General features: G+C 39.6%; 1 protein-coding gene across 1 annotated transcript; it reads left to right on the forward strand.

Moving 5' to 3' along the window:
* Nucleotides 1–23,737: 23,737 nt before the first annotated feature.
* On the forward strand, nt 23,738–141,220 carry CCDC91 (coiled-coil domain containing 91). The gene is made up of 13 exons (XM_039708185.1): nt 23,738–23,855; nt 47,342–47,384; nt 47,490–47,568; nt 52,528–52,682; nt 55,617–55,784; nt 58,709–58,813; nt 78,598–78,675; nt 88,344–88,451; nt 101,397–101,489; nt 101,710–101,778; nt 103,416–103,592; nt 115,769–115,882; nt 140,014–141,220. The coding sequence occupies exons 2-13, from the start codon at nt 47,355–47,357 to the stop codon at nt 140,131–140,133; spliced, it is 1,296 nt and encodes a 431-aa protein (XP_039564119.1). The 5' UTR covers nt 23,738–23,855; nt 47,342–47,354; the 3' UTR covers nt 140,134–141,220.
* The last annotated feature ends 147,138 nt before the right edge of the window (nt 141,221–288,358 follow it).

Genomic DNA, 288,358 nt, shown 5'->3' on the forward strand with positions numbered 1-288,358 from the left:
TGCAGCACGACAGGGATGCTCCCAGGCTGGTTTGGAACAGCTCTGCTGGGAGCACCAGTGGCACTTGAGCTTCTCTGCCAGTAATGTGTAACACAGGGCAGCAAATATTTCAACAAACACTAATTTATCTTGCCCTTATTGACAAAACTGCAGATGCCTTAGCAAAGAAAAACAAATGCCACTGAGTCAACAGCTGTGCTTTGCAGTGGTTTCCATCCACTTTGCTTTGGCACTGTGTGGAGAACCTCAGTGGCATTGCTCCTGCTTTACATCACTGCACAAGAACCACTCTTAGCCTGATCCTTTGATAAATCACATTTCAAAAGAAATTGATGGTGCAACTCCCCTCAGCATGAGAGGCCAGGCTTCAACCCCCACATTGTTAACTGCTTCTGGGAGGCTTCAGTGGTGTGATAGAAGAAACCAAAGAGATTAAATTTGAGTGGTGTATCATCTATATGTACATTTAAAAAAAGATACCTTTCTGTCTGTAGGAAACTTGACTTTATAGGAACTGCAAATATATGAAATGTGAGAGCAGTGTTCCCCGATATCAGCAAAACTAAAGGTATAGAGAAGGACAGTCTAGACAATTTTCACCTTCCAGTTTTTAACAGTGTTTGGATCATACACTCAGTTTAAAGCAGTTCTAGATTGAAGCTGGGGAGTATGGCAGAGCTGCCTTTCTTCTCTGCCAAGATAAAAGATTTTCATAATTTCTTTTGAAGTTTAGAGTCTATTAAGAAGCAATATAGCATTCACATTTTGGAAAAATAGAGTTCTTGTGAACTGGCAGGAAGCATAACATGACTTCCTGGTAATTATTTCCATGAAATTAAGTTATTCCCTTTTGAGGTTTGCTTCAAATATATGTATTTGGTGGAGCTAGGGAAGTTTATGGAGCAAATGTGCATACTGATGAGTGACAATGAAATTTTAAAAGAGCTGTGACTGTTTCTTCAGACCACTTTGATATGATGTAGACATTCCAGTCCAGATCTTTGAGGGGAGATGTGCAATGTCAATTCAACTCTGGAAATTGAAAGGCTCAGTAGAATTCAGTCCCATAGACAGTGGGAATTCTCCCTAAAGATTACTGTACCTCTTAGCAATAAAGATGATACCATCACTCCTATCTCACATCTTAACTTTTGCAGAACCACGTTACTTTCCCTTAGCCCCACCACCAGTTTAACAACTCCCCAAAAATAATTTCAGCCCTTTTTGACTGCACTTTCTCTGTAGTACCTTCAGCATGTTCTGTCTTCCCCCTGCCAAAAACACTTCCTGTCCCCCAGACACAGAGAGCTGGCAGTGAGGAGTTGGGTCAGCTGCGAGAGGTTTCCATGGAAGCGATTCAGGCTTCCTGGCAGTGGGAAGGCAGACACTGTGGGATGTGATGGGACTCACTTCACACAGAGTTTTGACCTCATCCAGTCTCTGAAAGTGCTCCTTGACCTCCAGCCCAGCATCTCCACTGCTGCTACTGCCCAGAACACAGAGTTCCCAGACAGACCAGGTGTGCAGTGAGTTCTGTGCCTCCCTCTGGTACCGGAAATTGTTTGGGATTCAGCAGAATCCCAGAGCAACAATTAATGCTACTAATTTTTCTGACAGGAATCTAAATGGCTTAGAGCCAGTCATAGCATCAATAGAGTTGCTGCCAACTACTAAAAACAAGCAAGTCAACCATAATTTACTGGCATTCTTGACTCTTTTTCTGAATTAGATTAGTGCATTTTGAGAGTTTTCAGAGAACATTTGAAAGAATTCAGCTGGACGAGGAACAAGAATTGTTTCACTGACATAATTTATTGGGATTTTTAAAGCACTTTTGACAATATACCTCACAAGAGGCTAGTAAGGAAACTGAGAGGTTGTGAAGTGGGAATTGTAGTTGTGTGTTGATCACAAGCTAGCTGGAAGAGAACAGAATGGAATAAAAAGCTCAGTTTTCAATATGGCAGTGGTTAGCAGCAGAGCACTGACAGAACTTCACTGTATTCATGGCTGTCCTGGAAAAGGCCTTAATCAGCCTGGTGGCATGGTTTGCCATGGCACTGTTTTTTAACAAGGAGCAATTATTTAACTGAGCAGTTGTTTAAGTCAGTCAAGACAAACCTAGGCAATTAGGCAGCACAATGGCAGAGGAAGTTCATGATGGAAAATTCAAAATAAGGTGTGTTGGAAGGATATTACTAACACACATTGTTGAATTTTGAATTAACAGTAACCACCCAATAAAATGACCTGTGTGTCACCTTGGAGAGCTTAATAAAAACATCTGCTTCGTGTGGAAAGGCAATCAAGAGCAAATGAAATGTTACCACAAATAGAGAAAGGGGTGGGGTCCCAGTGAACCTGCTCTGGCCAAGCCTGCCCAGGATGTGCAGTAAGCGGGGACATGTTCTCACTCTGCTGAGCAATTCCAGGATGAGCTGGCCGCTCCCTCAGAGGAGAGGAAAACCTTGAGTACCTTTGACATGGCTTCCCCTCCTCTGCCCCCAGCTCTCTCCAAAAGGCCTTCCTGTGGCTGCAGAGCAGCTGTTCCCAGGTGGGTTTTTTGCTGTTGGAAATAAGCTGAGTTCATAAAGCAAGCCCACCAAAATGCAGTCATTTAACAACACACAGGATTTCAAAACAGATGAATAACACCCCATTCACTTCAAAATAATAACAGAAAAATCAAGTAAGAAGAGTTTTCAATACAGTTTTGTTGAAAATTGGTCCAAATGCAAGGGCTAATGTTCCAAAATATGGAGACCAAGATTTCTGGTTTTTTAATTCCATAACTCAGTAGTCTGCAGCTCAAAAGCTGTGAACACTTACTATGCTGTGATGAAGAAGATGTCCACCACAGGGCAGCAGGGCTCATAAACTCCTGAAAGCCTAAATTAAAAACATCAAGCACCCACAATACCCAATTAATCACCAGGTTTTGTCTGTGGGAGTTCTTTGCACCTCCTTATAAGCATAATCCTATAACGCCAAGATACTCCATTGCCTCAAACTCACACACCATTACTCTGCATGTAAAATCTCATTCTCTTTGCAGGGAAGGTGGGGACAAAAAGGACTGATAGAACCAGTCCTGCTCAAACTTACAGCATGAGGCAGAGATCAAACTTTGATTATATCTAGTTGAGAATGCATTTTTTACTCCACTTCACAGCACACTAAGTGTCCTGTACATGTCTGAAAGCAGAGAAGCCAAAATAATGCTGACTGGAGGTAAAACAAGAAAGCAGCTGATCAAAATGCATAGAGGGGAGGAAAAAAAGCCCCAAGCAACCCAAACCCCAGAATCATCTGTTTACAAAAACAGTGGGAAACAGGGGTGTACTGGAAGGAGAACCAGTGGCCACATTCATTTGCCAGGATTGCTCTGTGCTAGCCATAAAGGTCAGGTTTAGGTAACCTGGAGGCACATTTCAAAATTTTGTCCCTTTAGTAAGGAAAGGCAAGGAGAGGAAAGGAGGATGCTTGAATAGATGGTGAGGAGAAGAAGAGGGGTTAAGTTGTGGAAGACTGGAGGAGGGAGAAATACTGAACTGGCTTTTGACAGGATGAAAGGTAATATCATGGGAGATACTGGTGAGGTATGGGCACAGCAGAGGAAGGGATTGATAAGCAGTCATTCCCATCAACCTGGAACTGAAACTGCCTGAAATTCCAACTATAGGAATGCTGGGCCTAGATGTTCCCAGTGTTCTGGATGTGCACAAGCATGAGTGAGAAGAGAAAGAGCTGTCCAGTGAATAACTGCTGGCCCTCTTGGTAGCTGTACAAAGAAAGTCAATCTGGATCAAAAAAGAACTCCAGGGGGAAGCAAAGAGACTGGTCCTGGATGGAATCAGAATTTATCAGGCATCACGTTCCTCCTTTGGTAGGAAAAAAAAGAAAGTATTATTTCTGTTTATGCTGGTTCACCTAGACAATGGTTAGTCATCCTGCAATCAATCACTCTGTCAGTTCATGTAGGGCAAAGCAGTACAGTGGATTTGGGTTCCAATCCTGCTGACATTTCATATGCTGCCAGAATACAGTACTTTTTTCCAATTCATTTCTTAAAAATTTAAGAAGAAATAAAACATTACATGGCAATTATGCACTATGGTCATAATGTCAACTGTTAGCATTTATGAAAAGCCCAAACTAGAATTATTTATGCAACCTTCATTTGGCCACCATATGCAGGGTTGCAATACCATATTTAATTACATAGTTGAAGAGTTATTATACAAAAGATCCCAGGGTTTTTTTCAGTATAATGAAGGAAACTTTAGCTACAGCAGAAGTCCAAGGCAGAGAACACAGTTTAAGAGAATGTCCTAATGACTATCAGACACCAGCTTAGAGGATTCTCTTCCAGACTCTGGTACTTCCCATGGAATATCAGACAGCTGACTTAAATTTGTCTTTCCCAGGTGATCTGCAAGTATGTTCTCCATTTTTTAGGTGCTCGCTTGGTTTGTAGAAATGCCTGCAGCTCAGGATCACACTGGGTATGTATGGGACTTGTGCTTTGAGCACATGAAGTTGTAGATAGCACTGAAAAGATCGATTTCTAGGCATGCAAGACCCAACCCACAATCAGTGAAAACTTCTGACCTCGAGACCTTTGTGCTTCTCTACCCATAATACTGTGTTCCATGAGACTGTCTTGTGAAAATATACCAGAAATATTTGTGAACCATTCATAAAGTGTAGGCATGAATATTAAACAAAATAGGCCAGGGAGAAAGGAACAATTCTGGGTTTACATCAGAGATCCAAGGGCTTGCAATAAACAGGGCACTAAATCACATGCTGAAGAAAACCCTGTATTAAAGATGCCAGTTCATTAACTGGCAGAAATCTCTCCACCCTCTGTCCTTAATGAGACAGAGATTCCCTGGAGAAAATAAAAAAACAATATGGTCTTTAATCTCACAATCTCAATGGACATACAAGAGGTGACACAAAATTCTGACAGTCTAAGTACCTTATGATTTCATTATACTATAAAAACTTTAAAGGCTTTTAACTCAGTTTGACCTATGTGTGACGATACGCAAGAACTGTTCTTTTGCAACAAAAAAAGATGGACTCAATGTTGAGTGACTTGATTAACTATCAACCAATTATTTGCGTCCTATTTTACATTAAAATCACATCAAAACCAATGGCAAAGAAAATTCCCAAAGATCTCTCTATGTCAGAGCCCCATTATCCTTCTCAGTCCCTTTATTTATGCAGCAATGGGATGGAAATTGCATTGGCTCCATCAGTCTGAGACTGAATTATGACTTCATGGCTATGGTAACACTGGAAGGCTTCTCTTCCACATTTCACTAGCTTTCATATTACACAACAGTGGTGAACATTGTTTTTGAATTGCTTTTTTCTTTGTTCTTCCCAGAACATCTCATACAAAATTCATTTCCTTCGCTTGAAGGCTCTCTGAGGAGGGACTACACTGGAGATCTGCATTGTCATCTTTCCTGCCCAATGTGTATTTGAAACTGTTGGCTGAGAGGGAAGTACCTAGCATCCAGGTATTGTTTCTAGGGTGTTATCACAATTTTATCACTCCTCCAACCATCAGAGCAGTAGTGCCTTGCCAAAAGTCTGAGCAAACTGCAGAAGGGTGAAATCTGCTGATGCACCCAGTGCAACAGGGATTAAATTGATGGCATGGTTGGGCATTGCAGCTGAATTTGTAAAACCCCTAAATCTTTCATTGTTTCGCTACTTCTTACTTTTGCAAACCTGTGGTTTTGATGGATAGCAGCTGCTCTCTGATCGTAGAGCAGAAGCTACCAAAATGCTGTATTGCCTATGCTTGAAACATTAACTGTGGAATTTCCTGTTAGGATTCCTGCTTTCATACTTCAGAACTGCACTACCTCAAAGTAAACTGCACTGGGTGCAATCCAAAATCCCACAAAACACAGCACCAGAGGAAATCTGTAGCTGTTAGTAGATCAATATATGCCCCCCGTGCTCCCTGCTGTGGAATGATTCCTAGCTGGAATATAAGAACTTGATTTTGGCTGCAAGGTGTTGGTTGTGAGTCCCAAGGACCTGGGTTCTCATGGCCTGAGTAGACATACTGTGTGTTTTTGGCCTAAGTCACCAAAGGCTGTCTCAGTGGCAAATACCCTTGGAAAATCTCTCTTGACTTGAGGGACAGCAGGTTATCCACAGGGAATCCTCTGCTGACACGCCTCAGCTTGGGCAGGACCCACTCTCTTTCTCCTCCTCACCCCACTGCATGCCAGAAGTACTCAGCTGACTGCCACAGGAGTGGGATTTTGAGGGAGATTTGGGATGATATTCCTATTATATATGGCAGGGATAGCCAGAGGATTTACAGCCTTCCTCTTGTGCTTTCCTGTAAGTCTCATTAAACACAAATGTTGAAGATACCTGGGACACAGAAGGTGCCTGGCATGTGCCAGGTGCCCTCGGGCAATGGAAGATGCAAAACCAGTTTCAGATTGCAACCCCATTAATTAAAAAAAAAAAAAATGTGAAGGAAATCCTTCTGTAGGCAGAGAACACCATCACAGAGATGTTTTTTATTTCTGTCATTCCTTTCTTTGGACCAATAAAACCCTGCAAACTTATGAGAATCTGCACTTGTTATTTCATCACTTATGAGCAATGTAGCAATTCCAAACTCATGTTTATAAAACTGTTACATCCTTTCAACATCTGTTTCCAATATATGTGAGAGCTGGGCTTATCTTTGTTGTCTGCTTCAGTCTGGAGGTTTTATTTGGGATTTAAATCCCCTTTGAATGCACTGTTCTGTTGATCTGGAATTTTGGACCAATCCAAAAAAGCTCAAGTGGAAATGATAGATCCTTATGTTACATAAATGTCTTTCTGAACTTTTTAAAGTTCGTTACACTGATGGACCAGAATATTCAATTATTGTCCTTCCTATCACTTTTTTCTTCTACTGTTTTCCTCTATTATGATTATAAAGTCAGAATCCATGATATGATGGCTGAGTAAGTTGTCTTAGCTATATTTCACACAACCCTATGAACCATCTGGTTTAACCCTAAATCTGTCACTTCCTATGGAATTATTTCAAAATACATAATAATATGTGGTAAAAATTAATGCAGGGTAGATGATTTGAGGTAAATTGAACAGATTTGGTCATGTGAAATTTTATACTACTGGAAGTTAAAAGATAAAAGCAATTCTTTTACTGACCGTTTTCATCATACTGATAGTTATTTTTTCCAAAAATGTTCAAAAATTGCATTAATTTTGGAACTAGTTTTCCCTACCTCAAGTAAATTTTTTATATAACATATTCATAAGGGTATATTCTTCCTTTCCTATCCCCATCCTTTCTGTTTTTCCTTACTAGCCACACTGTTACTGTTTCCCAGATTGGCTGTGCTTATCACCTTTATGGGACAAATAAGGAGAAAGGAAATAGAGTTTGCTTCAACATGACTTGTGCCTGCCAGCACAAATATAGGCCTGAGATTGGAAAGACAATTTATTTCATTTTTTTAAATCAAAGACTGCCAACATATGAATTGATGGAAGTTGCATGAGAAGCTCCAAAAAGGGGATGATCAGAGACAAAAGGAATAAGAGTGAATTTGATTTAAATTACTGTAATACACTGACACAACTACTTTTGTAACAACCTGGGATGAGTTCTGACAGCTTTTCCTAGTTTTTATTCACTCATTATTCAGGCAAAACTCCCACTAACTTCTCTCCCACGGTCTGACTAATATTTATGTACATTATCTCTATGTCACCTTGTTATGGATCACACAGATCTTACTCATTTAGCTTCAGGAGACAAGTATTTCACACTCTGAGACAGGCAGAGCTGTTACAGCCTAAACATGAAAAAGGATTAGAAACATCATAACACTCATTATTGTTTCTCTTTGCAGCTTTATGCTCCCTTATGTAAAAACCTTTCTTTCCAGATGCAGAACTGATTTCATTATACCATTCTGACAAATAAGTATGTAGCCATATGATGGCAGCAATATGCTTAAATATGTGGATTCCAGCATTTAATATGTTTAACTTGTCCAAAAAAGGAAGATACAACTCAAACCAGTGTTCTGGAGAGCAAGACACAGCAGTCAAACATCACACTCAGACTGAAGCTGTCTCAGTTTTTGACTACAAAATAAAGACTGGCTACAATTTTTGCTGCTGAGTACAATTCTAACGAATCCAGTCATTCGTTCCAATGCCATTTTAACCACTTTAAACGCAGAAGAAGCATTTGACAAAACAATTTGCCTTAGCAGGGTACATGTAATGGATGACATGGAATTACCTGTGCACTCATCACTCCACAGTAACCAAGGAAGATTAAAAAATGCCACAGTATCAACATGAGGTCTAGAGGGAAGATCCTGGAAATCTAAACTTTCACTGGTTAAACTAAATTTCTCTGAAATATATCTTTTAGCAGGTGATGAAATTGAATGAACGCTAAATACAAGCCAAAATGGAAAAGAGATTTCATAAAAGTGCCGTGCTTGATAAATTATTCAAATTATTTCACAGAGAATTCTTAAATTCTCAAAAAGATGGTGTAAAAAAGGAGGTATGTAAAACCTGCATGGACATACAATCATGCCTATAAGGCTTGGATAAATAATTACATCATTGTCAAAGAACAACTTTGTCATTTCCTGGGTTTTCTCATCCTGTGATCACTGGCTTCCCTAGGAGATCATGCTATCTATCCTGTACAAGAGACCCCTTTTAAGACTAGAAGTACAAAAAAAAAAAAAAGGAGGTAAGACCTGGAAGGATAAGGGGACACTGGAAATATACTCCCTTAACCCTCTGGTAGTAATTTACACTACTATTTTTCCCAAGGACAGCTCCACTGAAAATTTATTGAACGCAGATTTCTAGCCAGTGAATTTGAACTCCTCTGATTCCAGGGGGAGAAATGCTTCATGGAAAGGAAGTGGCATGCCTACAGCCTGGACAGTAAGAGACTCTTGAGATAAATACAGACAGATTCAAACAAAACTTGAGGTCCCTCTAGACTTTAGTTTAGAATAAAGGTTACAGCAAATCAGAAACTGAGGGGTCAGTTCCCCTCTTGTATCTGCTGTGTAACTCCAAATAGACTTTAAGGGGCAAACAGTGTTTGAACAACTTGAAGGAAATTGGGTAACTCAACTTTACACCTCTTCCTTCTTTATTTTAATTGCTCTCTCAGCCTTTTTTTCCCTAATCCTTTACTAGTTTGTGCTGCTACTAAACAAGGAAAATTATTCAGTAAAAAAACCAAAACAAAATAAAACATATTTTCACTGATTTGATTTCTTGTTAGTGGAAATAAGCATTTTTTAATTCAACAGATTAAACACATTACAATAGATTTTAATATTTTAAGAATGTTAAAGCACAATCTCTCATCAAGGGATCCAAATAATTTCTGGAAACAACTTTGTGGTAGGAGATGATATATGGAGAGGATTAGGGTGTTTTAAAAAACAATAAATATCCATTTGGTTTGTGTGTGTCTGTGGATTAAGAACACAAAAGACAATTCTTTCTTTTTAGAAAATGGTTTCTTACAGATTATTTTGAGGGTCCTCCTGTATTGTCTACTTTAATGGCCATGAAAAGAAATGTAATTTACAATGAATGGAGAACAGGAAGGTTTTGTCCCTTAATAGAAATAATTAAAATCCAAAAAAGTCCTGAAAACCACATGGTGCCTTGAAAAATATACTTTTATGTATTTATCAGCAACTGAGCTCTGGTATCTACTGAATGCTAAAGATATCATGTCATTAATGGACATATTCCATCAAATGAAAAATACTAAAGTAATGTGATTTAGTTTTTCAAAAAGTAGCAACTTTTAGAGAATATAAATTATTTTCAGTGAACCTTTCAGAATTTAAGTATTTGTACAGGTTTTAGAAATTAACATTTACTATCAACAGGAGTTCACACGCAAACAGAAAGTCAGTTAAGTCCAGTAAAAAGTTCTTGTTCCATTAACCTCCCCCACATCAATATTATTTTATATAAGAAAGGGAGGTATGTCATGTTTTTCATCTCCTATTCTTGCACTATTTACTGGTTTGAGCCCGCAAGCTGCAGCTCCAAAGCTCAGATCTTTCTCAATGAGCTACACTTGTATAGAAAAAGTGTCTTGAAATAAATGTGGCCTCATAGATTCATTCCCCATTTATCCCTAAACCTCACCTATCACCATCCTCACCATGTTTTCGGGTTAAAAAAACGAAACAAAACAAACTCTAATCTGCATTTAGGGAATTTCTTGTAATTTCACAATCCTGTTTTATTAATAATTCAGGCATGGGAAGTGTCTGATCAACAAATGCTTTATCAGAGAACACCTTGAACAAAGCTGAAGAAGTCAGGACTGGAGAACCTGCAGGGAACCCAGGTGTCTGTAGTCCAGCCTGACTGCCAGTCACCCTTGATCTACAAACAATACTCTCAGCTTCTCCAAATCTTCACCTTTGGCCATTAGAAATCACAGAAATGACCCGTGGACACTGTTGGCCTTTGGATCACATCTCAAATGTAAGGGAAATCTGTTTAAACAGGTGGCAGTAGTACCAGGAGAACTGAAAAACACCTATATAACAAGGTATAGCAATTTCACTGACACACTACCAAATGTATACTCCCACACTTAACTAAGACTTAATGGGTGCTTCCACTATATTCAAATTTTCCCTGTGTGTTTTGACCTTTTCTCCTCAGAATATTGCTTCTAATTTTCAGTCATTTGCCATATGAGACGAAATCCACACACAGTTCATAGAAGACTCAAACAGAGTTTCTGCTGCTTCTGTTTTCATTTTATTTAGGTTTATTTTTCTAAACCACATGTTACCTTATACCTTGCCAATGTAACTGGTTTGGAAATAACATATTAATTCAAACAATGTTTGTTTGGAGGAACTCTCTGATAGCTTTCAGCTGGCTAAACACACTTAGATAGCATCCTGTTGGTTTCTGAGACAGAAGTGAAAGGCTGATCTGCTTACCAAGCGACAGCTTTGATGCAATATCCTTACAATATATGAGTACTTACACTTCTATATTCCTGGTGGTAGCTTTTCCTCAGGAGTCCTTCAAGTGCCAAAGTTCATGCAGTTCATGTTTATATTCAATTAAAACCCCAACTAAAATATTTGCAGACAAATGCTGCACTCTCAAGCTCTACGGAAGCCATTCAGACACATCTTCTACACAGATAACAGCATGGGCTAAGTAGATAATTCCATGACAAATCACCTCTACTGCTGTTTATTTTGGTAGAAAGTAGTTGCTAAATTTGTTTTCATGCATCCAAAATCAAATGTAACTTGATAACGCTTCTACTGAAAATACAAAATGGGCTCAGAAAAGGAAACCTGCAATTCAGATTTGTTTTAAAACATTTCACAAACTGACTGATTATCTTGTTTTCCAGGGGAAACAAAAATCTAAATGTGCCATTTGCAAAACTGCATGAAATTCAATGTGTTTCTAGAGTGAACTTGAAATACTAGTACTTAAATATAATGATTCATAACCATGTTTTGATAGTGCTTTTCTCTTTTCCTGCTCTCTGAAAGCCTTGTAGGAGAAATCAAGGAAAGCAATTATAAACAAATAATGTTAAATGCGGTATGAATAACAGTATATCTCTTTTTAGCATAAGAATATTTCCATTCCAATTGAAAAATGAAGCTGTTTCACTAGTGTTGTGGCAACATATTTTATTATCTACTGTAATTAAGCTCAAAACCCCTGAAATTTACTTAGAGAATGGTCCAACAATATAAAATACCTTTATTATGGCACACCCATTGCCACACATTAAATGTTTCCTTTTTTAGCTCTCTATGAGAATGGCATTGACTTAAAAGTAATTTGTAAGGGAAAGATACAGTAAATAAATGTTGTGAACTTTAGGTAGATATAATCGTTATTATTGCAGCACCATGTTATTTACTGCTAAACCACTAATGGTTCAGGTTCACCAGGGCAGCATAATCAGGTGATCAGTAATTAATCATAATTAATAATATCCGAGTTCCATGATGGTAAGACAAAGCAAGTATAGAAAAACAGTATCCACCACTTGCCTGTCTCACAAATGCTCTGCTCTATTCATCGTCTTTACATAGAAGAAGAGCATCTTTTGTGGGATTGTGGGCAGGTTATTTGATTTTCTGTGAAGGAAAAGGTCTCTTTCAATTACCCAGCTTTAAAAAACAAAAACAAAAATGAGAAAAAAAGAATTAAAATTAAATATAAATAGAAATACAGAATGTGAATAATTCCAAGATTCTCCAGTTTATGCATTTCTGGAAGCCATAAGCAATTTCCCACTAAAACCCCTGCCTTTGAATGTTATTTGGAGAGGTCCACAATATGATTATTGATAGTACCCCTCCTTTCAAATCCCTGATAAGAAGCCATGAGTGCCACTGCCAGTCTGTCACAACCAGACACTGTCTACACATCATTCATGGGGGTTTTCTTCTCTCATTTCATATTTGCTGCACAAAAGAATCATAACTGGCAGTGTTGATGTAAGTCTTAATATTTGTTTCAAAAGAATGTACTTAATGAATGTGCTTTATTTTTTTTAAAAAAAGTAAATTTTGACTTCAGTCAAACCTCAGGATATTTGCTGGAGTAGAGCCAAAACCAACCCACCCTAAACAAAATGGAATCCCTGAGAATGAATCCCTTCCCAAAACTAAGAACAGGTTTGGTCCTGCGTTCCTGAAGCTGGATAGATTCTATCAGTACCACATAATTACTCTCATAGCTTCTTACAATGCCTGCTAGAACAGAGCAGGAGACCTGAGATGTGTCAGTGGACATCAGAATGACAGCTGTCTCCTGAACAAAGGATGTTTTCTGTCAGCAGGCCCTGTACCAGGGCATAAAATTTCCTGGTTCCTTGGGATAGACCTGCACTGCCACGTGTGCACAATCTCAAGCTTAAAATGCAGTTTCTACAACAGCTTTATTGTCTGTGTGTAAATGCATGTTCAGACTCAGCTTCAGCATATACCACCATGCTCACTGGCTGGAAACTCTGTGCTGGAGAAGGAACACGATCAGAGGATTGGGATCTGATTTATGATTCAGCTCTATTGTTACAGAAAGCAATGGGCATGGCTGAATTAATTTGTCCTGGCTCCAGTCCTCCCAAAACCATATCAGCTTGCCATGTGCTTCCACCATGACTCAATAGCCACATAATCTCAGAATTCTATTAAAAATCTGTTAGGCATGAAAAACACTTGTGCCTCCTGAGGGAGTCTTTATGGGATTACGTAGCTCTTACATGAAGCAGTTTAGTGAATTACAATATAGAAGAGAATTCTGTCAGCCTAGGAGAAAAATAAAATTTTTGAAAATATTTGAAGGAAGAAAAACATTGTCCTCTAACCACCAAACAAAGGAGGCCACAGAGGGAATATGATTCTGATCTGGATGCAACAGGAAAATACAATAGAAGATTAAAAAATGAGGAATTTAATATTTGTTCATACAGATCCTCAATATCAACCAGCCCTGCAGGGACACACATGCCTGTCCCGTGGAAAGCAGGGTGGATACAACCTACATGATTTAATTTTTGAGCCCTTGTAATTCAATGGCAGGACCACAAGTGAAATAGGTAAATTAGGCCATATCCCCCACGATGCACTCAAAGCGTGAGACCACAGGGCATCAGACCCTAACAAGGTGGATTTTGGAAATCCCTCTGCCACAGCTGTGGATCCCACACATGCCTCAGTTGCAGACAATCACTGCAGGTCCTGTGGAGCAAACCCTGTTGACTGCACAGGTGTAGTGCAGATGTTTGCAGTGGTGAGCGCAGGTGTGAGATCTGTCATGAAAGGTGCAGCACATATGGAAAAACCGGGAAATTTAAAATTCTATTGTGAAAATTTTCTAAGTGTTTGATCCCAGGATGAGTAAACATAAGCTCTGGGGACAGTCTGTGCTCAGCTCTGGGGGCTGCACCTTTCAGATCTTTCCTATCTCTGTGAAACACAAAAATATGGACATACTAGAAGGGCAAAGTACAAGAAAATAGGTATCATACTACAGGAAACAGGTATTTAAACAATTATCTGGTGAAAATTCTTATCCTACATACGTTTCCTAATTTCCTTGGTATGACTGAAAATGAATTCTCTACAAACCTAGTTAAAATAGTGTGATAAATTGAAAAACCATCACAAAGTAAACCTGAGTGAATAGAAAATCTACATTGCTGGGATATCATATCTTGCTTCACAAATAAGTATACAATCTATGCAGAAGAACATTACTAATGATGAACTTTAAAAAGTACAGGCACTTTAATGAGTGTGAGCTGGGTTTATCCCTGCAGTGTCTGTGGAATGTGAAGGGTTAGGTGGAGGCAAGCCCTACAGCCTGTGGGGTCAATCTCACATGAGACACACATGCAAGTGTCATTTATGTGCTACAGAGCTCGCCAACACTTGCTGACTTCAGAAAGTATGTGCACAAAACCGTGGGCAAGACTGAACAGCCACTTTTCAAACTGAAGTTTGTTCACAGAAATGCAAACACTTTTTGCAATCTGATTCTAATTAACAATAGAGTCATTCATTCATTCTCTAACAAATGAGCAGAAATCCCCTTCCTTTAGCAATACACAGACATTTGATAGTAACTGCGTATTTGAGGTGATTATGTGTTACAAGATCTGATTCTCTTGTATTTAAGACCTAAGTCTCGTTTCCATCTCAGCTATAGGCCACAAAATCCACTGTGCTGGATTATTTGCTTTGGGGCATTGGAAGAAGGAATGTTCTACACACAGCTGCACAGAAAGCAGTGTTTTGACACAATGAAGAGAACTTCAGAGCTGCCCTAATACTTAGCTCATAATCCACAGATCAGAACACAAAAGTACCTGCTGGGTGTCAGCAGGAGCAGATAGCACAGTCCTTTTTTATGGTCTGAGATCTCTCCCACACGAAGCATCCCAGTGATTCCATTGATCCCATCTAATAAAACTAGATCTGTGAGGAAGCATCCCTCAAGCTGCTGGCAAAGCCCAGTTGCTAGTAAGCACTTGATGTAGCTATCAAGCTATTGCCACTTAAAAAAAAACCCAACCAAACCAAACCAAAACCAAAGAAAAAAACCCTGCTGAACATTCAGCAAGTATTTTAATTACAAAAGAAAAAGTAAAATGTTTGTTACACTAGAAATTAAGATTCCTGCCACAAGAGCCTACTGTTGGCTTATGTTCAATTTGCTGTCCACCAGAACTCCCAGGTCTTTTCCAGCACAACTGCTTCTCCAAGACTCTTGTTTAAATCATAAAATCTTCAAGTTTGGAAATACATTTTTGCTTTCTTCACTCATGAAAACAATATACTGGTGTGATATTCCATTATAATATGCTAATAAATAATGTTATTTCTAATGTACATAGTGCACTAAAATGTGGATCAAGGGATTAAGGTCAAAATTCTCCTGAGTAATTTTGCAAGCATTTATCTAAATTTTTTTACCATGTGGACACATTTCTTAACACATATTTTCAAAAAGACAGATGTTTCCATTAATTTAAAGGTTTAATAATCTTTTGTACAACTGAAAAATGCAAATTTTATTTATATGCATAAGTTAATTAATGGATACAAAACCACAAAACATTGGGACCCACGTTTCAGGTGCCACGAATTTATCTGCAGTGTTCCCAACAGGAATATTCCTTCGCTCATTGTGAAATGAAAATTTTGGTTCATGAAAACTGCCAACAGTAGTGGCCAGCACAATTTGCCCACTGAAATATCTCACCAGAAATCCAACAATTTTAAAATTGCTTTTTTTGGTAAAAATAATTGCCAAGCATTTCAAGTACCACTGGCAGATCATGAGTAGAGGTTAATTTCTAATGTTATAATGGCATCTTCTGAGGATTAGATGTAAGAATCTTAGTTTATAGCATAAAAAATATTTAACTCTTGCTTTTGTAATTAAATAGTCAACAGGGTTTTATGTTGGATGGGTTTTTGTTTTTTGGGGAATCTTAGTTTATAGCACAAAAAATATTTAACTCTTGCTTTTGTAACTAAAATTTTGTAATTAAATAGTCAGCAGGGTTTTATGTTGGATGGGTTTTTGTTTTTTGGGGTTTTTTTTGAAGTGGCAATATCTTGATAGCTGCATCAACAGAAGATTTTCCCTCTAAAAACAGTAAGAGTTGCTAGCACTTAGAACCTGCTTAGCAATTTCTGGGTTTTCCCAAATAACCTTTTTGAAAAAATAATCATTAGGGGCATCTTTTTCACTAATTTTTCCAGTGTGGCAATGTAATTTACGAGTGTCAAAAGTCTACAGTGTTACTTGTAATTCTTTCCTTGACAGGAGGTTTCTCTGACACACTTGCACATTAGCAAACATTTACCTATTTTCAATAAAAATATCCAGTCAAACTATCTTTTTAATGGTTTTAAAAATTTGCATAGAAGCTTAAGTACTTGCAAGTGTTTAAAATAGAAAAAGAAACTTTAGTATATGAATGAATAATCAGGATCAGAATACTAATCACCTATTTGCTTGGCAGTTATTACTATGATGTTATCCCCCCAAAAAGGACCACGTGGTTAATCATTCTCCCTAGAATTTAGTGTGAAGAGATGGCAAAACACGACTTCATTCAGGAAAGAGAAGTGGAACGGGAATATGTGTTCCTTTCAGCTCTGTAATTTCAAGCTCAATCTTTGCCTATATGTAGACATGGATGTGACATTCCTGGCGGTGCAATGGCCCGGCACTGTCGGATTACTGCTGGAGAAAGGAATGGTCAGTCCCCTCTGACTGCCAGTGGAAGGAATGCCATTCCCTGGCTAAGAGCTGTCCAACAGTGATGGCTGCAGCCACTGCTGCTGACAAAGTCCAGGTCTCACAAAAAGGTGCACACTTTTTACAACGAGAACTAATTGAGGGTTTTTTCCTTCCAGAACCTTTCTGGCTGTTTGCCTGAGTCTGTCTCAAACATCACAAATTCATAGGTGGTTATAAATAACTCCAGGATTGCATTCAGACATTCAGTCTGAAGATTTTTAGGTATTACCACAAGCTATTTTTAACAGTGGATATTAAGACACTCATAAGGAATTACATGCTAATATGCTGAACAATCTGAGGCAGTAGCTGGTTCCAGCAAGTTTGGTCAAAGAGGATTCCAGGACTGAATAATGTGGCACTGCATCTGGTTCAACTACTGCACTAGAGTCATGCTTTGCACAGTAGGACAGACAATTCCAAGCAGCTGTTCCAAAACAATAGTATTTGTCCTTCTTTGGGGCTCCAGCTTGTCCCCTGAGTAACTGGAATAGTTGCTCATGCAAGTCTTCTGTAATATTTTACATCCACCTTTTTAGCTGTTAGATCATTTACCTGACATTTCTGAGATTCTAGAAATTCTGAGATTCAGCTCTGAGTTTCCATAGCTTAGAGGGAACTGTGCCAGTTTCTGCTTAAGGGAAGTTCAGGATGGATTGCATGACTTCCTAGATTACCTAATGTCTGTTTCAAGTCCTTACTACTAACAGCAAACTTATTATTATAAATTTCCTCAGTAATTTTAGCAAAATAATAATAAACAACCAAAATTCCTATGATAAAGCTCTATCTTTCAAATATAGGTTTTCTGAATAGAGGAACTAAATGTAAGGAAGTGGCATGATTTAACTCTCTCATTTCTTGAATTAGTCTCCACAAAACCTCATCAATAGGATAAATCCAGTAGTGCCTGCAAAGCCTGTCATTTTCTTTTCAAGTATTTATTAAAAATTAAAATAAATGCAGAAGAACAACATAGACAAATAAATGCAGAAGAACAACAACAACACAAAAACTTAAAAAGAGGACCTAAAGCTTTAGGAAAACTTTTGGTCTGTTGAATTTCTCTGCTACTGGACATTAACCCACAACATCTGCTTAACTTCATGTAGTTTGGCAACATTGTGGAGAAGATACTGATGATGTTATAAATAAAGTTGTGCTTCAATCCAATCCATAGAAATCTTGAATACCGAAGCTCTAAGAAACCAAGTGTGAAAATAGAATTGTTTTCAAGTGGCAATACTTTCGTCTTCTGAAACTATTTTTCCGGGAGTTCTTACCCTAGGTGTTGAGAGAATTTATGGACCTTGCTTGTCCACTCTTTCAAACGCCCACAAAATATGTGTACATTAGCTGCCAGCTGAAGAATCCAGCCCTATTTCTTGTTGGTGAGGTCTGGCTGATTTTAAGTGCCCCAAGTATGTTCATAATGGCTTTAAAAAGAGCTACTTGGACATTTCCCTCACAGCTAAACCATTCTCCCAGCACTTGTGCAGTTTTCTGTGATTAACTAGGTGACCTCTTTGTGCCCTATTGTTTACTCTGGAATTTCTGTAAACTCAAGTATTTATTTATTTTGACATCAAATAAGGGAAGCTAAAATACTGTAGGAAAACACTACCTGAACTAAGAGCACCATTCACAATTGCTCTTCCAGATGTAAGCAAAAGCTGATTTAAAAAGAATTGTGCTTGCGACCCAAAAATCTGTCTTAAACCTTTTAACATGATTTCACAAAGACGTCTCCAGTGTAGCATTGCTGCTTATACAAATGCACTTAACGTATAAATCAATTAAACCAGGAAAAAAAGGTAGCTGAAAAATAGATCACTGATTGCAAATTCAAAAGTATTTCCATGGGATTTAAAAAACAGCAGGATCCAATATTTAAAACAAAAACACCCAACCCAGAAAAAGACCAAGCCACCTAGTACAGTGTTTATTTAGATGCACAAAACCTGTGATAAATTAGAGAAGGTTAGTTAGGCAGATACTACTAATTGACTGCAAGGACAGGACTGCATGACTCGAGACGGCAGGTACAGTACAAGTTACCAGAATGATTCTTGGTGAAGCTGCAGAAGTCTTGGCATTTCTGCCAATAAACAGATTCTATAAATGGTGAAGAAAAAAAAACAACAAAACAAACTAAAAACCAACACTTTAGAATGTGGCATCTGGGTTCTGCTACTGTCATCTAAGAGAAGAAATAGATTTTAGTAGGTAGAGAAGTTACTCTATAGTGGTTTTTGGTTTACAGCAAGAGTTTTAACTGTCTACTTTTAGTAAATTTTATGAAAGGAAATGACAATGATTTCTGTACTATGTTTTTTCCTATAAAACCCTAAAAGGCAAACAAATATAGTACGCTTGACTGTGGGTTTTTTAGTGGGTAGAAAAGGGTGGCAGAATTTGACTGGATTGCGGTCTAGCAACAAATACACTTTTTGCTCTATTGCCAATTGTGAGGTCTGAAGTATGTGAATACCTCAGTAGAGTAAAAATCAGAGATTTAAGTTGAAACAAATGAAATTATCCTACACATGAAGGCTACTTTCACAGTTAATACAGCATTTTCTTCTCCTGCCCTTTCACACTGACTGGACATTGCTCCTAATAGTGACCACAAGAATGAGAGAGGATGTTGGTTCTTGTGGAAACGGTGGTTTGGCAACAAGATGAACTTGGTCCATTCTTCCCTGCTGATCACCAGTGGATCATAAAGACATTAGATTCCTTAAGGTTTGGCTGTGTTTGAAAGAAAAAAAAATAGTGGTTACCTTTCATATAAAGAATCTCACTGTCCCACGCCCCATTGTTTCTATCTGCTTCAGGGTAAGAAAAGTAAATACTTCTTTTTGTTGTGTTCTATCACCAACTTCCCTCAGTATGGAAGTCAGCCCTGTAGGTTAATGATGGCATTCAACAGTGGTAAATCAATCCATATCTACTTTAAAAATCATGCTTGTTTAGCAGTTTTGCTTATTTCTCTACTAGGATTTGGAAAAAAAAAACCCCTCCGGTCCAACAGCATTACAAACATTGTTTCCTTTGGAAGACCCACAAATATGACTGGCTTCATACCACACAAAAATGCTCAAATGAAGGAGGGTAACATCCACCTATTTATAACCACCCAGTGTTACCATGTAAGGCTGAATGAATTTAAAAAAAAAAAGTTCCAGAACTGACAGGAATCTCTATAAACTTTGCTCTCTAGGAGACAAAACAATAACATTCAGCCCAAATTAAAACGTTTTTTGGTCTTAGATTGGTTCAAACTATTTTAGGTGCAATTATACTGGACCTTCTGTTTTTTAGTACTATGAAGGGTCTTTTTTTACATTTCATAAAGCTTTAGAGAGAAACATAGTTTAAAGCTGAGTACAGCTAAAAAATAGAAACAATCAACCTTTTGCTATTTACTACTTGCAACCTTAAGCCAAAATACAAGCCTCCCATACAGCTTCTTCTTCCTGATTCCTTCTAAAAGCTGTAATCAGTGTATAATTTGCAATGTTTCCTCCTCTTGCTTTTCTCTCTACTTGCTGAATTTGCAATTAATAAATTGTCCACTTCAAGGAATGAGTCTGGGGCTGAGACAAATGGATTTTCTTGTTTCCGTTTTGCTTCTTCGCTCTTCAGGTTCCCAAAATACAGGGGCTGTCGAGAATACTGCTTTGAAAAAAAATGCCAACAATTTTTTACTGACAGTCTGACCAAACTGAGGTATTCAATAAAATGCAGTGCAGGACAGTAATAAAATTTTGGCTCTATTTCCTCAGGGCGTGCTACAACAAGAAATACTCCTAAAATATGAGGGGCATTATCCAGGGAGATTTTCAAAGTGAGCTTATGTGTGCCTTGAGACAGGTCAGATGAAGTAAGAATTGGATAAGATTCACCAAAAGCAGCTTATTTCAAGGACTGCAGTGTGGCAAATCAGTAGGGAAGATAGGAAGACGATTATCAAAACAAAACCACATCAGAAGACAAGGAAACCCCAATATTTCAAAATTGATAGCCTTAAAAAACCCAATAAACAAGTAAACAAAAAATCCCAACCAGAGATAGAGGCCTATGTTACAAAGACCTAAATTGTGTGGAAGAGATTTTGAAATGGATTTTTGGACAAGCTAAATATAATCATTCACAAAAAAACTTAATATTTTAATTCTTTTTTGAATAGTTCTAGCATACTAGGGACACTTTCCTCTTGTGCTCCTGGTATATAAATTAAGGATAGAAGACACAAAATTAATGCAGCTGCTTCAAGTGTAAAATCAAAACAAAAGTGCTTTCATTTGTCCCATCTACCAAATTCTGACATGGAAAGAAGAGTAAGAGAAATCTGATATTGGTCATAGAAAGATTAACTAAACTCAGCAATAATAATATTAAAATAATAATAAAAATATTAGTAACAAGGAATACATTTGCTTCTACTTAATTTCAAAATGGAGGAAAGCTAATTAGAGGAGTCTTCATTTTGAGGGGACATTTTTCTTTAGATAAGAAGAAAAGTGTAAAGTTATATGTACTAAATATTAATTTTCACAACCCAAAAGACACAATTGTGCTTTAAAGACAGAGTGAAATTGTAATTATCTAATTTGGCTTGGTAAGAGCTACTTTTTCTGGCTTTTTGCCCAGAATACACTTATTCCTTCTGCAAAAAAACAATATATCAAATTCTAAAACAGAAAAGGAACACACTACAGAGATGCAATACAAGAACACATTGATGATAAACATACTTGTGGATTACTGCCTGCAGTAATCCAAATTTACATTAAGCTGTACAAAGAAAATAATATCTTGAAAGTAAAAATAAGCGAAATCTTCAATTTATTGACAAAACAGGAGCAGGCACTCCCGGCCTCAGAGCAGGTTTGAACACCACCCTGGAAAGAACCTCTTGAAGTCCTGAGAATCTAAACATTCACTTTTAGCATTACAGAAACCAACCAAATAGCTACTGACTAAAACTTTATAAAAACTATTGAATATACCAACATTAATATAGAATATTGAGGTGTTTTTAGGGAGACTTTTTTCCCCTCTACATCCAAGAAGAAATTCTACCATCAGACTGACTGATATAATGGTCTTTAGCTGGGATAACACTGTGGTAGAAGATTAACTAATGCAAAAAACAAAAACAAGCCCTTAATTGCTGTTTTTGCCTGCTGAGTATGAATGTTTCAGAAACTTCTATCAAACTGTCAAATTTTATAGTGCTCAGCACACAGGCACAAGCTTTTTTTATCCATGGTATGTATTAGAAGAAGACTGATGAAGTTGTATGCTATTCACCCTTCCAAAAAATCATGTCCTATAACTTCCTTCAGGAACATTGCAGTCAGGTACAATGGGACACAAAACCTACACCACAATGTCTCTTCATTTTTAATAATATTTTTGGGAGGCCCTGGCACAGGTTGCCCAGAGAAGCTGTGGCTGCCTCATCCCTGGAAATGTCCAAGGCCAGGTTGGACACGACTTGGAGCAGTCTGGGGTAGTGGAAAGGTTTCCCTGCCCATGGCAGGGTGGAAATGGATGAGCTTTAAGGTCCTTGCAAGCCAAACCAATCTGTAATTCTGTGATCTTATCTTTCTTCATGTAGTATGGAACAGGAAACTGCTGCAGTGGCACAATGTTACATCTTTTTCATTCTATGACTTTTAATGTACTGCTCATTAAGTATCTTTCTACTAGATACTGACACAGTTCTGTTCACAACAGAGGTTCAGTAGTGAAATTAACTGGTTGTTTTCCCAGTTCATCACAATGTGTCATTCACAGCTCAGCTGACTGCCCTTCCTTGGGCCTCATTATGCCATGTCCTCTCATAGAACGGCACAAAGGTTTATCCCCTCCTGCCCAGGGCACAAAGGCTTATCTCCTCACTGTCCTGCCAGTTCCTGATTCATTTCCATGCTTCTCAGCACAAGAAACACAAGGAGAAGGGCCACAAGATGATGAGTGTGGAGCAGGTCTCCGATGAGGAGAGACTGCGGGACCTGGGGCTGTTTGTTCTGGAGAAGAGAGGACTGAGAGGGGACCTCATTAATGCAGGTAAATATCTCAAAGGAGTACCAAGAGCAGGGACCAAACTCTTTCCAGTGGTACCCACGGACAGTACGAGGAGCAAAGGCCATAAACTAAACCACGAGAAGTTTCATTTTCAACAAGAGGAAGAACTTCCATTGAGGATGGCAGAGCACTGCAACAGCCGCCCAGGGAGGGTGTGGATACTCCCGCTCTGGAGACATTCCAAAGCCACCTGTGTCACCTGCTCTGCGTGACCCTCTCCTGGCAGAGAGGTTGGACTGAGTGATCTCCAGAGGTTCCTTCCAACCCTCAGGATCCTGTGATTCTGGGATGACAATGAAGAGACACCGCTGCTGCTCTGCCACGCACCGAGCCTGTGGTCGGGCTGGGTGAGCAAACACGGACCGGGAACCAAGGGGCAAGGGGCAGAGGCTCCATGGAGGGCCGGGGGTGATGTCAGCCGTGATCCCAGCCAGCACGATTCCAGCCGTGATGCCAGCCGTGCTTGCAGCAGCTGCCCGGCAGGATCAGGAGCGGCGGGGCCGGCCCCGAGCGCGGCCGGGATGAGCAGCAGCACCCGGAGCTGCGGGGGCTGTTCCCGGCTTTAGGAGCTCCCTAAACACAAACAGAGCAGTCCAGAAAGTTTACAGAATAAATTCTGTTTATTCTCCAAAGGGCGCACAGCGAGGCTTCCCACAAACCGCGCTCAGGTGGTAATGACTCGCAATCTTTTGTAAAGCAAAACTCACACGGACCCGCCTATCTAATCCACGCTCTCCGCCTACCTAATGCATATTTATCCGGTGATGCAATCTTACGCAATGCTACAAACACAAGGTTGTTTCCTTCATTAAGCAACTCGTATTGTAGAAGTTATCTGACGCCATCAGTTGCGTTTACACAAGGTGAGACAACCCAGCCTGGGGACAGACAATCCAGCTCGGAGGCATCAAGGTGACCTCGGCCGCGGGGAGCGGGGGGGCGGCGGATCCACATCCGGGTGAGGCCGCGGCAGCGGGGACGGGCCGGGGCAGGCCGGCGGGAGCGGCGCTGGTCCCGGCTGGGTGCGAGCCTTGCCAGCCCCGGGTCAGAGCCCTGCCAGCCCCGGATCACAGCCCTACCCGCCCGGCTCACAGCCAGGAGCCGCGCTGGCCGGGCGGGCGGCAGAGCCCGGCTGAGGGATGGGCCCTTCGAGGTCCGGCTCCACCTGCCGCCGTTCTCCTGCCTCCAGCTGCTTGCAGCTTCATCTGCTTCCTCCTGCCTCCACCTGCTTCCACCTGCCTTCATTTGCCCTCACCTGGCTCTTCCTGCCAGCACCTGCCTTCTCCTGCCCTCCTTTTCCTGCTTTTTCCTGCCTTTTCCTACTTGCACCTGCCTTCTCTTTCCCTCACCCGCCCCCTCAGCTGCCTGCCCTGTCCGGGCCCTGCTGTGCCGCAGCACTGACCGCCTGTGTGGCGCTGGTGATGCCCTGAGTGATGGGGCATAAGGCTCGCTACAAAAGTGGATTTTAGAATTAGTACACAGGAGCCTGCCTTCCTTACTTGCGCTTTCCTTCTCTGCACCAGACAGGGTGAAAATTGGCATCCCTGTCAACGGGAGAACCCTTGGGGTAGTTCTCTAGCCCAGAGGTTTGGAAATCCTGGCTATGCGTTCTTTGCTCTTCTGCTTCCAAGGCCAAACTGTACATGGCCAAGTTTTCAAACATTGTCCCGAATCTTTTAGTCGTGAAATATCCTGTGTGATTTTTCAGAGGTGCGTGGGCACCTAGTGTCTGTTACTGTAAATGGAGTTAGGTGTTGAAGTATTCCTGAAAATCTCTCTGAATATCAGGCGTCTGAACCACTTTCTGTAAATCTGGTCTTTAAATATTTTAGGAGTTTTGAGACTTCTGGTTTGTGTAACAGGGTTGATTGTGTCCTCTTGATACCTCAGCGGTTCTGTGCTGGGATATTGTCATTATGAGCTCTGCCTGCAGCTTTGGTTCCTGTCAGTAGACTCTAGTTTATTTCATAAGCAGTTTTTCTTTCCTGTCTTAGCAATTCTTGTTGCCTATCAATTGCATACTGTGAACACCTCTGTAGCCACCTTACTGCAGCATTTTAGTGGAACTTCGGGTAGTGTTTGTCACAGTGCTTGAACACCTGTTTCAGTTTTGTTCTCAGCACTTCCTGGTTCTTTGCCCTTCTGTTCTTCAGATTTTGCTCTTCCACATATATTTTTTGAATATATGACCATGATCTGAGTGCCTCCACATCCATTTCTTGACTGTCTAAAGTAAATGTTGATGCAAATGTTGTAATTACTTCCTTGTTTTTCCTTCAGGGCCTATCAGTTTCTCACTCCCTAATACTGGAAGCAGACTGCTGACCATCCTCAAACACAGACTGCAGGGCAGACAGTGTCTGTTGAGTGCAGTAGTGCTCATGCTGGTAGGATCTGGAAGAAGAAAATCACAGTAGCATTCGAACAGGTGACGCTTGGAAGCTCAGTGAAGGGTAGATAATCCCAGAGCCCTTTTTCAGAGCCTCTTAAAGAGATTCTTAAGCATATTTTGAAAGGAAGACAATTAAATACAGGAGATAAGTTTATGTGCTCTGTGCCTCAGTGTGTCTGTGTGAATTATTCCACCAGTAACACTTCCTGCTGTTAGTCTGGGACATTGAAGCTGAGATGGTGATTTACTGAGGGGGTGGATGGGTCATGTGCACACCAGATTGAGACAATTGGCATTAAAATAGGGTCTGTTGCCTTTGGATTTGTTTTCATCCAAATCTTTCTCTGACCATTGTTATAATTAAGTTTAAGGCTTCCTACCAGCTTGATTCTACCTGGAATGGTTGAAAACTGAGCATACCAGATGACACATTTGCTTCTGTTGTGTTCACACAGAAACTGGATTTGGAAGCACAGTGATCAGACTGTGCCTCACTAGAACTTCCAGTGCAGTTTTAGTCCTTTTGCAACTGATAAGGAGCTCTTTTACTGTTTTCTGCATGTCTTTGAAAACAACCATGGGCTGTTGGGCTAGCTCCTTCACATTTCTTTCCAAGTGACACAGAGCTTGGTGAAGAATATCTGCTGTCTGGGTACTGTTAGCTGCTTCTGTGGTGTCAGGCTGATGACAACCATGCAGATTTAGAGATGCCAAAATGCAGTTATGCTTTGAGGCATATTTCTGCTCCAGAGGAACAATTGGATTGCAATCTTAAGGGAATAACTCCCCAAATCTTTACGACACTGCTGAGACAGATACCTAAGCGTAGCATCTCTCTGAGGGCTTGGCTGGATTACACTGAAAACCCAGCTTCCAGAAAAGCTTGAAACACCAGGTGGGAAAAGGCTTGTGGTATGATGGAAACACACTTTCTGTGAGTCCTGAAGTGTAAAGTTCACAGTGCCTTCCTGCCCACGTTCAGGTATTTGAGGTGTGGTTTGTGTGTGCAGGGCCCGATATCCTCGTGTGTGGTGTGATCTCCTGCTGTCCATCTGTGCAGTGCTTCATGCTCAAGTGCCCTTACAGGGAAGTTTTTTCTGCTCAAGGAAAACTAATTTGGTTATAATAATGAAAGAGAAAAATTCTTGTTAAACCCGTCTTGATACTCAGAACTTTTACTGCTGGGTTTTATTTTGTATGTTTGCTTTTTGTGTAGGGCTTTCCCCTCAGTACACTCCAAGTCTCAGGCTACAGAATGAATTTTAAGTCATGTGGACTAAATCTACCTTTTAGTGCAGTGTAAGTGGCAAATCATCTTAAAAAGTTTTTCAAGATGACTTTCAGGCACTGTATTTTAACAACTGTTACATTTCATTACTTTGTTACTTTGATATTTATAAATGTAAGAATATATCAGAAATTCAAAGTGCAGGCTTGTTTTTCTTTTTGCTACCTCATACTTCTAAAGACTTAAGATTTATGTGGAAATAACCCCTACTGGTGTTGGTAAAAATAAGTACCTTAAATTTGAAGGTTGGATTTATCTTTTCTGATAAGGCCTCTTGCAACCCTAGTCTTCCCTCATCACTTTTCATCCTTTAAGCAAAGTATCTGCTCTCCAGACCTGAGTCTTCAGAAGTAGTACTATTGTTATATGTAAAATTTAAGTGACTTGTAATTTTCTTAATGTAGGAGTATATTATCTAAACTTTCTTGGCATACAGTAGGATTTGTATTACTTTGTCCTGGAAAGTTGGGATTGACCAATGTGAAGAATTTTGCTTTTCTGCCATAGCAGGCTTTTTTTCCTTTTCATTGTTCAGTTGGCAGATTTATTTTAGGTGTGACTGAAATGAATTCTGGGGGTGCTGTCCATTCTTTCAATTAAACCATTAAAAATGTAAATTCCATTCTAGGGAGTGGTTGGAGAAACAGAATTATATACCCATAAATTTCTTTCTAAGTAATCACAGAGGACTTTCTGAATTAAGAAAAAAGTGAATTAAGTTTTTTTACTTACACATACAAGTGGCAATGGATGTTCCTCAAGTGGTTTTCAGGGATGTAATTTTTATAGAGTTTTTCTGCAGTTTTCCATCAGATTTATGTCACATCTGTGTCTGCCTTAAGTTTGTTGGCATTCATGAGGCTAAAATTTCCTGTGATAACCTTGTTACAGACACTGTCTAGTAAACATTCCCATCCTTTGAATCACAGCTAGAGGAATGGACATAATATATAAAAAGTTATTTTGGATCCTCAGAAAGAGAAATAGTTATCATACCTATATTATGCCCATAAGAGAAAAGCAGGTTTTTGTATTTGTCATTGGAATGATAAAAATTCATTCATTTGAACGTCTTTCAGAGAAGAATTTGGAAATGGATTTGGCTTAAAATATGTCTTACGTTTGCAAAAGTTTGAAGTTTTACTTTTAAGAAAATCGAGTATGTCTAAACTATAGTGCTAATTTAGTACAAAAAAAAAAAAACCACCTAAAATCTCAGGCAGTTTGTAGAACTCTTGAGGTCTTTAAAAATCTTCCACTCAGTGAAAATGATATAGGGCTAAATCCTGATTTTTAGGGCTTCCATGCACAACTGGGGTAAGTTTTAGAATGTATGGAGTTTTCACCTGTTTAGCATTTCCCTTGATTAAAGAACCAAATTTGAACTTCTTTATCTGATAACATATGGCATCATAATACTCAAATATTAAATAGCCAGGCGTCTTCACTTGTATTGAAACATAAGTCAGGTTCAGACCCATTCTTCCAAAGACCCATTCAGAACCATTCTTCCATAGACTCCAAGAATATTCCTCTCATTTTAGTGCAACCCTGGAAAAGATGGCAAATTTTTGTGCACATACATAAATTGATTTTAGGTACCTGTGCAACAGTAATGGTTGGGGCTGTTTGTTTCCTTTCAGACAAAGTAATTAAAATGCTAATGGCAGAGGTGGTTCCAAATTGAGACTTCAGCTTTCCTCTGGATGATAAGGCTGTAGCAGATCAATCAAAGCAATCTCTGCTGGAGGGTAGGTTGCTTACAGGAATACAGTTGGAATCTGGCACTAAGGGCTGACAGTATTTAAAACTTGGTATCTTTAAAAATGAAGGGTGTGCAAGCACATTTTGAAGTGCAAATCATCCAAACTCAAATTATTCCAGTGTGAAAACTAGTAATTTCAAGGTTGTAGCCTTGGATCTCTTATTAGAGCTTTTGCTTTTCCTTCAACGAAGGACTTAAAAATGGATTTAATGTGCTGTTATTTCTAGAAAAGCAGTTCACAGGGGCATTGCTATCAGTGTTGGAGCTGGCTGATTGGGTTTCGTTTTTGTGCATGCTGGAGAATTGCACTCTGGCTGGGAACCATGGCATTCATGAGAGTTCTCAGCACAGCCACACCAAAGCGCTGTGTGGCGTTGTGTGTTTCCCTGGTGGTCTAGTGGTTAGGATTCGGCGCTCTCACCGCCGCGGCCCGGCTAGCCGGCGCCCCTTCGTTCAGACCGACCGCAGCGCGTGAGAGCCACAGTGCTGCATCTTCTGGTCTGAGTGGCAGATGAAAAATTCACAAATGGCAATCATCTCTTTCAAGTGACAAGTGTATATGAAGATGGAGTGGAAATTCCATACTTCAGTACGGATATGGTAGAAAGCACGTCCTGTGAGGAGCAGCCAAGGACTTTGGGTTTGTCCGGTTTGGAGAGGGAGGCTGAGGGGTGCCCTCCATGAGGGTGGCCAGGCAGGGCAGAGGCGTCCGGGTCGGTGCCCCCGGCATGCCCATGTCTTGGAGTTGGACAATGCCCTTCCTAATGTTCTCTGACTTTTGGTGAGGGCTCAGGCGGTTGGACCAGATAATTGTTGTAGGTCTGTTGTAGCTGGAGCTATTCTGTTCTGTGAACACTCTGGGGAGGGGATGCAGCTGTGTGAGAGGATATTGAATAAATACGAGCTGAAAGGGATGACAGATGCTTGCCTTAAGCTGTGGACATTTCAAGAAAATCACTGCTGTAGACATCCTTGCTGTTGCACATGGGCTTTTGGACACAACAGCTGGAGGCAGAAGAAATCTGGAAGAAGGTGAACAGGTTTAGAGGTGCTTCATCAGTTAATAACCATGCTCACAAGAAAAGAATATGATCTGCAGCGATACAGGAGCTAACCTAGTGCTGGAAGTAGTTTAACATTTAAAAACCCAGCTGAACAAACCCCTTTGTCTGGGAAGCAGAAACTAACAATCCATTACATCAATTCATAAGCAATTTGATCTCAATATACAAGATTATGAAAGGATTCTTTGTAACAACTTTACAAGCCTTAAAATTGGAAGCTCATAAGTAATTTTTTTGTCTCCTTTCCAGGTGTTTGTGTTCAATTGAAATGATTTCACATAAAATTTAAATATTAAAAATAAAAAAAAAAACTTCCAAAGGTTCAGACATTATTTTGTTGTCTAAACTTCCATTAGATTGTAAATAAATAAATGTACTAAATATTATGAGTTCATTCTGTGTCTCCTTAAGATTTCTGAATAAAGTGAATGCAGGTGAAAGCTATCCAACATTTCTGTGTATTGTTGCAAAAACTGGGTCTTGTAGTTCTTTATTCCTAAATACTTTGCCAGAACCCACTGCTAGAATTTTTTTATCTTGACGTGAGTTTACAGAAAGATGGAATTGCTTTACTTTGAATTTGTTTTAGTATCCATTTATATTAAATACCTATGTTTTTACATAAGTATCTTCTGTTTATTGCAGAACACAGTGATGTTTGGGATTTTTTAAACATTTCTAAGGAAGAGAGACCTACAGTCAAGTTCTTTGTGCTAGGCTTACTTTTTTCAAGATTTTAACAACACATTACTGTGTTACCGTTCTTGAGCTTAGTGTGTGTGTATAGAGAGAAATAAAGTGGAAATCCTGTCTCTGAGGATTGGAATTTAGTGTAGATTTAGATGGAAACCAAAATATTTTAGCATGCATTTGCCAGTTAAGCTTTTAAAAGGACTTTCCATGGGGTGCAGCTTCTGAAATAGTGCAGTAGTGAGTTTCTGAAGAGGTTTCCACATGATGCACATGCCACAGTCAGCTTTGCTTTTAGTTCATAAGCTGCCACACTGAAAAATCAGTTTCTTGGCCTGATCAACACATACTGAAGAAAAGTTGTACTTAGTTTGAAATCATGGAATTGTTAAGGTTGGAAAAGACTTTCAAGATGGTCGGGTCCAACCATTAACCTCACACTGCCAAGTTCACCACTAACCCATGTCCCCAGGTGCCACATCCACGTGTCTTTTAAATGCCTCCAGGCTTGGTGGCTCCACCACTGCCCTGGGCAGCCTTTTCCAGTGCTTGACCATCCTTTTGTGGAAGATTTTTTTTCCCCCAGTATTCCATCTAAACATCTCCTGGTGCAGCTTGAGGCTCTTTCCCCTTTTCCCGTCTCTTGTTCCCTGGGAGCAGAGCCTGACCCCCATCTGGCTGCACTCTCCTGAGTTGTGGAGAGCCAGAAGGTTCCCCCCAGGCATCCTTTTCTCCAGACCAAACATTCCCAGCTCCCTCAGCCACTCTATTCACTAGTCTCTGGGCTTGTTCACCCAGCCATTTATTTTACCCAGCAAAGAGTGTACAGTTCAAGCCAGGAGCAGCCAGTTTCTCTAGGTGAAGACATTGGAAAAAGGTAAGTTCTACTAAAGTCCAGATAAAAAAAATCCAAAGCCTTTCCCTCATCCAAAATGCAGGTGACCTTGCCACAGGAGATCAGGTCAGATCCTCCTTCTGTTTGTAGGTGGGAGAAATACTTCTAATATCCAGCCAATTGGGACCTGCCTAAATAGCCAGGACTGCTGGTACGTGGTTGGAAGTAGCTCTGTGGGCTCTCAGCAGCTTGCTCAGCACCCTCAGGTGGATCCCAGCCAGCCCTGTAGATCTGTTTGTCTGAGAGGCACAGCAGCATCATCTTCTGGAATGTGGGCGTTCATTCTGCTCCCTCTCCCTCTCTTCCAGCTCAGGGCTGGCCACCATGGGGATACCTTGGTCTTGCTAGTGGAGACTGAGGCCAAGACAGCACTGAGTACCGCAGCCTTCCAGCTCAGGGCTGGCTACCATGGGGATACCTGGTCTTGCTAGTGGAGACTGAGGCCAAGACAGCACTGAGTACCGCAGCCTTTTCCTCATTCTTTCTCACTGTTATTTTCCACTGCATCCAATGAGGATGGAGATTTAGCCCTCCTTTTCTTCTTTTTGTATTTATAAAATCATTTTTGTATTGTCTTTTGTGGCAGTGGCCAGGTTAAATTTTAGTTGGGCTTGGGCCCCCCTGAATTCCTGCCTACAGAACCTCATGCCCTCGTTGCAGTCCTGATTCCCCTCTGCTGGGTTGGATTAAAAGGGCCAGCATCATGAGACTTCTCCAAGTCCTTTAGAGAATATTTCATCTGTCTCCATCCTGGTTGGGTGGGCTGTAACATATTCCCACTGGGGTATCTGCCTTGTTCACCTTTCCTCTGATTTTTACCCAAAACACTTTCTGCCCCCACCTCCCCTTTTTTCTTCTTCTTTTTCTTTTTTTCTTCCCCCCTCGGGACAAGTTCCTGCACATTTGTTTAGCACTGACGGACAATAGCATTGTAAACTGACTCTGGAGGGCGTCTCAGAAACTGAGTTTAAAACCACTTTTGTTTAATCCACTTAAAAAATATTCTTACAGAAATTCAGAGTTAATCACAGTGCGATGAATGATAAAATGAGATACTGATACTACGAGATTAAATTTATTATTAGGAGCTAAAAAATAGATTCTGCTTTACAACTTTCATAAATACTTTTTCTAATTAAAGAGTGCTCAAAAAGTGTGTGATACAGCTATTTAACTTCCATCAATATTGAAATTACCTGGGATTCAGTTGAATTATCCTTACAAATGCACTTATGAACTGCCTTTAATAAAGAGGCCTGACTTGCTCACTTGTTAGGGTTGAAAGAATGATATTGCTTTAAGAATCTTTAAGTGGAGAAGAGACAAGAACTAATATGCTTGAAAATTTCAAAAACTGAATCAAATTATAATTATGTTTGGAAGCTGTTTCATTTAAATTGACTGTGTGCCCTGAAGACTTTTCTACACATAGATCCTTTTGTTTCACTATCTGAAAATAAGTGTGTTCTTTGTCTTTCTCTTTATATATATATACCTATATTTAGGTACACACACCTGTGTTGCTCCAGTTCTATTTTCACAGTTGAGCAAAGTTAGTTGTTTCTTTGGGTTTTGTTTTGTGTTTGTTTTTTTTCTTTTTTATTATAGCAAGTTGAAATAATGTAGTGTAAATCCCTAGTACTTTCAGAGCATACATTTAGAAGTTAGCCACGTTTGTCATTCATTTATGAGGGACCAAGGTAATACTGTTAAAAAGTGAACTTATCAGTAAAAGGTTTCAAAATGTTTTTACAAGATACTGGCTTGCTAAATTACCTTAATGTATTCCAGAGTGTGTTAAAGAAAGGTGGAAGAGGTTAATTTATTGAGTTATTGTGATGTGAACTGTATAAAGACATGTTTTTAGTAAAACAGATGAATATTGACTAGCAAGAGTACTCAAAAATAGTTACAAAAATGTAAATCACTTTTTACGAATTATGATCTAGATGTAGTATCTGTAAAACACACTTGGAAATGAAGTAATTCTCCTTCTAACATACTTGAATTTCTTTTTCTTTTTTTAAAAAAAGGAAAAAAGTTAACAAAGTTGTTGCAAAAGCAGAATACATTTTGATTGTAAATGGTTGTCTTCCAGTAACATCTATGCTAAAATCTTTCCAATTTCCTCATAGTGTAATCTGATTAGACTATCGAGTTAATAAATAAGGGTTTTGTGGAGATTTTTTTAAGATTTTTTTAATGTTAATTTTTTTGTCAGCATTGAATCCCATGGAAAAATTATTGTATTTAAAAAGTTATGTGTATTTAACCTGGTTTAACTCTACATGACTGCAGAATATGTGAAGTTGGTCAAGCTAACAAAGGATGGAACACTGACAGTGTCTTTGGTACATCAGGGGCTAATGATTTGTTTTGGGTTATTAATCCAGTCCAGGTTCCTCCATAAGGTTTGAATTATAAACCCACACCCCAAATAAAAAAGTGAGGGAAGGCTGAAAGGAGACCAGCAGTCTCAGAGTTGAGTTTAGTTCTAGTCTTAGGCAGACTAGAACAGGCAGGCTCCTGGTCAGAATTCTGGTGCCAGCCAGCCAGGCTCCCTCCTGAGCAGCTGCTCTCATGAAGTGCACTGGGTTTGAATTTCTTAAAATTATTTTGCCATTTAAAAGGGTTTTTTATTTGTTCTTATTTAGTGAAATGCTTTGCAATATTAATTTTCTGTGTAAGTTGTGCAGTGTGCAATGTTTGTCCTGGGGAAAGTAGTCATTTGATGATAGGAATAACCTATTAATTATGAGTGAAGGAAGATAGTTGTGAGTTTTTTAGTTGATTTTTTTTTACAATCATATATTTTAAAAGATGGCTGGATTATCTTGAGGATGGCCATTCACATACATTTCTTTGTCAAAGCTTCTACAGAAGATTATAGTTATCACCTGAAACTTTAAATTGCTAAATGTGTTGGGTTTTTTTAATTACTATTGAGTGTAAGTGTAGGGCATTAATGGTTATTGTTGTGATATTCAAGTTTTTTCTTGCTGACTTTAGTCAAGCAGAACTTGTTTTCATTGGGAATTTTGCTGACTGAAGACTATGTAATTGCCCAGTAATTAACATAGTTAAAAGATATCACTCTACGTGTAGTTTGCACTTTGGAACCCAAATGTTCTGTCGGTTTTCGCAGCATTGCCAGAAGGGATACTTTTGCATAGCAATTTGAATAAATTTCAGTAGTTCTCTTTAAACAGTTCTGGTTTCAAAAGCCATTAGGCTCTGTGAATATATAAGGCCCTTGTTACCTTAAATAATTCCATGAATTCTCAAATATATTATTTCTAATTTCACTGTGTGCTTCTGTAAATAATTGTCCTCTACAACTTGTTACTGTTTTGTTCTGGTACATGTATTCTACATGCATAGAAGTTTTATACTTTAGGATGAATATCTGTTAGGCATGCATTTACTTCCAGTTTAGCAAAGGTCTTAGAGCACTTACAGAATTGTGGTTTAAAATAAATTAAAGCTGGGAGAAGGAAAAATTGGTTTCTTTTAAACTGAGAAGATGTGGAGCATTTTGCTTTTGTCTGTTTGTTTGGGGTTGGGGGGGAGTTTAACTCTTCTTGAATAAGGAAATAATTTTTTGCTTAATTGTTAACTGATGTGCGATATTCTTGGTATGTGCCCTCCTCATTTACTTGGTCCTTAAATGTCCTGGTAACTTGCTGAGTATGGAACCCCTTAGGAAACGTCTCCCTCTTTCTGAGAAGGGCCTGGTAGTTCTGACAAATATTTGTCAAAAGCTTTGGGCCTGGAGAAGAGCTGTATTCTAGAAATGCATAGCATAAAGAATCAACTTGAAGTGATAAATTATTTTAAAGTATTGTGATCTGATTAAAAGAAAAGCATTTAGGTGTTGAACTCAAATCCTGTTTTCGCTCTGGCCTAATCTGGAATCTCTGTTTGCAGCTCCCTCAGCATATTCCAAAGGCATTGATGGCAATCAGCCCTTCCTGTGACAAATAAATATTTTATATTTTTTGATTGCAACAGAGAACATACAATTATGATAATATCCATTTGGTCAAAGGTCATGTGATGAAAAGTGTTGTGTTGCATGCTTAGGAGCAGACCAAAAATGAAGATGAAAAAAAGGAAGATAATGTGCACAGACATTCTGGCAGCAGTGTTTTCTGTTGGAAAGCACATTAGCATTTTCATTTTACTTGTTTGTGAGTTGGGAGTTGGACAATGTGAAGCCTCTCCAGTTTGCTTCATAAGAGTCATATGAAAAGGAATTTTAAGTCATGTTGTGAGTTGCTTCTTCACAAACCAGACCATCTCTTTGGAGAGCATGGAAAATCAAGTTAATCCGCTTAATATGTGAACAAAAAGTCATCAAGTCTTCTTTTTAAGTATTAGCAAAGGGAACAAAAGGTGCAATGATGATCCATTCTTCTTTCTGTGTGGGAGGGGGAGTAATAACTGGCTTTTTCTGCTTCTAACAGTATATCTAGAGCTTTCAAACAAAGGATTAAAAGGGTTTTTTAAATGACCAGTTGTGTTGTATTTCAGTTTTTGCATTTTAAACTTCCATAAAATCTGAATTTCTAATAGGTGATTGGGGTGAAATGAATATTATTAGCGTTATTTAAGGCTTTCTTTTTCAAGACCAGCAACTGAGTAATATAAAATCAGAAGGACTTGAAAATCTGAGACATAATGCCATGTCAGAGAAATAGGTTAGTATCTTTTTCTTGCCTGAAATGAGTACCTTGTCCTGTGAGAGGTGCTGTGTTTTCAGGGTTTGGAGGAAGCTGAGGGGAGTTGTTTTATTAATTGAAAAAGTGAGTCTTCCAGTCCATTAGGAGACATAGAGGAATGATAAAAGAATGCTGTGCATTTTTATTTAGTACAATCCTATCTTAATTAATGTATTTATTTAGTATAATCCTATCTTACCATATGCTGCTGATTTTGTGGGGTTTTTTGGTTCTTTGCGGTTTTTGGTTTGGTTTTTTTTTAAGTGTCCATGGTCATGTGTCAGCTTTTCTAACACAAGATTAGAATAACTTGTACACACTGACATTTCACAATTTTTGTGAACTGTCTAAAGAGTATCTTTTTCATAATATTTAGCTATCAGGTGTATTGATTATCCTTTATATTTAGATATTTACTATCTTATTTTACTATTAATTAAGAGAAAAAAGGTAAAGATTAAACATTTTTAAGGGCATAACAAGATGATCTACAGAATTTTTCTTTTTTTATTTAAAGATTCTTCTTCTTGTGAAGGAGTGTTGGTTTTTAGAATAAGTGATTCACTCAGCACCAGATTTTCCTAGGTAGTGCATCATGCCAAAACCTGGTATTACCCTGGGTTTGGTTTTGTTTAGTTGGGTTTTTTTTCTTTTTATTTTCCTGTAAAGCATATATTCCTTCTTAATGTGAAAGGTCTTGAGCACTCTTTCATAACATTAATGACATTTATTAGTGCAAGTTACCACACATCCATATGAGCATGCATTCAAAGACTAGATTTTTGTTTGACATGTTGTTATATTAAGTGGTGTTGCTGTTGCTCTTACTGTTACTAAGATTGTGTCAAACCTTCTATTTTCACATACCTGTTCTGTGACAAAGTTCGCTTGAGGCAGAACTTGGTGCCTTTTACTCTTGGAAAGCTTCTCCATTGTGCAAACACCTCTTTTTAAGTTCTGTTAAAGCACATTACTGTGATTTGCTGGTAAAAATAATTGATTGCATTTGCTAATGCTGCTTATTAACAGTAACATGGAGAAGCAGGAGAATTTCAGTTGTCAGTCTGAGTTCTTGAAGCTCTATAATATTTTAAGTGGGAATGCATTTGAAACATGTGACCCTTTCTTTTTGCTTTTAAACTCTCCATTTCTTAAGTTTATCAGACATGAACTGTAGAAGAAGGCCATGGTTTGTTCTAGCATTCCCAAACTCTTAACAGGAGGCGTTTCTGTACCCTCTATTTGCTTCTAGGTAGAAAGATTGTGTTCCTAAATCAGTGCTGTAGAAAAATCAAGCATATAGTTGGAGTGACTGGTTATGTGAAATTCTTGGAACTGATATTAGCTCTTCTCTTTAGAGGGAAGCCCTGAATTGCAAAGCACCATGTCTTTTCAAAGGCTGAGAGGAGGATAAAGGCTGAGACTACTGAAATTGACTCAAAGAGCTATTGATTCATAATAAAGCGTTAGACTTTTCTTTTTGAGAAAAAGAGTTGTTATTTGTAATTGTCTTGCCATGTTCATGATCAAATAATACCATTTAATGATTCCTAGGAAAGGTTTTGAATAAATTAATGAATTAACAAAGTAATTTATTACTTCCAAAGAAGAAGAATCCGCATGCAGTTTTGCTTTCTCGTCGGGATATTTTTCCTTAATGCCAAAAGTTCACCTCAGCCTTTTTCAAGAAACATTTCTGTGGGGTACAAAGATTTATGTAAGACATTTTTTCTTTGAACTCATGATGAAAATAATTCTTAGAAACATAAAATCATACAATAGTTTGGGTTGGAAGTGGTGTCAAAGCTCATTCATTTCCAACCCCTGCCATGGTCAGGGGCACCTTCCACTATCCCAGGATGCTCAGAGCCCCATCCATCCTGGCCTTGGGCACTTTGAGGGATGGGATAGTCACAGCTTCTCTGGGCATCCTGTGCCAGGGCCTCACCACCCTTACAGGGAAGAATTTCTTCCTGATATCCAATCTAAGCATCCTCTCTGTCAATGTGAAGCCATTCTGCCTTGTCACTCCAGGCCCTTGTCAATAGTCTGTCTCCATCTTTCCTGTGGGCTCCCTTCAGGTGCATTTCATTAGGCTTTCACTTTTTATTCCTCCCACAGCAATGAAGATTCTAGAGCTACTCTTTCCCTTTCATGCTCCTCTCTTGAGGTTGGTTCTTCTGCCATCAGCAAACCCACTCTGAAATGATCTTGGACAGATGTTGGTAGTTATGAGTACGGTTCAGCTGAAGAACAATGTCAAAAGTGGATTCACTTTTTCTTTTAATGATACTCTTGTGGATCAAACTGAATACATTGAAACAAAGACCATCCATGGAAGGAGCATTTGGAAGTTTTCTAATCCAAACCACTGTGTAAAGCAGATCTGGTTAGAACAGGTGGGTCAGGGCCCTGTCCAGTCAAATTCTTTGTGATTATCCTCAGGAATAACTCTTTGTGGTAGGGTGATTCTTCAGGGTAATTCCTTGTGATTATCCTCACGTCCAACATCTTTGTGGGCAGCCTGTTCCAATATCTGGTCACAATTTTCACTATTCCAGCTTCTGTCCTAAGAGTTTTGTCCTAATCCCAGTGCAGCTCTGAGAGCAGCCTGGCTCTGTCTTTTAGAGGCCTGTGTTCAATTTATGGGTTCCAGTAAAATTAGAATACTTCAAGAATAGGAGTTTTTAGTCTACCATGGTCACTTTTTCCTCAAGCATTTGTGGGACTCATAGTGTCTGATCTTTGTGACCTAATTAGCACGTGACAAGTCAGGCTTTTCATACCTTTCTCTTTTTTAAAATTATTTTTATTTTGTTGTAGAATACAAACTAAATTCCAGACCTTCTGATTATGATTAGTCTGAATCAGGTTTCAGAGATAGTTGTTCTGGACTAGATGTTGATTAATTGTATGTATTGCCTGGCTGTACTTAACACAAATGTTTAATTCCAGTTTAATTCAAGCTGCTTTCTGAGATTTTTTTTTGGAGTGGTGGGGAGAAGAATTGGCAAAAGAAAAGGGATTTCCTCCAAAGCACAGTATGTTTGAATTGTATCCAATTTGCCAGAATTCTCACAAAAGTTCTTGTGCATTTTGTAAAAATGTGTGGCTTTTGAAGGAAAAGGATATTTGTGATAGAGAAAGCTTAGAGAAGGCCAATAGAGAAATGTGGAAAATAGTTAACTGTGTGATTTCTTATTTTTATAAAGCAAAAACTAGCCTTTCCATGTTCTGGTCACAAGAAACCAATTATAATGAAGACTGAAGCTCTAACCCTTGAGTTCCTGAAATTGTTAGAATTAAGTCTTGGGAAAGATAGGTTCTGCAGGTATTGAAATATGCTGAATAATACTGTATTTTAATATTTCTGCTGGAGTAGGTAATGTATTACTTGAGACTATCTTTGGATATCTAGAGAGAAGAAGCTGGTATTTTTAAAGTAGATGATTGTCAAAGGTGGGGGAAATCTCATAGAACATGGGTTTCCCAGTTTTCTCTGTTAGTTTCTTCTAGGATATGGTTGAGACATTGACAGTTTTTGAGTATGGTTTCCACACAAGGCTGTGGTGCTGTAGGTTGTTTTTTTTGCCCCCTCCTATTTAATAAGTGAATTTGAAAACCAGTAGTTGCCCTCTCTGTAGGAGCTCTCAGAGCTCATTTTCCGCTTGTGGGTAAAAGTGGAATTCTTAATTTCTTTTTGTGTGGTTGTGTTTGAACTATGGAAGCGAAATGGACTTCAAATTTGTGTTTCATTGTTTTTTCCTGCTTTGCTCACTGTTTAAAAAAGCCAAAAGGTATATGCTGAAGAATAGTGCCCTCAAAGTCTAAAGAAATTTTTGTGGAATTGATTTTGTGGATTATCTTCATACCAGTTTTTGTGGAGTTTCTGAGGATTTTTCTCATACAAATTCAGTACCTTGAAGATGACAATATTATTTCTAATGATTATTCAAGTTTCTTTAATAAAGGCTATATGAAACTCAGGTGTTTATTTATACAGTGTGGTTCTTTTTCCTTCTGAAAAGGCTTTTAAAATTTGGAGAAGCAGATATGGAAGTCGTAAAAATCATGTAAGATGGTCTTGCTACATGAAGCTGATACAAATGCTACAGCTTTTTCTGTAACTGTTTTGTTACTTGCAGCATTGGCAACTGAAAGTAGAGTTATTTAAAAATTATTGGTGATGCTAGGTGTGGAACATCACATCATAGGATATGGAATCTTACATGCTTTTTGTAGGATCTGGATCTTTCACTTCAGGGGGTCTCCTGACAAAAGGACCTAAGTGGTAGAAAAAGTCCCCTTCCCTTCCCTTCCCTTCCCTTCCCTTCCCTTCCCTTCCCTTCCCTTCCCTTCCCTTCCCTTCCCTTCCCTTCCCTTCCCTTCCCTTCCCTTCCCTTCCCTTCCCTTCCCTTCCCTTCCCTTCCCTTCCCTTCCCTTCCCTCTTTCTTTCTCTTAAATTTACTGAAGGAATTGATAGGAACAGTTTTAGGTATTGTAATTTGGTTTATAAATTCTATTTTGTGTACATTGATCCTTGACTTTTATTGTCTCATTCCTTAGTGTGCTGTTCTCATCTCTAAGCATTGAAACCTGGAAACTTTTCAGAATAAATGGATCAATGGTGAAAGGTGAATAGGAAAAGAAAATTCTCTGGGTGTTTTCTCCAGTGCTTGATGACTGCTGCTGCTTCTTAGACCAAAGTCTCAGTCCTTGCAGCTATTCTGAACTTGACTGTGTGTGGCTTTAGGCAGTTTCAGAGCTAACCTTGCTTTCAGGTTGGGTTGCATGAGTTGTCCTGAGAGGCTTTGCAGACCAAATTGTGATTACTTTAATGTTGGGCTGCTGTATTAGGGCTGTGGAAGAAGATTCATTACAATGGGCTGGGCTTTAATTTTTTTCTTAAAAGTACCATAGATTTGAGTGGAATCAGTTGTAATGTAAGCATCTGCTACGGCAGAATAGATGGGTGTGCAACAACTGTCTTTTTTTGGGTTTTGTTTTTTTTTTCTATTAGAAAAGTTTTAACATTACTTTATGTACTAAGTGCTTATTGAGTCAGTACTGGAAGTGAAATCAGAGAATAATTTAGGTTAGAAGAGACCTTTAGGATCATTGAGTACAACCATTAACTTCCCACTGCCAAGTCCAGCCCTGAACCACATCCCCAAGTGCCACATCTGCTTGTCTTTTAAATACCTCCAGGGACTGTGATTTAACACAGCCCTGGGCAGCCTGTTCCAATGCTCGACAACATTTTTGATGAAAAAAATTTCCCTGATATCCAATCTAAATCTCCCCTGGCACAACTTGAGGCCATCTCCTCTTCTCCTATCACTTTCTGCACCCTCCTGTAAGGGAGTGGTAAGGACTGATAATATTCCCCTGAGATTCTTTTTCTCCAGGCTACATGAACCAGCCTCAATTCCCAGGAAAAAATTGCTGTGACAGATTCTGTGTTGTCTTCTTCTTCCCCATAACCTTGAAGTATCTTAATTCTCAGTGTGGGTGGGCGGGCTCCTGTCCCCTGTTAAAATGAAGATGCTAACAGCCCTGTCACTGTGCCTTTCACTCCGGGAGGTGACCAGCACTCTGCTTCCTGGCAGGGCAGGTTTCCCACATGTCCCTTTTCTATGATGGGGTCCACACTGGAACATGATGGAGAATACGGAATGGAGAAATTTCATAGAATTGAGAAATTTTGTATTTGGTCAAATTTTCAGCATTGTTATCAGTTAAATTTATAGTGAATTACTAATACATTTGGTGTTGCCTGGTTTTCACTGACTTATGGTGGGGCAGGACACACAACGTGCAGAATTGTTAGGGTAGTTTTTCTTCCGTAGGAAATTCTACAAATGCTCTAAATGTATTTTAGTTTCCATTATGCTTTGCATTCATATTCTGTTCTTTCTTGAGCTAGGTATCCTTTGGGATATGTGTCTTCTGTAATTAAATTTTTCCAATTAATGGCTTAGTAGCCATTATAAGTTCTTAAGATACCAAATGCATATCCTGCAGCTGTAACTGATAAGATCAGGAGGAAAGCCTGTATCAGCCAGGTAAAAAGAAGGAAGTTTGTTCCTGAATTTTAAAATTTATGAGTGGTACTTAGAGTTTTGGTGAAAGCCATGGGGAAAAGTACATGTGAGGTAGTTAGATCTTGGTGATACAGAAATTTAGCATCTGCCCTGCTCTTTATCACAAAGGTATTGTCACTGTACATGCTTTCTAAATTACGTCTTTTTAGTTTTGTTTTATTGTGGCTTTTTTGGTTTTCTTTTTCATACATATATATATATATATATATAATTTTTTTTTAACATCTCACATACTTATCCTGAGTAGTCTTTTTAGACCCTGCAGTATTGGCCAATAATTTATTCTTCAAATGCTGTGGTCTGTGTTATGTCCAGTCAAGGGACAGCTAATGAGCCTGTCCTGGACTGAACACATTGGATGAGGCATTTAGAATGAAAGTTTTTTTTGGTTTTCTTTTTCGTATATATATATATATATATATATAAAATTTTTTTTTTTTAACATCTCACATACTTATCCTGAGTAGTCTTTTTAGACCCTGCAGTATTGGCCAATAATTTATTCTTCAAATGCTGTGGTCTGTGTTATGTCCAGTCAAGGGACAGCTAATGAGCCTGTCCTGGACTGAACACATTGGATGAGGCATTTAGAATGAAAGTAAAACTGACAGGTTGTCACAGATAGGGAGTTACCCTAGGGTTTGCCAGAAATACAAATGCAGCAGCCCCACCCTCAGGCAGCTCCACACACACCATTCTGACAAAACAAAAAGTCAGTTTTTCCATTAAAATGTACAAAATTCGGCCTCAAACTCAAATTTATAGGCCAGGTTAAACAGAAGTCACTTGATTGTACCTGCCAGAATCAGATCTCTATTACCTAGACAAATTTTGATTGTCAAGACTTGATTAATTTGAATTCTCACTAACCAGAGTGGGATGTGAATGAGGAATTCTTCCTAATTCACCATTTGGTCTTTCCACCACTTTTGCCTTTTAGATGTGAAGAATACCAGGATTTCTTGTTGGATTACAACATTCTTTCTTCCCCTCTAACTGTTGGAATGGGAAAGAGGGTCTTTTTTTCCCAACTTACATTTTTCTGCCTTATTTCACTCCACCACTTTTGCCTTTTAGATATGAAGAATACCAGGATTTGTGGTTGGATTACAACATTCTTTCTCCCCCCCATAACTGTTGGAATGGGAAAGAGGGTCTTTTTTTCCCAACTTACATTTTTCTGCCTTATTTCATGGGAATGGCTCTTGATCTTCCTGTGTATAAAAACATGCTTTTGGTGTGTCTGTTAGCTAAGTGCATTTCACAAAGTTGTCATGACCTGTTTTAGGCTGCTGGCCAGGCTTTGGTGACTGTATTTGGCACAGGAAAGCTTGTGAGCTTCTCAGGTATGAGAATAAATCTGAATAAATCCAACATGCAGCCTTACCAGCCATGCAGGAGAAAGTCTTGAGCAACCTCATCTGAAATGCAGTGTTGACCCTGCTTTGAGCAGGAGCTTGGGTTGGATGACCTGCTGGTCTGAGTTTTGGCAGAATTTACTGTTCCATTTGGTGGATTCAAACTTGTTGATAAAACCTTCTCAAAATTCAGTGGCTTGCATATTCGTTGTCCATGGAAAGTTTCCTTCTTTTCACGGCATGTGACTGGAGAGCTTCTCAAGCCTTTTAGGACATGACTGTCTGAGAACTGCAGTGTTTTGGAAATGACCTGGGCTGGATGACCTACTGAGTCTTTTCCAGCCATAATTTCTACAACTCTGTAATTTTGAGGTTGACTTCTTGTTGCCCAATTTTACAGTTACTTAATTCCAGTATCGGGCATATTTCAAGAGACCACATTTAGTCATGGTAAGACTGTGTGGGTTGTTTTGTCTTTTTCTGTTATTTTTCAAATCCTGAGGATTGTCAGCACTTAATGTATTCTTTCCTATTCCGGTGCCACAAATAATGTTCCTGCCCTGTGAGGAAAGAAAAGTCTGATTCCCCATTTTGGAATAGATGGTTGATTTAAAGAACTTACTCCCAGATTTGTTGCAGTTCTAAGGAGAGGTGTTAGGCTACTTCTGTTATTCATTTGTACCAGAAATGCATTTCCATCATGAGAATAAGGGATAGAATTGAGAAATTTTGTATTTGGTCAGATTTTCAGCATTGTTATCAGTTAAATTTATAATGAATTATTAATACATTTTTAGAGCTAAATGCACATGTACTTTGAGGATTGTGAATGTCTCCTGTTTCTTTTTCTAAACATTATCTATTACATTGATGTGGCCCCTTTCCCTGCACAAGGCTCCCTTTTTATGCAAGAAGAGATCATAGTTTGGGAAATGCATTGCCTAATAAGAACTCTTGCACCAACACTCTCTGAAGAGAACCTTAGCCTTTGAGTTTTTGAAGTGCCTTATATCAGCACTCCTCAGGATTTATTCCGTGCTTTCTATCCTAATCTGCTGCCTGCATATTTATGACACACGTCAGCCTTTGAGTTTTTGAAGTGCCTTTTTGAGTTTTTGAAGTGCCTTGTATCAGCACTCCTCAGGATTTATTCCATGCTTTCTGTCCTAATCTGCTGCCTGCATATTTATGACACACGTCAAGTTTCTGGTATTTTTAGATTTTTTTATTTTTTTTTTTGTCCACAGCAATTAAAGCATGGAAACAAATCAGGATTTCATTTTGAAACAAAGGTGCTTATATATGTATGAATATATGTTATAGACACCCAAACAGCAAACAGACCTAGAATTCTCTCACCTGGGACAGAATCACTTGGCCTGGAATTCCTGTGGGGTTTCTGAAGAGCTGGAAATTGGAGGATTAGCATCTAGGTGTGAAAACACCATTGGTGCTACAGAGACTTGTTTGGGGTTTGTTTATCTTTTATTCCATTGGAGTGATATGTGGAATAATTCATAAATTAATCATGCTGTTACAGCCACAAAATGTCTGTGTTTAATATTTGTGGGATAAAGGTAATCTTAGGTCAGAATAGCCCTGGGATTGTTACCAGGCTTAAGAAACTGTATATGAAATGCAGTAAAAAAGATGATGGATTCAATAACAGGTTGCTCTCCAGTTTTTCTTCTGCCCTACATTCTTTTTCTCTATCAAAAGTTCTGTTTTATTTATGCATAGTTTCTTATAAATGTTCTTGAAGGAGAAATGGAAATCCTCACATGTTTTCCTTACAGGGCCTTCTGTCTTTACTGCCTCAGGTCAGTGTTGTATTTGAAGAGAAATCAAAGTACTTAATCACTTCTTAGAACATGATTTTACATATTTTCTATTTTTGTTTGCCTTTCATTTTTTTTAGAGACTCCATTTTAGCATGCCTTTCCAAAATTGCTTTAATTCTTGTTGAACTCCTCTGAACTTGTTCCAGTTTGTGTTTTTAAAATACAGTGCTGAATGTACTTTCCCTGGTTGAGATATAACCAGTTATGCTGAGATGATGGGAATGTCTCATACACTTTTTGGAGAAAATCTGCTTTGAAGGAACTTGGTGTAGAGCCTGTAAGACCTGTTGATGTGATACAGAATGTATCAGAGATAGAATAGATAAAATACCTGTTTGCCTTTCTGAAGGCTCACTTTCTCCAGCGGGCTGCTCTGCCTGGTGCCTGAACACTGGGTTGTGCAGTGATTGTGTCAATCACCAGTCTGGTTTGGGTGGTTTTTTCCCAGAATGTGGCATGAATACAGCAACGTTCTCAGTTTGTGCTGTCTCCATCTGCAGTCCTGTGCTGTCCACACAATCTCCATCCATCATTTGTGGACACACGTGCTGCATTCTTGAGCTGTGTGTTAAAGCTCTGAATGTTGGTAGACTGCATGAATGTTTAACCAATTAACCTTAACACTGATTGGAAAAATATCCAGCTACCTTCTTTCTCTCTTGGAAAATGAACCAGCACAAAACCCAACCTACACAAAGCCAACAAACACCTCGCAGTCCCTAGAAAGATACTTAGTTCCTATACCACATGAGACTATTGAAATACTTCAATTTAGACAAATATTTCTAGTTACACTGTGATAGTGATGATTTATCACTGAATCACAGAGTGGTTTGGGTTGGAAGGGACCTTAAAGATCACCCAGTCCCGGGGCAGGGACACCTTCCACTATCCCAGGCTGCTTCAAGCTCCATCCAACCTGGCCTTGGACACTTCCAGGGATGGGACAGCCACAGCTTCTCTGAGCACCCTGTGCCAGGGCCTCACCACCCTCACATTAAAGAATTTCTTCCTGACATCCAGTCTGAACCTACTCTCTTGTAAACAGTCCCTTTCCATCTTTTCTGCAGTAATGAAAGTTTATCCAGCCTATAGACTGTTTTAACTGAAGTCAGTTAGCTTTGTAAACATTTTAACAGACTATAAAGACCATATAGGTTTTTTGGATCATCCTTCATTTACCTATCAGAATTACAGATATATATATATTTTGGTAATACATAATACGTTTCTTTCAACAGCTTTGTATATCTTGAGTTAGTTTCATTAGCTGAGTAACTTAGCCTGCTTTTTTTAAAAAGGAACTGCAATTTAACTATAAATATATCCAAATGCCACAGAATTCAGGGCTGCAAGTCAAAAATGCTGATCAGTTTGTAAAATCTTAATCAGTCCCTCCACGAAACCTAGGGACGGACCTCTGTGGTAGCAGAAAAATTTCCAGAAATTCACCACAGTCTTTTTCCAAGCTGCAGTTTGTTCTGATGTTGCCAGACAGCTAAGAAGATATGGGAAAAGCAGGAAATCTTTTTGGATTTAATCACAGTGCTGATTTGGAAAAGCAACTTAACAATGGAAAATATTTTTTATGCTTTAAATCATAAACACAAAACTATACGAGGTCCATGGCAGGTCATGACTGCATTAAGATAGATTGTTTTCCTTATGAGTAAAGATAACCCTTCAATTTGGAATCTGGTGGTCAGAAATCCTATTTCCTAGACATATTTATGCATTTATTTGTTTATTTTTTTAATATATTAATATCCAGACTAGATTATTTGATGGTTGTAGTACCGTTTGTTGAGGTACGGGGGACCTGTTTGCTATTCCTAAAGTCTTTAGCTATAACTTTTTGGTAACATCTTCCTATTTTCCTCTGTGAGGAAGCTTTGCCTGAATTTTTGCTTTCAAAAGATGTTGGACCATGTTGATGGGCAGTGCTTATGTTTTCCCCTGAAGTTATTGAAGTTCTGTTGTGAAACACCCAATGTTTTGTATTTTACTCGATCAATAAAAAAACGCTTCTTAAGCAGTTCTTGGCCTTGCATCCTCTGTGTGAAAAAGTTCCTATTTAGGCCCCTTTTTCTGTTTTAGGACTTGAAAATGATGGAGACTTCAGGTGGGCTGTGGAGATGAGACTGGAGGGAAAGACTGAATGCTCATTTCTGAGCGAACAGGGGATGAGGTTATGAAAATGTTTTAAAATCAAGATTTCTTTTGTGTTCTAGTGCCTGCTGAAAGATGGATGATGATGACTTTGGAGGCTTTGAGGTATGCTGTTTGGATAACTTTGCTTTGAAATGTAACAATTTTCTACTATTTTATGGACATTTATAGTGTTTTGTAAAATATGTAACAGTTTCTTCTTGTTTCCAGGCAGCAGAGAGTTATGAGTTTGGAAATGGTGAAAAGCAGACCACATCTCCTGCTATTGCTTGGGCAGCATTTCCTACAGGTATTGACAGAATCACTGTGAAAAATCTTAATATTCTATTCCTGTCCTTATGTACTCACTGTAAAAATCAGGGCTTAGAAGGGTGTATACAATAAAATAATGTACAAGAAAAGAATAGCCAACAGTCAAAACCAGAGCATAAGAATGTTCCTGAGCAATTATTTTGGGAAGCTGCACTTCTCAAAGTTAAACTTTATCGAGGAATGAAAGAGAAATTCAGTTTATACAGTAGAAAAGGAATGGAACTTCTTAATTCAAAGGATATTCTTTTCTACAGAGTGTGGAAGACAGACTATTGCAAATTGTGGGAAAACAGAAAAAGTTAAAAATAGGATTGTGATGAAGTCTTTTACTTGCTTTGGGGAAGAGGGGAGGGATGAGAGTGATTGTTTACTTAAGCCATTTATATAGTTGAAAAATATATTATATATTCTTTATCTTAAGCAGAAGCAGAAACATTAGGGAACTGTTTTATTAATTTTTACCCTGCCTGGTGCCTGTCTGGATTTTAGGAAATTGATAAAAGTTGATTGATAAATGTATATTATCAATAGAACTGAAATATTATGGAGGTGTTACCGATTTTGTTGTGGTCTAGATTTCATCTTTTCACAAAACAAAACAGCACTATTGCTGCACTAGGGAAGAAGGACCAACAACCCACATTGTATTGTTGTGAAGAATAAATTATGCAAAATAAGGCAGGGATTTTTCTTAACATGAGCTCTCTATAAATCATATTCTTAAAATGTCTTTATTAATTTATTTCTGGCTTTCATGTTACAGAATAATTAGTTTTGCCGTTGAAACAGAGGAAAACAAATACTAAAGAAACAATATTTTTCCAAATAACTTTATTATTCATCTTGTCATTTTGACTGATATTTAAAATTACTGTCGAAATTCAGTAGCATGTTTTATTGTGTTTAATAAATTTAATCCAATATAGCTGTGCAGTGTCTGTCAGTGAACTCCATTAAAATCCTGTAAGGTGTGTAGAATTGAAATTATTTGTACATAACACAGAAGCTTTTTGTATGATTTTAAGTGACACAGGAGTCCTAGGATAAGTTTTATCAAGGTATTTTAAGCATTTCAAAATTAAAAGAAAACTCCTGTAGTCTGGATATTTCGTTGTTGTAAAATCCTTACGTGACTTTTTCATGCAAATATTGCTGTGAATAAATTAGTTCATTGCAATAGGCAAGGTTTTAGTAGTATTGGCCAAGTGTGTCTTGGGCATTGACTTGTAGATGAATGTATTTAGTAACAGAAATAACTGAATTGTCTGCCCAATGTTATCTATTTATAAAGATGTTCCTGTCTTACCCTAGAAATTTCTTAGTAAGGCCTTGCTGAAAAATTCAAATGTATTGTGGTGCTATTGAGGTGATTTTTGATAAATTTGGAGGGTGAGAACATTGTATACACCCAAGATTTGATGAACTTTCCAGAGGAGGAGTTACTCATCTTGTGAATTTCCTACATGTCTGCTGTTTGGAAGTTATAAAACAAAACACTGAAGCCTGTGGCTGTATTTTTCAGTGCGCAGGCAGAATTCAGAAATTATTTCTAAGGCCTCAATGGTGACTTCATTACAGTTTTGCCCTTGAAATTGGTCTTGAGCTTCTTACTATTTTTTTTTTGATAGTATGGACCACGTGGCCGTAGATTTAAAATGTTAGGGTAGTAGATGCAATTCCTTAACTTCTAGAATAGTTTGGCTTTGGAGGAATAAAATGTGGGGAAGAGCTTTGTGCTGTGAGCTACCAGAAATCATCTTGAGGGTGCATCAGAGTGATTTTTTCCCACTGTGGTCACAAAACCAGTTTTAAGCTCAAACTTTGTACCTGAATGTTACTTTTAATGAAAATGTTCAGGGATAGAGTTTTCAGTGTATGCAGTATAATGAAAGTGTCCTTGAATTGTATTATCAAGAAAGGGGAGTTGAGGAAGGAAATTTAATTTTGTTTCTGTTTTTTTTTTTTTTTTTTTTTTTTTTTTTAACAGCTGAAACCTACATGTAGGGGGATTATGCTACAAGTAGTTTGCAACATTCTACAAAAATATGTCAAATAATTAATATATGGTCTTTTGCTCAGAGCCCTGCTGTCATATGACTTCTTAATGGCTAGATATAAGTAACATCTAATTAGTAAATATTACCCATGTGGTATATTTGATATTTGATGTCTTCATTCTGAAACTCAGTACGAAGAATAAGACTCAATTGGAATGTTGATTTAACAGTTCATGTTCATCCATTTGGTTTTGTTTTCAGAATTTCTGATCCCCCAGGGAATTTTAATAATTGTTTAAGCTTCATTACCAGTAAAGACACATAATTTTCCTTGCATTAGCAAGATTGGAGGCTGTCCCTGATCTCTGCTGCTATTAACAAACTGCATGGTTCTGGCAGTTCTTACATACAAACTTATGACAGAATATTCTTAATATTGGGAAGCCTGGTCTTCAGAAATTATTAGATACTTTTAAAGTACAATTCTAGCAATAACTTATATCTGCATCTTATTTCAGCCTTTTCAGATGTGTGACTTTTGATATACCTATAATTGAGTGAATGTTTCTTTTCTCTATAGTGCTGGAGCTTTGATTATTGAACAATAAGTTTATTTGAAAATCCATCAGACTTAGACTGTTGAAGTCAGGTCAGGTAGTTCCAACAGGGCAAGTTTTTGTTTCAGGGGTTGTAAAACTGTTTCATTGTGGTAACTAAGGCATGGTAAACAGGAATGATTTAGGGGTTCTCTTTATAAGCGGATTTTGAGCTGAATTAAATGCAATTTCACCAGTATATACACAAGAGGAATGAATTAAAAGAGCTTGAATTACAGACATAGCACATGTAGTTCTAGGAATGTCTAATTTATGAATCTCTAGCATTGCTGAAAAGTGGAAAGAAGGTTTTGTAAAAAATGATGTTTGAATGATACCTTGGAAAGTTGCCGCCTTTTCTTGTCTTCTGCAAGGTCATGTGTTTAGTTGAAAATTTGAAACCAAAATGTTCAGAAGTGCTCACCAGTGGTTGCTCCTCATTTCCTAGGTTTCATTTTGATGTGGGGATTTTGTTTCTGGTTTGGTTTTTTCCTCCCCTTCAAGATGCAAAGCATTCATTACTATAAGTAGAACCACTGAAAGCTTCACTTGATTGTAGAAGATTCCACATAAATCTCTAGTACCTGAAAAATGGAGTTTTATCTCTAGGATTGGACACCCCAAAATGTGTGAATACCTAAAGCTCTAATCTCAGCAAGTCTACATTCCTCATATGTGCCCAGTCTCCGCTGTTTTTATTTTTGATAAATTATTTATATGTGACTATGCCTGTGTTATGGTAATCCTCACCAAAGGTTGAACACTCTCATCACAAGGATTATGATCAGTTTTTCCATGTGAGCTGACAGTTTTAGTAAGAGAACCACTTGCCTGCTTGGTCAGAATTACCTGGTACATTATTTTAGCTGTTTTTCCATCAGATGGAAATTGATTTCAAACTGAGACTGAGGCCATTAAGTGATAGCATAAAGCTGAGACTTTCAGGTTTGTTTAGATAGAAAAAGATAATCTTCTATGTTGTTTCACTGCCACTTGAACTAACAGAGTAGGTAATTGTTACAGGAAGCTGCCTTTGAAAGAAGGCGTTTGGAGTGGGAGGGGAGTTTTATCTTAAGGTACTTAAAAGAAAGCAAAAAAAAGTCCTGTTTCCAGTCCTGGAGAAGAGTTAACTGTTAAAATGCAGTTACCTAAACTGGTTCCTGTTCTGTTTGCTGAAATACTCTCCTCTAGGCTTTTTAGCCAAGTTTTCATCTTGTGCTGAGCTCTGATTTTTTCTTTTTGCTATTTTTCTGGCCACATCCAGATGTACTATCATTGAAGTTACCCTACTGATACTTTTCTGCCTCATGGTCTATTTTCTTTCTTCCTTTCATCCAATGTGGTTTGCATGTTCCTCTGTGTTATACCTGAATCCTAGAACTGGCAGCTGAGGAAGACGGGACAGGGAGTGCCTGGATTCAAGGATTAGTGTGTCCTTTTGAATGCCTCAAGGCCACTTATACACTTGTTTGTGCTGTATGGAACAGAGGCTGAGCCTTGCTCCAGGCTAGTGGCATCCTTTACATGTTGCCAGAGTTGTAATAATAATGGGAGCTGCTTTTTCTGAAACAATTGGATGTGCTTTTTTGCCTATTGCAAAGACACACCTGGAGCTGACTGTGCCAAAGTTTTCAGGACTTTGCTGTTAAATTTAAAAAGTGTGCAAAACTTTCTCTTTTTCTTTCTTTTTATTTGGTTTGTTTAGTTTATGTATTTTTAAAACCAAGATTTTCTCTTGTGCTGGGTTGGTAATGCTGATCCACTATTGAAGGTTTTTATGGCATAACTGTAATTTGGTATAGAAAAGCTCAGTCCAGAGTTGATTCCACTTCAAGTTTGTTAGCTAGAGTTATTTACTTTGTTCTCTTTTTATCTCTTAAAAATATAAAGCTGTTTTATTGTGTGTCTTGGCAAGCTGTTTGTATGTGGCTTCTAAGACTGTTGTGGATTTTTAAACTTAAAAATGTATAAAAGTTAGGAAATTATAAGTATAGTTTTCCTGTTGACTGAAACTGGTTAAAGATCATGCTGAAGGTGTAAGGCTGTGTGAATCAAAAGAGACAGAGTTAAAACTGATCTTTTTGAGAGCTGTTGTCTTGTAAAACCTCTGTGTAAATGAGAAGTCTAAATTTATTGTGACTATGATTTTGATTGTTCTTAAGTGGATACTACTGAAAAACAGGCACTTTGAGTGGAATTACTTTTCAGTGCAATTCAATTCAAAGAGGGACATAAGCTTACACTGGTATGACTAGACTTGTGATGGGTTTTTCTAGGCATGGACTCCAGAAACAAACTAATTTTTGGGCGTTTCTTCATATTGAGTGTGTTTTCTGTTTCCAGTACCTGAAGTCCATAGATCTGATGTTCTCCTGGAGCACTCTGTGCCTTCTTCCTGCCTGCTTCCTTCCGACTCTTTCGGTTTATCAAGTGGTAATGTGGCAACAGTTATTCAAACAGGCAAGAGTGTGATAAATCCAGCTGTTCCTGAAGAACAGGTAAATTTTTGATCTTCAGTGTGAGAACTCAATGGATTAAGTGTCAGTGTTGCATCTTTTCTGTGCACATTTAGGTTGAAATGCTTTTTAAGGGCAAAAGGTCCTTGGATTTCTGTGATGCAGACTTTGAAGTAAAATGATTTTTAGATTGTTTATGAAGCCTATAACTGGTAGAAACCATACTACTTTGATCTGAACTGCAAAAGAGGTAACTGTATTGGAGTTATTAAAAGTTGGAGGCATTCTGATGATGCTGGGCATGCATGAAGGAAATATCAGCAGGAAGGTTCTCTCAAAAAAACTGGCTGCTGTTAAAGCTTGTCATACTTCTATGTTTTCTCAAGTGGTTTGAGGACTAGATTTTTAGGAATTTCAAGGATGGGGCTCTGAGCAACCTGGTCTAGTGAAAGGCATCCCATCCCTGCCCATGCCAGGGCATTGGACCAAGATGATCTTCAAGCTCCCTTCCAATCCAAACCATTCTATGATTAAAGAATTAGTGTTTTATCTTTACCTAATTATGATTAAATTAGTTTTAGAGGGGGGTAAATTTTACTTTGCATTACTTTGTTTTTTCCCCATTACTTTTAAAGTTGATTGTTTTGTTTGGTGGTTTACTTGTGGGTTCTTAATCTCTCAGGTGGCTGCAGTGCTGCTGAGAACTGAGCTTTGTTTCTTTCTGGGGTGTGAAAATGTTTAGTTTTTAACTAAACAACTATGTGAGCAAGGAAGGAAAAAACCTTTTTGCCTGGAGATTATCATAAGAATTCTATCAGAATCACAAGAGCTGCTGTAGATGAGACTTAAACAGATTTTCCATTCTGAGTATTTTACTGCCATTAATTGCAGTGACCCCCATTTAAACATCTCAATTCATTGTAAACTTCCTTGTTTCAAGATGTGGGGTAGTACATACTTCAATTAGAAAAGGCTCTTGCCTCACTGTGAAACAATCAGTGTTTTGGGCTATTTGTCAACCCTCCTGTTGTCAGCACTTCCTTGATTTTTTTCTTCTTCAGGTAGACTTATCAAGTCTTAAGGCTGCTTCTGGTGAAAGCTGAATTTCATTATTAAGTCAGATTTTCATTTTATGATCATTTAAATGCATTTCTTTAGAGCTATTGAAACCAAATTCACAAAATACAGGTTTTGGTTTAACTGAGCCTTATCTTTTTCCTTTGAGGGGCTCTGTATATTCACACTTCCAAAAAGACTGTGGCACAAATTGTGAATTAATTAATTAATAAGTTCCCATTTTGTGTTTGTACCCACGCTAATGTTCTGTGGGAAGCCTATAAAAAGTGAAGAAGAGATGTGCCCAGATGCAAATGATACCAAAGAAATTTATAAATCCAAAAGTTATGGGTTCGTTTTTTTCTTGAGAGAAAGGAGTGTTTGTTTTCTTTTTTGACTGATGCCAGGGACGGTAATTTTCTGTGTTGAAGGCTCTTCATCTGGCTCTTTGACAAAGTTTTGATAAGGAAATTTCTTTTACTGGAAGCATGATCAAAAAGTGATTTGCTTCAGCCACCACAGATCCTGCCTTTTTAAATTTTGGCTAACAACGAATAACCTTCAACCTTTCTTATTTGAGCTAGGCCAGCAAATTTAGCTTTTGTGTTCTCTGGAAAGAGCACTTGGGTTATTCCAGAACACTAAGGCTTAAGGGTATTTTTTTAAACTATAAAGTCATTTAGTTAGGTAATCTTACAGAAAAATAAAAAATACACTTTGTTACTTCAGACCGTGTGTGTGCAAATTCTAGTTATAGTCTATGTTTCAGTTTTTCTCATCTTGTTCTGTTCAGCTACTGAGAGACCCATCATTCTATAAATTCTCTGTAATGCAGGAAATAGTACAAATTAAAAAACTTTATTAGAAAGTCCTGCTGAAGGGAGTTGAGAGCAGGTCCTTTAACATTATTTTGAAATGGAGATGACTTTGCACTATGGAGTAAACCAAAGGAAAATGGTGGGCAGAAAACGAAAATAAAATACTCTTATACCTATTAGAGGGTATATTATATATATTAGAAGGTAGTAGAACTGTATTCTTTTATAATTCTATCTCCAGAGCATCTTGAGGTTTCAGGGAAAAAATCCTTCCCTGTTACAAGTTCCATACTTACAGTTTTTGGTGGTGCCAGACTCTAATCTTGAGTAGTACTCAGAAATGGAATTGGCACATGTGGCTTCTCTTTGCTTCTGACAGGAGAATTCAGAGCACAAACTGCGGTTTTCTCTCTGTTTTGTCTGCTGTACCTTATATATTCATGTACAGTCAAGATCTCAGCTGGTTTTGTTTGTTACTTTATTTGAATAATTTGAGAGATATTTATGGGAAAGTCAATGCATTATCTAAATGTATGTTTGGAATAAAAGGTGCTAGGGGCTGGATGAGGTCAGATCAGTCAAACCCCTCTTTAATAAAGTCACTGAGATGTTCCTTTCACCACCCAAGTCTCAAGCATGCTTGGCTTTCTGATTGTTGGAAAAGTGGCAGCTGAATTAATGTACCAGTTTTTCCCTTGGAGTTCTTTTGTGGTGAAAAGAACAAGTTTTTGCCCCTTCCTTAATTTTTTTAAAGGGGAAAAATAAAGCTTTGATTTTTTTTTAAATCTATATCTAAACATCTTACACAACTTTATTTCTGAAAGTGTGGGCTTACCATCAGTGTTTCACCTGTTTTCTGTACTTCCACAGTCAGCTGAAATAGCAGTCACTAAATGTTTAGAGATGCTGGATTACTTTTATTCTGTTAGTCTAGCCTAAGGATGAGATATTTATTTTAGCACAAACCCTTTGTATTCCCTCTCTGTGACCACTGATTGCAGTGTGCACTCGGTGAAAACATGGAATGACTAATCCAAGGAGAGTTTGTTTCCCTGAGGCATTGAGAGAGATGATTCAGTTCCACTTTTCTCCGATAAACTAGGCTCAAGCAGATATTCCAGTTGCCTCTTCAAATGTAACTGAAGACAAGACTTCAGCTGATGTTGAGACAAAGAGAAGAAATGAACCCAAGAGCTGCCTTCAACAAGCTGTGGCAAACCTCGAAATCAAGCTCTGCAGTGCTGAAGAAGAAAAACTAAAAATCAAAAAGGTATGAATATTCATTTTGAAGGAAAATATTTAGCATTTATATAGGAATTAAATATAGGTGGAGCTGGCAGAGGTTTAAAACTAATTTGAAATTATTTTTTTATATAGAAATTAGCCAAATTCCAGAGCAACTGGCCCAATTTAGAATCACAGACTTCCAAGACTATCAAGTTCAACCTATGCCAGATCCCCACCTTGTCACCATCACAGAGCACTGAGTGCCACATCCAGGCATTCCCAGGACACTTCCAGGGATGGGGACTCCATCACCTCCCTGGGCACCCCCTGCCAGTGCCTGACTTCCTTTTCCATGGAGAAATTCCTCTTGATGTCCAACCTGAACCTCCCTTGGCACAGCTTAAGGCCATTTCCTCTTGTCCTGTCCCTTTGTCTGGGGAGCAGAGCCTGATCCCCACCTGGCTACAAGAGATAAGGTCACCTTGAGTCTGTTTTTTCCAGGCTGAGCCCCCATTGCTCCCTCAGCCTCTTCTCATCAGATTTGTGCTCCAAACCAATCAAGCTCTGCAGTGCTGAAGAAGAAAAACTAAAAATCAAAAAGGTATGAATAGTCATTTTGAAGGAAAACATTTGGCATTTATGTAGGAATTAAATATAGATGGAGCTGGCAGAGGTTTAAAACTAATTTGAATTTTTTTTTCATAGAAATTAGCCAAATTCCAGACAAACTGGCCCAATTTAGAATCAGAGACTTCCAAGACTTCCAAGACTATCAAGTTCAACCTATGCCAGATCCCCACCTTGTCACCATCACAGAGCACTGAGTGCCACATCCAGGCATTCCCAGGACACTTCCAGGGATGGGGACTCCATCACCTCCCTGGGCACCCCCTGCCAGTGCCTGACTTCCTTTTCCATGGAGAAATTCCTCTTGATGTCCAACCTGAACCTCCCTTGGCACAGCTTAAGGCCATTTCCTCTTGTCCTGTCCCTTTGTCTGGGGAGCAGAGCCTGATCCCCACTTGGCTACAAGAGATAAGGTCACCTTGAGTCTGTTTTTTCCAGGCTGAGCCCCCATTGCTCCCTCAGCCTCTTCTCATCAGATTTGTGCTCCAAACCCTTGCCCATCTCCATTGTCCTTTTCTGGATGCTCTCTAGAAACTGGCCAGAACTGGGCACACCACTCAGTTTAGCTGAAATACTATTTTTTTAGGTCTGGTGTCTATTTTGGGCTGAATTTTTGTAAACTGTCAGGGAAAAAAAAGCTTTTTTTAGCCTAACCGATAAAAAAAGGGGACAAAAAAAAAAAAAGAAAATACAAACTTTCTCAGCATGAGTTTTGTTTTGATTTTTTTGGGGGTGGGAGTTTTAGTAGCAAAATTCTTCATATTCCTTCTGATCTGAATACAATATGAGCACCAAGCATGGCTGTGCCTGCAGTTACACATCTGAGTTAGCAAAAGGTCACTGAGGCATGGGAGAGTGAGTTTCACTTCTGTTATTCTTAATACTGTTTCTTAAGAGGCCTCAAGTTGTGCTGGGGAAGGAGAAAGCTGCTTTTTGGAAATGAAAATGTGGGTGAATAACTGGAGCCAAGGATGAGGAGGTCTGCAATGGGTGGTTTTGCTAAGTGTGTGAAGGAAAGGTTGAAGGGTAGCAGGAATACAGGCTGGAAGAGGAGACAGGTTGAGAGGGAGGCTTTGATTGGTGTTCCACAGTCTGTTTCTATCTCACCAGTGAAGTCTCTCCTACTGTTTTGACTACTTTGTCCAAAAGCAGGGTTGAACTAAGAAGATCTGCTCTTTCTGTCCTCGTCATGACCCTCTGGGTCGTGCCTTTGTTTGAATAGCTGTGCAGTGACCTGGCAGGTCCTTTGTTTCTATACTGGCTTCCTGCATGGCTTGGAGAAACAGTTGCTCTTGAGCAACTCAAAGAGTGCCAGCAGCTTATGTGCAATAGCAATGGCTGCATTAAGGAAAAATAAAAATCTTTAGCTCTTTGTATAGCAAATAATTTTGAAGTTTATTGTCAGTGGTGGTATTCTCCTTCCTCTCTATAGGTTCATGTTGGGCAGGCTTCCAGAGTGGCTCTCTGCAAGATCCCAGAATATTTCAAGATTTTATTCATTTTGGAGATGTAGATAGAGATCATTGTGTGCGTGCATAAATGCCATAGGATTCCTGCCTTTTCAGTGAAAACATTTGCTGACAGTACATTTAATATGCTGCTTTTCAAGTTCAGAAAGGCAGAGCAAGATACTAAAAATACGAAAATAATTGGAACAGAATAGAATAGTTCCAGTTGGAAGGGACCTGTAACAACAGGTCCAGCTGCCTGAACCCTTCAGGATTCAGAAGAAGTTAGAGGATGTTATTAAGGGCACCTTGGCCACTTCACATAGGTCATTCCTTATACATGGGAATGCCTTGGGTTTTAAGTACCGCACACTTGAAAATCCTGTGCCTATTTAAAGACTGCACGACCCTTTATCTCTGTGATAATTAATGGAGCAAACATCACAGTTATCAGAAATTAAATTAGTTTGAATGGTTTAATGAATCTGTATTTTCATAGTTCGCAAGTGTTTGTAATTTCATGTGTTTTATTTTACAACCTTTATAGGAATTGGAATATTTGCTGGAAAAACATAGTGTGCTAGAAATGGATTTCTTGAAGGAAAAAAAAGAAAAAGTGCTTCCACATCAAGATCATTACAAGACGGGGCACCTTGGCCACTTCACATAGATCATTCCTTATACATGGGACATGCCTTGGGTTTTAAATACCGCACACTTGAAAATCCTGTGCCTATTTAAAGACTGCACGACCCTTTATCTCTGTGATAATTAATGGAGCAAACATCACAGTTATCAGAAATTAAATTAGTTTGAATGGTTTAATGAATCTGTATTTTCATAGTTCGCAAGTGTTTGTAATTTCATGTGTTTTATTTTACAACCTTTATAGGAATTGGAATATTTGCTGGAAAAACATAGTGTGCTAGAAATGGATTTCTTGAAGGAAAAAAAAGAAAAAGTGCTTCCACATCAAGATCATTACAAGACACTCCAGGTAATTTTTCTCTTGTAGTATCTTTGTTTTTCAGGAGGATTTTTTTATAGAGTATATTTATGTCCAACAAATATTCTGTCGGCATCTGTGGGCCTGCTCCAAAGCATTTTGAATTTAAAGAATTTCTAAGGTTTTAGATCAAAGCATGATTTTTTACATTAGCAGGAATATAAGTTTAATATCCCACTTGCCTAATTACATTTTTGTAATTCAGAACACTCTTCCTTGTTAGGAGCTATTTCATAAAACAGATGAAAAGGAAACCACTTTGCTCAGTAGTTGTGTTTAACAGCTTGACTTAGCATGTTCTAGAGTGCCATGGCCAACTGTTAATGCTGTTTTACCTAACTTCAATATGGAATAATTCATGCTGTTTAATAAAAATCTGTTAAGTGTAATTAGATGATAGACAGTGGAGTTAGATTTGTTCCCATTGTAAAAGTTAACATCTTCCATTAAATACATATGCAAAGTTTCACATTCCAGACAAAATTTTCATTGAAGTTTTTGGTCATCTTCCAGTGTTAGAGCAAAGCAAATTATGTTTCAGCATTGCAGAAGCTTGTGTCTGTAACTCAGCTTCACTTAATTTTTTTGCTGCTGTGGATGGTCTTTAATAGCTATTGCATTGTTTCCCATTATTATTCAAAGGGTTGCTGTAGCAATTTGTTTGGAATTCCTGATAGCAGTACATTCTGGAAATTACAGTAATATAATAATCTAATACTGGGGTTTTTTTTCCTTTTTTGTGTGTAATGCTTTACTCAATGAAAGAAATGTTTGCTTAACCATGATATAAAAGAAAGTTCTACTTAAAACCCTCAAGATTTATGGAGTACCACAAAAGTTATTGCTTATCCTAAACAATAGAATGGGTGGATTTCATGTTGTTAATACTTACTTCTGCTTGAAGATCACTGTGAATTTGAATAGTGGAAATGCTACTGAGGTTTGCAGCTATCAGCCTATATCATAACTCTTGAGTTAGTACTGCAGTTTTCAAAAATGCCAATAAACGGGTCATAACCTTTAACTTTGTAGAAATGCTCTTGTACTTCCTCTCGATGTCTTCTGGGTACAGCCAGAATCAAACCAGAGGAGGAAAGTGAGTCATGCTTCTAAGAGCTGCCTGTTAAAGTTACTTTCATGAGACTTGAAGTGTGAATGCCTTCTGTTACTACAACTTTTAGTTTCTTTTGTCTTCCTCCTCTGGCTCCTGCAGCACGGGGGTCACCACCTGTGGCCACACACAAGCAGAGCTGGCAGCTCCTGAGGACAGATGTCTGTCCCTGGCTCTGCCTTTTCCACTGGTTGTCAGTGCTGGTTATCAGTGCTGGTGACCTGAAAAGCTTTACAGCCGACTGCAGTGGTGCCTGTGGCTTTGGGAACCCTCAGGATGACATTTCCAATGGAGCCGATGCCAGCATCCAAAGCTGTAGGTGTGCATTGACTTAATTCCTTTTAAATGAAATTGCTCTGTTAATGTTTGAGTAAAAAGTACAAAACCAATGCCTCAGGAGACTTTTCTAACTACCTTTTAGATGAACATGCGCTGTTTCATGCACCTTTATGTTTACAAAATAACTGGCTTCTGGCACTTGTGGCAGGGAATTCTCAAAAGCTGCTCTAGATATAACAAAGCCAGTTAATCTGTTAAAGCCTTGTTTTAACAAGGTGGTATTTAGATAAGACCCTTTTTTTTGAAGAAGAAGTTACTGCGTTAGTTCTGAGAGATTTCAGTGATCTTTGTCCACTAAGTCACTAATCTGATTTTTTTTACATCTTTTCCTATTGGTCTCTGCCTCATAATGTCAAGGGTGACAGTTATGTTACCACAGTTTTGTTCTCACAGTTTTGTTCTCACAAAATTGCATCAATTAAATATGTTTTAGGTTTTTTTAAAGGCAAGGCAAGAACATAAAAATATTTTCTCTAAGCTGGGTTACCATTCTAATGAAGCAAGTTTTGTTCTAAGTTTCTGTGCTTAGTTCTGAGAGAAGATTTGAGTGATCTTTGTCAACTAAGTCACTAATTAATTTTTTTTGCATCTTTTCCTATTGGTTTCTGCCTCAGTCAAGGGTGACAGTTATGTTGCCACAGTTTTGTTCTCACAGTTTTGTTCTCACAAAATTGCATCAATTAAATATGTTTTAGGTTTTTTGATATAGAAAAAAATAACTTTTAAAGGCAAGGCAGGAACATAAAAATATTTTCTCTAAGCTGGGTTACCATTCTAATGAAGCAAGTTTTGTTCTGGCTTAGTCAAAAACTTTCTTCATCATAGGTATGCAAAAAAGCCCCAAACTGAATTTGGTAGTTCTGAAAAATTGAAGAATTGAAGGCTAGTAATAATCCCTATTCCTAAGCATGGGAGGCAGAATTCCAAATCTTTGGTATAGTTTGCAGTTTCCAAATCTTTGGTATAGTGTTAGCATTTAACCAATGGATGACAATAGAGTTATCATACCACATTTTTCATTGTGTAAAACCAAAAAGTAAAAAGTTCTGTGTTTCATCTAAATAAAATTAGCTTTTTTTAAAAAATCAGGATTGAAGAGACCATGTAGTATTTTCACATTCTTAACATTATTTCCATATGTAACTCAACAGCCAGAGACAGTAAAGGGGCAGCAGTGTATTCATAAACAGAATAAACAAATTGCTATTAACTGGTATTAGAGTTGTTTGGATATTTAATGCAATGGTCTCTTTGAGATCTTGAATTTGTATAAGCTAATAAAATTAGAGTTATGATTTCCACATTCCTGCTTCAGTGTTTGTGCTATTTAAGAGGCAGAATAACATGGTATATTTCTAACTTCTTTACTTGCAAATTGGAACTGAGTTAAAATTGCTGTGGGAAGTGTAATTTTAGGGGTTTTGACTTGTGTGCAGTGCTGCAACAATAAAGTTGCAATCTTCACCTTATAATTGCTTATTTTAGGCAACAGAGAAACAGGTGCAAATGTATGTCTGATTTTTATATTTTCTTGGTTGGTATGTCAGTTTTATATTTTTTTGATCAGAGTATATATTTTCATCTCAACTTTTAACTTCAGCTCTTCCTTAGGGATGAGTTGCTACATATGTTTAAGTCATTTGGGGCTAGTAAGTCATACAATGTTTTGAAGATAATGCAGATTTAGTGGTCACTTAATCCTAGAAATCTAAAATTTTGTTGTAGCCGCATTACAATAAGTTGTAGAAATAAGCAAAGGCTGCATTTTAAAACTACCAAACTCCAATTTGTAATGCAGTGAAAACCATCAGTAGCAAAATTAACATTCCTGTCCAGTAGGTGATGTGGTGATGTTCTCTTGTTCACAAATCACTGAGGGAACACTTGATTTGAGAAGGGAAAGTAGCGCCTGGTTTCCACTGCTCTGAACAGGAACTCAATTATTCAGACAGATTGTTTAGCTGATAAGGCTCCTGATGTTTGGTCTGCCTACAGACAACTGGTTTTGATGATTCACTGAGAACTGGATCATACTTTTCACTGCTATTTGTTTGATTTACCACACACTCACATTGAAGAAGTGCAGCATTGCCACTGGAAAATTCTAGTTGCGGTTATACACATTTTTTCCCATCATCATCCCTTTCTGGAAGTTAAGCAGGCTGTTTTTCTAAAGAACAATATAGTTGCTGTGGTGTAACCTTTCTTTTTGAAATAAACTTCTTTTTTATCTTTTGACAACAGACTTCTGTTTTTCCAGCTTATCAAACCTGTAGTTGTTATGAAAACACCAACAGGCTTGTTTCTTTTGGAAACTGTTGTTTCTGTTCCATCTTTAGGGAATATCTTAGAAAATTTTATTTAAAAAGGGACTTTAATATGCTTATTTTATATTGCAGTATTACTGTTACTGCAAAGAATTGTGATTGGAAATGAATTTGTTGCTAGTGTGACTTTACTTTACATGACATTTTTGTGTGTAAGAAAGCAGGTCAGATAGGCTCCTTGTTTGAGTGATTTTTCACAAGGGCAGGAGAGGAAGATTATCCTAAGGAAAACATTGGCAGAACAGTACAGAATGATCCAAAGGAAGTTCACTAGGTGATGCAGTAACACCTAGCTGGGATTAAAGGTAGCAATAACCTAAATTCAATCATTGCAGGTGTTAGGTGTTGTTTCATTTATGTACTGCTATGGCTGTTGATGTTTTGGGAGATTTTTCATTTGAGTACCTGTACAAATGTCACATTTAAATTATACAGCTTCAAATTATGAGGAAAAGTCTCTAAATGCAGTTATATAAAGATAGAAAATGGTAAACCTGAGATTTTGGGCCAGTTTGTTCCCTCTTAACTCTGAAGGATGACTTTATTTTGATTAACATCTCTTGTTGTTTTGGATGGTTTTATATATTAGACCCATATATCACACAAATTCACATGACCCAGGATGGATATTTGGTGGTGTCTGTCTCGTTGATTTTGAAGTTAGTGCTTCCACTTTCCTTTTATGTCAGAGTTTAGTGGTGTTCCACGCTTCCTGCTGCCTGTGCTTGACTTCCAGCTTGTCCCTATGGATCATTCTAGGGTTTGGAGGAGATAATCCTTGGAGGAGATAATCCCTGAGCAGGAACCAGCTCCTTTGGAGCTTTCTCTTTAGGGTGCTGTCCCTTGTCCCAGGCAGATCCCAAAGAGGCCAATGCCTTCTTCCCTCAAGTCCAGTGTTGTGATCCTTGGTTTTGTTCTTCTCCTGAACTCACCATCTCATGGTCACTGCAGTCAGGGCAGATCTTCACATCCTCAGAGAGTCCTCCCATGTTTTTAAGGCTCAAGTCTAGCAGAGTGCCTTGTGGATTGTTCCTCAGCTGCCTGTGTTCCAGGGCTTGTTATCCACGTGCCACAGGAGTCTCCTGGATCTCTATGCTGCCCCACTGGCAAATTCTGGGGCTGTAAAATTGCTGGTGTTAGAGTGGTGGGTGCTGCTGCCTATTTCTTGTCCCCAACAAACCTCTCCTGGTGAAAAGCAGGCTGAGTTAACATTCAGGCAACGCAGTCAAATCCCCACACAAAAAGCAAGAAAGGCTCTTTTGCAAGGTTTTATTCCAGCAGGGTCTCATGGAAGGGGAACCCCAGGAGAAAGAATAAAAACCACCTGGAGCAGGCAGCTTAAGAAGGGGAAGGGGTGGGGAGCAGAGCTAAGGGCTTGACAGAGGGGACTGGCCTCCAGGAGAAGGGGGGTGGCCACCAGGGATGCCGAGCCAGTGAGGGCACAGGGGAAGGAGAAGCTTGGGGAAATTGTGACATAGAAGTCCACGGGGGAGTCTGTTTTTCCCCCCAGGAGGGATAACTCTATGGTCAGTATTTGAAGCTGTTTCCAGGGCCGAGGGCTTGGGAATTGGGTGAGGTGGGAGAGTTCATGGGATGCTACAGGGCTGGACACGTTCCTTGTGAGGAGTCACATGAGGCTCCCTCCTGTTGTCTGGAGAAGGTCTCACCTGCCCTCATCCTTCTGGAGACCGTCTGGAACAGCAATTCCCACTTTGCTGGCCCACCTGCTAATCCTGAACCCCAAATCCTTCACTGATGCCCTACCCCAAGCCAGAGCTCCACACATTCCAAGTCCTCCCTCACACACGAGGAGATGCCCTGTCATCGCCTTCCTGGCCTTTCCTTCCAGGAGAGTGCATTTATGATCCTGGAAAAGGTGTTCTGCAGGAGGCTGGAAACAGGTCTTGGAGGTAGGTGGTTTTTATGGCTGGAGTACTAGAAAATGTATGTTTTCTTACAAAACTAATATATGACTTACATCCTGTTAAACACTATCTTCTAAGAAAATATTTAGGTTGGTTTTAGGTGCAGACATAGAGGAGACAGAATGTTAATAACAAAAAAAAAATAGGTGTGAAAAAAAAGTTTATGTACTGTACCTGCAAACAAATTTATAAATGAGATTCCAGGAAATTTCATGGGTCACAGCAGGGTTTAGAATTATAGAATATGGAAAAAGGGGGAATTTCAGAAAAGACACTTTAACAGATAGCAGTGCATCTTTTTGCTGAACTGCTAAAGGTATTTATGGATATGGCAACAATCCCTTGCCCACCTCTTTTTCAAGTGAGTGCCAGATACATCACGTTTATTTATTCACCTTTAATTTTTTTTATGTTACTCTCTGTACTCTTCTTTCAGACACTCATTTTTATTCAAAGTCTTTATTTATTAATAATTTCAGAGCTGTTTACATTTTGGCCTGTTTCCCCCCTGCCCTCACTGCCCCCCTCTCCCCTCCCCCCCAGTTTTGATGTCTTACTTCCTCTAAATTATTTTTCCATTCATGAGGAAAAATAACTTTTTATTTGTATTAGAGAAAGATTCTGCACTTTTCCCTTAAGTTTTCCTTTTAAACTTCAATTCTTTTATTAATGGTTTTGTTGTCTTGTTTCAGGATTATTAATTAGAAGAACAGATGAAAGACTATGCATTCTAATTTTGTTTTAAAAATATGCCTCTCTTGTTATTTAACAGCTTTGAGATGCCCAATTTGCCTTATAATCTGATATTCAGTTACAGTCATAGGGCATGGCAAGCATTTTTTTACACTTATGTCCCTCCTTTACCTCCCTGATTTTAAAAGTATTCAAAAAAATTGTGCTTAAATAATGTTAATTTTCTTAGTGTGCAAGTAGGTTCTAGCAAAACAGGTGTTTTTTAAACCAGGTTTTGTGTCCTGACTGCTTTGTATGTGTCCTGATCTGTTTTATGCCAATGCATCCTGGATTTGAGTGCATTTACTGATTTATGTTCAGTGTGTTAAGATCTGTGACAGCTACTGCACATCTTCATGTGCACATTCACAGGGAGTGCATTCAGAGGGATTCATCTTTTACTTTTTCTCCTATTTAATATGGAAATTCTACTTAAGAAGGCTGTGAAATGCCCAGATATATTTAGCACTGCTTGGTTGGAGTTCTTTATCACCAGTCTTGTCTCATCAAGATTTTCATATCAAGATTTTTCCTTTGTAGGTAGGAGTAGTATCATGTTGGATTTTTGAGGGAAAAATGAAAATGTGCAAAACTCATCTAAAAAGAAACCTGTGTAGAAAGGAACTTGGGTAGCTGTATTGCTAAGACAGTACTTTAGGCCAGTTATTTGTTACATGAATAAAATTTAATAGAGATGGAGCAAGTTTAAAGGTGTAGCAGGTTGATGAGCTATAAAATTTTTAGCAATCTGCAGCTGCTCATAGTTCATTAATGAACTGTGAACCAGACAAGCTGATTTAGCAGTTAAAAGGAAATGTTGCAATGCCTGCAATTACTTGGCATGCATCTCCTTAAAAAAATGTGGGGAATGGTGCATCCAAAGCATCTCCATGTCTCTGGGCCCACTCCAGTCCTGTTTGTGTTCACTGTGAGGCACCTGAGACAGGGTAATTATTGTGAGTACCTGAGCATTACTCACCCCCAAAATAATAAATCCTAGCCAATATTAGCCAAAATTAGTCAATACTTTAAAAAGAATTTGTGCTTCCTGTTTATACACTTGGAGGCATAAGATGCACAGTAAATATCAGGCTGATGTTTCAGGGAGAACTTTGAAGGATTGTCCCTTCATTGTCCTTTACCTGTTAAATCATCTTATTTGGTTTATAATTCATTAATAAACTGTGAATGACTGCAGAATGCAGCTTAATAAATTACTGAAACTTTTATTGCTAAATTAACCTGCTACACCTTTACATTTACTTTTTCAATCTGTATTAAATTTTATTCATCTACAGTATACACTTGGTGTTGAAACACAGTTTACTTGTGTTTCTAAACCCAGCTGAAATGTATAATTTGCCACATATTAAGCAAATTTATTTGTATAAATGTATTGTAATCCAGCTAATTCACACACTGGAAGTTATGGCTAAGAAACTCATGTGATTTACATATAAAAGTTGAATTTATGCATCCCTTCTAAGTTCCCTTGGAAACTTCCTTATTAATTATGGTTATACATTTTTTTTATTTGAGTGATCTGCCAAAAAGTTAATATGTAGGCAAAGTCTCAACAAATTACTAATATTTTAAACTACTCTTAAAGGTGTGTAACAGGTCACTTCTGTATAACTCCTGATAGTGAGAAAGCAGTTCCAGAGATAAAGTATTGGTTACTTTATTGTTGCTGCTCTTAAATAAATAAAGTTTTGCTGCTGAGACTTGTATAAGGTTTTTTCCTCACTAAAGACTTAAAAGGTCCAGAAGGGCATGTGACATTTAAAATAATCATGTACTTAAACTACTGAGAACTTTTTTACTATTTTTGGCAAAACTTTTATCACTGAAAGAAAGCTGATATTAATGAAAACCAGAACATCTGTTGTTAAACCTGGAGGATATTGAGATAAAACAGATTTTTCCAGTTCTGTGCAATTTCTTAAAAATAAACCTACCTTACTTGAAGATATTGATAAACACAATGCAGTGTTTTGGTTTTGGATAGGCATTACAAATTAAACCATTCTCAGGCAAATAATTGGTCCCGATGATCAACAATAATTTCCAGAAATGAGTACCATAATGATAAAATGAAATTATGAAAATAAAGGTCTGAATAATGCTTAAAAATAATCTAAGAGATTGCAATAAATGACTGAGAGAAATTCTGAATTTCTTCAGTTATAATTTTTAAAATATATTTTAAGAATAATTTCAGCCAGTAAATGTGTGCTTAATATACTGCCTGTTTATGTAAGGGGAGCATAAAGTTTCTGTGCTAGGTTTTCAAAGGGCTGAGTTTGTCTGACTTTTGAGATAAGTAAGAAGCGAGTGTGTCATTAAAAAGCAAATTTCCATTGACTTGCTAGGCAGAGAATTTGCAATAAGTCTTGATAACTTCAGAGAAGCTCAGAAGGAAAACACCTATTGAGCTCATAAGCAACGAAGAATGCAAAATGTTCTCCCTTATATTCAAACTTTTTTACTGGAAAGGTGCTTTTTATACTTGAAGAGCCTTCTTGTTAGTGATAAGCAGAAGAGGAGATCCATTTCCATCTTTTTGAGCTCAAACCTAATTCCGGACAGTGTGTGATGCCGGCTTTTGTGATAATACTTTGTGAAATACTTTTGTGAAATACTTTGTTTAAAAGAGTAAATAAAACAAAGAAAAAGAAATCAAACTGAGAAGAGTCAGCAGAGGGAACAATTCTGGGGTTTCATATGGAGTGTGATTACATCTGCCCCTTCGGAGTTCCACTACCTGCACAGAACCCCCGGTGGGAAAACAGCTGTGTTCAGCTGGATTGTTGGGGAATTCCCTGAGTCCCTGGGACTTGGACTCACTGCTTATAAAGACACATTTCAACTCTGTGTCACTCTAACACGTTCTGTGGTCTTTTAAGATAGATTAGTCTTAGATATCCTATGCTGTTATTTTCTATAAATGTGGTGACAGTTGTCAACTGAGGAGAATTATTCAGGGCTTTATGGAATTCAGCCAGAAATGCAGTGGACATCTCCCATGCCAGAAGAAAGGGGATATTGTAGCTAAAAAAAGACTACAGAAATTGTTTAAAAATATCTCATATTTCGCATAATATTTTCATTAGAGAGTTCTCTCATGAATGGGGTCTAGTGGCACTTGCCATCCTGTTTATATCAAATTTGTCTGTCTTTACTTTCACATTTTTTTGAGAAATGATTATTTGTTAAATTAAAATAGCAGCTCTTTGAAGCATGTTGCAACTCTTGTGACAATATTTTATCAGCTTTCAGCACAGTCCCATTCTGTCACCACCAATTAAATTACCTTATCCTCTACCAATCACTGACAGAGCTGCTGAATCTTGCATTGCACAACAGAAACACAGTAGTATTTTTTAAGGAAGAATAAAATTTTTATTCATTTTCATGATGTTTTGTGTTTTTAACTGGTGCTGCACTACAGCACCAGTATTTACATTTTTAAATGTGGCCTCCAGTCCTTTAAATACCTTTACATATGTTTAATAAATCTGCAGACATCCAGTTGAGAAGGCTATATTACAGCAGGATTTGCTTTCCCTTTTTGCAAACACTTTTAGCCAAGAGCCTTACTGTAAGCAATGTTTGTGCCCCTCTGAAGAGGGGAGCTGCTCAGAGCAAGAACGTGTCTTAATCATGATTTTTCTCATCTGGGTAAGCCAATTTGTGGGAGGTCTGACGTAGTGTAAAATACCAAGAAGTTTCAAACCAAGCTAAAACACAGCTCAAGATTTCTATCAAATTCAGTCCTAATGCTACAGCCTTTTTAAAATGTATTTACATTTTCATTTCTCACTAACAACAAAGAAGAGTGAGCTTGTTTTTGCCTCCTTGCCAGTTGGCTTGGAGAAGGGAACTGAGGGACTTCGAAAGGGGCAGCGTTTTTATGGTCTGGGTTTGTAGAGTTAGAGGAAACAATATTTGTGTCCAAATTAGAATCCCTCTGCTTCTCCTTCTCATTCTTTCAGCAACATCAGGGTTCTTACTGGGGAGGGAAAGTTTAGGCTTCTGTGGGATATTTGGTGGTGTTTTTCGGTTTTGGTGTTTTTTTAGGGGGGAAAGGGGGAGATTGCCTTTTTGTTCTTAACGCAGCATATTGAATAGATTAAAGAGGGAGCTGTGGAATTACTGTAATTCAAAATGAAAAATTCAAATATGAGAATTGTGGGTTTAACATCGTTGGAGGGAAAGACAGAGTGAGGGGGGAAAGAAAGTGAGGGGTGTTCTAGAAACGGGGAAAAGGCCACAAGAAAAAGATCTGGAGATGACTATCAGTAATGGGAAAGTCAGTCCCTGCCTCATATTTATGCACTTATCAAAGAATATTTCTTTTAATTTTGTTTAAATGTTAATATCATCAAGATGAAGAAGTAAATGGAGTGCATAAAAATGTCAAGAACCTTGCGTTATATTACTCTTAGATTATATTTTGAAAAGGTATATGTATATTTTTGTTATTTTCACTGTACCTTTAGAATTCTGAATATTTGTGTGTATGAATGCATTTGCTTTTTGTGGTCAATAGTAATACATATTAAAAATAGATTAGTTGGCATAGCTTAGTGATTTGTAATTTTTAAAATTTAGTAGGTCTGTGTTTTTAAAATCACAGTTCAATTAAAAAAAAAAAACAAAACACCAAAAACCAATTAAAACCTAACATAGCTTTTAGCTACCTCTAAGAAACTTAATGTAGCGTCAGTCATTGCTAACTCTTTCTGAATGTTCCATCTGTGGTTAAAACCCAACATAGCTTTTAGCTACCTCTAAGAAACTTAATGTGGCGTCAGTCATTGCTGACTCTCTGAATGTTCCATCTGATGTTTTTTGGCTTAACTGAGGAAAAAAATTGATTTTGACTTTGGTTTAGTGATTTTAGTGAGAAGCGTCAGTCATTGCTAACTCTTTCTGAATGTTCCATCTGTGTTTTTTGACTTAACTGAGGAAAAAAATTGATTTTGACTTTGGTTTAGTGATTTTAGTGAGACTGCTTTGCTTTGAGGAAGAGATTAAGTTGAATTTATCATTTTTTTAAGAGAATGATTAGATTTACCACCTACCCCACATCCTCAAACGTAACTTTTCTCCTCTGAAGTCACTAGTTTTGCGGTTAGTTCAGTACCATCAGTGTTTCACAGCAATTAAAATAGAGATATAAATAAATGTATGTTATAGTTTTCACCTGGGGTTGCTCTTTAGATGCCCAGGTTTATATCTAGCTCCAAATTATAAGGGGGTTTTGTGGGAGAGGTCAGGGTGTTTGTTTGTTTGTTTGTTTGTTACAAATCCTGTAGAATTGGAATGTCATTGATGTCAGGCAATTTGATGATCTCAGGATGTTGTCATCATCTTTGCTAATCAAGCCCAAGTTCTTTAACACATTCTTGGGAATTAAATGCTGTCATCTTGATTTGTCCAACTTATGTGTTGCCTGTAAAAGAGCAAAGCAAGGCTTTCTTTCTCCTCCCACGTGTGAATTTGACATCTATTTGTAAGTGGGGTTTTTGTCACCCCAGAGGTGGGAGGTGGTGAGAGAAATAACCCAAAACAGGCTCTCATGCTTCAACCAGCACAACAATTGACTGGGTTCTGGGGACCCATGCCAAATGTACACATACAAATGCACGGTGTCTGGGAAGCAAGCAGGACCTGAGCTTCACCAGCTCAGCAAAAAGGAATGGCAGAGATGTCATTTGTAAAAACGAGCAGCTTCAGCCCACAGAGCTCAGGAGTGAAGAGAGAGTTGGTACTGTGACAGAGTTCTGCATCTACTCAGAGACTGGGGGAAGCCTCTGGTTGTTGGAAAGAGACAGGAAGGATGCTGGACGGATAGATCCAGGCACAAAAGCCTCTTGGTCTTTGGGAATGTCATGGTGTAGGTGCTCTTGGCAGCCATTTCCAGGCACATGAACAAGGTGATTGGAAACAGGAAAAATGGATTTTCCAAAAGACAAATGATGCTTGAGCAACGTGATTGCCTTCTGTGATGAAACTGCAAGATTTTGGATGAGAGGATTGAGGTGTACACTGACTCAGGCTGGAGAAAAGATGCTTAGAGGACACCTAATAGCAGACAGTCAATGTCTACAAAGTTGTCAGAAAAATGGAGCCAGGCACGTTCTGAAGAGGTGTGTAGCAGGAAATTGTGATAGATTGAAGCATGGGAAGTTGCAACTTTTTATAAGGGAAAAAAGTATTTTATGATGAAGATAAGCATTAGGATGTCTTAGCCAGTGATGTTGTGAAATCTCCATCTTCAGAGTTTTTCAAGATCTCACTGGACAAGGATCTGAACAATCTGGTTTGAATTCAGTGTTGATCTTTCTTTCAGCAGGAGGTTAAGCTAAATGACCTCCAGAGGTTCCTTCCAACCTGAATGATTGTGTGATTTTGTGATTTAATACTTTGGTCACAAAAGGAGAAAAATAAATAGCCTACTCCCAGTCACTAAAGTTATAAGTCCAGTCCAGGGGATATTCCCCAGGCTGAATTATTTGGAATATTTTACTCCAATCTGGCCTACCTCATTGCCAATTAAGGGCAGGGTCAGGAATGCCTGAACCAAAAATCTGATTAATGCAGTATTTGAAATGGTAAACTAGTCAAAATATCAGTTACTGTAAACTTAAATAATTGTTGTATGGAATATAACATTTTTGGTGGTTTTCAGTATATCTGCCATGTTAGAATAGGAGCTTGTACTATGAAACCTATCCACGTTAAGTGTGAGGTTTTACAGGAAGCAAAATAGAGTTGTTCAGCTGCATTACAAGTTCCCTAAGATATGCTGGAAGTGTAAAGGACTTCATATAAAATCTGTGTATCTGTGATTTGGATAACTTTTTCTAGACTGTGGGAGATGCTTCCTTCCAGCTGGAATTTTTCTGAGGTTAGGCAAAAATCCCTTTCTTGCAGAATTCATAGCAGTATCTTAAAATAAGCAAGCAGTAGTTAGTTTTCCTCTTTTCTTTATGTACTTCTTTGTTTTCTCTGGTAAAGGTGTAACTTCTCTCTCTTTGTATTTTTTTTCCTCTTTCATGCTTAGACTACTTATGACTTTTTCAGGAAAAAAAACAAATAACCAACAAGTTAATCTTGAAGCTTACAGCTTGATGTAAACTTTACAGCAGTTCTCTGATGGAGGAAAATTTTGGGAGTTCAGTCTCAGATTATGTTTGCGTTCTGGTTTGGACAATATAGTCTAACTGACAAACATCTGAGCTAATCAAATCTGGTTATTTCATATCCCTCTTTTCTCTGAAACAGCACAGGCAAGAGAAGTTTTTTCATGCAGATCTTCAGCTAAGAAAGAATTTAAAAAGCTGTATCGTCATCTTCAATGCCTGTATTTCTTGGTATTCACTTTATCCAAAACTCTTTTATTTGATGCTCAATTTCCCAAGCTGATGGTTATTTTATTTTTTTATTTTTTATTTTTTTGATCCAAATTATTCTCAATTTTCTTATTAAAAAAAATAACAGCAAGTTGATGCAAAGATGGATACTTGTGTCTCTGGTTGTCCAGTGAATTCTCTGAGTTTTGTTCAACTTGCACATCATCTCTTGTCTTCTGGAAACCAACAAACACAATTGTGTTTGTAGCCTGGAATGAGCATGGCAGCAATTTGTGTTGAGGTTGCTTTGCTTGTACTTTAATGGGAAAAAAGCTGTTGATCAGCTAGTTTTCATATAGTGTGTCTGATTTGGAATGCTTTTACTGTTCCAAAATATATTTACAAATCAGAAAAGGAGTTAATATTGAAAGAAGAGATAAGTACATCACCATTGTTTGCTCCCAGAGTTTTAATTAAAGAGGCAGACAAAGAAAATAGTTCACATACTGAAAATGAAAAGGAGGTTCAAATGTAAAGATGTAACTTATCTTTCTATTGATTTTTGTGCTAAGTATGATTGCTTATTTTATAATGAATCTTGCTTTATATACTTCAAAACCAAGGAAGTATTTTCAAAAACAATTAAGTTTTTTTATTACATTGGAAAAAATTGCGAAGATATGGTAATCTTACAGCTCGACATAAAATTATTAGAGTATTTACATATATTGATGCTATGAGTTCTTATTTTGTATCTTCTAGAAGTAAATCTTGGAAAGTTTTTATTCATGCTGAAGTGAAATTTATTCCTGCATGCTTTTGAAGCTACTTGACTGAGTGTCAAGTTTCTTTGCAGTCGTCTTAGGTTTTTAAACATCCATGAAAAGACTGAAGGTATCCTCTAGGAATGTGCTGTGAACACCATTATGTGTTACCAATACTACAACTCTATGAAAATTCAATATGCATTCTTTAAATTAGTTGTATTTCTAAAGCATATGTTAGTTACTTCTCAAAGGTTAACAGAGCTGCAGATGGAAATGTTACCAATTTTTGGTGCCTAATGTATCTCTAGTTAAAGTTTTGTTGATATAAATTGTGGGTTTGATTATTATTAGTTTTGACATTTGACATTTCATATGATTGAAACTGGTAATAAAAGATTGTATCCAGAATAAATATTGGAAAAGAGCATGTGTACTGTAGTGAGCTGTATGCAGTGGGTCCTTTGGAAGGGCTCACCTGTGATAAATATGCAGCACTCCACTGTTGTTTGCTCTGTAAGATCTTTTTTAGTGCTTTCTGTGGAAAAGTTTTGAGAAAACCCAAGTAGCCTCAGAATTCATACCTAGTGTATTAGGACTTGGTGAAAACAATTACAGAGTCAGCTAAATTGGCAAAGACTTTGGAGAGCATCAAGTCCAGCCTATGACCTAACACCAGCTTATCAACTAAACTGAGTGCCACATCCAGTCTCCCTTCAAACCCCTCCAGGGACAGTGATTCCACCACCTCCCTGGGCAGCCCATTCCAGAGCCTGACTCTGCTCTTTTTGTATCATCCCTTCAGGTATTTATATAGACTGATAAGATCCCCCTGAGCCTTTTCCAGACTTGACAGTCTTAACTCTCTCCGTCTCTCTTTATGTGAAGGATGATCCAGACCCATCATCATCTTTGTGTCCCTTTGCTGGTGTCTCTCCACTATGCCCATGTGTTTTTCTCTACTGGGGAGCCTAGAGCTGGACACAGGAATGGCCTTAAGAGTGCTGAGTGGAAGGGTGGGACCACCTCTGTGACCTGGGGGCAACGTTTAGCCTCATGCAGTCCAGGATTGTTGTCCTCATGTTCAGCTTCTTGTCCCCTGGGACATTCTGCCACCTTTGGGGTGTGGCAGTTCAGCCAGTTTTCAATACATCTCTCTTTCAGCTTCTCCTGACCACACTTAGGCAGCTTCTCCATGAGGATTTTAGAGAAGTGTCAAAAGCCAGCAGTAACTAAAATACCCATGAGTTACAGATACTTCTTCCAGCACAAATCCAAAACATATAAGTGAAAAACTTCTACTGTGAAAAACCTTACTGTGAAAAACTCCTACTGTGAAAAACCCTACAGTGAAAAACTTCCCTCTGTCACAGGGAAAACTGGCACAATTACCTTCCCAGGTCCTGACTTGGGACTTCCTAGCCTGTAGCTCCTTGTGGATTCTTGTCATTTCCTGAAGGCGTGGATGACATTTCCTACCTCCAGTTCTCAGACACTTCTTCAGTCATTGTGATAGCCCACAGCTATTGAGTGGAGCCTCACAATTGTATCTGCCAGCTCCCTCAGCACTTGTGGGGTCATCCTGTCAGGCATCACGGACTTAATTATGTCCAACTTGCTGAAGTATTTCCTAACATGACCCTCTTTCACTAAGCTGCCCTTTTTTCTAGACCCTTGCAATGTGCAGGTCAGTCTCCTATCTATAGAAAGAAGGAAAACTCTCCTAGTGTAGTTTTTTCATACTTATCTATATGTATCATGAAGTGTACTACAGTAAATAATTACATAAATACTGATATATTTTTAAATACATGCACCACGTAAAGTTGTGTTGGGTGTTACAACTGGCTTCAGTATCAGTAGCCATTGATGGCAGCTGGCAACCCTTTCCAAATTAATATTTTGTTCTTTATGGACAATGGTGGAATTTAATTTGATCTGAAGACTGATGCTTTTGAGATAAGAGACATAAAAATATCCTAATGAAGCTCAGAATGCTTTTATGCTTACTTTGTTGTTTAAGGGAAATATGTTCTCTTGTCAGCTTCCCTGGCATTGTTCTCCTGTTCATTCCTTCCTTGCTTCCTCTTGCTATCCTGTCCCACCATTTAGATTATGTGGGGAAGTAGGAAACTATCTAGGACATACGTTGCCCTGCTACATTTGTAACTTCATCCCAAAGAACTATCTGTGTAAGATTTTAAAAACCTCAAGGCAGCCAGGGAAGGCTTCCTGAGCCAAGTGTAGGTGCTGTTTACCATATCATGCAGTTTTGGTAGTAAAAAGTGCTTTCATACTAACAACACTTTAGCTTCACCACTTCTTTTTATTGTTTAATGTCCTCTTCAGTGGAGGGTCTCTGTATGCACATCCTGTAGGGAAGAAGAAAGAGCAGATATAAACTATAATTGTTCTTCACAAAATATTAATGTCTTAAATGTGACAGGGTAGAGACCTTTGTTCTATACCTTAAATACTCAGAGAGGGAACTGTAGTTATGTTGCAGTGTGGGGCATGTGCAGGCTCTTCCATACTATTTCCTTTGCATAGTTTTTCACATTTAATCAGTCATAATATTCCCAGCAGGCTGCTCTGTTCACACTCACTCAACTCTGGCTCAACTCATTTCTAACTCAGCAGGAAATGTCCTCACCACCACGATGTTAGGCAGTTGTTTGTGAAAGTTCATTTGCTACCTCACTTCATTTTTCACCTCAGAGTCTTCCATTGTTATGCTTCAGGTACAAATTATGTTTACTTGTATGAAATAAATCAATGTCTCCTTGCTTCCTGTGGTGAGCTGAAGGTTGTGTATAATGTGGGGGTTTTGGTTATCTTGGGATATCTGAAATCTTTCACTCCTCCCTGTATTTTTCCTTATCTTTAGGTTCTTAGCTGTATCTTTCACTAGGATGTTGATGATAGAACAAAAGTGAAAATCCTTGCTTTGCTAGAGACCTGGAGATGCTCCCATGTCTTAGTTCTGTAGAGCTCACATTCTTATTTCACATGGACAGAAATAGTGACCAATCTCTATTTTATACACAATAGCACACTCTAGTGTGTATATTAATTAGCCATTATGGACTGATTCTCATCATGTTTACCTCAATTTCTCCTTTGCATTCAACACTGCTATTATTTTTTCTCTGTACTTGGGTGATTTGAAGGAAATATTTATATCTTCAAATAAGAACTTAGCGTTTCTTAACAGAATCGTTATGATGCTAAATGCTATTAGTAATTTTTTTAAATTATGCTCTTAAGGAAGAGTTGATTTCATGGAGACAAAAATTTCAGTGCAATGGACTCCACTATGAGGACTTTTAATGATGTAATTGTGTAATTGTGTAAAGCAAAGATGGATTTGAAATTTGTCTTCTACTTCAGCTACCTGCAGGGAGCTATAGTTTACCTTCTTGCATGAGAACAGAAATGAAAAGGGAAGAGAATGCATTAATTTCTGAGGTACTGGCTCGGACTGAGGGTGCCACAGCCTTACAGAAGACAGGCAGTCAGCAGCAGCTCAGATACCTGCCTTGAAAATTTCCTGCAGGAATAGAAGAATATTTACAGGTGTTACAGGAATGCCTTGGTGTCGATGCTTCAAGTTGTGTTACCAGTTCACATTCAGGACATGACCTTGAACAAGTCACTGGTTCTGAAAACTTGAGGAATTCATTGTAAGGGGACAAGTGGCATTTTTTGCTCTGTGTTTTGCTTTGCCTGGTATTGTGAGTAAGAGGCACTGTGCTTTCTACCAAATGGGATATCTTACTTCCTCAGTCAAAACAATTGGGTTTTCTTAACCTGTATAGTATCAGAGTTTGAATGATTTGTGATATCAGTGATATATTACTGCATCACAGTGGGATTAAAATGATGTAACCACATGTTGTGTGTTGTTGTCTGAGGTAATATTTAATGTGCACAGCAAAATATTTCCATCTGTAATTCTTCTACTTAGCAGCGGTTCTTGCTGGGCTTCACAAAAGCCCACCGTTTTATTAAAGAAAATGCAAATGTCTCAGTAGATTTCGGCTAGAGGTGAGAGGATTGTGTAGCTGTAGTTTCCTAGTTTTTGCTAAGAATGACTCTTTCAGAAGAAAGGAATTGAGAGCAGAAATCTCTAGTTAAATACAGTTACAGTCTGATTAATTAATTTTTAATGGTCTTACATGCTTTGTTAGACACTAGGTTTTTCTTATTCCAAACACACAGATCTTAGGAAGCATAGAATTTTATTAATTAATTTCAACTTTATTATTACCCAAAAAGCAAAAAATTATATAGTGTAAGTTGTGTATGTTTTTGTCCTGTGATCACTGCAAAGTAACATTTGTGATTTATGTGTTTCTGCTTTCTGCACCAAGAAAATCCAATGATTTCAATCCAAGATGATTTAAAGCAACTACATCCTGCCATATGAGCTGATGCAAGAACAGACCCTGAAGCAAAGAACAAGGAGGGGGGGAATGTTTTTCATCTTCTTACTAATTGATGATTGGAAAAAGTGGTGCTGCTCATTGATAAGGGGGAAATGCTGGTGAAAATCCAATGAGGTCTTCACATTGCAGCCTTAGCAAACTATTAGATAAAGAAAAAAAATGCTAGAATGTTTCTCTCCAGGTTCCTTTTACATAACTGTGAAGAAAATAAAAAGTGAACAATGCAGCTTTGTTTGAAAAACCTATATAGGATTTCTTTTGCAAGAAGAATTTCCCAGGAATCTTAAGAATAAAACAAATGATGAAAGAAGAGCCACATAAGTAGGAAAAGATGTGCATTTCTGAGAATAGTCAATTTGATACTACTTTATCTCAACATTTTTATTGATAGAGGCAGTAAATAACCGTTACTAAGAAGGTGATTTGGAAGTCCTGTCATCCACAGGTATACCAAAAAACAAAGAAAGTTCTGAAAAAATAAAAAGGAGAACCATTTAGAACCATCTGAGGTCTATAAAGTAAAGTTAAGAAGTAAAAATAAGTTTAGTGCTTGGACCTACTTGAATTTAGCATATAGGTAGATAGATACATACACATATAATATTAATATACATTATATATATAATATCTAAAGGATCAAGCTGTGTGCATTTCTTCATGAAAGATACTAAAACAGGAAAATAATTGCCATTTATTTATTTATTTATTTATTTACCTGAATTAAAATTGATATGTCATGTGCCTAATGTTTTCTGTATTTTTGTACAGGAAAAGCATAAACAGGAATTAGAAGACATGAGAAAAGCTGGACATGAAGCCTTAACTATTATTGTTGAAGAATTCAAGGTAAGTGAGTTGCCAAGCTAACAGAATTTCCAAATGGTGTTATTGTAGTTGTGAATAGGATGACTGCCTGCAGTGCACAATTATTAGTATTGCTTGTGCTGATTGCTCGACCTCTCTCGCTGTCTTTTCTGTTGCTTTCAATTTAGATTGTTTGGTCTGAAATTTTGCATGACATGTTTTCCCAGTCTGCGCTTTGGAAAACTTCAGATAGAGTTGGTTAGCCATTTTCAGTAAGGAAACTTAAAACCAGAACAAACCAAACATTCTCAGTCAGTTGTGGTAAACTTTGGGTTGGATTGTTTATCACAAATCCACATTTTGGACCTCTTCAGTCTCCAGAGCTGCACTTGCAGGAAAGCAGCATCACAGAGCAGTTCAGCAGGTTTTTATCCACACAGCACTAAGGGAAAGAGTTCTGGATAAAGTAAAGCAGAATCTGTAGCTCTTCTTTCATGCTGTTTTAGTTCCTGTCAGCTTGTAAAATAAAAGAACTGGATGTTACTATGGAGCATAAATCTGTGTCTTTTGTTCTGTTATGGAAACTATTGGGTAGGAAACTCGCAAAGGGCAAAAACTGAATCAAGTTAGGAGGAGAAGGTAAAGCTAAGAATTCTAATTAGACTTAAAACTGGTAATAGGAAATGGAAATTAAGGCTGGTTTTGAAAATGAAAAGGGAAAGTTAAGACCTGGTAGGCAACTGTGAACTGACAAAAAAATCTGACAATGTAGTTAGTGAAGGGGAATTTCAGATTTTAACTGTTTGGTAGCAGTAATTTGTAACCAATCTGGCATGCAGGGCAGGAAGATGTAGTGGTGGGCTTGGCAGTGCTGGGTTAGGGGTTGGACTTGATGATTTTAGCAATAATTTCCAATATTAATGATTTTATGATAATAAGAAAGCCTTTTAATATCTTGCTAGTAACTGTTGATAGTTTTTTAACTAATATTGAAATTGCCTCTATGTAGAAATATGTCTGTCTCCATCAATATGACTTATACTAATTTCATTCTGAACCTATACAGAAAAACATTTTAAAAGTTTCCATTCCTGAGAGAACTTAAACATGGCCACTGGTGGTGTCCCACTTCTCCAAGCCTCCCTCATTTCACTTCTGGGGCAGAATTTTGCTCCTCTTCCCTTAATTCTTTGAGGACTCCTTTGCCTTAGAAGTTCTCAGAAGGGAATTGTATTTGGAGTGTGCACCTTTGGATGTTCCACTGAACAACTTCAATGGCAGCATTTTTAGTTTCTATTTTGTTCTAGATGTAAAATGTCTGTCTGTACCTGTGTGGACTTACATTTGAAAAAGCTTGTGAGCTTTTGGTAATTGCTGCACTTACATTTCCTTCTTTTTAGTTCTGAAAATATAAGCAAATTGTGAAATCCAATGATTTTATGGTGTTGAATGAAAGTTTTGAGTGTTTTCGAGGTGTAATTTTTCACCGTTTTAATTGATTTGTGTGAACTAAAGGAGAGCTCTGCATGGGTTGTATTGGTCCTTTAAAGGAATAATTTCTTCCTGTGTAGTTGGGTAAAGGGATACATTTATGTACCATAATAATTTTTGAAAGCTGTTTTACCCAGCAGCAGCTGGGTATATCTGACATGCCTTCTGCAAAGTAAGATTTATGTTTATCAGTGATTTGGCACAAAAGATTAGGGAGTTAATTGAACCCTGTGTTTCTAAACAATGTTTATATTTACTGTATTATTTCTCATAGAATGTTTATATTCAAGTTACATAAAGTCGCTCTTTAGTACCATGGAACCATGACATGAGTACACCTCATACAAGCCTTCCTGTGTCCTCATGTGGTTAGTTGAACACTCTGATGAGAAATAATATCAGATATGCCAAGCTCTGATTAAATGACTGCAATCAGCCCTGTTTGCAAACATGAAGTGACTTATTCATTAGGGTTTTAAAAAAACCCAAGCATGTTCTGGTTGTTTGTTTAATACCTTTCTTGTAATCCTTTGCCATGTTCTTTAAATAAAAAAGTAACACTGTTTCATCAGTGGAGGTAAAATCTGTTCTGTATTTTTGTTTGAGAAAATTTTCTCCTGGATTCTTTTAAAATGTTAATTCATTGTTAATATTTCAAAATGAAACAGGGCTAAGATTTATTTTTTCTTAAGTAAACGAGTCAAATGTGGTTTTGTAATTATAAAAGTAGTATCTTCCATTCTTGGGGCTTTTTAACTGCTCAGATCCTTAGCAGTTTATTCAATTTTTCAGACATGATGGCAATTAGATAACCAGATAACGGTTCCTAATGTAGCATTTGTTTAGGAATGTGAATTAGTCCTTTCAGTGAAAGACAGAATCATGAGATTCATTAACTCTTTTAATTTACTCATGATTAGCCAGACTTAATTTTGTGCTGAAATACATCCTCTTTAGATTCAGACTGTTTTACTCTAATACATATTGTTTATATGCAGAAGTAACTTCCATTTTCAGTAGGTTTTTTGTAAATACTATCTAATTAATCCCCAAGTTACCCTGAGTGTGGAAATTCACCTAAACAAGTGTATGGGTCATTTAAAAAGGCATGGGAAGGAAAATCTTATTTGCGATGAAAACAGGCTTATTTTGAATTCCTGGGGATTTAACGAAGTGAACTGATGAGGGTTATTCCAATCAGGGGATTGCTCAGGCCCTAATTAGGTTGTGTTGCAGTCAGGAGTGTTGGAATTCTGACTAATCCTCTCTGAAACCAGTCCATTATAATTCTGTGGTGCTGCTCCAAGCAGAGCCATAGCACAACTTATAATGCCCAAATTGGTTGTTTAAGGATAGTTTGTGAAAATATGAGCAGTTCATCCTTAGCCCCAGGAAATAATCCCCAGATGCCTCAAACCCCAAATCCTGTAACTTTTATTTAACTTTTATTGAAACCTTGGAACAACAGTGGAAGAACAACAGTGGAAGAAAGTAGTCTGACTTGTCTTTTCTGTATTCCTGGCATAGGTAAGTGTTATTGTTGGTGGATTTGTGAACATGCCTTCCTTTTGGTTTACAGAGGTGAAGAGAGTTGCTGTTTTGTAGCTTCTGTGTCCAATGCTGCCAAGCTGGTAACCAGAAAAACACAGTTTTCTTTCATTCAGAACTAAGTCCATTCCTTCCAGATGTCCTGCTGCAGACCTCTGTTGTTGTTGATGTATTTTCCTGTACTTCCAAATGGCTTACACTTCCTTCTAGTCCCTTTCCTGCATTTTGGGGACTTATTTGTTGTAAAAGGGACAGTATTTCTCCACATGGTTCTTTCCCTGCTGTGGTATCCCTGGGCAGACATGTACTTAAATTTGAGGACAAACAATTCCTACTCCTGACTGGTCCTTCTTAATATGGCAGCAGTGTTGAAAATGCAGATCTTTCCCTACTGTGGTATCCCTGGGCAGACAGGTACTTAAATTTGAGGACAAACCCCCTCAATTCCTACTCCTGACTGGTCCTTCTTAATATGGCAGCAGTGTTGAAAATGCAGCTTACACAAGAAGTAAAATATTGAACTACCTATCTTCAGGGACCTGGATATACCAAAGCCCTTAGAATTAAATTCAGTTGTCTTTGGAATGTTCACTTGTTGAATGTGTTTGGAAATCCATTAATAGAGACCATTAGATGCTTCGTAGCACAAACCTTCAAAAGCCTTGGCCATTGTTAAGCATCTCACATTCTAATCTTCCTTACAACAAATAAACCATCCACAACACAGTCACGAAATTTGTATTAAAAACCACAGGAAAGCAAATTAAAAATTAACTCACTGTTCTGTGTAGGCCAAGTTTCCCCTTCTCCTGTTTACCTAATTTTGTTTAATTTCTGTCTTTCATGTCATTGTTGTTTTAAACTTTTATCCCTGGTAATTAGCCACGGTAAAGAAAAGTAAATGTAGATCTTGGAAGTTTTGCTTGTGGGATCACATCACATCTTAAGATATTTACCACAAGCTACATAAGAATTTCTCCTGTGCTTATTTAGTCAAGCTTTTGTTCTGAAATTGTCACAGCTCTGTAAATAGATGAGTTAATAGTTTTAATCTGTTTTATTTCTCATCCTATGAAATATCCTCTACTGTAAGCTTTAAAGAATATGAGGTTACATACAGGTGTATTTATTTGATGGGTTTTATTCTCTTAGATTATTTTATGCAAAAAGACAACTGCATGAATCAGATGTGTGTTCTCGTTATAGAAATGAACTTCAAGGTGCAAAGTTCTTCCCAGCCCTTGCTGTACTAAGAGTTTTGTCCACCAGTTTTCAGTGTGAGGTGATGGGGTTTTTTTCAGATTTTCAGAATGTAAGAACAGACAGATTTTCAAAGCATGGAATATGTGGGGGCCATCAGATTTTCTTTCAAAAATATTTGTGCCAATAATACACCTCTGAACTGAAAGGTTACTCTCCAATAAACAAAAGAAATTTTAAAGGATTTCATTACAAAAGAAGTTAATCTAGAATCAGGATATCTTTTTTTAGACATAGTTTATCCCTAGTGAGGGAAAGCTCTGAAATGTGGCCAGTTCTCAGCTCTTTTAAACATCAGCTTAGCTTATTAAGTTTCCAAGCTGACATCCTGGCTCAGAAAGGCCTGACACATGAATAAAAGGACAAATCCAAAATTGTTGCAAGGGCTTGTATTTCACTTCCAACTTCTGTGCTTGTTCATGTGCAAGTCAAACTAGAATTAAAGTGAGCCTAGAATATAAAACAACATTGTTTTTTCTCATGGAGAGCTGGTGGCTGGAAAATGAGAGATTCCTTGGGATTTTACAGTACAAGAGTACTTCTGTACAACAGTGATGCTACCAAGGAAGTCTCTCTAAAGAATTTCAATAACAACGAGGTGCAATCAAGTCTCATACTTTCAGAGATCTGGCTATCAAAAAAATTTTATTGCTAATTAAAAGGCCTTTACATTTTGAAAGCAATTAAAAAATTGCAAGGAATCTTTCCCTCCCCTTCTAGTAAGGACCAATTTTGTATGTTCTTCTGACTATAGAATAATAAATAGAGGTTTAAATATTATAAAAACTGGAAGGTTAATAGACGATTAAGAGGGAGTTTGCAGTTTGTTTCTGGAAGGAGTCTGTGAGAACATTGTTTTGTGGAAAATAAATCTTTTGCCCTCACATACCAGTAAAACTGAGCTATCTAGATAAACCCAGCATAGTATTCAAACTGTAAGTTGTTGATCCTTACTGGTATGGATCAACACTGTTTCAACCACAAGCAGTTGAATGTGCTTGTGGATATTCAACATATATCCACAAATATTCAAGAAATAAAAAAATTCAATTTTTTTATATCACTGCAAAAAATATATTATCCCTTTTTTTTTTATTTAACCTCCCTTATTCCATAGCACCTAAATGGACATGTTTCATTTTCACTAAAAAGGCAGGCTCACCTGGAAAGAGCCCAGTCATGAAAATCTGCAATATTTTGGGCTGAAGTGGATAGGTTGAATTCTTTTGAAAAATACATTTTCAGAAATCTTCTAAATAGCTTTGTTTGTATCATCTCTGTCTTAGCTAATAGCTGAATTAAAACCCAACTAGTAAAATACTGCATTTTATTGAGTTAATGCATCTTTTCCACGGGTCAGGAAAGAATTTGCATTGTGTCCTCTGTTCCGTTTTATCATTCAGCAATTGGTTAATTGCATTTCACCCTTAAATTAAATACTAGCGAGTTATTAAGTGGTGGAGACAGGATGCTAAATTAGATGAATCATTGTCTAATGCTATAAAGCATAAAAATTCCAAAGTATTATTGCTGTATTTAATGCGGTTCGCATGTTTGAAGCAGTGTGGTAACTTCTCATTAGTAACTTTTATTTTTAAGAATGACTTGTTTTGGTCATCCTGACTCATCAGTTTTGAAGTAAAGAAGTGGTTTGATGTACTGGCTTCCATTAAGTTACTTAAACAAGTCAATGATGCTTGATCAGAATATCTTTTGGATTGACTGTGGCTTTTGATACAGTGCTTTTAAGAAACATTCTAAAACATAACCCAGCAACATGTATACCATGATTTGTATCTTTGTTTTTCATGCTGCCTTTATTCTTTATAGCTTTTCCCTATAGAAAAAAGAGGGAATTGAAAGAAAGGGGTTTGGTAATTTGTTACTCTTGGGGAATTCAGGAAGAATTGGGATAACGGTCTTATTTTGGCTATTTCATTCAAGAGGGTTTCTCATAAATTCTAGCTTCTAGCCTTACAATAAATTCTGTCTGGGCTGTGGTTTCTGTTGCCAGTAGAATGAACACATTATGCACTAGGGCTGTGCAAGTAGGTTTGTATTAAAAATAGGCTGGGGTGTCCACTTTTGGCAAAACCATAGTTACTGCACTTTTGACTTTTTAAGTATATGGAGAAATTTTAGAGATAATCTGGTACTCAGTACATAACACACTGTAGAAATGCAGGATGAAGTGTTGTGATCATTTGTGGTTTTAAGCTTTTCTACTCATATTTGGCACAGTGCAGTTTTTCAGTCCCTGGTGTGTGTGCAGGAATGCCATTCTCCAGGATTCCCACCACACAGGTGGTGTGCTGTCAGTTCCAGAGCTAAATACTCTGACCAGTGCTAAGACATGGCATAGATGTGTATTCCCATAAAAAACTCCCAGGGTGATCATGGATCTTATTATGATATTTGAATTTACTTTCAGCTTAAGGTCTTCTAAAATTATTTCAATGTATGAAACTTAAAGCTCAGTTCTTTGTCTGAGCTCAAACAGAGGTTCAGACTAATTTACTTAATTTACCTAATTTAATTTAAGAACGTTTTGATCATGAAGATTTTTTTTTATAATGGTTTGAGGAAATAACTTTTTTTTCTATGATTTTTATAATGCATCACATATCAAACTAAAATGAAGACCCTATAGAGAACTTAAGGGGTTTCACTCTATTTTTTTCTGTCAGAAGCCACCATGACGTTCTGGTTATTGAAGGAAAAGAAGCATCAATTCTCTGACATTTTTTTGGGTTAGTAGAGAGATCAGAAAGTGGAGAAGAAGCCAAGGCTGGATGGGGCTCTGGGCCACCTCGTCTGGTGGAAAGTGTCCCTGCCTACAGCAGAGAGTTGGGGCTACATGATCTTTAAAGTCCCTTCCAGCCCTTAAAATCCTATGATCCTGTGATTCTCTGATGATCCTTCTCAACCAGTGTCAAGGAAGTTCATTGCACAATATATAGAAGGAAAAATTAATTAACAAGAGCACTCATGTTGAAATCCTACCCTTGACTTCATGCAACAGGTGCCATAGGCTAGATTCTGCTGTAAACTTACTTGAAATGACTCCATTAAAAGGAGACTGTTTCAACTATGCCAGCTTGGTGTTAGGTCATCCACTGTACATTTATGGAATGTCAGCCCAGCAGCACAATTAAAAACTCCTCCTTAAGTAATTAAGGAAGAAAGTGGTGTTTTAGCAGTGATAAGAATATTTGCCCAGGACAGCAATTAATCAAAAGACTTTTGGTGTCATTGTTGTTGTAACTGTAGAGATACTGATCATCAAGTAGCCAAATGTGTGTTTCAGTTAAGCAAATGAGCTAATTGGTAATTTTTTTTTTAATCATTAAATTTGAGTAGTTGATTATCTTGAAATTTGCCAAAGATTTGGATGGGTATCACATATCTGTGCTGTATTTCCCATTGAGAAACCTGTAGTACTGTTCTACAGAAGGAGATTTTTCTCTTTCTCCTCACTTGGCCAACTAGTGGAACAGTTAAATTCAGCATCAACCCTGTGGTGCTATTTAAACTGCATTAATAGTGAGTATGACAGAAAAGGAAGGCTTTTCTTTCTGAATGTGGAATTTTATGTATTTTCCATAGAAAAATAGTAATAGTAAGTTAATTTTAAAAACTTAACAGCCTCTACATGCAATCCAATGAATAATGATTATTTCATTGAAAACTGAAAGTTCTTTATACCATTTAATAGGATTTTAGCAGTTGCCAGTGAAGTCTGCACAGCAAAGTGCATAAGGTGACTCAACCCTTGGCCTGAGCAAGGAACTGTCTGAGAAGTGCCATGGCAGCCTAATGACCATTCTGTTACTGTGTTCCCAAAGAACAGAATTATTTTGATTTTTTTTGTACTGGTTACATGAAACATTCCTTGCTACAATAATTTAGGCAAAAGAAAGAACCCAAACCCCAAGGTCCAGGCTGAATTTTTGCCAGTGATATGTGGCTATTCTAATTTAGGCAGAGTATAAAGATTTATGTACAGAAGTTACACTTCCTTGAGAGTTCAGTTTTTCTGAGTGCTCAAATTTCTATGAATGAAAGAATTTAATTTAGTTAGAGATAAACTGGCTTTTTTGAAAGTAAACTTACAGTTTTCTATATACCTTGCAACTACCAGTAAATGTTTTCTTACACTTTGATTAAGCACAAATTTTAACCTTTTTCATCACTGAGCTTGTGCTGAGAACTGCTACCATGGTACAGCATTACTGAAGAGTGGTGATTTTGGCATAAGAGGATAGTGGAAAATTTAGAAAGATAATTGAAAAATTGTCAGAAGATTTTATCTTTTTTATACATTCTTGGGGTTTTTTTTTGAAGTATTCAAAATTTTATTTGATGTGTGTGTTATGTTCCATGAAGTAAATGTATCTCTAAAATAAAGACTGTTTGAAAGATTGGGATTTTTTTCTTTTTCTGCATTTGGGCCAAAGGTCTGTTTTCTGTAAAAGTCATGTCTGTTTTAACTTACCCAGTCATTTTGACTACTTCAGTATATTGATTACTAGTTAAGAATAGTTTGGTACACTGTGTATAAATAGCCTGATGAATATTTGGAAAGTGGCAAAAAGACTTTATACTATCAGGGAAAAAGGCTTAAGCCAGGTAAATATTTAGCTACCATCATTGTTTAGGGAAACCTGAGTGTAATTCTCCAGATGATAACTTGGTTTCTTCATGTATCTTCAAGTTTTTAATTTCTGTTTCTGCATTGAGATGCTGGAGGTTCTGCAGGGCGCAGCCGAGCGGGTGTGAGTTCAGGCGTGTGCACAAACACGTGCTCACACACTCACAGCTCCTGCTCCCATCAGCTGTTTGTTACTGCCTTGGTGCTTTGACTTTCCACACTTCGACTTCCACTGCTTCACATTCAAGTGTGAACATCCTGGGGGGGCATTCTTTTATGTTTTATGTTACTCAGAATTTCCATCTGCTTTTACTTGACTTGTGGTTGTGAAGATCATGCTTGGCCCATGGGATCTTGCACAGTGCCGAGAGGATGTGGAGTTTTGTCAGCCAGGGAAATATGTCTGGCTTTTTCTTTTTTTTTTTTTTTTTTTTTTTTTCTTCTCAAATTCAGCTTTCATATGCTTCTCTTCTTGTGTGGTCCCACTAAACTGAGTATATTTAACAGAAATACTCTCCCTCTCTATCTTCTGTGTGCTGCTGTCTTTTAGGCAGACTGTATAAGAAATCTGAGATACAAAAAATGTTAGTCATGACTGAAAACAAGGTAGTGTTACATAGAAAGGTTCTTTAATCATTGCACATTCCAAATTTGTAATAGCATTCCACGTTCTGGTTGTAGATGGGTCTTAGTGGATCTGCAGTTACCAGTAAGCATCGCAGTTATATCTTTGTTGAGTATTTTGTGCCTTTTTTTGCAGGCACTGCTACAATCTACAGTTCAGCAGCAAGAAGCAGCTATTGAAAAGCAGTATATATTAACCATTGAAAAGCATTCTCACAAATGTCAAGAGCTCCTTGATGCTCAGGTATGGATGTGCACATGCAAGAATTTCCATGATTTTCTTTTAGTGTCAACTCCTTCCTGTTTGAAAAAAGTATTAACATGTGTGATACCCAAAGAAAATGATCCATCTCTCACCTTGTTTCCTCAGCATGCCACTAAACACAAGTATTAAAAATGCTAAATAAATAAGGACACTTCATCTGTTGGGATCAAAAATATTCTATAATGCTGGAGCCAGCTTGGAACAGATTCAAGGAGCATGTAGCGCTGAGAAAATGTCTCAGTGCAACTTAATACTTACTTCTTAACAGCTGCCATTTTCTGTGGTCTTGGAGAAACCATTCAATTATTTTTCTTTTATGTAGTTAAATGCAGGATTTAATTGTGTGGGATTTGCATGAATTTTTGGTCCAAATTTTGAGATTGTTCTTAGATGATAGACAAAAACATGTGTAGTCCACAGCTATTTTTATTTCATAGAAAAATAAAAATAAAAATAAAAAGGAGTTATATCCAGGAATAATAATGTGTGCATTAATGGCCTAAATTGGGTCATTTAGCATGACTTGAGTAAAAGCACACTGCACAGCAAATATTTGAGATCAGAGCAGTTAGAGATGAGTCTCTGAACCATTTCAGCCTGGTTTTTTATCAATAAGATCTTGGTTTGACTGAAGTGCAGCTCTTGAATCATAATAATAATGACCATGAGCATGGAAATTTAAAACCAAGAAGTTAATTTGTTAAGAGCCCTCTGGAGTTGCTTATATTGCAAATAAGTTACCTTTTAAATACTGTTAGCAACAATTCTGCAAAAAATACCAAGGAAAATTTTAAAAATTTTCTTGTAGCATCTTAATCCTAAATACATCAAAAGTTCCTTTGAAGGAGTCCACTATTTCCAGAAGTGTTTTATGACCATTTGACTGTTCTAACCATATCAATTAACACCTAGTGCAAATGTGTGTTAAATACATAAGCATCTGTGTAAACAGTATGAAGGAAAGATGCCATAATTGGAGAAATTAATTGTGTCATGAGTGAGGTTATTGCACAGAATTACAGTTATTTAATGCTTTCTATAAAGCTCTATGAGCAAGTGAAAATTAATTTAAAAAAATGTTTTGTGTTTTTGAAATGAACACATTATTTGCTAACTTCATATCACTTTCTGAATGATAAAAAGAAATGGACCTCATGAAATACAGAAATTTCACAGGAAGATTTTTTGAGATTGTTCTTACAGACTGAGCAATAACTTGCACCTGCGATCAGTCAGATTTGCATCAAAACCCCAAAAATGGGACAGAAGTGTGGAAACTTCAGATTTACTTGGGGAGAACCCAACAATGTAAAAAACTGTTCTTGGTCATAGGACAGGGAGTGGTTACGACAAAAAACAGTGCCCAGTTCATATCGTGTCTGCATTTAACACCCCTTTGGATCCCAGAAAAAGTGTAAATTTTGTTCACTAACTTCCAAGTCATTTCTCATTCAATACAATCGAGGTTTTTCACCTCCAGTTGTAATGTAACACTGGGATTTTGAGCCTAATCAAATAGACAAGTGTGGGTGCTTGTGGTTGAGCTATCAGGTTTAATTAAATATTATTTATACTGACAGATTTTATTCACTCATAAAACTTTGTTGAAAGATCTGAGAAATGGGTGGCATGTTTTTTATTCTTTTTGAACACATCTATTTTAAATGTATGTTTGTGTATTTATATTCACACTTCTTTTTCTTCAAATGATTTTGTTATATGCTAACAGTTGAGTTTGATGAATTCCTGCTGATATTTAGACACAGATTTCATTGCTGTTTTATGTAATGGGATGTACATGCATAGCCACCTTTACATGGAGATCTATGAGTGTTTGTATCACTGTAAAGAATTATTTTGGTGCAGCAGTAATCTCACAGTGCAAGTATACACTCAACACAAAAATCGCTTCCTTTTTTTGTTCCCTTCAAATATTTGTGCCTTACAAGCAGTTTTTTACCTTCAAACTTTTAAGCCTGTGTAAAACTGTCAAACCCCACATAGTTTTTTGTGCTCATTTACCATTCCTTTTAAATTTTCTGCTGTTTTATTTCTAGTTCCACACAAACAAGATTATCTCACAATAACTCCTTTGTCATGCCTTCTACTTACTCTCGTTTTCCCCCTAAATTCCCATGCCCCTCCCTCACAAAAGTGTCTTTGAGATGGAGGAATGGCTGTTTTTCTTTGTTTTTCTTTGACCTTTTGTTAGAGTTTATTGAAGTTTCTGATTTTGAAGCTTAATTATATCAGGTGGAGGGACAAGTTAAAATCCTGTCCAGAGAGGTGCTATCCTGCTGATAATGCTCAGTGTACAAGGTTGTGTTTTCCAGGATGGGGAAAGAAGTGAAAGACCTCATTGCATGGTTCTATCCTAGTTTCCAGCTGGAAAAATACCTGCAGTTGATATTTGATCATCATGTGTCAGGCTTGTCAGCAAACTGGCTCTTTGTAGGCAGCATCCTGGATGATGATCACGGGAATGGTTCCTTCCCAGGTGACAGCCTCTAGGGCTGCTGCTTTTCCCAAGGAGATACACTCCCATATCCAAAGTGGTGTGGGGAGCAGGGAGGGGGGATTCTGCTCCTCTGCCTCTCTGCTCTGCTGAGCCCCTGCTCCAGAGCTGCCTCCAGCTCTGGATTCCCAGCACAGGAAGGACAGGGAGCTGCTGGAGCCAGGCCAGAGCAGGGACACCAAGGGGATCAGAGGGATGGAGCAGCTCTGCTGGGAGGAAAGGCTGAGGGAATTGGGACAGTTCAGCCTGGAGAAGAGAATCTTTGGGGTGACCTCATTGGTGCCTTCCAACACCTGAAGGGAGCCCACAGGAAAGATGGAGACTCTTGACAAGGGCCTGGAGTGACAGGAATGGCTTCACATTGACAGAGAGCAGGTTTAGATTGGATATCTTCCCTGTGAGGGTGCTGAGGCCCTGGCACAGGTTTCCCAGAGAAGCTGTGTCTGCCCCATCCCTGGCAGTGCCCAAGGCGAGGCTGGATGGGGCTCTGAGCAGCCTGGGATAGTGGAAGGTGTCCCTGCCCATGGCATGGAACCCAATCACCTCCAAGGTCCCTTCCAACCCAGGAATACCCAATGACCTCCAAGGTCCCTTCCAACCCAGGAATTCTGTGATTCCATGATGTCAACATTTCACAAAGCAAACCAGCCACATTCTTGTGGCACATTCAGGGACACCAGTGTCATGGTGTCCTCCATCAATGAACTGGACTCTTTTTCTCTGTGCCAGAAATCAGTCATGTCACATACTGAATATTTAGGAAAGCTGTGCTTGTCAGTTTTACTTGTCCAGAGTTTAACGATATCAGAAAATGCCAGTAGAAAACGTATCAGTTCCTTACAAGTTGGAAAATCACTAATTTCATACTCATCTTTTTCTGAGACACAAACTTTTGATGCCTTCTGAAAATGAACATCAGCTGTGATCTTGTGGTTTTCCTCATATGCTGTGTGAAAATACATGGCGAAAAACATAATCAACCAATTAAGAAAATGCCAGTAGAAAACATATCAGTTCCTTACAAGTTGGAAAATCACAAATTTCATCCTCATCTTTTTCTGAGACACAAACTTTTGATGCCTTCTGAAAATGAACATCAGCTGTGATCTCGTGGTTTTCCTCATATGCTGTGTGAAAATACATGGCGAAAAACATAATCAACCAATTTTTGAATAGATTCATTTTAATACTCAGAAATTTGTCATACAATTCAATCAAACCAGAAGGTGTTAAAATGTGTCTATAGCAAGTTACATTTTTTAATTCTTTTTAAAACAGTCAATGATCTGTGCATCAAAATAAAATCTTAAATACCTACAGCAGTTATTTTTCATGATGATTTTGTGTGTCTGAAACATGTCGCACATTTGTAGATGCAGCAGCATTTAAGACAACTAGAGTTACCCCCATGTCTTTAATGTTTTTTCCAATGCTTTATCATTATATTGGCTGGAATTTTTTTGAGAAATAGCAGTTCAAAATCTCTTGCATGAAATCTTCTGTCTCTTTGAGACTCACTCAGAGTGGTTGGTTTATCTTTAATATGAAAACAGCTGCTGAAAGGTCAGTCAGAATAAAAATTCCACTGGCTGGAGCTCATCTTTTAAAGTTTATGAGGCTTTAAAGAACAGCCTGTGGACAAGAAGGAAGCTGGTGTGACAACAGTCATGAACTGCTGGAATGTGATAGGTATCTTCTCTAGTGTTTGGATGATTCATTTTGATGTGTTTTGCATAACCTTTTGTGAAAAGTACCAGTATGTCTCCCAACAACTCCTAGAATGCAGGATGTAGGAAGTACTATTCTTTTACAGGAATTGTCTGTATGCCAGGGAAAATGTTTGCTTCCATTGGAAACTTAGTTTCACAGGAATATAATTTTCTTTGATTCCAAATAATTGCTTTTATGACTACTCAAAATGTGCCTCATGTTTCTCCAATAATGCTTATTTTATGAACTTGGATTATATTTATCTTCTCTTGTAAGAAGCTCTGTGTTTTTCCCATCTGATGGTAGTAATTCTAAAATTTTTTTAATGCCTGATCTTGAAGGGACCATATGCAAACTCGATTCTGACAGTCTTGTGAATATTTGCATTTTTAGGAGACATTGGCCAAATTTTTGCAGTGAGAGTTGCAATGCTAAAGACTTGCAGACTGAAAATACTAACACTGCGGTGGGCATAACCTTTCTAGTTCAATAATTCCAACTATGATGGATTTGGAAATTATTTAGAGTACTTACCATGCCCCCTTCTTTGAGCATTTCCTCTCAATTCCCAGAAATCTTGTCGTTTGCTGCTGTAGAAATATTTGTTTATTCATTCCCTTCAAAACCAAGTGCTTCCAATCAGTCCTTCCTGTTACATTTTCATGTAATTCACCTTCACATAATTCATCTAGTTGTGTGTTTTCAGGTCTGCTGCTCTTTTGCCAAGAAGTTACACTTTCTCAGAACTTAAAGGAGCAGAAAACAAGGATTGATTAAAATCCTGTGGCAAATTTGAGAAATGAATTCCCGAATTCCTGATACCTCCTTGATTTCCATGTATATAGAGAGACTCAAAATGAAAAGAGCAAGAATCAGCTTTTCCTGTGCTGGGATGGCTTTTTGTTTGTTTGCTTGCTTGTTTTTTCCAAATTCTGAATTTTTTTCAGGATTTTTCCTGCTTGAGCAGGGAAGTGGGACCAGATGACCCACTGTGATCCTTCCAGCTTGACCCATTCTGCAATTCTGTCATTCCATGAAAAAACCTGGTAACAGGCAGAACTGTTTGGTAGCTTTTCTTAAAATATAAACCCTTACCAGAGTTTACTGACCCAATTTCAATATACCCACTCTCCCATGCTAGTTAGAGGTTGATTTTGCAGTCCCTTTGCACTGTTAATTCAGCCAGGATACTTTTAGTGTTTCCACCAAAAATCTTATTTGGAAATTGCATTTGCTTCCTTGAATTTGTCAAGTGGCACTTGAAAGTAGCTCTTTAGAGTGATTTTTTTTTCTTTCTCTCTTTTGCTTATATAACTTGTTATCTTCGATCATTCACTGCTTGTTAGGAATTTATGCCCTCAACTCTTGTCAATACTCTGAACAGCTCAGCAATACAAAATTATTTTTTTCCTCAGTTATTTTCTGTCAGCTGTAGTTGAAAAAAAGATTGGGTTTGTTCTGTTTTGCTGTCTTCCATTATTGAATATTTTGCTGTTTACATTGGTCATATTTTAGGATTTCATTTCCTTTATTTCTTCCTGATAAATGGAGCAATTTGTGGAGAACTCATATGGGAAATGAATTAGATCACAAAATAGAAGAAGTAATTGATACTTTTTTATTATTGTCACATTTTTATGAAGTTGCTTATCGCTGTATCCCCAGGAGCTTGAAGTCTGTTTTGTTTTTAATGATCTCTATTACTATGTACACTTTCCAAGAAAAGTATTTTCATTATTGGATGTCTTTATATATCTTCCTGCGTTATTTATAAAAACAATGAAGTACTTATGCAGCAAAATGTTTTAAACCTAATTTCACCCTCTGATATGGCTCAAATTATACAGTTTGTGCACCCACTGTATGCTGCTGAGTGGAACCCTGAGTACAAGCCTCTCCTTAGTTATTTTATTACTATTACACTTTTTCTTTATGTTTGCATTGTTTTAGCTTTTCTCACGTAATAATGTTTTGCTGTTCCCTGAGCTGCCTCTTGGAAAAGCTCTGCTGCTTCGTTAGACACTTGGACCTCAAACTGGCAAAAAGATACAGTTCAACCATGCAGTAATAAGTTATAATTTGAGGAAGTGGAAATATGTACCAGATGTTGGAATTCTCAGGGCAGATTTTCCACCTTGCACTGCCAAACCCTCGAGATGCCACAGATAGTGAGGACAGTGTGAGAAACCAGTTCCAATTACCAGTCCTTGTCATTTGACTTAGGCAGAGCTTAGCAGTGCTGAAGAAAAGGTGCAGTGTAAAAGAAAATGCTGTTAAATGTAGACAGCCTTGTTTAAAGGAGCAGAAAAACGTTACTAGTGTTTTAAAAAGGTTGCCTTTTTCCTCAGGATAATATTTTGAATAGGGTGTAGAAATGGGAATATTTTGATAACATTACAAAATCATGATGTATTTTTGTTACATCACCTTCCTCTCACATAGATAATAATGTTTCCCATGACCTGTGTTATTTCTTCCTACTGGTAGATCCCTCCATGAGAGGCAGAAATAAAAGTAGAACTTAGTGAGTTAAGGTTTCTTTCAAAATAGGTGAACAGATTTGAAGTGTTGAATTCTTAAAAAGCCTCATCCAGTGTTTTATTTTCCGTGCTGGTGAATGAAGTGCTGAAACATTTACTAAATATTCCTGAAGATAATTTTCCCCAAGTCCTGAGGGAGGAGGATGGTTCTATGTCCATATATTATGAAAGTACAAAAAAGCCCCAGTATTGCAGATGACATTGTTTAGTTTTCCTCTATTAAGCAATTAACTAAAATGCAGTTTCATTAAATTAAAAAATTCAGTACTGATACTTGTTAAAAGGAAAACTGGTCTTTCACAGAGGGTGAATTAGGCATATGAATGTCTCAATATGGTGGTTTTGGTAATGGTGGCATTAAAAGAAGTTCACAAGTATCATTTCTTTAGTGTATGAAAATTGTTTGCTCCCAGCCAGATTTGGTGATCCTCGTATGATTATTTACTCAATATTGAGAAGGAACTAATTTGCAGAAACATAAATTGGATGGCCAATACTATAGCAAAAAAAAAATAAAATTTATGGATGAAATCCTGGACACATTTAATTTTAAATGAAACTGTACAGAACCTAGAAAGAAACTGTTTTTTTAAAAAGCATTCCAGTTCATGCAAGACACCCAATTTTTTTTACTTTAAATTTGGAGTTTAGGATTAATAAGAATATGCAAGGAATTATAACTGCACTAAGTTAGAATTAGTTATTGATAGCTTTAATGCATCATTTTAGCTGTGAAGGAACTCATCTCACACATTATTTCATTCACCCCATAAGTTAGTGTAATATATTCTATGTAATCCTTCAAATTATGCTTACCTGAAAGAAAAATTTCATGATTCTTCAGAAATAAATTTAATATATAAAAATAACAAAAAAGACGGACTAGTTACTATTGTGATTAAATCTGTTTACAATGTCTTCTCTGACTCACATTCCAGGAAAAAAAAGAAATATTTTTTGATTTCTTTTTTACAGGAATCAAGAAAAACCACAGGACCTCTGTATTTATATTTGAATCTACATCAAACGATTTTCATTTGGAACCATTGCCTAGAGAACTTCTTGCAGGGAGGAAAACATTATAACCTATTTTTGAATGCCTTTTGTTTTAAGCAGATTTTCACAAGACTCTTCTTGACCCTCTCATGCTACTTTCCAGAGGGTAGGGTAGAAATACTAGTATTTCTCTCCACTGTGGAATACCACGTCTTAGAAAAGTTTGGGGGTTTTCTTCTTTTTTTTTTTTTTAATCTCTTTCCTATGTTTTACTGGGCCATCATGTCATGAGACAATTTGCTCTTCAGAATTTTTACAACTCAGAATTTTGCACTCTTAACCCTATACTCCCTGTCTAAGGAATAAAAGAAGGTGAATTATAGCTTTGTTGGAAAGAAGTGAGAGTGCTGAGCTATGGAAACCAGGTAAAATTATGTATTGAAGAGCTGTAGTATTTGTTGTAAAAAGGTTTTTTATATCTCTCTGAGTATCTTTATGTAGTATTCAACTCTCTGCTGTGCCTTGTAAATAAAACACGCAGAGAGTGAATGTGCAGCCTACGAAACTTAGGGTGAAAAGTGGGTGAAAACTTCCCTGGTGCTCCCAAGTGCAGCTTTCACTGACATTTATTTTTGTCCCTCACTGATTCATATTTCCAGTTCTGTAGCCATCACTTTTTATCACTTTCCATCTTTGCTCTTCATTCCAGAAACTCAGTAAGGTATATTTGTTTATTAGCAGTTGGATGATTGGATTCAAAGTTCCAACTTATTTAGATTGGTTTTTTTACCTTTTTTCTGCTTCTTAGGTTGTTTAATGAAGGAAACCATCACCTCAACTTCTGTTTAAAAACTTCATGGACCTTTGCAGGGGTTAATTGCTTTTTTCCAAATTTAAGGCTTCCTATGTAAATCACCATCCTAACTTTCACAGGAAACCTGGAAGACACTTGGTTACTTTTCACAGCACTACCAGGTCTGATGAACTCATTATCCTACTTACAGGAGACAGATCACTCTGCCTTGAAAGCTTTTATTAGGTTTACTGTTTGAAGCATGGGCAGTGTGCTCTTGACAGGTACAATTACCAGGAGAAAGTGGCCTCTCCATTGCTTGGGAATTAGAGTTCAGGGTATACATAGCTCAGAGTGGTACCTGAAGTCTCAAAGCTCTTCCATTATTCCTTTAATACTGTCTGAGGGAGAGAGGAACGTGTTGATAATTCTTACCTGTGGAAACTGCAAATGATCCATTCAACTCCCCCACTTTGTGTGGCTTTAAATGCTGGTGAGAAAGGGAGGGTTTGTGAGATAAAGCTGCTTAGCTGTAGCCATTTAACTCAAGAGATAAGATCTTCAATTCTGCAGTGGTCTATTGTTCAGAGGCCTTTACTATAGCAGAACAAAAATCTACAAGCCAAGTAAATGAACCTAAAACGTTTTGTAATCTCCTGTTGGCTAAAAACACAAGGACACTTGAAAGCTCTCAAAGGTGGAAGTGCTGAAGTGAAACTGTCACCTTCTGTTTATTTTTAACCTTCAACTCTCTTTGATAAATTTGTCTGAAAGACCAACTGAGGAAGCACTGATTGTATGTAAAGTTCACTGTGAGCATTTAGTACCAGACTCTGAAGTCATCCTGCATGTCTAGAAATTCAATGTACCAAATGCTTCTCTATAATAAATTCTACTTAAAAGGGTGTATGGATTATTTTAAAATCTGAAATACAAACCTAGCTGCCCAAACTAATTAATAGTTCCAAAAGGCTTAGAATAGCTTGTTCTGCAGATCCATTAAAACAGCTTGGAATTCTGTTGATACTGAATTGTTAATAACTTTCTTTGAAATCCTGCTTTTTGTATTTTTTTATTTTTTGGCCAAAGGCTGTCTGAACGCTGTCATTATACACAAAGAGCTAAACCTTCTTTGTTGACAGAAACCTTTACTGTCCATAACTTCCAAGATTTCATGCTCAAATAATATGCATAACCAAGATCCCTGAATATGCCTTTGAAATATCTGTGCTTCTGAAATAAGGAATTCAGATGCATTCGGGTACATTCTTTTCTAGAAAATAGATTAATAATACCAACAAGATCACTCTATTATTTTAATGAGCACAGCTTTCTGGGACATTATGTGCCTTTATAAGAGGGCTAACACTGCTGTGGGGCATAGTACTGTGGAGAAAACCAAGACATTCTTGATTAGTAATTAAATTGCATATTAATTACATGCAGAATGGAAGCTTTCATGTTGTATCCGTACTAATTCTCTCATATGGGTTTTCTGAACTTAAGAACATTTTGATGGAGAAGCAGTTCACACAATATTTTATTCTGTTTTTTTTCCATTTCCATTTACTTTTTTTTTCCATATAATTTATGTAATGCAATAGCTTATGGTATTTTTCTGTCTGAAAAACAAAAGTCACCCAATATAGATTCTGAAGCCAAATAAACAGTTCTCCAAGGTATTTCTCTGGAACTAATACAAGAGAATTTGCTTTACTGGGTTGTATGGACAGCTGTTGCTACATTTGTGATGATAAATGATCTTTTGGAAGTTCAGATATGAAGGTAATCATCTATGGGGGGATTATTCCACATGAATAAGCATTTATATTACAACAGGAAAGGACATACCAAGCTATTCACAAGAGACTTACAGTATGGAAATTATAAATTCTGTATTTCCATGAGAAGTAGTGATATTATTTAATGCAAAATAAGTTGTATTGAATTATGACAGAAGTTATTAGCTTTTATGTTGAAAGCTAATAGGGTTTGTATTTAGGGTTTTTATTTTTAAGGACATTTAGAAGGCATTCTAAATGCCCTTACAAATACTTGCCTCTGGTATCTTGAAAAATATGAACTAACATGTTTTTGTAAACAGATGCAATTCTTCATGAAGTTTGTACTGAATTGCTGTGAATTCCATAAAACTCCAAATGAAAATATAGATTTTCTATTCTACCAAGGAAATAGGAGAGCCTAGCTTAATCAAAATAATCACACTTCAGTCATAGCAGCCTTCAGGTTTTTGGAATTCTTTACTTACTAGGCAACTTTTTTGTAGTTAGAGTTTTCGTTGTGATATCTGTATTTTTCAGGATTGCAGGTTCCTGATAGGTTAATGAGAAGTTAACTGTGATGGAGGTTTAGATTATGTGAAGCACTGTGGTCATCAAACTGTTTCATCATCAGACATTGATTTCCTCCACTGGCCATATGTACATATTCTGTATTGTATTAATGCAAAAATCTGCATTCCTGGACTTTATTTTCCATATATGTATAAAAAGGCATTGAATGCCTTTTTATACATATATGGAAAATAACATTTTAAAACTCTTCTGGAGTTTAGAAGCTGAAAATTTTGGTCCCACTGAGAATGGTGTCAAATACATCTGGTAGCTGGCCTGTTGTGGCAACTTGAAATGTGGTAACCCAGAAATCTGATGGACAGTCTTCATATAAAACCTGGACATCAGATGGTCAGAGTCAGGCTGGAATTCACTGCCTGCCAGGTGTAAACTAGAAAGTCTCATCTCACTGAACAAACTGACTTCTATTTTATTGCAGGTGTTTTCAAGATAGAGGTGATTTTCTCTAAGAAATTCTCCTTAAAATCTTCTATGCTAATTTTCAACAAGAAAAACAAAGATTCAGTATTTTGCTTGGCATGATTCGTGAGCTTGGATTTGTGGCATATGTCTGTGAAAATATTTGCATGTTTTTGTTTTATATTGTGTCATTGTGAAATAACATATTTGTAACCTGTGCAGTTAGTCAAGTGAAGTCATGGAGAGATATTAAATAATAAAATCAATTTATTGTTTCATCTTTGCATTACTGGGAAAATGTAACTTCTGTAAGTGCCCTGATAGTTAAAGCTAATGTCTGAAAACACAAGAAAAGAGAGTTACACATCATTAAGTATAAACATGATGTGAATTTTGCTACTCCTTCCACAGGTGTTTTCCATTAGAATATGTCTGCCACATTCAGACCTATTTTAAGCAAATTCACAAGGAAATGCCTCCTTACATGTTTATCCTGGAAGGCCAGATAGGCGTTTTACTTTATAAAGCAGTCTAAAAGTTTTCTATTCTTCAAATGAAAAAATATTTTTCAGAACACAGTATTCCAGGTTGGTAATGTATTTCTAGCTGCCATTAGAGACACTTGAAATTAAAACATAATAAAATTTGTGAAACATAAATTACTGTTTCTTAGATATGCTGGTGAAAGGGGGATTTGCCTGCTTAACTGTATGTGTAAAAAATTTATGTTTGTTATATACACTTATATAAAACTCTACTGTAACTTTCCTCTTGGTGATCTTGTAAAATGTTATTGCATTGATACTGTACTTGCAGGTTATAATAGATCATCTCTTAAATAACTTGCAATAAAATGTAATGACTTGCTAGCAATTATATCATGACAAATATGTAGCATCAGTAATTTCCAGCAATAATTTTTGGGTTTGGGAAACAGCTTATCTCTTAGAGACAAAACTCGCATCCTGAAAATTCTTTACTTGATGCAGAGAAAAAAAAATTGATGTGATTATGAACAGTTCCATATCTGCATGTAGAATACGTGGTCACTTCAGAGTTCATTTTCTCCCTGAAAATATGTTTAGGATGACAAGAAGTTGACAAAAAAGCAGAATTTTCATTTGTTCATGTTTCCTGGGTCTCCAGGGTCACAATATCACAAATGGTTGAGAGAAATACATTTACCTTCTACTCTCTGTACATAGAAACTGTACAAAGTGTACAAACTGAGGTAGTGCAAGACTAATTTAAATTCTGCAACTGTTTAAATGAAATAAAGTGTGGTTTTGCTTAGACCATCTTTATCAATTGTGTAAGTGTTGCTTTTACATAGTGATTCATTTTTCAACTTCTTTCACAATAACTTTTAGACTGAAAGGAAATACTAATTATTCAGGAAACAAAATATTTCTTATTATTGGAATTTTTCCATGACATTAAATCACTTAAAGGAGTTCTGTGAATGTAATTTAACTGAATCAACATTTGTAGTAATTTTGTGAGTAACTGACAAGTCTAAGTGTCTTGGATTAATTCTTTTTGTCTGTGTTACTCACTGGACATGGTTAACAAAATATGAATGTTTTCTCCCGATAGCATCAACGACTTCTTGACATTTTGGAAGCAGAAAAGGAAGTATTGTCAGAAAAGATAGAAGAAGCTATGATGCAGCAGTCACAAAAGCACAAGGTACTGCTTTTGTTTACCAAAAAAATAAGAGCCCCAGCATCGTGGAGTTTATTGGGAATGATCCTGTCACAGTTACTGACAGGAAGAGGAAGCTTTCTTAAGCACTGTGACTGTTTGAAATTGTTTTTAGCCACTCCTTTATTGTCTGTTGCAGTTTAATTTTTCATTTTTAGCCACTCCTTTATTGTCTGTTGCAGTTTAATTTTTCATAACTTTGCAGGAAATGCTGGACAAGTGTTTGGATGAAGAAAGACAGAGGAGCAAGGAGGCTTTGGCAGCTGCTGCAAAGGTATCTCTCATTAATTAGTGGACATGCCATGTGGATTCCATGTGTGTCATTAGAAATGCCAAGCTCAGACACTTACTTTTGTTTCATACTTGTATTTATCAAGCTCTGTGTTCTCATCTGTGCTTAGAATAAGCTGCTTCTACTGAAGGTGAACATATCTGCTATATCCCATGTCTTGATGCACAGATGGAACTGCCTTCTCTTGGACAATAGCCTCTGAATTGTTTATAACAAGAAGTCACAAAATTGCAGTTCAGTTGTTGCTGTTACCTAAATATTTCTTTTTGTGGTCCTTTGACATCATTGCATCTTGATTTGAAGAGCTAGGTAGCAGGGTCAACTGATTATCTTAATGAAACAATCATGTCTTATTTAACTTTAATTGAATATGGGCATCTTCAATGAGGAGAGAACTATTATTAAAGTTATATACAAACAGGGACAGATTAACAGGTTTTGAATTATTTTATGTAAGCTGATGTTTGGCTAAAAGTGACTATTCAGTTTTTAAATATGATTTCTCCTGTCTATTTCATTATTAAGTGCATTGCTGTTAGGACAATAATTTTGTAAATTTTAAGCTGTAATTAATTTCTAATACTGGTGTAGAATCCAGTACAAAAGTTCAGTTGCATGTAATGATCTGGGGAAGCTAGTGGTGTGTATTACCTGGAGCAGTTCATCAGGCTATATTATAATTTTCTGTATGTCTTTCTTATGTAGTACATGAACACTGGCTGAGCACCTCACTGAATGACATTCAGTAGTACCACAAATATTTCTTACATGGTTGATATCTACAGGAAAATGTGTGTATAATAAAACATCCTAATTTAATTATTGTATTTTTAATATCTAAGTAGAAAATCAAGCCCACTGAACTGAAAGAAACAGCTTTACTTGGAAGTGTATCTGATGAATACAGAATTATTAAGCTGAGGGATTTGTGATTAAGCTTTGTTAGCCCATGTTTGCTTATTTTGAACTTCAGTTTGCCATGTTTTATTTGTAGTTATTATGCAGTAGTTGTCTTGCTGATACATATATTAGTGTAGCTATGCATGTGTGGAGCTGTTGGCTTCAAATTCTCAGTGATTTCAGATAATGGTTGAATGTAATGATGGGGGAGCAAATAAAACAGTACTTCTTGTAGCATGGATGAGGAGCTTTGGGAGGGAAGAGACATTTGTTTTAACAAATGTATATTGGCTGATTTTCTACAGAAAGTGTTCAAACTTGCACTTCAGATATTTGTAGGTTAAGAGCGAGAATATCTCTTACATGGGAATATCAAGGGAGGCCCATGATGTGCCTACTCTTGCATGGGTTTTGCTGGGGTTTTTTTGTTTGTTTGTTGGTTTGTTTTGGGTTTTTTTTTTGTACTAAGCAAACTAGTTATGAATGCATATGTTTTCAGTAGGTGGAATTTAAGAGCCTTCCTGTAACTTCCTTTTGCTTTCTGTAACTACACAAGTCATTGCCCAGAGGTAATACCTGCTTGGTAGCACTGTAAGATAAATTGAACCTCGTAGTTCAGAAGTGAAAATATTCACATCCTTTATCTTGTGAAGGTGATAAATATGAGTCATTCAGGTTGGGTGTGTTGATCATCTAATTGTGCCTGGTCTGTTTCAAAGGCTGAAAAAGAAGTAGTGCAGGAAGCTGTTCTGAAAGCAGTAGAGGAGGAGAGGAGAAATATGGAGAAGATTCATGCAGAAGAAAGAAAACTGTGGGAAGCAGAACGTGACAGTCATAGAGAGAAGATTGCCCAGGCTGTTTCAGAAGCCATGCAAGAGCAGAGAAAGCAGAATCAGGTTAGTATGTTTTACCCTTCCATGCACCTGCTCTGTGTGTTTTTGTTTTTATTTTGTATGTCTTCTGTTGTTGTGGTAGATTTTCCTGTGACATCTGTCACTTAGTTGATATTTGCAATGCACAGCAAGCAGTTTATCTTCACTTAGATGTGTGTATGGAGGCACATACAGAACACAGTTCCTGTGACCTTTAAAGGTACATATATTGAAATGATTTAAATCATGCCTGGTTTTGTCCCCTGACTTCAAAAGGAGCCCAGGATGAGCAGCTCAGAGAGTGGCATTTATGGTGAAACAGTTCAGATGACTTCCATACCTGTAGGAGACTACAGATGTTATATTTGTTCCTTACAGAACAGGTACAAAATAAAGAGTTATAAAAACTGGAAACGTAAAGCACTAATGAACCAGAAATGTTTTTAATCACTGGAAAGATGCTTCTATAACAATAAATGTTTGTCACTTAACACAAATTGAGAGGGACATTGCCAACAGTGCTTTTAGCATTTCTACAAATTCAAAATGAAATGTATTAAAATTGAAAGTAAATTACTGTTCCATAAGTTGCATTTTGTGGTCTGTGATGTTGGATTTTGAGGGGCAGCCTGTGAATTCACTGATTTCTTGGTGGCATATTTGAATGTTATAGTCATAGTCTTCAGAAATTTAAGGGGTATATATTTCATTGGTGTGTTGTAATTTGATATTGCTGTATTTCTTTATGTGCTGCATAAGAAAAAAACCCAAATCATAAGAATTTTGAAGTAAAATAAAAGTACTCTTTGGAAACAGACACCATTTCCCTTTCCATTGTTAAACAAAATTAATAACCTCATATACCTAATCAGCTACAAAAAAAAAGGTTTGATGCCATGCCAGTATCATACTCTGTATTGCCTGAATTCCTAATGTAAATAGAGTGATTTTTTTTTAATATGTCTTCTTTATTTCTTTCAAATGTAAAGTATCAAATGGTGAAATGTCAATTTTCAAGACTTTCAGCGAGCCTTCAGGCAGTCAAACTCTTCTTCAGAACAGAAGGATGAACAGCTGAGCTCAAAGCTGAAGTCAAGCTGAGAACAATTGCTTGGGTTTAGTTAGATACAAATCATCCAGACTGTTCAGAAGGAGAACTGGTGCCAGTGTTGTAGAGACTCTCTGGAAGGGAGAGTGGCAAAGTGTTCATTTACTGGAGTAAAGACAGCAATCCTGTAGCTTGTGGAGCAGGAAGAGATTGGGAGGAGGTGGAGGACTATGGTAAAGAAGTCTGAGAAGGTTTTTGATGGATACTGAGGATTTTGGGTGGAAGAGTCCCGTGGTGGGTGCTGGAGTTCAGCCAGGGTTCTGTTGATGGGTTTGGGGGTATGGGGTGTCCTGGGTGTGGGAGAGGCGTGGGCAAAGCTGGGCCAGCAACTTGGGGCAGGTTTGCCTTCACTCTGCAGCCTGCTGCAGACTCTCTCATGGTTGATGTTGCCTTTGAAGTTGTCACAAGACAGGATGACATTAGAAGTGATTTAATTTGGATGGATCTATTCTTTGGTAAAGGACTATAGTCCTTTGATAAAGTCCTAAATCTAGTCTTTGATAAAGTCCTAAATCCGCTGCCATGTCTGCGTTTCCCTAAGGAAGTGATTCAGGTCTCTCCAAGGGACAGGTTTTTCCACTCAAGCTTCTTTCAGATCAAGTAGTTCCTAGTGTGGAAGTACCTGGTGATGTACTTGTGATGGTGAGCAGCACTGAGGTGTTGGAGGCCCTTGAGATTAATTCTGGTGTAAATATGTTGCTCTTTATGTACTCCTTTAGTAGTGTCATTAGTTAATTCCATTTCTTTTAATACCAAACAGCTCTGACAACTTTCATTGTAACAGGAATAATTTCTCTTACTTGGTTATAACATGATTAATTCACCTTCATGTCTGGTTCATTTTTTCGAGTGCCTGATCTATTTTTAATTAAGGAAAAAATGCAGATTTTTCTTGAGATTTCCAAAATTCTATCACATATATCTGTGGTATATATGAAGTTACACTCTTTATTCTCTAATTAATGAGTACAAATTCCCTGGGGAGGAAGGACTTTCATGGAGAAATTGGTTTCTTGGAGAAATTTTTCCTTCTTCCTATGCCAAGAACTTGCATGTCTCCTTTAGGCCGTTGCAATTATAAGCATACACAGAGCACAAAAATTTTCTGTCAACAAAAGTCCTTCAGAGCTGATGTGCCAAATGATAACTTATATGTGGTGTCAGATACAGCTTTGGTTTAACAATGAGAAACACTTGGGCCTACAAGGCACTTAGTGTGTGGGCAGTAATTTTTTCTGTGTAGAGCCTTCCACACAGAGTTGTTTCTTATTTATGTTTTGTTTTCTGTAGGATTTGTCTTACAAAAGCTATAACTGCAGTCTTGACTCTCTTGTAGTTATTGTTTAGGCAATATATTAAGTCAGCTCTGTAAAGGCCAAAATGCAAACACAGAGTCTAACATTTTAGACAATGAAATGTAAAAAATCCTAGAATAAAATTTTATTTTGCCGTAAATTATTTCAAAGTGATTTGCTTTATTGATTTGAACTAAAAAAGAAATTAAGCATAGTATTAAAGCGAAGGAGTTTGCCTTCACTGATGCAGTAAACCTGTGAAATGGGAAGATCACAAAGGGTCAGTCTGGTCTTCTGCAAATAGGTGAGGCAGAATGGCTTACAGTCAAAGTGCCACAAGTAACTGTAGGAATAATTAATGGAAAAATTCAAAAACATTGAAAATTTTATTATTATCTTTGAGATGGAAACCCATAGAGAAAAAGGCATTTTCATCTGCATGGTGCAATAGTTTATAAAGGACATGTTTTAAAAACTGTAGCACCACTGTGTATCTGTAAAACATTTAGGTTATGAAAGTGAGGGAAAATAAATTTCCTTGTAAAGGTGGAATGAATTTGTTGGCTTCTCCTTTGCCCTCTAGACCAGAGAAACATGATTAAGAGTTTTGATTTGTTGGTTAAAAGAGTAACTTGCCATCCATTCATTTTCTTGATTAAAATAAAATATATTGGTTTTTTCTTTCCACCAGTTTTTAAATACACTAGAAGTTATATGACTATGTAAGACAAAGCAAATGGGAAAAAACATTAAAGTATGGGTTGTTTACATTTCATTGGTTAGGCAGTTTTAGCCTCACAATAGAAGGTTTGAAGAAGAAGAACAATAAAGGTTTGAAGATCACACTTGTGCTGAATTACATGGTAAAATTGTTCTTCATCACCTAAATAATTTGTTTAAAAGAAGAAAAGAGGAGTGTTTCCTTTGCAGGGATGATCCAGGTATTGTTTTAGACTTTTTTGGTGGTGTTGCTATAGAGTGGCCAGGAAGGAGACCCAGAGGGGATCCAAATCTGGAAGGTTTATGCAGATGGCTTCTACTTGTGAGAAATTCATGCTTGACAAAACTTTGTCCTAAAAACAAATGTTTGTCCTCAGTCAAATTGTTGTCCAGTCTGCAGATAAGGAAATACTATTTCCATTTAAAATTGATTATACTAATTTAACATTGCCAGAGAAAAATTGGGAGATTTAGAGACAATTTAATAAATAAATAATGTTTAAAATGAAATATTTTGTTACCAAATATGAAAGAGCCGAGTAAAGATAAACTTCCAGTGAAAGTAGGAACTAAAACATACTGAGTTAAATATTTCAACTTGATGGAGCAACCTTGACATACCACCTTCTTCACCTTTGCTTTTTCTTTAAGAAATTAAAGGATTACAGTAACATGAATATTGTTTTGGGGTTTTTTTAATGAAAGCTTTTCATGAAAGCTTTGACTGGTCCAGTGACTTGGGGTCTTTACTTAGAGACATGGTATTTGTACTTAAAGGTATTATTTTTTGAAGCCTTATAACTCTAAAGGGATAAATGAGATATTTTACCACATCAGGGAAATGGAAAAATGTTTTTTAGAGCATGCTCTTGAGGTTGTGAAGTAGTAAAAATCCAGATGACTTCCATTTTGATTGAGACTGGCAGCATCTTCAGATTCTATAATTGTGTTTTTCAGGTGCTTGATGCTTTTATAAGAGTTTTTTGTGGTGTTTTTTTTTTGTTTGTTTGTTTCTGGGGGTTTTTTTTTGTTTGTTTGTTTGTTTGTTTGTTTTAATTTAGAAGAGCATTCTCAGTTTGGGGAAGAGCAGACTTGCATTTTAAATCAAGGAAGAACTGAGGTTGTGAAGTAGTAAAAATCCAGATGACTTCCATTTTGATTGAGACTGGCAGCATCTTCAGATTCTATAATTGTGTTTTTCAGGTGCTTGATGCTTTTATAAGAGTTTTTTGTGGTTTTTTTTTTTGTGTTTTTTTTTTTGTTTCTGGTTTTTTTGTTGTTGTTGTTTGTTTGGGTTTTTTTTTTTAATTTAGAAGAGCATTCTCAGTTTGGGGAAGAGCAGACTTGCATTTTAAATCAAGGAAGAACAAGCTCTCCTTGAAAAAACTACTAGTCTTTTGATTAAAGATAATGTTCATTTGCAAGGGGCCTCGTGATCCTCTTTCAGCACATTGAAAAGTCATCATAGATTAGGAACTCATCTCTTTAACAGACTAGACGTAGCTTGGCATGTCTCCAGTATTTTCTTTTCTGTATTTTTCTGGTGTTTTTTACAGTGGCATCTTCCCTGCAAGGAGAGTTTAATGCCTGGTAGTTGTCAGTGTGGAGAGTGGTGAAATTCCTCCACTAGAATTCTTTCTAGAACACCTATTTAAATAAAAAGTGGGTATCCTCCAGATAAGGAGAAAGTATAAGAGGTAGTTTGTCTGAGGCAGAAGCTTTTTACTTCACTGCAATCCAAAATTGCAGTGAAGCTCATGGGGTACAACTCTAAACTGAAAAAACAATGGACAATTCCCTCTACCCTTCTTTACATTTATTTTTACTCATTGAAAAAACAGAAGTCCAAAAATTCTTTGGGGATATAGGATGGTGATATCCATACAATTCTGAATAAAGGCTGCTGTATTAAATTAATAATTAGTGGGGAATGAAGAGTAGCTCCCATAGCTATAATGCACAGAGCTCTCTGCATGGCAGTTGTTATCATTTTACAGAGCCAAATACTCAGCTGCACAAAGGACGTGAAACCCGTGGTGGTGTGGAAGAGAATTAGCATAAGAAACTGAAGAGAGTTTATGCACCACTATTGTTGTTTTAAAATAAAGTCATTAAAAGTAAAAGGAAAGCTGGCAGCTGCAGGGTGAGCCCTGGAAATTTAAGTCCATCTCATAGCTTGAAATAAATAATTCTGCTAAGGCATTTGAAGCAAAGAATCACCTTTGTCATTTCCTGAAGGCTTAAATTTAAAATACTGTATATAATCTAGTGTAGTTTACCCTAATTCTCCAGGGAAAAAGAGCCTGAGTTCATCTCTGCCATAATCCACACAGCAGATCCATTAGAGACTCAAGTGCTCAAGTGTTCTGAAAGCTGAAAATATTTAGGAAAGAAAAGGAAAAAAAACCCTTTAATTTATTAAAAGAGCTAACATAAACTCTGCTTCCTCTTGGACATGAGGAAAAACAGTAAGGCAAAATTATCTTACCAATGGGAAAGTGTTTCAGGAAAACTGAGGCTGTGGTGTCTCATTCAGCCAAGCCACAGCTGAGATATACTGAGATATACAAAGAAACAATATTTTTGCAAGAGAAGCTAACTGAAATGCTTACCAAAAAAAAAAAAAAAAAAAAAAAAAAAAAAAAAGGAGCTTTTCAGTGGTCTTTGCTGAATCAATCTTTAAGAATTAAAGACGATTGAGTATGTTCACATTTCTGAAGGTTCATGTTGTGGTGTTCTTTGCAGAGCAATACATTTGTAATCTATGGTCTTAGAAAGCATTAATACAATTTTACTTGCAAACATCTAGATAGCTGAAAATGGTTATAGTTGTTTAAATGGTATTTAATGAGTTTCCATGCATTTATGAATATCAGCATATACCATTGATTAGATAAAAATGTATAGAACACCTAAATCCTAAAATTAAAATGTCTAGATCACCTAAATCATAAAGAATGAGTGTCTCCTTACCTGCTACATTATCAAATTTTTTTGGTTCTCATCTACTTGAGGGAGTGCTTTTGCTGGTAGTTTGGCAAACCTGAAGGAATTTGGTATTGGAATTCTCAAGGATTTCCATACCCAGTGATGTGTAAGGGAATAAAAGATATGTAAATAAAAACATGAAGTGGTTGCCTTTGTTCCTAAGGATCTGGTTTTTGTTTCTTTTCTACAAATGCTAAAATTAGCTGTTAAATTCTTGTTGAAAATTACTGTTTGTCTAAATATTTTTCCCCATTGCCCTGAATTTAAGAAGGTTGTAAGGACTAAGAAGAAAAAAGGTTTTCTAAAAGTTTTTTTCCCACTCTAGCTTTCAGTCAGATGTATTAGCTATTAAATGTCCCTTTCTTAGCCCTGTAATCTGTAAAAAAACAATTCACTTTTTCTCATGCATCAAATGAGTAGATATTGAAGGAATTTTTTTGGTGGACATTATAAGGGGAAAAGAGGAAATATATGGGGATTATACATCTGTCTTGTATTTTCATTGTCCAATAAATTTGTTCTGTCCAAGGTTACCTCTTGGTTCATATCAAATTTGGAAACCTAACTCACTTTTTCCTCCATGGCCCCTTTGTGAGCTATTTCTGTACACAATGAAGACCCTGATAAATCTCTGTGATGTCTCTTTATAAATGCACCACTATCACTCAAGGGTTTCTTAGTCTTTCCTTTTTCCTTTTCCACTTCCCAAATACTTTTTGCACCCTCAAGAACAGTTGTGCTGCTTGTTGCTCTGAACTGTATCATGGTTTTGTTTCAGATCTAATTGTAAATACAATCTTTTGTTTACAGCATGCATTTGGCATCATATATGTAGGAAATAAAATATCATATCTAAAAAGAAAGGTGCAATCTTCAAACAAGGTTCAATCTACAAAGCTCCCACTTTTACTTTATTTTTATTAATGCGTTTTTTTCTCTCCCTTGTAAATACTGCTGTAATTGCTGTTGCAAATTTCTAGCCCTTTACTCCATCACACTTTCTCTGTTAAATAGGCTATCAACTGCTTTTTGCCTGTTTCAGGGTTTGCTGTTGTCTCTTTTTCCTCATTAATCACTCTGTTTATAGTATTTGTTATCAGAAGATCAACTTTTACCTATATTGGCATTGTTTGCCCTTCTTCTATGATTTTTTTTTACTAGGGAGGCTTTTAACATGGTGCAATAATAATTTAACTTCCTTGAAATTTAATTTCTTTATCCTAAAAGCTCTTTGTGTTTATGGTACACAGAGCTTTGAGGGCATTGTCAGTTAAGGGAATACAAACTATTATGTTTATCAATCTCTCTTTGTCCACTTGTTATTTTTTTCATCTTTTACAAGGGTTGCAGAGTCCTGTGGAGGAGTCAGAATTTGAAATATTCCCTCTATTCTGTTTCTGAAGTACTTAGCAAAGTGGCATATTTTTAAATGCAATTTCAGAAATAACTTTTTATGACTCCATAGGATTTTCATTGGGTGGGTCAGTGCTAATCTTTGGAAGACGAAATGGTTTTTCAGTAATAGGCTTGGACTGTTGTAACATTGCTCTTTATGTTCAGTATTTTGTGGACTCATACAAGCAGTTGTTGGGGTTTTTTCCTCTATATCCCAATTCCTAACAAAATAGTCTATTGATAACATGGTATCACACAATGTGCCGGAGAAGAACTTGCTCTTCAAAGGATCTCTTCTCCTCTTCCTCTTGCCTTTATTGCACAACTTCCAGTGGGAGTGTGTGCTTACATTTCTCTCAAGAAGATAGCAAACCATCATTTTCAGTTTTACTTTCTTCTTGTTTTTCAACCATCTAGTAGAAACATTAGTGTGGCCAGTGCTTGTGGAGACACATTGAAAGAAAATCCTGTGTAATCTTGAGTGTGTGAGGAAGGACACAACTCAGCAGGGCTGAGTGGAAAGAGATCCCTGCCATTAGATGAGTTTATTTTTAATATGCTTGCAAAGTCTGGAAAAGGAATAGTTCACAGCACACAGACCTTAACCATGTCTGAGTTCAGAAGTAGACTGTAGTAGTTTGTAACCACAGACATTATAATTTGAGGGTTACTATTTTCTGAAAAACCACTAACATTGCAGTCTGTGGTTGCATTTCCTAGATAAAGTTTAGCACTGCCACCTGATCCTTGTGTGGAAACAAAAGAATTTTCCTATAAAATTGCAAAGCAACATATGGCTTGTTTTATTTTTTAAATACTGTCTGGAGTTCTCTGGTGTATCGAGCACCACTGCTTTTTCTTTCTGGCTTTGTACACATTTATATGTTGTGATTGTGTGGTTGTCATTTCTAATACATGATTGACTATTGTTTGCCAATTGAGTATTTGAATGTCTGTATTTTATTTTTGATTAGGCATTCTTAATATTCTAACTGGTGTCATGTCAAGCACATGTATAGAGAGTCACATAACAAAGACAACTTTGTGACTATAATTTGGTACTCCAGCCACTGATCAAATATGTAAAAAAAAAATAAAGGGAGGAGAGAGAGGACTTGCGCCTCAAGTGCCACTTTGTGGAGTTTTCTTCCTTACCTTGTTACAGGAAACTGGGTTTTTCCATTTTCTTGAGTCCATTAAATAGCATTAAGAGGCTCAAATAACACTCTACACTTTCTAGTTAAGGATGAAATAAAGGCAAATTTTTTCCTTTGCAACCAAAATCTAAGTTAGGATAGTATCTAAAGGTTGATATAGCCTTAGAGGAAAGAGGAAAGAGATGAAGGAGAAGTAGACACATGCTGAGAGAACGTACCTGCAGCTAAGGTTTTGTTCAACAGTAATAGGTGATATCTGAATTTAAATGCATTTATATTTGTTGATAATTTGCTCTAATGACAGAAATAGAGCAAAGACAGACAGTAACTGAGTACCTAGAGGAGAGCACTTAGTGGAAGGTTGTATAAAAGAAGTGAGGATTCTTGTCACAGAAGGAAAAACTATTATCAATTATTAAGATCAAAAGAATATGACAGAGCTGACTAGGGAGCTGTTGTGCAGTGTTTGCTCTTTGAAGACTTCTGAACTGAGTGAAAGGGATAAAAGAGTTTTCTTTCCATTTACTGATATCACAGCAAAGCTGTCTTTTGATAGTCTCGAGTGTCATTGTTTCACAGGACTCTGTGTTTGCCCATTTTGAACTGCAGGTAGGGGACAGTGCAAACCAGGAGCATTGTCAGAGGTTGTAGGAGCTGGTTTTTAAGACATGACCTGTGAAGAAAGATGTGTGTTTTATGGAACTGTTTAATTTCTCCTGAAACCAGTCAGCGGGGTAACATTTCAGCTCAGATGAGAAACAGATATTGGGATCTCAGAGAAACGGATCTGTATGATTCATCCTGTGAATAATCACAGAAAAACCCCAATAAATCAAAAGTGTTGTGGACAGCTGCCCGCAGTCTGGTAAATCCAAACGTTGGGATGAAGCCCACTAAAGCAGGAGTCTTTTTGTCACATGAGATTGTCCTGTCTGGTGGCTACAGGATCTGTCTGGTGGCAGTAAGTGTTGAGATGATTCTCAGGTGGTAACAGGAGGTAATCTGTGTCCGAAACAGAGAATTGTTTATAAATTGGGAAGATGCATCAGCACTTAATGTGGTTAACTAGAATGTGGTAGATGAATCACAGAATCACTTAGGTTGGAAAAGACCCTTAAGATCATTGGGTCCCTCTGTTAACCTCACACTGCCAAAGCCACCATTAACTCATGTCCCCAAGTGCCACACCTACATATTTTTAAAATACTTCCAGGGATGGTAATTTAACCACAGCCCTGGAGATTTGTGCCAATACCAGCAGAAATGAAAAAGAATTTTTTCCAATTTTACTTCTTCTGTTTTAATGTCAGTGTAATGAACTAGTTCCATAAGGGTATTGCTAGAGGTTTCTGTTTTCTTGTATTTTATTAATAGACTTGTAGAATTTAATTGTGTTTTTATTTGGACTTTATAGTCCAAATACTTATTTGGATTATGTAGTGTTTCAAGTATCGTATCAAGGATACTTAACATACTTCAACTGATTGTAAGTATTTTATGGGTGTAAAATTTTCTAGATATTAAGATATAGGAGTTTATCAGTTCTGTAATTTGCTCTGAAGAGATTAATGGGATAAGTTATGGGATTTTTTTCCATTCTAGCACAAGACAGTATTTTGGGACCTTTTGACAAATTAAACTGGCATGAGAGTATAATTATAAGAACAGCATATTTCTGTAATATGTAATTTTCTGCTACTTTTTCTGTTAGTCTTGCCAGAGTTCTGTAGTGAAAGAAACCTTTTTCTCAGGATTTTTCTTTGGTAAACTGAATTAAAACAGAAAAAAATCATAATCACTTTTCACAACTGATTTTCATGTGTACTGCATTCCAGAGCAGTGGGAACTACATAGTTACACATTTTAAATTTGGGATTTTAGACTTTTTCTGCTATGAAAATAGCAAAAGTGTAGTTCTGCAGAAACTATTCCATTTTGGCTGAAATAGAGCAAACAACTAAAGGTAAGAAATACAGCTTTCTTTTTCAGTTGAATAACTTCCACTGAAGGGACTTTAAAAAAAAATTAGCTTGATCCAATTTGGTGGATTATTAATTTTGTACACTAATAGGATATTGTAAAATGCCACTCTTAAATATACAGATGAATTATGCAACTTCATAAACATCTTCTATTTCCAAAACCTTACTCCACCTGTCCTCCAGCCAACCTTCCCCACTCCCCCAAATCCAGGCTATAAATAGGTATCATAAAATGTCTGTATTGCTCTGCAGTCAAGCAAACCTGTAAACAAATCTGTGGGTAATGCAGTGTTATGTCTAACCAGTGAAGAGTAAAAAGGAATCCATTTATATTTACCTTTGATTTTCTACAAGTTTTGATTTAAAAATTTTTAAAGATCATAAATCATGTGTGTGAATAAATACGCTAGAAGTCATGTTGTGTTCCTGTTTGAACCACTGAGGTTTTTTTCCATTTCCTGCTTAATTCTTCAGGTGCACCACCAGAGTTTCTGTTTCTTCCAATTTGGAATGTCTAGAACAAAGGCACAGGAATTGCCAATTTCTCTCTGATTTCTGAGGCACTCTCCATCGTCCCCTTGATCTCTCTGAAAGAACATTTAAGATCATGTGATCACTTTTACTGGTTGCTTTTTTCGCTTTCTGAAAATGTTGCATTTTCAGGATTTATAGGAATCTGAGTCTTGTCATTTTGTTCTCCTGAATCTTGGAAACAGAACACTTGGATTAATAATGTCATTACTTATTCCATGAGTGGCTTTGGGAAGCTGGGACTTCAGTTTTGGGACAGTGACTTTAGCCCAGCAGTTTCCTTCCCTGCTGCACGTGATACAGATGTTTTAAAAAGTGGTACCTGGTGTTCTCTATTGTAATGCATTTGATGGAGGGTAATGCTAATACAGTGAGTTTGGAAGCAAATTAATTATTTTGACAAGTTTTTGTATAAGTTTACACAAAGCTTTGATAATTTGTATCACAGGTTAGAAACCGACTTTGGCGTTGTGGCAGTGGCTCAAAACTGCATCAGGGGAGGTTCAGACTGGACACTGTGAAGCTCTTCTTCAGAAGAGGGTGGTCAGACACTGGGAGAGGCTTGCAGAAAGCTGGTCCTGCCCTAAGACTGTCAGTGTTTCAGAGGTTTCTGGAGAATCCCTTAATAATTTAATTCTTGGGCCTGAAGGGCTCAGGCAGCTGGAGCAGATGATCTTGTAGGGCACTTCCAACTGAATAACAGCACCTGGTAAATCCCTGCCATCCCTACTCCTGATGGAAGGGAAAATCTGAATTGCTTTATCATTTTCAGCTCTCAGGGAACATTGTATTTCTATTAATATAGCTTTAAATGTATTATTTCTCTCTCTTTTTCTCTCTCTCATTTACCCTTTAGTACTGAATTTATCAATTTTTATGAAGATACTGCATACATTTAGGATAACTATACCTGGGAAAAGAGTATAGAGGCAATAAAAATTTAGCAGGAGGAAAAGGGATGACCTTTTATCACATTTGTGACTTTTTTTTTTCATATACACTTACATCCTTTTCTTTTGGAAAGGAAATTGTCAAGGAAGCATTAATGGAGGAGCAGAAACGAAGTGAAAAAGCAATTGAAGAAGCAGTGAAAAGGACAACAGAGGAACTGATGGAGTATATTAAAGAGCAGAAGAGGGTGAGTTATCAGTGGATAATGGGTTTTATCATGAACTGAGAAATTGATAAAGTTCTCTAAACTTCAGACCTCTCTTAAAGTTCACAGGAAAACAGAATCAGGAGTTAGAACTTCAGATCTTTCACTCATTTTTTCAAATAGTTTATTATTATACCTTTCTTCATGTATATTTGTAGACTTTTAAGTCCATCACAAGCTGAAAAGCAGACATTAATGGTTCAGTTAAAATTTATCACATTTCTTGTTACATAAAGTAACATAAAGATGGGGCATATATGCTGACTATCAGATTTAAATTGTGGTCTGAGCTCAGATCATAGAAAACATTTCAGTACGAATAACAGGTGCTATTTTATATTCATGAATGAACTTTATTGTGTAGTTTTTATGCACACAAAGGCCATTAATTTTTTCCTCTCAACCCATATTATCTGAGAACCTGAAAATGTACTGGTTAAGTGTGATTTATAGTCAGTGCATTGGTCTTGTTATGAAATGTTGCAATGTTCTGAAAGTTGTTTTCAGATGTTCTATTCATGCTATATCCTGGCAGTTTAATGCTTGTGTATAAACAGTAAAATGTAGCTCAAGGGACTTTGATTTGCTTTCAGTAGGAGGAGAAAAAAATAACACACTTCTCCCCTTTGAAGCTCTTTATAAAAACATAAGCAAAAAATAATTTTTAAAAACCTCTTTCATATGGCAGTAGCAGCCTGAGATCAAATTTCAGTATTCTCAATAAACAAAATCACTCAGCTTGAATCTAATGGGGAATGCTGTCCTGAGAAGGAAGTAGGAATAATGAGTTTGGCCTCTGCTTCTATATTCCCTGCTTTTATAGGTTAAATAATACTGTGGGAAATAGGATTTACCTTCAGAAGTTTCACTCTGCTGCTAGTTAAGATTGCAGCTGGGTGAGTTCCTTCCATTGTGCCGTGTGTGGAGACATTTCCTTTTAGCAGGATTTGTTTGATTTGGAAAGACAATTTAAACAGAATCCAGTGCAAAACATGATCCATAAGGATGTTTGAGCATATCTGAAGTCAGTTGTTTATCAAGGATAAGCTGTGGGGAAGGTGAAAGTAAGTTGACTATTAAAATAACTTATCATAACTTATCATAAGTGTCCTAAATGAATGGGTCAATAAGGCCTGCAGTGCAGATATATATGAAACTATCACCTTCAAAGAAACAAAATCTTTGGTTTATCTGGTAGGAGCATACATTCTTTTAATTTCGTAAAGCATATTCAAATATTTCAGCCAACCTTTTTCTCTTTTTGATCAGTTGACACATAGCCATTAATTTTTTTGAAAAATCATACATAAGGGGAGAACTAGACTTTTCTGGCATAAGATTTATAAAGACTGCCTGTATTCAGGTTGGAAGTGAAAGACTTGTTTAATTCCAAATCATGTAGCATAATAGCTTTTATATAATTACATAAGAGGCAGAGGAAATGGTCAAAACTCATACACCTGTAAGAGTATAAATATACTTTATGGACTGTGCTAAGTAGCAGTTTATGTAAGGAATTCCTAGAAAGAACTCAGGGAAAATGCCTTGCCTAGGATTTGGAGAGGTTTTTTTGGGTTTTTTTGATTGACAGGGGCATCCCAGGTACAAACTGGCAAAGCTAGTGGGCACTGTGTGTCATGATTGTTTTGAAAATCTGTGTGCAGAACCCTTCATACCCTGGGCACAGCAGTATTTGTACTTGATTAGCAGGGGAATATTTGAATTAATAGAAAGTTGCTTAATAAAAAGCAACAATATCATCATGCTAAAATGCTGACAAGAATAAATGTAACTTCCTCTGTACTGCAGCCAAAAAAGTCACCAAAACCAGGGTAGAATTTGTTGGAATGTCTTTCCACCTTCAAAAAAAGAACACTAAAGCTAAAAAAAAGAGGGGAAAAAAAACCCAAAAGAAAAAAACCCCTGTGATTGAAACAAGTATTTTCATACAATAAATGAAGATGTGGCATGCATTGTATGTCATATGAATCCAGGTTTTTACAGATATATAGCACTATGTTGGTAGCAGTTCTAATTACATACTGCAGTCTTAGTTTTATTTTCTCTGTTCTGTAATAAATGCAGATTTTATAGTAGAAAAATGGGGGTTTTTTTAATGTTGCCACCACTAATACCTTAAGAATGTGGATATCTAAGATGTGAAGGAAATTTCAGTCAGGAATTTAACTCTTTGTTATGTCATGATTATCTCATAACCACCACCATTCCAAAGCAGGCATCAAAACTGAACTGGACCCAGGCTGTCCTGTCTGTTCAAAGATATTTTCCACAGCTACCAAACTTGTTCAGATTTATTTCAATATTTGTAACACCTTGAAGAATCTGTCTGAGTCAAATTCAAATGCACATGTTAGCCAGAATTGTTTTCCCCAGCAAAGGTCCATCCACATTATGTCCAGAAAGTTATCTTTATTAATTGCCTGAAGGTATATTTGACTGTGCAGTCTTGCTTTGCCTTCATCTGCAATAAATATCAGGAAGGCAAAACAGAGCTTATTGCTGGTGGGGTGGACAATGAGGGGACAGAGGTGAAGGGCAGCACACAGATAAAAAGGCACTTGTCTCGGTTTGGAAAGACAGGTGTCTGCTAAGGAAGGCAGGAGCCTCCCCTGAAATGCAAAAATGTAAACCCCCTCCCTCTGAATTTATGTAAATTTGAAATTTAGGGGTCTCAGGCAAAAATATGGGAGCAGGAATAACAGTTTTTTATTAGGGAAGAAAATAAAAGGATAAAATTACAGTGCAGTAAACTAAAACAACACTGACAGTCAGAATAAAACCTGACCCTGTTGGTCAGGATGCTGGTAGCAGTCCAATTGGAATGGTGGCTGCAGCCCTCCTGGAGTGCCAGGTGTGGTTCTGCTGGAGCAGGGATCCTGTAGAAGGGTGGAATCGTCCTCTGAAGATCCAGTGGAAGAGGCAGCTGTTCCTCTGGGAATCCAGTGGAGAAGCTTCTCCAGTGGAGAAGCTGTCTTGCTGTCCCAGGATCTCAGATTTTATCCAGTTAGGAATGCTTGGCTCCTCCCTCTGGGTGAAGCATGTCACAATGGGATGCTGTAATTCTTATCAGTCATGCAGTGACATTCAATGGCCTGTTATCAGCAGATGTGTCCCTGGAGGGAGGAGTGGTTGTGGAAGAGATAAGGAAAAACTTCCCAATTAACAGAAGAAAACTGCTGTACAATGTCAAGGAGAATACAATTTGCTTGGCAATCCAGGACAGCACTGAAGTAGGGCTAAATGGCAAGCCACTGCTTTCACTTCTGTCATCCAAATAAACATTATTTTTGGTTTGGATTCAATGCATATCATGTGCCATAGAGCTCTATCCGAGACACAGATGCAGAGGGAAGCAAAATCATTCAGTTTGGTTAGAACTGAGTAAAGAAGCACTTGTCCTTGAGTATCCAAAGTCCATCTGTTTTGATGTAAGCTCAAGATTCACAGACCTATTTATCAGTATTGTCTTTTGTTTTCTGATGTTCACCATGCTGTAACCTCTGGCCCTGCATTTCTGATCACCTGAGTGCTCTGGAAGCACCCAGCCCTTCAGGCTGTGCCTGCCTTAGTGAGTGCAGGAAGTGTTTGCCAGCTTTTTGCATTAATTGTTTGCATTAATTGCATAAATTTTAGTGTTTGTTTTTATACTGAACGCTTGTGGAGGTATTCCCCTATATGAGGCAGTAGAGCTCTGGGGTTTTTTTAAGGATGAATAGTTTTATTTTGCTCAAACATCTTGCTGATGTGGTGGAATATATGTACATGTCTGTACATAGACTCTGCATACATGTAGGTGTATGCATCCACTTTTGTGTTACCTGGACATCAGAGCAAGGAGCAGAGCCTAATGTCCTGTAAATTCTGGTTTAGGATTAGAGCTCCCAAACCCTGATCCCTGGGCTACACAACAGAAGCATGGCAGTGCCCTTCCCTGACCTGTACAACTGCATTGCTTTTGCAATATTTTTGGTTAAAATCTGATTAATGGGTACATGCCGCTCTGTTAGGAATAAAAACACAGGCTGGGCCTATCCCTGCTCAAATTTTTATGGACTTTACATGGAGCTTTGGCCCATTTACTGAACAGTTTGCTTCAGCTGGCTGCACTTTCCCAAAGTGCAGTTTGTAAGAGCTCCAAGGAACTTTCCCATGTGTTGTTTGCTCCTCAACTCGATGCAGTTCCAAGGTCGACTGCAGTTTTGTTGCAAGCATTCCAGCTATGTGAGCAAAGGAGAAGTGTGATAATTCCCTGGTAAAGTGGGGTCCAGATCACAGCTTTTCCCTCTTCCTTTGTTTGCCCTTTGTCTCCTCTCACTGGGCCAGGATGTGAAGGAGGTGCTGCCTGCACCTGATGGCCCAGGGAGCTGAAGAGGGAAAAGCAAGAATTGCTTTAAGGTACTAAGGTGAATTTTCAGAATCCACTGGTCTGAGAGAAGCCAAGCCAGCTGACTTAAGAGAGCAGTGCTTCATCTCTGAACTGAAAATAAGCTTGAAAATAAATAGTAAAATAGCAGATAAGCAATATCTGAATAGAATAATATCAGTATTGCAGTATATTAATCTCCTTGCTTCTTAATCTTATTTTGAGGCTATGTGTTGGCCTTTTCTTTGCATTCATTCTGTGAACCTACAGATGTTGTGCAGTTTTCTGTAACTCCTGCTGTTCTATGAAGAAAATTCCTGAAATATATTTACATTTTATATGACTGGCTGAGATTTTTTAAAATTAATTTTCAGATAGGAAGTAAAAGACACAAACAAACTTTATACTTTTTTTTTTTCAATAACGGAATGAAAATATGGAAAGCTGTGTAATACTGAGTTAAGCAAGTATGTCTGTTTGTCAGGGGACATCCATACAGACCAGAATGTTACCCAGGGAATTCTGGCGGAGCTTTATATTTCCAGGTGTCTCATAAAAATTCTGATGATCAAACCAATTGATTGATCACTGCTGTACTTCAGACTAAGATCTGTATCCAATTATTTGTTGTTAGAAAGGTCAGGAAATTCTTTGCTTCTTATTTTTTCATACTTGCAAAGTGTTCTGGCTCCTTGAACATAATCTGCAAGTGTTAAAAACTTTTAACAAAACCTCTTGTTAAAAACTAAGTCTTGTTAATTCTAAAATCACACAAATGTTAGAAAGTGTTGTAGAATAGAGGTTTACAAAAGTATTCTGTTATAATATTCAGGTGTTTTGCCTGTGCTGAAGGTTGCAAGTTGTTTATAAATGTCATAGTTCAGTAATTTACTGCCTATTCACTTCAATTGAATGCTTAAAAATATTAATTAAATATGTTTTATTTATTTATTATATATTTATAGCAGACAAAAAAGTGATCTAGTATTATTGTGCCTAATTAATTTTTATGACCATTAGCTGTACAGAGATAAAAAATAATTCTTGAAGTTGGTATACAAAGGAGAAAGTAAGTTACAAGAGGAAAAGTTTTCTACCAAATAAATCCTGTGCTGAATAGCTTATTTAAAGAACTCCTCCAAATCACAAAGATTCACTTCATGAGGTGAGTAGCTAGCCAACAAGCAAATTTTAATTTTTCCTATTTACATTGACATTCATCTCCCCTCGGGAAAATCTGCTCCTTGTTTTCTGACAGCAAAGCTGAGGACATTAATCAGGCACCTTTTGTCTGCTAATTGCACACAGTTCTTGTTGGCTTTAAAGGACATATTTTAGCCTGTCAGGAAAAAACTACGTGTTAGGGCTTGAGTAATCACTGGAGTGACAGATCTGTTTTTAATGCAGCCCCTGTTTCCCTGAAGGTCAGACACTTGCCATAAATGCCCTCCCATCCTGATTTAAGGGTCGGACTCTGAGAGCAGAGATGTCACCATGATGACAAAACTCTCTGTACTACTGTGTGTTCCCATATGATTTGTGCAGCTGTGCCTCATAACCTTTAGAAGAAAACAGAACTAAACATTTCTCTGACTAATATTTACCAAAATACTGCAGAATTGAGAATAGCCAAAGAGATACTTCTGGGGGTTTTGCATTTAATAGATAATTTTTTCTGATACTACAGAAAATAAGGGCCTATTTCAACCACAGTATTTTTATTTAAGAATCACTGGCAAGCTGATTAAAGCCATGTCTGTCTCACAGGAAAGAAAAAAATCCAACAAGTTTCTCTTCTAATTTTTCATAGAGGACTTACCCCTTTAGTTTGGTAACAATGCAGGTGCTTTTGGAAAACAGAATTCCAGGCTCATCCCAGGGATGAGTGGGATGTGCCAGGACAGGCAGCTTGGCTCTTTGCCACATAACCAGAACCAGAGTTACTTTTGCTCTTTTCTGAAAAAGACTTGGAATATTTGGAAAATACTGTTTTACCTTGATAAAACACCTTTATAGAAGGTCTGATTATTCCAGGCAAGAGCAAGTCATACTTTTTCCCACTTTCAGTGGGATTATTCTGCAGTGCAACAAGCATTTACCACTTGAAAGGGGAACTGTGCATTTCATTCTGTGCACAGATGCAGTGTAGTCACAATGCTTTTGAAGGGAAGAAATATAGTGATCAAGTTATATCCAAGACAGCAGGACATATCTGACATAATCTGACAGTAAATCAGATTAAAACTGCTCATTTCCTCCATGGTTATCCTTGTTTTTCAGGGTTATTTCTAATAGCATACTGTGTTTATGGAGTGTATTTTGTATGCTTATTTTGTCTGTTTCCACCTTCTGAGTAGACTTCTAACTGATACACTGACTTCTGGGGTTGTTTATGGTAGGAAATCCCATTTTAGGGGTTGTTTTTTAAGTGGCATGTACTATATTTCCTAATTAAATATATTCCTACAGATCTGATTTATCATGAATGCACTTTTAGAACTTCTTGGGGGTTTTATGTTTGATTTTGTCATTTAGCAACAAAGCCTATATAAATCTATTGTGAAAGCACCTTTACCAATACAGATTGTGGAAGATGATCTGTTTTACAATTGCTATAACCCCTGCTATATATCCAGATTTTTTTTTTCCTTAAAATGTGAAGTATTTTCTGTGCAATTTCCTCATCCTTTGATATTTTAAGAGAAGATTTTATAATGAAAACTAATGTCTTACATTTAGTTATTTAAAGTAAAGACTGAAAAAGAATACATGAAACTCAAGTTTTAATTCAATTTATCCACCTTGTGGAGGAGAGGCTGCTGCAGATTCATTTGGGTTTTCAAATTGTCTGAGGAATTGTCTGTAATTCACTCCTGAAATCTGACCTTGTGAGAAGATATGTGCACCTCTGCGTAGTTACTCTGTTATTCATCCATCAGAACTGTCACAGAAAATGGTCCATTTTCTGAAGTTTTTTCTTAAACAAACCTGACTAAAAGGTCTCCCTTTACATTTCAAGTGCTGCAGTTGAAATAACTGCAGCACTTTTAGTTCTTTACAATATTGTCATAAATGCCTTAGTTATCATCTAGATCATATAGTCTTTATAAAGACCTTATAATTTATAACTCTTTTTGTAGTAAGAATTAGATTAAACTAATGAGGAAGGTCAGTACAGCAGAATAAGATATCTGTCTGGTCGCTGAAACTGGCTGTGATTGTAAAAAGGGATTTGAAAACAATATTACTACCAGAAAACACCTTCAAACATCAGTTTAATTGGAAATAACTGTGGCCTAGTGGCCCCTCTTACCAGACAGAAAAAAACCATGTTTTTTCTTACTATTATTTTTTAATTTCCTACTTTCAAAAGTGACTTTGTAGAAAAATCTCTATATGTAATTGGTGCTTGTGCCACTGAGGAAGTGTCAGGAGGCTGGATCCATTTCCATCTTACCCATGCACCAATCTTCATGCTTGTTGTCCTAACTGCAATCAAAGCAAAATTTTAAAATTACAAAGTGGTTTAAAAAGCAGTTTGGCTTTCCTTCCAACTAAGAATTGACACAGAGTTCAACTACGGGTTATCTGTATTTTGTCTTTCCTGAAATTATTGAAATGGATGCTTTCTAGACTTCCATTATATGGGTAACATCTCTATTTAGATGAGAAGTCCTTGACCTTCTGTTGTTGACTGCACCTTTGCTTTCCTCTCTGTGCTTCCATGCAGGATGGTGACTCCTTTTATGGTACATCTACTGGCAGTAACCATTGCAACTCCACAAAATCTCCTCTTGAAATGTGAATCCTAATGTAGCTTTAAACCCAAGAGCTCAGACTCTTCGGGTGCTAATCTCATTTGGATTAGAAATTACTGCTTTTGCTTTACTTAAATTGCCTAATTTTTTTCAACTGTACACATCCAGCATTTATTTTCATTTAAGTAAATTTTCTCAATTATTTTATTTCTAATAAAGTAGGTAGTTACACAACTGACATGATGATGAATGGAAATAAAATAAGAAACCCCTGTACCTGCCTTTCAGAAAAGTACTTCATGTGAATGTGAAACTATTGCTTTGAAAGGCTTCTAAATTACCTACAAATGTCTTGAACAGAAAAGAACTGTTCCCATGTAGTACTACATTAACTTCAGTAACTGGACTGGTATTGTAGTTACTGCAGGTTATTACATCTAATATTCAGTTTTTAAAAATTTATGGTCGGCTTTATGGTTCCAGCAGGAGTGCTGATGTGATTCCTGTTGAGGACTGATGTGCTTGCATGGTTAAAATGTGTCTGCTGCAACCATTTTTGGCTTTTGCTTAGAATAGTAATAAGGATCCAGCACTGTGCCCTCTTTCTAATTCCTTACTCCAGGGGAGGCACGAAGAGCACACAAATCTGCTGCTTTCAGAACTGAATCACAGAATCACAATGGTTTGGTTTGGAAGGGACCTGGGAGGTCATGTTGGGTTCCAATCCCCCACCATGGGCAGGGACACCTCCCACTGGATGACCCAGGGGCCTGGGAGGTCGTGTTGGGTTCCAACACCCCACCATGGGCAGGGACGCCCTGGATGACCCAGGGCACCTCCAGCCCTGCCTTGAGCCCTTCCAGGCATGGAGCATCCACAGGTTCTCGGGACAACCTGCTCCAGTGTCTCACCACCCTCTGATTAAAGAAATCCATTCAGTCTGCAGATAAGAGTGCTGTTGGTTCGGCCATGAATTGACAGCTGCTTGGCCTCACCTTGTTATTCACATTGAGGGGCTGATTTTAAAGATAAAGCTTGGAATTCACTCCATTTATTGGGTAGCAGGCTAGAGTATGTTGTATCTTATATTATTCAAGTTATCATTGTGTGTTAGTGGTGGAACAAGTCCTTGTACCAATTCCTTGTGTACCCTTTCCTCTGTCTCCTTGGTAAATTGGCTGCTTCTTCAAATTCCTTACCCATGACAGGTAAATTATTGTTAGTCCCTGGTTTGAGTCATGGGTGCAGTCTGCTCTCTGAGTCAGATCAACCCAGATTTCCAACCCAGATTCCCATCAGGGATTGAGTGTCTTGGAGCAGTGTTTATATTAGAAGCTCCATCCATCCCGTGTAGATCCAGAGTGCAATTTTTCCTATGTAGGGGATAGTTCCTATGCATCATGAGACATCACAGAAGCTGGGATTAGGACAGGCAAGGCTGACTATTCCCTTCTCAGGCAAGAGATCCCAATCCCTTACCTGGAACAGGGGCTGTTTTACATGGCATCCCTTACTCTAGATTCATCTACATGCAGAGATTACAGAAAGCCAGAGATTTGGGAGAGAGAGGGGGAAAAACTAATAGCTGGAGCAGCACACTCTCACCTTGAATACAGTGTTTAGGAAAAGGATGTGGGAATACAAGAGATAACTTAAAGAGATGCTTTAGTAGGTAGGAGGTGTTCCAGTAACAGAGTTCTGATGTTAGTATGTCATATCTCTGTGAATAGGAAGGGTCCCACCTGAGGTGGGAAATTTGTAACTTATGTACAAATGAGTGACTTCCATTTATTGATCCATTCGTGTTAAGTCGCTTGAAAAATCCTGTATCAAAACCAGGGAATTTAGTTTAGAACCCTTGTAGGTAAAGCTTATGCCCTTAGGCAGTTATTATCAGAACTTTGATATGTGTTACTGTTTTGCAAGTGTGCTTGATTTCAAGAGTCAAGCACAGCTTTCTTCTGAAGGTTTATTATTTGAAGACAAGTGCAAGGGAGAGAGGTTACAAAAATCAGTTTCTTTTATGTTATTAATCTCAAATGAGTGATTTTTTTTTTATAATACTCGCTATATTTTAATGTGCCTTAGAACAAAATAGGGTGTCATTACCATTCTTGTTGCTGAATGTTTAGCTTGGCATTTGATGCAAGGCCTCAATTGCAGGCTGACGTGCCAGCAGCTGAAGCTGAAAACAAGACTGCGGTGGGCAAACTCAAGATTTAATTTCAGAAAGAGTGTTTATATTTTCCCTGGGGCCCCATTAATGGGAGTCCAAACCCTAAACGTTACCACCAACACATTTTAACAGACCAGTTTCCCAGTTTTTAAAGTGTGGTGTCACCTTGAGTATTTTTTTTTTCGACTTTTTCCCTTCTTATTCTGACTTTTGAAGAAAAGCAATGAAGTTGTATAATTTTTGGCCAAATTCAGTGTCGTGTTTGGGGAACATAAATTTCTGTGTAATGCAACAAAGTGGCATTCAAAAAATATTTAGTCCTATCTTCTGTTTCTGCATCAGCTATTTTAATAACTCAGCTGCTGCAAGTTACCAGTGCAAAACTTGGTGTTACTGCAGAGCTCACCACCATCCAGTATGTCCTAGGGGTCCCCATGGTGATGTCCTGAATCCACCTGATGTCAGGACATCTGTTCCATGCCCAGGGTGAGCTTGTGACCAACAGGTCTGGTGATGGGGTCACCGAGAGTTCCTTAGCTCAGTTTCCTGCTCCTTCAGCTGGGCCTGTTTTGTGGCTTTAATAGGATTAGAGAAACATTTACGTGGTCGCTTTAGGAGCATTTTCACACTGCTCCTTTACCCAACTCAAAGAGCTGTATAAATCCAAAGGATTAAGCCAGGGATTTATGGGAAGTTGTAGTGTAAGATGAGTTTGGTGCACCTGGCTCTCCTTTTCTCCTCTGTGGATAAGGATCCTGAAGCAGTGTGATGTATCTGCAGGGGATACACAAGTGACCCTGGCATTTCTGCCTGAACTTTAGGGTCTCTATAAGCTTAGAAATTATTGTTTCCAAATATTAAAAGGAAATTATAGTCTCCTGTGGAGGAATGTAGTATTTCTATTGATTGATATTAAAAGGAAATTATAGTCTCCTGTGGAGGAATGTAGTATTTCTATCGATTGATTCTATCAGGCATTTTTCTTTAGAGAACATTTTGGCATTTTTCTGCCACTTTTCAATAGCAAAACATCATGCATTCAAGAAAGTTTTTATTTTCCTGGAAATTATAGCTCTGTTTTTAACAAATGGAAAGGGGGGGGGAATTCAATTCTCTGCCACTTAGTTTCATTGAAATACAAAGAAAATTGTTAAATAACCAAAATTATAATTTCCAAACTCTTTGAGTGATCATTTATGCTGATGAAAGCGATTTAGTTGAAACTACATACATAGCCTATTGTAGGGTTTTCTGCAATTACTTCAGCGTAAAATTGCCAGAGTTTGAAATTCTTTACTTAAGTAAAAACTGTTTCATATATCCTTTTGTGCCACAGTGTATTAATCTACAAAGACTGAGATTATGCCTGTACTCTTTAGTCAGGCGAGATTCCAGCTGAAACTGAAATCAAATGGTATTATTACTGAGAAAATATTGTGCTATCAAAGCCAAAGAGGGAAAAAAATAACAGGATGAATTATAATGTTCAGCAACGAGATGGCTGGATACTCCACTATTTCAAAGCTACTCTTGTGATTGAGATGTATTGTGTTTTTAATCCAATGTGTATCTTCTTAATTACTGTAAGAGTAACTTTGGATTTGCTCTGCAAACACATAATTATTCAGCTGGCTCTGTGGATGCAGAGTATTCACAGGGATAAAGACTTGCAGTGTGCACTGTACTAATGTCACCCAGATCTGTCTGTCAGTGGAGAGCAGTGTGGTTTTCTCATCAGGTGATTGGCACCACCTGAGGTCCAGGGAAAGGCAAGATCTGCCATCCAGGGTCTCTCTATTCTGCAAGTATTTGATAAGGAGGCAGAGGAGGCTCCCAAATATCTCTGTTGTCCATTAGGAAGGCTGTGTGTGACAGGAGGAAGCGGGGCATCCTTACACACCTCTGGGCCCCTGCAAGTCTCCTGTGTTACTCCTGATTCATCTCAGTGTTAGAATTTCATGGTGTACTTCTGGAAATGTGAGAATTGTAACCAGATCATCTGTTTGAAGATTGGTTGTTTTGTGTTGTGTATGACTTTCTCAAAATATGTTGAGTAGAGAAAAAGATTCGAAGTTCTTGATTAGGTGTGTGGGATTAACCATTTTTAGTGCAACTTGTGACTCTTGTCCATGGGCATTTTCAAGAGACCTTTTGATTAACCAAGAATAGGTAATTTAAAGAAAAAAAAAAAGAACAAGAACAACAAACCCCAGAAAAATCTATGTATCCGTGTGTGCAAATGAACATGAATACTGTTATCTTGCCATCCTAGTGAGAAAGTTAGGTCAGCTGAATTTTGAAGTTTAAACATTTAATAGTCTATTAGAATGAGTAAGTGAATGTTTTGAGGAGGAGGAGGACTTTGGGTTTTTTTTTTTGTCATTCCTAATAAAATAAAACATTAATTATTTGCTTGCTTTGTCTTTCAAATTCATCTATATGCTTGTAATGGTGTTTGTTTTTCACTGTCATTTCTTGATTCAAAATTTATAGAATGTACAACTAGGTATTTTTGTAACATAACAGCAGTTATAAATTTGATCTTTAAGTTGGTGTAATCCACATTGCTTTGTACTAGATGGAAAATTTAATCATTTCAATATGATCACTTGGATTAATTAAAGCTAAGAATATCATCTGCAGTTTTATTTTCTTAGTCATAGGTCAACTTCTTGGCTTTTTCCAAGTCCCTGCTGTACCATTCTTTTAGCACCAAGGGGATCCTAAAGAGTCTTAGAAAGTTAATGATGGCCGTGCTCAGCAAAGGCATTTTGGCATGCACCTGCAAGGCTGTCACACTGCAAGAGAGAAGAGCCAATTGTTCCACTCTGATTGATTTTATTATGAGTTCCCGGTGCAGAGATCAGAAGTTGGGTCACCGTCTCTTCCATCCCTAGATTTTTGTGATACCATTTTAATTGCACTGGAACTGAGGCCCAAGCAGACAAAGACAGAACACAGAAGCCCCTCTTCTCCATTGTTTCCGTGACATGCAGGGACAGTTTTGTGGTCTCTGTGTTTGTGTTGCAAAGATCCAGAAATCACAGTCATTTTAACGAGGTGCTCTGTAGAATTTCTCTGTCCATGTACCAGGATAAGATAAGCCCAGAGTCCTTGCAGAGCCACCACAAAGTCACATTATTTGGCAGATTGTCTTGGCTTTAGAGTTTTGAGGGCAAATTATTTTTTTCTCTTGTTCACTGCACAAGTGAAATGAGTAGATAACTGTGTGTAAGGATGGTTTATTCTGTTCTGAGCTGTGTTTTCCTGCAGCTGAGGAATATTCATAGTTCAGGGTTTGTTTGGGGTTTTTGTGCTGCTTCTCATTTACCCAAGTCTTTCTATGTGGAGATACTTGAACCTCAATAGTTTTATCTGCTTGCTCCTTTAGCTGGGGAATAATTTGAAACTTTTTGTAGTTGGTTATATGCAAGAAAATTCAGATTATTTTTACCCCAAATCTTGCAGCTTCTTTGCTCTTTTTTTTCAGGTGTGTCTTTTGGTGTTTTCATCCTTCTGCTGAACTCATATTTTTTAAAAGTAATGGGAAAGTTTGCCTTACCATATGTGTTTTGATGAATCTTTCCTATAATTATTTCCTGCAATTGGATTCCTGCAGCAGAGCCAGTGGGATCAAAATTTGAGACTTAATCGAGTTGTCTATGAAGCTAGAGAAACATGTAAAGAAATAAATTTTCTTACCTAGAGCAATAGCAAGATTAGATAGATAAAGCAAAGGGATGTAGTTTCCTGCTTACTTTTTGCATTCAAATATTTATTTGTGTGTTAGAAATTCAGCAAGATGCTTCAATGGCTTATAGTTAATAAGTATATGTGTTATTATTCTGCTTTGGCTGCAGGCTACTGACTCATATAATTTGGTCAAGTATATTTTTCCCTCCCTTGCCCTTTACCCTCACCCCACCCTGCTAAGCAACAGTTTCTTCTGGGTTTTTGGTTTTTGGGTTTTTTTAGTAATGTGAAATAAGGTATTGCCTATGTGAAAAACTGCTATTCTCTTTGTGGTTGTATGTGGAAGAGGTTTTACAGCAATTTCTGTGAGCCAGAGAGAAGTTTGATAACAGGATCCATGTTTATTCCTGAAAGAATTTTCTGCCAAGGTCACTGACAACCAAGAAAGAAAGAAGGATAAGCAAGAGAAACCTGCAACTGTCTATTCCAAGGAGCACTTTGTCTTTCTTGACCAATAAGTAAACAGTAAACTTAGGAGTTTTGTAGGAATGTATAAAAAGAATGCATGCTATAATAAAATGGGGTTGGAAGCCTTCTGAAAATTGAGTGTTGCTTTGTCTTGTGAGCATCTCAACTATGACAATTTTATGTTCTGGGTGTAATTTCTCAGCAAAGCCTTGACACAAATTTGCATCTGGAAAAGCAGCAGAATAGCCAGGCAGGTACCCAAAGGAAGCTGCTTTGGGGAATCCACTCTATCCCTACTGTTGAGGAGTCTCCTCTGTCTGGCAGTTGCAGGAAGGGTTTGGAGTAGTGTGGAGCAGAAAACCTGTAGATTATTGTGTCCTGCTGGTTGTTTCTCCCTCCTCCTTCAGAATCTTCCTGCCTGTGGTGTTGTAAGTGATGACGTGCTGAGAGCTGTGGGCACTCAGTCTGTGTGTGTTTTGAAACAAGGAGGTCCTGCCTTTGATGACAGTGTTGCAGCTGCAGCTTTATGAACTGCTTTGCCAGCAGCTGCCCTGAATTTTGCTGCAGTAGCTTGGCTTCAAACTCCAAACTGAGTTTTCCAGTAAAATGTTAGTGTTAGTAAAAAACCTTGTGTTCAATCTTCTCAATACCGAAGAAGTCCAATAGTAAATGTGGGCTCAAAAATTTTTGTCTGAATAGTAGGACATTAATTTTGTATTCCCTTAATGTATAATTAAGGGAACCTTAATGTATAATTACTTATCCTAATGCATGTATATTGCCACATATTTAATGCTAAATTTATCGCAGACTTGCTGCAGGCTGTTTTTCCTCATTTAATTTCTTCATGTGAATCCATCAGCTGTAACTTGTAATGTAACCATTACAGTGGTAATTTTGGAAAGATACCTGTATTTCATGTGGTATCACCTTTGCTCATGACTTCTGTCCTGTTTCATCCTGTCACATCTTAAAGTTTAATTAAAATGAAAACCTGGCTGTAAAATGGAGTGTTCCTCAAAACCAAGAGGTGGGATTTTTCTCCTGCTGCTTCTATTTACCAAACTCCAGTGTGTTGTTAGGAGACACTTTGCTTTAGAGGTTGTGGCAGATAAAGTTTCCCAGGAGCCTTCAGATAATCATGATGCAACTGCAGTCTCCTTGATATCTAGGTAGATTAATTACAGCCTGACTCATTATGTTAATTGTAGCTTCAGCTTTCCATGTAACACAGTTTTTTCACCTCCCAGCCTAAAGCAGTGATTCTCTGCCATGTGTGTTATCAACCACCTGTTACCCTTCTTAGAGGCAAGGAATTTGTGCTCCTGCTGAGCCTTCTGTTCGTGAGGGATCACATTAGACAGAGATGTTTAGAAAGCACCCATGGCAATGGAGTAGCAGTTCTACAACTCTGATTTCACAGTCATGCACATTGTTAGGGTTTTTTTTTCCAGTTTGTATACACTGCAAACACTTATGATGCAATGATTATTTCTATTTTGCATACCTATTCAGAGATAATGCAAAATACAAATTCACAGTAACAAAAAATACTGTTCTGATTAATACCTGCATTTGCTGTTTGCTTTTCAGTTAGGCTTAATTAATCCAGTTCTGTAGATATCATCTGGGTACTGTAAGGGAATTCTGTGAGCATGACTCAACATGAGCCCATCAGATAACATTTTTTTATTTGGCTGGATAACAATAGCAATTTTTATGTGTAGGAAGATTGTTGCTGCTTTTAACCAAGCGTGGTTACTGTGGATTAATTTGGAACATGTTTGCATACTGACAAATGAAACAGATCTTTGATACCAGATCTATCACCCAGCCCTGCACTCAGGGCTTTTCAGGAAGCATGGTCTGATAGTCTTCAGGCATTTTCCTGGAAAGGTGGCAATTTGGGTTTATGGAGCTCCACAGAAGCCCTGTGTAATCTCTGCCAAGTCATTTGTAGCTGTATTAAATCAGGATGTGATAGTGCCCAAGACTGACTTGGTTACTTAAAACAGTTGGAGATTAGGAGAAAACTATTAAGGACTTTTACACGCTATGAGCATTCAGGCTCTGACAAGCCTGGATAGAAATCAGTCTGAGTCACTTATAAATCCTTTATTTAGATGCTGTTGTAAAGTTAAGTTCTGCTTCTCTTTTTTCATATCAGGGGAAGCGATCTGATGAATTTGGCCACATTGTGGTTAGTCTTCTGCTTGTGCCTGCCTTGTGGAGACTGTATTCCATTGTGTCTCAGAAGCTGTGTAGGCTTTTTCCAGGGCCAAATATTAACTATTTGTCAGTCAGAGATTTTGAAGACATTGCATATGTTTCTGTGTGTTTGTTTTAAGAATCCTGAATCTGTGACTTAAAACCACAACAATCAGATTGCTGGACCAATCAGCAATTATAGTAGCAATTATAGTAACTCCTATTTTTAGTGTATAGTAATAGTCTATAAATAAAAAGAAGAAACCCCATGTTTGTAACCTGTTAAGTAGGTAAGTCACTGCAGGCTTAGAAAATGCCTATTTTTCACCTTCTCCAGTAGTCTGAGCAGATGCTGCAACAGTTTTTAGTTCTTTTTGCACTTGATCTAATTTCCTTGATTGAAAGCAAATTTCTTTCTTGTATTTATATAAAGAAAAGTTAGTATTTTCTTACATTCCTGGGTCCAGCTGGGAGACAGTGGAGATTCTGAGAGGTTTGACAGGCTGTTTTCCCACAACCTTCAGCAAAGTAGGCAAATCTGTTTTAAAGATGTGTCCAACATATGGTATTATTTTAATGATCAAATTCCAAGCATAAAATCCTTAAGGTTTAGAAGGTGCAGCATTATTTATTTAAAGGGGAAAAAAAAACCCAAACATTTTCACATGGCAATATAATTTATTAAACATCACTAGTTCCTAGAGGTTGTCTTGAGCACTGATGACTTTCTAATGTGTAGGAGATACTGTATAAATTACAGCCATGAAGAACCTTGTTTTTATATACTTAGTGTTATCAATAGTAGAAATTCACAGGTGGACAGACAAAAATGTCCTGTCCTGGGATTAACTCTAAAATAAGCTCTGCTGCACATATGTACCATATGGATCTGTTTTCCTTCTCATCCATTACAGAAATGAGAGGAAGTAGTTCATTGTTTCCTCATCCAACTCTCAGATTTGCAGGTTCCTCAAGGTAATAATTTTTCTATATGGTCTATTTAATGTGCTAGGGAATTTTTTAAGCCTTCTGTTGAATCTGTGGGGAGAAGTTCATGTTATGAGAAAGAGTTCTGAACCCATAGTTTTACTAGAAAATATTAATGTGTGACTGAATTTCTGCAGCTACAGAACCTTTCAGGATTGTGTCAGGCTGATTCACTGGAGTGGGTTAGTTGTGGGGGGAGAAAAACCCAAACAAAACCTGTCTGTATACCATAAAAATTGTACAAAGCAAAGCCCTTGTCTTTGAATTTTCCTCAAAGAGGAGCATTGACCAATCAAGCAGTGAAAAGACACTGATGAGTGTTTAATTGCACTGCACGGGTCTGTTGGACTGTGTTTGTTGGCCAACATCCAGTGCAGTGCAATCTTAGCACTAAGGTGCAATAGTGTTTTCACCTTCAATTGGGCCACCAGGAGCCTGCAAAAGTTAAGCTTTTGATCATACATGAAAAGCCATTATTTTTCCAAAATACTTTGTCTCTAAAAATATTTAGAAAGTATCACATATTTAAAATGCAGCCATTTATTCACTTAGAATTGAAGTTCAGACCATTGTTCAGAAAGACCATAACTGTAATTTATAGCTCAGACTGATGCCAAAATAATTTCAAAATAATTACCTATTGTTAGGCAATTATTGTTAGCTACAGATGTACAGGTAATTAGGAGTAACAGAAATACCTAAAGGCAAATTCAGTTGCAACATCAATGGCTGACTCTAAGCAAGAAGTTGTGTTACATCTGGATTCCCTGCTCCAGGAGCAACCCAGCGTGTTTTTAACACGTTGTCATTGTCAGGCAAGTCCCTGCATGGAGGAGGAAGTGCCACTGACAAAAATGTTTAGTAAATTATTTATATACATGAACAAATCAAGCATCACTATAATTTCTGCCTTATACTTAAGTAATGTATATTCCTGATTCCGCTGATTTCAAAGGGACTTAAATTTGTTCCTCTAGTCCTTAATAAGTGAGTGTAGAAGTATTTAGAAAAGCAATCTGTCATCGTCAGCACTTTTTACTGGTGTTCTGCTCTCCATGGACACGTCCATCTAAGTGTTGATCAAACAGTGCTAAGTCAGAACTATAGAATGAAATGAAAGATTATTCCAGAGTCTTTTCAAGTAAAAATAAGAATTGTTAGTTTAGTCTTATATTGATTTTCTTCCAAAAAGATGTTTAACTAAATTATAGAAAAACATAGTCTGAAGTATGCCTGTCCTCATTCTTCAATTTCTATTTTTTTCTTTTATAGAAATTTTTTTAGTTAGTAAATTTATATAATACAAAACCATACAGATTAATAGCAAATGGAAATCAGTTTGTTTGCAAACAGCAAACAGACAAAGCTTTAGTATATTTATCAGCAATAAAAATACATAGAGAAATCAAGACTAAATTAACTAGGATAAACTACCAATTATTAAAACAAAGCTTCAATTGTTTTACCTCTGGTGTCACAATGTCCCCTTTCTATTGAACATTCATCAGAGAGGGGACAGGAAATATTTAAGAATGCTTTTACTGCAAGTCTTTTGGAAAATATGAAATTATGCCAGACTGATGTCTATGAATAATTACCTGTGGCTAATAAATATTTAACTTCAAAGAAATGCCTTGGTGATGAATCCTATTCAACTTATCAACTACAAAAACACCAGTAATAAAAGTACAATTAAAAGTTTTCTTCTTCAACATCTTTGCTCTTTTTTAATCTCTGGTCATTTTATTTGTTGAATTTCATGGTAAAAGGAAGATTGCAGTTTTTACTCATGTTCGTATCACAGAGCCAGTGTAGTGACCTGAACTGCTACTGAATACATTAATCCTCTAATTATCGTTTGAAGCACAGGTAAATTTTTCAATGTCTTTGAATAAATGTAGCTACTATTCCTACAGCTGAAAATAGATCTGGTATTGGGAAATTGTGTTATCTGAGAGATAATTTTGAAAAATACACTTTTAAACAGTCGTATTTATACAGACAGGAAATTGAAGAGCCATATTTAACATTAATTTTGTTTTCTTCATTTTTCTGGGTGAACTTCAGGCCATAGTGATATTAATAAGAAAATATACCTTTGTTGTGGTGAGATCAGGATTTAATCTTATATCTTTCAGTGCTTAACGTAAAATTATATTTTCCATGTGCTATTTTGTTAGTTACTAGAAAGAGAGTGCAATTCTGACATACAGCAATTATTTATAGAGTTCTGACTGGGTTTCTCCTCTAGTAATTTGAAGTATTTGAAGAAGTTGGTGAGTATTTAATAGAGGAAGATAAGTATGCATGCCATGAAAACAAACCTATTTGCAAGTAGATATTGTAAGGGGAAGATATGAAGGATGTGCACGCTCAGTTGTTTGTGTAAGAAACTGATTTCTACTTTAGGCATCACTCATGTGGGCTTCCTTTTCATTTCACAGAAAATTTGAAAAGTAAGGTAAATCTAGGAAAATGTAGAGCTAGGAATGGTGGTTAACTTTGGTTTCAGCTGTGGGTGGCTGAAGTGATGCAGGGGAGCTTAAAGTGGTGGATTGACTTAAAGTGAAATAGAGTAGGCTGGGGTAGAAGCATTCTCCTGGTGGTAATACAGTGCATTTTTTTTTCCTTTTTTTTCCATTTCCCAAATCCAACTTGCATCTGCTCAGGAGTTCTGTTGGGGCTTGTGCCTCCAGGTCATGCCTTGCATGGCCCCAAGGCACATCATCCTGGGTGGCCTGTGGATATGACTGGGGTGAGACCCCTCGTCTGAGGGTGTCTCATCCAGGCATCTTTGGCCAGAAACAGTGTGGAAATGCTCTTGGATCTAAGTGAACTGAAGCTTTAAAGAGAGGGGAACAGACAGCACTAAGTGTGTTGGATGGTCCTGCAAGACTCTGGTCATTTTTGGTAAATGAAATGTCTCAAGGATAGTGGGAATTTAAGGAGTGGGATTCAAGAAGTGTTTTTTTCCAAATCTCATATATCCAGTTTCTAAGCAGGACCCATACAAGTGCCTAGAGAGACAGCCTCTGGTTCTTAGGGGGAAAAAAATCCCAAAAAATAGTACAGAGTTAAAAGATACTGTTGGGTAATGGAGTTCTGGAAAATTAAAGCTTTGAGCAAATTAAAACTCCACCAACTGGACACAGTCCAAAGAATTTGGGAACTTTGAACTAATAGATTTCATAGAGTGAAAGAGAAATATTGACTAGCAATGGCAACAGTAATAGTATGGTGCAGGAAAATGCCCTTCCTTGGCAGATCTGAACAAACTTGATGCGTTTTTCAGCATCTACAGAATCAGAACAGTTGGGTTGGTTTGGTTGTGTCAATGCTCCAACCCAAATATGTTATTCATACTGATTACATTTGCATATAAGTTATATTTGAATTTGCCAGATGTCCGTTTATGTTTGTTTAAGTCATGAGGTCATTCCATGAAATGAACAGGACCTAAAAATATAGACAGAAGTGAGATTTAAAATATCTTATAAATTTTCCCATTTTGTGGTATATTATGCAAGCAGGAGCACAGCAATGTGGAGGCACTCTTCAAGAAAGCTGTGTCCATTGCTAACAGTTCATTAAACAATATATTATACAACAAAGCTTCATTTGTTTGTATTTCCCAGCCAAGCCAATTTTCCCATTAACAAGCATGTTCTCCTTCTGAATACATTCAAATGTACCATTTTCAAAGACAGCATCATTGCTTCTCTTTTTGTGTTATATGACGATCCCAAGTCTTTCTGGATTATTTTGTCATTTACTCCAGCATTGAAGATTTTTAGAATGCCCTGCTCAAGGCAATGCATATTCATAAACTGAGCAAACAAGGAGGAACTGAACTCTCAAGTTTTATGTTATTCATTTTCATAAATGTTTAACAAGCAATAAACTTTTCTCATGCACAAATGGAGACTACCAACTAGACACTTGAGTTCAACAAAGGTTCCTCAAATGTGTGCTTAATTCATTTGAGACTTTTAAAATCTTGCTCAAGCCTGACGAATTTCTGGTTTGTTCATGCTGCAGCCAATCACTACACACATTAAACATTTACTTTAGTGCTTGGTGAAATAAATTTAATCCTATACAATTTGAGATTGCATCCTTGGTAAAGAAATTGAGCAGCAGCATATCAGAACACACATCTGGTAAAGAAACTGAACAGCAGCATATCAGAACACACATCTGGTGAGCTACTCTGGCCCCTTTAAAGCAGAATTTGCAAGGAAAGGCTGCATGAAGAGAAAATGGAGAGTTTAGCCAAAGCTCATGGTCAAAGCTCAATAAAGAATTGCCTAGGAATATAATGATATAACATGTAATAAAAGGAAACCACCAAAACTCAGTTTCATGCTGAGCGTCTCCAATTGATATACCTACCAAAAGAATCTGATAGCATCATGTGAGAATTATATTAATTAGAGAAAGAGGTATCTTGTGTTCTTTCTTAACATGAAACAGATGATATTATGTGAACTGTGCTGTATCTGTCCATTCATTCCCCAAAGAAATATGGATCACAAGCACAAAAATATATCTGCAAGCTTCCCCAAACAAAATATTTTGCTTCAGAAGATACAAAGAAGGCAAGATACTTTTCAAATCATAGAAAATGCACCAGCACAACAGAGTGGGGTTTTTTTGTTCCATTGTTCCACAGTCTTCCAGGTACAGCTTCTTTAGAGATTAGTTTGCTGTTTCTTCCATTTTCTTGTCAGTAGCAGCTGTTCCTTGAATATATGAAGAACAGACTTTTCTGACATTTATTTGAACTAGATCTACTTTAAAATCTGTTGTAAATCAGTGGGCTAGGTTCTCATCTGGCTGTGTCTGGAGCCCTAATGCCTGCTTTTGCAGAGAGATGCAAAATTTTGAACAGCAGAAGTAGAAACACAGGCAGACTGGGTGGGACGGGCTTCTGAGTTGCCTGGTCCAGTGGGAGGTGCCCCTGCCCATGGCAGGGGGTTGGAACTGGGTGATCTTTAAAGTCCCTTCCAACCCAAACCATCCAATGATTCTATGCTTCTATTACTGAAGGAGAGTTTTATGATTGTGTGGTGTTTAGAAAATACATGTGTTTTCTGGTGGCTAGATTTGATGCATTCATCTCTGTTGAAACAAATTGCCAAAATATTCTAACTACCCAGTTCTGCATAAATTAGAGGAACTTATGGAGCAGAAAAGCACAGGGTCATAAAAATGTTTCCCTTTGTTTATTAAGTCACAGTGCTGCCACTTTTTCCTGAGTGCATTTTCAGAGTGAAGTGGGAAGCTGTCACTATCCTTGCCTTGCATTGTGTTGATATTTTTTAAAAAGGCTATCTGTTATAAAACAAAATGGGCATTCAGGTGACTGTTAGGCAATTAACTGGACTGCTGATTGATAAACAGATTAGTTTTTGTTGAAAGCTGTAATTAAATCTGTGAGTCTGAAATATGAGTCAGGATACATTTTTTGAAAAATCATCCATTTTCCATTGCATATGAACTTGTGCACAATAATCTGACAGTAATGCTGATTTCTTCAAAATTCCATTGCTTCCTTTCCCTTGAATGGCATAATTTTTATCCCATATTAATCTTGTACCACTACTTTTCAGTCTCACCCTGTGTCATAGTTATACGGATATTGAGTTGAATTTGGGCTGATTAAAGGATATCCAGATTGAAAACATCTCTCAGTTGTGATAATATTTGTTTGACGTCTGAACATCAACTTTCAAATGGAAGGAATTTTGCAGTACATTTTGTTTATTTATTAATGTCTAAAAATTCAAATGCTTTTCAGTAAACCATATTTTTGTTATTTAGATGATAAACCCTGCCAAATCTTACTATGGTGTTCTTATCTTTTTTGGTGGGGAAGATTGTCCATACAACAAGGATATATTTATATTTATATATTTTTATATATATATTTTTATATATATATTTCACATTGTTTGGCATTAGGGGATAAAATGTAGAAACAAGCAAAATAAATAGCAATATGCTGCCTTTTGCCTCTGGGAACTACTTAAACATGCTGCCGTTTAAATTACTAGTAGACTTTGAAATTTTGAATACGCAGTCATATGTAGTGATGTCTTTAAACTCGAGGTTTAAAGTTTTGTTTTTATAAAAGCAAAGCTGTAATATCCATAGGGATTTACCTAGCATGGCAGTTAGGCTGTTTAGCATTCTCAAATAGATTGTGTAGAATTTGTCAGCTTTAAAGTTATTTTTAGCTTTGTGTGCATTTTATTTTGGAGAAATTCAAATACTCCATTGAAAAGTTGTTATGAAATAATACACATTGAAATTACTTAGGTTCTTTAGTTGTTGAATTTTTGTTGTATAATATTGTTGGATTTTTGCTGACAAACTCTGGCATTTTTTTTCAGGTTTTCTTAAAGTTGATTTATCTTTTTTTCTTTTATTTCAACAGCTTGATGAAGTTGTCCGCCAGAGAAATCTGCATAGTTTGGAACTTTTCCTTTCATGTGCACAGAAACAGTTAAATGTATTATTAAAGGAAGAGCCAACCCCAGCAGAAAACAGAGACTGACATTCTCAGTGCTGATGATACAGTGTGATTTGTGAAGCTGCAAATCTCCATCTAGCAAATGATGAATATATTCCAATCTTTTTGGATTGTATCATTGAGTCAAGATTGATCTGAAATTCTTGATAGAAATGTTTGTGGATGATGTTCTTCTATTTATTTATTTATTTTATTACTATTATCAGATAGCAAATAGGAGAGGGAAAAAAATCCTTGGGAAAAAATTGGCTTATTTAGGATTTGTTTTATTTAGGATTTTTCTTTCATTAGATTTTCTAATAGCCCGTGTCAAAAGTTTCCGTGTTATGTCTGAAATTATGACATTTCCCTGTTATGTCTGTTTTAAGTTTGGCACCATGTGTTAATGTGATTCACCATTATTTTTGATATTTTAAAAAATGGAGACAAACATTTAGTTGAATATAGGTACAAATCCATCTCTGTTCCAAGTCCTACAAAGTATCTACCCAAGTCCATTGCCTCAGGTGAACCTGAGCAGCTTATTATTTCTTACTGCTTTTGATGTAGAACAGGAGAATCAGTACTGAAACATAAGAGTGTTGTCAGGCATTTCTTAAATAATTTATAAACAAATCCAGTTCTAGGAACAGAAAAAATTAAAAACTAAACAGTACATCTGTTTAGGGTAGTGTAAAACATTGCCATGACCAATGTATAGTATATATTTTATTTCTGTTTTACAGAGCTAGTTCAATTCCAAAAGTCATTTTCTCATGAAATTACGATTAATGTGACTGACCTCAGTTGCAGGAAGAAGATGTATGTAATTATGTGGAGGCTGATACTCACTGCCTCAGTGGAATTTCTGACAGAATAAGGAGTGCAGCCTGCTGACCTCACATGCCCTTTCGAAGTGCATCGAAGGAAGTAGAAGAACTCCCCACTGACATTATTGGACTTTGGATCACTCACAGGTCTTTCTAGTCTTGCTGACAGCAGATGGAATTGGAATTTCTGTGCCTACTCTCTATTGATTGTAGAACTGGGGCCTTAGTTGTAGAAGATCTCTGAATGATATAAGGGAAAATAAGTGTTCATGCTTAGGTACGTAAATAAACTAAGAATGATCTCTCTTACAGTGATCTCATGGACATTTTTTAAGTGTGGTTCTTCTTATTTGGAGGTGTTTTGGGTTTTTTTTGTTAAGCTGATTTTGTCAGCACTTTCCATAAATTGCTTTCTTATAGTAATAAGGAACACCAAATGGTTGCACATGTATTGGCAGTATGAAATATGTATTGCAGAAAGTTAAGGTTTTTATTTAAATCTTTTCCTGTGCTTCATTTTTGTAGTCAAACCCAAAGGTTTTTTCTTTTGTATGCACAAAGGTTTACTGAAGAAGTAAACAGTGCTGGTTTTACTAGATGATGACCTTACCCTGCAAATGGATTAAAATCCAGTCTTCTATTTGATACTTGATTGACTGATCAGTTTCCATTTTTTTGGGCTGATAGGAAAATCCTGTCGTGTTAGTGAGTTGCCTACTCATTTTTGTTCCTAAATCAGTGAAATTTTTGTCTCTGTAACTGCACCAAAGATGTCATAGATGTCCCCATGGGGTTTTTTTAATGTCAAGGTACTGTAAAAAGAAATTGATTGACTAGTGCTTTCTCCTAATGTGTGTTTAATTGTAGAAATGTGGTATAAGCAGATTCCTAAATTAACTTCCTGATTTTATTCTAGGCCTGTACATGAAACAATATTCCTTTTTTACTAAAGACATCCAGGTGTTCCCCTTCAAAGCCAGAGCCTGTTTATCAGCTTTTTCCTCATTAGGAGAGATTTGTATTCTGACTTGCAACACTATGTGAAAGCACTTTTAGAAGAAGCTTATGATTGGAGTCAGTAAGATTTCACTGGCAACTGTGGTGTATCTTTCCCATTAGATCATGTGTTTTTTAATTTCAGCTCTTGAATATTGTGATGGTCACACAGAACTGTACTTGTTTTTTTCTTACCTCTGACAGTTTTAGTCCTTTTATCTTCCTCTCTGTCCTGCAAGCAAAATTACAGACTAGACCACAGATGTGCAGGACCAGACTGGGAGCTGGGGTTACATTCAAAACTCCACGTCTCAGAGAGGAAATTTGCTTATACAGCAAAACCAGACCTATTCAGTAGGTGAGCTTTGCAGCATGCAATAACAACTTCCACCTTCTCCATACGGCATCCAGTGCTTTAAAGCTTATTTTTCATTCTTTCTATCTAACCATAAGAGAGTGCATTTTGTGGAAATCTGAGAGAAGGGAATCAGAATCACAGAATGGCCTGGATTGGAAGAGGCCTAAAGATCATTGATTTCCAACCCCTGCCATGGGCAGGGACACCTTCCACTATCCCAGATTGCTCCAAGCCCTGTCCAACCTGGCCTTGCACACTTCCAAGGATGGGGCAGCCACAACTTCCCTGGGCAACCTGTGCCAGGGCCTGACCACCCTCAGAAAAAGGAATTCTTTCCTAATATCCAATCTGAACCTGCTGTCTTTCACTTTAAAGCCAGGGACAAGTTTGCAAAATCCAGTTTTTTTCTTTAAATTATTTTTTTATTCCTACATACAGGCTGGAGAATGACATAAAAGAGAAAATACCATGTTGTATGTCTGTGGGGTAGAACTTTATCTGCCTCTGAGGCCTGGCTGGTAGTATTAAATATTGTCAAGACTGTACTGCTAGGAACAAGAAACCCTGGTACTAATCCTCAGAATCAAAACGCAAGAACTAGAACATCAACAAAGCTCATATAATAAACATTTTATCTCTATGGTCGTGTACTTCATATTGGAAATAAACCATAAATCTTGTTATATAAAGACATGGGTTGGACGGCATGTATTAGAAGTGACTTAAAAAGCAGGGCAACAGTAGATCTAGTGTTTAGAATGCTGTCTTTCCTTGGTGTAGTCACGGTCACTCCATTTTAACAGTTTTACTCCATGGTCTAGAACTGAGCAGTCTAGACCTTGTGATTTCTGTGATTTGTAGCCAACAGTTTACACAGAGTTAATGCTGAACATTGTGGCATCATACAGTCTGACACATTTGTGTTATATTTCTGTAGATTTCTCTTAGCTCTTTATCTGCTTCCACTACAGGGTTCTAGATTGGCTCTGAGACCACGTGTGTGCAAGTCACACACAAAAGGGAATAATGGGCAACGTTTTTGGTATACTGTCAATATGGGAATATTTGAATTTTTGCCTTGCTGTAAGAATCTCATTGACAAATTACCCTTGAATTCCTTAAAGCATTCAATCCCTTCACTTCCATCATTAGGTGGCAGAACAAAGAAGAAGCAGTAGTCATTCCAGAGGCTGAGATCACTTTAGTATTTTGAATTTTTTGTGCATCTTTACATTGGCTTCTGATCAGAAGTGTGTCATGTCCTGCCAGCTCAGTAAATGGTGAGGTTAATTCCTGACTGTCTGGAATCATCCACGCAGACATGACCTTAGAGAGCCTAATTCCTTTTCACTCCAAAACTCCCTTACAACACTTGAGACCCTGCTCTTCCTCTACTTCATGTGCCCACGTTTGAGCTTACAGATTTTCTCCACCTCTTTGATGAAGGGAATGTGAGTAAGATTTTGTCTTATTTCCTGGAAGAACTTAGCCACCAATATAAATTGTTTATCAGGGGGACTCGTGTAATTTATGCTCACTTTCAGATCACATGCAGTGTCATTGCAGTTATCAAGTGGACTTAGTTTAGGTACTGCAAACTCTATTGCAGGAGTGATGTAACGTGTGCATGAGATTGTTTTAAATTTTTTTTATGTGGACATCCTGGATACTGTATAGAAAGGTTTTATAACATCTGTGGCATTCTTTTTTCATCAATGGTCCATAAATGTGTCAAAGAAACACTGGAAAACACTTTTTACATGGGTACAATTCATGCCTTGCATTCAATTTAATATTCTTGCGGGAATTGACAAAAAAAATGTTTTCTTTTCTGTGCTCTGTCCAAGAATATTGTTCTTCTGAGGCTTCAAGAAGATTCATCTGCTACCATTGTTTTCATTGTTTATTAATTTTAAAGCCCACATAAAGCTAATAGTCCTGCTGCTGAATTAGAGTCATAGTTGAACAGTAGAACATCACAGAAAAACCACCCAAGTTGTACTATCAAGTTTTGTGTTTGCTGAGTGGCTCAGGTTTTGTATTTGTTTCACCATTCACCGATACATCATTCTTGTGATAATAATTATAGTTATTGTCCTATATAGTAGCAATAATAGCAACAATATTTTTCTGTAGTAGATGTGGTATTGGTGTTTTATCCATGTCTTAAATGCTATTTAACTGTAACCATTTTAATATATATCAAAGATTCACATTTGCTTATATTGCCTATAATTCCTCACATTTCAGACTTACACAACCAGCATTTTTTAGATGCTTTCCATTTGTCTGGAATGAATAATACAAATGCGCAAGCTATCACTGAATAAACACTCAAACTATTCTTTTTTTTCAGATGACAATTTTAAACAGTGTAGCAGTGAACACTAGTAAACCAATGAGATGTTTATAAATACACGTATCCTAAAAATATGATTCCCAACAAAATGCTAGATATTTATCTCTTTTTTTCAGATTTGATAATTCATCTGTAGTAATAGGTATAGAACACTGTCTGAAGTCCAAATCATTGGCATTTGGTCTTTTTCTTCATGTTAAAATATTTTGTCTTCTCTCAAAGGCCAAAGCAAATGGCTTTTTTTTTTCCCCCCGCAATTGTCCATTGATGGTCATCAAATGCCTCTCTGCATTTAAAAAGAAACTTGTCCTAACTGACCCCTTCTACACAATGCAGTGGGAGGCTCTTTAACCCAGGGAGAAACAGAACTGGTTTTGCTGAATGAACTTTGAAAGATATTCCAGTTCTTGTACTGCTACCAAATTAGGGCACTGGTTAAGTGTTCGCGTCAATGCTGCTACATAAATTTTCCAGAAGATAGCTGGTCATGGTGATATATGGTCAGTCTCTATTTTTGTGGCAATAATTTTAAATATTCCATTACTTGAACATCCCAGCCTTTTATTACAATCATAGATTACATATTTAGAGCATGATTGGGAAGCAGTGGCTCCCAGGAAGTCAGCGGGAATTCTGCTGGTGGTTATTTACAGCTCAAAATGTCTTCCACATTTCTTGCAGTTGTGACCGTGATGAATATAATGCATACAGTTCTGTCTTTGTGTGGTTCTAGAAATATACCAAGAAATTAAGAGCAGATTTTGTGATCAGTTCTTTGAAGAAAACGTCAGCACTTTTTATGTTGGTGGTGTTGGCTGGAGATGTTGGTGAAGGAAAAACTTGTGTGTCATTATTACTACACTGCTGCTAAGAAGGTCTCATAAAATAATATGACATGAGAATTTGTACTTCAAAATTACATCCAAAAACCTAAAATAAAATAAAAATAATTTAAATTAAAATAAATCAATTTTAAAAATGGAAGCTTATGCTTTTTAAAACTTGGAAGCATTGCAAGGTTGATGCTCAGATACCTTAGTCTGACAAATGTCAATGTTTCCTGAGCATCCTGAGCAGAAGGTTTTAGGATCTTCTATGGAACTTGCCACTGAATCAGGATGATGAACTCTCTTGCTTGATTGCCACACTAGTATTAGAAAGAAAGTTATATACACAATGGAGAAGTCTTTAGGTGTCTGCCAAATGAAATGGAAGAGGATCCAGGTGTTGTGTCAAAAGATAATGTATCATCTAATCATCTTATTGGGAATCAGAAATGTGTTTGCTTCTCAGATTAAATAATTTTTCACTTGCACAGATTGGAACAAAAATTCCTGTAAGCTCCAGATAGCAAGTGCAGAAGGTCTACAAAGGACTGATGGTTGCACAGGAAGGACAAGACTACTCAGAAGAATACAGATTATCACAAGCAGGGCAAGCATCAAGTTGCACTCAATTTGGCTATACCAATATGTAATATAAATGTCATAGTCACAATGTGTGTGCACATTTTCAACATGATTTTTCTTCAACAAATTTTTCAAAGAACAGGTGAGTTGAAGGTAGGGATGATACAGTCATCCTCCTTGAATACTTAAGAAATATTCAAAAGGATGATTGATTGATTGATTGATTGATTGACTGAATGTATGTTGGGATCAAATGTTGGTATTTATTTTGAATTATAAGCATCCAGAATTTCGTGCTGGTTTTTACAGAGGAATCATATAACTCAGTTTTCTGTAGCAATTACATGTTTTGATCAAATATTTCCTCTTGGTTAAACTGCTAAGCAGATTAAAGTCTTTTATATCCCTCATATATTCTTGGTATTATGCAAAATTTAATCATGACCATCTCCAGGACAAGGCTTAGAAATGTCAGTTAACAACCTTAAAGAAGGTTTTCTATGTTATAGCAAGAATTGATCCACACTTTGTAGACTTTCTGTTGTTGAGCTCCGTTAAATGAATGCATCTTTCCTGTAAAGAAGGCAAAACTGGAGTGCTAACTGGTTTGGTTTTATTAATCAAGAAAGCCTGTTGGTCAGTTGTTTTTCTCACAGTGCTCTGAAAAGAATACACACTGTTATGAAAGCATCCAGAAATGGACCAGAACAGATGTGTTTGCTGACTTTGCAAATCAAAGTTTGCTAGTGGATTTTACTCCTGCTGTTAAATACCAAGGCCGGGATTTTGCTCATTGTTTCTAGCTAATGTTTTGCCTTCTTCACAATGGAGCTTTGAGGGAAAGTCAGCTATACCACCCTCAGAAAGGACTCTTAAAACCACGGAAAAGTACTACAGCCTAGAGTCCAGCTGGGAACATGGCTCTTCCATCTCCAAAGAGGCAATTGTGTCAACTTCTCTAGCCAAATCTGTCATTGTACTCCAAATTTGCAGGGGGGACTCCCCCACTTCACATAGGTTATGATGTTCTGAGTCTTGGAGAGAAGTCTTTTAGCACACTTGCACAGTGAAGATACATCTGGTACTCAGCAGTGCTTCCTGAGATGCTGTGCTACTGTCTTGGCCTTTTAATGTTGAATTTTCTGTAGCTGCCTCTTGTGCATTGTGTTAAACTCACTTCAGATACTATACTGAAAGGAAACTTGGAAACTTGAATTTTCTGTCCTTTTTTATTAGTGAAAATTTCTGATATGTCTTTGCATAGAGAAGGAGGAGGTTGTCAGTTCTGCAAGACTTTTGTCATTCTTTTAGTGACAGGTATGGTGTGGATCTTACTGCACATCTTCATACACAAGTCCTTTGTCCTTAATGCTTCAAATTGGCTGATGGGACAGAATACTTCCTCCTCAATTTAGGAATTTGGGTTTTTTCGCAGAAATGGTATCACATATCATTCAACTTTAGGTTCAGGTTTGGTTGCAATGTGGTGTAGTAGTGGAGTTCTTTTGACAGATTTGAGGAATTTCTACCCTTGTGTTTTCCTCTCATTAAACAGCCTGTAAACTAGTGCCCCTATATATATATTTGACAAGGCTAGAAAATCCTAGTCAAACATTATCATCAAATATGCCAAGATCTTAACGTATTTTTTAAAAGTCACAGAGTGGCTTTAGTCATTTTAATAATAAATAATCTTGCCTTTTTATTGTGCTTTGTGCTTTTAAGCACCTTAACATTCAAGCTTTCCACTGGAAATGCAAGTGCTGTAAAGTCTTTTTTCCCCTCTATGGGATCTGAGATGTCCAGGATCACAAGAGGTATGGCATTAAAGAAAACATCAAATATTATAAATTATGTGATAAAATCGCCAGGCAAGTAGCCATGGCTGGAATATGGCTCTCCTGAAGGAAGCTGTCACACTTCTGTCCTGTTTCTTCTGTCCTTCAGTTGCGTGGTCATAACTTCACTTGGCCCTCAGGCTGAGAGCTTGGGACTAATTTGCACAGTGGCTTTGCACTAACAACATCTTCATTTCAGATCCTCTGGTACTAATGAGACAACATAAGCAATGTGCCACTCTGTCAAGTTGTCCTACATCATACAACCTCAAAACTCAACATTTTTTTACTAAGATTTTGCAGAAGAAAATGTCACAAATGTTACTGCTGTAGGATATACTAGTAAACAGAGGGACTTTGTGTAAAAAATTGTTCAGCTGCATCTGCTGCAGCTCCCAGAGCAGCAGCCTTTGTGTTTGGAGTATGGAGTCCTCTCTAGTACCTGTTGATGGTCAGCCACAAATGGGAGTAAAATCATGCAGACCCTGAATGACCCTGAATATTGTTTAGCTCATTCCATACAAAGCTGACAGGCTGCTAGGCAGCTTGGATGCAAATAAAGCAAAAACCTGGGAACTGGCATGTGCTCCATGTGTCAGATTTCTGTCACTGGTCCTGTTTAAGGGAAGGTTTCTACACATTGGAAATTCCAAGTCTTACCTCATTCCAATACACAATAAAACAAGATAAAATGTGCAGAGATAGAGTGGTCAAAACATATATTTGCAGGATCTGTGACTTAAATCTCAGCAATTGTGTTTCAAATATGATTGGCAACGAATAGAAGGAAAGCTTGGTACTGCTGAGGGAAAGTAGTAATCCTTTTCTCTGTTGGTTACCCTATGGATATCCAAACTAAGGTTAAAAACAAAGAGCATAAATAAAAGTGGCTATTCACAGGTTCTCAGCAGACATAGACAGAAATTTTCAAATCTTATTGTGTCTCCTAAAGTTCATTGAGGCAAAGACAATGCAATGGACTTTGACCCACTAGAGCACACAGAGCATGCAATTCATACCCTGAATTTACTGGAAAAGTAGCAGAAAATTACTGGTTCTCATTGTACAAATCAATACCAAAAGGCAGCTTATGTCTTTCAATGGAAAAAAAAGGAAGAACTTTGGAAGAATAATGATCCATCAGCAGTGTAAGATTTAATTTAGTACTGTAAGTAAATAATGATTTAATATTGGACTAAGACTGAGTTAATAATGTGAAGTATGAATAATCTTTTTTCCAATGCTGCAATATTTGACATGTAAGATAATGGAAAACACGAATAAATGGCCGTGCTGGAAAGTCATTCTTGCTGTCCTTTGAAGTAGGTCTGCTGCTATGCATTTCCCAAGGACAGCAGTGCTGCAGGGAGCAAAAGGAAGGTGGAGCAAAAGGCTCATCATCATTAGCTTAGAGGAAAATTAAGAAACAACTAGGTAAACATGCTCAGGATAGTCAGATGTTTAATGTTCCCCGGGAAAGGTGTTTTTCCCACATGGATTCTACTCGTGTATGAGGTTCGCTCATTTCAAAGTGAATTCAGTATCTGAGAGTTACTTGTCAGGCACAGAAAAGAAAAGCAATTATTGCAAAAAGTGGTTTTGAGTTATCAATATACAGGAGCTACCAGCTTTCAGGGCTAGTTTAAAGTATTTATTTCCCTAAATAAAGTAGTATCAAACACTAAAGAGAAATGAAGAGCATCTGAGAAAAATTTGCCTAAACATAAAGACAGTCCAAGGCCAAAAAATGGCCCAGGCGAAAACTGCGCTAAGCTTGAAATTAAAATAAAATATTATTTATAACCAAAATAAGAAACACGCTGCTAGTCTTTGAAAAGAAACACATTTACTAATTTGCAGTTATACAAATTCTCCTCAATCTTTTCAGCACCATGCAGAGGCATAGATCAGTGAATCCACCTGCAGAAGTTAGAGCTGATTCAGAACAAAACGTGAACTTCTAGATGCTGGAACCTGGAGCTTTATAATAACAAAGTAATACAATAGTAAAATACATACTGTAGTGGGTGTTGGTGTCAAGGTTTTGGTGAAGGGATGCTGAAGAGGCTGCCTTGTGCCACACACAGCTTGTGTGTCCCCACAGCGGAATTTGAGCCTGGGGGTAAAAAATGGGCGAGGAAGACAAGCTTTTTCAATTTTTAATTTGTTTCTCACCATCCAACTCAATTTTAATTGCCATCAAATTAAATTCATTTTCCCCAAGATGCACCTGATTTGTTGACAGTAAGATGAGCTCCCTGTACCTTGACCCATGAGCTTTTTCGTGTTTTTCTCCCTGATAAGAAAGGAGCACACAGCACTGGGAGCTGGCACCAGAGAAATCAGCAAAGGCTGGGAGTGGAACGAAGACAAGAGTGCAAGGGTGTGATACTGAAGCTCACAGAAACCTTGGAGTGAGCAATACCGAAAGGAATGAAAATGGTGGTTATTGAGAGAAAGGCTGGACAAGGCTAATGAGGAGGAAGAAACAAATAGTGAGCTTTGAGATGCAGAATTCGGGTTGGGGTGGGGACAGAGAGGCAGGAGACTGGGATGAACTTCTGTGCAGTGTTTGCTTCCACTCACGCACTATTACAGTTGGAGAGTGGTGCTGAAAGGGATTTAAATAGAGTTGATTTCCTGAGCTTGTAATGAGTCCATGCACTTTGGGTTTGGCTGAATTATTTTCCATTTTTATTCCTTTTTTTTTTTTCCACAGGAAGAAGTAATGATATTTTCAAACCAACTACAGCTCTGGTCCAAATCAGTTTTAAGATTCTAGTTTAGGAATGACAGGATCAAATTCTCACAAGCCTTCTCAGGAGATTATGGCCCAGCAAAAATTAAGATATTTCTGCTGTCTTGATCTGGATCCAGAAATTCTTTCCACTTCTGAGTCTGCTTTCCACTGAGTGCTGCTAAGGTGTATTTGAATCAGAAAAGTCAACTCCAAGCAGTTGCTTTTCTCTTTCCTTTGTCCTCTTCTCTGCTCCCATGTCCTAACCCCCAACACTCACGAAAGTTTCACTCCCTTCTGTTTCTACCTGGCTGCCAAAAAAAAAAAAGGGAAAACAAAAACTCACAGTTCACCCTTCTGTTTTTTTAACAAAATCACATCTTGAGGCTTTGGTTTTGTCTCATGTCTATATGAGGTAAAAACCACTTAGCTTTTTTATTTTCCTCCAGCCTTAAAACTGATGTTGCTTTGGTTTGTGGTAAAAAGGAGATTAATGTCCTCGTGTATTCTCTACAAATATTCTCTTTTCTTTTGCATTCAGTTTTTTTGCATTCATTCTGTAGAATCACATGACCTACTGGGCTGGATTGATAGCCAGTCTTAAGCCAAAATGGTTTTTTTTTCCTATGCTGTTAAGTGTCCCTACTGACTTCTGTTTTCTGATGTCTTTTTGGCCTGCCATGGTATGATGCTGTCAAGACAAATAGACTTGTCTCTTTGATTTTTTATTTTTTTTTAAATACTGTCAAAATACTAGACAAGGTGGTCCTCAACGTTCCAGGCAGGAAGCACTAATATCCACACACAGGGAGATCCACACTTTCCCATCGCAGATGTTGTCACAGTGAGCTAATCATGCAGGCTTGTTTAGGAAGCTGTAGTTGAAGGCAGAGGAGGAGTTCTGCAAATCAAAGCTTGACTGCAGAGTTTCTTGGGCAGTGACTCACTGTAAATAAATTAATTTGTACCTCAGTTTACTGCACTGTAAAAACTAAGTGTCATTAAAGTGTCTAGAGGCTGAAATGCTATTCTGAGAACATGCTGAGGTGCTTTCTAATTCAGGTGACCATTGGTAAGTGATGTCCTGACTGTATCTCCCCTGAGAAATAAACAAATTTGTACTTGGAAAGCTGCCATTCCCAGCAACCATGCATTCAGAACATTCCTCCTTCTCCACCTTCTCACTTTGTTTGTAAGGGACTCTTCAGTTGTTTTCTTTACACTGGAAAATGTGAAATACAAAATAAGCATGGAACAAAAAAAAATTGCTAATGAGTGCTAAGGAAGGTAAAACTTTTGGGATTTTTTTTTTTTAGGAACTATTTCCTCCATAAAAAAATCTGTGCTTTCTTTTTATGGGAGGAGGTAAAAAGCAAGGAGCTGGGAGCGAGGGTGGGGGGAATGTTGCATGTGGCTCTAATGATTAAATGTCAGCTTTGCGCCTATTTTTTTTGCCTGCTAGGAGCTGTGTACCATGGTGATGCATAAACAAGAAGTGACCAATTATTCATGTGAAAAGAGGCTTCATGAATCACAGGGAAGCAGTAAATTATGTGGAAAAGCACATTTGACACTCTTTTCAGGATCTAATTGTGACAACATGGAATCAGTATAATAACCATGCACATTCCTTTTAGTAAGACATGGGGGTGGGTAGAAAAAGGAGTTCTGATAGTACTGGAATGATTTGCCACAAACCCCTTCTTCTCATTTTGAGGAGAAAAAAGCTTATTTTAGCTGCCTGCTCCAGTGTGGCTCACTGAAGTTTGTGCCAGGCGCATAAACGAAGCCCTGGCAGAGCTGGCCAGCCTGGAGAAGGTCAAGCCCTGAGGAGTGTGTTGTTTGTTAGCAGAACACCAAGGGGAAGGTGTGTGCAGTGCCACCAGTTAGCTGGAGATGAAATAACTATTTTAGCAGCACAGCATCTCTGTCCACTGGCCTGCAGTTTTGCTTCTTTGGTGGCACACTGAAAGGGAGGAGTTTTTCCGAACACTCTCCTCCTGAAGTCAACTTGCACTGCATGGGTTGTTTCTTGCTCAAGGAACTGGATTTCCAGCCTCCCACACCAAGATTCCAGTGGCACAAAAGCCCTCCCACACTAGTGGCCTGATCTTGCAATCAGCTCTACCTGAGTGGTGCAGAGTCGAGTCCCTTTGGCTTCACTCAATCTCTGGGATGGCACTTTTATCCACTGGCCCCTCTCAAGGCTGTGCTGCAGGGCACCTAATGCTGGAAAATAGCTTTTAGGTAACAAGTAACTGTTTTTCCTTCTGTCTCTAATGAAATCACATTGATCAATGTGGTTCACTGCCTGGTGCTGCGTGGCTTCATGACCAGCTCCAGAAATCCATCACCTGTCCCATTCCATGCGTGCAGATGGCTGGTTACAGCAGGCAGCCTCACCAAACAGCACCGTGTCTGCAGCAGTGTCAGAGCTCTTTGGTTCTCAGGTGCTTCGCTGGTGTAGGGCTGTGCTAGCAAACCCCTTTGTCACGGAATGCAGTGTCTGAGGAGCATCTGCCACTTGGAAAAACAGGCAGCACATCTGACATGACAGAGTTTGTGCTTCTGAAAGGTCACTCCACTGACTTGTTGAGAAAAACCAGATACCCCTGAGCAATGGCCTTAATTAATGGTATCTTTCCATTAGCACCTAGAATCCAAAGAATGAGGTCAGAATGGACATGGAGTATGTAGCACTTGAACCTCATAACATGACTTAAGGTGGTAAAGTAAAAATTTTAAGGTTAAAATTATTTTAACGTTAAATAAGAATGCCAAGAGTTAGTAACACACGGTTTCTAGACATGGGAGCCTCATGTGTAGAGGTGCAGGCGTGGAGAACTACATGTAGACAGGATAATCAGAAAGGGTCCAAAGTACACAGGTCCTGCTTTCAGCCTTGTCTTGGTTTCGGGCAAATTTGGGAGATGTTGGGAGATATTTGAGACAAGCCTGTGTTCAGAGACTGCACTTCTCCCTTATTCTCTGTGCATTGGATGGGCAGCCATGGTTTTGAACAGCAGGGGTAAAACTCCTGCTATCAAAGGACATAAACTGAGAGTTCACACTGATTTTTTTTTTTTTTTTGTGGCTTTGCCCAGGATGAAATGATTGCACAGGGTGACAGTGACAGCACTAGACAGATCTGTGACATCCTTTGAGCTTAGAGTGGCTGCTGAGAAGGAATGAGAGGAGGGGCTGATTTATGCTGCAGGGGAAGAGTTCTGCTGCCGAAACACCCCTCACATCAGAGGTGTGGGCCAGTGTGTCATGCCACAAATAGGGTAAAAAAAAAAAGCCAAGGTGCCCACAGTCCCTACTTTACTTTTTGGTCTTTATCACTATTCATCAGGTGCTATGTCACATTTAATATTTTCCATTTGCTTTTGGCCAATATGGTCTGGTACTGCTAAACAGCAGAAACCTGTTGATTCTGGACTGCTAACTACTACTGGCTGGCACACTAAACTGTAGGGTGACTGAACTGTGGTGGAAGACAGACAGAATTGTTTCCAATGTACACCTAAGGAGGCCCTCAGTAAAGCAAACATTGATTTTGGAGAAGGATTTTTTTTTTTTAACCTATCTGCTGCCAGCAGGCTGTAAATAGGATCCCTATATTTTTCCCTGTCGGTACTAACCCACAGGAGCTCATCAGCAGCCTGCAAGGCAGTGGGAGCTGCTGAGCTCTGCTAGAAGCCACACACACCTCGGAGCAGACGAGGTCTGTCCCAGCTGTCACCAGCTGGTCACAGGGAGCGGAGGCACCACAGGCAGCCTTGCAGCCCACGGGTGGCCTGTGACTGCTGGCTCACTGGGCTCATCCTGCCTTCATGGCCCAGCTCCTGCTGGTATAAATCATATAGGTACGAGTTTGTTCCTGGAGCAACTTGTTTGCTGTATTTATTTGGAAAATTTCAGTAACTGCGCTCACCACAGCCTCTTTTTCTGCTGCTGAATTTGCCATAACTGGGGCTCACTCAAGAATGCTCTGCCTTAACAGTGTGTGATTTCTGAACCACATTCTGAATAGATGTGCTGGTAAAGTGTGGTAAATACATTTCCAGATAAAGTGATAGTGTCTCAGAAATGACCCATCTCTCCAGAGACAGAATGCCATGGATTTGAGGCACCCTCAAACTAAAAAGGAGTTAGACATCCTGTCCTGTTTCCCTTCTCCCCCAGTTTTAAGATCAGTGAAACATTTAGAACAGAAACCAATTTATTTTTAGTACAATCACATAGTCACTTCTGGTTTTATTTATATTTAAATTAAAACCAGGTTTTAGCTCTTCAGCTAACGCAGAATGCTAATGTTATTTAAGAAAGGGGAGAAAAAAAAGAAAAGAAAGAAAATAAGAAGAAGTTTAAAATAGCAAAATAATTAGTTTTGACCTGGCATCCCACACTGAGAGGAAACAACAACACCCTGTGATGGTTTTAGAAAGTTGGTGGGAAAATAGTCAGATATGCCTATGTAGAGGGCATGGGTTACACGTGCACACTGTGTGGCAAAGAAATAGTTAAAACACTGCTTGGGCTGAGTCAAATGCCCAGTGGTGCCTGTTTGGAACATTTTCCTTTGAGTCATTTTGTTTGAAATGTAATAAATGGCTGGTCAATCTGTTGTTAGAGCCTCTGTAGTTGTTGCCTGGAATATTATTCCAAAATGTTTACTCCTCAGAGGTGTCTCATGAGCGGTACCTCTTACTCACATCTGTCACTTTTTTTGGGAGGGGTAACTTGAACTTTTTTCCCTTTTCGCTCCCATCTCACAGATGTTCAGACCAGCATGGCTGTTTCCTTCAGTCACCCTGTCACTGCATATGCACTTCCAAGGGGAATTCAGGGACAGATTTAAAAGTGATTGAAATGATCAAAAAGACAACTTTAAGTCAAGTATATTCGTAATTAGAAAATCTTTCCAGTACAACCAAAGTGCTTGGGAAAAAGTGAAAAGATTAATTACTGTTTATAGGGAGGTTTCAGTGGGAGATCCAGATCCTGAGTTGTTGTGGAAGTCAGTGAGTGAAGAGCATTAACATAATAATCCCCAATACTCCTAAAATCCCGAATTCATGATGTGTGAGTGTGTTTTAGGGGATTTTTTGAAAAGCCTGGTGTGTGAGACAAAGGAAGCTCTATGTGGTTTATCTTTATGCAGCTATCCACTGTGGTCCATAAACAGCTGATGTACTCCTGCCACAAACTCCACACAGCCTGGATCCAAAGGGGAACTGCAAGGAATGTGGGAATGGTGTGTTTGATCTAAAACTTTGGGGTGTGCACTCTGCCAAATCCTTTTGGTGGGGAACTGTGAGCTGGGGCTTGTGCTGGTTTGAACTGAGAAGAGCTTCAGCAGCATGGCAGGCTCCAAAACATGGGATGTGCTTTGGCATACACAGAGGTGGGTATTGTAGTGAATTCACAGAACCAGAACTGCAGACTATCCTGAGTTGGGTGGGACCCACAAGGATGATCCAGTCCAAGCCCTGGCCCTGCACAGACACCCCGACAGTCCCACCCTGTGCATCCCTGAGAGCGTTGTCCAAACACTCCCGGAGCTCTGGCAGCCTTGGGGCCGTGACCATTCCCTGGGGAGCCTGGGCAGTGCCCCACAGCCTCTGGGGGGAGAACCTTTCCCTGCGATCCAGTGTGACCCTGCCCTGACCCAGCTGCAGCCGTTCCCTGGGTCCTGTCGCTGGTCCCAGAGAGCAGAGCTCAGGGCCTGCCCCTCCTGTTCCCCTCATGTGGAATCTGCAGCACTGCTGTGAGCTCTGATCTCAGTCTCCTCCATCTGAACAAGCCAAGTGACCTCAGATACTCCTCATATTGCTTCTCCTCTAGCCCTTCACCATCTTCAATATCCTCCTTTGGATGCTGGAATTAGCTGGCAGCTTCTGAGAGTCTGACTCTGCCTATGAGGACTAACACACACTCCTCACAGCTGCTGCAATCCCTCCAGATTGCAGAGAGGAGGAGAATCCTCCTCCTGTCTGCCCTCAGTGAGGTTGGATTCATCATCTCCTCCTCAATTCATGGACTTGGGTATGATAGCTGTTTTGGGATAAAGGTGAATTGTTTGCAAAGGTGTGCGCAGAACTCTGAAGGAAAGTACTGCATTGCTATCCCTCATGGCATAAACAGCACATTATTATTTTGATTTCTTGGAAGCTCCTCAGCTTCATTCTTGCAGAGACCACGGTTGTGGCAGGAGTGAAGAACAATGCCATCTAAGCTTTCCTGCTCAGAGACACATGCTGAGCAGTGAGAGTTTTTTCAAGATCACAAACTCTCCAAAGAGACTGAATAGAAAATCCTGTCTTCACCACAGCATCCCACAAAATCCCATCTGGATGAGTTGATTGTGATCAGGTGGTCGCCAACTAGTTTGTACTACGTCCATTCACTTTCTGTCTTAAGCCATTTTCATTGAGAATTTGTTTTGTATATAGAATCAATCTGGTAAATGTTGCTTCAGAGAAGCTTTGATTTGCACTGTATACCAGAAGCTGTGTTTGATTAACTGTCTTTTTCAGATGGTAAAGTACTGGGGGAAAACCTTCCCTTTCCCAGTGAATAGAATGTAATTTGCTGAGGAATTAATTTTTCTTGTGCTTTTTTAAAATGCTATTTTTTTCCTGCTGTCACAACTAGGGTCTCATCTTGATGTCTCAGACATTTTAAGGCAGTGTGTCAGCCTGCGCAGATGTAGTGGATGCCAATATCACGCTTGACCTGGTCTGTCAGAGTCCTAGAGTGGGTGTAACAGGGGATATCACCTGGTTCAGCTGGCAAATGTTCCCACAGCCTTCACTCCGAGGCCTGGGAGAGTTATGGGCTGCTGTGCCTCAGGGGATCAAGAGTTAGTGTTAGTTTACACAGGGACTCTGGGGAATAAACAGAAGGTCCTCACATGAGCAGACCATGGAAGGTATGAGTGGGAAAACTCTGGGATATATCCTGACACCCACCTTGAGAGTGATGGGGTGCTACAGTCTTACTGGGATGGGGAAAAGTGAGTTCCTTGGAAGTATCCCAGGGCCACGTCATCACTTGCAGCACAAGACTGTGAACTTTCTCTGGTACTTTGGGCAAAAATTGGGCATTATAGAGAAGTCTGAAGTACTTTGCCTTGTGTGAGGTATGAAGGCTGCGCTGTGTCAAGCAGGGATAAAGCACTCTGGCATCCTGAAAGATGCACACTTGGAGTGAGACAGCTGTCTGCTTGGAGCTTGGAGTGGCTGAAATCTTCCTGGGCTGCAAGGACTGCTGGGAGGATGAACATTTCCCAACTTCTTAACCAGTGCCTCATGGCTTCTTGTCTCCCCAAACCCTTTCTTTTACCTAAAGCAATCGAGCAAACAACAGAAAGCGCGTCTGCTGTCAGTTCTGAGTTTTAGGAAAATGTCTAGCAACTGACAGGAAGCAGTTTGTGACCTCATCTGGCAACAAATAAAAGCCAGTTCTAAAAACAGCATTTAAAACAGTGACGTTTAATTGATATCTGCCAGAGAAGGACACACACAAACTTTGTGTAAGTATAACCTGATTGTCAGCATGAAGGAATTTGGAGATGTTTTGACATATTTGACATTATGTAATGAAAGTGTTGGATATGAAGTGAGAAGACTTTTTTTTTTTTTTTTAAAAAAAAAGCCCTATTTTTGTTTAAATAACCAGACAAAATTTAACGCTACAGTAATGTCCTGCTCCTCTTTTCCTTTCCATAGTTTTGTTCCATGCCTCTGTTTACATTCTCGTCAATTTGAGCGAGCTTATGGTTGAAGTCATTACCTGAGTGTCCTTTTTTGTGTAAGAAGGAGCAATGTAATTGTCAATTATGCATTTGTTAATGAAACATCTGAAACTTCCATGAGTCATTAGGAGGCAGGATGGACAGATAGGTATCCTTAGGGGAAAAAGTCAGAAAATGTGGCCAGCATAATTTAAAGCAGAAATGTGACATTCTGGAAGAATATTCAATGGGGACAACTGCTTGGGGGTTGGTTGAGCTTTCCTCAATGCTGGGCTTGGGCTGATAGAGTGGGAAGACAGTGGTTTTCTTTCATCTTTATGTCCCTCTGGCTTTGACTGGTGCTTACTTGGTATTAGGAATGAGTTTGGGTGACATTTGTGCAGCTTAAATAAGTGTTTTGTTAAATTATTCTGGTCCAAATTTCCTTCTCTGAGGATAACCAGAGGGCAAAGCATTTTAAACACTCTTGTCTTTCTAGTCTCATCTGCTGCTGTCTCCACATGACTCCAGTTAGTTGGCAGGTTCTGCATTTGGGAAGGTCTTAACTTTCCCTAGAGCAGCCACTGCCCATCCTGTCTCACAATGAAGAATAGTGCAAAGGGACTATTCCTTTCATATAGAGAGTGGTTCAGGGTCTGATATGCTGAGTTCTAAGGGTAAAGAGTAATAGTAAAAGCTTACTCAGTTTTCCTATTCAGCTGTATCTCACAATATCTCATCATGATACTACAAAGGTTCTTTTGAGGGTCTGATGAAAATCAGGGAATCCAGCATCCCTCTCCTTCCCGTTGTCCACAATGTCAGGCCCTATTGTACAAAGAAATGAAGCTGGGCAGGCAACACATTCCCTTGGTAAATCCATTCCAGCTCCCTCTAGTTATTTTCTCATCCTTCATGTGTTTAAAAAGTAACTTCTCAGAGCATTTCCTCCCCAGTTTTCCCAAGGACCTAAGCTATGATGGCCAGCTACAAACACCCTGGATAATTCTTACCCTTTTTTGGGGTCTGTGCAACATCTGTCTTTTGCTAGGCAATAGGAACTTTCCCTCATTGCCAGAACCTGTCAAAGGGGATAGAAATTAGCTCCTCAGTGATATCAGCCAGCTCCTTTAGCAGCCTCGGGTACCCCTGATGTGTTGTGATGGACCTGCATGCCTCTGTTGGGTGAGAGGATTCCCAGCTCTTTTTTCCTGTGGGTATTGACAGACTGTAATAGGAGGCTCAGAAATTCAGGCCTGAAGACAAATCTCACATGTGAAATGTGAGCTGTGAATTACATTTTTTCCCCTGTAGCTTGTCATTAGAACCTGAACCCACTGAGAAATGGATTCATGCTGTCTTTGCCCTTTCTTCCACCAATGTACACACAAAATCTTCTGATTCTTACCTTCCTTGATAGTTTCAACTCCATCTGAGCTTTGGCTTTGTCCTGGCTGCATTCCTACTCATGCAATTTAATCTTACCATTTTTACCATTCACCTTTTACAGTTTTTGCTGTTTACATGGCCAGTCCTATCAAGCTGTACCAAGTTTACAGAAATAGAACAGAAAAAATCCTACATGACTCAGTTAATTCAGGGATGATTAAATGGCAGCCCATATAAAACTGCAAATTAGTTTTATTTGGTTTAGCCTTGTCTCCTCCACCTCCAAGAAATGAATCTTTTCAAGTTCAAACCACACAGAGGGATTTTCTCTGTATGACTGATGGTGAGGAATAAGATCTCAGCTAGTGCTGCAGTAGTGCTTTAATTTACATGAGATACTATGAAAATCCACTGCTGTGGCTTTACTGTGCTGGCTCCTGAGCCACCCAGGTAAACTTGAAGTACAACTGTGCATACAGAAGCTGATTACTTTCAACAAAATCCATCTCACAGCCTGAATATCTGGTGTCCTTTGGAGTCTGGTTCAGAGGCAGTCAAACAAAGAGGTTTTTCCCTGTTGCGGTGGAAATCCTGCTTTTAAACAGCTCAGGAAGGTCTAAGAAAGAAAGAGGATTGACGTGGTCTCTCTTGGAGAGAGTGAGCTGCTTGACAGAACCAGGGACTGGCTTGGAATAGCAGATGAAAGGATATTATGATGTGTCAAGTAAGGCAAAGGAGACCCCAGGCAGATCTGATTTAGGTTCAGCTGTTAATCAAAAATTCTGGGGGAAATCCAAGCCTCTGGAGCTTGAACAGAAATAGAAAGGGCTGTTTCCTATTATACAAGCACATAAAGCTGTGCTAAAGGGGAAACCCAACCGGAAAAGGGCTTTTCTCCCTATCCAGCTTGTAGATGGTGCTGGAGCACTGAAACACAGGGTGCTGGGCCCTTTTCTGGAGCAGTGTACACGTTAACCCATGACATGAGTATAGAGACAGAAATACTCCATGGGTGTTCTGCTTGGAAATCCCTTTCCATGACACTTTCTGAAGAGTTTTTATCAGTCCTGCCCAGGCCAGCTGTCACTTTAAACCCCTTCACATGCATAGGCCTCATCCAAAACCTGTCAAGATAAAGATGCTTGTTGACTTTAATGGGCTTTGAATCAAGCCTATAAAACAACCTGACATCTGCAGTAAATGCTCAGGCCTTAATGACTGTTTTCCCCTAGGGTTTTGGAACATCATTCCAACGTCTGGGAACCTTGCCTTTCCTGGTGTTTCCCATTTTTAGCAGATTAAAAAGGATCAGCTGCAGGCCAAATGGTTCCTCACTTTCTGGGTTAGTTCAGGTTCTGCTACAAATCAGAATGTCAAGTAATCCTTTCCAGATCTTGCTCTTGTGCAGAGAACCTGGGATGGTCTAAGCAAGCAGTATTGCACATTCCAGAGAATACAGAAAGCAAGGAAGATGACATTGTCACCTGTCAAGTTGTAATTGCAGCTTCTGTCTTTGAGCAAATAAGAAAAAGTCTGTGGCTGAGTCAGTGGGCCTGACACCAACCAAAGGGTTGAGATAGTTTGGATGGCATAAACACTGCATGTCCCTTTTGGCTTTCATCCTTTTTATTCTGCACTCTAGCAAGTCTAGGAATAGGAAACCACCACTTCTGTCCACAAAAGCCTGACCACACATACTCACAGCAGGAATTTTACCAGGTTTGTCTTTCACTGCTCCCTTATGTAACAGCAGTGGTAAAAGGGAAAAGGAAGGAGTCTAAACCACTTGGGCAAGCCTGGACAGAATCTCACAGACTGAAGTGACCACTGAAACATAAAATTTGCACTGGGAGAAGAAGCTAGGAGGCTGAGGGCATTGCCAATAGCATCAGGATAGGGAGATGCAAAGAGAAAGAGACTTTTCCCAGCCCAAACACTCGGATAGTTAAGGCTGAGGAGAATTGAAAGATAATTACAAGAAAAACTTAAGACCTGGGAAGAGGAGAGTACCTCTGCAGACCTTTTCTTTATTAATTATGGTCTGTGTGTTACAAGCATTTTGGTGAAGTGAGACTGGCTTGTTTTTTTGCTTCAGTGGTGCTCACAAGATTTAAAAGGGAAATGGCTTACAGGTTGGAAAATGGGATCGCTATCTTGAAATCATGACCAGCCTCAAAATATTTGGTCCTTAAGTTTCCATTCATGGTCTCTAAGACAGCACTCAGGCCACAGCAAAAAAAAGATCTGAGCTGTGGCTTACCACAAACACTCCTTGAAATCCCAGCTAGCAGTCTGGCACTTTCTCTAGCCCACTTCTCATGTCTCCAAGCCACTCATCTATCTGCTGATCATGTTAGACATGAACAACAGCCAAACTCTCTCCATCTGGAATCTTGCATATGATTTTTAGAAAGGCTCCAACACAGACTCTGTTTCTTTTCTTTGTTTTTGTTTCTGCTTTGTTATTTTTTCCATGTCCAGATTCAGAGCTTGAGTGTTACTGTGGTTGCCTTTCTCACAATGACACTCTCCTAATTAATCGCTACACTTTAGAAGCATCAATGCCTGGTTTAGGATAAAAGAAGATCTCAGATTTAGAACTTTTATATGCAAAACTGTGCCTGAAGTTTAAAGAGGCAGCAGAGTAGAAATCCCTGGCCTAAACTTCTCTTTATGCAGGGATTTGCACAGAGTGCCAAACCAGAATCAAATTAGTTTCTTTAAGACTTAGATTTTCCCATGTTTTCTGTTACTCAAAGGTCATGATGTTTTTTAAATGTCTCTGCTGTTCCTGGGTTAGTTTCCTCTTCTGCAGCAACCTGTAGGGAAGTCATAATGTAGTGTTTATGATGACATCCCTTTCGTGCTGTGGAAAGAATTTTAATGTCATGAATTCCACCTTATGACTGGAGAGATGGGCTTGAACTGGAATCTCGCAATCACACAATCTGAAACTCAGTGGAATTTGAATCCCCAGCTGACCTTACATTTTAGGAGCCAAAACTCTGTTTTCATCCTTCATCTTCCAGCCTTTGAAACAGTTTAGATCTGTGATTCTCTGGCTCAAATGCCTAATGGTGTCTTCAGTGCCAGAAAAAATGGGAAAGAGAAAGCGGGAAACATGGAGATAAATAGAATGCTTAAGCAGAGAAAAACTAATTTAAAAACTTGATAAAATAACAATCAACAATGAGAACCTAGTTTTCTATCTTGTCCAAGCAGCTTCCTCTACAAAGTTCAGTAATAAAGATTTTGGCTTTTTATGCAGACTGTCATTTTACGCACCCACTTGTGTCTTTTGTAGTGGCACAGCTTTCAGCACCTCACCCCATACCATCTTTTAGCCTCAAACAAAATGACTGTAAGTTAAGGAAGGGCAGTTACATCTCACCCTTACAAATGGGAAAACCATGGTGTGAAGAATACAAACAGCAGACCTAGGTTCACACTTGAAGACTGCAGCAGAGGAGGGACTCTACCACTCTCTGTTCCAATGTCTATATGATGACACCAACATTTACTGCTAAATGGTTTCCATATGATGTGCCAAGTGACCCAGAACCACTGGGTTGTTTGGTTTTTTGGGTTTTTTTAATAGAAAAATATACTTAGAGAGTACCCAGAAAATCATTGATTAATGTACCTACAGTCACACTCACTCTTCTGGGCACTCCTCTATGTCTCTTCTGCTGAAGTTCATGTTCAAGTTCTTTATTCAATCATTACTCCAGAAAATTAAGTTCTGCAATTATTTGAATTAAATTTTAATGCTATTGGAAGAAAGATGTTGGAAGAAAATCTACTTTCCTCACAGGGATAGTAGATTTTGCTTCTCATCATAAGAAGCACCAGGCAGTGCCTCTGACCTGAGCCAGTGGTCTCCTGTCAGTGGTTGCCACTCAGACCTCCAAACACAGGTAAGCCCTCAGGAGCAATGTGTGTATTGGGAAGGCAGGACAGACTGGGATGGCCAGGCAGAGAGCACAGCTGGAAAAGTAAATGGGCAAGAAACCATCTACATCAGTCCCTTTTGTCCACTTCCTCCCTAGTTTTCACACTTCCTCCTTCCCTCGATTTCTCCCTTTCCCAGCTTTTGTTTCCTTCACAAAACACCCCATAAATTTGGTAGAGACCCGAGATGCCCTTGCCCTGCAATGTAAAGTGTCCCATTCCCCCAGGCTGTGACCCCTCAGTGTGTGAGGTGTCCTGGAGAGAAGCTCTGGGTGATTTTATCTCACTCAGTGCCACTGGTGGGGCTGGGCTGGCAGTCCCCTGTGCCTGCCCTTGCAGGGGTCAAGCGTGAGGCTCCATTTCTCTGAGGAGGTTTGTGGGGTTCTCCCATCTGTTCTTCCCCATGTGTGGAGGTGAGGCACTGAGGGGTTGATGTCTCCTGGGATTGTATCCATGTCAGGGTTTTGCCTGGGCTCCCCTTCTTGCTGTTTTCTCTATCTGTGTGGAGATGGACTTCAATCACATTTTAGCATATCAACATATTTTTAGTGCCACAACTCATTTTAATGGAGCTGATTGTCAAATTGACCCACCCAGATTCCTGTTCTAACAGTACTGAGCATCTCTCTCATGTTTTAATGTACATTTTTCTTTTATTCCAGCTAATTCTTTTGCATTGCTGGAATGGGACACTGGACACCAATTCTTCATTTCAAATTTTGCTCTTCTAGTGAGCCTGCTGCTGCAATGTAATGCTCTAATTCCTGGATATTAAAAATTGTTAAAAGAGGGGTTAATTTTCCACCATGTTCACATCGCAATGACTTTCATATTACTTTAACTTTAAAATTTTCCCTTCCCTGTTATGTTTTTCTAAAAGATGTAATTCATATAGAACTCAAGTGACCCTTTTGAAAATTTGCTTTTTTTTTTTTTCTGTAAAATATCACACACATTTCTGGTTTACTCAACTGTTTTTAGAAAAGTGATATATTCTGGTGTCCCTGGCATGTTACATAAGTTTCAGATCTGAGCACAAAGACTCCATTTTGCAAAAATAAATGCATTCTCTTTCAACTCACGTCCGTAGGGTATCCCAAATGTACAGCACCGTGTTTACTGTGCCCTGATACAATATGTAGCTGTGCAACCCATGAACATGCTAGTTAAATGATTAACACACGTCCTTGATGCATCAATTAACTTCATTAGACTTGGCCCCTCGAATGATTGTGAGTGCTTGCTTGTACAGAATGTTCCTTGCCTGCCTTCAGAGAGGGAGGCCAGCCAGAGGAACTGCCTGTTTATTTTTGAACCCATGTAAAAGTAGACCAGGAGCAGACACTTCCTGCTGCAGGCTAGACCTGACAAAGAGGTCATCTTTGTTGCACATGGCTAAGGAATCACACCCCCTGCTGAAGATCAGGGCTATTTTTAGGAAGAGGATAGAAGTCCTCATTCTTGAAATTGTTTTAATTTCCATCTGAAGAGTCAGACTGCATGGCTAGGGAAAGAAAAAAAAAAATTCTAGTAGGTTGCAGGGCCAGTGCGAGCTGCAAGGCTGTGTAAAAAGAAACCTGATGAAATTGCTTCTTGTGGTGCTGACAGAATTTTGTCCTGGCAGCACCAATGTGCTAATCACTATAGGCTGACAAAGAGCCATTGCCCAAGAGCAACCCATAATGGTCATGTAAATTTTACTTAAGTACATACAATTACAAGAAATTGCCCAGAATTTTAACACACATTGTGCTGCCCTGTTTATAGAACAGTATAGATTTACTGGCTCCATTTTTCTACTGTAAATCAAAAGCCTTAGGGCTTAGGAGGAGGGAAAGGGGGAGGAAAGGAAATGTTTTGGCTTCACAGTATATAACTGCCTACGGAATCATTTTAATGTATATTAAAACCTCATTCAGGTCTGCCACAGATGCAGTGAGTTTAAACAATCCAGTGGGGCACATTCCTCATAAAACTCTTCCCCTTCTCTGGTTCTGCAGAGTGCACTTCAGTGGATGGCCACATGTCTGCTGAAGACACAAGAATTCTGGTCCTGTTTTCCACAACAAATAAACAGCGTTTCTCAGAGTTCTCAAATGCTGCACAGGAAAATTATAAATTATACTGACTATTACATAGTACAGGCTACAGCATCTCTCCCAGAAATTTCTGCTTCAAGCCCAGAGTTCAGGCTGACCAAAGCCAAGTGTATTTCAAACTTTCATCTGAGAGACACAGCACCACAATCCCAGTGGCTGAGTTGTCACCCTGTTAAAAAGGCAAATTTCTAGTCTGGATTATGTCTAACTGCAGCTTCCAGTCACTGAATCTTGTTTATGTCCTGTCCTGGATTAGAAAGATATCTATTATATAAAATGGCTTTCAGGCTGTGGTATTTCTAAAGCAGTGTTTGTAATCTCAGGTCATTGTCACAGCTCTTTCTAAACACTTCCCAATTTTTCTACGTTCTTTTGCCAGGGTAGACATCCAACTGGATAGATGACTCCCAAAAAGCTCTCCCTGATGCCAGATGGAAGAATAATATTCCATTTATTTTTGTACTCAGTTGTCTGCTCCTTTTGTAACCAAAATTTATATCAGTAAAGATAGTCTCAAAACATCACTAGAACTCACAAATGACCATTTTTTAGAATCCTCATGTTTTCCAGAGCTACTGATTGCAGCATTGATTTGGGTGTTTTAAAGGCATGATCACCTCTCTTTGTTCTCAGGGTTTAGAATACACCTGTTTTAGTAAACTCACTCTACTCTATGATCTCTGTTAATTTGTACCCAGGTTAATATGGCATCACTTGCAGTTCCAACACCTGTTAATACAAATATTTTTTATTTTGCCTGCAGCCTTTGAGAACTCTGATAAAAACACTGAGTAGCAGTCAGCCAGGAAAAGGAGCCCATGGGATACCAGCATTAGCAGCAGTGGATGATGATCCTAGTTATCACAAAAACTGCTGTAATCTGTTAACTTTTTCTATGTTTGCATGAACTACATTGATGTTCACTTTTGCTAGCATTGTTTATTGATTTTTCAGATATAAAAACAGGTCACACAGAATTACATTGTTTGGGGAGAACTAAAAGAATTATGTCTACAAAATTATCTCTAACCATCCACCCCGTAGTCTTGAAAAGAAAGGAAATAATCAGAAAACAATCACAAGCTCTTTATGGCAGCATAATTTTCATCTTAATGTTACAATTTCTTCATTCATTTTGGATAGTGTCACACAGCAGCCTCTCTGTGATTTTGGTAAGATCAGTGTCAGGCTCGTCTTTCCTGTCCCAACTGAATTTTAAACTGCTAACAGTTTCTTATCAAATCTCTAGGGTTTCTTGGTGTCCCACTTTTTTCTTAAAAACAATGTTAGGCTTCTGAGATATCCTTGGACAATTATTTAAATACTCTTTATTGCTAATTGTCTATTCCTGCAAGTAAAAACTACGGCTTCCTTCAATCACCGCAGTTCAATATCTGTTGTCTGAAGAATGGATACCTAGTTTATTTTCATTGAAAAAGAGCATAAGTCTGTTGCTTTCCTAATGAAGAGGACCCAGGTGCACTGTAAGTGCTGTGCACATCTGCTTTTTCTTCACCAGGCTTGATAATTTCCCATTGAGGATTAGAAGGTTTCAGCTCCCTCTCCGAGCGACCCACAGTGCTGCAGACAAAATCACTGGGAATTGTTTATTCCAAAGTGGGATAGAAAGTGCCTTCCTGTAGCTGTGTCAGAGTGCTATGAAGAATTAGCAGGAGTGAGAAGAGAGAATTTGGGAGACAGACAGGACAGGAAGAGCAGACAGAAGGGATGAGCTGGGACTGAGGCACCCTGCAAAGCTAATAGCAGATATGGTCAAAGATACAGAGAGATGTTAAGAGAAAGAATGGAAGGTCAGGCTTGGAAGTGGCTCTGGGCTGGGTTACCCTGGCACAGCCTGGAGGGAGATGGTCCTCACCACCACTTTATGACTTTAAATGGACATCTCAGTCATCACTTCCACTGGCACAAGGTTGACCCAGTTAAAAATAAAATCCAGACAATCTGCATGGCATCATCTGCTATTTTAAGCTGGGTTCTTGTTTTGTCTTTGCCCAATGATGTGAGCTCAGGTCTTGTGCTGCCAGAAGGGAATCCTGAGGCCAGAGGATGTTTTGGAGTCAACAGCTTGGCTGGTGAGCTCATCAGAGGCAGCGTGGGTGGTTCCCAGTGCTGCTCAGGTGCAAGAACCTGCACCAGCTGAACAGCAAGGAAAGGAAGCACAAAAATGTAAACAATGCAAAAGAAAAAGGCAGAAAGAGCTCCCTAGAAAAACAGGGTTTTAAACAACTAGTACAGAACACAGAACTATGTGATTGTTCTGCAGTTGCACAGTCATTACAGAAAAAGTATGATCTTTTTTGTCCCATTTTGTTCCTAGAATTTAAAGTGAAAGAATCACATTTGTCCTAAGTGGATTTCTGAAGAATTTTTCTCAAATGTTCATTTGATATTAAATATCTACAGAAACCTACAGACTTTCAAAGCAGGAATGAGATTCCTAGCATCATGGGACTGAAACTGCAATGGGCTTTTGCATTGTGGGTACTGTTATCACTTAGGTTGGATTTTTCATTTACTTTATGTCTGTATTTTATTAAAATATTAATTATTAGCATATTTATTAATAGTAACATTTATATTTGGTAAATCCATTCCAGTATATAATTTTATCTTTATAATAATCAATAATAAATATGTAGCACTAGGAAATATCAAAGTGCTGTTGTGCTAGACATTAGGCAGTATAAATGGCAAGATATTTCTTCTCAAATCAAATGGCTGAAGAAAGATTCTAAAGTGAAAAATGCCCTAAATGGATGCCTAAAAAAGATAATATTGGGTGAAAGCTAGCCTGGAAAGTGAAAGGAAATTAGGGGAAGCTACTTCTTTTCATTTCCCTAAAAGAATTTATTTACCTTAGGCAGCAGAAGCAGTTGGTCACTGATGTCTCCTAAAAAGATTCAACAGCTCACCTGTTCATGAGTTTTGATGTTCTTCCTCTGTATTGACAAGTCACAAACAGGATTTCCTGGAGAACTAAAATATTCTACAGCACAGTGTCTTTTCAGGATAGGTTCTGATTTTACTTCATATTTATCACTTTCCTTCATTATCTGACTGAAGAAGAAATACAACTAACTGACTAAACAGATTTTCACGAGGAATTTTAAGTGCACATGGAGTCCAGAAGTGATATTTATATATATGAGAAAATGTCTTCTGCATAATTTAAAGATTTTGGACAATTTTTATTTACCGTGGGGTTTTTTGTTTTTGTTTTTGTTTTTGGTGTTTTTTTCCTCTTAGGCAATGTCTACAGATGAACTTGTGACTGGAGCAAATCGGAGTGAAAAATACAAAGATGCCTCAACTGTTTTACCTACAACTTAGGACAAGCTTTGCAACTGGCACCTACATGACTGAAATAATGTCTGGCTTTTCTCTTGTGTCCAAGTCATGAACACAAGCACTGTAAGGTGCTCTACAGTCAGTGAAGGGAGACAGGAGCTGCTAGAAAATGATTCATCACACTTATTTTAGAAACCTGTCTCAGGAGGACTGAATCAGCATCAGGAAGGGTCCAGTCCTCCCCTTTGATTAGAGTGATCACAAGAGACAAAATGACTCATCTACGCACACCCAACAGATGATGTCTTGCCAAAAGTGAGAGTTATTTGTAATGATTAAACCCACTCGTTTTGGTTTTTCTCTTTCCTTTTCATTAATTTTATATTTCTTTCCTTGCATTGGCCAAGACCATTACAGGCACACAAGACACTGACTGTTGCAGTTGGCTCCTTGTGTGTTGTTTTGGAAGGTGCAACAATTATATTCCTAAAATAAAAGAGACAGGATTTATAAGCCAGAACACACAAGGGAAATCCACTTTCCTTGAAAGGCTTGGCTGCTGTCTAAGTTGCCTCTGACACAGTTACATAAAAGACCTACTTTATTTTTCCACTTTCTGAGTCAGAAGAGCTTTGGATAAAATTTACAGTGACCCTACTAAATGTATGGAGCCGGACTCCCAATGAGACTTGAGGTACACCCAGAAATTTAAATTCTAACATAAAATTTGTTTTTCAGGGAAAAAAAGAAGTGGCTGAGATAGTAGCCAAGGATTCAGGAGATGTGGATTCATTTCCTTGCTCTGCCACAGACTTCTTATATGACCTTGGGAGAGTCATTTAATCTCTGCATATCACTTTTCTGTGGTAAAACTTTCTGGATGTCTCCGAAGATAAACATATTAAGACGGATGCTCTGAAACCAGAGCCCTTATGTGTGCTGAGGAAAAACAGGCAGTTTCTAAACAAATGCTGTTTCCATATACGAATATTTGATTTATAGCAAAACGGTTGAAAACGATGTCTCTCCCAAACTGTCAATTCCATGACAAAGATTAAAGATTAAAATCTTGTTTCTGCACACTAATAATTCCAGTTGCCATGGGACTCAAGACTGAAACAGAGCGTTTAGAAACCATCCCTCTCCCACACCTTGTCCCCGACAAAGACCCACTTATCTCACCTGCATTCTGTGAGCAATATTCCATCCCCCTGAAGTCTTTCTTAAAAGACAGTTGTTGCAATAAATCCAGGAGACGGACGAATGCTGAGTTGTTTAATGAAAAGGACCAAAAATTTCCCAAGGAAAACTGTCATTGCGTAACTGTACCACCACTTCCCCTTCTTCTGGGCCAATGAATCTCACAGCCAGGAGCTTCTGCTGATTTTAACAATTTGGGGATGAAACAGGAAGATGCTGTCTCTCCTGTGGGGAAGGACAGGGCTGAACAGGATCCCTTTAGCTCATTTTGCTGAGCAGTCTATGCTTTTGAACACCCAAAATTCACTGCCCTAAAATTACCTCTCTCCACACAAGAACAGATATCTCACTTATTTGGGTGATTGACTTTATTGAAACAAGGTAGAACCATACCATGGGTGAGGAAAATACTATGTCTCTTTCACATACTTTTCCAAATACTACTAAAACATAACCCTCTACAGAATTAAATTCGTGATAATGCTTGAAGGTGAAACCAATTGTTCTTTGCTGGACTTCCAGATTACATACTTGTGGAATATGCATCTAAATCAGATCTATGCTTTTGAACACCCAAAATTCACTGCCCTAAAATTACCTCTCTCCACACAAGAACAGATATCTCACTTATTTGGGTGATTGACTTTATTGAAACAAGGTAGAACCATACCATGGGGTCAAGGGATACTGATAAAGAGACAACTTAATTTAGAAATCCCTTCTGAAAAGGTCTTCTAATTCAGATAGAAAACTCAAGCTTTCCAAATGGCCTGGATTATACAACTGAAGTTTTCACACTTCTTATTTCAAGTTTCCATAAAACTTCAAGGTTAAGCTACCTTTATTTCTCTCTTTCTACTGTGAGGTTGTTTTCATACTCAGTAAAGGCAGAGGTGGGAATCATAAATGGAAGACACAGAATGATTGGTGCCCTGGTGGAAAAAAAACCCCAAGAAAATAAAAAAAAACCCAAAAAAACCAACAAAACAAAACAAAACAAAAAAAAACCTAAAACAAAACAAAACCAAAACAAAACCAACCAAAAAAAAAAAAAACCCCGAAAAAACAAGAAACTAATCAAACAAAAAAAAACAAAAAAACCCAAAAAAACCCCAACAAAACAAAAAAACAGCACTAAGGATAAAGCGAATCTTCTCTCAGGAGAAAATTGAAGGATATCCTCCCAAGGCAAGGGCATCTGATTAGATAATGATGAGAGTGGGCAGGGTTGATGATTTTTAAATCAGATGGGGTTTTGAACAACTGTTTGGACAAAACTGGATCTTCTAATAGCACATGGATAAACTTGGAGTTAAAATACTTGTTCAAAAACTGAGTAACTGACTTCTGTTGCCTGATTTGTCTCAGATTCTGTGTGTAGTCTATTGCATGTCATATTTTATGAATTTTGTAAAAATGAAAATATGTTCTCCTTCTTTACGGAGATGTAACAAGCTAAATCCATAAAACCCAAAGGAGTTCAGAGGAGTAACTAGATTAAAACACAATATAATTAACCAATATTGCTAAATACCAGAGGGGAAAAAAACATTGAGGCACTCCAAATTTAATTATGATATGAACTCCCAAGAGAAAAAATAAGGATTATCTTAATTAGGGTGTTAAGCATTTGTCTCAGCTGGTCTAGAGGCTACAGAGTGGCTGGAAAGTCCTCAGCTTGAAAACTGAGAGACATAAGACAATTTAGCATTTCTTTATATATTGAACGGGGTTGACCTAATCCTGTAATTTATTAGGCATGGGAGAATGGATCTGGATACAATAAGGACTGACCTTCCCTTAATTTCTAGTGAATCCAAAGCCTTTTCACAGAATGTTCAGTTAACTGTTTCCTCTCTTGTTTTAATTTCCCACGCCTCTGGACTCCCAGGCTACGCTTGTGACCGGAAGCCAAAATGCCATGAGAAAAAGCTCTTCCTGTGGTAACTCCAACACTGCCAAGCACAAGGCCTACAAACCACATGGGAAAACTCGTTCACATACAATCCACTCCCCATGAATATCCAAAAGGTTTGGGATAAGACTTCAATCTTTAAATATTAATACAAACCAAACCTCTCAAATATTTCAGAGTCAGCCCTTTTAGTAGTTTTTATCCAAAAGTAGAAAACACTTCCATTAAGCATTTTAAATATTTCTTTCAGATGCCATAACCAAGAGTTGAATGGTTTGCTAACTGCATTCATCTGCTTAGTGTAGTTCAGAACATGAAGTGTCTAATTACCATATTTTTACCTGTTTTGCACAGGGTTGTAGTAAACTAATGAAGTTCCTTGATGCCAGGCAGATTCTGCATCTGAGGACTATTCCTGGATGAATTCTGTTCAGTCTCAAGCCAAATCCCATGTGCACAACATTGTCTATACAAGTTACATGTAAGTCATGTTACATGTAAGTCATGTTACATGTAAGTCATGTTACATCTGTCTCGCTTTCCAGGGAATCTGGCTGCTCAAGAATGTCTGCACTAAGGCTCCTCTGAAACCATCTAGCAAGAGAGTAGTCTCCAACAGTGGCCACAAACAGATGCTTAAATAGCAAAGCCAAGATCAAATTGTACTATACTTTCTCCAAATGCCCTCCCAGTCTTAAGGTAACTTCTGAGTCTGATGCACTTTGTCCAGGTAATTACAGAGCTCTTCTCCTCAGTACATTTATCCAGTCTTCTTTTGGAGCAATGAACTTCAAGTTTTTTTGGAGCTCTTTGTATCAGGGACTCCCATGTGTCTATCACACCTAGTATGAGGAAAGCAGTGCTGACTCTGGAGACATATTCATGTATTTATATATTTATCTATTTACAGTGTATCTCAATGTAAATGACATCTTTCCAGTCATATTCAAAGATGTGAGCACCTAAGGGACCAGTTAACAATATTCACTTCAAAGCATGGGTATAGTTGTTCTTTAATTACCTGTAGAGACCACGTGTACTGCTACCAGGGCACCTGCAATGCCCAGGATTGTAGCACAGGCTGTGGAAAAAGTTTGAAAGGCAAAAAAAACCCCAACATTTTGGAATCTGCTGATAGCTCATCAGGGCTCTGGTATGCCAGAACTACATCATGAGCTGTTCTAAGCTGACTATTCACAACTGCCTTACAGCCCTACCAGAAGCATTTCTGGTAGCACCTGCTCAGCAGATCTGCTCAGAAATAGCTGCTTTGAGCAAATGATTGAATTTTCTGTCCCAAGCCAGTGAATTAATCATCACATGCACCAAAAATTATTATTAACTTCATTGAATCCTACTCCTGTTTCAAAGTTCCCTGCTTTCATCTTGCTTCTCTAACAGCATTTGTGTATTGAAAACAAAAGGATAGAAAGTCCCTGAGTTATTTCAGCTCTGTCTCTTCCCTGATGGAGGATCACTGAGCAATGCTTGCACAGAATGAACGGGGTGCCCAAGGTGGTGGTGGTGAAGTTCACCATCCCTGAAATTGTTCAAGAAACAGCTGGACATGGCACACAGTGCTCTGGACTAATTGACAAGGTGGTGTTCAGTCCAAGGTTGGACATGATGATCCTGGAGGTCTTTGCCAACCTTAATGATCCTGTGATTCTATAACATGAATTGAGCTCAGAATTTTTTTTTAAAAGAAACCTACAAAATGTACCATCAGTCTCAAGTATCCCTACTCTCAAATTCCTTTGTTGGTTCCAAATAAATAAATACCAAAACTTCTATTCCAAGCAATTCTCCTGGATATCTGTGCATATTATATGCTTTGTTGTGTCACAGTTTTAGACAGCATGTAGCTGTTCCAAGGTGCTGACCAGTTTGGGAAAGCTGCTAGAAGCACTGATGAGATACTCCCCTTCCTCTGCTGGGTGTGGCATGTCCTTTCGACCCTCTCCCTCTTCTTCCCTCCATGCTCTTTTACCAAAGGGATTCTAGCTTTAGGATTATGAAGTTCTTATTCCAATTGCAACTCTAAGGATTTAAATTTCATTTTCTAGTTCTCTGCAATCATGCTTCTCATCCTGTGCCAAAGTCATTCCTTGGGAATGTCCAGAACATTGACTCCCACACTATTTCTTCATCAATGCTATTTTTTTCTGGTTCAAACTTTTCAAGCTTTTCACATAAATTTAGAAGTTGTATATCACATTCATATTACTGGACTCTTAATTTCCAGTCTGCTGGGAGCTTTCCACACGGAAAACACATAAAATATTTGATCTCTACAATACTTCTAAATGCTTTCATCCTTCTCTTTCCCTTCTCTCCACTACCACCTTGTGTCAGGTTTTGGTGTGTATGTGTGGCATTGTGAGCAATCACGCCTATATAAAGAAGAATGTGTGTAAAAAGAAAATTATACCCTGTATTAGTGAAATCACTGGCCATACTCTAGGACAGGTGTCTATAGATAGGAAGAGTGAGATACATTTATTGCCCAAAGGCAACAAAACCAAAAATATTTGTATTTCTAAAGAGTGTACCCTCAAGGTTTCATAGTTGCAGTTTGAAAAGGACAGAAACAAAAAATATTTGGCATAATGAAATGAAAGAATAAAAGGTCTGGATTGGCTTTTGTCGGTTCAGTACTTAATGAAAAAGCAGGCAATGTTCCTGGGATCCCGTGGTGATGAGCAGTCTGGCCCTTGGGTTCTTGAATGAGAGCAGCAATCTGATTAGGTATTGCAAATTAGTCTTGTGAGTGAGGTCAGAAAGGGAGGCAGATCTCAACTTGCTGATAACCATGATCTGTCCCCACCACGCCTACGAGTGCTCGGGTCTGGATGAGGAGGAGAGGCCATCACTGTGGCTGACCCCAGGCCTTGCCTCGCCTGTGAAAGGCAAGTGCCAGCTGCTGAAGAGCTCTTTACAGATCCCTGTGCCACACCAAGTGCTTGAAACATGATTTTTGACAGCTCCACTCCTTAGGGAACAGGGAAGGGGTACAGGCAGTCACCACCAATCTGACCCATCTGTTCAAACAGAACAACCAAATTTTCCTCTTTCTGCTCTTTCTGGAGCTGTCACTGCTGGTGGCGGGGGAGTGCTGCTTGGTTTGGGTGCATTTCTGATTGTAACACCCTTTGCAATAAAGAAAGCTTTTGTCCCTGTTAGGGAATAGGATCTGAGGTTCTCAAGGGCTGGCCTGAAGTGCAAGCTACTGTCTTGCTCTCCTAACACCTCCACGTCAACTCCCAGCTTCCTTCTGGAAAGAAACCAGCCCAATAAGCAATGTCTTCACCAAAATTAAACCTAAGCCTGTCTGGCCCTGCTCCTCATTACTACATACATACATACATACATACATATATATATATATATATATATATACAAATACATAAAATTTAGTTTTTCTACTTCTTGGGCTTATAGTCATTAGGGGCTTAGGATTGAGGGATAAGGTAGAAGAGTTAATTGCTGCAGCACTGACAGGTCTTTCCTGGGTTTTTGTTTGGTTTTGTTTAATTTTAGCTTTTTTTTAACACTGCTTGGGGCTTTCTTTTTTAATCTACTTTCTGAAATGTCTAGTGCTGAGAGATGTATTTATCCATAATGATGAACACATGGTTTATGCTGCCTAGGTATTACATATCCATGTATTTCACAGGGGCATATTGTTTTAGGTAAGTGATGCAGCTTTCTCTTTTTTTTCCCAGTTTGGGGCTGTTTCCTGAACCAAATACTCATGCCCCCAAGGGTTTCTGCTCATGGCCACATGCACTAAAAGAAGACCACATACCTAAAAGCGTTCCTGGCTACTTGCCCTCTAACGGGATCCTTGTGAGGGCTCCATTTGAAGTTGCATGTTTTATTAATATTTATTGATAGTGAGCCACCCTCCGTGACAGCCTTCATTCTGAACACGTGCCAGGTTTTTCCTGCTCTACCCATAGACCTCTTCTCAGGGTTGCAAAAGCAATCAACCAGCACCCCACCTTATTTTTTAGTAAATTACTCCAGATTGATGCAATAAAAAAGAGGGGTAACCCAGGAAAGTGAATTAAACTAATCAGGTGACTTTGTAGTTCCTGCACTACAAAAGTATAAAAGTGGTGTAATCAGGGCCTGGAAAGCAAGACTGTAGTTTGATCAGTTCAGTACCTTGCATGTTTTTTGCAGAACCAATCAAGTGTTTCAAGGGGACATTCTCTGAAATAAAATATGTCCTTTAAAACACTCCCAACTGTGTCCAGTTCTCACCAGGCAGACTGTGGATTTTCGTGGTGACAAGTGGAGAAAAACTATAATAATTTGCAAACAGCAACGTACATTTTAGCTCAGAGAAAGATGAAGGCCCTTCACCCAACTAAGAAGAAAAAAAAGAGTGCTTCAATGAAATTGACAGCCTTGATAAGTTCAGTATGTACTGAATGGTTAAAAGTAGGGGAATTTTACTCTTCAGGGTTGTCAGGCCTGTTTTGAGAAGGTGCTAAGAAGGTATCATTCTAAATTACTTGGCAGCTGTCAAAAGTATTCTTGAATAATTTGGACTGGTGTCTAAAAAGGAGTGTTTCATTCTGTGTAGGTAAGCGTGGAAAAATAAATGAAAAGCTTAACAGTGATACCGCAGAGTATATCTCCAAGCCCACATCAGAGGAGAGAAAGAACTGCTAAGGTGGGAAAAAAATCCACTATGGATGTTGCTGACTGTGATTTTTGTCACATGTTCGAATGGCTTAGAGCTGTAGAACAAGGCTGCAGTTGTCAGAATATGAGGTCTTGCTGCTTCAAAGGTGTCAAATTCTTACTCCTCAGCTGGAAGAAGCAGGGCCTCAGTGCCAGAAGTCTGTAGACTTTGGCTTGTGTCTTATCCACTGCTGGCACGTGTGCTTTGTTGTTCTTAAAATAAAATAAAAACAAAAATAAAAGTTTTAATTCTAGTTTAAAGAGGAGAGATTGTTGTTAATGCTGCTGATATCAAAGGGGTGGAAGCTGAATTGGATCACACAAGTTGTGAGACTGGCCACGAGGTAAGGAACTGTTCACCTCTAATCTGGTTCAGGCAGTTCAAGTGAGGAAGCTGCTTCCACCCCATGCATGGGGTTGTTCATCTTTAAAATGTCTTAATTAAGTTCATCAGCAAAATGTACTGAAAGAAGAGATTAATTCCACGAGTGTTACCCTGCTTTGCCAGCTCCGTAGGTAAAAGGGAGTCTTGGCTGTCCAGTTCAACAAGATGTGTATTTAAATGAAGGAAGGCAGCACTGGAAATGTCACTGTTTCCAGCTTGTGATGAGAGGAAGAATTCTGAACTGAATATTATCATTTGTCAGCCCCTCAGGTCATCAAGATGCATAGCAATAACATCATTAATGACATCCATGGAAATCATTCCTAAACATCCTCAAAAATCCAGAGACAGGTAAATTTCTGATCAAATTACTCCAGATACTTTTAAACCGCTTCTCATCTTATGGTCTGTGAAATTTTGCTCATCACCTATCCCTACCTTAAATCAACAAAAAGCCTAGATAAGCAAGGTTTTACACACCCAATTCATTCAATGTCATTTAAAAAAAAGGGTTTAGGAACTTTGTGTTTTGGTGCATATTGGCCTCAGCTGGCAGTTTAAGCCCCCACCCAGTCTCTCTCACTCCTCCAAAGCAGGATGGAGGAGAGAATCAGAAGGGGAAAAGGGACAAACTTGTGAGTCAAGAGAAAAGCAGGTTTTTTTAATAAAGGTGGGGGGGAAAATTGAACAAAGAAACAAGCGGTGCAAAAGCAGTCCCCACCAACAGACTCACACCCAAAAAGCCTTAGAACAACAGGTACTCTGGGAAAAATGCCCCCCAGCTTTATTGCTGAGCATTATGTCGTGTAGCATGGACAATTCCTTCAGCCACTTTGTGTCACCTGTTGGTCTGTGTGCCCTCAGCCTCCTCACTGGACATGGAGAGTGAGGACAGACTGTGCTTTGAGGCTGGGAAAGAGCTGGTCAGCAAGAACTAAAGCACTGATGCGTTATCAACACTGTGTGAGTGTCCCAGCCAAGCTGTAGCACCACAGAGGCTGCTAGGAAGAAAATTAACCCATCCCAACCAGACCCTCTGCACACTTCTAAAAGTATGCCCAGTATCACTCAAGAGCACCCTAACTGAGTGTCAGACCGAGGGTACTGCTCCCTGTCACCAGGTTTTTAGCAGGAGCAGCTTTCCAAAGAAGGGCATTGCCTGGGAGTTTCGCACCTTGGCTTCTCACTTCAGCTTGGAAACCCAGAGATGGGATAAGGCATCTGAGGTCTGACTCAGGCTAAGGCTCAAGCCTGAACTCTCAGAACCAAACTGATGCATTCCTTCTCAGCTACATGGAATAAACCAGGATGTCTTTCTGTTAATGAAATCCAAGGCCTGTTAGGCTGCTGACTCCATGTAGCCTCTGCCATCCAGGCCGTTATGGCGCATTCCCCATTTTTAAAATTTGCTTTGTCACACCAGCTGCAGGAAGTACAGAGACTTATCCACTGCAACGCATTGGTTTTGCTGTAGGGAAGGCAAATTAATTTAAAATTCCTCTGAGGTTGTTCTGGTAAAGTCATTAAGTTAATATCCATTCATAATAATGGAATTTTTGAGGCTTTTGCCTAAGCTTTACTCAGCATGCCCTGTTCCAGCTCTTACAGTCCTAGAATTGTCCAAGAGGGGCAATATTCCAGGAGTGAAGGTAAGGGGTTTTTTTATGGTTGACCTCGTCTAAGCCAAAGCTTTACATCGATAGTTTTCCCATCCTGGACTTGTCTTTGAAAATGTTTCCATGAAGGGGAATTTCTTCCCATTTATTTCATTGCTTCCCTCCAGCTTCCATTCTTAATGAGATTTGGGCTTGAAAACAGGTGTTTAGGTCATACTTCCAATTTCCAAATTTAGACTCCCTGTTTCTGACAGCTATGAATTCATTCCTCCTCACTAAGGAAATTCCTTGCTGCTTCCACTCATCTGTGCCTGTCTGAAAACTGGCCAGAGGCACCCCGATTGTTCTCATTGTTAGCATTCCACAGCCAGAAGACAGACAAGTCCATTTGTAATGAAATGAGATTTTTCACATCCTGTCCTTCTCTTATGTGCTGCCTGTGCCAGCACCATTTCATGCTCAGAATAAGCCATAAATCCAGAGCAGAAGGCTTTTTTAGATGATGACCAACTGTGTTTTGTATTTTCTCAAAAATACTTTATAATTTTTAAAAAATGGTTTAAGAAATGTTGATAGTGGAGGCAGTGTTTCACTTGAATTTAGACAGAACACAGCTTCTACAGCTACAAGTAATAGACTTAGGCTACTAAAGTAACCTTAATAAATAAAGAAACACAGACAGGGTGAGACTTATTAAAAATTACATCTTCCACTGTCTAAACATGAGTTTAATATGAGTCAATGATGTTTTCACAGCTTGGTTCATAGCTTTGCCATGGTGGTGGTCCATTAAGGAAAGGTATAAATAATTAACATGTCCCTCTAGGTTGCAAAAAAAGAAGGTCTGCTTTGTGTCATTCCGTAGCTCGGTGGCCAAGGAAAGAGACCCATAACAGCGTGCTCTGTGAGCAGGAACATCCAGCCATAGAGACCTGAATGCCTGCAAGGATGACTCTTTTATCTCCACAAATATGATTAGCTTGGAAAAAACCTCTAACAAAATTATTCAATGGGCTCATAGCCAAGATTTCCTTTTTTTATATATATAAACAACTAAAAAAATCACTTCTGAAAAAAATACTTCTGAGCTCATTTTTCACACTCGAACAATTCCAACTTGAAGTATGCATCTTGCTGCCAGACTGCATTGGCTGGTTGTTTAGCAAAGGATTGGGTAATTTGAAAAATTATTCTGTTTCTCAAGAGCAATTATACCAAAAGTGGCAGCATTGAGGATGAAGAGAGTTCCAGGAATAACCTGCATGTTTCCAAAGGTATAAGTAAAATTTGGAGGCTCCGTACTGATGGTTGTAGAATGAGAGTTGGTTTCCTAGGAGATCACGTAAGATATCCCAAACAGAACACTTCAAGGGTTGACTTCAGTTCTCTCAGTATCCACTTCAAAATAAAATGTTGCTTGGAAGAAATAGGTGCCAATCCTACCAGGGCTGCCTCAGACTTCAGTCTTTTATAGAGTGAAAGTGCAAGAGACAAAGTAATCCATTCAGTTGGCCATATCGTCTGAGTAATTTTTTTTGCTGAAGTACAGAGAGCAAATCCAGACTTCAATCTTTTATAGAGTGAGAGAGAAAGTGCAAGAGACAAAGTAATCCATTCAGCTGGCCATATCATCTAAGTAATTTCTTTTGCTGAAGACAGAGAGCAAATATCCAATAGAAATCTATTTTCTAAACAAGAATTAAGGGGCTTGGTACACCCACAATTTGGCCACAGTATCTGCGTCAGAAAACTTACCAGCTAATAGAGGTAATCTCTCATCACTTTGATCACTCATTTGTTGCTCTCCCTCTCCAGAAACTGTTCCATTTTAGTTGACAGCAATTATTGTATCGTTGCTAATTGGAATAAGGGAACTTTTTTCCTGGGAACTTCACAGGTCCTGTACCAAGGGAAACAATGCTATGCATGAGTACCCAAGCTACTCCATTCACAGTACCTGAAGCCTGCTGGGAGTGCTCCATAGCAGTGCAAACTCGATATTTAGAGCTACTTAAGCTATGACAGAGGTGACTTCAGAGAAGATGCGTGCTGTGTAACATCTCTGCCCAGAGAGGATGCTGGCTTGCATGAAGAGACAGAGGTAGGGGGCTATTAACAGCCAAATATAGAGGCTGATTTTGTTAAAGTGCTATTCCTGTTGACTGATTTGTTACTACAGCTGCCAACCTGTACTTCCAAGAAAGAGCTTAAAAAGTGTGCTTGAACCACTGTTCATGGTCTTTTGTGGAGGTGCAGTACTGTTTGCCTGACCCAAAACTACTAGGACAAATAAATAGTAGTTCTGCTGAATTACAGATATCTCCCACCTTCAGAAGATATCTCCCACTTTCTCCTCCTCAAAGACATGAAATGTGAACAACCCTGACCCATGCCTGCCCATGTGTACTTAGGAGTGCAATCAGGCACTTGGCTTCATGTCAGGTGAAGTAAAAACAAGACGCTTTTAAAAAATAAATCCATGCAAATGCTCTTCTTTTTTTTCTTTTTTTCTTTTTTTTTTTTTTCTTTTTTTTTTTTTTTTCTGTTACAAAAGCTGGAATTTTATCTTGTACAAAATGCAAATGAGTAAGAAGCATGTGCTGCTGTGGCTCAACCCATGCCTTCTTTCATGTTCAAAGCCACTCAGGAAAACAAAAACGGACTTCTGTTTATCACAATATGTACTGAAATTAGCCAACATGACCATCTAAAAGCCAGCTTACTTTTTTAAATTAATTGAGATTTTTCTTCCTTTTTGCATCTGCATACATTTGAATGGAAAAAAAATTGACGCAATTAGTTTTGAACTAGTTTGAAGTGATTTCACTTTGATTTCTCAAAAGGTCTGAATTTCAGATACTGGGAAGAAATTTATCTTTTTAAGCAGATTTTTTACAAAGTTAAAGTCATGTAAGGCCTCTGTTAGTTTCTTTGAAAAAAGAATCTTATTTTAAAAACTTCTGGTTTTGGTCATAATTTGAGGCTGACTGTTTCCAGTTGTTCCAACTGGTCCCATTGCCATCTTTTGTCGGTCCACAATGAAACCTGAATGAATGGACATTTAATTGGTTCAACTAAAATTGATCATTCATTTGATAGCTGTATAGACAGTCCTTGATATGATATCACTCTTCAGCCTGCAAAAAGGCTTTAAGGACGTCTTGAGTCTTAAATACTCTTATGAATACATGGAACTGTACCAGAAATACACAGAGGATGAACTGCCTTCTTTGGAAAGTAGCTTCTTCAGTAACCATGACTTGCCAGACCACCAAACCAACCAAGAGAGTCCACAGTTCATATCAGGGGTCTGGACCCAACACGGCTCCAATTCTGGAATATCCAGTCTCCTGCATCTCAGGGTACTGGCAGTTTGGCTCCCCAGAAAAAAACCTCCACGGGTGGAAGAAGCAGAACTCAAGCTGCTTGTCAGATATTTTTGACCAGGCTTTTGTCCTCTGTAACTCAGTGGGATACAGCACCAAACTCCACAGTCAGATGGGATAGGATACAGCACCTGGAGCAACCACATGGGAGGACACCAAGTCCAGTCTTCTGCAGCTGAGAGCCACTGGATAACAGGGAGAAACCCTTCCTCTCTCTCCAGATTATAAGGTCTTTTCACATTTATTTATCTAGTTGCCTCTACTGTTCCTCCAGGCAAATTTTTAAGAGAAATTGTGTGCCCAATGGATTTGACTTTCCTACTCTAAGCACCTACCTGCTTCAGCATGCAGAATTGTAATTACACAGACATACATGCTTGCTCGCTTTCCCATAATTAGCTAGCTCCAGGCATTTACCAAGGGGTACAGATTCCCTTCTGGCAACTGTGGCATTTTAGTACTATAAGCTCCAGCCTGCAGAAAGATGCAGTGTCCCATCCCAACATGTTATTTCTCATAGTTACATAGCTTATTCTTAGAAATGGCTAAATCTAAATACCTGGAAGTTCAGAAGTCCATCCTCCCAGAATCACAGGATAGACTTATGAATCATGAGATGTTTTAGCATTCTTTTACTTGTTATAGCTACATACAGACACTCTTTTTTATTCTTGGAAATGGCTAAATCTAAATGCCTGGAAGTTCAGAAGTCTATCCTCCCAGAATCACAGGATAGACTTATGAATCATGAGATGTTTTAGCATTCTTTTACTTGTCTTTTACCTCTTTGACCTTAAGTATCGATACCTTCAAAGAATAGGGGAGGGGAACAGGAGTAGGAATGCAATAATGAAAAAAAAAAGAAATCTCCCATGGCTGCAGGACCTAAAGTACACCATAAAATCTGGCACCATGGTGTGCTCATCACCTTCAGCCACCAGTCAAAAACATGAACTCCAAGGACGTATCCTCAAATCCATGACACAATATTACCATGCAAAACCTAGTGTCAACACATCACACTGAGAAAACGTGCAGAATCTGGACTCATAATTTGGTGGGCTCAGAATTACACTGCTTTGGAAATCCATGCCTCAATCTACAGAGTCAGCACCTCACACTCAGCAGCATGTTTTCAGAAGAAGCTGAGCATGAAAATAATTTTTATTGAGCAGTGTAAGTAGCAGGAGGCCATATGTCATTGTGTCCTCCTCTGTTTGGACAGTATGTTGCATAATGGCATTCCCATCCTGGTTACCTCCTTTTTATATCCCATAATCAAAATATTAGCACTGCTAGTACTACTATTACCTCTAATGAACACAATAAAGTATTATATTGTGGACTGCATCACCTAGCTGTTCAATTCCAGTCTTTTCAATATTATCTTTAGTACTTTAGGTTTCTTTTATGTTGTAATTTTTTTTGATTGTTTGTTTATTTAAAGAGACTGAAAGTTTGGCCAGCAATTTGTTGGACTCCATCATTAAACTGTAAATTTTTGGTTAACTTGGTCTTTCAATCCTTTCTGTTTTATTTCTCTACCCTGTCAAATGGAGGGATTGGAGAAGTGATGGAAACCACAAATCGAGTGCATGAAATTCCAAGTAAATAACAGCAGTGCTCCAGTCACATAGGCGTTGGTAGCAGAGCCATTGGAGGCTTCTCATATCCGAGGAACAAAGATGTGAATTTTATGATGAAGTGTATGGAACATGCTTTTTGCTCTGGAGGTGATTTATCTGTCAATCACCCTTCTGTGAAATGGCTAAAGAGCAAAGCAAACTCAAAGAGTTGTAATGTTTGCATCTACCTTGCACCTAATGTCACATTTACTATTACCCCCTATTTTAAAGAATATGTTTGGTGTTTCCTTATTTTTCTCATCTTTTTGTCCTTATTTCCAAGATACCTAAATTATATCAGTCCAAGATACCTAAATGATAGTCACACAATTCAGATGGAAGAAAAATAAAAATAGCTCTACAGCAAATCCTACAATACTGTTCACAATCAGAATGTTTATGTGTCTAAATCAGGACTATGAGTAGAAAATGACACAAAGTTGAAATTATTTAATCCTCATAAAGAGACTGTATCTGTTTCCTTGAGCCTTCTTCTCATAAAATTAGACTTACTGTTAAATTATAAATAAGCAGGCAACAGTTATTGCACAGAATATATTCAGTGTACTCAACCAAGAGAGTCATGATTTACAGCAATGACTAAGAATATTAAGTTTCTCTGAAAGTTGTGGGATTTAAGTCAACAAGAATAAAGAGACTATAATAGAAACTAGAATTATATCTAAATAAATTACTTGGGTTTATGTTTAGGAAATGAGAGTAAAAGAGGATAAAATAGTCAGAATGTGATAATTTTCTGGAGTATATACAGCATAAATCTTACAAATTCCAAAAACAAGATTGAAGCTTTTGGAATCTAAACCCTATAGAAAACTGGAAAAATTCAGGCAGAATATCAAGAAAATGTAAGTTACTCTAGGAAATAAAAGTCTGCTTAATGCTCACTTCCCTGTCCTCACTGACTCCAAATTCCTGCTTGCCATCCCTTTTGTTAATACATGTCCAAGCTGCATTAAAACCATGGGTGTGGAGTTTTTAACACAGCCAATAGGACTGTAACACAATGAAAATACTTCTTTGACCTCTCTCAGTTTTGAAGTCACACTATGGATACAAAATATCTTTCAGTGCAGTACAGTATTTTATCTGGGCTTTTTCCTATAAAATGACCTGCTGTGCCAAAAAAAAGATGAGCAAAATTAGAATGACTTGAGATGTGAGAGAGCACTGCAAGTAGAGAAGGGAAACCTCATGATTAGAGACATACTGCACAGATACACTGATTTTTCTGCTTCTGTCTAGCAGATGGCTTTGAAAGGCACAATTCTTTTCAGTATTTTGAAAAAAAAAAGTGGTTTTCAGTGCAATCTGTATTCTATCCTAAATAATAAAAGACTGTAGCCAGCTCCAACTCCTTTGAAATAACCTGAATTGAAAGGAAGGTTGTCTGTGTGGTCCAAACTCCAACCTTCCTTGTCTATGTTTTAGCATAATTGATTTTTCAGCTTTGTTAACATCTCTTCACAAGGCTCCTGTTTCTGAAAGGGCAGCAAGGTGCACATTAACCTGCCTGTCTCATTAACTGCAGCTGTTAAGCCATCTGCAATCAATGACGCTGATAATCAGATATTTTCTTTTGGTGCCAGGTATTAAAATGCAGAGCTACCATCCACTTCCAGTCACTCACCACAGACTTCTCCACAGCAACAATCTCTTTATTTATTTCATATGGATACTGGAACTCTTCATGTGGATAGTGGAAAGTATGTAAAGAACCTGGAGTTACTGAGTGCCTCCAAATGACAACTACACTTTATAAGTTCATAAAGTTATAATTTGAGATATCCATAATTGCTTCAAAGGAGGGCTTGAAATCCCATACAAATGTCTTGCAATACTCACTACCAAAGCTAAGCAAAGTATTTTGCTTATAGGCAGAATATTTGAAGATGGGAAAGGGTTAATAGGACATAATCATAAAGGGTTAACAGGACATAAACCAGGACATAATCTTACCCACAATTTTTTTTTTGAGGTTTTATTTGTTCTGGTAAGCACTTTTATACTCAGATTTCTTGAGTTTAAAGGGGGGGTGAAAGAATTCCTTCCTGATTCTATGGTGCTGCACCCACTGATAGCTGGGGCTCTCGTAATAATCACCAATAAATTAGTTTCTTTCTCTTTTCCAGTGTTCCCATGGCATTGCAGCTTTCCAGCTCTTACTGGAAAATGACTGGAAAAAGACTTAAATACAAAGAGGGTAAAAGAACAGGTTATGGTTTTAACTTTACTGCTGCAGACTGGGAAAGGCTTGGAGGGAGCCAGAGGTGTCTCTGTGAACTGGAAGAGTCATCCTGAAAATGTATAAAAGTAGGTAAATGGTCTGCAATTCACAGTGCACTATTAACATTCCTCTGAAGGGAGGAGACCTGCATTCACTACCCCAGAACCAGCTAAAACCTGGTTTGCTTCATTGGGAACTTTGCTGTGTACTATACTAAAGCCTTTCTATTCCTGAGTGCAGCATATGAGGTCCAAGAACTGTTCCCATGTGGATTTTTGAACATACTTACTTTTTCTGACTGATTAAAAAAAAAAAGGCCATCCTATCTTTTTCTCTATTTACAATGACAGGATTGGAGTTGATCAAGGAATGTGTTTCCTTAGTAGAGACAAGACAGCAAAAAAGCAAAAGAGCCCTCACATCCGGCCGAGTTGAAATTCTCCTTCCCCTGTGGCCACTTGTCTTATGATACATAATTGTCAGCATCTTCATGTGTCTCTCTTGCTCTGTTTGCAATCCAGTTCCCTTTTTTTTTTTTCTAAACATGATACAGTCCAGTTCCCCCACCACAGCACTCTTTAAAAGTAAATATGAATGCACATTTAAAGCTTAAATAAATACAATTTATCCTTAAGAGCAAGAATCTCATTGTCTAGGTTGGGAAATTTACCCGAAGCTGAGTTTTTGATCCTTAATTGAAAAACTGAGCACCCAGTGGCCCAAACATACATGAAATGTGAAAGACATTGGGGCATTGGCATCTTCAGGGACCTGGCAGTGGTTATTCTAGCCATGGGGATTTCTTTTTGCTGAAAGCCTGCTTTTGATTTATTTCCATAATAAAGAGTGAATAGCTGTAGCATCCTAACGATTTGAGATTTGTTTCTAGCTAACTGGCCTCTGGTGGCCTTATAAATTTGTTATGGAAGGATGTATTAGGGAAAATGGAATCTGTCCAGCAGGGTACCCGGCATGACTCTTGTAGGTGGTGGAAAACATGCTTCTAATCACCTCCATGAGCAACACTGCTCCAGAGCTGTAATCCTGCAACCATTCCATCATGTCTGCCCTTCTCCACACTTACAGGAAAGCCTGTGGAGGAATTCTGTGAGTTTCCATGTGGTAACACCCAGGCAGGGCATCCTGGCTGCTTGGAGACAACTCTATGGGAGGCTGAGAGGAAGAGAGGGAACACAGAGGTAAAGGAAGGGATTAACTGCCCTCCCAAGAAGCAACCAACCTAATGAATAACTATGAAAAACTCTCCAGCCTGGAACATTTATGCTTAGAAATACCCGACAGAAATCAGCACAGTCTCTCCAAAGAGCAGTATATCTCATTCCCAGGCTTGTGGTGATGCCAGCTCAGAGTTCAGATCCATAAATTTATCATTTGAAACAAACCTCTTTTTTATGCCTTTTTTTCCCCTGCTCTTTCTGAGAATGAATTATCCTTCTCAAAAAAAAATTTACTAACATGTGGAGGGTTTATGGATGATTGTCAGCAGAAGCAAGAATCGTGTCAAGGAAATCACAGAATATCCTGAGTTGTAAGGGACCCATGAGGATCATCAAGTCCAGCTCCTGGCCCTGTGCAGGACACCCCAAGAATCCCACATATCTGAGAGCAGCTGAAGTCTGCCTGGGTCCACAGCATCCCTGGGAGGAATGACATTTAAACAATTTAAACATTTCTCCTGTGCTGTGCACAGTTCAGTGGTGCATCTGAGACCAACCCTACAAAATAGCGTGTGTATTTTTATCCAGTAGTTTTCCAGAGAAGCTGTGGCTGCACCATCCCTGGAAGAGTTCAAGGCCAGGTTGGATGTGGCTCTGAAGTCTCCTGGTCTCATGGAAGGTGTCCCTGCCCGTGGCAGGCAGGTTTGAATGAGTTGATGTTTAAGGTTCCTTCAAACCCAGCCCATTCTGTGACTCTGTTGATTCCTGGTGCTCTTCTAATCCAGATAAGAACTCATGAGCTGAGCACAGACATGCAGCCTCAGTCTTACCCATAGGAACTTTGCACCAAGTTTTCTGACAATGGTTAGAAAGGGCCTTTCTGAGGGAAAGGGTGGGCTATGAGCCCTTCCCCCTTTAAACACCAAGGAATTCAGCTGTGAGACACAACGCTGCTGGAAGCCAGGCTTTCTTTGCATCACTCTGCATAATTTTACCTTTTTTTGTCAGTCTCCAATTCCCCGATATGTCTGAATCAATGCCTTGCTGTCAAGTATTAGATTATTCATTTGTGAAAAAACACTATTCACCCAATTTAGTCTCTCTTACATTTTGTGGCACATTCATGAGGAATTTTCAACATTCTTCTATTCATCTTTTGCTTGGTTGTGCTGTAAAGCCACATCTATAAATGTCATAGATAGCCACTCCCTGTTAAAAATTGAAATACAATCTTTGTTCTCCAATTTCAGTTGGATGTATGAATCACATGGCATCAAGTAGGTCTGTGCTGAATGAGTATTCTGAATTCATTCAGTCTGTCAGAATTAGGAGTTTGCTTCTTATGAATGCTCTCTCAGTGTCCCTCAGAATTTATTGAGAGTATTCATGGCAGCAAATTGTGTTCATATGATTCACTCATAGGAAAGAAACAAAAATAGGCAGTGTCATACCCAACACAAATAGTTTTATCTGCATACTACATAATTCAGGTTTCAATTATCACCTTGTTTTATGATAATCCAAAAGCTGCTGTTCCCTTCTACTGCACAATATTAGCCAAAGGTTTTTGTCCCAAAGATGCTGCACACTCTGACATGTATCAAATACCATTTCTGAGCCATTCTGGCCTAGGGGACTTAAATAATGATTCCATTTTAAAGGTGTATCAGTTATTCTGGAGTGCACATATCTTTCATTTCAAAGTGACATCTACTTCAAGATATTCTGGTATTATATAATAATTTATGTCACAAGATGAGACATCTTTGCTCATGTCAGAACTCAGCCTTGAGGGTTTAAACTATTTGGTTTTTCCTCTTTCTGTAAATAAGATGAAATTGTAGATCACCACTGGAAATACACCTTGAAACGCCATGCTGGGGGTTAGATTATTGGGAACCAGGAGAAAGAAGACCTGAATAAGGGTCAAATTCAACATCCAGTTCTTTCTACTCTAAGCCTATTTGCTTCTCTCGAAGAAATATGCAAACAATGGATAAAATACTTGATGCAGCCACAGGTAATGCACACTGTGCATTACCTTGCCATGGAAGTATCAAAAGTCAAAACAAAAAAGGCATGAGGACTGCTGTTGTAGTGTCACTTCTTGCACACATTTCACAGAATCACAAAACACTGAGGTTGGAAGGGACGTCTGGAGCCCATCCAGTCCAACCCCCCTGCCCAGGCGGGGTCACCCAGAGTAGGTGACACAGGAACACATCCAGGTGGGTTTGGAATGCCTCCAGAGGGGGAACTCCACAACCTCCCTGGGCAACTGTTCCAGTGCTCTGCCACCCTCCAGAGAAAGAAGTTCTTCCTCATGTTGAGGTGGAGCTTTCTGCGTTTGTATTTATGGCCACTATTCCTATCCACTGGTTTGTTTTGTTTTGTTTTATTTTATTTTATTTTGTTTTGTTTGTTTGATTGTTTATTTATTGGTGAGGGTGTTGGTTTTTTTTGTTAGGGTGGATTTTTTTCACCATTATTTGGTATTTGTCTTTCCAGATTTTGTCTCCATTGGAAAATAAAATCACAGCCAACACTGAAGACAATTTATCTGTAGGCCAAGGGAAAGGCAAGATATTTGCAATATTTATCCCAGAACACAGTTGCAACTATGTTTTATTCTCAGCACTTTGATCTGAACAGCAGCCTGTTATCTGTGTTCATTTGGTGCCAACAGTGAGTGGCAAACAACTTTTCTTCTCTAGACAAAGCTTTTGCTAGAAACTTTCGAATATTCTTTTCTGATTTGGTTTCAGAACTTGAAACCTTTAACTAGGGTTTACCATAATGTCATAAACCAAACAGCATATTAATAATGCAGGTTCTAAAAGTCCTGAGTTAGTCAATTTCTGAGACTTACATATTCTTTACAGATTCATGAGAATTATCTGAGGAAGGTGCTGAAATGCATGACAAGATTGATAAGAACTCCAAAACAAGGCTGATCCTCTTTGTGATGATTATAGTTGTGTATCAGTTTTGGTGTTTGGGGGACCTGAGTTTTAACCTGTGTTGTGGCGATGAGAAGGAATGAGTTATCTTTGCACCCACCAGGCAGGGCTCAGAACTGCTTATTTTGAAAGAAAAGACAAAAAATTTTAATAAAGGCATTCAGGTGGAGAGGTAAGTGTGGCCTGGGGTGTAATATCCTCATCTCAAATTACAGAAGGTAGCACAACCTCAGTTGCTGCTGGGAACATTTTAGAAAGCAGAGGAAAACATAAACAGAGACCAAGCACCTAAAATGCCCCACAAGCAACAGTAGATGCTCCATTTTTTGCCTTAAACCAGTCTCAGGAATGTGACCTGAACCCTAAACTCTTTATTTCTATTACTGGATCTACTCATCACAAGAAAAAGAAAGAAATTAAATACTAAAATTGTATTTCTAACCTTATTCTGCCAAACCACTTTATTTCACATAAAAGTTGTATCTCAATTCTGCACAAGCCATAAAAATTTGGGGTTTAGACTGGCATGCCAGCCTTTGAAATGGAGTCTCATAAAAGGAGGAAAAGGGGAAAAAAATGAGATCTTCAGAATGGCAGTAGAAAAGCTCTTGGTCTTTGCTGGGAGCAGTGTGACTTTTGTTGTTCCTGTGTCACTATCCCACTATTCTTTAAATGCAAAATTGATTTTTTTCATATTGAAGTAAAAGACAGGGTTGTTTTCCAGGCTTTTCATGTTGGTATTTGGAACTTGAAAAACTTGTTTTCCTCCTCATTCTGCCAGGCTAGTAAAGAAGAAGAATTAGGTGATGCATAGTGTATATTTGTTGGCAAAAAACCTCAAGAGTAATAAATGAAGCTGCCACTTTTTTTTTTCTTCCTGAATAATTTGCCTCAACACGTAGAGCTCAGTGTGTTCAGATGCAGTTGAAGATGGACTGTCAGCCTGAGCATGGCTGCTAAAATGCTATCATGCTGCACAATCAAATTTCTGTGTCAGGTCTGCCAGTGAAATACGTTCAGCTATCAAACCACACAGCCCAAAGTGAGCACAATTGTCAAACCTATGCACTGCAAGCATCATAGGTAGGCAAATATTTTAGGTAACAGTATGTCAGAGTAATTAAGGTTAATTATCTGCAGCTACAGAGGTCTGCTATTGGAACAACAATCTGTTTTCATGACAACCTGAAATTCATTTGATCTTTCTGTGTTTTGAAAGCATGGGTAATTTAGGTGTTCTCATGCCGAGGGCCAGTGGAGTAAAAGGTTTTACAGTTTTTAATTAAATTAAAACTGCGAATACCTGGTGGACTTACATCAGAAATCCTGCCTTTGGAGGGCTGCGGCTCAAAAACTTCCGCAGATGGTAAAATTATTATGATTTCTTATTGTAAGAAATTCTGTGGGTTTCCTGTTATTCTGCAGGACTAGTAATTAACTCTATTCCACTCAGGGGAGGGATAACAGCCAGTCTTTGGACTCTAGGCCAGGCATTCAGTAGAGGTACAAAATCCAACCAGCTGCAGCAACTGGAAACCAAAGAAGGCAGAGAAATCTCGGTCACTGTGTCTGGCAAGGCCATTTCAATACTTGAAGTAAAGCATGAGAGTTCCAAAGTAAGATGGGGGAAAAACTCAATGGGGGTAAACTTGAAGTTGGGTAGAAGTGGCTTTCCTTGTACTGCCAAATGCTTGACATTTCCAAAGCACTCCTAAGAGATGAAACCAACTTGTTGTCATCAGATTTTGTGGCAGCACAAAAGCACAGCAATCAAGGGAAGTAAAGAAATCCACCAGCAGGAAGGAGAATTTACACCAAATACCAATTCCACTCTTAACTCTTGAGTGTGGCAGGCACCTTGACTACCACAGTCTCATATGTGATGGGTGGAGAGCAACACAACGTGTCTATAATATTTAAAATGTATTCTGGTCCTGTCAAAGGAGTTCGTTATTATATCAATGAACAAGCAGGAGTCACACACATAACTGGCTGAAGTGCTAATCTGATGTAACCCATGAATCACCAATTCTACCATGTTCTTTTTGCCGTGATTTTTGCTGTGAAGAAAATATAAAACCCAATACTGTTATGGGTTTTATTATTTTCCCATAAATTGTTGGTATATTGGCTTTTGTGTTGAAAGAAGATGGAATTTGTTTGGGCAGAACTATTCCAAAGGAGGGAAAAACTTCCAGATGTTGCATGCTTGAAGGAAATGTACCCATATCTCACCTGAGGAGAAACAGAATGGTTAAAGCCACAGCTTGATGGTGGCTTACAAATAGCACAAAAATTCTGTCAGAGGTTCTTTTGAAAACAACCACAAGTGGATTTATGAATATTTCTAGAGACGCACCACTGCTGGATGCCTACAGGGCAGGAGATGCCATCTTAATGTCTTCTACAGAACAGTTTCTACACCTGATTTACTTTCTCTCTAAAACAATAATCATGCTGAAATTTGTTTGAAATTACACCAGCTCATCAGAAAATTTTGAATCTGTTAATTCATTAATTCATTTCTTAATATAAAGAAAAGTAGCAATGTCCTTTACCCCTCAAGACACTATATCAATAGCAGAAGAGATATTCCAAAATACTTCAGAGGTTTACTTCAAACAGTATACGTAATTTAATTTAGCTCTTCTGAGGGATGCTTTCAATAATTTTATATCAATGTTGTACAGAAATGCTAGCTAAGAGATGATTCTTCTCCCTCTCCTTGTTCCTTTGATTTTGATGTCTTTGTTTGAAAGTACTTAAGTAACAACATAGATGACAGTTCCCATTTGCTTGAAATACATGTTGTGAAAACTTTGTCTTTCCAGGATCATTTGGAGGAGAATCTTTCTCATTCAAAACCAAGAGACTCTTAAAGTCGATATCTGTACCATGAGAGAGAACTGGAGTTTTATTTAATAATAAATTAGCTCCTCTTCCATCTAAAGGTAATGATATTGAAGATGCAGCCCATTGTTCAGTCATATGAAGAGACAGTAATGCCTGTTCAAAAGCATGAGGCACTTCCTTTTAGATCTAAATAGTAGAAATGGTAATAAAGTTTAATGAAGTGACTGTTTCATTAGGCTGTACTTGTGAAAGTATGAAACATTGGAAGGTCAGACTAAATGTGTACAGTCCTTGTCCACTGTTCTGTGCCATTTTTGTGCTGATGACTTGGCAGTGTGGTACATACCCTGAAACTGATGTGGTTTTAGCTCTGTGTACAATTTTCAAATCAACCATTTTCCTTAAAGTTATTTTAAACTCTGAATCTGTCATCAAACTTAGGAGCAGAACATCTTGCCCTTTTTAGAGAGACAAATTTTTAGCAGTATATTTTTGCCAGCCCGCTTAAGATTTCTATCACAATTTCACACAAATATTTGTCTTCTGTTGTAACCCAAGTATCCATGCCCTGAAAGCACCAGAAGCTTCTGCCTATCTTCCTCCTGGACATTGCTCCAGCAGCTCCACTTAAAATTCTAGTCCCATCATGTGTCCAGGCCTGGCTGCTCCTGCTTGCTCACAGGACCTGGCTGCAGGACTCTACATGAATGCTGTAGGAGGCTTCTTCTCCACTCCTGCTGCTGGCCTCGTCTTGCTAATTTTGCCTGGGGTTGGATCACATAATCATGGAATCTCAAAATGGTCTGGGTTGGAAGGGATCTTAAAAATCATCCAGTTTCCAATCCCCTGCCATGGGCAGGGACACTTTCCACTATCCCATGTTGTTCCAAACCCCATCCTACCTGGCCTTGGACACTTCCAGGGATGGGGCAGACACAGCTTCTCTGGGCAGCCTGTGCCAGGGCCTCACCACCCTCACAAGGAAGAATTTCTTTCTGATAGCCAACCTAAACCTGCTCTTTGTCAGTTTGAAGCCTTTCCCCCTTGTCCTGTCACTCCAGGCCTTTGTCAAGAGTCTCTCTCCAGGGAGTCAGACTTACTGGGGCTGTGCCAACCCGTGTCATTCTAGAATAAAACCCCATGTGAAGACAAATTCCTTTCATGGCAGCTCCATCTGGGAAGGATTCTTACCAAGAGATCATCACCAGATCGTGAAGACCAATCTGGAAGGTTACCAGTTTGTCACGAGACACCCTCAGTCTCTGAGTTTCTTTGTCCTATAGTTCTTGTAATAATTTCTACTCAACGCAGGACAAATGTAAAACAAATAACACATGAGAATGTTTGTGTCCAAAGTTCCCTTTCCAACATAACAAGAGAATGTGTCAGAGGGAGAGCAACTGAAGCTAATTGAATCAGTGCTGGTATGATGCAAAAGGTTAGAGTAGACAACAAACAAGCATGTTCTGCTTTTGCAAATGATTCATCTGTTTGTTAGAAATCAGTGATACAGGTCAATAAAGTGTTTGTAAGCAGCTGAAGCTCCCACCCTTTTCTGAACAGACTGCGTGCTGCAGGTTGAGGCAAAGCCCCTCACTCCTCTCATTTCAACAGACACAGTAAGGACAGAGTCCAGCTATTCTTCTCAAGCTTAACTGCTCTTGGATCTCTCTCTGGAGGATTCCTCTGCTGCAGCCAGCGCGCTCCAAACCCTCTTGTATCATGCTTGGAATAAATAAGGCTTGCCTGCCAGCATGAGTCGGCAGTAAACACTATCCCTGGACAATTATACAAGCAACTGAGCAGAGGATGGCATGCCACAAGCCCTCTATCTGTGTGTAGGGTCCCAGAAGCTGCCCTGCTCTTGGTAGTTTGGGTAATTCCCAACAGTATCTGCAGTTTGTTATTGCTGGTTTTCATGTGCTCTGTGCTTCTGGGTTGAGAAACTGCCAAAACTCTCTTAAGCAGCAATTCTTGTAGCCCTTTTCTCATGAGATTTCCTCTTTTCTTCCCTGATCTCATGCCATTCCCCACCCAGCTTTTCCATGCCCAAATGATCCAGATAAATGGATAAGAATTGACAGTTCTGAGTGCTTATCTGGAACAACAACACAATGTTCCTCCCACTCATCTATTGTTACAATATCATGTATGTTTACAGACTTGAATGAATAAAACAAAACTTTATCTGTAATATAATGATCCATTTAACTTCAAAAGTGCATTTTGTGTCCCTCATTGTACACTTTTACTGAATGGCTGAACTTTCCTAGCAGAATTCTCATGGAAAACACATTCTTTTACTGTAGTTTGAATTCTGAGCTGTCCACAGTAACGTTTCACTGCATAGCCAAAAAAAATGTGACTTTTCAATTTTCCATTCAACCATGCAGCCAGTAGTGCCTTATGCTGTAAGTATACATGGAAACTATCTGTATTGCATGCAATATTCCACAACAGTACCAGTCTGCTGAGGATGCTCACGAATGTTTTGAATTAAAGAAGATATGAGAATTTTGTAAGCTGTCCTCAGGCATCTTTTGATGATCCCTGTGGGTCCTCTCCACTTCAGGATGTTCTATGATTCTGTGATATTCTATCATGAAAAAAATGGAAAGAGGGAAAATGACTGTTTAAATGGTTTATTTCGATTTGCATACTGAGCTCAAATCTATACTTTTACTTCTGTGGAAAATGAGTAACACTTCTGACCCCCTGGACCTGTGGCTTTGTCTTGAAAATGGTGCCCAAAGTTGCAAGCTTTGAAGTCAGTGATGCTTACACTGTGTCACATCACACTTCCAGAGACATTTTTCTCATTGAGAAAATCAGTTGAAGCTGTTCCATGCCTGTCCTTCCAACACCAGCTGCTCATTTCCGTTCCCTGACTGCCCTGGCTATTGTTCTGGCAACAATTACTTGTGGACTTCCTTGATTTATCCTTTTCCGTCAACTCTTATACTCTCTGATGGGTAATTTTCAATCCACAGCTTTTTCTTAATTTAGTTCCTCGGTTTCATTATGATCCTGCAGTAGTGGGACAGTGGGTTTGAGGTGGCAGCATAAGGGCAGAAGACATAAGCCTGTCTGTGCTGCCCAGATGTGACCATAGTTTAAGGCACCAAAACTAATCTTTGGTAATCTCTAGACCCTTTGTGGGAAGGGCATCTGCAATGTTAAGATTCATCTATCTAAGACCACTACAAAATTTATATTTTAAGTTTGGACACCACTTCTAAAGACAGAGAGGGCAGTGAAAAGCAGTAGTGCCTTGAGTGGACTTTTTTTGGAAGAACCTAACCTCCAGCATGAATGCTTTGGATCTAGCTCCAGCAAAACCTGCTACTGACATGCAGGAAGTCTAATTCATGCCTTCTGCAAATGGCTCCTGATACTCAAACCATATCCAATCCTGCAGCTAGTGTCAAAATCTTAAATGACTGCTCTGGAATACAGGCAAGGATAAATTAAGAACTGCTGATGAGAACATGTTTCTACATTTAAGAGTTCTTAGTCAAGTCTATGGCAAAATTCCTTTTGGCTTTGATATGAAAGAAATAGAATTAGTGCTTTTTTGTTGCTCTCTGCTGGGTTTTGGTGGGGATTTCTTTACAGCTTTTTTCTTCATTGGCTGCAGTCTTTCAGCTTTCCCTCATCCGACCCAGCCTTCAGAGCCCTGAACCATCTGCACAGAACAGAAGAGTCTTCTTCAGAGCTCCAGAGGACAAGTGAAATATTTCAACTTGTGGAAGACTTTAGGATGACAATATCTATGTAAAGTATCTGCCTAGTGGTTTGCTGGGTTGTGTGTCTTTCCTGATGACAGGTTAGGAGTCCTATTGCATCAGTAGCATTCATTTATTAAAGGTTACAAAATCCCATAGACTCTCATAGCTCAAACTGGTCAAAAAGTACAAAGGGACAAGATGGGTGTGAGACCAAGCTAGAGAGTTGAATTTGTGGGATTAGGGCCAAAATTTGGAAGGTGTTAAACTGGGCAGTGATGTATCAGCGAGTCTCAAGGGTTTTCTTTTCCAAGAAAAGGGAGCCCCACACAGTCAGACAGATTTTGCCCCAGAGCTGCTCTTTCACAACCATCTCAACCAGGGGATATTGTGGATGTGCCATATGCCAGATGGCCATGGGCCCAGGCAGCAAAACTTTTCAAGATGGAGAGGTTGTGCTCACAGATCTGATGTGATGGTCTGCTGGGAGCTTTGGCTTTCTCTTGTGAAACCAAGGGATGATACAGAGAGGAAAAAGCTCTCAGGTTCATCACTCCCTCTGTCCAGGCAATGCACCTCATGTCTCCTCATCTCACTTCTTCTTACACATGTGATTGAGGATGACTAAGCAAAATGTTTCCCACTGTCACAGAAGTGAGAGCTGGCAGATTTAGAACTAAAAAACCCCACCATAGATGTTGTGTCAGTTTTTGAAAGGCATTTCAGCTCCTTAAGGATGGATGAGACTATTCCAGTATAAAGGTTTCATGATATTATGAACATAAGATGTTATGAAATCTTACAGAATTTTGCATTGGAGCCTGTATTTTGATCAAGAACTAAGAGATTGCTAATCCACTGGAAGCTTTTAAATGTGAAAAGAATACAGAAAATCATTCACCTCTCCCTTTCTCAATTAAAGGGTGTAATCAATGGTGTACATGCCAGCTGTCTAGTTGAAAGATATAACATTTGTGTTTATGATGGCAGGAGAGACATAAAAATCTTCACAGTCCTTGGCATAACTTCCTTGTGGGTCTTGGCACACAGGGCAATGCCATTCCACCCAGAAAACTGCTGTCTCTTTCAGTGTGGTAACCATGAACACTAGCCAGGGATAATTTTGGAATAAATCCTTACCTCTTTCTCTTAAAAAAAAAAAAAAATTAAAAAGAGAGATTTTTGTTGTGGTCAAATTTTAAAAATGAAGGATATGTAGTTAATCAGTGTGAATTCTTTGATAAGCACAGAGTTCTAATTGTTGAAGTGGAAAAATCAACTATTTAAGAAATGCAAAAACCCACTTTTTATTTCAGGTTTGAAACATAGTGGTTCTCTCAGCCAGGACACACAAATTTTAGCTTTACCTTCTAGGGTTTGGCTTCTCGTGTATCCTGGCAATTAGTTTGGCCTCTACAGTAAAACTCTGGGCCTGAGCTTGATTAAGAGAACATTTATGAATAACATCCTCAGAAAAATTAAGGCCATGGCCAGGCCCAGGCCACAGTGGCAGTGAAGTAGGTCCTGTGCTATGGCTAAGCTATTCCATAAAACAGAAGAACCAGGCAGCTCATAACTCTTTACACTGATAGCAGTCATCACTCTTCTTTCACAACTTTCAAGCCCAATTGGAAATTCCTGAAATTTTAATTTCATTTCTTTCTAAGTACTCTTGCCAAATTCAGTGCAAAACACCAGCCATGGTGGTATATTTATTATTAAGATGCTCCTGACATGATGGATGAATCATGGTTTTACATAGGGACAGAAAGACCAACTTCTTTATTCCCTCTAAAAAATACTGGGAATTAAAAAGGCTGTTACCCACATAGGGACAGATTCTGCAGCCCTACTACCACTGACATGACTGAGAATTAAAAAAACCTACCAATCCTGTAAGTATTTGGATATTTTCAAACTTTGATAGCTGTTTTTTGCAAATGGGTTTTTTTCCATCTCTTTTTAAATCTTCACCATCCTGCCTACAGGGCTATTCAGGAGGTTTTACAAACTTACCCCTACCTAAACCTTATCTGCCAGAACCTTTTCCCCTCTTCCCAACATGTCCTTTTAGGCTTCAAAGGATGGTTTCCCCAGTAGCAGGGTTGAAGTCTAGTTACTTCTCTCACTGTCCTCCAACCACTGGCAGGAAGAGTGAGAAGACACCTCTCCAAGGGGCACTTGTACCTCTCTGCACTTGTCAACGGGGCAAAAACTTACTGGAAGCAGATGGAGTTTGGAGATTTTTTTAGTAAGGGCTCCCCTGTTGCAGCTCAATCCCTGGTTTTGTGACTCTTAACTCTCTAGTGACTTCCAAAGCAAAGCAAGCGAGAGGATTTTTTTGTTTCGGATGAAGGAGCCAACAAAGCCAGGGCAGGCAGGACAGGTGGAGTGTGTCAGAAATAAAGGACATTTCCTAGGAAGGCTGACTTGCTAAAGGGCCCTATTCACAGCTCATTACTGGGCTGCCCAATAGCACCCCAAGGAGAATAACACAGCCCTTGCACGTCACAAAACTGGTTAGGCAGGGTTAGGGAAAGCTCATTCCAGAGTGTCATGAAGTCATAATGCACACCAAGGGAAAGATGGGCAAGCCTTGCTGTAAATTTTCCTCTGAATACAATGGGGGTACCAATATCCCTTCCCACAGTGTGATATGGCTCTGAGCTTCTCATTAGGGATGTCACAAACAGAGAAAATTATTGTGGTGCATCAACCCTCTCTGCATGCCAGGTATCCACCAAAGCTGGTCCGTAATTTCCCCCTCCTCAGCGGGGCAGAGGAAAGAAAACAATGGAGGGCTCATGGGCAGAGAAAGAGCACTCACAAATTAACATCACGAGCAAAACAGACTGGACCTGAAGAAAGAAAATAGTTTAATTTACTACCAATTGAACCAGAGTTGCATAATAAGCAACAAACCCAAACATTAAAACCATCTTTCTTTCACCCATCCCTTCTTCCCAGGCACAACTTCACTCCCAATTTTCTCTACTTTCTCTTGTACAATGGTGCAGGAGGAGAGGGAGACAGGGTTGTGGTCAGTCCATCACACATTATCTCTGCCATTCCTCTCTCCTCAGGGGAAGGACTCCTCACACTCTTCCCCTGCTCCAGTGCAGGGTAGCTCTCAAGGGAGACAATCCTCCAGGAACTTCCCTAGTGGGAGTCCTTCCAGTGGCTGCAGTTCTACACAAACTGTTCCAGAGTGGCTCCCTTCCACAGGGTCACAATCTTGAGCAAGCCAGCCCCACTGTGAGCTTCCCACAGGTCACAGCATCCTTTGGGCATGCCCCTGCTCCAGCGTGGGCTCCTCCATGGGCTGTAGGGGGATCTCTGCTCCCTCGTGCCCTCCAGGGGCTGCAGGGGAGCCTCAGCAGCAGGAGCACCTCCTGCCCCCCCTTCTGCCCTGACCTGGGTGCCTGCAGGGCTGCTCCTCTCACACGTTCTCACTCCTCTCTCCAGGTGCAAAATGGGCTGGTTTATCACCTGTCCTTCTGCAATATGTTATCTCAGAGGCAGAGGCATAACTACCATTCCTGCTGGGTTCAGCCTTGGCCAGTGGTGGGTCCATCCTGGAGCCAGCTGGAATTTGCTCTGTCAGACAGGGGGGAAGCTTCCAACAGCTTCCCAGAGAAGCCACCCCTATACTCTCCTCCCTAACAAAACATTCCCTGTAAGTCAAATACAATGGTTCAAACGTGAAAATCACTTCTCCATGGTTAAAATTGACAGTTTTTTGCCCTTACCTGCTAATAAATTTTGGCTTTCACCTAACTCCTCTCATTGTCCCTGGGAGGATGTGCTGAGAGACAACTGGCCTGGGCAGTGCAGTTAAAAGCAAGCCGTGCTTTTAAGGGATGGATTCTGCACAGTCCATTGAGTCATACTGCAAATCTTATGGGTTCATTATTTTCTCTTTCCTGTTTCTAAAACTTGTCTACAAGTCCATCAACAAATACCCACAAGTATTTTCTTCCACTTTAGATGTGACTTTCTAATGGATCAGATATTATACTAATTATGTAGCACTTTTCAATAAGTATTCTTGGAACCTCATTCTCCTTACAACCCCAAGGCTATAGCTCTCCACACTGGTACGACTTTCAATATTCCATACCAAACAATGGGAAAAAGACCTGGAGTTCAAAGTCTGAATGCGTTTTCCAATACATTTGGTGCATTTTCTTGACAGACTTATTCTAATTAATTAATCTAACACAATCAAATTAATACTAGTTCTATACAGCGTGCAAACCCCACACTGTGTTTACATACAAGTGTATGTGTAGAGAAATTTGACTTGAGAGGATTTTGGCAGATTTCTTTTCTTATAAAGAACTTCTAGCTTCTTTAGAGCAGAAGTTTGAGATCAAAGGTATTACATAAATCCATTGTTGCCTCCTATAAAAACTAAAATTTTAATACAACTCTGGTGTTACAAAAGAAGTGGAGAATTTCACTTCCTAGCTGGTAAGACCAATTGCTGAAGTTGTCTCACATGCAAGCTGTGTTTTCCAAAATTTCTCCTAAGCAAGTGCTCTTTATGACTATTCATCAAAATACAAGTTGTTGATAAACTGAGTATTCAAGACACAACAAAAGTGTGATATAGTTAATAAAAAAAGAGGGAATTTTCTAGAGTGTACAAGGTACATCAAGGTCCTAGTGGAAATTGTCCCTGCCCATGGCAGGGGCATTGGAATGACATGATCTTCAAGGTCCCAAACTATTCCACAGTTCTATGATTGACAGAAAAACTGGTTTAAATATTAAATAACAAGTATTTTCAATAAGTAGTGTTTTAAGTAGTACAAAATTAATTTCAAGAGGGTGTACTGTGAAAAATAATGTATTTCCCTTGCTTTTTTGATGTACTCCTTGAAGGATGGAAAGGGCTTTGGTCTCTGAAAGTGCAGTATCAGACACTCAGAAAGTAGTTCCCGTTTTAGAGGAATTAGGCAAGAATGTTGCTTCCAACATCATCTGTTCTGTTGCTGGTTTTTGTTGTTGTTACATATTGCTATATACATGAGTAGCTATTCAATGTCCTTCATCAAAAAAAAAAAAAAGCTTGAAAAAATTACTTCAAAAGGCTCAAACAGAAAAAGCAGTAATGTTGATACACAAATACAGCATTAAAAGAACTTTTAGGAGAAAATTGTTTTTCAGATAGGCTTGGAATTTAGGAATCTGGTTTAATAAACTTTGGTTTCAACAACAATGGCATGGCACTTTTATTTATACATTCATCGGCATCACAGCAAGCACACTGGATTGCTTCCTCCTCTCAACTTAAATGCCCTGGATTAGTGGTGATTTCTTTCCTCTTTTCCCAGGTGACTTAATGGCAGAGTTAAAAATATCAGCTGAAGCTACAGAACATACACAAAAAGTGGGGCAGGATAGAGGGGAAAAGCAGAATCTTAGGCAAGCTTTATGTTAAGCATTGTTTCTCATCTTCCAGAAGATCTGGGTATGGTAGACAAAAAAACAGCATCAAATCCCTGAAGGATGTGCTTTTCTTAAGAACTCTCCTTAGATCCTAGTAAGCACTGAGGTTTTGGCAAATAATGTATTTCTGGTATATGTCTTTCCCCATACCCCTTCACATGAACGTTTTTAAGGGCAAGCACTCAAAAAGACTGAAACCTATTAATCAAAATTTGTGGTTTGGCACTTCAGCCACACCTTTATAAGAGTTTCACTCCTCCCCTCCTTGTCTTTGCAAGGGCCTTCCTCAGGCACTGGCAGAAATTCAGTCTCTCCTGCTCTCCCCTCACCATGCTCAGAACCTTCTCTGGGGACCAGAAATCCTGCAGCTCAAGTGTCTGTGTTCAGTGTGAGGGGGTTGGGGTGACAATAAGTGACACTATGCAGGAGTGTCTCTTGTGACTTTTAAATTTTCCAAACATGTGAAAAACTAATCATGTTTATCCAGCTCTTCATTTCCAACAATTGTACTGTTAAGCCTTTTATCCATAAATGACAGTGAGAGGGCTGTTATTCATGTACATATATATGCCTAACTTATTTTCATCTTGCTAAACTCTTTGTTTCAAGCACATAGTTACATGTTCTGCTCAAATGTGTTTATTTTCACCATATTTAAGTGACTCGCCCTTTGACTTTCCTGAATGTGACTGTTCTCACTTTTCAAAACTGCTGTGACGTTGTATAGTCTCTAGTCCCTTGCTATTTACTTCTTCTCTAAAATGAAGAAATCCTTTCTTTTTCACTAGCCTCTACAACCTAGAATCTGCCTCCTTTTTTTTGAGGCAGAGCTGATTACAGATAAGACCATGTGTGACATAAGGGGCTTTATACCACTTTCTGCATTATTTATTCCATGTGTCTCTAGGTTTCCCAGCTCTGTTGTCTAACTACTAAACAATACCGTCTCTTGCTCTGAGGGAAAAAAAAAAAGAAACCACAAAAACCCTCAAGTATTTTTCATGTACTCATTTTAAAACAGAGAAAAACAGATGAAATATTTGAGCAGTGTTAAGCATTATGCTTCAGTGTCAGAACTTTTGGGTTGTCTTTCATGGGGTGCACCCATGGTTTTAATGACTCAAACTGTGGGCCTGCAGGCTCATGCCAACCCATAAAGCAAGTGAAATATTGCTTTTTAAATTTAATTTATGATTTTTTGTTTGCAGGGAGACTTTTGTTCCCGCAGCTTCAAGCAGAGTTTGAAGCTGCTTCCATCTGTACAGCATGTTGCCTCTCCTTCAGAAGATAGCATCATAGAAAAAAATCATATTCTAATGATATTAATCTGGGGGGGGTTTATGGAGACTTCTAATCTGATTTTCATTAGACCAAAGTAACTTTTAAATAGCGGGAGGGGTTGTGAAGGCAGAAGGAGATTTTGTCTTCTCCAAGGCTTCTTTACTTCATCTTACTCAAGACTTCTCCGATTTACTACAGTGATTTAATGTGTCCTCAGAATACAGCTGAGTCTAGATTAAATGTAACAAAGAACTGGAAAACTGTAGAAGTATAATTGGAACCTTTCTTTATCTCATTTTCCAATATATTTTGGTTGGGGTTTTTCTTTTCACTCTCAGCTAATTGCTTTGCAATTCATTAAAGGATGGATGGAATAGGATGAAACTGGGCTATTCATCTGGACTGGATGAATCTGGAACTACATCCAGCTCCTTTCTTTTCTCCTTAGTACTTGGTTGAGGCCCATAGTGCTAATTTCTCAGATATATATAAATAATTTAATGTTCCTGAAAGCCAAAGAAACTGGTTACTTTATTAGGATCCTGATCTTCAAAGGTTTTCAGCTCTTCAGGTGACCAACAGAAATAAAAGTACTTTAATACCTTAGAGAGTAGAAAATATAGTTTGTAAAAAAACCCCTACAAAACATGCTGAAGAGCTTGGAACCTGCAATTACAAAGAAATAAGGGGGACCCTACATATGTGTGTACGTGATTCATACATGTGAACATTAATACACATTAATGTATTTTTAGATGGAAAACCCAAAGGAATCTAATTCCTCCTTCACTGGTCACCCTGGTAGCCACCTCAGAAGACTCAGAGACACTTTGGGGAGGCTTACACAGGTGAATAGCTTTATTTGTGTGAATCTTAGATGAAAACAAAACACACTGTGTCTGCAGTGGCCCCTGTGCATAACTCTACAGTTTTGGTTCATTTAATACTGGTCTTAAAGGTTCAGTGATGGGGCTATTTTTAGGTTGGTTTCCTATAGAAATAGGTTTCTGTGAGCATAGAGTGTTCATCCACCCCTCACAATAACTTCTGAAGTCACTGCTCATTTCAGGTCAGGTTGGCAGAGGCGTGAAAGTGAAGATGGGTGCATGTGAATTTTCATGAGAAAGGGTAGCAGGATGGAGAAAGAAGATTCAGAATAGTTCTTTTACTGAGGAAATGGTAATTTTAGCTTAGTTCCTTGAGTATCTAAAAAATCAGCAACCAGCTGAGGAGGCAGCACATGCACTGCCCTAAAATAGCTGGGACCACTGCCCCAACCTATAGCTAAGATATACAGAGTGCCACCATGGAGAGGGGAAGCAGGAATGATGCTGTGGATGAGATAAAGATGGTGGGAATGGGGAATTTGGGAACTGGGGAAGAATCCACAGGAAACCAGGAATCCAAAGATGTTCTCGTTGTGCTTTTTTGGTGTTTTTATCAGAGTTGGTGCTACCAAAACACTTTTTGGCAAGGGTAGGGAGCCAGAAAAGCATAGCAGGTGCTAAACTTACAAAACAGGGAAGCAGAGCCAAGACTGCTGCCTGTGACAACGGAGTCCTGGGCAGAGAGAGAGCAGCTGCCCTGCATGCCTGTGAGTTAGAGGTCTGGTTGTGTGGGAATGGGAGGGAGGATATGGTGGCAATCCTCCTATTTATTTTGTGGGAATTTGCTATATGTTTAGGGCCCACCAGAAAGCAGCCAGTATTATCTCTGCTCTCTACTCTTTTCCTCAGGGGTGAAGTAAGGACAAGCTTTCTGTCAGACCTCACCATGTTTCCCAGCTTTTGCGGGTTTCAGTCAGTCCCTTGTAGTTTAGAGGAAGATATTTTTTTTCACTGTGGTTTGAATACTCAAGGAATATACTCTAACATACCATTGTAATTTCAATTGGTTTCTATGTTAGCTGATTATATAAACCGCTTGGTTTTGCCTTCCAAATGCAAGGAAGTCGGTTGGACAGCATGTAAGATTCACCCCCTCCGTCTCCTTTGTAGCCGTAGGGAGGGTGGGGTAAAAAAAGCTATTGTGCAAAGAAATAAGAGATTCTCAGTGATGCATGTCACATTGTTGGAGGGAAGCAATGGGACCCCTGCTCTGAAGCACATGGAAATCCTTGGATACACTCACAGGCACCCTTTGTTTACGCAGGAGCCTGCAGTGACAGCCTCTGCTCCAGAGGCTCCCGGCTTCGCAGGGTGGCTCGGAAGGGATATTTTTGAATTCCCAGGGCTTCAGGCCAGCTGTTTCTCTAACTGTGTGGATAGCATCAGTCAGTTCCCCCAGGCAGGGCTCACTCCTCTCTGGTGTTAGCACACTGCTGCAGCTGCACGATGCAATTGTGTACATGCAGTCGGGATGAGTGGGGCCATTACTGTGGAGGTTGCCCACTGGCCTGATAGGGCAAATATTTTTGGGGCAGGATGTACCCTTTGTGTTGGTTTTGGCTGGGACAGACTCAATTTTTTTTTGGTAGTAGCTGGTGTGGAGCTGTGTTTTGGATGTGTGCTGTAAGCAGGGCTGCTAACTCAGGGATGTTTTCATTATTGGTGAGCAGGGCTTGTACAGTGTCAAGGATTTTCCTGCATCTTGTTCCATGCCACCAGGGAGGAGGCTGAGGCTCCACAAGGAGCTGAGAGGGAACACAGTGGAGCAGCTGATCCCAATGGCCCAGAAGGACATTCCAGACCAGGTGGCATTGTGCTCAGCACATAGAGCTGGGAGAAGAAGCAGGTATGGGGGTGCACGTGTGGTGATGGAGTTTGTGTTCCCAAGTCACCATTGGGAGTGCTGGAGCCCTGCCTTCCTGGGGATGGCTGAACATCTGCCTGCCCATGGCAAGTGGGAAATGAATTCCTTGGTTTGCTTTGCTTGTGTGTGCAGCTTTTGCTTTACCTATTAGAGTGTCCTTAGCTCAGTGCAGGAATTCTCTCACTTTTGCTCTTCTGAGTGTGTCCCCCACCCCAGGAGCACAGGAGGGAGCAGGCAGCTGTGTGGGGCTGAGCTGCCAGCTGGGATTAAGCCACATCACCTGGTGGCACCAGGACTGCTGAGAAGGGTGTGTAGCCCCAGCTGCCTCCATGGCTTTGTGCAGATATACACCAGTGAAGCACCTAGCCCAGAAACAGCACTTTTCCTACACTTTTTCCAACCTATGGTGGCATAAAATACCGTTTTCCCCCCCAAATTTTAGGAAGAAACACTTCTCAGAATCCTCTTTCATTACAAAATAAAGCAGTCATTTTTCCATTAATCTGGCATATTTCTCTGTGAGAACTGCAAGGGAAAGAGCTAAGCCAAATATATTCTGCTTTTTCTTCTTTTTTAAACATATGTTGTCTTGAATCAGTGAGAGGTCTCCTATGCCCAAATATGATTAAACCCCATATAAGTTAAGTCTTTTTGAGCTGAGTGCAAGTTATAAAAGCTGCTGTGAGTCAACAGTAATTTTACAGTCCTAGTTTTGTGTGGTCCTTGTTTGGAGAGTATTAGGCATAAAGTTGTCATACTGGAGCTCTAATGGGTGCACTCAGTAGGTGTGATTTATGGGACTTGTTGCCTTGTGAGAATGAAGTCATGTAGTGTATCAGGGTTGCCCTGCAAATGAAGCAATTAAATTTTGTCATCTTTCTTATGAAGGTGTCCTGACTGGGGGTAAAACAAGCATGGGGGAATGTAAAATGGGGAGAGGGGACAGGGGGAGGGGAAGCTGGGGAAGACGGGTGATTAGGTTCCATCTATGGATGAACACTTACAGCACTTTTTCTAAAGTCTTCAGTGGAATTTCATTTGCTGAAGTCTAGTGCCATGTCTGGAGGCAAACAGCACATCTTTTACTTGCCAGTTCTATTTATATGCCTGTGAAGTAGATCATTGTAATGAATACAGATGGGCAATAACTACAAAGTTATTGCATAATTTTTCAAAATTTTATGATTGCCTTTCCTACTTCCTCTTAAAATAATGGCTCCACTGTACAGCCTGCAGACCATTCAGTATATCTTTCGTATATTTTACCATTTCAGCAGGATTTAATTTATTGGAGACACACTAGAAGTGGTAGGTAAACAATCTACAGAAAGAATCCGATTTATAAGACAAGGAAGACTTGAACCAGTATTAAGTTGCTTTGGAGATCACTTGGTGAATGCAAGTATATATGATTTTTCGTCTTTCTGACTTGGCAGCAAAGCATGTGGGGAGGAAGTCAACAGAAAGCCACCCACAGCCAGCTTCACAGAATATAGAACAGGTCTGTAATAGGATGTCTTGTTGGATGGAAAGTGTTTCTGCACAATTTGCAGGTTTAAACCTGCCACAGGGAAAGTTTCAGGCCTGCTGCGAGAAATCCAATTCTCTTTTGTGGGGATGAAGCAGGTTTGGGTTTGCCACCCTGGGGATGACTGGAGCAGTCTGGACCTGTGAGTATCATTCTTCTTTCTCCTCCATTTCCAGTCTAATCCACTCTACTTCCACTTCTGAATTAATGAAGTGGCACACTTTTTCCTGAGCAGCCTTTGTGAGTTTACTGACTTCTGAGACTGAGATCCATCTCCCATTTGAGTCAATGGAAGTCTTTGAGTTGATAAAATGAGTATTGGATGTGTCCCTAAAATAACTGGGTTTGAATCCTGGCCACACTGAAGCTGATGGCAAAGAGAAATTGGAATTTCAGCTCGATGTCTACGCATCATCTGCTGTATTGGCAAAGACTATTGCAAAGTCTGCTTCCCCTTGAAGGCAGAGTTAAGTGCTCTGGAACCACAAGCAGCTTTTCTTAGTCTCACTTCTGAAACCACTCCCAACTCAAGCTTGCAACCCTCAGGACCACCAGCAATTAACTGTATAAATGCCAGCTGATCTGGTCTTTGTACCCTATTTTGGGACTGCCTTATGATTATATAATTGGTTCTCAAAACCAAAGTCCTTTCCTTTGACCTGAATATTCAGAAATGCTTTGCCTTTTGGGTGTCCAGCTAGAAATCTGTTAGAATCTTGGTTTTTAGAAGGGTCTTCATTTCTAAAATTCTTGACTTCTCAAATTGCTTCATGGCACTTAAGAAAAATTTGGTTATCTCAGCCTCTTTTGGTAATTGAAATATCCTTTCATTTAACAATTTTTTATGGCACACAGCACCAATGAATGCTTATATCGAATTCAGAAATACTTTGCCTTTTGGGTGCCCAGCTAGAAATCTGTTAGAAATACTTGGTTTTTAGAAGGGTCTCTATTTCTAAAATTCTTGACTTCTCAAATTGCTTCATGGCACTTAAGAAAAATTTGGTTATCTCAGCCTCTTTTGGTAATTGAAATATCCTTTCATTTAACAATTTTTTATGGCACACAGCACCAATGAATGCTTATATCATAGAAGTATGATTTGGGCTTAAATTTCCACTCATGTTTCATTGGTTGGTCTTCCTAAATAAAACTACCAGAACTGGTATCCTATTATGGTGGCAAAAGGGATTCTGAAGCTTGCCTTGCCAGGACAGAGAATATTAAATTCCTGCCCAAGAGTAAAGTATTTTTGTAGTGTCATCTTCTTTTTATTCAAATATCAGATTTTAAAAAAACAAACAAACATACAAAAAAAGAAAAAAGAGCCATTTCTCATTAGTTTGGGGTTTTTTCATAGTTTTTTGATATTTAATTTATTATCTACTGTTATAATAAATTTGACCCTTGCTGCTCTCTCAATAGAGGGCATGTTTTGTTTTGTTTGCCTTTCCCTGAAGCATAAGGACTCCTTTGCTAGCAGAATTACCTAAAGAAACTCCAAGCATGCATTTAATACCATGCCAGAAACTTCATAATACTATTGTGAACAGAACTAATTTTTAATGGTTTTTTTAGTAGTTTTTGTTGGTTGTTTTTCACTGAATTTTGGTTTTTTGGTGTTTTTTTTGTTGTTGTTTTGTTTTGTTTTGTTTTGTTGTTGTTCTGGTTGTTTGTTTGTTTGTTTGTTTGTTTGTTTTGTTCTGATCAATAGATTAAAATTGGAAGACCTGGAGCTGGTAGCTTCACAGTGGCCTCTGGCTGGAATCTTTCAGCCCTCAGCCTGAACCATGCCTAGAGCAGAGAAAGGTAAATCTGTTTAACATTCACCCCTCTCCAAACATTGAAATTTATACTATCAGCATTTCAAACCATAAATTTCCCTTTCAGGCGCAGACAACTGTTTTCTTCCTAGGAGGCCACAAGCATCTTAGATTCCTGGTCTCCTAAAAATATTTTACTCTTGCTTTTCCCTCTTTCTATATATTTTTTAATACTTTGGCATAGTCTCTTCTTTCACCATATGGAACCACTTCTGCCTCCTTATCCCCTGAACACACTTTCCCACTCAACATGATGACATGTGACCATTCAACTCATAAACAGAAGTTAGGGAAACAGAGGTTAAACCACGGGCACCAAAAGTGGTTTTGAGAATGCAAATGTGGAAAAAGTGGGATAATCCACAAGCATGTGGTCTGTTACCATCTGCCCCATGCTCTGAATGTATAAGCACATTCACCCAGAGTTTACAATTGAAGGGATACAATGTTTTGGGGGTTTTTTTTGCCTGGTAGAATACTGTGCATTTTGGCTTGGAAGGCATGCTTCCTTCCCTTCCCGTGGTGAGAGCACAGGTGCTGCATGCTGCTATTGTGGTTGATCTTTTCCAATAAAGATCCCACACAGACCAGGATGCTAAACACACAGCTCAGCTTGATCCTGATGGATTGCCCATGATCCCACAGCTGTCTTCTTCCTCCTGGAGCCCCACCTAGTGGCTCCCCACATCTGTCCATCTGCCATATTGCCCATCTCTGTTAATCCAAATATCCACAGAGCCCAGAATGGTACAAACCAACAGAAGAAAAGAGGGATGGCTGAATGCACGAGTAGCTCTGCAGCATTTGCACCTGGGCCTGTCTTTGCTCTAAATGTCCCTCTGACAAACAAATACTCAAAGCTGAATGCTTCATCCTTAACTTTTGTTGCTCTTTTTTCTCCTTTCATTCATTTAGAGTTTCCACTGAGAACAGGCTTCAGGTGATTAAACTAAGGAAGAAGGCTGGCTGTGATGGTGGGAGAATATAGAAACTAATGTAGCATCTGATGGGATGTGTGTCAAAGGAAGGACTCAAAACCAGATAATGCATCATTTCCTGCAAGATAACCACATCTCTTCACAGTTACGAAGGTCTAAAGGAGCAGGAAGCTGGTGGAACAAAATTAGTAGGTTTGGGGCTCAGGTCTTCTGCTAACAGACTTCATCCAGGTCGTTTCACCCTCTGTGTCATAGCATCCCACCTGCAGAAAATAGTATTGATAATATTTAACTACCACATGGCACTAAATTGCAGCTTAATTAATGGTTTGCAAAGCACTTTGAAATGCTCAGTTGAAACAGGCAAAGGATAATTAACATCATGTATTTATTTAGTGAGCTTTCCTTGCCAGGCACAATCTTCCTTAAATTCCCCTTGCAATAACTGTTTGCACTGCTCTAGGAAAAACAAAGCGGTTCAGCCAGTATATTTTCTATGGGGAACTTTTTGCTGCATGAATCAGATGGTTGAAACTTGAAGAGAGTGGCTGCCAAGATGAGAGACAGGCAGGTTTCTGAACAGAGGAGTGGGGGAGATGAAGAGATGCACAAGCGTTCATGCTCCCTCAGATCTGCATGCATTGTACCAGGCAGCTTTGGAGACACAGCTACAAGATTGTTTGTAGCCACATTTCTCTTCACAGAGAAAAGCAAGGCAAAATTCTTCCCAAGAATATTTCTGGGTTTCACATTCTCTCAATTTTTTCAAGAAACTGCAAGCATGCACTTAATACCATGCCAGCAACATCCTGATACTATTGTGAACAGAGCTAGATTTTTATGTGTTTTTTGGTTGTTTCTCTGAACCTCAGAGAAAGAAATACAATTCTTATCTCATTTACTGTGCCTCTGTACTAAAGTGGAATGCAATATGGAGATTGTTAACCCAAAGTGATGGTGTTTTGTTTCCTTGGCCTATCAGGGCCAATGTGTGTGTGTATGTGTTGGGACTGATGGCTGGCAGTCATGAGATGAGTGCAGTGGAGTGCAAAGTTGAGTGCTTTGCAGATTCAGTTTAGTTGTAAGGTAATATAGTGTAATATAATATAGAATAATATAGTATAATAAAGTAATTAATTAGCTTTCTGATATCCATGGAATCCTCCTCATCATTCTTCTCCTTTGGGGGAAAAAATATCGCCGATAGTTGTTGACCGTGCCTGGACAAAACAGGCTCTCCATTCCTTTGTAGGACTCGTGTCCTACTTCTGTAGCACTTCTGTCATGTGGGTCAATGCAGGCCTCAGTTAGACAGCAACATCTTCAGAGCTGACCTATTGTTTCTGAGGGAACTTTCATACCTCTCCTTCACTGTGCTTCACAAATTTTTCTAAATATGGAATAATGGCTTCAAGATCAGGACAGGAAAAATCTTAAGTCTGAATGGCCATTGCCATAGTGAAGCTTGGACCCCTGGCCAGGAAATGGCACAGATTCAGAGAGCTGCTCCCCCACCCCAAGCTGCACTCGCTGTTTATGTGCTGGATGCAGCCCCCCACAGCAAATGAGGCAGCACACAAAGATGTGCATCCTGCTGGGAATCTGTCTGGGCTCCTGGTCTGAGTGACTTGGTACACGGGCACATAGTGATAGCATAACTGAGAACTAAGCTAGTAGAGGAGAGATTCAGATTGGATTTTAGGATGAAATTGTTCCCTGTGAGGGTGGATGATAGCATAACTGAGAACAGCCCTAAGCTAGAAGAGGAGAGATTCAGATTGGATTTTAGGATGAAATTGTTCCCTGTGAGGGTGGTGAGGACCTGGCACAGGGTGCCCAGAGAAGTTGTGGCTGCCCATCCCTGGAGTGTCCAAGGTCAGGTAGGATGGGACTTGGAGCAATCTCTTCTGGGCAAAGGTGCCTGTGTCCACAGCAGGGGGTGCAGGTACATGGTCTCTAAGGTTCCTTCCAATCCAGGCCATTCTGTGATTCCATGATTTCTGTGTGCAGCTGCAGTGTTAAGAGAGAAGGCTGAGTGTTAAGAATGGCTTGAAAAATAAGCAAACACTGGTAAAAAACTGCTTATTCTTGGAATTCCAGGTCTGAATTTGAAGTTCCATGAAGAAGCCAGAGTCATTCACTCCAGAAAAGAATGACTGCTGTTTTCACAAAGGCCCATCAATGTTCCATCTTTATTCACTTCCTCACTTCCACAGGGAGTTTGGCAGGAAATATTCAAACACTCCTACAACATTTCCCTGGCATTCTGAGTGAGAAAGGGGAGGTTCAGAGCAAACGGGATATTGATGCCTGAACCAAGCAGACTTTGCCCAGTTAGTAATAAACACTGAAGGTTGCTCCTCAGGCACATTGTGAAATTCAGCCTTGCAATGGGGAGAGAGACTTTGAGTAAATCACAACTGCATTTCCCCAGCAGTTTGGGTTCAGGAGCTCAGTTCTCTAGGTGAGGCTTTGAAGAATGGTAAATAAACTCAAGATCTGGAAAATTAACTCAATGAGCCCTTTGTACAACTCTTTCAAAGAGATCACATCATTGAAGAAAAGCATATATTGAAAAGGCTGCTTACAGGCTTTGAGATAAATTAGAGCAATTTAATTATATTGATAATTTTTTTTTGATTTTGCCAGCATTGCCAACCTGAAACTTTCATAAAAAGTGAACACCCTTAAAATAAGAAAATTGGCTTAAAAGTTGTGGAATTAGAAAAACAAACAAACAAACAAAAAAACACCCATAAAAACATAAGTTGAATTCTCACTCTCCCTTCCAGTGACCTTCTGACTTCCAGGTTTTTGGTCTCCTCTCCTTATAGGTTTTTGTCTATAATCACCCAGATTGAAAATATGGTTTTGATGGGATTTTGGTGGGGTTTTTTATCAGTTCAGGCAGACATTATAACTTAATCACCTGCCCTGGTCAAAGGAAGCTGTAAGAGCACCAGATGCTGAAAGAGACCAAAGCAGTGAAGCCCTGGGTGAGCTCTCCTCAGTGCAGGGGCACAGGAATGGGAGGCAGGAAGGGAACCCATGTCTCAGCCTCTCCTCCCAGACCCTGACCTGTCTCTCAAGCCCCAGGTCCCACCTTCCCTCACAGCAGCTCTTCGGATCAGCTTTGAAGGGACCAAAGAGGCTGCCTGCAGAGCAAGTTATTAACCCAAGTAAGGCTGGAACAGATCTCAGGCTGCCTCTGAATTCAGATGTTTCAGCCAGGAAGGTCTGGCTTGTCCCTTTCTTTGGCTGAAACCTCACACAATGCAGAAGTGCCCTCAAATGTTGATCATGAAACAGAAGGCCTGCATGTTCAAGCAGAGCTCCTGATAGCTGCAGGTGTATTTTTCTTGGGAAGCTAAATTGCTAGAGAAACAAAAGTTTTGGTTAGTTTAGTTTGGCAGGACAAAAATGCCATCTTAGGGAAGACTTTATTTAGAAACTTTATTTTCCCTCTGTTAATTTAGATATTTTTATTGAAAAAAAAAAAGTTTAAAGGTTCAAAAGTTCACAAGAGATTCCTTTTCTGTTGTATTTTAAAAATATATATTTATATATAATTTCCCAGTTAGGCAGGACTGTTGTTACAGAGCTGTTGAGCGCCAAAGTGACATTTCATTAGTTTTTGTGCTAGAGTTTGAATTTTTTTCTGTATAACCTGCTTGCTTCATACAATATTCTTTAGTCCCAGAGCAAAAGGAAAAGGAAACTGCTTTCTTCTAACAAAAATCCTGGCTTCCATCCTCAGTAGAATTAGGTCTAATGATTTTAATTGCTGAAATTTCTTTATTCTAATTTAGAAACACTCTTCACCATTGGAAGCCTGATCATGACATGAATTATTCTTCTCCAGATAAAGCCAAGAATGTTCAGCCAATCCCAAGGTCAGATCCTAGGTGACAACTGGCACTTGAAATCAGAAAAGAAAAAAAGTAGTGTACAGACTCCATGTGTGCCCAATGGGCAATGTGTCTGCAGGCTGGTTTAGGTGTGGGAAATATTTCACTGTGCAGTGAAATATGAATCTGGCTTTTTTTTCTGCTTAGCTGAGTTCACAGGAGCAAAACAATGGGGGCATGCAGAGCCCTTTAATATTATATTATAAAACAAGATTCCTCTACCAAATACAGTATATCTCACTCTGGCATTAGGATTAGTACAACACAGGCTCTGGTAACAGGGAGATGGCCCAGGAATTACAAAAGTAATGCTCAATAATAGCCTTAGAAAAAGAAAGAAGTCGTAGAGGAGCCATCATCATCCAGCTTCGCATAACAGACAGACTTGAAAGCAAACAAGGAATGAGAGCTTGGAGGGAAGATGTAAGATCATAACAGAGGATAAATAGAGGAGCCATCATCATCCAACTTCACAGACAGACTTGAAAGCAAACAAGGAATGAGAGCTTGGAGGGAAGATGTAAGATCATAACAGAGGATAAGCAACAGAAAACTCCAAACAACATGCACCACTTGGGACTCTGTAAATATTGCCCTGTATGCCTGCAAGAATGAATGAAAAAAACATATTTGAGCTTGCTTCTTCTGGCCTCCAGATGGTCAGCAGGGAGAAGGGCAAGAGAATCCATCAGAGCATCAAAAAATACACCTGTGTATAAAAAAATAAAAGAAAAAAAAAGAGTACTTTGAAGGGCAGTTTTGGGGAGTCCAGGATAAGGCTCCTGGCTCATTACATCAGTTGCAGGACATACCTCTGCCACCTTCTGTGATCCAACCAGGCAAACACCAGCAGAAGGTGTGGTTGTCACTGGGGACACTGGAGGCAGCCCTTTTGTGACTTGGGGGAGCCTGGAGCAGCCCCACAGGGAGCCTTGACCTTCAGAGGGCAGCTGGGATGTATTACTGTGGGTGGTTTCTTAGTTTATATTTCCTCAGAGAATCCTCAGACACTTCAAGCAGCTACAGCCAGATTGGATGACCGCAGAGACTTTTCAATTCCCAGTGTATAGCAGGTGAAACAATAAAAAAAATTATTGAGTAAGGAGCATTAATCTGTAGTCAGAGTCTTTTAATAGATGATAAATAAATATATCTGCTCCGTTCCTTTGAATCCTACCCCTTGTGTTTAGCTGTGTGTTTTTAGTGGCAACACAGTCTCCGTGAGCTGTAGGCCCAACAAAATCATGAGCTGTTTGAAAAAAAATAAAAATAATCTGAGCAGGGATTTAAAATAGGGTGTGGTGGAACGGCGAGGGTGAAAAGTTTGACAGTGCATCAATAGGCTGTTGGGACCTCCTGGCAAGCCCCTCATTTCCCCTTCAGTGAACACATGATTTTTGCAGAGACGTGTTTTTGCTGCCACATTTTTGCAGCTTCCCATTGCAACCCGTGTTTATGCATTCCCCACCAAGAAATCAAAAGCTATCCCAATGCCTCTCATCCTCTGAACAAACTTTTTCACTCAGGAACTTTGGCCGAAGCAGACAGAAGGCCACAGAATTTTAAATTTCAAAAACTTTTAAATTTCCCTTTAGTGTTGCGTTCAAGTCCATGTGGGAGAGGGATGGAAGGATATTTCCAAAGTACTTTCTGGCCTGTGTGAAGCACAAGCTAGAAGAGACACCATCAGGAAGAGGAGAATGGTAGAGGAGATGGAAAATTATAGAAATTAAATAAAGTGAAAGAAAGCTTGAGGCAGGCATGATGGGATAGTTCAGGAAATAGAGGATAGGGTATCCAGCTGTCCATCTGATGGGGAAGAGGGAATAAGAATCACCAACCATACCCTGAAAAAAAGCAGTCTCAAAGCGTGTGTTCCTTCCAGCTCAGCACAATCTGTGGCTCTACAACAGATGGTGCCTTTCACTCCTTATTTTCACTGAACTCCTTTGGATGAGGAGGGGAGGAAAGCTGTTAGAGCTGTAGGGACAACACGGGTTTAGCAAACCAGAGCTGCCACTCGCCACTTTGCCGTAAATGCAAACAGGTTTCATGACCAACACTCTGGCACTGCCCTCTTGAGCACTGTGTTGATGTCAAAAACCCTTTGCAAATAAGCACGTTCAGTAGAAATGCAAGGTTTGGCACTTTGCACCACTCACCACTTTGCCGTGAATGCAAACAGGTTTCACACCAACACTCTGCACTGCCCTCCTGGGCACTGTGTTGATGTCAAAAACCCTTTGCAAATAAGCACGTTCAGTAGAAATGCAAGGTTTGGCACTTTGTTTTCCTGCAGTCTGTCTTCCCTCTCCTTGTGCTCACCCGTTTTTTAGTACCAGCTTTTCTTGGAGCTTTTTTAAGGATGTGGCCTCATATCTAGTACACAACAGAGGCAGGAAGAGTGATTCATAGAAAGATGACATTTTATGAGCGAGAAAGAATTAAACGTTCATTTATATTTTGTTGTTGCTGTGGGGACATATTTTTATTTCTGAAGGATTTTCTAATAAATGCAGTATTTTTGTGTTGGAATCAGTGAAATCCCCTGCTGTTGATTAAAATACTTCCATTATCATGTTTGGGTTTTTTGTGAATTGGGCATCATTATAGTTTTAGGAAAAAAGCTACAGTGGTTCCAGGCAGCTATTTTTCCTGAATTCCCTGTAGTGGATTCTTTTTCTCTAGGCAGGAAACTCTAACAACTCTAGGTGAATGGGCCAAAGGAAAGCAGTGGTTTTGTACACTTCCCTAACATTCATGTGGCTTGGGCTGTTCCAGAGGCTTGGAAGTCTTGCTTGGGGACTCTGAAACTTGCATTTTCAGAGTACTCAACAGACATTTTGGATAGATGACAACTGCCTCTTTTCCCTGAAGTCCTTCATTATAACTTTTCCATTAATATTTACTTTTTCCAGTCACCACATCTCACTGAAGGGTTGGGAATTTTCATTCACTACTAAAGCTGTCAGTCAAAATTGCTCGTTTTCTGGGCTGGTTGTTTTTTTGTTGGAGTTTTTATTTTTTTTTAGATTTTCTCGATACACAGAATTAAAGAATTAAAGTTCGTGACAAAGTTCACATCATTCAAACACTTTTTTTTAAAATCTATTGTCTTTCTTGTGTGCAGTGTCTCTAGTACTGACGTCTCCTCTTGAGGCAGTCAGATCTTTTTATTTCACCTTCATATGTTTTCATTGTTTCTTGCCTTTCACATCAAATTAGAGATCATTGTCTTCATTTTCATGCCCCTATGGCAGGTAAGTGCTAACATACATAAACCTGGGGTGAAGCACCAAACACCACCAGCATGTTGGAAAGGAAGATCCTGGAGTAGTGGGACAGAGCAAAATGAACAAGAACTCTTGGAAACTCTTATTCAATACATCTGAATGCTATTCCAGCGTTCCCTCTCCTAATGTAAAATGTAATACATTTTTTTCCCAGGTTCTGTCTTCATTCCTTCTGTCCTGCAAGCAACATTTCTTCCTTAAGGAACTGGTGATTTAAAGAAAATATGTTCTGAGAATTAAATTTTTAAGGTTACCAGCCAATTAAGGATGCCTTAAGGCTTTCTCTATTTTTTATTTATTGAGCTGTGGTGGCCTGAACAGTATTGCTCTCAGTTCAATTTAAGATCATTAAAAAAAATGAGAAGAAGAACACTGAGGACTGGGCCTTCAAATAAACCAGAAACCTTTTCTTTCTCTGTAAAAAGTAAGAGCAATTTAGAAGTCTCAATTCATGAAACCTTTCAAAAACTGTGACTAACACACCAAAATTATTAGCCTTAGTTTTGTCACGTTGCTTCACTCAAGTGCACTTGTGTATGTCAGCTGGCTCAGTGCAACCTGTCTGGATCATGACCAGAAATCATTTGGGCACAACAGTCAAGTCTGTCTGGGAGGTGACCCCACCTTTGTTGAATGTGCTAATCCCTGAAAGGCCAGAGGATTGTGTAAAAGACTGGAAAATCAAAGATCATCATAAGACCAGTTCACAAAAGTTACATTTTCATTGTCCAAGAAAGGATTTATCTTCTCTCTGAACATTATTCCAGTGCAGATGTGTGGGAATACTTAAGCCACATGTAGCATCTGGTGAAAATAAAGATTTATTTTGGCTGAACTGGCTGTAGTAGCAGATAGAGATCCGGCTTTGAACTAGATCTTAGTTCATAGCCTGCTGCTGCCTTGGGATTAATTTCAGAATTTCTGTTTGTTTTTATTATGGAGAAATTACTTGCAGCTGATTTTTTAATATCTTTGCATTCTTCAAACAGACAAGCTACTGAAAAGAGATGGGAAAGTCAGAAAAGACTGTCAGAAGTGACAGTAACTTCAGATGTTAACTCATCTCATGGAGACCAGTGATGAATGGTGTCCTGCAAGGGGTGGTGCTGGGGCTGAGACTGTTCCACAGCTCTGTCAGTGATACAGACAAGCTACTGAAAAGAGATGGGAAAGTCAGAAAAGACTGGAAGTGACAGTAACTTCAGATGTTAACTCATCTCATGGAGACCAGTGATGAATGGTGTCCTGCAAGGGGTGGTGCTGGGGCTGAGACTGTTCCACAGCTCTGTCAGTGATGTGGACAATGGGATCAGTGCACCCCCAGCACCTTCTCTGAGGACACCGAGCTGTGTGGTGCAGTTGGCACGTTGGAGGGAAGGGATGGATCCAGAGGGACCTGGACAGGCAGGAGATGTGGGTCTGTGTGAACCTCCTGCAGTTCAACAAAGTGAAATTCAAGGTCCTACACCTGTGTCAGGGCAATCCCCAACACACTGACAGGCTGGGCAGAGGTGTGACGGAGAGCAGCCCTGGCAGAAGGACTTAGGGATGATGGTTAATGGAAATCTCACTATGAGCTGGCCAGAAATCAACTGTGTCCTGGGCTCAGCCCCCAGCATGGGCAGCAGGGGAGGGGAAGGAGGGATTCTGCCCCTCTGCCCTGCTCAGGTGAGACCACCCCCAACCCTGCAGAGCTGCCTCCAGCTCTGGGATCCATCACAGGAAGGACAGGGAGCTGCTGGAGCCAGGCCAGAGCAGGGACACCAAGGGGATCAGAGGGATGGAGCAGCTCTGCTGGGAGGAAAGGCTGAGGGAATTGGGATTGTTCAGCCTGGAGAAGTCTCCAGGGGGGCTTCATAGCAGCCTTCCAGTATCCGAAGGGGATCTATAGGGAAGCTGGAAAGAGACTCTTCATCAGGAACTGCAGAGGTAGAACAAGGAGTAATGGATGCAAGATGAAAGGGGGGGAATTTAGGTTGAGTATTAGAAGTAAGTTCTTTACTGTGAGGTTGGTGAGGCACTGGAACAGGCTGCCCAGTGAGGCTGTGGGTGTCCCACCCCTGGCAGGGTTGAAAGTCAGGTTAGCTAAAGCCTTGAGCAGCCTGGTTTGTGGGAGGTGTCCTTGTCCATGGCAGAGAGGGCTGGGTTTAGGTGGTCTTTAAGGCCCCTTCCATTCACTAACATTCTGTGACATCACCTACAACATTTTTGTGTCAGTTTTAAGAAAGGGAGGGTAGTCCTAATCTTGCAGAAGCTTGTGTTGTCTTGACAGGAGCTGGGGTTCTGTGCATTTATTCTCGCCATGCCATTCCTTCACCAGAGAATGTTGTCTTGATTTCAGGACGTGTTTGGACTGCACCACTGCTCTCTGCTCAGTAGTGTCACTGATACTGCACAAACACATTTTCAGTCTGTGTCTCAATGTATTTTGATGTGACTCTCCTTCTCCAGGACAATGTTTGGACTTCTGGACCTTTTTTGCCTGACTTTAGGATGCAAAGTGAACACTTACAGAGGCAGAGAGATGGGCAGTGAGAGATCTAGTGTTGCCATTGATTGTTGCTGCTTTATTTCTGTTTTGAAGGTGTTTTGCTTTCAGTAGTGACAAGGAAAACTCAGTGGGTGGTGGAGGAGGTTAGCAGGAGGATTTTGCACATAGAGGAGGGGAGCAGAGCAGAGCTCCTTTGTTGGCACAATTCAGACTGGACAAGTTTCAGTGATGGAAAGTGAGACTTAAAATAGACTCTGGTTCTCATGCAAATGGGGCTGTAGTAGCCCAAGAACCTCTGCAGCACCTAGAATCATAGAACAGAGTATCCTGAGTTAGAAGAGACCCACAAGGATCACTGTAGTCCAGCTGCACAGCACAGCCACAAGAATCCCACACATTTCTCACTCTGTGATATAGTTTGTTGTCTCTTCTGTGACTTTCCTGCACCTTGTAGACAAAACTACAAAGGAAAAATACAATCTCCAAGTGCAATCCAGCAATGTTCCTTGTCCCCATGTGAAGTTTCCTTACTCCCAAATAATCCAATGCACATCACTGGATTTAAAAAAACCCCAAGCTGAAAAGCTGTGAGAATGCCTTTGCATCTTGGACACAGACAGTCACAGCTTCTGCTCCTCAAGGCTACTGTCTTCCCAACACATCTTCTGTCATGCAAGGAAAACAAGATTGACTACTGGCACAGAAAAAAAAGGAAATAAGTTTGCCTTTTCTCCACTAGAAGAAGGAGCTTGTGGGTGGACAGATGAGGTGGGAAATTAAAGTTATTTCTATGTCTTCACTCCATGTACAATATTCACACTGCAGTTGTTTTTATTCTGTTACTCAGGTCAAAGATTTCAAAGCTGTTTATTATGCATCCATTTCACAGCAGAATCTCTTCAGATCTAACAAACCAAGTATTGGTCACGGCTTGACCTCTTAAGCAAACTGCAGCATCCTGCAGAGAGGTGGTATTCACCACTAACATTAATGCCCAGGGATGTTATTAAGACAACAAAGCTTCCTGTTGGTTCCTTCTCTTGATTAAAATGTAATATTTCAAGTACTGACCACAATTTACAACATCTTCTAAGCAAAGAGTCCAAGATGCTACCATTTTAATTGTAATTTGTCTACTTAGAGCTGACCCAAAGTTTTAATTGAACTAGGTTTGACATTTCAGATATTTTCTGTAGCGCCCACTGAGCCCATTTCTCCACTGGAAAAGTAAAAAAAAAAAACAAACAACAACAACAAAAAAAAGGAATTTCAGATATAATTTTCTGTAGTGCCCACTGAGCCCATTTCTCCACTGGAAAAGTAAAAAAAAAAAACAAACAACAACAACAAAAAAAAGGTACAGAAATAATCCTTTAAGATTTATCTGCCTTTATGCCAACAGTAACAGTTTGCTTCTCCAGTCCATCTCAGAGCCTACACCAGGTGATTTCACATGGAGGTATGTATCATGGAGTGCTACAGCACCCCTCTGAAGGAAAGGCAACATGGGAAAGGCCATGCAACCCACAACTGCTTTTTTTAAACCATTTTACATACACCTTTTAGTTCCACAGCCAAAGGGAAGTGAATCTGCAGAGACATCAGTCAACTCAATACTTCAAGAAGTAAGTGAACACTTATCCTTCTGAAAAAAATATAACATCTTTTAGACCTAAAGCCACCCAGCACAGACTCAAGTCTCTTCTAAGGACTTATGAACCTGGTTTCTACTTTGTATTACCTTCAAATAATTGAGAAAAGTCTGTTTCTTGCCCCAGCTGAACTCTTAGCCCTGGGATTTTACCAGTCCATGCAGCCTCAGCCACCCTGTAACATACTTCACTTTTGACATGAATACAGCAAGGTTGTGACTTGGGGGCTACACACAGATGTGACAAAGTTGTCTGATCCTTTCCAGGGCATATGTTCTGAGGGGACAGAAAGGGTAAATGGATTTATGTGGAAAAGTGTGAGATAATGGGGATATATTCAGGCCATCATTTTAGAAAATCATCTTGAAATGCAAAAACTAGACTTGGTCTTGTTAGAGAACTGACCTGCCTGTCCATTGCTCCTGACTTGGCATCTTTCATCAAAAATGTATTAATAGCACACTAAAATTAAAAATACTTTAAAGAAAGAAACTGGAAACGAAAGGGAAACAAGGCTTTCTGCTATTTACATGGCACTGTAGAGACAGACAAGGTGAAGAACTTTGGAGGAGGTCAGGTTTTAGAAGGTGTGGGAGGAATGGATTCTGTTTTACCACTTTATATTGCTGGCTGCTTTGCTGCCTACAAATTACATCTAGATGGAGAGTAGCTTAAGTTCAAAATGGCAGCAAGGTGCCTTATGTTATTTAAATCTAAGTATGCAAAATAAGACATCTACTATGTTCTTTTTCCCACTGAAAGAACTCTCACTAACAATTATTCAAAGCAACAAAACATACAAAATAGTCCCTTCTCAGACTTAAAATTGCAGTAGTTCATAATTTTTTAAACCAAGTAAAAAAACATCTAAGGGACTTGACAATTTACTTTTTTGTTCTCACTCCTAAAATGCTGAATCCATTTCAATCCCAGCTGGGGACAAGGACAGCCAACAACAACACATCACTCCTAGCAGGATACCTTTTTAGGTCCTCTTCTGGGATGCATCAAATGTTGATGACCAAATTATGACCCTTTCCACCTCCCTTACTGAAAGCATAGCATTTTTGCCAACAGTCATGAGCCAAGGTTTTGAAAAATATGAGGCACAGAACTATGCCTAAGTTACTAAAGCAGCTTCCCCACTATCAGGCAGGTAGGTTCTTAAGCAGTTTCATGTGATTTCAAAGCCGTCAGGTACCTGTCATCTTAAAGATGGTATAATATCAAAGATATGTCTTAGGTATTGGTACAGGTTGAGCACCTTGGTGGCACCATCCTTCTCTCTGAAAACTTCAGGCTGGTGGCCTGAGCTCTGACGCCCTTGACTTCACTTACAGAAAGGTAGTGGCTTTTTTAAATAAGTGCCTCCTGTTTTCAACAGCATTTTATCTGTACAGGAGGTGCAGTGTAAAATTTTAATGTTATTATGGCACAGAGAGAATCTGGAGCAATCCTGTCTACTTTCCAAAATCATGGTGTGTGCTTGTAGCTTATCCAGTGATACACTCGATATTCCCTGAAGGAAAATGAGAGAGTGTGTGTCACTAAGGCTCATATAATTTGTACTGAGCCACTGGGATCTATTTCATTCTATTCTCCTAAGTGGGCAAACAGTGATAATGAACGACCTGACAAAGATTCATAGGTAGAGCTTAAGAACCATTGAAATATCTGTTTCAACAACTTTACAGTTTATTCAAGGCTTTCAGCCTTCCTTGTTATGCAGAATTGTTTATGGGAGAAAACTTCCTCATGAGGTTAGGATCAAAGTCTGCAGTAGCTGCTCCAGAAAAATCATCAAACTTTCTTCACCCCTCCACTTTCAAAAATAGGCTGGACTAAGGAGCAGGACAGAGGTGGAAGGGTGCAACACAAACCTTCCTGAAAAGTAAGGCACATTGGGGTTTTTTTTCAACAGTCTTTGTTCTCCCACTTATTCTGCTCCAGTCAGCTGTGGGAACATCTGTAAATCTAGATTTGTCTTCTCAAAAATTGATTAAGAAGCTGTATTGGGAGCCTAATATGTGATCACTGAAAGAGACCTTTGAAGCACCTCAGAGGAGTGCATTTTGATCATGGGGCAAAACCTGGAGTCCAGTAAAGTCCAGCAAAGTCCAGCAGCCTCTTGACAGCTATCGTTAATACAACTTCACACTACTGGCATCTCAATATACTTTTGCTTTACTTTAGACTTTCCCAAAACAAAACACAGAAGAAAAGCACCCCCTACCCCATGGACCTTTTGCAAGAGCTGCATAGGAAGAAAATGAAACAAATGAATGTTTAGTGTCTGGATAGTGCAAACATTATTTTTTACCAAGATATTAGTGTAGGCTGCTTTTTTCACTTTTGACCACATCTGCATCTGAGCAAAACCAGTAATGATGACAGCAAAATTTGATCAGCCACCATCATGAGGTGAAGTTCCTCGAATGACACGGATGTTTTGGCTACCAAAAAGTTACTGATTAAAATGACTCATTAATGAGGCACAGAATCATTCAAAGGATTTTGGAGTTATTCTTGATGAAATGGTTAATGATATTTTTTCACCCTCAGCTGCTCTGTAAAAGCTCTTGGGAATCCTGAAACTTAAAATCTGTGTCTTATTTATAAATATATTTTTATTTCAGTGGGGAATACGCACTGCTCTCAGAAATAGTGAGTTGTTCCCAGCTGCTGTGCTGTCGTAACACTGTTCATGTGTGCTGCAGTAGAAGATCAGTTTGCTTTAGGGACTGGTTACATGTGCTGAGATACATGACACATTGGCTGGCACTGGTTTTGATTTTAAAATCATAACAGAGAAACCACTAACAACCTTTAGCAATGTCTCAACTATTAAGGCTGCATAATAAGGAATTACAGAAAATTTGTAAACTACACAAAACCCCAGTAAAATGTCAAAATTTATTACAGCTGTGGGACGAGGAGCCAACTAGTTGAACTGAAGGGACTTAAATTAACATGTTTTAATTAAGTTTAGATAAACTAATGACTTAAAAGCAGAAATCTATGATAATGATCCAGTAAACTATCTGAAATAAATGTTGGCACAACCACCTTAAAGATCTCTTTTCTTTCCTTAACATCATTATCATTAGCATAAAATATTGTGTTAAGAAATCTGAATAGAAAGTGCAAGAATGCATGGATAATATCTTAGTCTTTCCATTGGAGGGAGACTCACAATTCACAGCAGAAATAAATTGCCCAACAACATCCCTCATGATGCAGTTGAAAAATCAATGCCTGATTGATTGCCGTGTCAATCAGATGTCCATCACTGGGTCATCAAACCAGCTTCTTTACCAGGCACTGAACTGCTTTCTTCAAACAGATTTATTTAAAATAATTTGACACCTCCTATCCCTGTGGTGTGTGTCCTCCTTTTGAGTGTGGTGTGTGGTTCTTTGCTTTGCATGGTCGGACAAAATTGCTTCTTTAACACATCCAGAGATGGCAGATTGAAATTGATCTTGTTTTACTTCACTACACTGAAGAGGATTAAAAAGAGTGAAAAAACTGGACTGAGCTACCATCATCTTGAGTTCTGCTGCAGAGAAATATAATACCAGATCCTTTTATGAGAATGTATGTCAGATTCAAGAAACTCAGCACACAGGCTGTGGCCTAAAACTAGTGTAGTCTGCTGTAACCAGGGGATAAACACAGCATAGAGCAGTGGATCCATCCTGTTTTTGGAGGATTTTATGGAAAACTATGGCACATTCCATTCCTTTCTGTAGGAGCTCACACAGACATAAGTAGTGATTATCTTCTGGGAAATTTTTGGACAGCTGAGCTACTTGACTCATGAAGTAAAAATTTCTGTGACCCCCCTCCCACCCTTGTCTCATCCTCTCTTCTACTTCACTTCCCCATTTTCAAAATGGTATGTTGAACCACCTTCTAAAATGAAAGATACCTCTTATGAAAGACAGCAAAAGCAGGAAAGAGCCCTGCAGAATCAGGCATACAGTAAAGTATTCCAGGCTGCTGTTGACCAATTCATTTTGTTTGCTTAAAAGGTGGTGCAAACATTTGTAAGCTTTTCCTCAGGTGCAATCAGAAGGAAAATAACTATTCACTCAAAATCTGATTAAGGATATAAAGTCATCCAGTCATCCCACGCTAGACTGACTCAGCCTGGTCTGTAAAATCCATGTATGAGCTTAAGGAAGCCACAGACTTACTAACACCCTAGTCTAACAGCTTTATCTAAAGAGAATGTAGTTTTGGTTTTCTAAAGCTGTTTCATCTTTTTTTCCTATTCCCTGTGAAGTATGAATTTCAGAGGAGAAGGCATTTCAGGGTAAGTGCTTGATCTAAAGGCCAGATCTAAAAGGCATTTAACCCCCTAACATGATTTTGAGTAGTTTATTTCCACTGGGAAATTACTGTTCTACATGCTCTGAGTGGCATGCCAGTAAGAATACCAGTAGGAGAATTTCAAGTGACTTTTGTATGCACAGTTAGAACCTTGTATTGTTGTTTGTGGTTTTTGTTTTTTTGTTTTTTGCAAAGCCAATCTTCAGTAGTCAGCTTCCTTTTCTCCTAATCTGCAGCTGCTTCACTGACTATCCATCATCTTTATTACAGTGTCATTTCTCTACGTCATTCTCTTACACTAATCAGAAGCAGACCAAGTGGGAAAGAAATTACTCCACAGGGACGAGGTCTGGTGCTGTAAACGATACGCTGAACAAGACTGGAATTCAATGCAAGAGGCACTAGGCTTGTTTACACATGTTGAACTGATATCTTTTATCTGTGGGACACAGCGCAGCTCTTTGTTGCGGTCATTTGTGGCCATCCTCCAGCACCGCTCTGCAGCAAGCCTGTAAGCAGTGAACAGCCCCACTGCTGCCACTATTGTCATTAAGTAGCATAAAACAAATCACCCACCATGGCGTGGTGCTGAACTGGAGCCCAGCAGCCTGGAAACAGAAGCTGGTGTGTGAGCAGTAGGACTAATGAAACCTAAAGATTTTTTTTAATACATACCCAGTTATGCTCTATATCCTCACACTGTAGGAACCTTCCCCACTGCCTGGAAGAACTCTCCCGAAAGTGACAGTAACTCCTTCCACCTTTCCCAAACCACCCAATCCCACCTCATCTTCATCACTTTTCACCTCCTGCATGCTTTTGGGAGCCTTGCCACCTCAACAGGAGACGGGCAGTACAGTGAGAGTGCCATACTATGGCTTTCCTTGTCATTTGACTGACTGCTATTTCTTATTTGTGACATTCAACAGAGGCAGTGAGTGAAGGTTGAGTCCACCCTTTAGGGTTCTGTCAGGGAATCTTCCTTTCTCCTCTCCCCAAAATATCAACTTTTTTTCCCAAGTAATAATAGCTTATTCTTCCATTATGTCTATAATGAGACCATTATCACTGTCAGGTTTACTTGATGGATTCAGACCTGAGGTTCAAAGGTTGTCAAAAAGATGCAGATAGTCCAAAAGGTATGATGGGTAAAGAAGTCTGTTTCCTTAGAAAACCAGGTTAGTTTATATTCTTAAGGTAAGACAGCCTTCACTGTAGTTGCTCCACCACTTTTGTGTTCAGAGCAAACTTTGTCACCTTATCAAATGCCTATCTTGCAAGACAGATGTTATTAATTAAGTGCTTGAGATATGTCACCACTCTGAGCAGCAATACTTGGAATCAGGAGAATTTTAAGAACATCATTTCTTCACTTTCAAGGTGTTGGTAAATGCAAGATCAGCATGACCCAGATAGAAAATTACTAAGGAACAAAAAGAAAAACCAATAAGGTTAAGGAAGTCAACTAAAAAGAAGTTATAACAAATATAAACAGACTAACAACCTTGAAAAAAAGAAAATAATTCTTTAGATTGTGGTTTCTCCTTGAGCAATTAACAGTCATCTGTCAGGTTTTAAGAATTAATTAGAATATTAAAAATAAGTAGGAGCTTAATATATATAAACACCAAATATGGTCTTCGTGGTTTGAATGAAACTGCGCACCAAATAAAATGACAATGTTTTCAGCAGGACCCTCCAGTGTCTAAATGGAAGATATTCTGTGTAAACTCCAGACAGTATCAGAATTTTTATATCCTTATCAATGACTGGGCGACTTCAAAAGGGCAGCAGTGGTTATTCGAAACTCCCAGTCAAAAATGTAAACAAAGGTATGTAATTATATGTGATTATGCAAGTCTAATTTATATAGTTATAAATACACATATAAACACAGATAAAATACATAAACATAATATGCAATGCTGCTGAAAGGCAGGCTGTGATCTATGAATTAATTATGTGTGTTTTGCCACCCACTACAGATGCCAAACCTTTGAAGTCTTTTCACATACTAAGGCCTTAATTTTTCAGTCACTACCCAGCTGTTAAATGCTGATATTGCATTCATAAAGTCCACAGGACATTTGGATTGCTGATGCAGTTCAGAAGTTTAGTCCTGAAAAGCTGGATGCATTGGAAGTGATATCACCAAGATGTTGTCACTTAGTCACAAGGCTCCGATTCTGTCAGTCAGTTGCCGAGGATAACTCCTTATAAATAGGAAGATATTGGAAGGAGAAAAGAACTCAGAAACAAAAAGTGCACCGCTTTTCAAGTTGCCTGATATCACAGTTTTTTCCTTGGGTATGAGTCCCATTCAAGATCATGTTGGGCACTTTGTCCAAAGCCATAAGGAAAGATACAGTTTGCCATTCTTTTCCAGGAGCAAAAGTAGAGAAGGAAGTTATGAGTAAAGAGAAACTCATAAAACATCTGCTGAGGGAAGGAGGCTGAGCAGCACCATGCCCTGAAGCCTGGGAGGCAGGACATTAGGCTTCTCATGGTGAAGAGAAAGGGAAATTACAGGTGTGAAGCTCAATAAAGAAAACCAAGAGGAAAATAAGGGAGGATTTGCTTTCCTCCCATTTAGGTGATTCTCTCTTATTTGCATCAGAATGTGTGTAGATTTCTAGACATCTCCAAACTCATTTTATTTCTAAACTTTGCCATCCTAGAGTATAGATTTTTAGTATTAATCCTGACACATATTGTTCTGAACTATCTAAAATATATTGAAAAGGTTAATTAAGCTTTTCTTATCTTTCAAAATGGAAAACTTATCTTTCATAATGGAGCTGAACAAAATCCCCATGATACCAGAAGCCAGTGTAGTGTTGCTTGACACTTTTGCTCCAGTACAATAGTGCTCGCTCCAAATTTTGTGAGTCCACAACGCACTGAAGGACCAGGCCACCTGCATGGTTCCCCTTTTCCTAGCAAAACTAGGCTGTCTATGAAGCCCACATGTTTTCTTAATGGTGACTGTCCAGCAGCACAACAAACTTGCCCTCTTCTCCTCCGCACTTCCATTCCTGAATTCCTACTGAGTGACTCGCCTGAAGCGCTGGGAGTGCGCGTCAGTCCTTGTGCTGCGGCAGCCAAGGAGCCTGAGAATGGTGCTTGTGGTTTCTGTAACGTGGACACCTGCCCCATAAAGTCTGGCCTGAGACCACCAGCTAATCCTGTGCTGGCCACCTGACAGAAACACACAGCCATTCACCCTCTTTTCAGAGCGTGTGCATGTGTGTGTCCGTGTGTGCATGTGAAAGGACATATTTCTTCTCTTTTATTGGTCTTTTTTGCACCTGCTGCCAGATAAACAGCATGGGTTAATAGTCTGCTTCATGCCTGACATAATTTTGGGTTTATTAACTTGCCATTCTTTTTACCCTTGATAGAACCTGACAGGCAAGCAGACAAATACCTAAATTAACTTAGCTCCCAACAGGCACCTAGACAGGCCAAGAATAACACCGAGATAAAATGGAGGGGTTGAGGATGACTATGGAGTCAAAAAGGAGGGAGGGGGGGGGGAGCATGAGAGAAGGGGAAAAAATGAACTTTGGACCAGAAAATTAAAAAAAAATTATTCAAAGCATAACAACATGAGAGAAGGCTGCCAGAAAAACCTCATCTGTGTGAGGAGGGCAGTGCATACTCAGTGGGAAAAATTCAGACACACATTTTAAAAAAAAAAATTATTCAAAGCATAACAACATGAGAGAACATTTCCCAACTCAGTGGGAAAAATTCAGACACACATTTGCCTCTGGGACAACATAGATTTAATCGCAAGACAACTTCGTAAATGGAAATGAATGCAATGACCTCAGCTCAGGTCGCAAGAGAGTAGGAGCCCACCAGGTTATGAAACTACTGCAGAAATTAGCCATGTTTGGCAGCATGAGCTTTTGGGAGAGGACCAAGGATGAGCAAGTTCTGAGGATTTGATTTCTTTTCAAAGGAGGGTGGTCTTTCCATTTCAGGGTCAGCAGCAGGACAGTGCAGTGGGTGTAGAGGTGGAAAGGGAAGCACACAATTTGGCTGACTGTCACGACCTCTGGATAATGGGAGATTTAACTTTCCATGTCTCAACACTCCCCGAATCTTCCCACACAGGCCAAATCACCAAAATAATAGATGGAGGAAAATCTTGCTGGTGGGGGAAGGTACATAATAGGCATGTTATGACACTATTCCTTGTCACATGCCCTGTCACAACAGACACAAGCTATTAAAGTCTGTAGTACAAGGTGGGGGACTGCTGTTCACAACTGAAGCTGTATAGAGATAACATGTTAGACTGGAAGTACTTGGAGTGTGTGGGAAGAGGGTGCAGTGAGATTTGGTTAGGCTTGTAAAGAACAGTGAGTTATGTCTGGAGCAAAGGGGTGTGTGCACATGCACACGTACTTGGAGCCACAAGTTGTGTTTCAAATCCATCACAACTCCTTTGCAGTAATCATTACGACTCCATCCCATGACCTTTCATGATAAGGCAAGGCAAAAGCAGTGAGGAAAGCAAAATCAGCTGCACAGCCATCACTAAAGGGTATGTGCCTACATCTAAAGTAAACAGAATGAAAAGCTTGTCATGCCGATCAGAAGCAAAACTCCCCCAAAAGCTCACAGAGGTTTGTCAAACAGGTTCAAGACCGGGATGAAAAGAAGGCTTCAGAACTGTTCTCTTTTGCTTCACAAAAATTGTAATTTGGTAAGGTGGATAGTGAAAAGCAATAAACTTTAAAAATGCAGATAAATATATATCTGGAACATATATCTGGTGGTGGAATTCTACTTCTATGGAGAATAAGAGAAAAATGTCCTGGCCAAGCTTGTGAGTTTGCATTTGCAGGAATTGTATAAAGTACTGCCACTTTAAATGTTTTCTCAGGAGAAGTAAATATTTAATGTTATACTTAAATATCCTAAGTAATTACCCCTGTTCCTCTCAAAAAGTGCCCCACGGGGTGTCTCAAGACTGTTTCTTTCTGATAGACAGTAGCTCTGCAGAGAGGCAGCTCATGCTGACATCCTGTTTCAGGATCTGCCAGTGAGCTGAAGGGTGGAGCATGATTGCTACAGCAACAGCACGTCCAGCTGCAAACGTACGTGCTGCCATGAGTTTAAGCAGAGGACACATAGGTAGGCAAAAATACCTGTGGTGATAAATTACGCATGAAAAAATAAGTGGCCTCCTTCCTGCGGATGCTATCAAACCTACTTTGCCTGTGCCAGGGGCATATCGGGTATTTTAACATGCACAGAAGCACAAACTTACCAGTTGGATGCATGGTGCTTGGCCTTGGTTACTTGCTGAAGTGTGGAACCAGTCTTAAAAGACTTCATTGTGCTGTGTCAATGTTTCATGTCCCTCGAACTGAAGAAGTGGTATCACTGTTAAGGTAGAGTTTATAAGCAAGGCATTTCCAAAAAGTACTAATCTGTTTTGCACTGACTGCATTTTTGGGCTGGTGTTTTGCCCCATCTTTTCCCTCCTTCTTTCCCTACTAAAGAAATAAAAAGAAAAACAAACTTTTAGCTCTACGCTTTTCAAACTGGTTCAGAGTACTGAACTACAAGAAAACCAACAATGTTAGATGTCAGCAGGGCTGGAATGATAGAATGGAATCCATATTTTAGAGTATTTGTTTGCTTGCCTTCTGTCTCTCCATTCCCGGGACATGGCTGTGCCTCAGAAATAGGTTGCCCATTGGTACCATGTGGTTATTTCCTATTCCAAGCACTGTGCTCACAATATATCTCCTTCTAATTCCACTGTGACTTCCAAAGAGACAAATAAATTATTGCCCCTCAAGAGAATTCCTCTCAAGTTTTCTACCAATTAAGCTCAAAGCTTGCTTGGGCAGGTCTTTGAGAGTTTAATTGTTGCAGTGTAAGAAATGATGCAGTGCAAACAGAACCATTTAATGCTTATGATGAAGCACCCACTACTCTATATCTTTGTTTTGATTTAAAGAGCTCTAAATAATCTAGGATGTGTACAATGCAGGGGGGTTGGGGAATTTCACTTCATTCTTTAACAGACAAATTTCTTCCTTATCCCCCTGGATATGAAGGAGGCATCAATAAAGTATCTGCTTTTCATTAGGTTCACCATAATATATAGAAGATTGGGGGAAAAAAGCTGATAATGCGTTGCTTATTATATCAGAGGATTTAAAACTGTTGTGTTTTTATTGTTTATATCTGGATAAATAATTATTCGGAAAGAAAACACATTTCATAGCAGCAATACATCCAGCTCCTAAAACAAGAGGACTGGATAGATAATAAATGCAGCTTTAGGTTTTAACTTCTCATCTAGACAAGAGATAAGGAAATCACATGTTTCATCCTGATGTTCCCTAATTCCTTCACTTTTCTTTCAGAGGAGGAATCAAAGAAAACCGTGTTTTAGGGAATGAGGCTTAGTGGGCCTGATATAGCCCTTGTTGTATCATGACATTTACTCCTGATTTTAAAGACCATGAAAATTTCTTTAGAGTGATCATTGACTGGTAATGAGCTTGGCTTGGCTAAGAAACAGAGTCCAGCTGGTCAACCAGATGAGGTTTGGCCATTCAGGCATTGTCATCCTAAGGTGTTGGATCAAAGTGAGCCATGCAGCAAAGCTTTGTGTATATCCAGGTTCCTACAACAGCTTGTTGTAGACAAGGACCTAAGGTCCTGCCAGGTATTGTTTTGTTTATTGGGTAGTAGAAGCCAGTGCTCTTGGCACTGTAGGTAGAGTCCAGCTGGTCAACCAGGTGAGGTTTGGCCTTGACATCCTAAGGTGTGGGATCAAAGTGAGCCATGCAGCAAAGCTTTGTGTATATCCAGGTTCCTACAACAGCTTGTTGTAGACAAGGACCTAAGGTCCTGCCAGGTATTGTTTTGTTTATTGGGTAGTAGAAGCCAGTGCTCTTGGCACTGTAGGAATAAGGAGACATTCATTCCCCTTGCCCTCCCCAAATCCATCATCTGGGTCTGGTGTAAAGTTCCTAGGAAATTACCCCAGTATGACTGGAGACTGAATGTGCCTTCCCCAAAAAAGCCAATGGACACACAAACGAGGAATAAGGTTTGGCTTTTTTGTTTTTCTTATTTCTGCAACTGATATATTAAAATGTTTTGAGCAAAGCTGTGAATAGAGGTAAAGCCTATATTAAATCTGACTCTGTAACTTAGACTGAAGTGTCATCTTTTCTGCTGCTCACCTCACTAAAACTTCTGCCCCACACTTAACAGCCACCTCAGCCATGCCCTGAAAACTACTTACCCCTAAATCAGGACAAATCTGTCTGAATTTTGGCTTAACCTCAAGGATTCTCAGTGTCAAACTGGGGCAGTTGTTTTGCCATTAAGCATATCTGTAGAAGCATATCTAGTTTTCATCCTCAACAACATTTACCTTCACACTTGATTAAAACTATTATGTTTTAATCACTGAAACATTCAGGCTCTACTGAGCCTCTTCTGCATTTTATAGACGTGGTTGGCTGAATTTACCAGTTCAGGACACAATCTACTAACACAGCAATAAAAACCTGTGTAAGAAGGACACCAGCATCATTTCTCAGTTATTTCCATTAATTTACAAGAGTTTTGCTCCAGATGTTGACTTGCTCTGTTTCAATATAGACACAAAGCAAGTGAAACTTGGGACATGAAACACCTTTCTCCCCATACCTGCTGAGTTAGAGTTTAGTCCTGGACCATTCAGGCAGCCAGGGTATCACCCAGATTTTAAATTTCCCATGACTGTTCCATCTGGAGAAAAGATGGAAACTTCTGTAACTGAAGGAGACAAACCTATGCAATGTTCCACTTTGTAATTCTACTGACTGATCCTTCACTTGCCTTTGGTCTAGTTTTCATTGTCTTACTGGCAAAAGACAATAAAAATTTCATTATTTTCTGTGACATTGTATAATAGAGGAAAAACATGACAGATAAAGCACTGTTTAGGCAGGAAGAATGAAGTATAACTTCTATATGTTTGAAATATGTGTGTGAGCTCTTATGTGTGAAGGTGTAGAAAAGACAGCATAACACCCAGAATGGCTAGAGAAAGCATCAATTACTGTATGTATGAATATGCAAAAAGTTTTAAACACCTCATGGTAGAACAATGAGATGCAAATACGTTCAACCATTTCTCACTTTTTTTTCCCTGTCATCTACCTCCCCAGATTTTATGTATTTTGCATGCTGTAGGAAAAGACATCTTTTTTCCTCTTCCTTCCTTCACTCAGTGCTCACTTCCATCAGGGTGCCTGGGGAGCTGTGGTGCATCACTGTCGCTTCTGCTGGCAGTCTCTGCAGGACAAGCTGAGAGCTCCTGCATTCCCCACTGCCTCTGGCTCAGGAAACCTCTGCGCCACAAACTGCTGGAGATGTGGGAGGGTGTTCTGAGGAAGTGCCACTGCTTTGAGCTACTTCACTTTACTTGAGTTACTTTACTTTTCTTTCCAGCATCCAGTGTGAACTGCTGGCTGAGACAAAGATAGGGAGCCAGCTGGCTGAGCTGCTGTGCCTGCTCTATTGTTCATCAAAATTCACAGAAACTCTTGGTTTATTTGATATTGCATAGGGTAATGAACAAAGGGGTAGACCACCCTGGCCATCAACATATCCAGGGGTATGCATCCATGAAAAAGGACAGACATGCTTTCTGTTTGTCCCCCGAAACCATCACTGTAGAGGGACTAATAAAGGGACAACAGCAGCCATAACAGCTTGGCTGCCCAGCTGAAAAGGGGCTGTGGCACAGATAGATGGATTGCAAAACCCTGGGGCAAGCAGAAAAGCAATCATGCAAGGCACTTACTCCATGTCTTATGCATGTTTGAAAACATTTAGGTCACAGAGCCTTTTTTGTGTGAGGTAAGAGATGGATGCTGGCCAGTGGTTTTCCATAGATGGATTGACAGGCAAATATGCCATGTGTAAAGGCTGGATGATGAAGCAAACCTGGTTGATGTAGCAATTGCACAACTGCAGGACAGTAGTCTGACTGTGAGAAAGAAAGAGACCTTGAATCTGTTTGTTTCAATGTGTGTCTCCGTAATTATAATAAAGGCTGTATAAGAAAATCAGGCAATCTATTTAAACTGCCTTCATTCTGTACATTTAGTAATACTTTTGTCCAGAGTCATTTGTAAATGTCATTTTAGTGGCAACAATATTTTCCTTATTTCTCATCAGTCATTCCCAGCTGAATTTAATCTTACTACTCCACAATGTAAGCCCTTTAAGTAATTTCTTTCTCTTCTAGTGTTTATATTTTTCAAGCTTCTGTAGGGTCTTACCTTTTTTTTCCCCTGGACCCCCTCCTTCCTCTGACTTACTTATTACCAAGCCAAATTGCAAACAAATGGTTGGTTGAATCCCTAAAGCAAGTTATGACAGACATGCATAAAACAAACACACGTACACACACCCTGAACTGCCCAGAGCATAGACAGCATGCAGCCAAGGCTCAGCAATTAGTGCTTCCCACTGCTCCAAACTTTGACACATAATAAGATTCTGTGACCTAGCTGGGAGTGTCTTGCTAATCCCAGAAATTTTTTAGTCTTTAAGTTGCAAAAATGCAAGAAGCTGCCACATCTCCAGGCTGTATTAAAATCTGGAGGAAACTAAGTAACTAAGTAACTAAGTAACTAACTAACTAATTAAAAAAAAACAAACAAACCAACAAACAAAAAAAAAAACACAAAAAACCCACCACACACCAAAACGACAATAACAACAACAAAAAAAAAAGGAGAAAAAAACCAACCAAACAAAAAACTCTTAAAACTATTTTAAAAATATGTGTTTTGAATCTCACTGGGTCTGATTATTTCTTTGAGCAAGCAGTCAGATCTATGAAGTTTGGCAGAGATGTTTTTGACTTAGTATTTTCTAGAGATTTTTATAAATCAGTATTGCTGACACTGAAAAATGCAAGCACAGAGATACACATACACAAAAGTTTTTAAAGGTTCTGTTTCTTTGACAAATACAATGTCAGGAAAGAACTGGTTGTGGACTTGGGACACTTTTCTTTGCCTTGTTCTGCTTAATATTTTCTTCATAATGGTAGTCAATTAATTTCAAGACAAATTGGGGGGGGTATCGTACAAAGTCACATAAATGTTGGCCAAGAAACATTTTCAAAGATGCCCATCTATCTAAATTTCAAAGCTGAGCACTTCTTAAAGATCCTATGCAAAATATGGTCTTAATGTCTTTTGGGAGCACTCTCCTTTCTCCCAAATAGAAAATAGGAATCATAAATTCATTCTTCAGAGTGTGGGAAGGGTGATGCAGAAATTAAATGAGAAAAGTGACTGAGAAAAAGAACAGCTTCTAATAAAGAACTGTTATGGAGAGATCTTTATCAAAAGTATTCTCTGTCATATTGGGACATCACAGAGTGCTCTTAATATTTTCTCTTTTCATCTCCATACAGTTATGACAATGTGTTCATCTTTTTTACTAAAAAGTCTTTCACTTCTTCAGCTGCAAGAATAAATCATGTGACAACAAAGGCCACCAGTGAAATCTGTGTACAGTGATGTATATGATGTGATGCTTTGCTAAGTCAGAAGTCTATGGAGAAGTGGTTCTGGGGCCATGTTTGTGAAATGAAAAAGCATTTCTACCCAAGGCCATCCTTTCTCTATGAACTGGAATTCATAGAATCCTCAAAGAACCACAGAATGGGTTGGGTTGGAAGGGAGCTTGAAGATCATCCAGTCCCACCTCCTGCCAAGGGCAGGGACACCTTCCACAATCCCAGGCTGCTCCAAGCCCTGTCCAGCCTGGCTTTGGGCACTTCCAGGGATGGGGCAGCCTGAGTTTCTCTGGGCACCCTGTGCCAGGGCCTCACCATCCTCACAGAGAAGAATTTCTTCCTGACATCCAACCTAAACCTAATAACTGTCTGGTTGAAGCCATTCTCCTTTGTCCTACATCTGTATTGAACATCCCTGCTTGATATTTTTTCTATTCACGAAACTATTTCCCTTCCTCTTTTCTGGGTCCAGCAAGGTAGCTATCCCTGTTCAAATACAAAATCAGGTTCACCTCAAGCCTTTTATCCACCATGGAAAATGATCCCTAGAAGAATTAAACTACCTTAAAATTGCTGGATTGTTAAATTTCTGTGTTTGGACCTGGCTGGCTGGATACAAAATCAGGTTCACCTCAAACCTTTTATCCATGGAAAATGATCCCTAGAAGAATTAAACTACCTTAAAATTGCTGGATTGTTAAATTTCTGTGTTTGGACCTGGCTGGCTGAGTACTGTCCTCAGGACCACCACTAGCAGTAACAGAGAACACAACTTTGTGCTTTCTTAGTAGCAAGACCTTTTAATTAATAGTATTTAGCTTCTAGGTTAAAAGGAGGTTCTAGATTTCAAATTCTCACATCAAAGAGATAAAGCGTGGAAGCAACAGGAATAAAACTGCTGAGTGAAGGAGGTGTCTGAAGAAAGAGTCAGTGTCTGCCTGATGTGGTGTTGTTGATTCCGTGTTTCTGTGTCCTACAGAAAGTTTCTAAGGTAAACATGGCCCTGGCAAGGTTTATCAGCAAAAGTGCCATCAAACACCACTTGGTGTGAATTTATCCACAGGCACTGTGGGTAATTCTTGCTCAGAACTTGCTCTTGAACCATAATGCTTGCTCTGCAGCATGACCCAATGCTTTGTGCATTGTCAGGGCCCTCTGATGTGAATGTGTCTTGCTCAAGGCTCAATCTGCCCGTGCCTGCCCAAATATACATGCTGGAGATGTATGCAATCGTAGTTGCATGTATGCTCAAGAGCCCCTTGCTAGAAATAACCCCTCTCTTGTGAAAAGTGGGATAAAAGAGAATTTTTGTTGTTGTTGTTGTTTTTGCAGAAAAAATTAAGATGTTTTCAGCAAACATTCCTGAAGTCTTTGTTGAGTTACTTTTTCAAAGAAATGTATTTTAAAAATATTATTGCGACGTTATGATCAACACTTTTATTTACTTGACATGAAGTTTTCCTTAAAATGGCTTGGGTGGAAAATATGTGATTTGTTCCACTCCCTGGAGGTAAAGTCCTGTGAAAATACTGACTGATCATCTGCTGTCTCCATCACCAGACCAAAAAAATCCTATGATCAGAATTCTCCTTTTTTTCTCCCTCTATGCATTCTTTCAAATATTCTATCAAGACCTAAAAAAGAGCTGATGAAAATATAACATTTCTTTAGACCTTACAGAAAATGGGATTTTGTTTAAAAAAATTTGAAAAAATATCAGTCTTAGTTTCTCTGGAACTAAAAACTATGACTTACATAGTCTTTTACAAGTATGAAATTGGCCTGCACAGTCTTTCAAAATTACCAAATCAAACTGGGGCAAAATTTACATGGAAAGTTTGAGATCTGAGCATAGCTGTTGACAAGAAAAGTTGAAGTCATAACAGCATTAAAGGTAATGGGAATTCTGCCACTAACTTCCCACAGTTTGAATTTAAGTTTTCTGCCCAGCAGCACTACTTCTTTTTACAGACTCCATGGGCCCTTTTTGACTGGCACCCACAAATCTGCTGCTCTGTTCTTCCCCTTTTCTCCTACATCTGCAGTGTCACAGAATAATCTCTAAAGAGAAGCAGGAGGTAAACACAATAGTTTAAAATGAATCTTGTTTTGTTAAATATAACAGCTAAAGAGAACATCTGCCCTGGTCAAGTTCTAACTCATTATTTTATTATTTTTCAGATGCTCATACATTTATTTTCTGAAACTGAAATTTTCAAAACTTTTACTCATGCCATAAAGAAATGTGGGGTTTTTTTCCCTCATTCTTGAGTTCTCTCACACACACACACAAAAAGGATTAAAAAAAAGATTATCCTTTCACTGTGAAGAAGTTTGAGAGTAGTTGGAGCACAAATCTTCAAGGTATGTTACTTTCTAAAATCAAGCTTTATAAATAATGCCAAATTTGAGATAATAGTTCAGTTATTATTAAATTAAGAGAGTTAACTACCTACATGCATAGAGTAAGACATTTCTGTTCTTTATCCTTGATGCACTTTCTGAGGATTTTAACTAAATGGTACAAGCATTGAAGATTTTGTTGATTTTGTTTCTTCACATGACTGTGCAGTAATTAAGACTACTCTTTCCATACCATCTTATTTTTAAATCCCACTAACACTGATGAGCCAGATAGGTCTTCAAGTTGTCCAGTTCAGTTGTTTTTGAGTTTTACTTTTCTAAATGAGCCCATAGCAGCCACAGCAAAGGAACCCACCATAAGGATACATGGATACCTGCAAAGCAAACACAGACTGGGAGTCTCACTCGGTGTCTGAGCTGCAGTTGTTCTTGTGTGCTAGAGCCTCCCACAGCTGCTTCCAAAAATTTCACACTGATGCTTTGTGGCCGTGGAGTGTCCTCACATGCTCCTTTCCAGGGAAGATGTCACAAAAGCAGTAATTAACAATCAGATTGAACACTTAATGATTTTCCAGATTTTTTGCCAGTCAAGTCAAGAACCAAGGAGCACTGTTTTAGTAATTCCTGCAGTTTCATCCCTGGGTATGCCTTCAGGTCTCCCTAAGGCATGGATATCACCTTTGTCCAACAGAAGCAGTTATTACATTTGTGAATTCTATTTGAGCTGTACAGCTCAGGGAATATTCCCAGGTAGTTTGGCTTTTGTGCTTTACTGCCACAGTGCCTCAGGAGTGCTGTCCAAAAGTGAACTTATTGTGCACACAGGTGGATGCCTTGTTTTTCAGAGAACAGTCACAGGCATAGAAAGGCACAGAAGACAGGAAAATATTTGGCATGAGGCTCGTCTCCAAACACATGGAGAGGACTGCATTCTTGGGCTATTTGTATCTTCTCTACCAGTTTGTGTTATCTGTTCTGTAAATTCTTCCATCATTTGCCTAATCCCCAGAGAATTACTTTACCTGCAGCACTACCTTTCTTATATCTCCTTGACACTCACAAGTGGCACAGCATGGGACATGCTTTTCAAAGAAAACCTTCCCTGTCCTGCTTCACCCTCATTAAAAAAAAACAAAAAACCTGCCATTTCTTTATTTGTAAATTATCATTCATTTCTTAACCCAAGAGATATCAGAAATGGTTCTTTTTCCCATGATATTACTTAATTTTAGTTTATAATCTTAATTGTGAGTTATGTATAATTTCTATGTGTGTCTATAGTTTCACATATGTAATTTCTATTAACTTGTTCTATTTCATTACAAAGATAAAACAGCTTTCTGTATAAACCATAAAAAAAAGTTATTTGCAGATTCCTGGTTAATTCTGGCTGTGAACAATTTGTCTGATGAATGTGAATCTTTGAGAGTCAAATCTCTTTGAGTTCTATTGTCTTTCTCCAAATACTGATCATTGCCTTGGAGTATTATGTGTGTCACAGATCTGTTTACTGATTTTTGTGACTTCTGACAAGCTCTGCAAGATATTCTGACATAAATCCCTGTTTCAACACTCCCCCAGGCCCATTTTTTACAGCTCTGGAGCTTTCCTTAGAGGAGTGAAACAACAAGTTTTATAGCTTTGTTTTTAAACCTTTTTGATTGTCCTAGCCTTTCTCATGTTTTAATACCCTTCTGTAATGAAATAGCCAGAAACTGCTGAAAACAGCAAGTACATGAAAACGGTCACTTTAAAAAATCAGATTATCATCTGGGGGTGTTCCTGATGTTGATGTCTTTTGTTCACATATACAGACTTATGTGCTGTTCCAAATATTATCTGTTGTTCTCCATACACCTAGGGAAGTTTGGCTTGACCAGAGTTGCTCTGCTTTGCAATTACTCTGTTAATTTTGCTGGTGATTTTATACATTTTACACAGCATTGAGATGTTTTTCAAGTGCTATCTTACTGGCAGCACAAAATAAAAAATTCAGGTAGACTCTGAAAAAAATGTGGATCCCTGTGGCTGCTTTCTTGAATGGTGAATGTTGGAGGTTATAGCAGCAACCTTGAGAAACTGTAAGAAGTGAATGGTGAGAAGTTTTTAAAAGAGTAGAATTGCATTCCATGGTCTCTGAGATGCCTGTAGCAGAATTAAAACTGGGGAGATTTCCAAAATGTTTGGGTAGATTTTTCAAGATGCAGAATTGACATGACTGAAATAGAGAAACAGGAGATTTTAGCCTTTGCAGAGTCCATTCTGTGTCATCCCTCATTGCTTCAGCTGCCAGGAAAAGGACAGATAGGGATGAGTCACTGTCACTCTCCAGCAGAGCACTTGCCATGCCAATTATGACTTTCCAGAGCTCAATTTGGAGGCCAAAGGAACTAACAAAGAGCTCTCCTGCCTTTGCTCTGCTCTCACTTCAGACAAACCACCATAAAATCAATAAATGGAAACAGTTTGGTGACTTCCATGCTAAACTGCTTTAGGAGAATAAACAATTTTGTTCTGCCTTTAGAGCAGCTTGAAGTGGTGTATTAAAGAGGCTGCTCTTGGGTGATTTCACCCCCTTGGGTGTATGTATCATAACATGAGAAGCTCACATATTCTGTAAAGAAAATAATGAAAATAATGAAACAAGCCTTAGTCCCACTGACTGGCTCTATGCAGGACAGAAGTTCAGGCTTCATGCAAGCTTTAAAAATACTGTAGGAATAATTTCTTTTACCATTTGGGGAGAGAGGGAGGTGAGGAAAGATGAGTTTAAATATATAATTTAAACAGCTTCCAAGAAGAAATGGAGCCTTTCAGTGATGTTTGAGATGGAACTGCTTTTTTAATGCTATACTGGCATAGCAGTAATGGAAAATATGCCTCAGTGGAAAAAAAAAAAAAGAAGGAGGTTTCATCATTAAAGGTGTGGCAAAAGGTTTTGTAAATTAAATCATAAATCAGTCAACTTTTAGTTCAATTAGCCCAGCCAAAAATACTCCTATTAAAAAAAGTCACTTCAGAGTTTAAGGAAAGTCATAAATCATTGCCTAATCACAGTTTTTAGTACCTTAGAATAAAGTACCCTCCCAGTACTGCCCACCATGCTGGCGTGTGAGTGGAGTTAATAGGGAGCTTGCCAAAAGTTTTGAAGTGAGAACCATAGGGGTTTTACTCTTTCATTCAAAAAGCACATTAGAGACCTTGGCTATAAATCTTAGCATGACCTGTGGCACTGTTTAATCAATTTACTTCATGCCCTCAAGGGAGATGGTGTATGTCTTAGCCTGTGGTCCCTTTCTGAACATACACAGCAGACCCCACCACCTCCCGACAAATCCAACTGCTAATTATTGAACAAATTCACTCTAGTGTTTTAATTAAAGCACTATTTCTTATTCTAATTTGTGACACTGTGTCAGGTTACTCAGGGCTCTGTTTATAGTGTAGGGAACATGTGGAACAAGTCAAGATGTCACGGCAGGCGGCGAGCTCTAAGAAATAAAAGTTGGCTTCCTATCCATTTTGCAGTAATGTTGTGTACTATGGACACCAGCCTCGTGCATCTGATTCAGGGTAAATTTACATGCCATTTTTCAGGGTAAAATCATCCACCTGAGGTGGAATCTGGGAAGAGAACAATGGATGCATGCCAGACAACCTAAAACATCCTTTTTCTGAATCCACCTGATCCAGAGAGCAGGAAGTCATAGAAACACTGCAGAAAAAGTGACTCTGCTGTATCCTGGACCTCTGACTAGTGACAGAGAGGAGCATTCTGAGCCTCTGCTAGCACTGAGTGTCAGATGCTCATGCAGGGAAGGAAGACTGACACAGCTAGAGCTACTCCTCATCCTCACAGCACCCAACAATTACCAGCTGCTCGTTATCACCCAGCACTAAACTGCTGCTCTGCAGTCACTGCACAGCTGAACCGTGGTCATGTCTACTCCAGCCTAGCACAGATGAAGGATGAGCAAGGATTGGAGTCACATCATGGTGTCTACACAGCTGAGATTTTCCTCAGCATTCCATACAGGGTTTATCCCAGCCTTCTTCAGGTGAATAGATTTGTAATCAGGCTGACTTGAGGGTTTTTTTAAATGAGCTGTTCCTGTCTTTTCTCAGAATTGTAACGAGCAAAGTCTCTTTTTGTCACAAGCCTTGGGAACTGAAAGCATGTGTGTAATCCCATCATCCTGTTCTAAAGTTAGAGGGTGTTCCTGATGGCAGCAAAGATCCACTGTTCCTTACTACTTTCACAGCAAACATGAATAATTATATACCTCTAAGCCATCAAGAGATTTAGCTGATATTCATCTGAGCTCAGCAATTTTATAGGTTGAATGTGTTTAGGGGAAAAGAAGCTCTTCAAAAAACTGTCTCAAATTTGGTCTCAAAATTTTATGACTGTCTGCAACTTTGATTTTCCTCTGAAAGCCAAATATTTCTGACACCCCTCCCCCCACCAAAAAAACCAAACCCAAAAAAAAAACAAAACCAAACAAACAACAAAACAACATAACATCTATTCCATTTGCAACTGGGCAAAAAATACCTAAGGCCAGCCTAAATGTTTTCAAGACTAGTCATTATGATTCACTTAATACATGGCAATTCTGACTATTGTACATTTCCTATATCTAGCTATCTAATTTCCTTCAGGAAACCTGTAGTTAGTTGTAAACAGAACAAATCTAAGGCCTCAGTCTATATATTTTAAGCTTCATATTGAGTGACATTTTGTGGCCTCTTGCTGGCTGAAGATCCATGACTTATTATCTGTGGAAAGTCCAACAAACTCCTTCTGACTTTAACAACCACTAATCTTCAAAGCCCTCCATTGTTCAGCATTCCCACAGGGCACAGAGCACTGTGGTCAGGACAAGCTCTGTGCTAGCAGAGGAGACTGCAAAGTTATTGTTTGGTTTTGGTTTAATTCCTCTTCTAACTTGTACGGTTTTCAGCATGCAGCCTGCTTTTTTTTCTCAGCTCTAGGGCTGGGTTTTCTTTTAGTCATTAATAACTTAATTCAGTTTTCCCCATTTTTCTTATACTTTTCCCTCTTTATGATACCATTGCCTGCTTCAAAGGGAATTGAATTTCTCTCATGGCATGTTTCTACTGCTGGATTTCTTTCACAGTATATTTTTTAAAGTTTATCAGCTCTGAATTTTTATTCTTTACAGTGGTTTGAAAAATGTATTTGCTGCTCGTGAAACGTACCAGACCATGACAGCACCAGAGACAGACATTTTCTCTTTCTGCTACCCTTAATGTACCTATTTGAACTCTACAGCACAAGGCACTTATAGAAACTTTTCCATCTTCACAAGTATCTCAAATAACATATAATCTTCCATGTGATAAAAAAAAAATAATGTATTTTACCTTCATGATGAGTGTCTTGATTAAAGACAAAGCAACATTCAAAACCTGTGTATGATCATTAAAGTTTTGCTAATGCTCTCTCAGGAGAGGCAATGAAGCAGAAAGGAAAGAATTTAAATGGGAAAAGAGAGGCCATATCCACTTTTCTGGCAGCAAAGGGGGTACCATTGCTGTAGCCACAAAGTGCAGTCAAAAGGATTTGTCTTGTCTTCTCAGGTAGGCATAGAGGACAGGACTAGATATGCTTTGCCTAGTAAACAGCTCTTGTCATTTTTCCACGTGTAATTTGGAAGAACTTGCTCCAGTAAGTTCTTAAAGCCATGATTACAGATCTCAGGGACCAGGCTGAGAGAACTCAAGGAGAAAATAGAACAAAGGGCCATGAGCAGTGGAACACAGCATGCTTGTGTTTGGAGACCCTGTGTCATTTTTCTGGCCAACACATTCTCCTTGTACCTGGTGTGTCATTGCTCAGTAGAAAGGGTTTTCCTTTCAGGGGGGCTGAGACCACCCAGATGTTTAGGAAAGTACCTTGGGATACATGGCCACCTCAGGCTGAACAGGAGATTCCCTGCTGCTGCTGAGAATTGAGTTCATACTCATAAAAGGGTCTCCAGGCAGCCAAGATGGGGAGACAGCCTTTCCAGGAGTTTCTTAGGACTCTCTTGTATAATTCCAGTTTCTGCTTACGTACCACTGATGAGTAAAGAGAAGCTGTTAAATTTTTCCTCCTGTGTGTGAGCAATAACACCTCCTGATTTGCCTTGAAGCCCCTCAAATTGACTCCCCAACACTGCCAGGGGATGCCAGATAAACCTGCACTCTGCCTGCTTGAAAGCCAGCAGCAGCTTCAAGCATTGCAGGGCTTTCCAAGTCTGTGCGGTCACCCCATTCATTACTCATGAAAGAGACAGTGAAAGACCCAAATCTCAGTGGACCCTCTCATCTTTACTTTGTTTGTTTGCTCTGCCACAACACAAGCAGTCGCCCAGGCAGTCTCAGAGGAGCCCATGGCTCTTAAGACCAGGTTTTCTAGAAAGAGCATTCAACTTCTGGGTTTCCATGAGCCTTGGTTTTGAATTAGCTCAGCCAAAATTTTTATCCCCTCCACCACCCCTTCTTTCTTAGCATGAAATCTAGTAGAGGCAAAGTAAAAGTGTCTCCATTTATTTGTTTAATACATAAAAATAATAATCTATACATAAATGAAAATGAAAGGTACTTCCTGTAAATTCCTGAAAGCTCCCAAAATTAGTCTCAGGATTCAAACAAAATTAATACTGTTATGTAGCCAGAGTTTCCATGAAAGTATCTGTACCTGGATGTCTGTACAAGTAAAATTGTGCAAATAACTACAGGGTCTTTTCTGGCCAAAATCCTTAAACATCTCAACAAATGTGAACTCATTTTCTTACAGGAAACATGGCAATAACCTTCTCTGTTTTTCCCAAAGAGCTCTTCAAAGCAGTGCTGATGCAGAGGGAAGTGTGATGTTTCATTAGCGTTCTGTGACTGTCGTGGTGTCCTCGGCGCAGCAGCCAGCTGCCTCTGCTCAGTTATCCCAGGCACAGACTCACGTGCATCGTGGCTTTCCCAGGCTGGGCCATCTGGCAGGGTTGGCTGCCAAGCAGAGGGAGTGGTGGGACAGGACAAATGTCTCTGGCTCAGACTGTTCATTGCAGAGTCCAATTAATTCAAGCCTTCCTTCTCCTGGGTGCAATAGATTATCAGTGGAGATGATGCAAAGTAACTTGTAGCTCGTTGTTTTATCTCTGCCACAGAGCAGCAATGCCCTGTGTTGGGATGGGTCATCCATGGGAGAAGGAATAGCTCAAATTGCCAGAGCTTATGCCCAGGGGAATTTTCTGTCAGTGTCCAGAGACAGATGGGATAGTTAATTACTACAGGATGACATGAACTGCTCAAGATTTACAAACAGAGCCTGTGGCTCCCAGAATATTGAAAAAGCAGCAGCACAGCAGTGTAGCTGGTGATGTGCTGCTCTAGAATGTGCTTTCTAGTGAAAGTCTTGACAGGTGCTTTTTCTGCAGCCACTGTCCCCTGAAACTCCCATCCTTCATCTGAACTACCATGGTCAAATGACTCCACATCAGATAGAGTGAAAGCACATCAGCTTTCCAGGGAGCTCTCCTCTACTCAGAGAGGTACTGTGTATTCCTGCTTCCAGTCTTCCCCAGGATCATGCTAATTCACATCCTGGAAGCCTGATTAAGCTTAGCTTTGGTCATGGGGAAAAAATATTATGATCTCAGGGCAACTGACAGGTGCTTGTTCTGCAGCCACTGTCCCCTGAAACTCCTGTCCCTCATCTGAACTACCATGGTCCCTCATTGTCAAATGACTTCACATCAGATAGAGTGAAAGCACATCAGTTTTCCAGGGTGCTCTCCTCTACTCAGAGAATACTGTGTATTCCTGCTCCCAGTCTTCCCAAGGATCATGCTAATGAGCATCCTGGAAGCCTGATTTCTGATTAAGCTTAGCTTTTGTCTTGGGGAAAAAATATTATGATCTCAGGGCAAGTTTCTGGTTTTGCCTATTGGCAACTTATTATTCCAAGTACAAGACAGTCTTCCTTGGGGTATATCTTTTAGATGGAGTGGTTGGGCAACAGAAAGGAGAACTGCCTCTTTTCCTTGCCCTGACTGCTGGACAAGAGGGAAATTGGGAATATTGCTCCTTCCCTGGGAGAATCGGAACAAATAAATCCTGGGGTAGGGAGACAGCAAACATCAACTGTGAGTCAGGGAGAAAATCATGGCTTGCTGAGGAGAGCAGGCAGCAGGCACAGAGCCAGGCCTCCCAGATGATGGGAAGAGAGGAGCTGTTCCCAGGGACCCAGAGAAGCCTGTACAGAGCTGCTATATCCCAGGAAGCACGTGGTGAACATCAAAATCCTGACATGCTATGAGCTAACCTGAGCAAAATTATCACTTCCTCCAATGGGCAGGGAGATTATTGTCAAATTCCTCTATTTTCATATTTGTTAACCTGAACACCTTCATTCTCTCTGTTGTAAAAAGCATTCCCTGCAATTTAGGTTCTCATTATCCTAGCTCTGGAGTTTTGGAATTCCTTTTGGTGTTCTAGGGGAATTCTTGCTATAAGGAAAATATACAAGCAAGTCTTCCTCAAACTTCTGTCTGCCTCAAGGTTCTGTAATAACCATTTTAATTCCAATCTTGGTCAGGTCTAAGTCTAAAGTAAAAGATTGTGGTATTTTTTACTAAAAGAGTGGGAAGAAATTGCTGTCTTCCAAAAACACATCAGCAAAAATATATGGCACTTTATATCTTAGCTTCAATTCCTTCTCCTTTTACAAAAGTTGTCCTGAAAATTCACTTCTCAGCTTTTAACTGTTCAAAGAGAAGTCTCTGGTGTAGACCATTCCTGAAGGTGGTAAATAGTGCTCTACAAAGATATGGAAAGTATTTATCTCTTTTATTTTTAATGTAAATTTGAAAAATTTGGAAATGGTGTGAATGAAATATACATCTAACAACCAAAAAAAAAGGAACTGACAAAAAAGTATTTTGCTGCTGACTGAAAAACAAAGAGCCAACAACCCAACTCTCAAAAACCCAAAGAAATAAAACCAAAACCCAAAATGAAGCAACGCACACACAGACACACACAGTGATTTTGTAGCTTTGGCAATAAGAAAATGAGGCTGGCAATAAAGGCTCCTCAGGCCCCATATCTTGTCTCTGGCAGTGGAAATCATTATCCACTTAGTAAAAAAAACATATAAGAAACAGGTGCCCATTTCTTCCAGGTGTGATCTTTCCCCTGGTATGCGGTCTCATCTTCTGGAAGCCAGTGATTTGGACAGTTCCAGATCAGAGGATGAATTGCTGGGTAAATATCAGATTCATACCGTGGCTTTGTCCCAGAGTTTGTTCTGTTGACATTTTATTCACTGTGATGCCAGAATTTGTAAATGAGTGCTACCAAGTACTGGTGTCTGTTCGGCCATTGAGACACTGGATCAATTTAGAAGGAAATTACTGTATCATAAAAAATTTTTTAAAAAAAGGTATGAGAAAGCTGTCATGCAGATTTGACCTCCAGAAATTATTTTGCCTGATAGATGTGACTGTAACCTCCCTTCCTATTGGTTTCATTATTGTTCTAATCTCAGGTTGCAAATAGGTTCCTGAAATACATCAGCTTGAAGAGCCAGTGAAAGATAACTCTCTGCTGAGAGGAAATACTTCTCTGGCAGGTAAGTCAGTGACAACTGGAAAATATTTCTGGAGCATAATAGATTTGTTCCCCAAATTCCTTGGGAACTTGTAAATATGCTTTGAACACAGGAACCACAGCTATTGGGCAAGAGTATTTCACTTAACAGCAATCAGTGGTTGTGCTTCAGAAAATACAGAACATTCCCATGATGAATCTGTGGAGTGGGAAATAAGCAACTTCTTATTTAGTTTCCTTCTTTTACCACACATGGCCTGAGTTTGCTCTGGGAGGGAAAATGGGGCATTCTGGGTACTTAACTTAAAAATAACCAGTTTTTCTAGCATTTGTCATAAGAATTCTTAAACACATAATTAAACTACTTTTTCCTTTACTATATCTTATTGAACATAAAGACCACCCCAAATTTTGTAGGAATAGCAGAAAACAGATTGCATCTTTCAGCTGCTTTCCGGGCCTGGTGCTAAAAAGGGAGATGTAGGTTTTTGTTAGGCATATGTTTGCTAATTACTTTCTTGTTGTTATACTTGAGACAAGAAGGAAGATGAGAAAGTGGGAGCTGTGTCAGATGGACTGAAGCAAGGAAGTATCAAGTGAAGAAGTGGACACCCACAGTTCCAAGATGAAAAGAAATTAGGTTCTTTTCCTGTTTCTCTGAATTTCAGTAGTAGTGTGAGGTCCTGGATCAACAAGCCCAGAGACTTGGGTCTTCTGTTTAGCCACAGAAACATTAAACTGTGGGTTAACTTTCTGGGGTATTTAAAAAAAATAATTAAAAACCCCCAACAAAACAACAAACCAAAAAGCCAAAAACAAAACAGCCACAACACTAGAAAACTTGAAAATACTGAGCCAGGGGGGAAGGGTGTGAAAGGAGGGATGAAGAAGTAGTTATGTACCAAAAGATTAACTAGACAGCATGAAACAATGGAAACCAAAGGAGGCAAGAGCAATCCCATGCAGTATTCCCAGCCACAGGATGAGAGAGGGGAGCAGCTGGAGTGTGCTCACCAAGGTGTTGAGCCGGCAGGAGGGCAGCCCGGGCTGCAGGGAGGGAGGGTGTGCTGCAGGACAGTTTGGGGGTCTCTGCCAGCACTCACTCCAGCGCTGGGTGAGACAGGTAGGAGGGAGGCAGGGGGCCTTTTCAGGAGAGTGATTTCACCTGGGGTTTTGTGGGAGAGGGAGGGAGAGCCGGGTTTCTCCCTGCCCTCGGCGGTACTGCACTTTCTCAGCCCAGCTGACAGAAAGGAGCAGTTACACAGGAGACAGGCTGGTCCTTGGAGCAGAGCTACAAGTGATTAATTGTATCAAGAAAAAGAAACAGTGTCTCCTTGCTGAGCTTTGTAACGGGCTTCATATAAATTTGCGTGAAATATTATGTGGGATTACTGCAGCCAGCCAGGAGTTTGGCTGCAGGAGCCAAGAGGAGGATGGGAGCCCGGCCAACAGGAGAAGCAGGAGATGAAGTGGATCGTGTTTGCCAAGGCCAGGAGGACAGCCAAACCAGAGCTACAGTAGCATAGTAATGAGAAATGGGAATTGCATTCAGCATCGGTTCTTCTTCTTATTATGATCGTTAATGCTCTGCATCTAATTGTCCTGCCCTCCTCCCCAGCCTTGCTGCAGACCACAGCAGAATGGGGGACAACAATAGAAGGTAGAGAAAACAGCACAGAGGGGTTTAAACATAATCCTGCTGGGGCCCGCAGCTGGTGCTACATGAAACCATTTACCCCACCCACTGGAGCAGACCAGACGCTGTAACAGATGCTCCCTTCTTGAGCAGCAGAAAGGTGAGCAGGACAGAGGTGACACAAAATGCCATTTCCCAGGTATTTGACTCACAGCAGCATGTTAAAGATGACTAGGGAGAATTGGGACTTCAGGGTGACATGTGTTTGGTCCTGCTTTCTCCCACTTCTGCACAGTTTGTGCTCACTTTGGTTCCCATCTGGGTTCCCAATCCTCTCCAAAGCAGATCCTGTCCTTCAAAGCTGGAGAGGGCTGCAAGGCCACCTGGACCTCTGGCTCTTGTTCTATGCCTGCACCTGGGGAGATTCTGGTTGATTTAAGCAGAGATGTCTCACCTAGAACTTTACATCTATGAACATATAATATGTGGCAAAAATTGAACTGCATATGTCACCCTTATTTCCTTTGGGGAAGAGATTGCACTCTCACATGTGAGATTTTCTCGAGAAATCTCGTTTTGGATCCAGACTTGGCATCCTCCATCTATAACAGCCTGAACTCAGCCTCTTCCCCCAGAAATAGTACAGATTTTGAACAACTTTGTGCTTTGGGACTCTTTCTAGGATTCCTGATTCTGCGCAAAAATACCTTGGCCTTCATGAAACCAATAACCAGCGACGAAAGCCCCGAGCAGACTTTCCCAACATGCATATTCTCACAGCTGAGCTACACACTGAAGGTGTTCTGCAGGCAGCAGCCCCTCCTGGCAAGCCAAAGGGGAACCTTGTCATTAGCTGTGCCAAATGGAGTGGCACAAAGCCTGTCTCAGCCACACCTCATGCTCTGCCCACCTCTAAGGTCTTCACACCCAAGGATGTGCTGCTTTCCCTTGGGATCAAGACCTTCTTGGCAGGGCTGGGAAGTGGGGCACACTCAAACCATTGTGGAATAACCTACAGTCCCAGTATGTGTGTGCAGACAACCTCCAGCCTGGCTAAGGAAAAGGTGTGTTTTTTTCTCTATTTCCCTCCAGCTGGAATCAAATGTGAAATCTTCTCATAAACGCAAACTGAGAGATTCTTGTTTTCTCAAAGGACACAGGGCAAAGACTTGAATTTCTTCTCCCAGCCAACACTGAGGGAGTTCCCCTCCTGGAGGGAGGGTGCCTGCCAGCCTTGTGGGGTGTCAAAGTGCCTGGAAAAGGGCAGTGCTGACCAGGAGCACCATGTGCCTCTGATTCGGGATTCATCCCTTTGCTCTCCAGCAGACGTCACCACTGCTGCTGCTCCCCATTGTGTCACCTGGTCAGTGTGGCTTCTCACCAGTCCTTACTCCTGAGGAAAGGGACATCTGCTGTGTTGTGCCAATGCTAGTCTTAGCTCTAGGTTTCATTTGAGATTGCCGCTGTCCAGAGAAGCTTTGGAAAAGGCCATCATGAGCAGCTTCCATTAAATGGTTCAGGAACTGTTACATTCCCATGTGCATAGAAATATATATTAAAAATATCATACATGTAGTCTCACTATGAGACATAAACTAAACACCGTATGTTTAGAAGAAAAACCCACCACTAAAGTAGCTCATCTTCAAAAAAAAAAAAAATTGAAAATGAACTGGTTTGAGGTTAAGTAAAAAGTTTTCCTGTAGAAGTAGACATCCTGAAAGAGTAGAATGTACACAGCTGGAATATCTCTCTTGTTTTGTTTTCATTTCCTTTTCCAGTCTTTTTGTATTTTAACAAGGTCATTTGGGCACTGTGAGCCAATGTTGGCTGTGCATCTATGCTCACTAGACTGCCTGGGGCTCTTCCCTTGCAGAAGTCAGGTCAGTACCAAGCCCTGTGCAGAACCACCCACAACCCCAGAGCGGTAGTTTTGCTTTGTTTTGTTCCTCAAACACTGTCCCTGTCACAGAAAACCATTTCTTAACTTGGTCTGAACTGAGACAGAGTGAAAAGTAAATTGTTTGTTCTTTCCCTTGAGGCTGAGCCCAGAGTTCTGTTTTCTTAAAGTGCTCAAATCAGCTTCAGGTTTTGTGTTGTGGCCAAATACCATGATCTGTATTTCTCTTTTTCAACAAAAGCAAATTTTTGTTCACTCCTCATACCTCTTACTTCTGCTCAAGATAAATAGATGTATTTCTGTCTGTCAGCTGATGAACTCTGTTTCCATTTCCCTGAGCACCTTCTGAGCAGCCATCCAGCCTTCCTCTCTTTTGTCATCATATTTTGCAATCACATATGTAGGGTGTGAGGCAGAAGCCAGCACCTCTAGGTGACCCAGGTCTTTTATTTCATGGCTGGAATACAAGTAGCAAAGATCAACTCCTGTGTGCATGGTATCCCCTCACTCTTCTAGCTTTGTCCAAGAAGCAAAACCCTTCCAACTGCACCCATGAAGGCACCTTTGCATTTGACTACCAAAAAAAAAAAATGATTAAGTGATCCTGTTTAGTTGGTTTTGCTGCCTTTTTTCACTCTGCATAGAGTGCCCTGATAAATAAACAGACATGTACAGACTCCACACCCTAGTAGGGAGGAGAGTCTTTACTCCTGGCAGGCAACAGCCTGATACAAGGTGAGATTAAGCAGCAGCAGGAACGCAGCAGAGATGTGATCTGAGCTAGAGAGAATTGAAGTTGAAAGCTGAGAAATAAGCCAGTTTATCTGGGCTCCTCCATAAAAGAGCTGCTGCTGTGACAGATACACAGCCTAATGGCACTTGAAGGGGTTAATACACCTGGAAAGTGAGTTTTCAAATGAACTCCTTTTCCTCTTGGCCTCAGCATAAGGCAGTGCTCTATTAGACTTGACCTTTCTTAATGTGAATTAGCAGCTCAGTGGAACAGGATCCAGAAGCCAGAGTCCCTTCCCTCTTCACATCCATGCATTAATGCAACAAAAGCAAAAAGGTGTCAGGAAGGCTAAGAATAACTGAACAGATCTTGTGCCAATTTGGAATAAAATATAGGACCCTCCAGAAGTGGAAGTAACTTGGTTGCTTCTGAACTCTAGGTGAGGCAGGCATTTTAACTCACCCACCTCCAAACCGCAAAAGAAAATGAAACATGGGCAGATTCAGGTACTGAATTTAAAATAAAAAATAAATAAAATAAAATGAAACTAGTCAGTTCATCATTTTGGTAGGACAAACAAGAGGAAATGCCAAATTATGTCTCTAGAATATAAATTACCTTTTTTCTCCTGAAACAGATTTGCTCAATGCCCTTCAATAAAAGTACTCCCTTGCCCCATTTCCACTGATTTCCTGGGAGGGTTTCCTCACCCATTCCCCTCGTTCAAAATGTTTCATCAATCTTGTCACCTTGGTTCTACCCTGTCTCATGAGGAAATGGATGGAGCCCAGCTAGACACGAAGATGTGCCATCCAGGAAACCAGACCAAAACTGGTATGTTTAAAAACGTGTTTGAAGAGAGCACACAACGACGGGGGGGGGATGGGGGGGTGGAAAGGGAGCAAGGGATGTTTTTCAGCCAGTGCTTTACTTACCCCCTTCTTCTCACAGACACTTGCTGTTGTCCAGCAGCCCAGGGAAATAAATTTTTTTTCTTTTTTTTTTTTTTTTTTGGTGGGGGTAGGAACAAGCAATGACAACCAGATCCTCATGAGACATCTGTCTTTAGGTCCCTATGGGAGCCACAGCTGTGCAAAGAGGGGAGAGCGAGGCAAAAGCAGTAGAAGGGGGTGGTGTCCAACTTCAACTTTCTAGAGATGGAGTTATTTTAAGCAATATCTTTGAAACAAAAACCCGTGTGTTCTCCGTTCTGCAACGCGCTGGGCAAGGCTCAAACACCGGGCTGGGTTGCCCGGGGTCGCGGGCCCTGCCAAAAAAAACAGAGCTCTGAGGTGGGTCTGAGGCAAAGCTGGTCACCGGCGAGGAGCGGTGACGCGGCCAAGCCCAGGGAGCGTGCCCTGCTTGGTAAACAGGGCCCGCAGCGCCCGCGGCCCCTCCGGCATTTCCCTTCCCGCGCGCTCGGCCTGCGCTGCTCCCCGCAAATGATCCGCAAGGCATGGGGAGGGATGGGGGCACACCAGCCCCGTGTGCCTTTCAGCCCGGGCCTGGCTTTGGGTTGTTTTTCAGGTTTTGGTCCGGCCGGGCCCGGCCAGAGGCTGTGCCCATGAGGGGAGCCCTCAGGCCCGGCCGGCCTCGGGGAGGCCGTGTCCATCCATGCTTCCCCAGAGCAGCTCCCATCATCACACCCCAGCCCCTGCACCCATAAAATCCCACACGCACTCAAAGGAAAGATTTTATTCACGATTCCACACCAAGCTTGGGTACGGGGGTAAACTTCCTCAAAGGCGGCATGTTGTGAGACAGGGCAGCATTGGTTGAAACACATCCTCAAAAGCCAGGTGTCACTGTGAATTGAGTTTTAAAAGCTGTCTCAGATCAGAAAGGCATTAAAGTCCATTTTCAGGTAGAAATAAACAAGCTGCTTTCCCAAGAAGCTCAAAGCTGTCACATTGGTTTTGTCCAACTGGGAAAATCACTCTCTTCTCCTCACATGAAGGAAAATGGGTACAAGGCAGAAGGATTCCAATCTGCCAGTGGGTTTTGGGGTGTGCTTATAGGCTGTTGAAGTTTTGGGACGCATATGAGAGAGAAGGGGAGACCCAAGGCCGTCTTAGAGATATGAGAAAATAATGGCAAAATCATCACCCTATTTTCTTCCCTGTCTGCCTTCTTAGGAGCCAGACAATGACATTTTCATGGGTTGGGGGAACAATCAGAGAGGGAGAAAAGAGATGAACAGTACTTTAAAAATACTGTTAAGTATTTTAAGATACAGATCTCCAAGCATGCAGATGCTACAGCAGTTAAGCTTTGTGGAATTTCTTATGGTTAAGGGCTTTTGCATTTGTGAAAATGCACAAATTGAGGAATAAAGACTAATTCAAATGCCCTTTGTTCACTAAATTATTATTTTCCATCTGAATTTGCTGAATGCCAACAACTCATAGTCAGTGGGGAGCAGAGGGTACTCAGCATTCCTGAGAACTAGCCCCAGGATGTATAAGTATTGCATTAAGTCTCCTTAACATTTCACAGATTTGGCTGATTTTCAAGATCTTTAAAGCATGACACCATACATTTGTCCCGTTTTTTTCTCCCTTTGGTGTGGGTGTGTGCCCATGGTGGGAGTGCTGGTATAGGATTTTATCTCAAAAAACAATCTTTAAATCCAGCCTCTTGTTTTCCCAGGGGTATTTGTTTACATAAAAGGCTTTGTTGTGGCAGCAAGCACTAATGTGTTTGAAAATCTGTCAAGAGCAATTAATTTATCCTCATTGCACCAAGCTGTTGGATAAGTTAGCATTATCCCCATAATGCAGCAAGAAAAGCAAGAAACAGAAATTAACCCATGAGGGGACTAAGGAGGCTGTCAGAGAGCCAGAAAAGGAACACAAATCTCAAGAATTAACAGGCTAATGCCTTAACCACATGAATATCCTTTCTAAGGTTTGATTTGTTGCCATATCCTTTTTCTGCTTGATCACTTAGGACAAAATGACCTGTCCCCAGATAACATTTTATATGTTGGAACTAAAAATAGGAATTCTCCTCTCCTACTCTTAAATTGTAGCATTGTAAGTGTACAGCATGGGAACTTGTGGGAAAAGAAAACCAGGGTTCAAGAGGAAAAACAGATAAAGACCAAGTGTGGGAGAAGAAGAACACTACGGAGGGAAAGAACCTTTAGCAGAGTGTGCAAGGGATCTACCTCCAAATACTTCTCACAATTTAAGGCTTTTCTTGCTGCCTCCTTCCATGCCCTTTGGAGAAATAAACATAGTATTGAAGAAGATTTGTTTTAATCCTCACAGGTGATGTTCCTGTATGTGCAAAGGTTTGCCATGCTACTCCTTTAGTAGGAATTCAGTCACCTAGTGGGAGAGGCACAGACCAAAAGCTGCAGAAAACAATCAAATATCCTCCATTCACTTCCTTAGTTTTTTGTCCTTACCTTGAAACATAGCTTTGCATGAGTTTACAAGTGACCATAGAGCTGAAGAAAGCCTGAGGCTGGTGATTTTTCTGTTGTCTTTTTAATACAAAAGATACAAGATTCTTTAAACACAACACTGTCACCTCACGTTAGTTTTCCAACAGCTTTGCAGTGCCAGTTCCAGACCTGCCAAGTCTCACAATCTCTGGTTGAAGATTCCCTCAGCTGTCTCCTGTCTCACAGTCCATCAGTGCAGGGCTGGCACTTAACTTAGCATCACATCACAGTTTCTCTTTGGCTCTGGAACCATCTCATACTGCATGGCACCAAATTGTCTGCCACCCATCCACTCTGGCACCAGGGTTTCCAGATAAGAGGTGATTCATCTACTATGTCCCGCTGGGTTTAGCATCCTATTTTCTTCTGAGGAATCTGCATAGGGAAAAACCCTTTCTGTGCAGGATGTCTTTAGCCATGGCAAGAAAATCCTCTCCTACACCTCTCTTTCTGTTGTGCTTTCACATTGTGGGAACCTGGATAGTGTTTAGCACTGTTTAATTAAACATTGCTTACTGCCAGTGCCTGCTTTTGTTAAATAAGAGCTCTACAGAAGAACACATTCAAGCTAGAGTTATGTTCCTTAGGAAAAAATGTACTTCCAAGTTAGTTCAGGTCTTAAGGAAAAAGCTGTAACATGCTTAGGATGAGGGTTCCCAAAAGCCCTTGGCTCTGATAGAAGAGCAGGCAGCAGCTGTCACACATATGCACAAGCTGGAGGATGCCTTTATCTGCTCACAGGGTATAAATATGCCACATCTTTGGGAAACTCAGCTCCAGAGCAAGCTCCCTGCCATGTGCCACACACTTCCTCCTTCCTACCACCATGGCTCTGGTGTAAGGTCTTTACAGAGCAGCCCCAGAGAAGCCAGAGACGTTCTGCAGCAGTGTATTTTGGGTAGATATTTCTGACTGGTCATGCAACCAAAAAAAGCCAGGTGTTACCCCGATAAAGTCCTGTCTACACAGCCATAGAATCACAGGATCATTTAGGTTTGAAAAGACCTCAAATGTTGAGTTCAACCTTTGACTAAATACCAGCAGTAAACTACACCAAAGAACTGAGTCCAGTTATTTCTTGAGCACCTCCACGGATGAGTTTTTTATAACCTCCCTGGGCAGCCTGTCCAATGTTTTACAACTCCTTCCAGAAAAAATATCCCTTGATGGCCAACCTGAATCTCCCCTGGTGCAGCTTGATGCCATTTCCCCTTGTCCTGGTCTAGGAGAAGAGACCAACCTGACCTGGCTGCACTCTCCTCTCAAAAGAGTGAGAAGGTTCCTCCTGAACCTCCTTTTCTCCAGGCTGAGCCCTCCCAACTGCCTCAGCCACTCCTCAACAGGCTTGTGCTCCAAATAATTCCTCAGCTCCATTTCCTTCTCTGGACATGCTACAGCCCTCAATGTGCATCTTGCAGTGACGGGCCCAGAACGGGACACAGGATTTGAGCTGTGGCCTCACCAGTGCCCAGCACAGAAGGACAATCACTGTTCTAGTCCTGCTGGCCACACCATTGCTGATCTAAGCCAGGTGCCATTGACCTTCTTGGCCATCTGACCACACCTGGCTCATCTTCAGCCACTGTTAACCAGCACCTCCAGGGCCTTTCCCACCAGGCACTTTCCAAGCACTCTGCCCCATCCTGGAGCTGCAGGGGGTTGTTGTGACCAGGGTAGGCAGACAGACTTGGTGCCCTCTGTTTTCAGCATATTGATGACTGGCAGGTAGCACACCCAGGGTGGTACCTGTGCCCTGCAGCATAACTGAGTGCCAAAACTTCTCTTAACATCTGACCATGAGGTACAATTGCTACCTTTGCTCAAGAAAACACTGTCTGTGGTTCTTGGAGGTTATTGCTGTGCTAAGAGCTGTGATGTCATGGTTAAGGGTAGCTACAAGATATTTCCACTTGAAGCCAAAGTGCTAATAAAAGTCTAAGCAGAATTAAATTAAAATGTAATTATAGGGTCCACCTAAGCCTTTAATAGGGATGTCTACATACATCATTAAATTTAAGATAGACCTTTCTCTACTGTGCAGGAGGGAAATTAAATAGATCATGGAAGGCATTTAGTGTCCTTTGTTAGCACAGGATTTGTTATATTGAGAAACGCAGAAAATGCCTCACTTGGGCTATCAGATTCTAGTTGAATTCTTTTAGCTATGGGAAACAAGTCACTTGATCGTTATGTGTGAATATCCCAAGAAATGGCAAAGATGGGCAGGCCTTGGGATCATGCTGTGCCTGAACACTTTAAAGAGGAACATACATGTAGGTCCATGGTCACTTGGGATGAGCCCAGCCAAGAACCTTCTGTGTCATTAAAAACAAACCCCCATGAGCTGCAAGCAATCTGAAGGAAGCAGGTAATACTGTCCTTCAGCAGGAACATAGTTAGTAAGATTGGAAAAATAGTGCATAATGAGTTTTTTGTGTCTGGGTGGATAATGAATGCTTTTTAATGTCTACAGGGCTTTTACAGGTGAAATTTGAGCCAGCATTATGCCAAACCCAGATCAGCTACCCTCTAAAATTGGCTGCAAGGCACAATCATATTCTCTGTTCCTTCTCTCCCCTTTATCTCTTAAAAGGGTAATTCCTGACAATTTACGTTAACAGGCAGATGTGGGTAGGGGGGCTTGCTTGCTTGCTTTCTGGGAAGTGCATAAGGTGGGTCTTCCATCTCCTCTAAGGAGCCATTTACTTGCATAAAGGGAGGTAGGATACAAAAGATCCTAATATTCCTTACTCTTTAATCTTCCTAAACAGGCTTAGTGCAGAGCTCAGCCCTTGCTGTGAGAGGCACAGCTCTGTTTTGCAGACTCACCACTGAGCAGTTGACACCATGGGCAAAGCCAGAGGTGAAGTGGTGATGTGGAGAAAGAAGTACAGTGCTTTCCAGTGTCCCATTTCCAGCCAGGGACATTGTCAGTGCTCCTGGCTGATATCACATTCCTGTTGGACATGCCGCCAGGAGCAGTTCCTCCCTGGGACAGTCCCAGAAGAGGCTGCAGGCACAGTCTAGGTGGGAGGACTGCACACCCATGAATTTAATGCATCCTGTAGGATATATATGGCATTCTAGGCAGTGCTCCTGGTGCTCCTAGGGACTTGCAGGCCCTTTAAAGAACAACCTGGCAAATACATGTCTGGAGAAGGCACTGCTCTGTTCTTGGTTCCTCTGGGAGAGCATGTGTGAGAGTGTGAAGGAGGTATTTTCTCTTTGCCAGTGAGCAAAGAAACCTCCTAGAAAACTACCCACTCACTGCCAGTGTTTCACAGTGAATGTTACCCACATTACACCTGGCACAGAGGCACAGCCAGCTTGGAAACAGACATTATGAAAGAAAAATAATGGCTCAGCATTTCGGCCCCGGTGGTACAATGGGTTTATTTTCACTGCGCCATGGAACGAACAGGAGAGCTGAGGCTGCTGAGCTGTACTTCTGGACCTGACCTAGTATCACAGAAAGGCTTTGTGCCATGTGCATATGCCAGCTTGACTGGAGCAACTTGGAACCTTCTGCCCTCTGCTGCTTTACCTGCTGCCGACATCAGCACTCACCCTCAGTTTTACTCAGAGTCTCCTCTATACCTCTGCCCTTCCGCTTTTTCATCACAGCAGTAGCCTTCCCTGGCATAACAGCAGATAAAAAAGGGGTGTTTAGGTCTGGATTCTTTCTTTTCTACCAGTAGTTTTTACTTTTGGAAGTCTGTCCCAAAATTCAACCGCAACTTCTCTCTCATCTTTTACCAGAGGGTTTAAGCACCTCAAAGACACATTTATGAGATGGGTGGGTTCTTTTGTCTTTTTCTGGTTTTGAAATATCATTATAAATGGAACAGAGAAAAAGGCTGCTTTGAGACTGCTTCATTAGCAGGAAAATGAGCTGAACTTCTACCTCACATTAAAAAGTGAATATAACTAAGTTACTTTCTTCTTAGATCCTTGTAGGTTTCTGTCTGTCAAAGAAATTAAACATTTGGTAACCTCTGTGTAGGAAAGCTTCAGGCTTCAAAAACCAGGAGTTTTGTTATGCATTGGCAATGTTGAGTGCATCTCTGCACACAAACTAACCCAGGACTTTGACTAACTGTTATTCCAACCACTAATCCTTCACTTTCCTGTCCTAACTAATAAAAATCAGGCAATCCTCAGGCATGTCCACCTCTGGGAAGGATGCTGCCTTTGTGGTCTGAAAGACAGACAATTTTCTGTCAATATGGAAGGCATTTTACATGGATGAAAACACTGTTTCTGATTTCATGTGCCTGGTTCAGGAAGATTTTTGAACCAGGTCCCCCAGACAACCCAAAGCACAGCTCAAAATTAATTACCTTCTGAAGTGTGTTATAAGAAATTTTTATTTAACCTCATTTGTCTCGGATCTCTGTGTCTCCCTCCTTGCATAATATGTTTTGGGGTTTTCTTTTATTCCTAGGGTAACCAGGAGATACAGAGCAAGTAAAGGAGCCAGCAAAACAGACAATCAGAAGTATCTGCTAACCTGTTGACTCACCATTTCCTGAATACTATGGTGACTTTAGAAACCAGAGATGGAAAAGCTCCATCACATTATCTTATCTATCCCACTGCCAAAGAAGGTTCAAGCATGGGACGTTATTTGCCAAGCTACTTTTCAGTTTCCATTTCTGAGTTGACCATATCTACATCAGATAGTCTAATGCTGTAAAAGCTAAAACATTTGCTTGGTTCTCCAGAGCCTTGTTTACTAAGTTCTGGGCAGAACTGAGCAGATGGTTGTGAATGATGAGCACTGCTCTTGTAAATAGGTGGTGCCCTGGATGGTGATCACAAAATCACAGAATACTTTGGATCAGATGGAATATTTAAAGGTCAGCTACTCCTCCCTTCCCTGCAATGAGCAGGGACATCTTCACCCACATCAGGTTGCTCAGAGCTCCATCCAACCTGGCCTTGAATTTTTCCAGGGATGAGGCATCTACCACCTCACTGGTTAACTTATTCCAGTGTTACCACCTTCATTGTAAAATACTTCTTTCTCAAATCTAATCTAAATCACCTTTCTTCAGTTTAAAAACATCCTCCCTTGTCCTGCCTCAAAATACCTCGATAAAAACTTTGTCTCTGTCTTGGTTATAGGCCCCCTTTAAGTACTGAAAGGTGCCCTGGAGCCTTTCCTTCTCCAGACACAACAATCCCAATTCTCACAGCAGAGCTGCTCCATCCCTCTGATCATCTTGGTGTTCCTCCTCTGGACTGGCTCCATGTCCTTCCTGTGCTGGGCCCTGGGGCTGGAGGCAGCTCTGTAGGGTGGGGGGTGGTCTCACCTGAGCAGGGCAGAGGGGCAGAATCCCCCCCTCCCTCCAGCACGCAGGGGTCTCAGCCCAGCACAGGGGGGTCCTGGGTCATAGCACACATGGCCAGCAGGGCCAGCTCTCAGCCACCAGCACCTCCAGGTCCTTCTGCCAGGGCTGCTCCATCTGCTCATACCCAGCCTGGATTGATCCCAGGGGTTGTCCTGACCCGGGTGCAGAACCTGCCCTTGTCCTTGTTAAACCTAATGGGATATCCATGGGCCACTTCTCAAGCTTGTCCAGGTCTCTCTGGATGTCTTTCAGGTGTGCCACTGCCCCCTCAGCTCAGTGTCACCTGCAAACCTGCTGGGGGGGCACTTGATCCCTTTGTCCATGCCATTAAGGGAGACATCAAAGAGTACTGGTCCCAGTGCCACAGCTGCTACTGGTGAGTTTTACAGATAGCTGGCTCAGTATGAAAGCTGGAAATATTTTGAGAGGAGAAGTGAATAAGACACAAATACAATTGATGTCTCAGCAGGAGCCAAATATGATGCTATGAGGTTGTGTTCATTTTTTACCAGCTAACCTTTGGGTTAAACCTGTCAGCAATACCATTCAAGTTTCAAAGCAGGGAAGATCACACTGGGAAAACAATTCTGGCTCCAAGGTCTAGAGATATTCAACATAGCGTAATTGTCCACATCATTCACATCAGTTTTGTTACACTCCTGGTGTTTGCCAGCAGGATCCAGTCTTTTCTGCTTGACATAATTTTATTTCACATGAATTTAGAGCTGTTGAAAGGTGCAGGCCTTTCTGTCTTAGATGCTGGCTTCTCTGTATATCTATGAGCTAGACAGCAGCTTGGCAAGTTGGATGTCCTGCTTGTCCTGCCAGGACATCCTAGTCCTGAGGACAGAATTTCTTGCCCATCTCATTCACTCTTAAGCCTCCAGGTCAAAGATATGGTTTCACAGATCCTAGATGTAAGGCCCTGAAACAGTCATCTGAACACTTAGTCTTGTCACTTTCCATGCAGTGTTGTAGTGAAATTATAAAGGGGATACAACAACTTCTACACAGGTAGGTAGGCAGGAATTTTCTACTCCTTCCTCAACTCACCATTCCAGGCAGCAACAACAACAATTACAGTATAGTGTAATGATACAACATAAACACTACTGAGAAACTGAATATAAAAGTGATTGGTCATTAAAGGAGATCACCACCAGTTGTAGTCCAGTTTCATTCCAAGAGTGACAATAAGGCCATCATCAGGTACACCAGGGATGGAGACCTGACCAGGTTTTAGTCCGCATAACACCTCCAGGAAGGGCAAAGCTTGTTGGGCATAGTCTGACAGCAAATGTACAGAGAATGTGTGAGAAGCCTTTCCTGGTGCCTTTGCAATTCAGAGGCACCTCAGGGACACATTTCCTCTGCATTGGCACTTCCAGAGGAGGATGGATGGTCCCCAAGGGAAACCTTAAAGGCTTAACTGATTACAGCAGATCATAATACGGCAAAGCAAATGAGAAATAGGCACTCTTTGAACATCAGAGGTCATTCATAAACAGAACCTCATAAGTCTACTCAAGTCTTCTAAGCATCCCTGGGACAGAGTGCAGAAAGCTCTGGGTGGCCTTTTAAACTCACACAGGGAAGACAATTAACAGGAAAAGGTCCCTTGGCAAAAAATAGAATCTTTACCCATCATGGGAAAACCAGAAGTGTTGCTATTTAATTAGTTGCTTACCTGCTTGTGTAGAGGTGCTTGAAATGTCCTGTGTTTTTTTTTCAAGACCTGTGTGATTTGCCATTTTAGCTTTTCTTACAGGCTGCACATGTAACTCTACTGACTTCAAGAAAAAAATATTCCAAAACATTTCTATGTAGACACTAGAGCAGCCTAAGTCAGAGGCAGGCCTGGTTCTGATGGACACTCAGATTAGGCTGTAGCACATGTGGTTTACACCTCTCTGAAATGGAAAATGTAGTCTTAATTCTAGGGGGCAATGGGAACAAAAACAAAACATTATGAATTGACTCTGTAAGTCCCAAAGACTGGTCTTCTTTTTTATGGCAAGAAAAAATTATATCATCTACAGTGTTTCTTTGCCATTCATCTCAGTTTTCTTTTCACCCCTAGCCAGATATTAACATTTTTTTCTTCCTCCTTCTGTTGCATTTTGTTTTCTAGCTATAAATATAAGCTAGTTATATTTTCAGCCACCTGAAAATATAACAATGCTTAAAATAAATGTGCATTTAAATGAACAAACCACTTAAATTCACAAATGTGAATCAAAATATATTGTGTTCACTAACTGTTGTCACAATCCAGGAATAAGAGAGTATCCGGGATGTAAGTGGCTTTCATGCACTGTTTCCAATTTTGCACCAAAGTGAGAAGCTATTTTCACTTATTTGTTTCTGAGCCTGGTCCTGGGCAACAAACTCTGTATGATTTAGGCTTTTGTGCAATGTACTGGACACTTTGATTATGGCAAATTGCAGAGGACATCAGTCCCCCAATAGAAGCAGGTATATTAAACCCTGATAAAGGATCTCTTAGTGAGCAAAGCATCTCCTGCATGGAATTACAGACTGATATTCTGCTGAGTGGATTTTATTATTAAAAATACATGGTAAATCATAGGCCACATATGCTCCTGATTTCACTGATTTTAAAAATAGAAAGGGAAAGCTCCCAGCTGGGGGCACAGCTGCTGCTGAACACTGGAAGAAATCATAGCCAGGAGTGTCACTTGCAAATGCAGCAGCCTGAAACTGAAGCAGTGGGAGAGTTTGGTTTCTCCACAGCCTGCAGCTGAATCTTGGGGGTGGGGTGGGCTTTCTGCTTGTAGGGTCAACTGCCTCTTCTCTAAGGCAGATGCAGACAAGTTGAGCTGTAAGATTCTCAAATAGTGACAGTGCTTAGCCAACACTGTACTTTCAAGAACCTGATGTCATTGTTGCGATCTCTTTTCAAAATCATTCAAGTTTGAGCACTTAAAAAAATGCATCCATATGGATTGTCAGGATAGGGCTGGGATACAGGCTTCATGACACCAGGTACTGGTGAGGAAGACGGAGGACATCTACTGAGGACACCTGATGGCAATTTTCATCATCTACAGAAACAGAGAAGGGAAGAGAAGGGAAGAGAGGAATGGAAAGTGGCTGTGTTGTGCCTTTTGTGCCAGCATCTCCCTCAAGCAATATCCTGATGCCTTTTAGATGGAAGGGTCTGCAGGAAGGAGGATATCATGTGCAGGTTATTGGGCTGGACAGCTGCAGAGATCAAGCATCTCCTCTTCCAGCACTGAGTCATTGCTGCCAACGTGACAGTAGAAAAACCTATCCAGTACCTGATTGTACTTTATTTGGTTTGTTTAAAATGCACGTAGTTGTAAAGTCTTATAAATATCAGATACAGCTTCTTTCCCATATTCAGTACAAAGCAGAAGGGTTTTTGTATAAATGGACTTTAAAATGCAAATGTAAACAGTCCTTTGGCTTCTTCCCTTTCAAAAGAAAGAAAGAATGAAACTGTGAAAAGTGGTTTTAGCCTGTTGGTGAGGCTCTCTGCAGGGTCTGTGTAATGAGAGACTCCAAGGAGAGCAGCTGCTGCCTCCTGATCTTTAATGTCTGCAGTACTCTTGACTCGTATAGCAGGGAAAATAAGTAATGCTATCTTGTTTAATCATGCTGTCTTCTACCTTGCTTAGCATTTACTAACTGGACTGGACCACCTAACTTGAAGACCTGCTTTAAAGGCAACCCTTTGATGGAAGAAACCCCAGACTGGGAAATTTTTGAAACAAGGGCACCCTCTAATGGAAATGAGAATGACAGAGCAACCACAAACATTTAGGATATGGAACATACATTTTCTCTTCTCTGGGTATTTATGCTAAGCTTATGCAAGAATCAATCTCTCTCCTACTCTCAAAGGAATAGCTATATATTCTGCCTTTTAAATGTAAAATGAAAAGGTTTTGGGTTTTTTTCATTGCAGATCAAAGCTTACAAAAAAAAAAAACAACCATATTTTGCACAGAACCCCTAACAACTTCACCAACCTGAAGACTAAAAAGCATCTTGGCAACTGGTGGTCCAAGCTGTAAATTAACACAGGAGCTCAGGCCACTGAGGCCGAAGACCACCTTGTTTAGATTGCTTCTGTTTACATTAACTATTTTTCCTGCTTCAAACTGCATCAGCAGCAAATGGGTTTTCCCTGAGCTGCTGCTGGTGTTATAAGAGAGCAGTAATTGTTCCACAGCATGGAAGGACACAGTAATTGCTATTCTGTGAGCACTTGTGTCCTGGGGCGACTTTATGATGCTTGTATCTCCATTCATCTGTTTAGCCCAGAAATAGGTTTTGCACCTTTTAGACTGGTTCTGAGAGTGAAGTGGGGAGAAGCACACAGTTTGTTTTCAGGAACTGCAGTTATTCCCCTGCATCCTCTCCTGGACTGTGCTGTCTGCCCAGCGGGACAGAGCTCTCCTTTGCTTTTGGTTAGTTTTTAGCCAGCTGAGGCAGAGAAGTTCCCTGGACTGTGATTTTTCTTTTTCTTGGACCTGTTCAAAGCTGCTCTGCCCTGAGCACCAGCAGAGCAGTGGCAGCTCCACCTGTGGCCACCGGGCCGGGCTGGGCCGTGGCATTTCCAGCCCTGGAGGGGCTGATCAGAGCCTGAGTGAGCTGAGCTACAGCCCACCCAGGGACTTTTTCAGTTTGGCATCTCTTCAGAATGGCAAGAGTTTTATTGTTTAATATTGTTCAATTTTTTTGTGCTGGTGGTGAATGCTTTGCCTGTTAAATAAACAGTTTTTTCCACTTTTCTCCAAGGAAATCTTTTCCCGAACCAGTTGGGAAGGGGCCGCTTGAATTTGCTTTCTAGAGGAACCTCTTTGGAGGTTTTCTCCCACATTTGCCCTAAATCAGGACAACTTGTCCTTGCACAATTAGGCTTCAGAGTTGCAGGCCACCAAGGGACTTTTTGAGTTTGGCATCTCTTCAGAATGGCGAGAGATTTATTGTTTAATATTGTTCAATTTTTTTTGTGCTGGTGAATGCTTTGCCTGTTAAATAAACAGTTTTTTCCACGTTTCTCCAAGGAAATCTTTTCCCGAACCAGTTGGGAAGGGGCCGCTTGAATTTGCTTTCTAGAGGAACCTCTTTGGAGGTTTCCTCCCACGTTTGCCCTAAATCAGGACAACTTGTCCTTGCACAATTAGGCTTCAGAGTTCTTCCATATGAAGCAGTGTGAGCTGCAATCCAGTGGTGAAGGCTGTGTTAGCAAACCTTCTCTTACCTATCAGCAGAAGTTTTTCACAGAGGGTGAAAAGCAAAATGGGAAGGCTACATCACACATCCAGGATGATTCTAAATTATTTTGCTGCCTGCCTCTACAAGCAAATTCTCTCCTGATTCTCATACAGAAGATGAATGACAGTGTCCCTGGAGAGGATTAAATTCCATAAGTGCTTAACCAAGTTTCTTGCCTTAGATTTGCTCCTTCTCATCCTCTGCAGCATCATGTGATTTCAGGGAGTGAACTGAGAGATGAGTTTGTCACAAAGGCTCTGATTTGTATGTTCTAATGGTATCAGAGGACTTCTGGAGGGTGCCACTGTATTTGCTTGCCATTTAATCATCAGCCAATTTCATTTTGCCCTGAGCGCCCACGAGCCTGTGTGATACAAAGGATGTGCAAGCCCTAGGAACCACATCAAACAGGAGAGGGGTGCTCTGTCCAGGCTTGCCGGCTGTACCTACTGAATGAAACACGCTCAAGCATTTCCTGAGAAAGTCTGGTGAGTCAAATCAGGCCAGCAGCACAACCCAGCTGTGTGCATCCTCTGTTTTTCTTGTGTTACTGGTCCATAAAATAACTAACACTGATTGCCTCAGCTTCAAAACTTGCGTGTGTAAATCAATGCTATGTCTGTACCATAGCACCCACATGGCTGTTGACGTAGTATTGTAGTTAAGGCTTCAAAACAGTTTTTATTCCAAGTCCAGTGTTTTCCCTTGCTCCTGAGTTTCTGAAAGGTTCTACTTTCTAGGCTGAAATTTTCCATCACTATGTTCAGCCAATGGCTTCTGGGAGAAAGTCTGAGGAAAATCCATTTTACCATTCTGTGAAACTGGAAAACAAAACAAAACTTCTCTGGAAAATTATTAAGGAATATATTAACTTGCACATCCAGTGAGAAAAACACAAGCAGAAAACACAGCTGGGCTTTGACAAGGAAGCTGATTAGAATATTTTTAAGATGTGATTCCCTGCAGACTTACTCTGATGCATCTCTCCTGATTTCACCCTTTGCTTGTACTGAGTTAGGTGACAATGGAGTTAGATAGCATTTTACCACAGCACTAGAGTTATCTTTTGGAATGTGCTGGAAATGCGAGTGTGTTGCTACTCAGAGGAATGTGAGGGTCACCACTGCGTAAGCAGCACGTACAGTCCCTACCCTGTGGCCTGTTCCATGAGGGGCAGGAGCTGCCCCATGTCAGGACAGACACCACAGCTCTGCTGTACAAGCTGTCCTCTTATAAATGGCATTGAAATCCTGGAAATCCAGACACAAGGGAAAAAAAAATAATTCACCTTGGGTGAATTATATTCACTGCAGTGTTCTCACACGTGATTAAGTAAATATCATTTGGTATGTACTCCCTCTGTTGACATTTCTTGTATGTGCTTTTATTATTTCTAGTAGTGTGGGACACAAAAGGCAAAGATATATTCCTACAGGGTAATACTATTATCAACACATTTCTACAAATCTCAATAACAGGCATACACACATATCCCCTCTTTTTTATCTGTATCTGACTCCAAGCAAAAATTTAATCTTCCGATGCCCCTCAGCATATAGGATGAATTTCTGCCACTTTTGTTTTGCACACAGTGCCTCTCTGGTTAGCCACAAAGCAAGGCCAGCAAGTCGCTGTGGATCAGGTCCTCAGTGAAACTTGACAGGGTAATGCTGATGAATTGCATCAGCTGGAAGTCTGGCTTGCTGGTGTTTGGGAACTGTGGTGAGGGAGGTGACTAATGTGTTGCAGTGTTTTTTAAGCTTTGAGACTGAACATCCTGAGGAAACTCTGATCTCAGAGCAAACCTTAAGGAAGTGCCTTGTGTATGTTGTGGGAGAGGAAGGCTAGGAGGATGGATGAGAAGGAAAGGATTTTTAGGGGATTTCTAATGCTCAAGACTTGGCAGAACCAGACCTTGGGACAAGCTCACATTAATAAATGGAGCTTGTTTTGCTGTGTCTAGAGAAAAACTGACTTAGTGAGAAAAAAATTGAAAAGATCTTGTGTTAGAAGTTTTAAGATGTGCTAGAAATTTTCAAACAGAAAAAGAAGGGAAAAAAGGGTAGAAGTTCACATTTCCACATCTCTTTTTTCTGCTCTTTATCTTCTAGCCTTTTCCAAATAAGGCATTTAGTGTTTGCATCTTTGGACAGGAAACTGTTTCATTAAACCAGTCTGAGGAGCTAAACCTTTCTGTGAGGATTCTAGGTCAGAGCCTTTGTCACAGCTGAGCTCTCTTACCCCATGGGTGAACTGAACAGACCACGGGGTTGTAGCATTCCTGGAACTGCTTCCTGATTCATTCAGCTGCTTCAGAGTGATCCAGATAGGTTAGTCCTGTCTGATAAGAAAACCAGGAAGATAAAGCAAATGCATTTGGTTAAGCTGGAGCAAAGAAATTTCTTCAGCCAGTGAAAGTAAATTAGGCAAATTCATTTTACAGGCCTCCATCATGTGGTTCTTGAAGAATATCATCCAAATTCCAATATTCTTGAAGAATATCAATCCAAATCATCACCAGGAGTTTAAGTTTGGAAATATTAGGAAATTATGAAGTCCAGGGGAACAGGGATATAATGGGACAGACATTGAGGGTGACCTTCAGTGTAACATAACCTGGTCATAGCAGCCACTGTGAGTGGCTCAAAGTACAACTGTTTGTTCCCTGGTATGTGTGAGCCAGACCTCCCTAGTGCTGAAAGGAGGAGGGAAGAGAAATAAAGCCCTTTGCATGCACTGCCAATGTGCTCCTCTCTGGAAACTTTAAACACGGGAGCCCTCCTATGGCAGTTCTTCAGAAGTGTGGGTTTTGTCAGAATGAAAGTGTCACCAGGAAAGTGCTGAAGTACCAGCAGAGAGAAACACAGCTGTAAGAGAAACCTGTGCGTGGTGGGTATGACTGTGAGTGTACACAAGTACTAAATGTCAGTGGGCAAGCCAACCACATGCAGCTTGTGTCGGGCAGATCACAAAACTTAACCTGACCAGCCCAATGACAACCCAGCTAATTAAGCCTAGCCTTGAACACTGAAACTGGTTACACCTGTGAGAGCCTGACAGGCTGCCTGCAAGCACAGAGCCTCTGCTCCTGTTTATTTGGGAGCTTTGATGGTAAGGGGTATCCTCCGTGCAGCCAGAGTGCCAAGGTGAGCCAGCCTGCAGGAGAAGGCTGAATGCAATACACAAAATTCCCTTCTCACAGCAGTGTGGCCTGGAGGTGATGGGTGACATGCAGGATTTATTTAAAGCCTCTAAGAGATACAGATGGCCTGGCTGGGTCTGAAGCCATCCCACACTGCTGGTCATGAGCTTGTAGGTGAGGCCGAGCAAGATCCTCCAGGAGTGGTCATCTGTCCAGCAGGTCCCTGCCACGGGGCATCCATGCAGGGAGGCTCATGTGCTAACAAATGACAAAGGACAGCAAAAGTCTCTCTGGGGTTCAGGGATCATCACCCACCCACACTCAGCTCACTCAGCACCCGCCAGAGTTACAGCTGGGATGAGTAACTACGAGGGAGCTGGAGGGTGCTCGTGGGAGTCTCATTCTCTGCTGACCCCACGCTGGCTGTTTCTGTCACAGCCCCTGGTGTTCTGAGCTGCCTTGGGGACTCACAGCCAGTCCCAGCAGATCACATTTGTCCACAGAGGATGAAAGAAATGCCAAAATAAGGACTCTTTTCTCAGGATTTGTGAGTGGAGGGAGGGCAGGGCTAACCCTTTTGGGAGAATCACACATTTAAAACCACATCAGCTGGTCATAAATTCACTCTTAAAGGGTGGTGGCTTCATGCCTGCCTTGGTATGCACTAAGTGCTATAGTTAACAGACACGCTCAAACTGAAAAAGACATTTATTAATTATTGTCACTTCACTAAGAGGAGGATTTCACAAGCATTTCCCTGATGTCTGAAGACAGTAAATTTGCATAATTTTGTTCAAAAGTACAAAACTATTGAGCCTTAATTGACAAACAAAAAGCCTTTTGAACAGAAGTAACACACGTTGCCACATACTGCAAATTGTACCCCTGGCTAACCAGCACCTACCCTTATGCAGGTTCCAGACCATGTTCTGAACCTCGCTTGGTTAAACTAGTGCTTAAACAAACTTCAGTTTGCTTATTCAAAGTAGCAGCATCCAAAGACTAAACCTCAATGTAATTATTGTGTAAGAGGTGGTGTCCAGGAATTTTAATGCAAAGCACCTGCTTTTATCTTATGTGCTAGAATGTAATGCTGGTGTGCAGCACTAGAAGGTAATTAGGTTGATTGAACAATTTCTCTAATCTTAGGGGCTATTTTAAAGACTATAGATTTTAATTCAGTCATAAAGGAACATTTTTAGAATATATTTTAATCTCTCTGGACAAATGAATTTTCATATTTGGTAACCATGCAAGTCAGTGATGTTAAGAAGGTCAGCTCTTGTTGGGGATAAACACATGTACAAATATGTTTGTACAGATACATAAATAAAAATCTCTCTAATGCTGTTTCCTTTTAATTATATTTTAATTTCATTTCTTTACATGTCTCTTTGCTGTTATGCTAACCTGTCTGGAAGAGAAGAACACATGGAAAAGGCCCAGAGATCAGTGATGTCAGAGGCTCAGTGAGACCTAACACTTGAGAGCCCAGTACTGGGGAATGACTGACCCACAGTGAACTAATATGGTACGTCTTGGTATTTTGAGACTGGCAAGTTAACAGTCACCTACTGTGCAAGCCCGGGACATTTTTTTCCCAAGCAGAGTTTCACAGGGCTTCCTATTCTGAATTCACACATGCTAATAATGCAATCTCACGTCTTGTTTGTTGCTCCTGCCTAATTATAAAATATATTTTTTCCTCTCCTAACAGAAGAGGAAGTATAAATATTTTTATAAACATAAATCTTAATTATGGACATGGATATTTATAAAACTAAAGCTCATGCTGCCCTCGTGGAAGGACAATTTTCCATCATAAAACAAGCAGCAAACTAAAGTGGAAGATTGGGACGTGCTGTAACATTACAAAAGTTAAGGAAATCCTTTGAGGACACCACTGATTCTGAATGGGTTTGGCACAAGTCTAACCAGGAGTGGTCCTGATTCCCTGGTCCAGACAAATTTTTTTCTGGAAAAGATTTTTGCTGCATATGCTTGTTTTAAAATTCTTCTTAAACTGATCTTGGGTTTTGGGGGTTTTGTTTGTTGGTTTTGGTCAAGTTTTTGGTCAAGCTTTTTTTGTTTCAAAATTGAATAAAATATAAAAATTAAAAGCACAAGTCTTTAGAAGAGTCTAAGCCAGTTTTCCCTTTCACACAATATGTTGTAGTGATTTACATTTGACAAATGGTCTTTCTTTTATGTTTATACAACATCACCTTCTTCACTGTGTTCATGGATAATTGTAAAATGAAGCCTTGCCTTATAATTTTATCAGGGAATAATTACTTTATTCCTCTACTATAACCAGACATCACCTTGTCAACTGTAGAATAAAACCAGAAAAAGTCATCTGGCTTCCAGGAGAATAAGTTGTGTCACTCATGCAAGTATCTTTAATAATATTTACTCAGAAATGTACATACTGGCAAAGAAAAATATAAAATGTTTTCCTTTCTGCATGTTTGTCCCAGCATGAAAATCCCTCTTTAATTACTTGCTACAGCTGCCAGTAAATGGTGGGGAGGGCAGGGGGAGCAGGCACACAGGGGAGAGCTATTTTAAGGAGCTAGGAAAGGTTTTCAAGGCTCTTTTCCTATTATTGTTCTGCTGTGATTTTGCTCCTTGAGAGATTTTTTAGGTTGGATGGTCTAGGTTTAGCTCTCTGCTGTTCTGTGTGAGTTGGGTTTGTGCAGAAAGGAAGAGTCTCAGCCCAGCTTTAGCCTTGTGTTTCCTTCTCTTTACCTTCTCCTGGAGGCTCCAGAAGCTTCTCTAGATCTTGCCAGGTCTTTCTCCTACAGCCAGTGCTAAATTACCATGGCTGGGCAGATCCTGCAAAGTCCCTCAGTGCCATCAAAGCTGCAGGATCTTTCAGAGTTTCAGTAACACTCTGTTCCCTTTAACGTGGCTTTGACAGGCTGTCGCTTCTTTTTGCACAACCTGTACTTTTAGAAGTAGTTAGGTATTTGTGGGTGTCTGGTGAAGGGATCTCAAAATCCCAGCCAGAATGTAAACAAAATACAGCTCTTCCATAAAATTCAATAAATATTGGCCAATATAAACCTGCAAAAAAAATCAGACTGTGCCACGCAACATTAAACCTCACGAGCTGCTGAAATCCCTCACCTTGAGCCTTTTTTTCAAAAGTACCAAGAAAAGTACAGTCTAATGTACATAAATACACAGGGACCATGTTAGGATGGTATGTAGAGGCTAGTTTGTGTATTTATTTCAGATTTTAGGAAGCAGCTTTTGAAAGTCTCTGTGTATTCAGAAGATCCAGTATATAAACTCCAATTCTATTGTCAACAGTATTTTCTTTGGAAAATAAACTGCCTTGGCTAAATTTGGACCTGCTCCCAAATCCAACTTAGTGCTCACTTCCTGATAAATGGCAGTAGAAAATTTAGACCAGCTAACATAAGCATTAGCATCTGTGTCCATGTATAGGAGGTATGTATAATAACAGTGGGTGGGTGGACGTCACTCAGTAATCCTGTAGGCCACTTAAATACTAGAATCCACTGTTTATTTATACAGCTCTGAAAGATGGGCCATATGAAAAATCCAGCTAGGCTATAGAGCTGTGCTGCTCCAGTGGTACTTGCCTAATTCCAGACCAAAAGTATATTTTTCCCCATGGAGGCCTTATAATGTGGTCCATCCAAAATTCCTGCGGGAAGGCCTGCACTTCTGGTGTTTTTTTGTTTTTTGGTTTTTTTTAAGGAGCAGCTTGTGGTGCACAGGTGGGGTCCTAAGCTGGGGGGAAGGTACAAAGATTCAGACAGAGGCAGGGGTAACACCAGGAAAGCTTTAACAGCAGTTACTTGATACTGAAAGGATTACCCACCAGATAATTCTTCTCTGATGCTGAGGAGTTTGCTAGAGTGAAATGTAGGCCAGAAAATCAGACCTGGAGTTCAAGTCCCCAACCCAAATATAGCTAGTTAATTCACATTTTCTTCAAAATGGAATAATGAGGTGACTAAGTATCACAGACCCATATTTGGGCTCTAATGTTTATTATTTGCATTTTCTTAACCATTGTATCTTTTTTATACAATTTAATTCTAAGAGAATGAAAAGAAAAAAAGCAATTTCTTCTCTATTTCTTTTTCTTTTTTCTTTTATCATTCCCTGTTTATGACTAAGCAGACATTTTGTCTGCTTTGTTTTTTTAAGGAAGGGTCCACACATGCAAATTACTTGGGCAGATATTCTTTTCTATTTCTCTGCAGCCAGATTTTTCTTCCCTTTCTCACAACCTTCTTATGCATTTAAAACAGCAGCAGTGACACAATGCAGGACTCTGCTAAACAAAGGTGAAGATAAAATTCACTGGTGTCTCTGTTCTCACTCATTAATGGTGTTTGGATATGCAAATCAAAGATGACTTCAAGCAAGTGTCTTGAAAATGGTTTAATTCCCTTGAAGTTTTATCATGGCCAACAGGGATTGGGTAAGTTGTGATATTTCCACACACCCTGGACATCAGTCCAAGTTGTTCTAGGTACACTAACAGCCAGGTCCCATGTGTCAGGCAGATCATGCACACGTGGAATTGGGATCACCCTCACCAAAACCAGCTGTGATACACCTTATAATCTCCAGGGCACAAATGTCTTGAATGCCTTTTAGTGCCTCCAGAATGGAATAAAGGAGAAGGGACCAGAGGAATATGTGATGGGAGTGATCACCTGGCTCCAATCTGGGGCAGTAAGTGAAATCAGGAGTCATCTGTCCACGTCTCGTCCCCAGTCAGACAAATTTTTCCACACTGCACACTCCTGGGATTCCTTCAGCCTGCTGGCTGTTGTTGCCAGAGTTTTAATTTCTGGGGAAGAGGGTGCTCTGGTCATTGTCTGGTTGATGCCCTTCTTTAGGGCAGCAACCCTTTCCCAAGCCATCTTCAATGCAGTGCACAAACCATTGCTTCATGTTCTGAAAGACCTTTAGAGATATAAGAAGAAAGTATCAGATGTCAGCATTTAGCTCTTCCTGCTTTGCAGTCCAAAAACTCCAGGAATTTTACAAGTGAACAAGAATAAATGCAATCTGGGAAAGGATGAAATGAGACTGAATCAAGCTAAAGGCTATTTCAGAGACCAAGGAAAATACTATACTGAAGATAATTCCCGACCCTTCTTAACACAGTAAACACCAGCTTTCACAAGTTGTACTGAGGGGTCCAAAGCCACAGACTGGATGGATCCTTTGGTTTTGTATTTGCTGGGTTCTCCAGAGTTGGAAGGAAATGATGAATCTGACTTCATCTTCTTAGAAGGCTAATTTATTATTTTATGGTTTAATATAATATTAAAGAATACTATACTAAACTATACTAAAAAATAAAGAAAGAATACAGACAGAAAGCTAGAAAGAATATTCATGAAAACTCGTGACTCTTTCCAGAGCCTCGACACAACTTGGCCGTCATTGGCCAATAAGTAAAAACAATTCAACTGTTGGATAAACATTCTCCTATCAAATTCCAAACCCCCAAAACACAGGAGAAGCAAATGCGATAATATTGTTTTCCTTTTTCTCTGAAGCTTCTCAGCTTCCCAGGAGAGAAATCCTGGTGAAGGGATTTTTCCAGAAAATATGACGGTGACACTTCGGTGTGGTGGGTCTGAGCTCTTGGATGGAATTGATGGAGGTTCAGCTGATTCCCTGGCCCACTACTGAATGCATAAGGGAAATCAACTGAAGTGACAAAGTAAGTTTTAACAATACCTCACTAGCCAACATGCCAGTGATGAAAATTTTCAATCAGAGAGCTCATCCCTCATCATTACAAACTGCTGTTCTGTATTTTCCCCTTAAGCTGCTCTGCACTGACATGACTGTGAGATAACTTAAGCTTTCACAAGGAATCAAAAAAATTCCTTGAACCAATGCTGCTCATGAAATGGCCACAGATATTGGTTTTATGATCTGTCAGAAGTTTTTTCCAAAACTAATGGGTCTGGAAGGCTGAGGAAGTCACAGAGTTGCAAGACTTGGGGCAAACCAGTCAGGACTAAATGTATAATTTTTGAGTAGGCTTCCTCATCTGTGGTAAAAGAAGCAGCAAGAGCAGTGGCTGAAGAAAACACATGAGTAAGAAATGTGTGTGTGATGGCTCTCTGCTGAGGAGTGGAAATTCACTAAAAATATTTTGTAAAGAAGAAGGAAAGCTAACTCCTCTTTCTGGAGAAAACTGCAGTTTGGAGGGAGGTTGCAATCCAGGAAGAACTGCAGTTGGCAAAAGTCTTCCCTGTGTCGGCATCTTATGGTAAATAACTGAGCCTCAGAAACTTATGGCAATGGTCTTTGAGGAAGATTTGGTGTTCAATTTGGTGTTTTTTTGTTTAAAGGACCCTTTCAAACCAAACCATTCTACAGTTCCTTGCTTCTAAGATTCCTGCTGTCATGGAAGGGGCTTGGCAGCCAGCTGCTTGAATGGCTTTGAGCCCAAGAAATCAAGGAAGGATTTTAATAAGGCCCTGCTCAGAGAGATACATTTATTCATTATTTTTGCCACCTAGTTCTGGTTTGATCTGCTTTGCTTCCAAATTATTATTTTTTAATTCTTTGTTTCAAAGTGAAGACAGATGAGCTGCTGAGTTTCAGCTAATTTGCTGAAATGTTCAGTGGAGCTGAGATGGTCTGGTGATGATTGCTACAATGAGCTCTTGATGGTACCACATCAGAATGGCTATAAATAAATTCCACACTTGTTTGTCTCTTACATAAACTTTGCCTACCAGCAAGTAAACCTAAATAACACAATGAGAGAACTACTAAGGCTGAGTACCTCTGGAGACTGCCTAATCCAAAGCCTTGCACAAAGCAGGGTCAGCCAGGCCAGGTTGCCAGGAAGATGTTGAATCCTGTTTCGCATATCCCAAGAAAAGAGACTCCATGACCTCTCTGGGAAATCTGTGCCTGTGCTCAATCACTCTTGTAGTAAAAGCACTTTGGTCTTCTGTTGAAATGTATTTTCATTTTTTCTTTTTCTTGCAATTTGTGCTGATTGTCTCCCGGGGGGCGGTGCCAAGAGCTTCTCCATCCTCCCCTCTTTTGGGGGAACCGGGGGTTTCCCTATCCTCACCTCGCCTTTGCAGTTGCCAGGAGGTCTCATCCTCCTCTCGCCTCGGGGGAGGGCTCAGGGGTCTCCCTGCTCCTTTCCCCTATGGGGGACCAGGGCACCTCTGTTCACCACTCCCCTGTGTGGTGGCTGGGGTTGTGTCCGCTCCCACGGGGAGAGCCGGGGCTTTGCGATTTGTTTGTATTTTCATCACAAATGACTCGTTGAGAGAGCAAATATCAGTCAAAGCACTTGATGTGTTGTGAAGTTTCATTTCTGCCAATTTTATTTTATCTGGTCCCCGGGGGGGATGCTCGAGGGGTTTGTGTCCCTCGCGCCCCGGGGGATGCTCGGGAGTTTCTCCATTCTCCTCACCTTTGCTGGGCTGGGGGCGGTCTTGGTCCCTCTCCGCTTTCAGGGGTCCTCTGTGTCCATCCCTCTCGGATAGGGGGGAGCTGGTGGTGTGTCTGTACCCATGTGATTTAGAGAGACAGGGAGTAGTTACTGCCCCCCTTCTGCTTTGGTGGGGAGCTGGCGCGGGCTCTCAGTCCCCCTCTGATTTGGGGGGCCCGTCTCTTTGTCCCACTCTGATTTATGGGGCTGGGGCGGATCCTCCTCCAATTAGGGGAGCCAGGTTTAGTCTCTGCTCTGTACCGATTTAGCAGGGCCAGCGTGGGCTTTGTTCTCCTCTGATTTTGGGGGACCGTCCACGGCTCCATCCCCCTCAGATTTGGGGCTGGCTCTTTGTCCCCTCCGATTTGCGGGGGGCCAGTGCTGTCCTCACAGCCCCCTGCCATTCTCCGTCCTACTTACCTTTCTTTGCTGGGCCAGGGGTAGTCTCTGCTCCCCACTGATTTGGGGGCACCGGCCTGGGCTCCATCCCCTTCAGATTTGGGGTAGCCAGCTCTGCCTTCATCCCCCTGCAATTTTGGGGGACCAGCTCTTCCTTCATTCTGTAGCTATGATATTTTATGAAAAATCCTTTCCTAGGATTTTTCCCTCCTGAGGAGCTGGGAGCCCCAGGAAAGAAATGTAAACAGTAACTCTCTGCTGCTGTGGAATGCAACAGGTGCATCTTCCATTGGTCCATGTGGATTGTTTTCACTTGATGACCAATCACAGCCACCTGTGTCAAGGCTGTGAGCAGTCCCAAGATTTTGTTATGCATTGTGTTCTTTTTCTTTCAAGCCTTCTGATGATCTTTTCTCTCTGTTCTTTTAGTATAGATTTTTGTAGTATTTTAATATAATATATATCATAAGATAACAAACCAGCATTCTGAAAATGGAGTCAAGCCTCATGTCTCCATACATGGGGAGTTCCCAACACCATTCCCCTGCGATTTTGGCGGGGGTGGCTCTGGCTCCATCTCCCTCCGATTTGGGGTGCGGGCGCAGGTGCCCAGTAGCGGCGGTGGCACCGCTCCCAGCTCCCTCCCAAGCAGCCTCACCCACCGCCCTAGCCCGGTGCCACAGGTTCCCAGCCTGGCAAGGCCTAGGGCGCGGAACTCCATGGCTACGTGCCTGCCCCGCCTCTCCGTGCCGAGCCCTCATTGAGTCAAAGACCCCAGCAGCAGCTGGGCAGGAGCCTTTGCAAGTGTTATAGGTAAAAAATTGATCCAGCCAATTTAATAAAAATTAAAATAGAATTTATTCGCGACTGATATACAGTCCTGACAGCCAGCAATCAAGGAACAGCACCGACCCCGGAATTGGAGCTGGATGAACACGGAATCCGAGCTCGCTAGCAGCGAATCCCCAATGTTCACAAAGAGAGCCTGGTAGAGCTGGCTTAAATACAGTTTTTCTAGCCCAAGGCAGAGGTTCTTGTCTTCCATTCAGGACTCTCGTCTTTTTTCAGGTTTTCCCATATTCATGTAATTTCTTTTCTCTGTGCAAAAGTCCAACAAAACTCATCCGGGAATCAATGTATTTTCACTGCAGAGTTCCTGGAATATGTCTTTCAGATGTAAGTTTCTGATGGCTCAGATTGTCTAGGTCAGACATCTTCATGGGCCATCATCTCTGGGTGGCTCCTAGTTCATTCCAGAGAGAACACCCATCTCCTGTCTTGGCCAGTCTTTTTCATGTGTTAATTCGGATTCCTTTCCTCTGCTGCCAGCTGTGGTTTCCTCACTCCCTGTAGCAATTCCTTGTCTCTGGCTAGTGTGCCCTTCATGACTTGTTTTATTAGAAATCATACTATATCCTACATAATACTCATACCACATCTCACAGAATACTCATAATGTACAAATTATCAATACATTCACACACATATAGTCTCAATTAGCACGAATTACCAAAATACACATAACACAAGTGACCAGCCCTCTCTGGCTTCTCTCCCGGAGCGCCAACGTCTGATCCGCTGCTGTTTGTCTGTCATAGATGGATAACAAGATGATGGGCTCTCATAATTAAAGGGATGACTATTGTGTGGATATTAAGAAAAGCTTTAGTGATGTATAGTTATGTTATTGTAGTTTAGATGTTTTCTGTTCTCCCCATAGTTCTGTTACAGGTAAAAATCGATCCAGCCAATTTAATAAAAATAAAAATAGAATTTATTTCGCGACCAATACACAGTCCCGACAGCCAACAATCAAGGAACAGCACCGACCCCGGGATTGGAGCTGGGTGAACACAGACTCAGCCTCTATTACACCAAATTCCCCACAGTTCACAAATGCAGCTTGGCAGAGTCTGTTCTTATACCCTTTATCTAGCCCACAGCAGAGTCTCTTTGTCTCCTTTCAGGGTTCTTCATATTCATGTTGCTTCTGTTCTCTGTCCTGAGCTGGACAAAACTCTTGTCTGGGAACCGATGTGTGTTCATTCTAAGGTTACCGGAATCCAGTATCCAAATGTATATCCCTGATGGCTCCATTTATTTAAGATGAACATCTTCATGGGCCATCACCCTCTTCTGGTCATACCAGTGAGGACAACCCTCTCCTGTGCTGACCTAGGTTCTCTCTGTATGCTACTTGCATACCTCCTTCTTGGCTGCCAGCTGTGGTTTTGTCACCCTGAAGCAACTCCCTTTCCCAGCTAGTGTGTTTTAGGATTTTATATTTTAGACATATTTCACGCATCTATATATATTCTCTACCAGCATGAATTACCATAATACATGTAACAGTTCCCTTTTCCCCCTTCTGTATTGTTGCCATCAGACAGCCAAAGTTGTCTAGGACAGGTAAAAAGAAAGTGTGCACATGTGCCCCTTACCTGGGACAGTTGGGAATGGAAAAGCTTGTTGCTTAGGAGGTACAGCATGGCAACACCTGACCTCCAATTGAGAGGAGTAGTGGATTTGTCTTTACAAACAAGCTGTGGGTCTGCTGGTAGATAAAACTAGCACTGGGAGATAAAAGAAACAATGGGAAGGATTCCACTGATTGATGAATGGAAAAAGACATTTGCTTTTACAGATAAACTCCAGGTTTGCTGATAAATGAAATTAGACATTGAAAGATGAAAGAAACAATGGGGAAGAAAAAACCCCTAAATTCTGTAAGAATTAAAATTAAAGGGGAGGGTTATACATTAGAGGGAAATCTTTGGTATCAGGCATATCAGGAAGTCTGTACCTGTCAAGTACCTCAGCCAATGGGGAAAAGAGAAGGGAAATGCAGCCAGGAAATTGGGATAAAAAGGAGGCTGCGTCCTCCAAAAATTTGAGAGATCCCAGGGGAATGCCCCATGGCCTCTCCCTTTATTCGAATAAAGTCAAAAAGGACTCCTCTGTCTCCTTTTGGACATAAACCAAAACCACCTCTGGTGTTCGTGGATTAATTTTCCTAACACAATCAAGGTACAAGAAAGAAGTCTCCACCAATAAATGACAAAGAAAAGCTGACTGATAGACTTTGGGAGGGACCGGGGTTGGTTGATACAACCCTCAGGGTTATAAAAGACTGAGCATCCATCTTGAAGATGAACTGGCCATGTGGCACCCACGAGGGCAGTTCCCAGCGCTGCAAATTTTTCCTTATGTAGTGCTTTTGTTTTACTTTTGTCAAGGTTCAATAAACCTTTTTAAATTTCAAAGTGAGCATTGTTTCTCACTTTGTCCAAGCATCCTGCGGACAGGCCAGCGCTGGAGGAGAACTTGTGCCACCTTTGGGTGTAGGACAAGTGTCTTTGATGTCTGCTGGGGCCTCTGCAGCACCCTGTGTAGAGTCCCACACAGGAGTGAGGACCCAAAAAATAAAACAACAAAAAACCCATTCCAGGGTTTCAAGAGTGGTCCTTGTTAGCAACCTCAACTAAAGAAATATGGTGGGAAAAGGGGTAATCAGAGTGTTCCCTTCAGGCTTTGTCAAGTGTTCTATGCCTTTACTCCAGGATGGTATTTTGTGTCTTCAAGCTGTCCCAGATTGCGTGGCAAGATATATTCCATTTGCCATCTGTATGGCAGTTGTCTTCTGTTAAGTGAGCAATTGTCCTTATCTCTTTCACAACCACTCCTCCCTTGGGGGACACATCTGCTGATAACAGGCTATTGAATGTCACTGCATGACTGATAAGAATTACAGCATCCCATTGGGAGATGCTCCGCCCAGAGGGAGGAGCCAAGCATTCTATCCAGACATAATCTGGAATTTCTGGAATACCAGCACAGCTTCTCCACTGGATCTCCCAGAGGAACAGCAGCTGCCTCTTCTTCCACTGGATCTTCAGAGGAAGACTCCACCCTTCTACAGGATCCCTGCTCCAGCAGAACCACACCTGACACTCCAGGAGGGCTGCAGCCACAGTCCAGCTGGATGCTACCAGCATCCTGACCAACAGGGTGTCAGGTTGTATTTTGACTGTCAGTGTTGTTTTAGTTTACTACATTGTTTATTTTATCCTTTTATTTTCTTCCCTATTAAATAATTGTTATTTCCTGCTCCCATATTTGTTGCCTGAGAACCCCTTAATTTAAATTTGATAGCAATTTGGGGGGAGACGGGTTCACATTCTCCATTTCAGGGGAAGCTCCTGCCTTCCTTAGCAGGCGCCTGTCTTTCCAAACCAAGACACAAGCACAGGCTGTAGTACAGGTAGGAGGGGCTTTAACCAGCCAAGAACTGCAACAGTGAAACAGCAGCTGCCCTTTCACACTGACGGGGCCACTTGGGGTCACCTGAAGTGACACGCAGCCTGTGTGTACATTCCAAGGGCAAGTGGGTGGCAGGGACAGCAATGTTGCTCCACTGCCAAAGCTGTGAGAGGAACCAGAAGCATCTAAACATCATTTCAGGTCGAGCCCTAATGAACTCTTCCTCTTTCTTTGCCTCAAATGGGCAGCAGGCAAACACAGCATGGTCTGTGTCAATTCAGGGGACAGCAGCATCCAAAGGAGCTGTGTGGGGATGTGCAGGTGCCAAAAGGGACTCTAGGAAGGATGGACACGCTCCAGTGGGCTCAGCTTCCCGTGCTGGGGCAGGGAAAGTGCGTGAAGAGACCCTAAAGTGGAGGAAGGAGCCCCAGAGAAAGTGATCCCTAGGGACTCCAAGGGAAACCCCTGGTGTTGCATCTGCCTTATGTAATGGAGCTATTCTTGATAACTTTGTTGCATCCTGTAGCCCAGAGCTTTAGAACACTGGGTGGAAGGAATGGCATTTCTAGCCAGCTGCCTTCTGGAGACTTTGCTGCTCTAACACGCAATCAATGAATGCCCATAGCACCCCCTGAGCAGCAAGGGAGAGCTCTCCCTGCAGCTGTGCACCCCAGTATGGTATGCTTCTGTCAGCTCTGAATTTCCCCTTCTCCACCTTCGGGATATGAAAAAATCCTGACTTTGTCTCTTGGGTTTCCTGCTCATTCACAACTGAAAGCTGCAGAGATCCTGGACTTGCTGCCATAGTGTTGGGCCCATTGTGTCCCCCCCTCAAAATATCTTCCTCTACCCTAAAAACAACCGCTGGAAATGGAAAGTACAGTAACTGGTCTGGTTACAGGAATGCACCCAGGTACCAGCTACAAATCTGTGCCACCTTCTGTCTACTGCCCTGATGTACCAAAACAGGGTTTGGGAGAAAAAAAAAGTGGGTTTTTTTTCATAAATGCAAATGCTCTTTCATTTTGGAAAAGAGGGTTTGGAAGAAAAAAAAGTGGGGGTTTTTCATAAATGCAAATGCTCTTTCATTTTATTTTCTTTTAGGAGGGCTGCCAACCCTTCTGTACCCTGAATGGATCTCCAAGACTTTACTCGAAGGCCTGACCCAAGCTGTGATCCTTCCAGCAAGGACCCCACCGTGAGGGGATGGAGAGAGCTCTGTGTGTCAGCCCTGCTCTGGAGGCTGAGCTGGGAGTGATAATTATCCCATTTTTATGTCCTGTGAGCAGTGACTGCCAATTCTCCAAGGGCCGAGACACATTTTCCCCAGGAGCGTGATGTCCATTGTTACCAAGCTTCCATTTTTACAAAGGAAACGTTTTCAGTTCCATTTTCTCCCTGTAGTGGAAGAAGAAAATAATGTACAGTTACAATTGTAAATTAAAAAAAAAAAAAAGCATTTCAGGCAGGTTTGTTAAGTAGAAAATTTTACTCCTCAGGCCATAGCCCGTCTCTTTTTACAAGGTTTCCTTTGAATGCAATGTGGAATTGAGTCAAGTTGGAACTGCTGGGTGATGCTTACTGAGCCATAAGTAGCATTTCTTTAGGATGCAACTGTCTCCAGACTGGAGAAAATTGAGAAAATGATAAGTAATTTTTTTTTTTTTCTCATGTAAGGTATGGAATGCCAGAGAGATGCAAAGAACTGGTAGAAGCAGGGTATGATGTTGGACAACCAGACAAAGAGAATGTGACTCCTCTTCACTGGGCAGCAATAAAAAACAGACAGGAGCTGGTGAAATGAGCTAGGAGTCCCTGTGACAGTAACAATGTACTCTGCCACTGGTACCTATAATGACTTTGTTGCTTTTGTACTTGATGACAAAGGAATGCGCTGCTTGAGAAGAAAAGGGTAGAATTCAAATTTTAGTTACCTTTGTGAAGATGTCACTGAAATTGAAAGTTAGCCCGGCTTCTTTATATATGAAATCATGTAGTACATGAAATCGTGAAATTTTTCTGGGTTTGCTTTTTTTTTAACAAACTGTCCTATTTTAAAAGGAAAGCTGTCTGCTAAGGAAGGTGGGAAAGAGGACCCCACCATCCAAATCATTATAGCTACAAAAATTACGGGCCTTCCAAGCAAAAATGCAGGAAAAGGAGTAACAGTTGTTTGCTATACAATATGTACAGAAGAGAACAGAACAAACAAAAAGAAAAACACAGGAATTTCCCCCCGATGGGCACTGTTTGCCTCTTGGTGCAGTGATGACCGACCCCAGCAGGGGGCGCTGGTGGCTGCGGTGGGGCAGGGGGCGGGGCCAGGGTCACAGGGATCAGAAAGGGGCGGGACCAGGGTCACGGGGATTAGAAAGGGGCGGGACCAGGGTCACGGGGATTAGAAAGGGGCAGGACCAGGATCCCTGGGATCAGAAAGGGGCGGGGCCAGGGTCACGGGGATCAGAAAGGGGCGGGGCCAGGATCACTGGGATCAGAAAGGGGCGGGGCCAGGGTCATGAGGATCAGAAAGGGGCGGGGCCAGGGTCCCTGGGATCAGAAAGGGGTGGGGCCAAGGTCACTGGGGCCAGCAGGGGGCGCTCCCGTGCGCGCGCGGACCCTCACTGAGGGAGCGATGGCGGCTCGGAGAAAAGGGAGCGAAGGGAGTGAAAGGAGCGATTCCACTGGGCACTCGGCTGATGGCAGAGACTGCCCGGCTCCAGGTGGCACACCAATCACCAGCTCTTCATTCCCGAGTGCCAGGGAGGCCGGGAAAGCAGGCAGATTCGATCGCATTGCCCAATGGCAGCGTAGCAAAGTTCCAAAGCCGAATGCACAACTACACATCCAACTGCCCTGATGTGCTGGTGGAACGGGAGCAGGCAGTGTTACACCCCAGTTGCTGAATTGCAGGATTGAACCAAGGCTATTTTGCTCTAGGTAGACGCAAAGGAGAAAATCCCAGCCAGATATTCTCAAGAGGTAAAAAGCACACAAAAGTTTGCTGGTGAACTACAGAAAATTAAGGAATGTTGTCAAAAGAGTGAACACAACCTAACATCACTTATCACAGCATAGACTTAGCTCATTGAACATAGAAAACCTTTAAACTCGTTTGATGTTACCTTCTGTGAGAGAGCAGAAGAAAGAGAAAACCAGAAAGACAGGAAAGATAAGAAAAACAGACATATATTTACTGAGTCTTGGGTTCTAGTGACGCAAAACTCCAAGATGAAGGTAGGGCTAAAGGACCATGTGCTTCCCTCATGCTGACAATTCGTCCTTGTGGTGACTCTAACATTTTCACCCCATCCTGTGCCTTCCTCCCAGAGGGACTTCTGGTCTCTCCTGGCCACTCGGGAATGGGGTTAGGCAAAATTCGGGCTGCCTCCAGTGTGCCATGACTGACAGACATTGCGGGGCAGAGCACTACCTCCCCACAGCAAGGTCTGATCCAGCCCTAGCACACATTCCAAGCCCCTCAGGATGTCTCAAAAAAGATTACCTTTTCCAGTCTCTGACAGGCAGGACCCATCCCCCACAAAGTCTCGGGCAGAGCGTGCCCCTTTTGCATGATGTGCAACTGCCTAGGCAGCCTTTAAAACCACGTTTTGCCCTGAAGCAAACCTCTCCATCCTCCTCAAGGTTTACCAGCTGCCAAATCCTAATGACACAGTGTTGATCTTTTTGGCACAGAGTCATGGGATGGATGGATAGATACTTTATCATTAGGAAACCTCCCCCCCCACAAGCCAGTATCCTTCCAGGGAGCTGGAGAAGGTTCTCCCTGAGCCTCCTTTCCTACAGGCTGAGACCTCATCTCCCTCAGCCCCTACTCATCTGACTTGTGCTCCAGAGCCTGCCCCAGCTCCGTTCCTTTCTTGGGACACACTCCAGTACCTCAAAGTCTTTCTTGTAGTGAGGAAGCCAAAACTGACTCCAGGATTCAAGGCGGGGCCTCAGTGGTGCCCCACCTTGCGGTCACTGCCCTGGCCGTGCTGGCCACACTAGGACTGATGAAGGCCAGGATGCCATTGGCCTTCTTGGCCACCTGGGCACACCTGGGCTCGTGTTCAGCAGCTCTTGGTCAGCACCCCTGGGTCTTTTTCTGTGGGGCCACTGGAAATTGCACAGAATGGTCAGAGCAATGTGGAGAGTTTAGTAACAACCCCACAGGGCCCAGTCCGACTGAGGGTCTCTTGGGCTGCTTTGGTAACAAGACAAGCTGGCTCAGTTGCCAACTTGCCTTGAACAGGAGTTGAAGCCTTTGATCAGGACTGCCGGCACCCTCAGGTCAGTGGGCATCTGTAAGGTAGGAAGGATTCCCAGTCCCCAATCCAAGTAGCTGCTCATTCACAAGCACAGCCAGCTGTGTATGCTCTTGCTTCTTGGAAATGTAACCCGCAGCCGTGGGAGCTCAGCTCCAAACATGGACATAAGCACTTTCCTAAACATTCATTGTGGCAGGTTTCTGCGGAACACAAAATGTTCTTTCTCCAAACAGCTTTGGAAGAACACACAACACGCTGCTGCTTGGCACTCCCCTTCTCGGCAAGAGGCGCTGTCCCATTTTTCAGTCTCACAACTCTCCTGACATCTTTCAGCAGCTGCTCCCATAGCCATAGGCTGTAGAGGTAAAAGCCAGCCATGGGCTGCAGGCTTATCTCCATGTTTTGTGATAATGTCCCACAGCTGCAAGTGTATTCTCAGCTGACTGCTTGTGAATGAGCTGTTGCTGGACTTCTGCAATTGTGTACACTGCTCACACAAGCCCTGTGCTCTCCTGCTCCATTCTTCACCTTCTGTAATCCGGACAGCTGTGATGCCCAGTGAAGGCATTCAGATTTCCTGCTTTTTAGCGTGTATACTGCACACAACCACTGCGTGCTGTGCAAGGTTTTTTCTCAGCTCAAAGTACAGTTGAGCCTTTTTCTTTTTCCAGAGTTGAAACTGTCCATGTAGCTCTGTTGTAGAGAAAGAAGCCAGAAGAGAAGCACTTTTGTTGGATTAGTCGTTCTCTATTCAAGAGCAATAGAGCACAACACCGCAGCACAAGCTGGGTGACGAGAAGGGGACGTTAGGACATCTTTTGTATTGACATGTGCTTTTCAGTTATCTATAGCTGCATAGCCTTTGCAGCAGTGAAGGTGTAAGAAAGTGCTTATCCCCACATTTTGTGATGAAGTCCCACAGCTACCAGCTTATTCTTACCTGACTCTGTGAACAAGCTCTTTCTCAACTTCTGCAATGAGGTACACTGCGCACAACATCCTGGTCCTCTGCTGCTTCATTCTGTGATCTGCTCAGTGAAGGCATTCATCTTTGCCACTTTTCAGCATCTGTGCTACACGAATGCACTGTGACATCCCTCCAGATCTTTTGTTCTTGTGAGGCTGTTATGTGCGCACTGGTACTTCAAGAAGCAGCGGGCAGAGAGCACTGCGATCTGATGCAGTTTGCAGGTTGTATAGGAAAGAGGAGTGCCCCTTGAATGTGGTGCAAATACAAATTTCCACCTGTTTCAGGGGTATGCTCCAGCCAAGCTTGTTGTCCTGGCACATTTTATCTCTGTGAAATGCTTTCTGATATGATTCAGATGGCAAGAGATGTAGAATACGGGGCTTCATAGTGCTGAGAATGTAAGTGCCTGGCCTGAGTGTCTTTTGGCAGAAGAAGTGCACTAGAGCCCTTCGCTGCTGCCACGGTGATCTGTGTGAGAAGCAAATGCCTATTCCCCTCCAGGAGAGTAAAAGCAGGACAGGTTACAAGAGTTGAAGAACAAAGCTACAGAGCACCGGACTGGTGGCTGCAGCATACAGGCTGTAAAAGGAGCATGGCTGTTCCTGGCCTACCAACCAAA

Source organism: Passer montanus, unplaced genomic scaffold, assembly GCF_014805655.1.
Source record: "Passer montanus isolate IOZ18808 unplaced genomic scaffold, ASM1480565v1 scaffold20, whole genome shotgun sequence".
Lineage (NCBI taxonomy): Eukaryota > Metazoa > Chordata > Aves > Passeriformes > Passeridae > Passer > Passer montanus.

Excerpts from the sequence above, each read along its gene's own strand:
- CCDC91 (XM_039708185.1), top strand. The coding sequence starts at position 47,355 with ATGGATGATGATGACTTTGGAGGCTTTGAG. Across the intron at positions 47,385-47,489 it reads ATGACTTTGGAGGCTTTGAG|GCAGCAGAGAGTTATGAGTT; the intron begins GTATGCTGTTTG and ends TCTTGTTTCCAG. Across the intron at positions 115,883-140,013 it reads ATATTAAAGAGCAGAAGAGG|CTTGATGAAGTTGTCCGCCA; the intron begins GTGAGTTATCAG and ends TTATTTCAACAG.